The 288,358-nt window shown below is 47.2% G+C and overlaps 4 protein-coding genes and 1 long non-coding RNA gene across 10 annotated transcripts in view; 2 read left to right on the top strand and 3 right to left on the bottom strand.

Annotated features, from left to right (window-relative positions):
* Nucleotides 1-9,158, bottom strand: part of LOC146045327 (embryonic polyadenylate-binding protein 2-B-like) — a 9,444-nt gene extending 286 nt beyond the window's left edge. The window contains exons 1-7 of the mRNA XM_083164093.1: nucleotides 9,053-9,158; nucleotides 7,970-8,060; nucleotides 6,075-6,142; nucleotides 5,046-5,152; nucleotides 2,633-2,720; nucleotides 1,038-1,141; nucleotides 1-94 (exon numbers count right to left, since the gene is read on the bottom strand). The exon at nucleotides 1-94 is cut by the window's left edge and continues 286 nt beyond it. Of these exons, the coding sequence (XP_083020219.1) occupies nucleotides 55-94; nucleotides 1,038-1,141; nucleotides 2,633-2,720; nucleotides 5,046-5,152; nucleotides 6,075-6,142; nucleotides 7,970-8,060; nucleotides 9,053-9,058 (504 nt within the window). The 5' untranslated portion in view covers nucleotides 9,059-9,158 and the 3' untranslated portion in view covers nucleotides 1-54. The remainder of the gene's footprint in view (nucleotides 95-1,037; nucleotides 1,142-2,632; nucleotides 2,721-5,045; nucleotides 5,153-6,074; nucleotides 6,143-7,969; nucleotides 8,061-9,052) is intronic.
* A 10,205-nt stretch (nucleotides 9,159-19,363) lies between these two features.
* Nucleotides 19,364-30,249, bottom strand: LOC146044958 (embryonic polyadenylate-binding protein 2-B-like). Its single transcript, XM_083163637.1, has 8 exons — nucleotides 30,103-30,249; nucleotides 28,585-28,733; nucleotides 27,403-27,493; nucleotides 24,043-24,110; nucleotides 23,457-23,563; nucleotides 21,106-21,193; nucleotides 20,496-20,623; nucleotides 19,364-19,662 (listed from the first exon to the last, which is right to left on the bottom strand). The coding sequence occupies exons 1-8, from the start codon at nucleotides 30,113-30,115 to the stop codon at nucleotides 19,623-19,625; spliced, it is 684 nt and encodes a 227-aa protein (XP_083019763.1). The 5' UTR covers nucleotides 30,116-30,249; the 3' UTR covers nucleotides 19,364-19,622.
* A 28,770-nt stretch (nucleotides 30,250-59,019) lies between these two features.
* CBFA2T3 (CBFA2/RUNX1 partner transcriptional co-repressor 3) lies at nucleotides 59,020-125,866 on the bottom strand. Of its 5 annotated transcripts, none has more exons than XM_083164946.1 (11): nucleotides 125,797-125,866; nucleotides 71,820-71,966; nucleotides 69,740-69,981; nucleotides 69,147-69,236; nucleotides 68,450-68,634; nucleotides 67,324-67,559; nucleotides 65,800-65,870; nucleotides 64,747-64,948; nucleotides 63,847-63,915; nucleotides 62,743-62,923; nucleotides 59,020-60,561 (listed from the first exon to the last, which is right to left on the bottom strand). In XM_083164946.1, the coding sequence occupies exons 2-11, from the start codon at nucleotides 71,938-71,940 to the stop codon at nucleotides 60,285-60,287; spliced, it is 1,674 nt and encodes a 557-aa protein (XP_083021072.1). In that variant the 5' UTR covers nucleotides 71,941-71,966; nucleotides 125,797-125,866; the 3' UTR covers nucleotides 59,020-60,284. The 5 variants fall into 5 exon arrangements, with proteins under 5 accessions (XP_083021072.1, XP_083021071.1, XP_083021073.1 ...); XM_083164945.1 differs by lacking the exon at nucleotides 125,797-125,866 and adding an exon at nucleotides 85,640-86,082 and having other exon boundaries at nucleotides 59,021-60,561; XM_083164947.1 differs by lacking the exon at nucleotides 125,797-125,866 and adding an exon at nucleotides 85,640-86,077 and having other exon boundaries at nucleotides 59,022-60,561; nucleotides 62,738-62,928.
* A 162-nt stretch (nucleotides 125,867-126,028) lies between these two features.
* Nucleotides 126,029-186,410, top strand: LOC146046226 (uncharacterized). 2 transcript variants are annotated; one of them, XR_014465795.1, is made up of 3 exons: nucleotides 126,029-126,093; nucleotides 131,373-131,547; nucleotides 186,206-186,410. It is a non-coding gene; the product is annotated as an uncharacterized LOC146046226 (long non-coding RNA). The 2 variants fall into 2 exon arrangements; XR_014465796.1 differs by lacking the exon at nucleotides 126,029-126,093 and adding an exon at nucleotides 126,729-126,839.
* Nucleotides 186,411-240,944: 54,534 nt separating this feature from the next.
* ACSF3 (acyl-CoA synthetase family member 3) lies at nucleotides 240,945-282,248 on the top strand. The gene is made up of 10 exons (XM_083165326.1): nucleotides 240,945-241,101; nucleotides 244,584-245,354; nucleotides 247,478-247,633; nucleotides 258,116-258,270; nucleotides 258,993-259,138; nucleotides 263,611-263,723; nucleotides 264,673-264,799; nucleotides 273,556-273,690; nucleotides 274,772-274,883; nucleotides 278,343-282,248. The coding sequence occupies exons 2-10, from the start codon at nucleotides 244,716-244,718 to the stop codon at nucleotides 278,458-278,460; spliced, it is 1,701 nt and encodes a 566-aa protein (XP_083021452.1). The 5' UTR covers nucleotides 240,945-241,101; nucleotides 244,584-244,715; the 3' UTR covers nucleotides 278,461-282,248.
* The last annotated feature ends 6,110 nt before the right edge of the window (nucleotides 282,249-288,358 follow it).

The raw sequence follows: 288,358 nt of genomic DNA, 5'->3' as shown, positions 1-288,358 counted from the left end.
AACTGCCACACACACACACACACGCCATTGTAGATAAGGCTGGTGTACTTGGCATCAGTATGGGTTATTCCACTGGCCTGTTCTTCCATGACCTCTAGGGAAGAGCAGAATTAAGGTTAGAACTCTCCCATCTATTAAGCCAACTTCATAATAGAGTACAATCCGAGGAGAGGTCCCATCTACATATAGAGAACTCGCACAATATCAGCAACTTCTAGACTAAACACACTGAGAAAAGAATGTGAACTAAGGTTACAGGGGCACGATGCAGTATTTCTGGCTGGGGTTACAGCTGCAGCCCTTCTCCATAGCCCTAAGTGCTAGTTGGCACAGATCATCCGTCCTCCAGCTGCGTATGATCGGTGTGTGTTCTAGGTACTCCTACGTTGTCCATGTTAGTGATGGACTGGGGCAATATGACGATTTTGAAAGGATTGCCATAAGCCACCACTGATGTATGGGCTTCCACAATTCAGACCAAGAAGTGATCACCATTGTAGAGCATCCAACATGTTGGACACTCTGCGATTGATCAGACTTGGGTTTGCCAATGTATGGTGGCGATTGGTCTTTTTGCGACTGTCCTGACAATCTACAATTCTTCCACTGACAATCACTGCTATAGACATTACAATAGGTGGCATATGGGCATTTCCAGATTTGAAGTTCAAAAAGGATTGCCGAAGTATGGGGTCCTGTATCATGGGCATTTTTTGTTCCTGTTTAAGATGCCTGAGTTTTTCAAGTACTGCTCACCATAAGCCCCAAGGGTGCACTTAAAGGAGATTTGTTACCACCCTTACAATCCATGTAAAGCGCACCCCTTGCCTTGCTGCTTCAGTAACTGCATCATTCCAGGAACTTACTCAGGATCTATGTCATACCATGCATTCCCTATGGGGCTTATAACAGAAAAAATGTGTATATCTCTGGGCACTTAACCTGCGAGCTAAATGCCTGCAGGAAGTCCCCATTTCATGGAATTCTCACCCCCATGATACTGTACATTTTTACATTCTATAATTATTAGCACTGACCTGTATGCATGAACCCTGGGCCTTTGCACCCTCTGGACGTTTCCGCTGAACCCTCCTCTATCTGTGGTGCTTATTCCTGGCATGTTTGTACGCTTGGGAAGAACCTGTATACAAGCAACATAACACACGTTATTGGCATACCCTCCAACATGACCCATTCTATTAGGTACAAAATGCTCTGTTCCTGGACTTTTCTTAATTTAGGATTGCCTTCACTTGTGCTGGAACACAGTTATCACTAGTTCAACACAGGTGACTGCAATTATCAATTAAGATGGAAGTCCAGAAGCTGTGCATTTTGTACCCAATTGAATGGGTCATGTTAGACTGTTTTGGTAGTGAACATTGTTCATCTAACCCTTTGGGCAGTATTCAATGAGGCTGATTTGCCATGTTCTATGGCGAATGTGTGCTATTTTCATGCTCTAAGGTGAATCTTTTTACTGAAAAAGTGAAGCACCCTATTCAACGTGCAATATTCGCAGATGGCGAACAGTGAATGATGGACAATTCACCATCTGATAGTCTCCGCAATTCGCTGTGGTTTTTCAATGTTATTCGCCGTGAGTGTATTCAATGATCAGATGGCGAATTGCTTTCTAAGTGATTTTCGCCGTGTGTCACCATGTAGCAATCGCCATCTTTTTATGGTGAAATGGAATGTGAACTTTTAAAAGAAAGGTTTTTTTTTTTTTATTTGGCGCAAAAAAATCAGGAATTTTATTACAGCACATGAATATATATTCAATTTTAATTTTCTTTAATTTTTTATTACACATAACAGCCAGCAGGGGGCCGAGAGCTGAGAACCGCTCATTAGATATTGATATATTCACTACTCCGGATCTTTACATATGCACGATCGGGAGCAGTGCAGGCGGCTCCCTACCTGCGTGCCCTGCTAACTCTCCTGGGGGACAGCTTGTGCTGCCTGGGTCCCGTGGAGCCCTCCTCCCCCCCCACATACATTCTGGGGCAGGCAGGGAGACTTCCATCTCCTTGTCTTCCGCCGTCCCCCGGCTCCCTGCGGCGGTTAAGAATCGCCGCCAGGGGCAGCGAGCCCCTGCGGCATTGAATACTGTGACAGCGAGGGCTGGCAGCGAAGGCTCCAGCCCTCCGGTAACATGGCGACTGTGCAGCGAATCCTAAACAGGATTCACTGCACATGCCGAGTATTCACATTGAATACTGCCCTTTGAGTGCCAACTTTGCTGTGAGTGATCCTCAAAATATCCGCTGCCAATGCTGCTCACAGCGACTGTGCTTTTAGTATAAATACAGCCAAGTCAATTAATTGAAGTTTAGTTAAATATTGACCCCCCCCCCCCAAAAAAAAAGTCCCTGTGAGCGGCACTGCCATTTTTAACACTCAAAAGGGTTAACTTAGTTTTGTTAGACAGACTGCCAATTACCACTCGTAGAATGTGTAACAAGGAGAATGGCAGGGGCGAAGGATTTTCAAGTGTAGTTTATTATATTCTAGACCTTTAGCTCCAAAAAAGGTCAGAAAATAAATATGTTTCCAGACAAGTATGGTGTATAACAGGTCACGTGTAAAACGGTTCTTGTATGTTGCACGTTCTTGGTAACCTCACCTTTATAGTCCTTCCACGGAACACACTTTCGTCCATTAATATCGCGGCGTCCACTGAGCTCCTCTCTGCAAACTCTATGTATGCGTATCTAAGATGTAAGAGGATACAATCACTGCGTGATCACACAGAACTACACTGTGGCCTGTGCGCAATGTATTCCTCAGCAGCACCTTGTAGATTACTCCCGTTAATAAAGAATGACCAAGCAAGAGACGCTCATTACTGACCAAAGGCCACAGAGATATCTTGTTGCCCAAAGTTTATTAGCTCTGCCAGGACACACTGGTCATCTTAAGTGTCTGCCTTTGCCAAGTCCATCGCCTTACAACACAGGTTCTCAAACTTGGTCCTCAGGACCCCACACAGTGCATATTTTGTGGGTCTCCTCGCAAGTGAAATAATTATCTCCACCTGTGGATCTTTTAAAATGTGTCAGTCAGTATCAGTAATGAGTGCACCTGTTGGGTGACCTGGAAACATGAAAGGTGTGGGGTCCTGAGGACAGAGTTTGAGAACCCCTGCCTTACAACAATAGCATACACCATGTATCTGTCCACAATGGGAATACAAAGAACTGTAGGTTTATCATTTCCCCACCAGCCACAGTAAAGCTGAGGAAGCCGCTGACACTGCAAAGAGCTGGAGAAACGCATATGTTCTGTTCTACCTGAATACGGTACATTCATACCTCCCAACATGATCCATTCCAGGAGGGACAAAATGCTCCACTACTGGACTTCCATGCCAGCGGAAGTTGCAGAGATGGGACTGCACCTCTGTCCAAAATTGAAATAGGGGAGCCACACCGGCCAGCGAGTCCCAGACTGTGGTGCTTGGGGTGGCAGTTGGTGGGGCACCCCTATCCGAATTTTGGAAGGTGCTGCAGCCCCGCATCTGACATGGAAGTCCAGGAACAGAGCATGTCCCTCCTGGAACGGGTCATGTTGGGAGCTATGACATATTGCTTATACTAACCAGACATCATCATATACCCTACAAGGCCAGCACTGACAAAGGAGCGGACTCTGGATAACTGCAGAATACAGAACTGGCACCAGCAGCTGGGAGAGACCAATAAAGGGAATTTAGTGGCTGCGTGCTAGTGGGTCACAGTGTTAAGTCAAAAAGATATTTAAAAAAAAAAAAAGGAAGAGAGAATATATTTACAGCACGATCAAATAGATAAAGTTATCTTAAGTATCAAAAATAATACTAGGTCTATTTATTCAGGCAGCGGTCATGTGTGGCTACTCAAACCACAGGAGAAAAAAATGAACATAACAGAATTGAGACTGCACTTGAATATACAGTATAAACCAATTTAATAAAAAAATGACAGGAATAAAAAAATTATAATAAACTAAAATCTATAATGATCAATGCTGAAACAATTATAATGACACAAATAATGAAATTAGAAAGGAAATTGCGACAGTGTGGCTCTAATAATCAGACACTAGAACAGTACAACTGAATTATACCTCCTTTACACCCAAATCCAGGATCCGATCCGGTATTCGGAACACTGTTCCAAGCCAGGTCAGATCCAGGATTTGCTCCGTTTACACTGCGGTGCAAACGGGTGCGGCCCTTGGAGAGGACATCTCCAAGCGCCGGGATAGCCACGCTGGTGGCAAGCCCAGCATCAAGGTAAGCTGCTGGGCAACCCTCAGCCTCCGTGCAACCCCAAGCCCCTGTCCATTAGGTGAATGGATGCCGCACACAGGCATCCATTCCCCTCCTCCCCAGCTCCACTGCTGTCTGCACAGTACAGCAGCGGAGGCTGTGTGCGCCCCCTGCCAAGCCTCAATACTGACCGCAGGACACTGCAGTCCGGAGATTGGGTTTCCCCACTTCGGTGAACGGGAGCCGGGTCGGATGAACCAGCATACCCATTTACACTGCCCCCCACCCGGGTCCCCTTGTTCCACCTTGGTCAGGACGAGGGTAGGATTCCTGGGGAAATAAGCCCAGCTTTTTTTTTTATTTTTTAGCTACCCCTTTTGCAATGACGTTGACCCGGGTCCAAGCAGATGATTCATTTGGACAAGAAGGAAGCAGTCCTATTGTTATAGATGTTATTTTCCACTAGTAGGTGTTAGAAAAGCTGCATCATGATAACTGCATGTTAGTACAGTCTATTACTGTTACTATAGTTACCACTCCTGCTGCAATTGGCCGTGGTTGCTGGCTTGGGCCTCAGGTTATCGGAGGCTTCCGCAGAGAGCATCAAACTTTGATAATCTGAAGAAGCTGCCGATAACCTGAGGGGCCGATTTAACAGCCGATATATCGCCCATTGTGCACGCACCTTGAGAGTGTAACTCTGAAGGATACCGCTGGCCAAGGATTACATAAAGACAGCAACACAAAGCAAATGCTCACTGGCCCAATCCCCTGGGCTGCCTCTTACCCTTTGGGATGTCCAGAGAGTTTATCACATAAAATGGTTATTCGGTTGATGCACCCACAGCCACTGAAGTGAGACTCCAATTCCTGGGCTGTACCACCATAATCCACCTACGGTAACAAGAGATTTTTCACATTGCTTGGCTCACCAAAACATTTATCCTGGTCAGTTTCTGTCAGCTGCATACAAAATTTTTTGTTCTAGCTGTAGAACCATACTTGCCTACTATTGAAAACTAGTTTCAGGTAGATTATAGTTGGTAGTACAATTTTGTAAAGCGCCCCATTGAGGGGGCATGTCATGCTCCACCCAAAGGGCGTGGCTAGTTCCATATATGGAGACATTGTGAAAAAGAGATTGTGAACGTGGCACCTAGAAGCGTGGGTGTGTAATTGAAAATGATTTATATCCAAATGTAGATGAACCCCAAAGCAGTTAGTAACAGCTACTATACTTAGTAAAGTGCTGGGAAATGGTGCTGATGGTTCAATGTAAATGTATCTGTCTCTCATTCCTTTTTTCCCAAAAAATGTTATAGTGTTATGTGGGCTAGGTGACATGAGGGAGATTGCTAGACTAATAAGGGAGAGAGGGAGATTGCTTCTATTTTTAGGGAGTCTCCTGCAGAATGCAAGAGGGGAGGTAACTATGTGGTAGAACGCAACACTCAAGTGTCTACGTAACAGTATGTACGGGGATGACTGGTTACCAGTGGCAGCTGCAGCTCCCACACACGCAGGGTACTGGTGCATTACATACTCAATGTTTCTAAAAGTGGGCACAGGTGCTGGGACTGCCACTGTAAAATCAGCCTGAGAGGAATGACAACGAGATGTGCATTGACACTCAAGTTTTGGTAAAACTACCCTCAAGCGTCCACCCCACCTCAATAAACAAATAATAAAATGCTTAAAAAAAACCAAAGAAGGTCCTTCACATGAAAGCAGTCAGTTAAGGAATGAGTTGACAATGTAGAAATGCCAAACTATAATGATTGGTTTGACAAGTCTGGAAATAGAGCATAGAACTTACATTTCCCACATACACAGAAAGCTTGTCAGCCTCCCACTTCTCTTCTGAAATCAGAGGGTGAGGTGGACCTGAGGAATGAAGAGAAGATAACACATTGGCCTTGTTTGTGTAGCGAGGCATAGGGGCAAGGTCAGGGGCATAGGTGGGCAGTGCAGGTCGTGATGACACCATAAGCACTCCTCCACCTCATTGTTAATCTGGCCCAAAGTCTGTGGGGCTGCTGGGAGTTGTCTCGGTGGCAGTTCAACTTATGGACCGAGGGCCAGATGCACTAAGCATCAAAAGTGATAAACAACCAACCAACCAACCAGCTCCTGACTGACATTTTTCAAACACAGTCTGTGACATGGCAGGTAGGAGCTGATTGGCTGGCTGGCTATCCCTCTCCATTTATTTTATCACTTTTGACACTTAGTGCATCTGGCCCTAAGTTTGGAGTCAGAAAGGGAGAGGACGGGTCAGCGGTAGTACCCTGTAGCAACAGAAGCCAGGAAGTAACAGAACTCATTCGGTACTTGTGTATTTTGGCGGCGCCCATCGCATCGCATACCATAAGGCATACGATGGTATGCGATGCGACGCGATATCGCGCGATATTGTACAATGCCATACAATTTTAAAATTGTATGGCATTGTATATGGCATACAATGCCATACAATGCGATGCGATTAAACATTGTATAAGCGCCCTAATGGGTGCTTACAATGTTAAATGCACCCCACGCCACCCCCCCCCCCCCACTATAAACGTGAACCTGAAGCGTGGCGAGCCCGCGAGGGGCGGCGGTACGCGTCCTCCGACCTTTTCATACCCCCACTATCCACGTCGGCGTGGAGCTGAGAATAGAAAGTGTGGCAAGCGCAGCGAGCCACCGAGCCCGAAGCGTGGCGAGCGGACGCGGATACCTGTGAAGCCCGCAAGGGGACTCCGATACCTGTGAAGGTATCCGCGTCCGCTCGCCACGCTTCGGGCTCGGTGGCTCGCTGCGCTCGCCACACTTTCTATTCTCAACTCCACGCCGACGTGGATAGTGGGGGTATGAAAAAGGTCGGAGGACACGTACCGCCGCCCCTTGCGGGCTCGCTGCGCTCACCACGCTTCGGGTTCACGTTTATAGTTGGGGGGTGGCGTGGGGGTGCATTTAACATTGTAAGCACCCATTAGGGTGCTTATACAATCTTTCATCGTATAGGGGCCAAAAATCGCATCGCATCGCATGCCATGCCATGCGATGCGATTCGATTAAAACATTGCGCGATGGAAATCGGGGGCGCCGCTATAATACACAAGTACCACTCATTCTCCACCTTAGCACATTAAGGGATTGCAGTGAGACGGTGTGAGCAGGGATACCTTGGGAGTGCGTACTGGGGCTGGGATGATATTGTTGGCGTCATGACGATGTGCTCTGTACACTGGTTCTCACATTCCAAGCGGTCAGCGTAACATCCAAAACTACATGTATGGTTATCACAGCCCACCAATACCCAGAGGCAGAAGGGGAGTGGGAACAGTAGCAGGGTGCAAGTTATTCAGCTGGCTTATTCTCCAAAAATTCACTCCTTGTTATATAACCCAGACTGTCTGAGCTGGGTAAAGGAACCCAGGAGATGTCTATATAACAATGTGATGCATTTGGTACACTGAAGAATTACTGTCTGTGGACTAGACAAATGTATATCCTTACTAGTAAGCCCGCTTAAAGCAAATGCTTTGAAAGCTAACTTTGTGATTGCCTCTCTGTATGTGTGAGAGAGAAAGATGTAGTTTCACTCACCGCCAACAGATGGCAGGGTTTCAGAGACACATAAATGGGCAATAGACATATACTGTATGTATACATTACGGTCTCTTACGTCTGGGGGAATAACCCATTTATCTAGCGATATCCTACCAGATGTTGGACTCTCATCTGCAGCCATTCCCTTTAGACGCTCAGTCTCCGCCTCCATCTCCCGCACCCACAACCTTATGGCTCTCAGCTCCTGGAGAAGAAACAGTTGGGCCAGTAAACAGTCACTCAGTGCAGGTGCAGCCAATCACATCACAGGTACAGCCAAACATCAGTGTACTTGCTCGCTAGGCTGTGTATAGTCGCTGCCCGCCACCCCCAGCCACCCGAATCCCCATGTTACACTGCAAGCGGGTGTACACTTACACATCTGCTCACACAGAGGAAAAATCATTCAATGGTTTCTCACATCGAACGATGTTTCCTAGTTCATTATGAAAAGTAGGCAGGACTTGATTTAATCTGGTCGCTCTCTGCCGAATTTGCAGCAGGTGCTGTCATGTGAGGGTTTGCCCATGAGACACTGGGCAGGCCCCAGCGACAGCACCCTGCCTGTCACTCAGGCAGAGAGCATCCCGGCAAATTAAACATTTAGCAAAAAATGCCTGCGGCAGGTGTTGGGTTATTCTTCTTCTTATTCTTATTATATAGCGCACACATATTCCGCAGCGCTGTACAGAGAATATTTGAACATTCACATCAGTCCCTGCCCCAGTGGAGCTTACAACCTATATTCCCTACCACATGTACACGCACACACACATTCTAGGGTTAATTTTTGTTAGGAGACATATAACCTACCAGTATATTTCTGGATTGTGGGAGGAAACCGGAGTACCCAAAGGAAACCCACGCAAGTACGTGGAGAATATACATACTCTGTACAGTTAGGGCCATGGTGGGAATCGAACCCCTGACCATGCACATGCTTGTTATCGTGCCACCATCGGGGACAAATTTGGACATACTGTATACCTCTATAATTAATCAATGAAAATGCCCAAGGAACAAAGATTAAGAGAAAGTTTTGCTTAAAATATACAGAACATTTGGTGCCTGATTCCTACTTTAATGGACAAAACCATGCTGCAGTGCAGGTGGGGCAGAGGCAACATGTGCGGAGAGAGTTACATTGGGGGGGGGGGGGGGGGGGATCAGGCCCATGGTCTAAATGTATACACTTACATACATAATCTTCCTTCAGGACCTGGGACTATCCCTGGAAATTTGTGACAGTCACCTGAAGTCCAGCCCCATCTCTGTTCTAAAGTACAATGATCAGCTACTGTACCACAGCAAGTAGTCTGCTATTTCATCACAATGACTCAAGCCTCTGGTGGCACCTAAGGGTATTACACTTCCCTTCAGTAGAGATCTATGGAAGCTTTTCAATCATCCCTGATAAACTGGCACATACTGTGCTTTTTCTGGGATTAGGTTTCTCCTGCCTCTAGCAAGTGAAGTAAATTCCCCAGAAGAGCCACACTGGAACAGAAGTGGGGCGGTTTCTCCCAGAAACAACAGCTTCTACTGACCCTGTGTGTTTATGCGGCCAAATTGAAAATCACTTTTTCACTTCTTTAATTGAATTCCCCCTTAATCCTTAGCCTTTTTACACCACGTGCAATTTTTCAGACGCTTTAGTAAATCTACCCTCAGTCAGTCAAATGACTGCAGATTATGTGTCTCTGGGCCGTACCTCCTGCTGAACAGTGTCCAGATGACCTCTACAGAAACATAGGTAAATCTGCACTAAGCCCTTCTATATCTACAATGGCAACTTCTCTTTACCTCTATGACAGAGGTGTCCAAACTTTTTGCTATAAGGGCCAGATTTGGTAAGGTGAAAATGTGTGGGGCCTGACATTCTTTGAACCATTAATCACATCAGAATGGTCCCTCACTCTATGTCCCCCAGCCTGCCCCTTCACTGTATATTCCCCAGCCCGCCCCCCTTCTCTGTATTGCCCCCATTCACTGCATGTCCCCCACTCTGTCCCCCAGCCTGCCCCCTTTTCCGAATGTCCATCACTGCCTCCATTCACTGTATGTCCGCAAGCCTGTCCCTCCTTCACTGTATGTCCCCCAGCCTGCTCCTCCTTCACTGTATGGCTGCCATTTACAGTATGTCCTCCACTCTGCCCCCATTCACTGCATGTCCCCCACTCTGCACCCACTCTGTCCCCCAGCCTGCCCCCTTCTCTGAATGTCCATCACTGCCTCCATTCACTGTATGTCCGCAAGCCTGTCCCTCCTTCACTGTATGTCCCCCAGCCTGCTCCTACTTCACTGTATAACTGCCATTTACAGTATGTCCCCCACTCTGCCTCCATTCACTATGTCCCCCAGCCGGCCCCTCCTGCACTGTATGTCCCCCACTCTACCCCCATTGACTGTATGGGTCCCTGCCTTCCCCCACAAGGGGCCCCTTGTGTGAGCCAGAGGATGAAGAGGCAAAGCAGGCACTGCAAGGGCTCCCGCTGCTGCCCTCCTCCGCTCTACATGTTACGGGAGAAAGCTCCCCCCCCCCCCTCTCCGCACACAGCTGCCACTGTGATTGCGGAGGAGGGTAACAGGATTGTAGCAGCAGGGGTCCTGCCTGCTTCAGGCTGGAGGCTGCGGGCCGCTTGAAGTGACAGCATGGGCCGCAATTGGCCCCCTTGCCGGACTTTGGACATGCCTCCTCTATGAGGTGAAGTACCGCCACTGACCACTAGATGCCACTCGACAGACCAAACTACTACTTTGTGCGCTAAAAGATGTCATAACAGAAAGTGAAAGCAATTTATGCAGAGACACTGATCTGTTTTAAACTTACTGGATATGGAGATAGGGAGCTGTGAAGACAGACAGGAGGGGATAGGAACTGGGGGGGAGTTTGTGGGCTAAAAACGGTCACAGCTCAAAATGAACGTAAAAACGGTCACAGCTCAAAGTGAAATTACATTGCAGAAGCCGTCATTTTGACAGGCTTTTAGATAGTGTTGGATAAATCAGTGCCCCCCACAACAGTGCATGTTTTCCAGGTCACCTAGCAGGTGCACTTATTCACCGACACCTGTGAGGAGACCTGGAAAAGTGCAATGTTTGGGGGGGGGGGCCTAAAGGACCGATGTTGAGAACCACTGGCAAAAATTAACACTACACAGGCAAGACATCTCTTGTAGTGAAGGAAACACATAAGGATTCTACTTTAATTGAGGACTCACAGGATCATCCATGTCACAATCTTTGTCAGACTGGCCATCTTCGCAGAGCACTGGGCCATCTTCCTGTGTCTTCTCAGACGTAACACGCTTCCCATCCCAATGGGGTGGGAACCGTCTGTGGTTACCCCACACCTTTCTGAAGCCCAAGCCTGGGGAACACTACATTGAAAGTTTGTTTTACTGCAGCAAAATAACCACCACACGGGGAAGATGTATCATTTTTGGAGCAATTGAACGTGGAATGGTTTCCTAAAGCACAAATTCTCAGTCCTCATTACACGCGCAGTGCATGTTTTCAAAGTCTCCTCACAGATCATGTAAAGTGTATGAGTGAATAATGACTGCACCTACCGTGTAACCTGGAAAACCTGAACTGTGTGGGCTCATGACCAAGTTTGAGAACCACTGCCCTTAATCCAGTGGTTTTCAACCTCAGTCCTCAGGTACCCCCAACAGTGCACGTTTCCCAGGTCACCCAGCAGATGCACTCAGACACATTTTAAAAGATCCACAGGTGGAGCAAAGCATTTCATACGTGATTGTGTGGAGAACCAGAAAATGTGCACTGTTGGGGGTACTTAAGGACAGGTTGAGAACCGCTGCCGAGTGATACTGTGGAGTGGTTGAGCCAGGCAACTAATTAGCTGACATCTATTTGGTACCATCTTTACAATCACAGAAGTTGATTAAAGTGCAGCACGTAAGATCAGAAGATTCAGCTAAAGATCCACGGGAGCGCGCATCGGACAAAAATCGGCCGATATTCAACTGATTATCAGTAAACATCGGATGATATATCGGCCGATATATCGGAAATCGGCCAATCGGCCCAAAAATCGTTCTAGTGTGTGGGCACCTTTTTTTTTTTGAAAATATATTTATTCAGAGTCAACAATTGAATAAATACAGACTTTGATATGTTCTGGCAACGGTCATAAAGGAAAAGAAGCAAAACATTTTCAAATATCCTTAATTTTGCCTATGGCCAGAATTACAATTAAAACATTGTTAACTCGTCAATTTTCTGTTAAGGGGGGGGGGGGGGGAGGAGGGGGATGTTGTTGGTATTGGAGGGAGTTGAAGGGAGGGGAAGGGGGAGGGGGGGGGGGGATAAAAGTATCATAGTAATATGCTTTGTATGAACATTTCTGATGCAATAAAGTTTCACATTATTCACTCTAGACATTGTGTATATCGATTGTTTTATAGATATCATCTCTCAATGATTGCGTGCGACTGTCGATGAATGGGCCCCACACTCTGAGGAATCGTGTGGGAGGTGTGCCTGTATGCCGAAGAATGTCGTATCGGTCATAATATAAGTACTTTAGAAGTAGTGATTCCACCTCCATGATATTTGGAATGTGAGGTTTGATCCAGGCATTTAGGATTGCTTTTTTTGCGACCGTGACTGCAAGGGTCAGGATGGGGATTAGTTGAAGTTGGGGTGGGGTGAGAGCCCATTCATCAAAGTTCGCAAATAGGAGAGGTATTGGATGCAATTGGACCTGTAGTCGGAAGTTGGAATTGATAAAGTATATGAGTTTATACCAAAATCTCTTAATATATTTACAGTCCCAGAGGTTGTGCAGGTAGGTCGCCGATTGGTGTTTACATTTGGGGCAAAGACCTGTTTCGTCTTGTACATAATGACTTCTTTGCTGCTGGGTAATATACGCTCTATGGAGCGTTTTTATGTGTACCTCTTGTAGAATTGAGGCTTTCAGTGTACGAATAGTGCTGTGATAATATTTGTATAGCAGGGAGTTGTCATTTATCTGTGGGAGGTCTTGTGCCCATTTGTGTGTAATTTTTTCCCAGATTGTTTTTGCTGGTTTTTCAGCTATAGTATTGTACAGGAATTTGGTTTTGTATTTATTGTTCTGGAATTTTATCACCATGCTGCACAACCCCTGGTCCGTCGGGTTAGGGAACTGTATTGTAGGTAGGGATTTTGCATAGTGTCTTAGCTGGTATAAAGCGTAGAAACTATCTGCAGAGAGCCCATGCCTGTTTTGTAGTGCCGAGGTTGCCAGTAACTCTCCCCCAGGGTCAAATACCTGAGAGATGGCCTTTAGGCCTTTGTTTCGCAAGCGGTGGAATATGGAGCTGTCCACTCCTGGTGAGAACATTGGGTTTCCCCAAATGGGGAGCCAAGGCGATGAACGAGGATCGTGGCCCTGAGCAGCAGAGACCGACCACCATGCAGTGTGTATGTCCTTGAAAAGAATGTTGTTGTAAATTCGTGTTGGAATGTGTTTTTTGGGGGTATGTATGAGTGCTCCTGGGGAGTAGGGGGCGAACATAGCACTATCCACGTGGAAATCGGAGTAGTCACTCCTTTCCAATAACCATCCCATAGCAAATCTGCACAAGAGCGTTTTGGAATATTGTTTTAAATTCGGGATGTTTAGTCCTCCCAAAGGTTTGGGCAGGTGAAGCTTGTGCAGTGCTATTTTGGGCTTCTTGGCGTTCCAAAGAAAATTTGTCAGCAGGGAATTTATCTTGAGAGTGTCTCCGTTTTTCAACGAGATGGGGAGCATCTGCATGACATACATCAGCTTGGGCAGTGTCATTGATTTTATAACTTCGGTCCTGCCCAACATTGATAAAGGTAGGTCTTTCCACGTGGTCAGTGACTTCGTTATGGATTGGATTATTGGGTCATAGTTTGCAGAGTATAGCAGGTTTGGTTTTACAGGGATGTGGATTCCCAAATATTTGATCTGTGTTTTTTGGATTTTTATATTACAGAGGTTTGTGTCATCTGGGAAGGAGGGGGGGGTGCCTCTCAGGGTCATTAGTTCGGATTTGTGGATATTTATTTTGTACCCGGAAAAGGATCCAAATTGTTTGATGATGTGGTATGCGTTGGGTAGGGAGTGTTGTGGGGCAGTGAGGAACAGCAGCATATCATCTGCGAACAGAGACACTCGCAAGTCCACAGAGCCAATTTGGATTCCTTGGAATGTTGGAGTCTGTCTCAGGGCTATCGCTAGGGGTTCTAGGGCCAGGGCGAACAGGAGTGGGGACAGAGGACAGCCCTGTCGGGTGCCTCTTAGTATTGGGAATGGTTCTGATAATATTCCATTGCAAGATATTCTGGAAGCAGAGCCATTATACAATGTTTGAAGTAGGGAGATAAATTGTTCAGGGAAAGAGAATTTGCGTAGGGTGGTGTAGAGATGGTCCCAGTGGACCATGTCGAAGGCCTTTTCCGCATCCAGCGACAACACCGCCAGCGCGGGGCCCGACATGTCCCACTGGGAGCACTGCAACACTGACAAGACTTTTCTGATGTTCGTCACGGGATTGCGTCCCATGACAAACCCAGTCTGGTCCCCATGGACCAAGCTGGGGAGTATTGGTTTTAATCTGTCTGCCAGAATTTTTGTGAGTATTTTATAGTCTAGGTCTAGTAAGGATATAGGTCTGTAGGATGCGGGGTCTGACAGGTCCCGACCTGGTTTAGGGAGGACTTTGATCGTTGCTGCGTTAAAATATAAAGGGGCTTGGTCATTATGTAGTATAGAGTTATAGACTTTGACTAAGAGAGGGGCGATTTGGGGGGCTAATAGTTTAAAATATTCCGAGGTCAGTCCATCTGGACCTGGGGCTTTGCCTGGTTTGAGGCCTGCAATGGCTTTTAAGACTTCTTCAGTCGTGAAGTCTGTGCATAACGTTGTAGCAGTAGAAGGTGACAGGTGTGGGATAGGGAGATGATTCCAAAATTGTGCGGCTGCGTGATCGTCAGATGTAGGAGCAGCATATAGGGATGTGTAAAAGGCATTTAGGGTCTGGGCGATTTGGGCGTTAGTAGTAGTAAGTGTACCATCGTGGCGTTTTAGGGGGTGGATTGTTGAAGGTGATTGGTGACCTTTAAGAAGATTGGAAAGTAATTTACTTGACTTATTGCCATATCTGTGGAATTTGGCATTAGCGGCAAAGGTGTATAATGCCTCAGACTTGACAAACAGTCCCTCGAAGGTGGATTGGGCTTGATTATATATTCGTTTTGATTCTGGGGATGGGGAGGATTTGAATTCTGCAAATGCATTTGTTAGGTCAGATTGGGCTTGGGCGAATTCTAGGGCTATGGTTTTCTTTTGGTGGGATGTGTGAGCTATTATGGCTCCTCTTATTACTGTCTTGGATGTTTGCCAGAATAGAGCTGGGTTGGAGTCCATTATGTCTCCATTGTGGTGGGCATAATCTGCCCATGTTTTTTGCACAACGGTTTTTAGGGATTCTGAAGTTACTATATTGGATGGGCATCTCCATGAGATAAAAGAGCTCTGTTCATGTGTCGGTCGGAACGAGATCCATACTACAGCATGGTCTGATAAGCTTATGGGTTCTATGTGGGTCAGTAGGATTTTTGGAAATAAGTTAGTTGAGGCAAGGATATAATCAATTCTGGAGAGTGTTCCCTGTGCGGCAGAGAGGCATGTGTATTCTCTGTCAGTAGGGTGAAAAATACGCCATAGGTCCAACAGGTGGAGCTTGGTCGCTAGAGCTGGGACTCCTAGGTTTGGCAGTTTTCTTGTATTGGGGAATTGCCTATCTAGGCCTGTGTGGGATATTAGATTTAGGTCTCCACATAATAATATAGGGAGGTGCATGTGTGGGGTAAGTATTTTTAATATGTTTTGAAAGAAGGATTTGGTATATGTGTTTGGTGCATAGACGTTGAAAAGGATGTATTGTGTTTGTGCAATTGTAAGGCGTGTGAGGGTATATCTACCATCTGGATCGGAGTAGAGTGTGTCAGCCGTCAGTGGTGTGCGTCTCCTGCCCAGGACCACGACCCCGCGCGCCTTCGAGTTGTACGAGGCAGATGATAGTACCTGCCACTGAAGAATGTTGAGCTTGGCAACCTCAGCTGGTATCAGGTGGGTCTCCTGTAAACAGACAATATCTAAGTTAAGTTTATTTAAATACATTAGCACTTTTTTACGTTTTTGTGGGGAGTTGATACCGCCCACATTCCAACTACCAAGGGTTATCGTTGACATCTAAGTAATAGGGGGGTGGAAGGGTATGTACATTTTTCTAGAGAACAGGGGTCTTGTACTGTTTATCTCAATATTGCAGCCTTGATACCTTTTAGGGAGAAGGGTGGGAGGGAAGAGGGGGAGAAGGATAGAGTCACAAATTATAGATAGACTTCCAAATAGAAATATCAAAATTACAACAACCACCGATATTATACTCATCGGTGTTATGACGGTGCTCCTTAAAACCAAGGAGCCCAAGTTATAACATAACATGGTAACAGAACCTTTTGCATCGCCCGCCAGGCGTTTTAACTGAACCAAAACTAGGTAAAAGAAGAAAATAGGGGGGGGGGGGGGAGGGAAGGGGGGGGGAGATTAGGAGGGTAGGATACTGCAAACAGGGAGTAATATGAATGCTGTGGTCCTGAGTGCCGTATAGTTTGCTTTTGAGGTAATCATCGTTAACAACTGAGGTAATATTATCGCTCTATAACACTTATTAACTATAACATATGCGGATAAGAGCTTGTTATTTAGCTCGGGTTCCAGAAGTATGTGTCCATACAGATCCATAACCTTTCACATCAGGAGCTTTGTGTTCATATAAAGACAGCGCGGTTGCATCTTAACAGGGGTAGGTAAGAATGGTGGTAGAAAACTGTTCTGTCTCAGAACTTTGGTAACACTCTGACTATAGGTAGTGTCCAGTGGTGATGGTTATGAGATATCCATGGGGGAAAAAGGGGGGGGGGGAGGGGGTTATGAGATGTTGGAGCCGATGTGATGTGGATGATGCATGGATGAGATGGATAAGGTGCGGGTGGTGTCTCTCCATTAGTCGGGGGTTGCTGCCCAGTCAATTTGGTTCGCTTGCTGTGGGTCTGGGGGTGTCATCTCTCGGAGGTATGCTTCTGCGTCTAAGTGCGACAGAAAGTCCTTGTACGAGTTGCCATCAAAGATTCGCAGTCGCGCCGGGTATATCATTGCGAATTTCACCCCATCCCGGATAAGTTTTGAGCAGGTCGGGGCAAAGTCTTTTCTCGCCTTAGAGAGTTCAGCCGAGTAATCTTGGAACACTAAAATCTTGTGTCCCTGCCAGGAAATGTCTCGCACCTTGCGAGAGGATGCCCAGATAAGTTCCTTGTGTAAGAAGTTTAAAGTTTTGAAGATCACAGCGCGGGGTCTGGCGCCCTCCTGTGGCCTTAATGTTCCCAATCTGTGTGCACGTTCCACAACCAGATCGTTACATTTGTCAGTGATATGAAGTAGTTCTGGCAGTGTAAATCTGATAAAGTCAAACAACTCTTGCCCTTTCACTGTTTCAGGAATGCCTATCAGGCGTAAGTTACATCTTCTCGACCTGTTTTCCAAGTCTTGTACTTTGTTGTGAAGGTGGTCTATTTCTTTATTTGCAGATTGCAGGGAGGATTTTAGTTCAGTTATATCAGCAAAATTAGCTCCCACCGTTTGCTCTGTGGATTGGAGTCTGTGGTGTAGCTGGTCTATTCTCCTGCTTAGGGTGTCAGTCTGTGCTTGCAGTAGTGGGCCTATGGCCGTTCTGATAGCTTCAATCATATCCCCATAAGTGACTGGGGCGTCTGGCGGGGGTAGTTGCTGCAGCGACTGCTGGTACTCACTGTGCGATGTCCCCAGGTCCCCTTGCGGGGTTTCATGCTGGGAGGGAGTAGAGTCCCTGGAGGTAGATGGTGGAGAGGACGGAGCTGCGCGGCGGGAGACGGCGTCCGGCGCCATCTTGGGACCAGGAGTCTTGGTCTCTTTGTCTCTCCTGCGGCTCTGGCTGATTGGCATTTCGCTGTAATAGCGCTTCATGCAGCAGTGGGGGGATGCGGAAGAGATTGGGATGTCAGCTGGCGGGCTTTTGGAGGCTTAAAAGCCGTTAAAACGGGTGTTTGGGCTCCCGGTTATCGGAGCTCTGTTCCCCTGCTACTGCTGCATCAGGGGGCGGAACCGGAAGTGTGTGTGGGCACCTTTAGGGCCAGATGCACTAAGCTTGATAAGGGATCAAATGGAGAGTGATAAACCACCAATCAGCTGCTAACTGCCATGTCACAGGCTGTGTTTGAAAAATGACAGGAAGGAGCTGATTGGTTGGTGGTTTATCACCAGTGGCGTAACTATAAATTTTGCTCCCCCTTGCCAAAAATTGTATGGCGCCCCCCTCTCCACTCCAGCAGGTTTCCCCAGCGTGTGACGTGTGTGATGACAGACGACGGGTATATGTTAAGGGGGGCACGTGTGATGACAGCCAGTGAGTATGTGGGGAGTACTTGTGATGACAGTCGGAGGCTATATGGGTAGTACATGTGATGACAGCCAGAGGTTATGGGGGTACTTGTAGTGCCACAGAGAAATAGTTCAAGCTGGCGCCGTGAATCTACACAAGTAAGGCAGCTACACTGATAACGTAGCTTTACCGGCGCTGTACTTAGACGCTATAGCATCCAAATACTAGACAAAGCCTTCAGACGCCCCCTTTGTTAGCGGTGTGCCGGGCTGTCTATTTCTCTGTGGAACTATAAGTGCCACAATGACCTGTCAGCGCTGGGCGCCGCAGAGTCACTACGCTGACAACGTAGTTCAAGCTGGTGCCGTAAAACTACACAAGGATTAAGGTAGCCGTTGGACTACGCTGATAACGTAGCGCTGCTGCCAGGGTTTTTATTAAACAGGTCTTTACAAATATATACCTAGAGATTTATTTTGCTGGCGATCCACTAGAGGGAGATAAAGACCTTTAATAAATATATAAATTATACACATTCAATATAAGGACGCAGGTATCTTGGCTGCCATCAGAACATCGGCATTGGAACACACACACACGAAGCTGCACCTCAATGGGATATGGTAACTAGGTAGATGACTGAAAGTCGACATTACTAATGTCAATAGAGTGTCAGAAGGTCAATACAAGCATTAGGTAAACAATGTAAAGGTCAAAAGTCAAAGGCACGTAACCTAAACCTCTCCCTCTACTGCTCTCACCCGCCACCACCAATACCTAAACCTTACCCATGTACCCCACCACCTAAACCTTCACACCCTTACCCCACCACTAGTACATAAACCCAACCCTCCCATTCCCCAGCTGCATGCTAGCCCACCCCACAGTGCCAGCATCTTGATCCTTATTGAGGTTCCAGTGCCGATGTTCTGATGGCAACCAGGATACCTGCGTCGGTAGATTGAATGCTGGCATCGAGACCACACCCCTTTCTAACTGATAAATAGTCCCAATGATTACAGTAGTAAGAAAGGTTCTTAATATCTTAAAGAAATATACTTTTTTTATTATTATTATTAACCAAGAAAACACTTAATACAATAACTGGTTAGAACCAATGGTGTTTACAGACTGTACATATAGCCATCACAGAACAGATCCTGATCATTCAGTTCCATAGCACAAGACCGGTATCGTAGGGTGATGCATTGGTACCAGATGGTTCAGGACAACTCCAGGCGTGCCACAGGAGGACTCTAAAACTGCCACACACGGCATTGTAGATAAGGCTGGTGTACTTGGCATCAGTATGGGTTATTCCACTGGCCTGTTCTTCCACGACCTCTAGGGAAGAGCAGAATTAAGGTTAGAACTCCCCATCTATTAAGCCAACTTTATAATAGAGTACAATCCGAGGAGAGGCCCCATCTACATATAGAGAACTCGCACAATATCAACAACTTCTAGACTAAACACACTGAGAAAAGAATGTGAACTAAGGTTACAGGGGCACGATGCAGTATTTCTAGGTGGGATTACAGCTGCAGCCCTTCTCCATAGCCCTAATGCTAGGTGGCACAGATCATCCGTCCTCTAGCTGCATAGGATCGGGGTGTGTTCTAGGTACTCCTATGGGCTTCCACAATTCAGACCAAGAAGTGATCACCATCGCAGAGCGTCCAACATGTTGGACACTCCGCGATTGATCAGACTTGGGTTTGCCAATGTATGGTGGCGATTGGTCTTTGTGAGACTGTCAGTGGAAGAATTGTAGATTGTCAGGACAATCACTGCTATAGGCATTACAATAGGTGGCATATGGGGCATTTCCAGATTTGAAGATGGGCATTTTCTGTTCCTGTTTAAGATGTACTGCTCACCGTAAGCCCCAAGAGTGCACTAAAGGGAGATTTCCGTTACCACCCTCACATTCCATGTTAAGCGCATCCCTGGCCTTGCTGCAGGATTAAAGCATGCCGGAACTGCATCATTCCAGGAATTTACCTCAGAATCATATACCCCATAGCAAATGCATGGTATGGCATAAACAGGAAAAAGGGGTTTAGCTCTGGGCACTTAACCTACGAGCTAAGCGCTTGCAGAAAGTCTCAGTTTCATGGAATTCTCGCTCCCCCCCCCCCATGATACTGTACATTTTTATAATTATTAGCACTGACCTGTATGCACGAACCCTGGGCCTTTGCCCCCTCTGGAAGTTTCCTCTGAACCCGCCACGTGGTCTTCCTCTGAACCCTCCTCTGTCTGTGGTGCTTATTCCTGGCATGTTTGTACGCTTGGGAAGAACCTGTATACAAGCAACATAAGAACACACGTTATTGGTAGTGAACATTGTTCATCTTAACCCTCTTAACCCTTTGAGTGCCAACTTTGCTGTGAGCGATCCTCAAAATATCCGCTGAAAATGCCAGCGCCGCTCACAGCGACTGATCTTTTAGTATAAATACAGCCAAGTCAATTAATTGAAGTTTAGTTAAATATTGCACCAAAAAAAACGCTGTGAGTGGCGTTGCCCTTTTTAGCGGATATTTTCAGGATCTCTCAAAGCAGTGTTAACACTAAAAGGGGTAACTCAGTTTGGTTACACAAACACACACACACACACACACACACAGCCAATTACCACTCGTAGAATGTTTAACAAGGAGAATGGCAGGGGCGAGGGATTTTCAAAAGGTCAGAAAATAAATTTTCCAAACAAGTATTGTGTATAACAGCAGGTCACATGTAAAACGGTTCTTGTATGATGCACGTTCTTGGTAACCTCACCTTTATAGTCCTTCCACGGAACACACTTTCGTCCATTAATATCGCGGCGTCCACTGAGCTCCTCTCTGCAAACTCTATGTATGCGTATCTGAGGTGTAAGAGGATACAATCACTGCGTGATCACACAGAACTACACTGTGGCCTGTGCGCAATGTATTCCTCAGCAGCACCTTGTAGATTACTCCCATTTATAAAGAATGACCAAGCAAGAGACGCTCATTACTGACCAAAGGCCACAGAGATATCTTGTTGCCCAAAGTTTATTAGCTCTGCCTGGATACATCTTAAGCGTCTGCCTTTGCCAAGTCCATCGCCTTACAACACAGGTTCTCAAACTTGGTCCTCAGGACCCCACAGTGCATATTTTGTGGGTCTCCTCGCAAGTGAAATAATTATCTCCCCCTGTGGATCTTTTAATATGTGTCAGTCAGTAATGAGCGCACTTGTTGGGTGACCTGGAAACTGCGAACTGTGTGGGGTCCTGAGGATAGAGTTTGAGAACCCCTGCCTTACAACAATAGCATACACTGTAGGTTTATAATTTCCCCATCAGCCACAGTAAAGCTGAGGAAGCCGCTGACACTGCAAAGAGGTGGAGAAACGCATATGTTCTGTTCTATGCCTGTTCTACTGGAATACGGTACATTCATACCTCCCAACAGGATCCATTCCAGGAGGGACAAAATGCTCCACTCCTGGACTTCCATGCCAGCGGAAGTTGCAGAGGGACTGCACCACTGTCCAAAACTCAATAAGGGGAGCCACACCTGCCAGCGAGTCCCAGACTGTGGTGCTTGCGGTGGCAGTTGGTGGGGCACCCCTATCTGAATTTTGGAAGGTGCTGCAGCCCCGCATCTGACATGGAAGTCCAGGAACAGAGCATGTCCCTCCTGGATAGGGTCATGTTGGGAGCTATGACATATTGCTTATACTAACCAGACATCATCATATACCCTACAAGGCCAGCACTGACAAAGGAGCGGACTCTGGATAGCTGCAGAATACAGAACTGCCACCAGCAGCTGGGAGAGACAAATAAAGGGTATTTAGTGGCTGCGTGCTAGTGGGTCACAGTGTTAAGTCAAAAAGATTTAAAATGAAAAAAAAAAAAAAGAGAGAATATATTTACAGCACGATCAAATAGATAAAGTTATCTTAAGTATCAAAAATAATACTAGGTCTATTTATTCAGGCAGCGGTCATGTGTGGCTACTCAAACCACAGGAGAAAAATAAAAATAGGAACATAACGGAATTGAGACTGCGCTTGAATGAGAGAGATATATAAATAAAAGACAGGAAGAACAAAAATTATAATAAACTAAGTCTACAATGATCAATGCTGAAACAATAATAATGACACAAATAATGAAATTAGAAAGGTAATTGCGACAGTGTGGCTCTAATAATCAGACACAGTAAAACTGAATTATACCTCCCTTACACCAAAAGCCAGGATCAGACCCGGTATTCGGGACACTGTTCCAAGCCAGGTCAGATCCGGGATTTGCTCCATTTACACTGTGGTCCAAACGGTGCGGAGCTTGGAGAGGACATCTTCAAGCGCCGGGATAGCCACGCTGGTGGCAAGCCCAGCATCAAGGTAACCTGCTGGGCAACCCTCAGCCTCCGTTCACCCCCAAGCCCCTGTCCATTAGGTGAATGGATGCCGCACACAGTACAGCAGCGGAGGCTGTGTGCGCCCCCTGCCAAGTCTCAATACTGACCGCAGTAAACGGGAGCCAGGTCTGATGAACCGGCATACCCATTTACACTAGAGATGTGCAGGCTCCGATTTCAAAGCAGGATCTAATTGGCTATCAACAACTTTCGTGTGATTTGGGATAGCCAATAAGATCCTGCTTTGAAATCGGAGCCTGCACATCTCTAGTTTACACTGCCCCTCACCCGGGTCCCCGTGTTCCAGGTCAGGACGATAGTATGTTTCCACAGGGAATGGACCCAGCTTTTTTTCCCCCCCAGCTACCCCTTTTACAATGACGTTGACCCGGGTCCAAGCAGATGATTCGTTTGGACAAGAAAGAAGCAGTCCTATGTTATAGATGTTAGTCCAGTCTATTACTGTTACTATAGTTACCACTCCTGCTGCAATTGGCCGTGGTTGCTGGCTTGGGCCTCAGGTTATCAGTGGCTTCCGCAGAGAGCATCAAACTTTGATAATCTGAAGAAGCTGCCGATAACCTGAGGGGCCGATTGAAAAGCCGATATATCGCCCATTGTGCACGCACCTTGAGAATTTGATGTCTGAAGGATACCACTGGCCAAGGATTATATAAAGACAGCAACACAAAGCAAATGCTCACGGGCCCAATCCCCTGGGCTGCCTCTTACCCTTTGGGATGTCCAGAGAACTTATCACATAAAATGGTTATTCGGTTGATGCACCCACAGCCACTGAAGTGAGACTCCAATTCCTGGGCTGTACCACCATAATCCACCTACGGTAACAAGAGATTTTTCACATTGCTTGGCTCCAGAAAACATTTATCCTGGTCAGTTTCTGTCAGCTGCATACAAACATTCTTGTTCTAGATGTAGAACGCAACACTCAAGTGTCTACGTAACAGTATGTACGGGGATAACTGGTTACCAGTGGCAGCTGCAGCTCCCACACATGCAGGGTACTGGTGAATTACATACTCAATGTTGCTAAAAGTGGGCACAGGTGCTGGGACTACCACTGTAAACGAGATGTGCATTGACAGTCGTGTTTTGGTAAAACCACCTTCAAGCGTCCACCCCACCCCAATAAACAAATAATACTTAAAAAAAAAAAATGTTGTGTAGTAAGGGATTTAGAAGGTGCTTAACATTAAAGCAGTCAGTTAAGGAATGAGTTGACAATGTAGAAATGCCACGTTATAATTGGTATGGCAAGTCTGGAAATAGAGCATAGAACTAATTAGTGCAAACTTACATTTCCCACATACACCGAACGCTTGTCAGCCTCCCGCTTCTCTTCTGGACTCAGAGGATGAGGTGGACCTGAGGAATGAAGAGAAGAGTAGACATTGGCCTTGTTTGTGTAGCGAGGCATAGGGGCAAGGCCAGGGGCATAGGTGGGCAGTGCAGGTCGTGATGACACAACCAGAACATCTTTGACCCCACTCCTCATTATACAATGCATGGATTGGTAGGTGGCAGGGCTGCAATGATGCAATTTTGCATGATTTGGGTCATTGGACGCCCACTACACTTGGGAAGTGGATGGTGCTGGCAGATACAGGAGAACCGAACGCAGTAGGTTTCTGGCCTGCAAGAACGACCACCCGAAAGCAAATTTGGTGCAGGCCGTGGCTGATAATGCACTGATGCAGACTATGGTGTGGAGCTCAGGCAACACCACACTGTGGGACCCAAGTGCGAAACCTACAGCCCTGGTGGGCATTTATCAATCAAGACATTTGCAATGTGATCTGGACATGATGCTAGTGCCCAGTTTTGAGCCAATGAATGTAGCCCATGCAAGGCCGGTTTAAGGGCAGTGGTGTATCTACTGTAAGGCAGCCCCAGCTGCTGCTGGGGGAGCAAGTGGCAGCAGGGTCTGTGTGGGCGCCAGCACCCGCTCGACGCACTGACATGCTGATGCCTACTGGCCGAGCACCGGAGGCGAGTCAGTCGCAGCGCGGGTGCGGCCATGGCAGAGACAACAAATCCCCCCCACTGATTCAATTGGCTGTACACAGAGCCGTCTTTTGGCTACTGTGTACAGGATGGGCGCGGATGGGCGTGCTGCGGCGGCCTGGGATGCGTTGGAGCCAAGGGAAGCAGCAGTGTCTGCTGGTCTCTTTTCCTCTCACCTGCTTCAGCTTCTCCGTTATGCCTGGGGGGGGGGGGGGGGGGGGGGGGAGCTAAATTTATAGTTACGCCACTGATTAAGGGTCTAATGAGCCTGGAGCTGGAAATGTTCAAGAGCCTATTATGAGAAGTGGATGAGGTGATGCCAATGCCATGTAGAACCCACACACACACACACACTATGCGCCCCAATGTCTCCCTAAATTTCTAAAAGTGACAAAAAAAAATATAAAAAAATTATTGCATAAATGTGTAAAATAGAAATGCAATTTTAATATTGATGATATTTGGCCAACCAAGTGGCCACATTGTGTCTGTCTGGTCACCAGCATTCATTATGCTGATGACCAGACAGACACAGTGTGGCCATTCATTATGGTGGGCCTATTTTAATTTAGAGGGCTGGAGCTGCAGCTCCATCCACCCTATTGTTAATATGGCCCAAAGTGTGTGGGGCTGCTGGGAATTGTCTTGGTGGCAGTTCAGCTTATGGACCGTGGCCAGACGCACTAAAGTGATAAACAGCCAACCAATCAGCTCCTGTCTGATATTTTTCAAACACCGTTTGTGACAGGGCAGGTAGGAGCTGATTGGCTGGTTGTCTTATCACCTTTGAAGCTTGGTGCATTTGTCCCTAAGTTTGGAGTCAGAAAGGGAGAGAATGGATCAGCGGTAGTGCCCTGTAGCAACAGAAGCCACGAAGTAACAGAACTATTCTCCACCATAGTGCATTAAGGGATTGCAGGGTACTTGTAACGCCCCTTTCAGACCACACTTTTATCCCGTTTTAAAACGGTAATTTGTGCAGTCTGAAAGGTGCAGAGTGAATTTACCAGTTCCATTTCAAAACGGTAATAAAGCAGGGTCCTACCCGTTTCAGACCCGTTTTTTTTTCATCCACTGTTTTCTATGGGTTAAAACGGGTTCAGAGTTGTGAAGGAACAAAAACTGCACTGAAATACCATTTAAAGACATGCGGTGTGAAAGGGGTTTTAGCTGGCAGACCCGTTTTTAGAAACGCTTTAAAATACCTGGTAAAAGCCAGTTTTGCGGACTGAAAGCATCAGTTTCATGGCGGCAGCTTACGCCGTCAGCGTAGTGTTAGTGTCAGAATCAGCGTAGTGTTCCCGTGGCCAGAGTAGTTGGGTGTGGTATAGGGGGTCCGACAGTGGGGATCCCGACAGTAATTAGCCCGACTGTCCGGATTCAGACAGCATGGTGAGCGCAACAAAGCCCCTTACGGGCTCGCTGCGCTCACCATGCTGCGGGCACAGTGGCTCGCCACCTATTCTACTCTCCCTCTATGGGGGTCGTGGACCCCACAAGGGAAAATAGTAGGTGGCCGTCGGGAACCCAGCTGTCGGTGTTTTGAAAGTCGGGATCCTGACTGTCGGGACCCCGTCCGGCACCTGCGTAGTTAGCATAGTCAGTCAGACGTAATGTAGTGTTCCCGCAGCCGCTACGATATCAGCGTAGGCTGCCACCGCGAAACTAAACAAGTAACTACCATACTGTTGCCGGGAACTGCATCTCTGTCCGCGGCGTCCCTGGCAAGCCTACTCAGCGCCTCTCACACCGCCGGCACCAGCATGATCCCCTCTCTTTGACGCTCCATCAATGACACACTCCTGCGTCTGAATGGCTATTACAGCAGGGTACAGCAACCCCAGGGTTAGGGGTTCTGTAGCGCATTTTCAAACCCCCACTGTCTACGGCAGCCTGAAGCATGGCAAGCGCGTTACAAGTACCGATTGCAGTGAGAAGGTGAGAGCAAGGTAGGGTGACTAACTCATCCCTTTAATCCGGGACACATTAATTACACAGGTTCTGTGGCAGGTTAAAACCAGGTGAAAGCCAGCCACAGAACCTGTGTAATTAATATGTGTCCCGGATTAAAGGGATGAGTTGGTCACCCTAGAGCAGGGATACCTTGGGAGTGTGTTCTGGGAGGATATTGTTGGCGTCATGACGACGTGCTCTGTACACTGGTCCTCACATTCCAAGCGGTCAGCGTAATATCCTATACTACATGTGTGGTCCCTTATCACAGCACACCAATGAAACCCAGAGGCAGAAGGGGAGTGGTCCCCATAGCAGTATGCAAGTTATTAATCGTCATCTGCTGGATTTAGCAGGGTGATCTTTTTAAAAAAAGGCATACCCAAGCTGGCTGATTCTACAAATATTCACGCCTTGTTACGTACCCCAGAGCTGGGTAGAGGAACCCAGGAGAAGTCTATATAACAATGTAGTACAATGTACAATGTGGTACACTGAAAAATGACTGTCTGTGGACTAGACAAATGTATATCCTTACTAGTAAGCCAGCTTGAAGCAAATGCTTCGAAAGCTAATCTGCTGCCTTGTGATTGCCTCTGTGCATGTGTGAGAGAAAGATGTAGTTTTACTCGCTGCCATGTATAAATATAAGATTGTCTTAAGTCTGGAGGAACAACCCATTTATCTAGCGATATCCTACCAGCTGTTGGACTCTCATCTTCAGCCATTCCCTTTAGGCGCTCAGTCTCCGCCTCCATCTCCCGCACCCGCAACCTTATGGCTCTCAGCTCCTGGAGAAGAAACAGTTGGGCCAGTAAACACTCAGTGCAGGTGCAGCCAAACATTAGTGTACTTGCTCGCTAGGCTGTATATATTCACCGACTAGTGAGCATGTTAAACGCCAACCCGCAGAATACACCCCCTCCACCCGAATCCCCGTACATTCGGTGCCTGATTCTGGTTGGTTTGCAAAAGCATACTCCTTTAATGGACAAAATCATGCTGCACTGCAGGGGGGGGGCAGATGTAAAGTGTGCGGAGAGAGTTACATTTTGGGGGGGGGGGGGGGGAGGAGTTCTTTTGTTTCTGTGCAGGGTAAATACTGTCTGCTTTATTTTTACACTGCAATTTAGATTTCAGTTTGAAACCCACCCAAATCTAAAGCTCTCTGCACAGGTTACATCTGCCCCACCTGCAGTGACAGACAGGAGTTAGAAGCAGATAGGGACTGGTGGTGGGGTGGAGAGTTTGTGGGCTGAAAACTGTCACAGTTCAAAATGAACGTACATTGCAGAAGCCGTCATTTTGACAGGCTTTTAGCTAGTATTGCATAAATCAGTGGTTCTCAACCTCGGTCCTCAGGACGACCGCCCCCAACAATGCACGTTTTCCAGGTCACCTGGCAGGTGCACTCATTATTCACTGACATTTTAACAGATCACAGGTGGAGCTAATTATGTCACCTGTGAGGAAAACATGCACTATTAAGGTGGCCATACACATGCAGATTTATCTTCAGATCTGGCTGGTTGGAACAAAAACATGGTTATGGATGAGAGCAAATGACAGTTGACCATTTGCTTGGAAATGCTGGAAAACTGACAAACTGTGACTCATCCATAACCATGTCTTTGTTCCAACCAGCCAGATCTGAAGATAAATCTTACTAGTGTATGGGCACCTTAGAGGGGTCCTGAGGACCGAGATTGAGAACCATTGGCATGAATGAACGCTACACGGGCAAGACATCACTTGAAGAATTAGGCCTTTTTTGTAGTCAGAGTCATTGCATGTAACACAGCAGCAGAGGGTACTGTGCATGAACTTTGCAATTTAAATCAATGGACAAACACATACGGATCCTACTTTATTGAGCACTTACAGGATCATCCATGTCACAATCCCGTTCAGACTGGCCATCTTCACAGAGCACTGGGCCAGCTTCCTGTGTCTTCTCGGACATACCACGCTTCCCATCCCAATGGGGTGGGAACCGTCCGTGGTTACCCCACACCTTTCTGAAGCCCAATCCTGGGGAACACAGAACGGGACACCACATTGATCATTTGTTCTACTGCAGCTATGAAACCACCACACAGGGGAGAGGTATCAATTTTTGAGCAATTAAAAGTGGCGTGGTTTCCTAAAGCACAAATTCTCAGTCCTCATTACTCGCACAGTGCATGTTTTCAAGGTCTCCTCACAGATTCACAAGTGGGTCATGTAAATTATCAGTGAGTAATGAATGCACCGGCCATGTAAACTGGAAAACCTGAACTGTGCAAGCGCATGAGGACCAAGTTTGAGAACCACTGGCCTTAATCATACTTACCTACCTGACCCTCTCGATGAGGGAGAAAATGGTCTGCTCCTGGACTTCCCTGGTAATGTATGATTGCCATCACCTGTGGGGAGCTAGGTAAAGGTGTTTCACCACAGGTGATGGCAATCATACATTACCAGGGAAGCACAGGATCAGAGCATTTTTTCCCTCATCGAGAGGGTCAGGTAGGCAAGTATGGCCTTAATCCAGTGGTTCTCAACCGCGGTCCTCAGGTACCCCCAGACAGTGCACTTTTCCCCGGTCACCTGGCAGATGCACAGGTGCACTCATTCACTGACACATTTTAAAAGATGCACAGGTGGAGCTAATTATTTCATATGTGATTGTGTGTGGATAACTAGAAAATGTGCACTGTTAGGGGTACTTGAGGACCAAGATTGAGAACCACTGCCTTAATCAACTTATGTCATTTTAAAGATGGTACCAAACAAATTACAGCTTAGCTTAATAAGTTGCCTGGAACAACCACTCCACAGTATCACGCTAAAAGAATTGATGCATCTCCCCCACAGAGCCCATTTCAGGTGTAGACTACTAAACGGGTGGTGAAGCAGTTACCTATATACTCTGAATGCAGACAAAAAAAAAAGACAAAAAAAAAAAGACAAAAAAAAAAAAGCTTTTAAAATGGATTATATCCCTTTATAGGAAATCACGAAACCACTTATTTTCGTCATCTCCAACTCATGGGTAGACAAATGATCTTCTTCAAATCTACAAAGCAATGTGCCAAGACTTCTACATTGCTCACATTGCTCAGCAGTGCCGCCACGTGTGTAGGCCCCTATAATAGCTTTGAGCACGATTACATACGCTTCACAATCTCTACTTTCAGCTCTGCAAACAAGCACTTAATCACAGGGATTGTGAACATCATTAATTACGTTACCTCATTTCTTTGGTATTTAATATGACCCTCACCCCCTAAAAATGTAACAAGGTTACATCATGTGAAGAGAGCAGGATAGAAGTGGTAATTACTGATCATGTATTGATGTGAAGCCTGAGAAAGGCTCCGTGCAAGCACCAGGCCCCAGAACAGCACACACCAGTTACCTGCATGAATCATCTTTCTCACACCAGGGATTCTGAGAGACCCTCTGACCACACAGAGGAAATGAGACTGGGTGATACAGCGCCTCTCTTATTGCACAGACCTATGTCACCCTTTCAGGCCCAGGAGAGGCCCTGAGCCCCAGCATTATGAACCCTGTGTGAGTATGCTCAATGAGTGCAGTGCAGGGGTTAATGTGCTGCACACACCTGTCACAGACTCTGGTCTAACAAGGCAGGTGCAGGGCTGGAAGACAGAGCAATCAGCCGCATTCACTGTTATTACACCAGAAAGCTGGTGTCATCCATGTAATAATCTGTAAGCTTTACGTGTGAGTCTCCTGATTTTAATATATATTATATTAAATCTGGATTCGTTTTTTTCAAGATAGACCATGCACGTCCACTTTCTTTCTTGATGTATTTGTAGTCGAAGCTCTTGAGAAAAGGTGGATTCCGTAATATTCTTGTTGACAGTGGGGTCTCTTTACTAACTGTGGTCCTGAGTGACGGATGTGAGGCACTAGCAGTGGATGCCTCCATACACAACTGAGTCATTAGCATATTGTTGTACTTAAGCTGGTCGTACACTTGTGCGATTTTGCCCGATTTCATACGATATTGACACATCGGGACGATAAATCAGATGCACACAGGCAAATCGCATGTGTTTAGACCACTCCGATGCGCGGTCCCGCGCGCATCGGATCAGAGCCCCTAGATCGCAAGTACTGCACTATAGATATATCGGATAGCACAGCCCTTGCTGGGATCACATGTGATATATCATAAGCAAAAGAACGGCATACGATATATATCGCACAAGATCCTGCTGCCCAGGAGGCTGCTGCTGCTGTTTGGGGGCCTTTAATCTGCGTGCAGCTCTGAATCGCATATGGGTCATAGGGTCGACATGCATTGGGTAGACCACTGAAGGTCGACATGTGCCAAGGTCGACACATGGAAAGGTCAACATGGGCTTAGGTTGACATGTCATTAGGTCGACACAAGCATTAGGTCAACATGGGCTAGGACAACAGTCAAAAGGTTGACATGGGGGTTATCACTCTTTTTTTGCCCGAATGTCGACACAGTCAACATCGACACCGTATCAGTATACCGTGTCCCCGTGCATGGCTCGCACACTATTTTATTCTCCCTCCACACCCTAGTGGAAGGTAGGGCGTGAAATACCGGTGAAAAGGTGAAAAACCCCATGTCAACCTTTTGACTGTCAACCTAATGCTTATGTCGATTAAGCCCATGTCAACTTCCCCATGTGTCGACCTTGGCTCAAGTCAACCTTCAATGTTTAATGCCAATTTGTGAAGAATGGAAAAAAATGTGTGTTCTGACATTTTATATTACAATAAAAGATTATCCCCACCTTTTCCCCTGCTCAGGGGTTGTGCGCTCAGGCAATGTGATTTCCCTCAGAACAGTGGTGTAACTATAAATTTAGCTCCCCCTGGCCAAAAAATTTGTGGTGCTCATTGCACACCATAGCAGGGGTGATCATCGGTGGGTGAAACCAACAATGATTCCTTTGCAGATGGTTTCACACCATCAATAGTACCATCAATGGATAATGCACAGATGGCCACCCCTATATGTTAGGTATGAAATATAAAGATATATTCTGATCATTAACATGTTAATAATAATGAGACGTACATTGAATGATCTAGAGGCGCTCCTAGCACTGACAAGCCGCACTGTTGTGGAGACATCCATGACATGTATAAAATACTTGCAAAAACCATCTAAAAAAAAACTATCCACTCTACAACATTAATTGTAATCCTTGACAATACGCAGAAAAGTTAACAAAAATTAGATTTGTTCACTTTGCAAATCCAATAGCGGGGCATTGGTACATTTAAGGCATACTTCATTCTACCCTTATACATGCAGAAACAGCCCTTTCCATAACACAGGGCCGGATTCAGAGGTATAAGGTCCTTAGTTCCAGAGCACTAAGGTTGACATGCATTGAGTCAACCACTGAAAAATCACTTTGCAGAGATTTTGCTGTACAAAAATGTGCTGACAAGACTTTAATCATTTTTCCACAATGAATGCAAATGCCAAATTATATATATATATATATATATATATATATATATATATATATATATATATATATATATATATAAATAATTTGCCACCTTTTTAAGAACCTCCATTAAAATCCTTCTGGCCACACTTAGAGAAAGCGAGGGCTGCCTAGGCATGAGGGAATATAAGAGTCTGTGCATTTTGGGATGGTATGACAAAGCTAGAAACACAGTTCACTTACCCATAGAGGTGCAGTGTAGTTGGGTAGCCAATCAGGTGTAGAAGGGGTGGTAGCTTAGGTGGAGGTATATAAGGGGTAGTCAGGTGATCCATCTTCCTCTTGAGTCTGGATTCCCACCCTCCCTCCCTTGTTCTAAACTACCACCTGGCCTTTCGGCCTTCACCCAAATTTGGCTCTCACTAATTTCAATCTTAATTGGCGGGAGGGCGCTCTCGATCAGCAGTCAAGTTTGAAGTACAGGAGGTCACTGTGAGGTATTGCCACCCTCTGCCAGGAATGCTGGTGAGTCCTGCCCCCGAGGGGGGACGTTGGCCACTTACTAGAACTGTCCTCACCATGCACTAGGAGGGGCGGCAAGACAGTCACAGCGCGGGCTGTGCTTTGAATCCAATGGGGGCGGTTCATTGCCCTGGTTACAAGTTGGGGCGTTGTAGTCGCCGCCATTGTTAACGTTTTATGACTGGCTGGTCTCCAAGCGCTCTCCAGGCCATCCCTTTTCAATAGGGTCATACCACAATAAATACCGTTGACCTTTTAAACTTACGCAGTGGTTGTCCGTGTGGTTATTTCAGGTCACATGTCCGTGTGAGTTATTTCAGGTCATGTGTCCGTGTGATTTACTTCTAAGGGTAATCAAGGTTTAAGTTAGAAGAAAAGGTTAATCACAATAATGCAGTAGGCACCTTACTGCATTCATTATGGTCCTGCTATCTCCGTTGCCGCAATGATTTCCCCAGTGTTTAATGTACTTCTCCCAGGAAACTTTTTGTAGACTCCCGGATTTTGGAGTTTGTAATTAAATCTTCTCTTTTTCGGCTGGGTCATTGCCAAGAGTTGCTTTCTCAAACTTAAAATCGTTAGCAGGGCCACTATTAGGGGGGTGCTGAGGGTACACCTGTCCCAGGCCCCACCACTCTGGGGAGGGCCCGGGCCATTCTGTTGCACCTTTTTCCCAGCCGATGGTCCTCCAATGCCCGCTTTCTGACAGCCACCTACATTTACAGTGGCAGGCCGCGGGTTGTCCTCTGTCACAGCCCACTGCGTGCCGCCTGCCAGCCTTCTGTCACATGCCAGTACAGCAGCCTGCAGAGGAGCCGCCATCTGGAAGAGCAGGGAACTGTGACACTGGCTACAAGAGGAGAAAGTGATTTTCAAACAGCACAGGATGGGGGGAGTTTGGCAGCACGGGGGGGCGGGGCTCTGCCTATTTTGACAGTCCCGGCACCATTTCTGATGACAGCCCTGGGGGTGTGTGAGGACTGCTTTTGCTATAGGCCTATACTTGTCCTGTTTTGAAGGGATAATGAATTGCTCTTTTAAAATGTTTGAGTCGCAGGTGATTTATCATTGCTCCAGGATACACTAGAACAACCTTCTTGCCAGTCTGTTCAAAGGCGTGGCATGAAGGTGGCCTCAAATCACTCCAACATACCGTTTGTCTTCCAGTTTGCTGTACACACTACAAGATAGGCAACAAACCGGTAGCGATATCACTTGGTTTGTTGTGCAGCACATCAAACCTGACGACATCGAATGCGACTGCGGGAGGGCACATACTTAGCGTACACACTGAGCGATGTAGGGGATATCACTCCGATTGGACAACATATTGCTTAGTGCGTACCCAGCTTAAGTTTCATATACAGTTTTGCTTTAAGAATAATCACCTGAAATCTTACCTTTAAATCTTCAATTTATTAAGTTATCAATGAGTTGGATGTAACTGTCAACATTAAAAAATAAAATAATTAGCAGCTCTTCCAACACACCCATGGGGTGGCTGCTCAGTGTCGTTTTTTTTTGTGGGGTGTCGCCAGTAGCCCTAATCCCCAATGCAGTTCTAAAGTCAAGGAATGTAGTGACTGCTTGACAGGTGGAAAACCGTACATCGCCAGAGTTGTAGCCGATGTCGGGGCAGGCAGCAGAGGCAGCAGGAGTAAGATCTTTCTACTGTTCTACTGTTTTGTGCAGGTCGCCGTCAACTGGTGAAATAGTATCCGGCTCCATTGGCACATTATGGTATGATTCACCCCATTTAGGGCAAACAAATTGTAGGTCATCAAATATGCTCTGATCCATGGCAGGAATTGGCTCTTTGTCGGCTTCACTGTAGGACACGGGAAGTGACTCGTTGTAAACTTCACTGTAGGACACAAGAGTTAGATCCCTGATGTATTTGAACTCTTGGACTACAGGAGATGCTGCTTTTCCAGTCTCTATGCTTTCCCAGATAACAGAAGAGAAGTATGGGTGTTCTCGCACGTTACCATTTACCCCGAGCCGGAGGGTCTGGTCTTTGCATAGAAGTTGAGATAAGAAGTCCTTTGTTACGGAATCCCTAAGCCGGTAATATGATGGTTCTTGCTTACGGGCTCTCCTCTTTCTCTCTGCAGGTTTCCAACCAAAAGGGTGGTGTCCTAAGATGAGCAAATAGAGCATAACTCCAAATGCGAACCAGTCTATACCTGCACTGTACGGCTGGCGGTCTAACACTTCTGGAGCCATGTAGCCAGGTGTCCCAGCAATGTCAAAGGCATCGATTTCTCCATATGCATTCATTAGGGACAGCCCAAAGTCTGTGATCTTCACATGGCCGTCTGTGGTCAGCAATACATTCTGCAGTTTTAGGTCTCGGTGTATGACTCCTCTGGCGTGCATGAACTGCAAGCCACAGACCAGTTCTGCCGCAATAAATTGTATTGTGGTTGGGCTCAACATTGTGCTCTCCATCATAAAACTGAACAGGTCCCCTCTGCCAGCCAGTTCCATTACGTAATATACGTAACTGTCCGTGTGGAAGGCTGCGTATCCGCTGGTCAGGAAAGGACTCTCGTGTGCCAACCGTAATACTCCACACTCGGCCAAAATGTCCTCGTGGTTTAGTATCGCCACCCTATTTGAGACTTCTAGTAGTGCTCTCTTCTTTAAGATTTTAACAGCCACTCTTTCCTTGTGGACAGCATCTGTCGCGAGCATCACTTTGCCAAAACCTCCCTCTCCAAGTAGTGAGTGAAAAGTAAAAGTTTCCACGGTTAAGGGGGCAGTGGCGCGCTCTTCTGTGGGTTGCTGAGCCTGTGGGATGTCTGGTTGTCTTCTGCTAATTGCAGTTAAGAATTGATTTTTTTTCTTCTTAAGAAAACCAGTAAACCTGTCCCAGCCTCTACCTGCCAAATGTTTGCTCCCTTCCCCTGGAGCTTGAGCAAGGGACAAGTTCTTCCTGTGTCTCACTTGCCAAAATCTGGGGCATCTTCTGCATGATTTTAGGAACCAATCTCTTTTCTTGGTGATAAATCTCCTAAAGGTGTCCCAGCCTGTGACCAAAGCATTTGTTCTTGCCTCTTTTGCTGCCTGCTTTCTTTTCCTGCTTTGTCTCCTTCTCTTCTGCATTTTCTTTCCTTTATATCTCCATGCTTCCTCCATCACTTTTTTTCTCATAATATGTCCCATGTTATGTCCGAAGACGAGAATAGGACTCTTAGACGAAACACACTATCAATATCACAAAATGTGACTGCAACCTAGAGTGTCTGACTAAATTCTGAGGCTCAGTGACTTCAGCAGCTGTGTGATGTCAGCCGCAATTGTGATGTCACAAAGGTCTCATAGGGCACCTACATTATGGCTGCTGATGAAAAATGGACTGCTTGAATGTAATTGGTTGCTGTAGGCCAAACACATGACCTTTTTCTCTTGACTGGTATATTCCCTTCCCAATAAAACACAGATTAAAGCTTCATTATCTGATAACTTTATTTTCTTTCCCCTCATCTACAGTATCCCACTTAACTATTGAAACATAGGGGTCAGTTAGGGTGACCAACTCATCCCTTTAATCCGGGACACATATTAATTACACAGGTTCTGTGGCTGGCTTTTACCTGGTTTTAAACTGCCACACCTCAAGACTCTATTTCACCTGGTTTTAAACTGCCACAGAACCTGTGTAATTAATATGTGTCCTGGATTAAAGGGATGAGTTGGTCACCCTAGGGTCAGTCCATTTAGCATACCTCCCAACATGACCCATTCCAGGAGGTATAAAATGCTCTGTTCCTGGACTTCCTTGCCAGCTGCAGATGTGCAGCTGCAGCACAGTCCAAAATTCAATAGGGGAGCTATATCCAAACACTGACAGACACTACAGCCAGGGACTCACTGACAGTTGGTGTGCCACCCCTCTTGTCACTTTGGGCTGTGCTGTGGCTGCAACTGTTGCTGGCTAGGAAGTCACGTTGGGAGGTATGAGTTAGCCATCAGTCCCCTTTCGCAGTGTACAGCGCTAGAGCGTTCCACACTAGAGGATAATGTTCAATATATCACTCAGAAAGGGCCTTCTGAGTGATATCTTTTAAAATATTGTCTAATGTGTACACTCAATGGGCCTCGTTCAGACCTGATCGCACAGTACATTTTGCCCAAATGGCCAAAACCATGCTGCACTGCAGGCGAGGCAGATGTAACACGTCTGGACTGCATCCCTGCCTTTTACATTCTTTGTTGTATCCAAATACCCTTAGGGGTAAGAACCTCCTCATGTTTATTTATATCTGATCTATTTTATCTGCTTAAATAAAACCTTTCATTTTAATCTTTTAAAACCACCACCCTCAAGGCTTAGGGCAGTATTCAACGTGAAAAATTCTCTGTGCATGGCGAGAGATTTTTTCTCTCGCCATGCACTCGCCCTGTTTTGGAGGGCTCGCTGCCACTCCTGCTCCCACTATTCAATGTGGTTAAGACTTGCCGCCACTCGCGGCGAGTCTTAACCCCTGCAGCGGACGAGCGTCCGTGGCAGGGAGCTGGCAGGGAGCCGGGGGACGGTGGCAGCCAGGGAGATTAAAGTCTCCCTGGCTGCCCCAGAACATATGTGGAGGGGAGGTGGGCTCCCCGGGACCCAGGTAGCACAAGCTGCCCCCCCCCTATAGCCAGCGGGGGACCCAGTATTCACTGCACCCGATCGTGCATATGTAATGATCGGATGCAGTGAATATATGAATGTCTAATGAGCGGCTCGAGAGCTCCGGCCCCCTGCTGGCTGCTCTGTGTAAAAAAAAAATATATATATATTTTTTTTAAATTAAATATATATTCATGTGCTATAAGCACATGAATAAAAATAACATGCCCCTTCACAGAAAAAAAATCCTGATTTTTTGACACCAAAATTAAAAAAAAAACCTTTTAGTTTAAAAGTTCACATTCCAGTTCTCCATGAAAAGATGGAGAATTGCTACACGGAGAGACACGGCGAAAATCACTTAAAAAGACGGCGAAAATATCACATTGAATAGGGTGGTTCACTTTTGGAGAGCAAAATGCTCCTTCCAACGCGAAAACAGCACAAACTCGCCATAAAACAAGGCAAATTTTTCTCATTGAATACTGGCCTTAATCTGACACTGCTACCAAGGCTGCCACCATCAGGGGGATGCTGACCGTTCTATTGCACCCTCTCCCAAGCTGATTGGTCCCCCACAACCCGCTTACTAACAGCCACCTACATTTACAGTGGCAGGCTGCGGGTTGTCCTCTAATGAGATGCTAAGCACACCATTGAAATCGGGTGAAATTGGACCAGTGTATGGGGGGGCTTAAGTAAAGGTGGGTACACACCCAATCCGTCTGGTGGAAACAAAGATCTGGTTATGTATGCTCCCAAATGCTGGAAATTTGGACAAAACTGACTGTTGGGACATTTTTTTTATATCAATCGGATTTAATCAATTTGTATGAATGATTATTATCTGTTTTCCAGTATTTGGGAATAAATGGATGAGTGCCATATGCCCCCATACATTACCAGATTTTTCTTCCCACCGGACAGATTGAACAAATATATTAAAAGAAGGGGAAAAGAAGGGAGAGGGCCCTGCATGTGAGAGCTTATCTTCTATAGGGGAGGTAGTAGAGAATTTCTTGTTGTATCTGCGCACTGAGATTGATGTTATGACTAGCTGCGAAAACTTATGGATCTGACTGGGATCCGATCTTTTTTGAACGTATATAATTTTTGTGGGTTAGTGTTGTGCTAATTATTAATCAATATGCAGTGAATATACATATATATGGGTGCATATGGCTGTATACAGTAGAAATTGGTAATAGACTTAGTATTTTTGCAATTATAATATACTTTAAACAAGGATTCAATTAAAATGTACATAATTGGCCACAAAAAACACTGTATACGTCTGCAGCTGAAGCAGGGACTTGTTTCAGTGGACCGGCGTCACGGCTGGCCTTCTAGCCGTAGGCACCGTTTAACTTACTTTTGCCGGGATCCCTCCTGCCTCACTGCTCGCTCACAGCCTCCTACTTACCCTGTCCGGGCGCTTGGTTCCGCTTCCATGCAGCTGCCTGTGATCGTCTCAGCTGCCGCTGTGCAGGTGTGGGTTTCCAACGCGTTTCAGCTTTACAGCCTCCTTGAAGAAGGCTGTAAAGCTGATACGCGTTGGAGACACTTTGTGCACATACATGATTCGGAAGGAGCATACCACCCACACCTGCATGGCGGCAGCTGAGACGATCACAAGCAGCCGCACGGAAGCGGAACCAAGCGCCCGGACAGGGTAAGTAGGAGGCTGCGAGCGAGCAGTGAGGCAGGAGGGATCCCGGCAAAAGTAAGTGAAATGGTGCCTATGATGTACTGTGTCTGTTTACATCGGTGCGAGTGGGATATTCTCATGGCAACCTCAAACCACTAATTGCATTCGTAATGACATTCCTAACTCCTGCTGTTTCTGAGGCAGTGGCGTAACTATGGTGTGGCAGCCCCAGCTGTGGCTTGGGGGAGCCATCAGTCTAGGGGCGTACTGAAAAATACCCGCTGTCCTGTATGAATACACAGTTTGCTGTCACTCAGTAGTAGTGGGTGGCGGTGGCTGTGTACTGTAGCTGTGTACTTTTTTTTAAATTTAATAGTTTTTATTAAAGATTTTTGTACATATATAACAATAGACACCCCAGAACATTAATATAAGCAGCCACAGCATTTACAGCGATAACACATATAGTAGGAGCGTAAATAGCTACAGCATGCATACATATAGGGACATCTTCTTGTTTCCAGTAATAATACAGACAATAGTGTTGCATTGTATCGGTAGGTGTGCAGGAGGAACAAACAGCATTCAGGGTATTATATAGAGACAAGGGCATGTATATCAAACATATGTAGTCCCTTACACAAAAAAAAAAACAGGATATTTTTTAGGGCACATCACTCCAGGAAAAAGCGAAATATATAGCAAACAAATACCCGGAGGCGCCATCCGGGTCTGTGGGAGTGGATGGATAAAAAGGCATACGGATATAGAGATGTATTATATAGGGTTTATTGCATTCTCCCATCCTGCAACACCGAATAGAGAATCACCACTGTCCAGATATAGATAAATATAGATATCCCAAAATAAACCATATTAATGCAACAAAAGTAAAACCCAACCAGAACCCAAAGCAACCCCCCTAATAACCCCCACCCTGTATGTCCCACCCCCAACCTGGGAATACCTGGAGCCCTAAACCTAACAACCTACCCTCGAAAACCCACTAAACTACACTAACTAACCTAAAGAAGCCCTCCCCCCTCCCCCGAATCCCAGCATGTAGAGGATATTCAACAGGGATGGTTTGAACAGGATAGATCGAGGGCTATTTAGAATGGAAGGAGCAAATAACTCATGGCCTAAACTGGATATATCCTATCTTTTCCACATCAAAATTATATGGAAAACCTACTGGCTATATTATCAGACAAATATATATCATACATAGGACGGAATTAAGATGCAGTAAAATATATAGCAGTGTGTGATCGGCATTTCCAACAGTAATTTTTAGATAAATCTTGGGACACTAATCCGGCCAGGCCTCAGCGTCCAAGAATGATAGGAAGGGGCGGACAGTCATAGCCAATAACATTTCGATGTAACGAGAGCGTCCAGAACATTTGTACCAGCATTGTGTAAAACACATAAGCTGCATCTGGGGCATACCAAGGGTGTACGGATGGACCAAGGCATCGAGGAGAAAGTCGGGTGCAAAAGGATAAGGGATCACTGGTTTAAAGAGGACCATAGAAAAGTCCAGCGTGTTAGCATATTTAGGAGGCACAGGTATCTCATGGACATCAATCATAGGCTCATCTCCTTCAGCTTCACTGCCCCGCTGCAACACAGGTGTATTCGAGAAAGATAGGGTATTCCCTTTGAGATCAAAAGTGTCCAGCACCGGAGTCTCTATTGGGGGTACTAGTATGTCGGACCCATAGTGTGTAGAGGTAGTAGTTACTTACAGGGCCGGATTAACAATGGGCCTAAAGGAGCTACAGCTCCAGGCCCACTCTCCAAATAGGCCCATTTTGTAGCTGAGGGTCAGGGCTTTCCAACAAGCCCAGCCCCGTGTTGCTAGCCCCCCGGGAACTGGAGATACGGCCAGGCAAATCTGGAACATTTTCCCCACAGGATAACATGAGACCTGCTAATTCCGACCCCCATCTGGTTCCAACAGCATCACAGAAGCTCGAGGTTGATCTCTGTCTAACCCAAATAGCTGGACGATCTTCAATCTGATACCAGGTTGGTCCATATGGGTTCATTGGTTCCAGAGATATTGCGGGTAAACCGATTTTTTTCGTTTCTGAAATGTAATTTTATGGCTGTTCATGTTGTTTGAGGACAGATTTCTCTGGAACCAAATGGCCCAGCTTCACAGGACCAATATAATTTGAAAATCATTTGAAGCCCACATGTAAATGGGTCAATTGGTTACGAAGATATAGCTGGTTGTTTAAAGGGGGGGGGGGGGGGTAGTTTTCTCTCATCACACCAGAAAATGCGGGAACCACACTGGTGTAATAGGGGCCAGCCCGGGTAAATCCCTTCATTTTCTGGTGTGAAAGGGGTATTATTTCAAATAGCCGGAACCTGCATTGCTCTGAAAACAGCCGGACAGCCCTCTGCTCTCTGTCCGGCTGTCAATGGCTGTCATTTCTGCCCGGCGGCGGCTGTCCCCCAGTTACCGCAAGCATGTATTCCCCCTTGGCAATGAGCATGCAATCCCACATGGCAATGAGCATGGAACCCCTGGCAATGAGCATATAGGTAAGCAGCACTTATGTAACATAATTTTTAATAGGCATTATGGTGTTTGTCTTAATACGTAATGGACATTATGCTGTGTGGCTTAACATGCAATGGGCATTATGGTGTAAATTTTGAATGCGCGCCTTTGGCGCACAATGCCCCTGTTTATGAAGCATATTGTGCATTATTGGTCAATCTGTTTGGTATAGTGTGTATTTTGGCTCAATCCATGTGGCAAAATGGGAATTTTGCCTTAATCTGTGTGGCATAACGTGAATTTTGACTCAATCCGTGTGCCATAGTGTGAATTTCGGCTCAGTCGGTGTGAATTTTTGCTCACTCCATGTGGCATAATGTGTAAGAGGCAAGTACAATATATAGGGGTTACTATTTGTAGCATGATTTGTATAAGGAGTATATGAGGTCCGGTATGATAAGCCGGTGGTCGGAATCCTGGCGGTCGAAATATCGATGCTGGAATCCCGGCCGCCACAATGCCGACAAGGGGGGGCTGTGGATTGCTCCCCCTTGCAGGCACACTGCACTGGCCACGCAGCGAGTCCGGTGCCTCGCTGCGCTCGGCACACTATTTTATTCTCCCTCTATGGGTGTCGTGGACACCCAAAGAGGGACAAAGTGCCGGCATTGCGGCGGTTGGGATTCCGGCATCGGTATTTCGACCATCGGGATTCCGACCGCCGACATATTATATGGTGTGGTAAACTTGGGTGACCACATAAAAGGTGCTGAAATGTTGTCTACCAAGTTTTGGCTTTCAGTATTTTTTTTTATGACTGGAGTGCCGCCTCACCCCGCAAGTATTTTAGGATCTTAGGACATCAGCATCCTGTGGGTGCACCTTTTGGAGGGCACCCGCCAATATATCTCCCTGCATTTTTCCTATGCCAGCCCCCTGCCTTTTCCAGGCATATGTAATTAGTTGAAAGTAGTTACACAAACAGAGACACACCCATGAGCAGACCACCCAACCAGAACACTGGCCACGCCCCCCACATTATTAGGTGCTGGCCACAACCCCTATTATTGCATACCCTCCAACTGTACCGATTTAGCCGGTACAGTACCGTTTTTTAGCGGTCTGTACCGGCTAAATCAAAGTGTACCGAATGTACCCTTTTTTGAGGGGTTCGGGGGATCCTCCCTCCCTTGCCCCTTGACTACCGATGGGAATTGATTGGGACCAGCACGGATGAAAAGGAGAATATAATTCTGCCTATTCAGGCCCTTCTGCACCCGTTCCCACGGGTGCATTGCGGCGGGTCCCAGTGTGCATTGCGGCGTGACGTCATGCAGCCCGCTACTCCTGGTCTGAGAGACGCTGGTGGAACCTATTCTATATATATCCTGGACGCATCTGTGGCAGCAGGACGGCGGGAGATGAACGGAGCACTCAGCGGCCAAATGTATGTGTGGCCCAATAACTTCTGTGACATATTCTTCTCATATGTATATGTAGGATAAAAAATGCCCTGTACATATTCGGAAAGTGGGCTTGGACACGCCCCCTTTACTCATGACAACGCCCTCTTTGCCATTGACCACGCCCCCTTTCCGAATGTGTACCGGTTTCTAACCTCCAGATGTTGGAGGGTATGTTATTGCGCATAATAGGCCCTTGATCATTTTCAGCTCCAGGCCCATTTAGACCTTAATCTGGCTCTGGTTACTTCAGGAAAAGCATCAAGGATCCTCCGCGTAGAAGCAATAATGGCTTCAAGGATTTGCTTTAAGGGGCCAGACATTGCTGAAGTAGTGTATCCAGAGTGTGTTCCAAAGAAGTATTGCAGGCAGGGTATCAGTGGTCAGCACACCCCACGTTGCCTCTATATCAGGATGTAGTGGGAGTTTTCAGTAAATGTAGCAGTGTATTGTATTTCAAGGCCACTAACAGGAATCTTCCGGGTCCCCAATACCACCAGCGAGGCAGTTTGGATCCACAAACATACAGTCCAGCAAATACCTGATGCCTGGGGCAGGAGACAGCACCACACTGAAGTATTCACCTCTCTCCGCGAGCTCCAGCTATATTAGGGACGCCAACGGATCCCAGCGTGTATAGGAGTAACGTGGCACAGACACCCTAGTCCAGGGGCCAGGCGAGCAAGATTGCGCCGGCGTCCCCGGCCGGCCAAGCAGCGTGCCCCGACAGAGACGACTCCCGCTCACCGCCGACAATCCACCGGGGAGTCACCAGTCACTTCCCTCCCCGCCGTCACACCAGACAGGGCACCAGCACCTCCAAGTCATGGGGCCGCACTCCAAGAGCACCGGAGCCCAGTCAGAGCCGCCGGAGGATCCAAGATTGCGCCCACACACGGAAGAGAGGACATAGAAACCTCAGCAGGATCAGACAGCCGCCCAGCACTCCACTCACCGCCCAGGAGAAACACAGACGGCACGGGGGGCACAGGAGCAGTTCCGGAGCCAGTGGGGGTGAGATTGTGTTGTCCTGGGGTCTCGGGGAAGGATATTGTAGAAGGGTTTTGTCTGAGCTCTCAGTCCCCGCACCACCCGCTCACGTTGCCAGCCAGGCCACGCCCCGTAGCTGCGTACCTTAGGCGACAGCCCGCCACCCTCCCCAATCTCCTCACCTCCTCTGCGTCTGGAGGAGGTCTGTGTCATTACCCACACACACTTCCGCTAGTATCCCCGGTCGGTCCTTGGAATCTGAGTCTGGTGACGGAAGGCTACAGTATGTCAGCAGACGGGATGTCCTCCCTGTTACGCCGCATGGGCGCACGTCACTCCTGGGGAGCTGCAGCACTACACATGACGGCGCACAGTGGCCCAGGTAAGCAGTCTGCACCATTGTCATGTTTTACTAAAGGGTGACGGGTTTGGGGGGGTGGGCACCACAAATTTTTGGGCAAGGGGGAGCTAAATTTATAGTTATGCCACTGTCTGATACATCGCATGTGATCCTGCCGCCCAGGAGGGGAGAAGTCACGGCAGTGTATGGGAGCCGTTGGATCTACTGTATTTGTAGAAGAAAAGACGCTGCTACATGTCAGGGCTTGTTCATGTATCGTGCTTACAAGTGGTTCCCTATAAGTGGCCATGAAAAACCTTATTTGAAATCATACTTGCCTACTTTAAGGGGGAAATTTACTAAGATCGAATGGGTACGAATGCACCCATTCATACGGATCTGATCTGTTGTACGGCTGGGAAAGCCCGCATCGGATGATTTACTATCAGCCAAATGCGGCTAAGCGGCCGTATATAATAATGGCAGGGTCAACCGTATTTGGCTGTTTATGAATACATACGCCATCCATAGAACACGGTCGTATGCGGCCATAGTGTTCTAAGATTTACTATCATTTACTATCATTCGTACAGGTGAATTCAGACTGGGCGCAGGGCTTCTCAAGTGCCAGGGAACTCTGTATCATCAATGGTGGGAAAAAGTAGTGGTACTTGTTTCCTAGCAGAGCGCCCAGATTTATTACGTACGCAAACGTACGGAAATCACATCACATTGCATGATGTATATACACTAGTAGCATGCGATGCGATTTTCTGTGGTGATATTCTGTGGTGACAAGAAGTGTACCTCAGAGCTGGTGGTGATTTGTGGTGATTATTTGCTGTATCATTGTTATTGATAAACATGTTCCCTCTGACGCAGACGGAGGAGGAGGCTGTCGCCTTTTTCCAGGCGCACAATCTGCTTCCTGTGGTGCAGAATTGCGCAAATGGGCACGCCATGCGCCTTTCTTTGAAGGAGTCGATGTGGCGCTGCCATGTGAAGGTGTGTTGGCTGAAGGTCAGCCTGAGATCGGCACACTGGTTTCCAGGCTGCCGCTTGTCGTTTCTCACCATGCTGCGATTTATTTATTCATGGTCCCAGGTGCAGACGTCTATTGAATACTGCAGCCAGCAGCTGGACATGTCCAAGAAGACGGCTGTGCTGTATAATCGCTGTATGCGTGAGGCATGTGCTCTGGACATAATGGCGCAGCCCCAGCAGAAGATTGGTGGCCTGGCCACATCGACGAAGTGGATGAGACCCTTTTTGGTAAAAGGAAGAACAATGCTGGCCACATTCTTCCACAACAGTGGATATTTGGAGGGGTCTACCGGAAGACAGGCCAGTGTTTTCTACAAATGGTGCCCAGGAGAGATGCCACAATGCTAATGGACTCCATCCAGCAGAATATAGAGCTGGGCACGACCATAGGCGTGCGCAGCCCATTTTATTAGAGGGTGCACCATGGGGGGGAGGGGGGGTGTCCATCACATCTATTGGGCGTGTCCATCACCGCCTATGGGCATCAATGTAAACTAAATAGGTGACTTAGGCCCTTATTCTGATTGATGCGGACTTTACCGCGTTCTTACGGATCGCGTCTTTACGGCGTCTGCGCATGCGTGGAGAACGCTACGCGCATGTGCCACGCCTTGACTCGGTACCAGTTCGGACAAAGCCCGTCCAAAACTGGTCACCGCAATCAGTCGGGAAATAGGGGCGTATTATGGGCGTCATGCGGAATGACACATGGGCGTAGTTTCAAAGTGGGCAAAACGGGGCGGAAACATGGGCGGACACGGGGGAGTACACTTATGTTGGGGGGCGTACATTCGGAAACCACTCCGAATGCACGCGAGCAAAAAGGGCAGAAATGTGCGGTGTCCACAAGTGTACTATTGCTTTGCGGACACCACTCGTTCATGCGGTAGGCGAACGTACGCCTAATGACTACAACCATTAACACCTGAACCCAATACAATCTACTCCTTTACTCATTACTCACTAATAGGACGCTTGTCAGTGCTTTAATTGAAACCATTGCACTTCAATTGCTGTAAGGGTTAATGTGTGCTATGCATGTGTTAGGCATGCTTGTAAGGATATATTGGAATCTAATTGATTCCAATTCCAAATAAGCAGTTTTTTATGAGGATAGGTAATTGAATAAGTGGGTCATGTGATGTCTTGCAGAAGATACTTCATAGTGGGTTGTTTGGCGTAAATCCTCCGCTTACGTGCGGTAGCACCGCTTGGCTCCCGTTCGGATGCGGTATTCCCGAGCATACTCTGTAATACTCTGTAATACCGTGCCGAATCGGAGTGTTTCTCCCGCACACGCATGGTTTGTATGTCGTCCGTAAACACGCCCTGTTCTTAAAGAGTGAGTCCGTCCGAATGCGGAGGACACGTGGGCGTTTCTACGGACGATGGCCGCATGCGGCAAAACACCGTGGCGTGCGGACCGCTCCGTAAGAATGCGGGAATATCCGCACAGATCTGAATAAGGGCCTTAGTTATGTATATGCACTTCAGAATACTAAAAACAGGGACAGTGCGCGCCGAAGGTGCGCTACAAAAATTTACACTGTAATGCCCATTACACATAATGCCACACACAGTAATGCCCATTACATATAATGCATTGCACAGTAATGCCCATTCTACATAATGCCATCCAACATAATGCTCATTCCACATAATGCCACACACCATAATGCCCATCACACAGTAATGTCCATTCCACATGCCAGGGCTTGACAAATTTATGTGAAAAAGGGACCATAGGGACAGTGCGCGCGCCGAAAATTTTCACCGTAATGCCTATTACACGTCACACAGACATTACATAGTATACCACATGCCATAATGCTCATTATATGTTGTGCCTCACACGGTTAAGCCCATTACGTCTAAGACCGTGATGCCCATTACACATTATGCCACACACCGTGATGCCCATTACACATTATTACACATTATTTGACACAAGTGATGCCCATTACACGTTATGCCACACACCATAATGCCCATTACATGTTGCGCCTCACACCGTGATACCCATTACAAGTGCGCCTCACACCGTGATATCCATTAGATGTTGTGCCTCACATCATGATGCCCATTACGTCTCAGACCATCATGCCCATTACACATTAAGCCACACACCGTGTTGCCCATTACACATTATGCCACACACCCTCGTGCCCATTACACATTATTACACATTATTTGACACATGTGATGCCCATTACACATCATGACACACACACCGTTATGCCCATTACATATTATATAAAACAGGACAGACGGGGGCAAAGATGGACAGATAGAACAATATAGATAGACAGATGGACCAGGGGAGGGGCGAGCACAGATGGATGGATGGGGGGGGTAATAGACAGATGGGGACAAAATACCATATTGGGGGACAGACTAACGGATGGAGGGGCAGCATAGACAGAGGGAAGAGTTGGGGGGGCAAAGGAAGGAAAGGCTGGGAAGAGCAAGGGGGGGTTATATATATGTAAGTACAGTATGTGTGTGAGTATATATATATATATATATATATATATACACACACACAAACTCTTACTGTACTTGTAAATGTGCTGCCTGCCTTACTTTCACTTATGTAGATATTTGGTGAGGCAGACAGACTCTGTGCACAACGACTCCTGCAGGTCCACGTCCACGCCTCCTTCCTTCTCTCTGCAGCCTGCGTGCTCAGCCAATCACTGAGCCGCAGGCTGCTGTATCAGATGTGATTGGACAGCTGAGCCGTCGCTCAGCTGTCCTGTCCTATACGGCGCCGGCACCCTATATGGTGCTGTCAATCAGCAGGACTCCCGGGACCCGGAGCAGAGCGCAGTGCGATAAGTAAATACACAGCCTGTCCTGCACAGGCGTCGGCGCCCACCGCAGACCCCGCTGGCGCTTGCTCCTCCAAGCAGCCGCGGGGTCTATCTGGCTGCAATCGTGCGGGTGCGCGGGGGTGCCCGATCATTAGGAGGTGCCTGTGCACCCCTGGCACCCCCCGTGCGCACGCCTATGGGCACGACGATATATACAGACTGCTGGAGGGCATATTCTACCGCCCAACTTGAACTGGCTGGATATTGTCATTTTACCGTTAACCACCGGTTCAATTTTATTGATCCGGCTACAGGGGTCCACACCTAAAATGTTGAACGACTTTGGGGTGCATGCCAGTGGCGGACTAGGCGCCAAAGAGGCACTGCGCGGCATGAGCTCCAGTCATACTTAACGTTCATGTGGTGCAAAACTTTGGGAGCTGAGGACCCTTTCCTCCGTGTAATTGAGGGAGGCCCTGAAGCTCCTCCCAAAGGACGACTAATCATGTTTTACATTTATTATTCTTGTTATTTTTATTGTTCTTTTCTGTTTCTGATTTTAAACTTGTTATCTTTTAATTGTTCTTAATTATTTATGCTCATTAATCATATTATTTCAGTAACTTAGTTATGAGTTAACACATGTCGTCATAACTGTGTCAGCTGTATGAATTTGTCAGCTGTATGAATTTGCAGGTGTTAATGTGTTCCTAAAACAGCAGCACTATCCATGCCACCCTGAAGCGCGTCGAGCGGCGGCGGAACGCGTCCTCTGACGTTTTCATACCCCCACTATCGACGTCGGCATGGAGTTGATTTTATATAGTGTGGCGAGCGCAGCGGATTACTTTACATGTATTGCGCGTCCCCTCGTGGGGCTCGCTGCGCTCGCCACAATTCGGGTCGGTGGCTCACTGCGCTCGCCACACTTTATACAATAAACTCCACACCGACGTGGATAGTGAGGGTATGAAAAGGTCGGAGGATGCGTTTCGCTGCCGCTCGCCACACTTCGGGGTGGCGTTGATACTGGGGGTGACACTAAATGATGGCATAGGTGATTACAATTGTAAGCACCCATCACATCTCATACTATGCACACATCACATCTCATTGTCAGCACCCATCACATCTCATGGCATGGGTGCTTGTACAATGAAATATCGCAGCGCATCGCATCACATCCGGGAGAAGAGGCAGTGGAAGTCGCTGGTTGGAGAAGCAAGCTCGCCGGTGCATAATCCAATCGCTGTCAATATGGTCGCTTAGCGACCTTATTGCCTGCGATTTTAGCCTGTGTGTATGCACCTTTAGATGGACAAAACCATGTGCACTGCAGGTGGGGCAGATGTAATATGTGCAGAGAGAATTAGATTTGGGTGGGGTTTTACTTCAAAGTGAGATCTATATTGCAGTGTAAAAATAAAGCAGCCAGTATTTACCCTGCACAGAGACAAAATAACTCACCCAAATCTAATTCTATCTGCACCTGTTACATCTGCCCCCCTGCAGTGCACATGGGAATTTGCCAGAAGGAGTGAACCAAAATAAGGCCCTCTGTTAGGAGACCTGCAAACATGCACTGTGTGGGGTCCTGAGGACTGACTCAGCTGAATTTGGTAGATAACTTTACACCTCAGGATTCAGTAGAAGAACAGGAAACAGGTGAGCACAGAGGTGTGATAGCATCAAAGTATATGTTCAATGATTCAATAGCCAGACCTCACATATACTTATACGGGGTAATTCAGACCTGCTTGCTAGGCTGCGTATATGTGGGGCCTAGCGAGCAGGTTAACGCTGCCCCGGCGAATTCATGCGCCCGCACAAAGGAAAAATCATTTGATGGTTTCTCACCATCGAATGACTTTTTCCTCTGTTCACAGCAGAAAGGTACTTAATTACTTACTTACTTTTCTGCTGCACGTTGTTGTCCGAATTGGGGGCGGGCACTGACGTCATGTGACATCATCCGCACGCCCCGAGCAAGCAGAGGAACATCTGTGTTTGCTGGGGTCTGCCCAGCATTTCTATGGGCGCACCCACCGTTTTTGTTGGCATGTCCATGAAACGCTGGGGGGGCCACCCAAGGGCGCCCCCTGCCTGTCACAGGCTGCAAGCACCTCGGCGATGAGATACTTAGCCAGGGCCTGCACATACACAAGCGCAGAACAAAAAGATTGGCGGAGGGGACAAATTTGCTGCTCAACGAGCACATCTGAATCAGCACCATAATGTGCTATATATAAAACGGGGGTAATACAGTATGTGGCGGTGACATGGAATACCAGGTGTCAGCATGACATTGGGATCCCAAGTTTTACCCTCCTGTTGGAATACCAGGGCAGTACGGATGGTGTAATGGTTAGCGTTACTGCCTCACAGCACTGAGGCCATGGGTTCTATCCCCACCATGTGTTATATATACGGGGCAGTACGGATGGTGTAATGGTTACATTACTGCCTCACAGCACTGAGGTCATGGGTTCTATCCCCACCATGTGTTATATATACGGGGCAGTACGGATGGTGTAATGGTTACATTACTGCCTCACAGCACTGAGGTCATGGGTTCTATCCCCACCATGTGTTATATATACGGGGCAGTACGGATGGTGCAATGGTTAGCATTACTGCCTCACAGCGCTGAGGTCATGGGTTCTATCCCCACCATGTGTTATATATACGGGGCAGTACGGATGGTGTAATGGTTACATTACTGCCTCACAGCACTGAGGTCATGGGTTCTATCCCCACCATGTGTTATATATACGGGGCAGTACGGACGGTGTAATGGTTACATTACTGCCTCACAGCACTGAGGCCATGGGTTCTATCCCCACCATGTGTTATATATACAGGGCAGTACGGACGGTGTAATGGTTAGCATTACTGCCTCACAGCACTGAGGTCATGGGTTCTATCCCCACATGTGTTATATATACGGGGCAGTACGGATGGTGTAATGGTTACATTACTGCCTCACAGCATTGAGGTCATGGGTTCTATCCCCACCATGTGTTATATATACGGGGCAGTACGGATGGTGTAATGGTCAGCGTTACTGCCTCACAGCACTGAGGTCATGGGTTCTATCCCCACCATGTGTTATATATACGGGGCAGTACGGATGGTGTAATGGTTAGCATTACTGCCTCACAGCACTGAGGTCATGGGTTCTATCCCCACCATGTGTTATATATACGGGGCAGTACGGATGGTGTAATGGTTAGCATTACTGCCTCACAGCACTGAGGTCATGGGTTCTATCCCCACCATGTGTTATATATATGGGGCAGCACAGATGGTGTAATGGTTAGCATTACTGCCTCACAGCACTGAGGCCATGGGTTCCATTCCCACCATGTGTTATATATATGGGGCAGCACAGATGGTGTAATGGTTAGCGTTACTGCCTCACAGCACTGAGGTCATGGGTTCAATTCCCACCATGGCCCTAACTGTGCGGAGTTTGTATATTCTCCCAGTGCTTGCGTGGGTTTCCTCCGGGTACTCCGGTTTCCACCCACAATCCAAAAATATACTGGTGGGTCAATTGGCTCCCAACAAAATTAACCCTACAATGTCTGCGTGTACATGTGGTAGGGAATATAGATTGTAAACTCCAATAATAATACCAAATGACAGTGTTCCGTTGGTATACCAGTCTGTATGTGCACTGTCCCGAAATGTCAGGGTGTTGCTGTTCTGTCATACAGTGTATGACATTTACAGGACATTGAGAACAGACTGCTCACATCTGCCTCAGAGCAGAGGTATCTGTCAGTCAGACAGACAGAGCAGAGGTATCCTGTCAGTCAGTCAGAGTAGAGGTATCCTGCCAGTCAGTCAGAGCAGAGGTATCCTGCCAGTCAGTCAGAGTAGAGGTATCCTGCCAGTCAATCAGAGCAGAGGTATCCTGCCAGTCAGAGCAGAGGTATCCTGCCAGTCAGTCAGAGCAGAGGTATCCTGTCAGTCAGTCAGAGCAGAGGTACTGTATCCTGTCAGTCAGTCAGTCAGAGCAGAGGTATCCTGTCAGTCAGTCAGAGCAGAGGTATCCTGTCAGTCAGTCAGAGCAGAGGTATCCTGTCAGTCAGTCTTTTACGTGCTCTTGTGCAGAATTCTGTCCTTACAAAGGACAAAAATGTAATAAGCAGACCATTATGGTAGGTACAGAACAGTGGGAGGAGCGGACATCACTTGCCTAAGCTAGCTGTAAATCCTTTAGGCATTGCCCTGGGGGAGTCATTATGCCAATAATCAAAAAAAGACAGTTTCCATATTAAAATTTCTTTATGACACATATACAGATCACAGAACAGACATTGATCTGAGTGAATGGTTACAGCTGCCACAGATCAGAGACGTACAACACATTGAGATACCAGCATGCAACAATCTGCAGCCCTGTGTCTGCTGGGTCCGCACCGGCCCTGCCTCCCCCACATAAACGCACTTATCCCTAGTTATCTGTGCACTAAGCACTGCAGCTTCTATATGTACCAGATGCAGAAGTCCCGCCCATAACAACAGGTGACCTCGGGTGATAACAACAGGTGACCTCAGGTGATAGAGCACTTGCAGGACATTTCAGCTGGGCTGCTTGTAAACATTGCAGTGAAGGTTTGCTACTATAGCTGTGAAGATCCAAATGTGAATCCAGGCTGAGCCCCTGCATGCTGTCACACTGCAGTGCAGTTACAAGGGGTAACATTGTGTAGCTATGGGGAATTACGCTAGGAAGGGACATTGTACAAGTAGCCTATACATGAAGAAATGGCCAAATGAAGTACTGCCGGAATATAACACCTCACAAAGATTCTAATCCATATTGTGTTCGGTTTACCTCATTCAGATAAATGTGTACATTTGCAAATACATAGGTTCTCAAAATCCTTCCTCAGGACCCCAAACAGTTCATGTTTTCCAGGACTCCTCACAGAAGTGGTCATTCGGACCTGCTCGCTAGGCTACGGATATTCGGTGCCTAGTGAGCAGGTAAATGCCCCACCACCGACCAAATCCCTGCGACATGATGCAACCGGATGTGTGAGCGAATCATTAGATGGTCGATCAACATCGAATGATTTTTTCCTCTCATCGCAGATAACAGCAAGCCTGGACTTAGCTTTTATCCTTCACTGTGATGGTCAAAATGGGGTCGGACGCTGACATCTTGTGACATCATCCGCCCACCCCAAACAAGCAGGGCCACGGTTGCAGGTGTCCATTCAGCGTTTCCGTGGGCATTCCCAGAAAACACTAGGTGGACCTCAAGGAGTTTGCTCAGGGCGTGTGCACATGTGCATGAGCGATTATGCACATGCGCACTCCCCCACCATCGAAAATGGGGCTGAATTTGATGCTCATTCAGCATGTCTGAATCGGCTCCAGAATAAAAAATTTAGCTCTACCTGCGGCTCTTTGAACATGTGGCAGTAGGTAGTGAGTAAAGCAGGTTACACATTAGTAGATCCATTGTGAGTGACATCACAAATGGGCCAGAGCATTTGCATGCACCCGCCCACTGAGCTGTCAATCACCGTTGGCTCCAGTTGCGGCCGTATGGGCTATCGGTGGATCGCCCATACACACAGCTGATGCAATATATCTGTGACCAGCGTCGTTAACAGATATATCGATCGTACACACTGGCCGACGGTGCAACGATATATCAGCTGTACAATTGAAACGCCGATATATCCGCCAATGTGTAATGGTGGCCTGGGAAAAGGTATCAGTAAGTAATGTGTCCGCATACTTATCTCCATCATTGGCCTCAAGCCTCTTATAGTATGTTGATTGAGTCCTCACTACTTACATTTTAGCTGTAATGTGTATTGAACTGTGGCGCTCTTTATTTGTACTCTATTTTTGTTATTTATTCAGTGTTATGCCAAGCTTTGTCTCCCTGTACTGCTCCTTTGTACGGTGCTGCGAAACACTTGCGGCGCCTTATAAATAAAATTATAATAATAATGTGTACACCTGTGCACATGCTAAGTGGCCTGGTAAATGTGTAATTGGGTAATTAATACACCTGTGCACCTGTTAGGCGGCCTGGAAAAAGTGGCCTGATTAGGGGCCCGAGGGCCGAGTTTGAGAACCTGTGCAAGCCCTCAAGCAACTTTTACTAAATTCATTATTCTGTGGCCCTCCAGATGTTGTGAAACTACATGTCCCAGCATGCATTGCCACATTTTTTCCTATAAGAGCATGCCAAACCTGTCAGAGCATGCTGGGACATGTAGTTCCACAACATCTGGAGGGCCACAGGTTGAAGACCCCTGATATAGATCATCAGGCTGATAAATAAAATACAGTAATGATTACGGTATATTTATACCTGAATGTGCTGAATTTACATGTCTGCATACATTCTGAAAGAGTTGCAAGTTGGCACATACAAGTTAATACAGTAATCATAACGAGGGAAATGTGTTTAATCCTTTCATTTTGATGAATTAATTTATACTATATGACCAAAGCTTTCAACATTGGGGTTTATATAGCTTCTGGCAGAAAGGTTTCCACAACTGCACTCCAGTTCCACCTAGTGGATATAACAGGGGATTACAGTTTATTATGATAAGTGCTTAAAATGCTCTTATTTACTAAGAAACACAGTAGGTTTGCTTTGTGAAACACCTTGCTTAGTGGTACCAGTCGCCTGCTTCTATTGTATAGGCATTTCCAAATACATCATCTGATTTATATGCATTTTGCTATGATTATTCCGAACATTTATTTCAGTACAAATTTTTACACTTAGAGGCCAAAATACTTCTAAAGCAATGTGTTATATCATCCAAATTACATAGCATGGCTGGTATGTTCCCCCTAAACTGAACATGTCTAATTTAATGAGAATTCCACCATAATAAATAGTTTAATAATCTGCTGTTTAGTGCAACCCCACAACTTGATTTTTTTTCTTAATAAATATAGTTGGTTTTAAATGCTATCATTTCCAGACTGCTCCGTTTAGAGGGTACTGATCCTGCTTTGAAGGTGAAATAGACTGTGAGTCAATGAAATCGGTGCTATAGGTAACTTTTGGCAGTGAAGGGAATATGAGAGAATCAGCGATGCCAGCTATGACTTTTAGAGCAGTCAGTATGCTGAAAGACCGAGGGTTCTGCTGCTGCTGTTCGAGGAAGCACAGAGAGGACTGTTGCAGATTGACATAAGAATAAACAAAACAGGACATTTCCCAGGTGTCACTGAAAACTGGGTATGAGGCGGCCAATGCAGATCGAGCTGCCACCTTTAAAGCTTCAACCTCTTGGGATTAATAAACAGCCTCAACCCATGAGGTTCCTGACCAGTAATCCTTGGGACATTGTGTTCTGTAATTAAAGCTGCTTTTTCAAGTCTAGGACAGAGGTTGCCTGGACTGCCCAAGTCCATTCCCATGGTGACATTTTGGTTTCAATGTGATGCTTGGCGGCCATTTTGTAGTTCCACATAGGGTCGTGACCTTAGAGGTAGTGCAAGAAAGTTAACGAGGGCAGTAATCCGTGCGGATATTGAAAATCCAGCTGTTCGCAACTCCCCAAATCCATCTTCCATGTGGTGCCATGTACGTAGAGCAAAGTGTTGGTATTAATAGCAGACAGCGCTCTGTGTATTAAAAATGATAAGGAAAGGAACCTACCTGAGTGCAAAAAACTGCGCAGGATATACTTAGTGATTAATATCAAGGAACAAAACAGAACGCACTGCGTGTATTGGCCACTATACACAGTAACAGGGAAACGGCGGATGCCACAAGATGGATGCCACTTTGAAAGAAATGGAGGCTGTACAGAGTATCAAACACCCAATACAAGAGGAGATTACAGAGGTGATAAAGACACAGCAGGATGCTATTATACACACACACATACCAAATATTTTATATATTACTTTCTGTTTTTCATAGGATGTGTAAAAAAATAAACTTCCTTCATAACTAAGATAATGAGGCAGATGCATAACAAGATGGAGGACTGTTTCATGGAAAACTATCATCATGTTCCAAGGACACAAGGACGCTGCCTCCCAAACGCAGTCATCAAGGTACACCAACAGTTTAGGGTTTAGGGATAGCTCTGCTTGTGCACAGATAGGATAATGAAAGGGACTGAAGACCTAATGAAGTTACCTGTGCCTAAGCATGGATATCCTTAAAACCTGTACTGCCTTGGGGACTGAGTACGGGAACCACTGATATAGGGGTAAATTCAATTACTTTTGCGAGCTGTGACAATGAGCTGTCACAGCTCGCACGGACGGTCAGTATTCAACTGACCCTCTGCATACGCCGTTTCCACGTCACTGGGTTTTTGCAGCGATGGAAACGGCGTGTGTGGCTGCTAAAACAGTGAGGCTCACGGCTAAATGCAGTGGGCTCCCTGCATTAGCCACAAGCATTACTGTTTGGGTGTATCCTCTGACAGCGAGGGTTCCCCCGGAACATTGAATAAGGTGAGTGGCCGGCGCGGGGGTTAAACGGCTGGGGTCGCTTGTTTTCGGCGATCCCCACCGTTTAACCCCCTCGCCAGCCACTTTGAATACGGCCGAATAGTTAGGTTGTTTACTAAAACTTCTGCAAAGGAAAAAATTAACGCATGGACCATAACAGCAAATCAAATTTTAACTCTCATTTATAGAGTCTTTAAAATAGCTAGAATCTGATTGGTTGCTCGGAAACACGGCCATGTTTGCTCTACAGAAACACTATCATATTTTGGTTGCCATTTTCTTTTTAGTCAGCAGATGCCTTATTCTGGTTCACTCTCAGAGGCAAATTCCTTCTCAAATGGACAAAACCATGTGCACTGCAGGTGGGGCAGATGTAACATGTGCAGAGAGAATTAGATTTGGGTGAGTTAATTTGTTTCTGTGCAGGGTAAATACTGGCTGCTTTATTTCTACATTGCAATATAGATCTCACTTTGAAGAAAAGCTCCACCCAAATCTAATTCTCTGTGAACATGTTACATTTGCCCCACCTGCAGTGCACATGGTTTTGTCCATTTGAGAAGGAATTTGCCTCTGAGAGTGAACCAGAATAAGGCCCAATATGTCTACAGCAGACGTTTCAAAACACATGCATTGTGATGATAATTCTCCGTTATAAACATTGCAGATATGAGAATGGATAAATGACTGATGCAAAAAATTGAGGCAGTGATTCTGGTGCCATAAAAAGTGACTTTCTTTTTTTTGCAAGCCACACCCAACTGTTGCTGAACTACATCCCCCATGATGCCCTGGTGTGGCTGTAATTCATCAACAGCTGGAATAGTGATAGATGTTCACCCTTCCATTACCATACTAGGTCCCGGGGAAGCCATATTTGTGTCCATATTATGTACCAGGCAGATGTAGCAATGGCTTTCACAGAATATGGAACCTTTTGAGAGCAATCGTCAGTCAAGAGCCACTTATTTAAACTGCAATAGATAAAGCAGCACCACATGGCACATTTAACCACAGGGTTTGGTGAGGGCCTAGGCTCCAGGAGACTGGAACCACATTTGGGGCATCACTGCTGTTGCAGATCTGGGTGTAATCGGCAACTCTATCTAATATATGATCTATGCCAACGTGTTCATCTGAATGCGGTCAAATTACACTCAATCGTTTCTTGGGTTCTACAACCTTAGAGTAAACTCAGTGACCTGAGCCCATGTTAAAGAGCACGTTGTTGCCTACAACATGATGGCAGCCATATTGGAGCTGGGGCAATAGTCATGCGAAAGATGACAATCAACACTAGAAACTGGTGACATTACTGAGGCTATTCATGAGGCCTGACCAATCATTAAGAGGCCATGGTTCCTAGCGCACTGATAGGCTGTAGCCTTATGACTATGTATCAGCGCATAATAATTAGAAGGGGTTACAGGTAACCAGCTGCTCTGCTCGGTATCCGGTCCCTGGGTCGAGGTGGACCACTATTGGTCGACAGTGACTAGTCGACACCTAAGAATGGTCAACATACCTTAGGTCGACAATGACAGAAGGTCAACACAAGCTTCACACAAGACAGATCACACGGTTGTTAATGCAGCCACCAATGAGAAAGCCATCTACTGTCCTGCTGTAAAACCTCAGTAGCAGAAAGCATCATGGGTAAAACCAGCACCAGGTCATTATCTAACTGGCATATCTTCGGCCATATAAGCTTCCATTGTAATTCCTTAAATTAATACTTGCAGATAGTAGAAGTACCACAGCGTTTCTCATACGCAGGACAAGTGCTATATCACAATGCTACAAATGTATTATTGGCATAATATTATAGTGCATCCTGGCAAATGGAAACTATCAAGGTAAAATGAAGCATGATTATAGTATTATGTGGAATAAGTTTCACGAGCCAATCGGATGCTAGCTATCTTTTCTCTTGTACCTTCTAGAAAATGAAAGCTAGTATCTGGTTGGCTGCTTTAGGCATCTTGAGTGGGAACCACAAATGTTTCTACAGTAATACTTGATGTCATCAAATCACATGGGACTTCTAATCAGGAAGATTGTTCGTGACACAAAGTGAAATCTTTAGAACCATATTTATATGCCCCAGAATACCCCAGGCCATAAGGACGGATAATAAATAAGCGATTGATAGTTTCCATTCCAGAATACAGACGGGCAAGTTACGTCCCAATGAAAATGCACTCCGCCAAAATGGTGTTCTAAATATACACTTTATCATATGTCACCATCCACCCTAGAAACTACCCAGTGGTGCAACATTCCTGCTGTGATAATGTACAGGGGAATATGGACCTGACTTAGTAGCTCTCTGCTACTGTACATCTAGTGTTCATTCTAGCACCCGCCATATTTGAAAACCCATGCAGTTCCTCTTCACTGCCTGGGGTTTCGCTGTCTGCTGTGGTGTTTCTAGCACAGTGTGGTCTGTTTAACAGCACTGATATGCAAACCAGACCTGTGCTAGAAACACCACAGCAGACAGCGACACCCCAGGCAGGGAAGAGGAACTGCATGGGTTTTCAAATATGACGGGTGCTAGAATGAATACTATACATCTGTGTGCTGTACACTCCCCCGTTGCCACCCTATATTTGTATTTTTCGATTTGTTTATATAAATTTGCAGCAGACTCCCCGCCCATCAGTAGCCTGGCACGTATTATATTGCACTCGCGTCCCCTACATGGGAATTCTTTTGTTTTGCTTTTATAAATAAAATATACAAAAAAAAAAAAAAAACTGTACAATTTTCCCCATTGTGGGTTTAAGTCTGAGCTAAGGTGGGGGGTGGGAGAGGAGTTACTGGTGTCATCTCCCACCAGACCCAACTGTCCAACAATATTCCATTCTGGGCACCACCGGCTTGTGCTTTAAAATACACAAGGATGTTGTGAAAAAAACAAAACACTGTTACACAAGGGTCTCATTGTCTGCCTGAACAGGTTTGCGAAACGCGTCTCTAGACGTCTTTTTCTCTCTCTGGGACAATCTGAGAGTAGGAAAAGGAGGTTAGTCCTGAACAGCTGAGGCAATTTGCTACAGGAGAGGTAGAGGAGGAAGATGCAAGTGCAGGGGAGGTGGAACATCCCCAGAGGAAGCCTTGGAGAAAAGATGTGGAACGCTGCTTCTACTCTGGTGTCTTTCCTCAGGGATTTCCCCCCAGCAGAACTCTCAGAACGCAGTGAAACTTTGTGTTCTTCCCCGAAAGCTCCCTCCGCTCCTCTTGGACCAGGCTTTGGCAGGGCTGGTAATGTTTGGATTGGGGTTTTATTTTTTGGGATTTCTTGGTTAAGAGGTGTTCTTGGTGTCTGACATTTCTTGGCTGTCTAGCAAGGTAGTTTAATTAGTATATCAGGTTTTTTTTGGATTTCAATTATGTTTAAAGCCAAAGATTTGAGAGTAGTTATAAATAAAACACTTCCCGCACTCTCTTCATAGTCTATCCCCCCTCCGAGGGGCTTTATACGTCCGAACTAATAGGCAGGGTGGGGATTTTGAAATATGTATGTATGTTTGTCTTCAGGTTCAATTGCAAACCACACTGACAAACAGATCCGAACCCACCCAGAGACAGACACAACGGGGGACAGGCGGAGTCATGGCTGCCATTGCCCAGAACCCCACATTGAGGCTGATGGGTGCAGCTGTCTGTGAGCAGGAGGTTGACTGGCCTGTGTCCTCATATTCTTATCTCCTGCATTCTCCATTAGCGTGAGGCGGTATCCAGCAAAAGGGGTGTGGCGGGGGTCCCAGAGCGAGAGGCGGAGCTGCTTGCAGTTGGGCTGGTTGCGGGTGTGGCCGGGGTGGTTGACACTGGCTGCGAGCTGGGTGGGTGGTGCAGTGATTGGCCACACACATGATGATGTTTCTCCCAGTCTTTGTGTTGGCAGAAGGAACCACAGTATCGGGCGGTGTTGCAGCCGCTGCAGGTCTCACTGGCCTTCCGTCCACAGTTCCAGCAGCTCTGCAAGAAGAGTAAGAATACAGTTATCCCAACGGCTAACTACATTAGAGGCATAGCTCTTTGGGGACATGACTATCAGATCCATCTTTCTTCTCTCTAACAACCATAAGATGAAAGTGCCAGTATGTCCGCTCTCTCAACAACTCATGAAAACTGTAGAGCCGAATCAGACCAGTTCTTATGGGTCCAAATTCGGTCCCTTCCCAAATGTTCGGGTATGCGCATGTGTGAACCCCAGGAGTTTCACACTCATCAAGCCGTTCGTTCGAGGACGGTAGGTGGCGTGCAGCGGGTGGCAGCAGTGAACCGCCCAGCGTTTTATGGTTGTCCCCATAAAAACATTGGGCGTTCACCTGGGAACGCAAGCGTGTCGATATCTGCCTGGGTAGGCGGATGATGTCACATGATGTCAGCACCCACCCCGAATTGGGTGTACAGTGACCATCCAATGATTTTTCACCCGGACGGCCGCATGCAAGGGGATTCGGGAGGTGCCTACCTGTTTGCTAGGCGGCGAATATACGCAGCCTAGCGAATAGGTCTGAAGGCCCTATAGGAGACGTAAGCCTTCGAAAGAGATAAAAGGGTGGAATTGCCCAAATCAACCAATCAGATTCTAACTCTCATTTCATAGACTGTGCTAGATAAATGACAGAAGCTGTTTTTGGCAACGTTTCCACTTTCTCTCTCTCTCTCAGGCGTCATACATCTCCACCTATGAAGGAACGGAAAGTTATCCTTTTACAAAGGAAGAAGGTAATACTGTTAGTTACGCTCAACCACTGTAATAAGCAGCTTTAGAAAGAGAACATATAATACAACACTTTTTAGTATTTTAACACCTTTCACCCGTGTAACGCTCTTTGGCTGAGATGTGTCAAATGAAAACTGTGGTAAAAACACAGAAAAGTTTTTACGGCATTTTCAAAAATGTAACTACAAGGGGCCGCTGTGTTCCGGTGCGGAGGTTAACACCAGATTTTTGGTACTTCCTCATCTTTGCCCCCACTGCTTACGCCACGGAACTTACGTAGCATCATCGTCCCCTCGCGGACTCCCTTTGCTCGTCACACTTAGGGCTCGGTGGCTCGCTCCACTCCGCTTCGCTCACCAAAACTTTACTAAAGGTAATACATGGTGGCATGGACACAGGAGGGTGGCATGGACACAGGTTCCCTCGACGAAAATCCTTACATAGCGGCTAATGTAACTAGCATAAGCGGAGGGCCGCAAAGATGAGGAAGTACCAGATTTTTCTTATGTTGCCCTATAGGAGCCTATGGGCATTTTACCGCATCCCGCGCTTGCGAAGTTCCCCCCTCTCCTGCTGTCCTGGCAGCTTCCTGCTGTGCTGTCCGGACCCAGTGTCCTCCTTCTCCCTAGCAACAGGACTTCCCCTTACGGGTGCAAGGAGGAGGAGCCTGGGAGTCATTGCATGGTGTAGGAAGTGAGAGGGACCCTCTCAATCGGTGCTGGCGGCTTCTAAAAGGGCATCTCTATTCTCAAGAGCTGTCCTTTGCAATAATAATTGCATATGTTAATACAGAAGTGATTAGTGTCATTGCGATGTTTGGCGGAATATATTCCGCACATCAATACATCCCGCCCTATAACACCCAGCTGTTAGTTCTTACTTATTAACACTATAATACTATAAAACTATTATTCTCATTAACAGTGCTTAGTACTTGAGTGTGCAGCAGCATTTGTGGAACTACACGTTTCATCTCAGAGCACCTCTCATGATGGCCTTGATTCAGGACTGCTCGATAAGCAGCGGTCGTTCGCTGCTTATTGAGCGGCTGAACACTGAAGGGGAGAGAAATCTTTTGACTTTTATTTCGCCGAAGAGGGGGTGAGCACTAATGTCATGTGACGTCAGCCGCCTGCCCCTGACAGGCATCGGCCCGCCTGCGTTCCCAGGGGGACAGCCAGCATTTTCATGGTGAAGCCCATAAAACAGTGGCCATTCCCTTGCCTGCCTCCCTCCCTTCCCTTACCCGTGCGAATGCCTTGGCAACTGTGATAGTGCGCCATCGGCCCCCAGAGTATTCACTAATGAATCAGGCCCTAGATACGTAATTGAAACGTGAAGTCCAAACTCCCCCATAAGCTTCACATACTGAACAAGTGTGGTGCGGCTTATTCCTCCTGCTCTGTGCCGCGTGGCCGTTACCTCACTTGAGTCCTCCTGCTGATTGATGACGGATACGGCGTCCTCTGATGCCTGCCGCTTTGCCTCCGCCAACGCCCGCTCCATTTTGGCTCGTTCTACGGTGATGAGGTCGTGGGCCTTGCGTTCCGCTTCCGACACAGCTTTCTGCAGCTCCGACATGGCCTGGCGTTTTACTTCGTTCACCGCCTCCTCTGTGCGGACAGAGAGACAGCTCAGAGGGGAAGGTGAGCCCTGGGAGGTGGGGACTAAGGTATAGTAGGAGTTTAAAGATTTAGGAATATACCCTACACTGCAAATTCCAATAAGCATTAGCAAAACTAAACAGAAAAACTGTCTGGTATATATATAACTGTAACCTGTGCTCCAAACCACTGTATACAGCACCTAGAACAAAGTCATCCAAATGAAAAAAACTGGCTTCAGTGTATATTGGAAAAAACGAATATTTTCACATTTGTAGACGTGATTTATATTGCGTAGAATGGGGCTAATTCAAAGAATAACGGAATGCCAGATCTGCACAGGCCTGTGGGATAGTGACTGTAGTCAGGTATGTCTTAGACAGGTATGGACCATTAGGTCGACACATGATATAGTTAGACATGGCTACGGTTGACACGATTGGAAAGTCTACACAAGCATTAGGTCGACAATGGCTAGTTCAACAGTCAAAAGGACGACATGAGTTTTTCACGTTATTTTGACCTCAATTGTCGACATGGATACCACCAAAGTGTATCCACGGCCCTCGCATGTGTTGTCCTCATGGCCGTATACTGTCTCGGGCAACATCATCCGAGTGGATAACACTGAGGGCCAGATGCATCAAGCTGTAAAAAGCGATGAAGTGGAGAGTGATAAACCACCAGCCAATCAGCAACTACCTGTTATGTCACAGGTTGGGTTTGAAAAATGACAGGTAGGAGCTGATTGGCTTTTTTTGAAGCTTGTTACATCTGGCCCTAAATGTACAACACAACTCTATGCGGTAACTACTGGTAAAAGTAACACTTCTGGCAGGATCACACCAGTTGTGTTGCTGTATTTTGCCCTCACTTGTATGAGCGATAACTATAGTTTCTTGGACGCCCATAGAACATATCACTCACCTGCTTTCCGCCAGATCTCCTCCGGCATATACCCAGCCTGTGGCCGATGGAGAAAGTCCCGTGAAGGCTCTAATGTAAACATGGACAATTCAAAGAAAAATTGGTAAATACAAATGTCCACACTGTACCTTCTTGTCATTATTCAGTAGCGGAGCTTATATACATGTGCCACCAGCAATCACACACTGCACATAGGGCCTGATTCATACTCGCTTGCTAAGCTGCATTAATATCAGCCGCCTGTTCCGAGCAGGTAGTGGCATGTCTGCGTTCCAACGGACCCGCCCATCATTTCTATAGGCGCGCCCACTGTTTTTGTGGGCACACCCATTAATCGCTGGGCGGACCTGTCGGAACGCCCTCTGCCTGAGTGACTCTGACTCAGGCAGCAAGCCCCCCGGCGAATGAAAAATTAGCCAAAGGCGCTCGCTGCGGGGTTTGCACATGCGCATAATCGTGCATGCGCAGACCCCTCTCCATCAGTCGGGGGTGCGAATTCGGATCACAGTGTGCAGGTCTGAATTGCTCCATACATCCCTCCTTACTACGCTAAGGGATGGAGTCAGATGCAGCCCCCCCCCCAGTCCGTGTGTGTGTGCGTGTGTGTATAATCACATAACACAGGACCACCTCTCAGCCGACCGCCCGCACACCAGTCGCCGGTGACCGACACATGTCACATGTAAATGTCCACCCAGTTGTGGCACCTGGCAGGACACAATGACGATTGGTAAGTGTGTATGCTCATACCAATTGTCGGATAGGTCGGCGGATCAGCCAGCCGGCCAATCCATCATTCTAGTGTGTACCCAGCATAAGACAATTAAAAGAAGCACCACTGAGTCTGGCACCAGCAGTGCGCTCCGCTCCTGCCCTCTGGCTTCTTGTACGTTATCTGACCTGCTGGGGAGGATTCTGTGCTGGAGCTGTTGTGGTGTCGCGCTGGCTGGGTTACAGAGCTGACAGTCTTTTTCAAGTCCTCTGCATCACTATAGCGACGGATCCAGTGGTTCAGCTCTTCCCGATCCGCTTCCTGGCAGCGGCGGAGGACCGTCAGCGAACGCCGCGTTTTTTCTACCATATCCATGATGCAGTTTAACAGCTGAGAGCAAACAAACATAATAAAATCAGTCCTCAAATTTTTTTTTAAATAAACGAGAATTTAAAAGATATTGCTCGGAAAGGGCAGCACCGTGATATCTGTCCAAAAAATCTAGTGTGTATCATTAATGATTAGCGCTCCCATGCATCGTTAGTGCCCCCCCCCCCCCCAGTCTGTTGAAAGTGCAGGTCAAAATGACCCGTATGTTAAGTCCTGGTACCGATATCGTTCAGTGTTTATGCTCCAAACGCCATTATTGCTCATAGAATATATTGGCTTGTGCGTGCAGTGTTTAACTTTGCGTAACTTTGCGTAACATACACTTATTTGGCACCAGTATACCGGGCAATTAAGTTATTATTAAACTGTAATAATAACTATTGGAGGACCTATGAAAACTTTTTTTTTTTTTTGCAAAGTTTACCCGTTTTAACTAGTATATTGCAATAAAAATAATAAAAAAAGCAATTCATTTCACCATGCTACCATAATTAGCTCTAAGTGTCACATGTTCTCTTGTTTATACAACACGCAGCAATCACGCAGCACTGTCACATGTGCAGATCACAAATGAATGCAATGGTTCCATAATCCAAGGGTCATATTTATCAAAGCTTGGTTACCATTAGCTCCCACAGCATTTTATAGGCTGTGTTCAAAAAAAAGGACAGGAGCTGATTGATACTTTGTCACTCTCCAAGATTTGATAAACCTCCCCCTAAGGGTCTGTCCCATGAATGGTCATTTGAGACATAGATGCTTACTACGGTACAAATGAAGGGGGGGAATGGCGCTAATTATACAAAGTTACACTTTTCCTTTAAGCCCATCCTTTGCCGATGCCCACTCACGTTGTTGAGATGCTTCCATTCCTCCGCCCACTCACGTTCCGTCAGTCTGTGATCGATCACTTCGTGCACAGCTGAAAAGGGACAACAAGCTGTTTAGGCAGGGATCGGAGATAGTCAGGCTTCTCCTGCCTGAGTGGATATTTGTTACACACCGCACAGGAAACCCTTTCCAATGTAATGTAATACTGAAGGTAGGAGGACACAGAATTTGGGCTGCACATGGGCAGATAGATGAAAACACCTTAGATCCCGCTGAAGTGGGTTTGTGTGAGCGACAATGCTGGAAATGGCGTGATCACACTATCATATGTGATCACACTGCACGCAGATCACAGATTAGCCTGGAAGAGGCACCTGCTGTATAAGTGCTGTTATCACATGACGCATCAGCTGACGTAGTGTCATGGGGCAATATCCTAGTCTGGGCGCTAAATGCATGCAAAGCAAACCTGTGATCACAGTGTAGGATTTAAATACAATGTATCCAAAGGCATTACAGACTACTTATTACAGTCACATCCTAGTACATTTCCTAGGGCACGACCATAAATATTTTGGGATAAGACCTACTAAAATAACTTGGATGTCTAATATGATGTCTCACTTGCACCGGTCCCCAATATTTTGCACCAGTCCCCAATATAAATCTTAGTATAGGGCCTTTCACTTAAATCTAAGAGATATCATGAGGTCCATGAGTCTCTCAGTTCACAATCATTACTGAATTTTATTTTTAAGGTGCCACAAGTGGTTGGCAGCGCCATACATATGACTAGCAACCAGAGACCGTCTCTCAGTGATGCCCTCTTGGTTCACAGTGAACTGATAGGATTCAATCTCAGAGAGGAGAGTATTTCATATGGAATTAATAGGCTTGTAGGATCTCTGATGTTACTGTGGCATATTGAATGGCTAGGCTGGGATGTCATGGTTTCCTAGTGAATTAATAGGCCCCATTTTCTGTGATGTCACTGGTTTATAGTGAAATGATTGGCTCTATTCTCCGTGATGCCATTGATTCATATTACATTTGTGGGCAGCATTCTCTGTGATGTCACTGGCTCCTAGTGATCTGATAGGCTGCATTCTCTGTGTTGTAACTGGCTCATGAGAGGTAAACTGTATTACAAATAATACAAATTGACATATTGGATGCCATCTTTTTTTAAAACAGATTAAAGTAACAGAGATGACAGGGACATAATATGGACTTTCTTATATAACAGTCCAAAATAAAATCAGTATACTTCTGCGAACCAGCCCCCCTCACCCATCCTCCCATAATAAATGATATGTTCATTATATGTATTGATAAATAAAAATATACCGTTGGTGCTCGAGATGCTTAGCTCTGGACTCATATAATTTAAGTGTCACATTCTATTGGTTCATTTCCAAACTTTTATTGGAAGAACAAAAACTATTTGCTGTATATATAGGGCATTAATCACAGCGCTGAATTCCCAATCTTTTTAGCACTCTGACTCTTTAACCACCCCCAGCACAGAGTGTCATCTCCCTCACCTGCCTGCCGATGGCGCTCTCGCACCTCCCGTGGGTCTGTGTGTCGGTAGTGATGCGCCAGCACCATGTCCTCCAGGCGGTAGTGTTGAGTAGGTGGTGGAGTGTGGTGCGGGAGTCCGTTGGTGGGTGGGTGAAGAAGCCCGTTACTGGGACTGTATTTTTGTGCTGGGCTGGTGGTGCATGGTCGCTTAGGAAGGTGGTCCGGGTGGAGACCTTCTTGTGCATTCTCTTTGGTCCTAAAAAAAAATGAGGGTGGTCAACAATTTGTCGCTCAAATTGAACAGGGTCTCAGTCTGCTACTGGCTGTTAGAAACCCACCGATAGTTCATTACATGGGGTTACTGGATCATTTTTGAACATCAAACTGCATGGAAGCCCCTTGTTACCTAATACAAGGTTCCAGATTGTGCTCATTTTCCCTGCAATAATCTGTATCTCTGCAATAGAGGTCAGTTGATTCCTACAGCACAATTACAAAAAATGGTTCTCGACTATCACTAACATGGCGAGTTCCTGGTGAGTCATGTTCATTTTGGTTCTCCAAGTGGACAAAGCCAGGAATGGAATTCAGTCAGGAGCTTTTACCCGTTTACACGTGTTAGCGCTGTAAATCCAACACAATGCATCCAAGCAAGATTTTTTTACCATTCAGTGAGCTGTGTTCATTCGATCTCCCGCCGCTATTCCTGATGGGGGGGGGGGGGGGGGGGGAGGAATAACGGCAGGGCCCTATTCAATGCCGTCTTCCTCGACAGCATTGAACAGGGATCTCGGCAGAATGCGCCCGACTACAAGCAGTCAGGCACGTTCTGCTGAGTAGTGTGCCTTTAAGTTTACAGCCTCCAGGAGGTGAAAAGTTGGGGAAAATCCCTATTTCAAGGTAAAAAATCTGGGACTTTGGTTAGAACCCCCCACCCCTTTCCACCCCTAATGAATAATTAGGCACTAGGTTTTTAATCAGCATCATTTGGCCAATAATGACCATGACATCTTTTCTGGGGTAATAGTCTACATTACCCAATGGGTTCAATTATATTGGACAGGTATATGCGGGAAAGGGGGGGGGGGTGCAGCTGTATTGGACCCTGGACCCATAGAGTACAGTTTTCGTCACGGTGGTACAAACCTGTCAGGTGTCCGCCTCTTGCCGTTCTCATTCACCTCCAATAAGAGCTCGGAGGAGTCGCTGGGAGAGCTGCTGACACTGGTGTCCAGGAGGAGCTGTTCGTGCTGTGCCAAGTACTGTGCCGGACTCTGCTTTGCCAGCCGAGCGCAATGCAGTAGCTCCCGCTGCAGTAGTGGAAGGTTGGCCTAAAGACGAACAATTGGATATCTAGGTGAGCATGATAAAGGGAGGCTTAAAATGATTTACATAATAAAGTCTGATGCGCAAATGCATCATTGTGCAGACATAAGGCTGGTTTGCAGTCATACGGGTCTGCACTTTTTATGGTGACCATGAAAAAGTGTAATGATACATATACAGTGGCAAATCCAGGGGTGGGGGGTGGGGTATAAGGTGTATGTATAATAGGTTTATTAGGTAGTATATAACAAGTTTGAGTGTGTGTGTGTGTGTGTGGGGGGGGGGGGGGGGGGTAATAGGTTTAAAGTATGTAAGGGGTGGAGGGGTAATAGGCATTTATGTGTATAAGGGATGTTGTGGGGAGGAGGAGGAGGTGAAAGGTATATTATATATAAAAGTGTGTGGTGGGGTGATAGACATATTAGTGATTTTTACCAAGGTTAAAGACTGCAATAAGTTCTGCTATATCTGCAATTGTAAGTATGCTGGCACAAAGCTCTGCAAATGAAGTTTATACCTTTAAGAAGGGGATGACAAACGGGCGGAGAGGGAAGTTGGTGGCTTCTTGCAGCTTCGAGTGAAATTCCTCAATCGTGAGTGTGGAATTCTAGAAGAAATAAAATGAAACATGAACGCTCAGGACCACCAGTGCTCTTATGAAAGCACCCTTCTACTGACCGAAACGCATCACATTGAGCGTTAGTTATACTAGCAGTCACCTATCGCCAGGCAACAGTCCTTTAGGGCAGTGGTTCCAAACCTTGGTCCACAAGGACCACCAACAGTTCACTTTTTCCAGGTCTCCGCACAGAATCACAAGTGAAATAATTAGCTCCAACTGTGGATCTTATAAAATGTGTCAGTGAATAATGAGTGCACCTGTGTAATAACTTTGGGTAGGGGTGCTGAGAATGGCCAGGCAGCAACAGATTATGGTGGATCTGGCTGGCAGTTTGGCTCCGACTGCTCCTCCACAACCCAATGTGAGCCACATGAAAGGCTGGGACAAGTGCAAAGCTTTGCTATTGGCCCACAAAGCCACACACCTCCTCGTCTGCATGTATAGCACTGGCCTTTTGCTGGAGGATGCACACAGACTTCCATACTCACCACAAGCCCAAGCACCAGAGCCCGTACCCGCTCCCCAATCTCCGGAGAGATGTCGCTGCCAAACTGCTGCAAAGTAGTCAGAAACCGCTTCAGCTTGCTCAGCTGTCGCGCCCCGCAGGCCGGTGGCAGCTGCTGATTGGACAGTGCAGCTGAGGAGGAACCAGAGGGCCCATTGCTGAATCCATTGGGGGTAGATGGGGCCCCATTGATAGCTGTGGGAGAGTGGCTGCTCCCGTTCATCACTGTAAAAAACAGAAGTAAAGATTAGTTCTTCTTACGGTAAATACAACGTTCGCGCCAACATACTAAACCAGCGCTCCAGTCATACACTGCACAATCCTCGTGCACGCAGAGCAAGCCTACCGTGTAGGTCTGGCAACCACGGTAACGCAAGTGACATATGACTTTAGGAGTGCATTAGTGATAGAGACAGTACAGATATAGGCAGCTCTAGAATACCGCTCACCACAAAACATATACATAGATACAGTGCGGAACATTAATCCCTCTGACCACGCAGCTGTCACCGATAAGAATGTTACATGGCCACCGCAAGGCACGCGCCACACTAGAATGCAGAGACTTGGGTTCGTGCACCAATACAACCTACAACCCTGGCATAACTGTGCCCGCTGGCCCACATAAAATAAAATAAGAGGCAGTTGCAGGTTTTAATAGCAACAGCCTTTGACAAAGGCACCCAAACAAGTGGCACCTCCTCTCCCTTCTTTCCTATATCTGTCCAAGAGCGACAGTGCCCCCGGTCTCTAGCACTGCACAACCCCCACATTAGCTGTACCCCTGTCCCCGTAGTAGAGTCTGCTCTCAGCACGGACACACACACACTGGCACCAAGTGCAGGCTGAGGGGCGGCCCACGAAAGAGCAGCCCAAAATAACCGCATGCCCACAACTGACAGGTGGGATCCCAAAGTGTCTCACATGTTGTGTGTGTGTATGTGTGTATGTGTGTGGGGTATATGTGTGCTACATGTTTGTTTTGCAGATAAATGCCGCAAGCAGCCAGCAGGATTACTCGCAGCCGCAGAGGAACACACACACAAGATCGCTGTGTACACGGATTACAGACACGTAAACACACACATTAGTGCCGCAGATTATGGACGCACATACACACATCACATCTGTTCCTCTGCAGCTTAAAACTAAAACCCATCAGATCAGAAGCTTCCGCGACCCAGCATCTAATTATACAACATCTGGCTGGAAGCAGCGGAGCTCACGGACAGGCCAAAGGCGAGACACACGTGGGGGGAATTTACTAAGACAGGAGTTCTAATGAAGATGTGACGTTACCCATAGCAACCAATCACATTCTGTCTATTATCTTCTAGATGGTAATAGAGAATAAAAAAGAAGTAGAATCTATCTGGTTGCTCTAGGCAACGTCATATCTTCACTGCAACTCCCACCTTAGTAAATTTAGCCTATGGAGAGGGACCGAGGGACAGCGTGAGTCACATCCCCTATTGCAGTGATGGCTAACCTTGACACTCCAGATGTTGCTGAACTACACATCCCATCATGCCCTGCTACAGTTTTGCTATTTGGCCATGCTAAAACTGATGCAGGGCATGCTGGGATGTGTAGTTTCAGCTGGAGGGCCACAGTTTGGACATGCCTGGTCTCAGCGATCTTGTAAGCTCGCTTAGAAAATGCCCTGAAATCGCCCTGTGTGTAGGCCCCATTATTAAGCACCTTCTAAAAGATAATAGATAGAATTTGTTTGGTTGCTACGGGCAACATCCCATCTTCAATAAAACTACCATTTTAGTAAATGTACCCCTATATCAGACCAGTACAGCCACACTTCGCAACCATGTTCTACCAGCTACAACCAGATAGGATTGGCAGAAATACCATTCAATCAAATAACTGTGACCTGATTATGGGCAGATTATAGTAGGTAAGCAACCGGTGCCTCTCCACCTGGCAGGGGATGCTGGGACTTGAAGTTCAGAACCTGAGGTTCATACAGAAGCGCTACTGATATAATCATTTCTCAATATTATTTCTATAAGACAACATATATAGACCCGCATGCAATCGCTCCATCTCACTTGTGCTGGGGGTGAATGAGGAGTTGCGGTTGGCCCCTTGGCTCAGTGCAGGTGAAGGTGGGGGCATGCTGGGTGGAGAGGTCCTTGTCTGAGTCTTCACATCGGCTGGAGAGTCTGGCATTGTAATGGTTGTCTTGTATGATTTGCCTGCAAAGACAAGAAGAGAGGCACAGGAGTCAAAAGATGCACAGGGAAGGGGGGGGGTACATCACCTCCCAGGTTGGATGAAAGTTACCATTCAGGTGGAGTGTATAGGAGGTGGAAACCGAGGCACAGGACAGCAGGCAGAAGCTAAAGCTATTCCCAAACACCTGCTACTAGGATCAGCTGTGCCCCCCACCCGCTGCTATTATTAACCCTTGCCTGGCCGACTGTGTTCTATTCCTTTGCCAAGGATAAGGTCCGCAGGGTTCACTGAAGTTTGAGAGCTGAAGGCAGGTGTGTGGCAGCTGCTGGGATCTGTCCTGCTCCTCGGTGCAACTCCAGGCCAAGACCAAAGAAGGGAACATAGGGCAGGAGACAGGGGGGAGTGTGCCAGGGGCTGCCCTGCGCCTGCTGCTGTAACCCTCTCTGTGCTGCTCTCCAGTACAGTAGACAGTGCCCCCCCCAACTCTGCTGGGATGGTGCTCTATGCCTCTTTCTCTCCCTGTGCCACCCTCACTGATGCCAGTACCTCTGCCACTCAGAATATGTTGCTCTCCCTGGAGCGGATGGCACAGCCTGTGCCACAGATAACAGGTTCCCATATGAGAACACTTTCTCGCCCTCGGAATGTTTTTACACTGTGTTTTTGACAGCAGACTCCAGCCAGGAACCCTCGCTCCTCCCCACTCGGATTATTTTTATTTGGCCGCTAATGGGCTGCAGCTGGACGTTCTGTGTGGATCAGACATCTGGATTCCATCACCAGCTTGGACATCCAGGGAGCTGGGGCTCAGACTCCACCGTTCTGCCACATGCACAGCGAGGGAAGGAGGGAAAGGGGGCAGCATAGGCGCCTAGCTGATGTTAAACCATAAGTTCCAAAAAGCCTTGCTGGCTGAGACTTGTAGTTCATGGACAGCTGAAGAGCTACCGGTAGACTCCGCTTGTTCTGATTGGAAATTAATTTGTTTAGCGTTATGGGGGAGATGTATTAAGTTTTGGAGAGTGATAATGTGGACAGAGATAAGCAGGGCAGTAGAGAGCCTGGCTGGGACCAGGTACTGTTCATGAAGCACGGTCAAACCATGGGCGGCATGGCCATGCACCTTTATTATAAAATACTATAAAAGTAGCACTTTAAACACCTCCCTGGCTACACTGCAGCATGTGGCCCCACCATCAGACCTGGCCCAGAAAATACCCCCCTACACACACACACACACACCACCCCTCTCTGGGCACCTCTTGAACATACTTGCCTACCTTTTTGGAATGGCCGGGAGTCTCCCAGCCGCTTGGGAAGGTGGCATTGTATCCCACGCCCTGCCTAGAAAATGCCGGAATTCACGGCTCCTTGGGGAGGGCCTAAAATGACACGTGACGTATTTTGCGTCATTTTAGCTTGGCAACGTCAGCCTCCCCCTTGTTGCCCCCCCCCCATATAGATCTCTTCTCTGGACTTCTCTCAGAGAGACATTTTAAAAAGTAGGCAAGTATGCTCTGGAGACAAAGTAGCAATTAATCAGCTCCTAACTGCCATGTTACAGACAGGAGCTAAGGTCAACACAAGCATTAGGTCGACAATGGCAAGGTTGTTAGTCAAAAGGTTGACATGAGTTTTTGAAATTTAGCCGGCATGTGCCGATAGGCGATATTTTAGGCCTTACCATCAACTGGGTTGTGGAGGGAGAAGAGAATAGAGTGCCATGCGGGGATGCGGTACACCGATACGATGTCCATGTCACTTATGTCGACATTCAGGACAAAAAAAAACCACGAAAACCGCATGTCGACATTTTGACTGTCGACATTGCCATTGTTGACCTAATGCTTGCGTCGACCTTCCAACCCTGTCAACCTTCAGCCTATTTCAAGTGTCAACCTAATGCATGTCGACCTCAAGTGTCGACTCAATGCATGTCGTCCTAATATGAGCCAATGACCCGCACAAAGGGGTTGGCAGAAGCCAATTTTCAAACTAATAGTTCACTAGGAGCTAGCGGTAACAATGAGGCACCAGTGCCTCATGCCTCAGTGATGTGTTGTACAATGTGCAGGTAGAGGAGAGCTCCACTGTTACAGCTGGACTGCAGATGCTTGGTCATCAGGGTTCCTTTCATGGAACAGGCTGAGGGGGGAAGTAGTGAAGAAGAGGAAGAAAGTGATCTCTATTAATGCAGCTAGGCAGACAGAAAGAGGAAAGGGAGCGTGAGAAATAGAGATGTCCCCGCAACATGCAGCCATCTGAATAATGACAAGTAGGGAGCGTGGGAGAAGACCAAGGGTTAAAAGATTTCCCCCAGCAGTTCTGTCCCTGCTCTTTAAATGGCTGGAAATGCAGAGCAGATGTTGGGAGGCTGATCCCGGCCAGGACCAGCCCTGCTCCTAAATAAAGTAAAGTATTCCTGAAATTCAGAGCTGAGCCCCGCCAAGAACAACTCCAGATAAGACCCTGAGACACTGGGCTCCATCTGGTCTGTGTTATGGAAACACTCAGTGCAGCTGGGAGCCGGTGATAGGTCGGAGCTGGGACTAAAGGAATGTGCATCTTGTAATGGCACAGCCTGACCGGGCATACCTGCAGCAAGGAGCCCAGTATCCCAATACTGCTGCACACTGGAACCTGCACAGCCCCTCCGGGCCAAATACAGACCAATGTCCCTTATCCCGGTTATAGCAGGGCTGGCAAACTCTGCCCCAGTCCTGGCAAAGGTGCAGCTCTCCAGTTATTGTGGAATGGACACATATTGGGCCTGATTCAGGTCTGTTTGCAGTAGCCCTTCATTCACTTGGGGACCAATTGTTGTCTTACTGCGCATGTGCATTTCTGCACATGTGCACACGTAGGGTGCATGCACCCACTGCTAATAGTCAGTTCGCTGGGTGTACGCACCCAGGACAGCGTGCGGGGGGGGGGTTCGGAGAGGGGCACGGTGCGGCGGGCAACACCATTAGCATATGGGAACACCCAGAATTTCATGCTGGGTGGGCCGGGGTACCACCATTCGCAAGGCGGGGTTAGGCTGACTCGCAGGGATGCGAATTTGCATCTGAGCGAATATACCAGAATAAACCCCATTGGGCCTGATTCAGAACACTCGCAGCCCAGCAAGCAGGCCCATTCTCTGTACAGCGCTGCAGAGTATGTGTGCGCTATATAAATAACTGGTAATAATATAAGCTACAAGTCAAGGGCAGCCAGAGAGCGGTGTGGTTCTACGACAGATAAAATCCATAGGTTGCTACTCTCCTACAGCTTGGGCAGGATGCGGTCATTTGTTCTACAGCGACAGTCATTAGGTTGACACCATTAGGTCGACATGGGTCTAGGTCTACATGGTTCTAGGTCGAAAGGTCATTAGTTTGACAGATCATTAGTTCGACAGTGTCTAGGTCGACAGTCAAAAGGTCGACATGGGGTTTTTCACTGTTTTTTGAGCCGACATGTGCCGACAGGCGGTATTTCATGCCCTACCATCTACTAGGGCATGGTGGGAGAATAAAATAGTGTGCCGAGCATAGCAAGGCACCGCGCCCAATACATAGCGGGAGCAGTGAGCGATGCAAGGGGCTGCGGTGCACTTTAAACTGTGTCCAGGTAGAAAAACAGTGAAAAAACCCATGTCGACCTAGACATTGTCGAACTAATGACCTGTCAAACTAACGACCTGTCGAACTAATGACCTTTTGACCTAGAACCATGTCGACCTTTTTTTCATGCTGTAGACCAAATGATCCCAACCCGTTTGGACATGGCCACATGATCATCATGTATAGCTTTACGATATTTGTCTTTCTATCCAAATGATGGCTTCCTCAAGTGGCTTCTCTAAAACAAAATACGGCATGTGTTAGATACAATTATTCCATGATGTGTTGCTAGCAACCAATTATGTTTACCTGTTGTTCTGGGTACAAAATAAATCAAGAAAAAGAACAATATGTTTGGATAATGTGGATAATGTGGCTGGGCAGTATATATGTGGCCATTGTACAAAGCTGCTAACCCTGCTCCTCACCTCTATGGGGGGAATTCAAGTGTTTTTGCGTGCTGTCGGTTACTAGATGTCATCCTACAGAGCAATTCAATTGTTTCTCCATGCGGCCGCTCTCAACCACTAGCGCTGACATTGCACTATAGCCCCGTACACACGGGGGAGATATATTGCTCAGTTTCTGCTTTTCATCAGTGACCAGAGACCAGTGATGGTCGCTGATGAAAGGGAACCTCTGCTGGGGGAGCCGCAGAGGTAATCAGCTGGTCGCAGGAGCAAGCTACTGCGACCAGCGATTAGAACGGTGCTGAAAACAGGAGCGCGCACCCGGCGATTTATCGTCGGGGCACACTTCCATCACTGGCAATATGGTCGCCTGCGACCATATTTCCAGCGATTTCAGCCCCTATCGCCGCCTGTGTGTACACAGCTTTAGGTTGTTCCATCATTTTAATGGGCTGTTGACTAGTCAAAATAACATGATATTTGGTGAATTACATCATTATGTCCTGCTCCCTTTGCATGATGGGAAACATGGCCGGCACAAAATGAATCAAAATGCCACCCCACCCTACTCCCCCGTTCCCCCATATACCCCACTTCGACTGATCTGGAACGGGAGGCATACAGGGATTTACTAAATCTACTTTCATCTTTGTTCTTTTTTTAATTGGGAGACGAAACCTATTGGAATAAGGGTTATTAATGTTCCCTCGCTGTTACAGACTGTGGAGCCCAGTGCAGTTGTGAAGCACCTAACTCGCCCTCTATTACTAACTCGCTGAGCATAATAACACCTTTAATACAGCTCTAGAGAAGCGAATATTCCATCTGTTACAGATCTGCAGGAGGCAGTCAGCCGCCCAGGCATCCATCTCTAATGCAGAGCACTACCAGATCACAAGCACATATGAGTCCTGTAGCACACACCAATATACACCCAGGCTTCTGGCCTGGTCAGTTAAATACCCCTGTTTGCCAGAAATGCAAATCATCATTTCTAATGCACAATAGAAATCTTCAGGACACAGGGGTTTAATAGAATCTAATTATGCCACTGCTGCTGAGCGGAGATACCTATCTCACTGAACACCTACAGACACAGTAAATGTCACCCACAAATATCCTGCAGCCCAGTGCATTGTGCGCGACAATGGCTGAGGGATCCGTCTCACGTGAGCAACGCACCCCCCGCCATATGTAGCGGGACTCTGTCTGCACAGGCGTTTTCTGGACTACTCCCCCATGAAATGCTGAATTTATACACAGGCCGAGTTAAGCCAATGGCGCCAATTATCAGCATTCCCATAGCAAAACTGTGGCAAGGCATGATGGGACTTGTAGTTTCACAACAGCTGGAGGGCCATAGTTTGGACATGCCTGATCTACATCATCAGCGTGCATTTCCACCTGCCCTATGCTTGGTACAAGAGATCTATCTGAATGAATCAGGCCCATTGTCGCATAAGCATATGAAAGGCAGTACAATGCCGTGGAGGAGGGAAAAGCAGGGAAAAGCACCCGAATCACAATCAGCCTCTATGTCAGGCATGTCCAAACTACGGCCCCCCAGCTGTTGTGAAACATCACATCCCAGCATGCCTTGCCATAGTCTTAGCATTCCCTAATAACAAAACTTTGGCAAGGCATGATGGGACTTGTGGTTTCACAACAGCTGGAGGGCCATAGTATGGACATGCCTGCTCTATGGGATATAAGATGGGAGTTCTATTGAAGTTGGGACGTTGCCCATAAATTCTATCTATTATCTTCTAGAAGCTGCTAAATAAATAAGAATAATCTGATTGGTTGCTATGGGCAACAGGCCATCTTTAATCAAACTCCCATCTCAGTCCAGTGATAAAACGTTCTACTTCTATGAAATGACTTCTCATTGGTTCTGATGGAAACAGATTGCCTGGGCAGCCTTCCTGCAGAGTGTCAGGATCCCCTCACTGGTATATGTCCGCAGAGCATGTCCGTACTCCTGGCTGGTAGCTGGATGACGGCAGGGGAGAGGGAATGTAAGCATGGACGTGTGCCACCAATCTGTGACTTTCCTCGCACCGCATCCGGGAACATAGAACATGGGGCAATCCTTGTTTCTAACTACTATATATTAGGCATTTGCTCAACCCAAAAACTCACATGGACTTTTACAAGTTTTTTAAATCCTATTATTCTGTAAGAATTCCATTGAATGAAATGTGGTGGTTTTTAGTGAGTGTTTCACAGGGACAGTCATAGGTGCAGGGAGTGCAGCCGCTATGGGGCCCAGAGCTGTAAGGGGCCCCTCTCCCTTTAAAAGTTACCTGCGTGGTATATATTTTTCACCATTGGATGCTAAATGTGGGACCTTTCCAACTTTGGCTATGGGGCCTACAGCTGTCTCGTTACGCAACTGCGGACACAATCCTTACGTGGACCTTCCCATTGTCGACCTAATGATTGTGTCGAACTTCCAACCCTGTCGACCTTGGCCATGTCGACCTATTTCAGATGTCCACCTAAGCCCTAATAATAATAATAATAAGTGTATTCTGTATACAGATTATGTAATGTTCATAATAAATGTCTGGATGGATTCCAGCTGCTGTTGAACTACCCCTCCCATTATTTGCAGCCATTAATCTCAATAGGATGATAGGAACCATAGTTCCCCAGTTGAAGAGCTACAGGTTGAAGACACACAGTTAATAGTGTTATGTTGCAATGTGCGGTATACTGCAATGCTGTGCCTTGGCTGCCGTGCACCCATCTGTCAGGGTTTTACAAGATAAGCAGCCCCCCCCCCCCCCCCCCCACAGAATTGCGCAGACTTATGCCAAACAATATAAATGACAGTCTGATGATCTTTGGCCTTTGTGGTGTAATTGTCCCGTGGTGTCTTCATTGTGATCATTGCCAGGTTTGTCACACTACGCCTGTCACTCACGCGCCTCACTTTTGTTTATATAAACAGGTGAATTGTTTGATGCCACAATTAAAACCATCTGCCATGCAAATGACTGCCAATTAACTCATCCTGTTTTAATTACCCTGGTAATTGAACTCAATGTGCAGAGAGAATCGTACAGAACTCCTAAGTGGCCACAAGGTTTAGACCCATTCAAAATACCCCATGCCCAAAAACTTAGCGGGGGCACTTGTTATTAACTCACTATCAGGAGTTTCTTTGTAGAACTATGGAATATCTACTGGAATGCGGCCAATTTGGGGCATGTGATTAATTTACCGTATGTATATAGTTATGACAAGACTCCAAATAGTACCCCTTCTGTACAAACCGCTATTGGTAGCTCTACACAAAATATATGTGTATACTGTGCCCAGAATAAATACACACTGCACCCATGCACCGCACACACTGCACCCAGTATAAACACTGCACCCAGTATAGATACACACTGCACCCATTCACCATACACACTGCACCCAGTATAAATACACACTGCACTCATGCACCGCACACACTGCGCCCAGTATAGAAACACACTGCACCCATGCACCGCACACACTGCGTCCAGTATAGATACATACTGCACCCATGCTCCGCACACACTGCAACCAGTGTAGATACACACTGCAACCATGCACCGCACACACTGCACCTAGTATAGATACACACTGCAACCATGCCCCGCACACACTGCACCCCATATAGATACATATTGCAACCATGCACCGCACACACTATGCCCAGTATAGATACACACTGCACCCATGCACCGCACACACTGCGTCCAGTATAGATACACACTGCACCCATGCACCGCACACACTGCACCCCGTATAGATACACATTGCACCCATGCACCGCACACACTGTGCCCAGTATAGATACACACTGCACCCATGCACCGCGCACACTGCATCCAGTATAGATACACAGTGCACCCATGCACCGCACACACTGCACCCAGTATAGATACACACTGCAACCATGCACCGCACACACTGTGCACAGTATAGATACACACTGCACCCATGCACCGCACACGCTGCACCCAGTATAGATACACACTGCACCCATGCACCGCACACACTGTGCACAGTATAGATACACAGTGTACCCATGCACCGCACACACTGCGCACAGTATAGATACACATTGCACCCATGCTCCGCACACACTACACACAGTATAGAGACACATTGCATCCATGCACTGCACACACTGTGCACAGTATAGATACACACTGCACACACTGTGCCCAGTATAGATACACACTGCACCCATGCACCGCATACACTGCACACAGTATATACACACTGCACCCATGCACCACATACACTGCACACAGTATAGATACACATTGCACCCATGCACCGCACACACTGCACACAGTATAGATACACATTGCACCCATGCACTGCACACAGTATAGATACACACTGCACCCATGCACCGCATACACTGCACACAGTATAGATACGCAGTGAAAGCAGTCAAAGGCTCTATCTTTCCTTGTTGTAAAGAAGAGCTTGGCGTCCTGAGTGACTTGGACCATAATGGGTACGCCGCCATTGTAGCTTCTTGCTATGATTAATGATGAAACTTCCAATCCTGGGAGATGTACACATGGTTCCAACCTATCCGCAAGCAGCAATCACCCTAAGGGGCCATTTATCACATATGTTCCACGAAAACACCCATTTACGGGGGTTAGCTGCAGATATTCAGTACCCCTGCATGTATCACAGAGGGACCGCAGCGGGAATCTATGATCCCAGCTGAGATCTCTTCTGCCCCGCTTGCTGCAGCATTCCTCATAGGTCTCTGTAGGGGATGTGATGCTGTCTTATGTATCAATTTTGGGCAGCATCACATTGTGTACCCGGGCTACTGCCATTCTGAGATGGCAGTAGCCCATTGTAGCCTATGGACTACTAACCGCACTGCCAGCAGGGCAGTCAGCGGGTCAGTGGGGGGGCAGCCCTAACTGCGCATGCACAGACCCCCCGGCAAAGCAGAGTGCAGGGATGGGCTCCTTTCGACGCCCCTGTCCCTGCGTCTTCAGGGAGATACTTACAGGAGAAAGAATCCTGGTAAATCTCACCCACTTCCCATTGCAAATGCAATCCAGTAGTAAATGGACGCCAAAGCACGATGTGAAGTTTTTCCTTTCTTAAAATCTCATTCGAATCCTAAAACAAGACTTTGTGATGTTATCAAAAACAAGAACAGGGGAATGGGGAGTGGGGATGTATCTCTCCGTGCTAGGTGCGAGGGTGTCAGCCACCCAGATTCTACACGGTTTGCCCAAGAACAGAAAGGTTGGTGCCGCTCGGGGTCACGTGGGTACCTCTAAATAGGAAAAAAAGAGCTTATTATGGGCCAAGGTGGGAGAAGTCAGCACAGACTGATCCTCGGTTCCTGTTTATGAATCAGCCCCAGCTGCACTGATTGATTATAAACGTGTATTTTATTTATAGAGTGGAGGATGTAGTATATAACACACTGGTGCGCTGAGCTTGTGTACAACCAGATGGTCGCATTTCATTTCAGACGCGTGGAGAGAAGAAAGTGACGGTTGCTAGATGTACTGTGACAGAAGGGTGACGGAACACTTGGAGGGCCCGGTGGAAGTGGGAGATGAAGGGATGCTGCCTCAGCTGGAGCCATACACTGTTAGAAGCCTTGCCTGAGTATTGGTGGAGGGGAGAGGGGGACGTATGCGTGTGTGTGTGGTGGGGGGGACGTGTTAAGTCTGAGTCCTATAATTGTGTTTACAATGTTACTCACTTTCACACAGCATCAGCTGTAAAATCTAAGACTGTCAGGTGCTATGGACAAGCGTTCAGTCCTTTCTCTTGGGTATGGATCGGTCTGCCTGAGCGGAGAATGGCGTTAGTCACTTTGATGGGCATATGACAGCAGCAGCAGCAGTACCGTAACGTGGAATGAGTGGATGGCAGCCATAGGTAAATGTGAGTAAAATGTCTGGCTGCCAGAATAAACAAAAAATAGTTGTCAAAATATTGTATCTTACTGATATGTATAAATATGTATACATATATATATATGGAAAACACAAGATGTGGTTTAGGTATTGCGCTAAATAGTGAGCCGCAACTCCAGAACGTCTCTCCTGTTAGTGAGAGGCACAGAAGTAGAAAAGGGTTGTCTGGAGTGCTCTGTAACAGTACCACCTAGCACCAATATATAATAGGCATGATATCACAATCATATATCCTCTGAAGTGGAATTCTTTCAACAATGAAACGTAGACTTCGTTCAAGATGAAATTCTTTATTTACAAAACCCAACGCGTTTCGTCAACACGACTTCATCAGGGGCAATGCCATATACGAGGTATATAGCATAGACGATATTTCTTATATCAAACAATGTGTTAAAATCAATAAACGGTAGAGGGAACAGATTCCCTAGGACAATTCAATGCTCCTTAGAGGAACCAAGAAATTCGTATCAACGGAATAAAAACCTTGCAAGTGGATAAATAATTTCTAATTTCCACCAGGAAGGTGACCACAATAGGAATAGAGTAGTTCACTCCACTGCAAGCTCTGAATATATATATACACACACACACACACACACACACACACACACACACACACACTAGATGGCTGGACCCTCTTCCCTCCTGTTACTATTACCTATAACTCTTGCTTCCCAGTTACACCTGTACCTCCTCCTTGGGCTCTATACATTTGCATTGAGACTACTAAATTTGCATTATTTTGGGAATAACTATTTGTAGGATATGTGTAATAATTATACCTGAAAATAATATAACTGTAACAAATATAAATGGTACGGATGGTGTAATGGTTAGCATTACTGCCTCACAGCACTGAGGTCATGGGTTCCATTCCCACCATGGCCCTAACTGTGCGGAGTTTGTATATTCTCCCCGTGCTTGCGTGGGTTTCCTCTGGGTACTCCGGACATGTGGTAGGGAATATAGATTGTAAGCTCCACTGGGGCAGGGACTGATGTGAGTGTTCATATATTCTCTGTAAAGCGCTGCGGAATATGTGTGTGCTATATAAATAACTGGTAATAAATGAATAAAATAATACCCGTATCAATTATATATGTACAAAATATAGAATACCTGTTATCAAAAATGAATGAATCAAACAAAGGTTCTCCTGATGGAGGTGAGATACCTGAGGACAGCACTAAAGCACTGTACTAGTGTCAGGAAGGCGTCATACAGAAATGTTTTACTAAACTCCTTTATTGCTTTTTACTGGTTTTTATGATAGATAAAATGTTGATTTATTGTGCTTTTCTCCTTTCAGGAAACCTAGATCCCATTTCAGACAACCTGCTGTTCATAGAGATTGCAATGATCAAATTGTGCAGCATATATTATTTAAATTCAATTGCAAATGTATCATAAAATGAAAGGTTCATATTAATTGGGGAAATGGTGCAACCACGGGAGTCAGTGTTTCAATAGGGACTTTGAGCTGCCACCTATCTGGTTCCTGCAGGGCCCCTGTGATGCAATGATGACCACTCATGGGGTGCAGTTGACGGATTGGATGTATTGCATATATTTAAATGGTAAACTTCAGAGGAATGTCATACACAATGAATGTGTGTGCATAATACTAGAGGACAAGGTGTAATATGCGGATGTATGACATATATTATCCTATGCCCAATCCCCCCCTACTGGGCACCATCTGCGAGTGGCTGGATAGGATCTACAGACAGAGAATTTCCTGATGGCTCTCTATTGGCTGTCTGATGTCACTACTACATCCCATCCACCTGGTTAATTAGGGGACCAGAAGGCCGTCATCCCAGTGAGACAATGTTCCCAAATGCTGGGTGCTTTGTTCACAAGGGGGAAGGATGTAAAATAATATATTTATTTTCAATTAAATAAGTCATAGGATCTCTCGATACTTTATATATGATATATATATATATTTCTATCTATATTATATATATAATATATATATATATTATATGTTCCAATGTTGGGCTATCCAAGTGGGGGAGAATGAATAAACTGATAAACCCATTGTCCCGCTGTAAAATGAATTCTATACTGGGTTTTATAGGTAAGCATTGAGGACCACATCTACACCCCTGTCTTACAATACCAGAACAGTACTCTTTTTATTTTCAGATCACAAAGGTTACAATATAGACAGTGAAACCTATTCCCCATGCATCATAATGTACAGTACAGTAAATGCCCACAGTAGTGCCAATAGTACAGAACGTATATAACGTAGACACAGCATGAGTGCAACACACAGCAAACACCTTGGGGAGTAAATGGAACAGATCTACTTTTAAATCAAGTAAAAAATAATAATCCCAAAACAAATAAACAGCCAAACAGTAGAAACGTAACTATACAATGATCTAATTACGTTATGTCTAATAAACATATGCTAGTTCTGGGAACAAGTGAGCATTGTGCAGACAAGTGATGCAAGTTCCCCTAAAATAAATGATGTAATATATCTTAAATGTCACAATGCCTCCATTGCACTGTCCTAACCCCTGTACAAGAACCCACGTAACTATATAAGTACTGCAATTGTGCCCACTTTCTGATAGGTTAACAGAGAAATTGAATGCAAGTTGGATAATATGTATATCTCTCTGAAACCTGCCTTGGATACAATTATCAGCCAGTGTGACCGCTGTCCCTGGCTACCCTCAGGAAGATGCAGGCTGGAAATAAGACATAGGAGGGACCCCAGGTGTCAGATCTGCGCCCTGAGCCTAAATGCGCCCAAGCCAGGTGCACAAGCCACACAATACCCTGGCAGGGCTAATCTGATTACACGGTGTATTGTTAGGGAGATGACAGTTTGCTAAACAGTGCCCACATTGCAATGACCATACCAGCCAGGATGCTGGGTTCTCCAAAGAAATCTATTGTATTTGGTTAACAAGAAATGAAATCGGAGTGCAAGCTCTGGAGGCTAATGATCTCCCCTGTGCTTTATATCCCTCTGGTTTGCTTGCTCTGGAGACACACACATAGAGATCAAACAGACATGGAAAATCTGGCTTTCCTCTGCCATAATTCCCTATTGTGGAGGCTGCTGTGTGCGGGACCGGGGATGACTGTTCTGTGCTCTGCATCAGAACCTTCCCACACATGGGATCTCTCTTCCTATGAGTTCTATACGCTGGTAAAGGTCTGCAGCTGGCCCGGAACGTTACATAGTAGCTGCTGCACAAGGACTCATGCACTTAGCAACATGAGGAAGCTGGGACAGGAAGGTGGAAGTAGGTTGTTTATAAAGAAACTAAAAATAAACAAACAAATAAAAATATTATATCAATATATTCACAAGTGCAGCTCATTGATCTGAATGCCAGCATGGCAGAGGGACAATAACACGGAGAAGTCATGTACTATGGGAAGTGTATATACCAGACATCACTCAGGACCAGGAGTCTCTTTATACAGTATATACATGCCTATGCATGCATACACTCACTGGCTCTTATGCAGAAGCACCTAGCACCAATGTGCACCATAAAGGCGGATAAATGAGTATATTCACTAGTGCACAGCACTTTAGGGATCAGACTGAAATAAAAGCTGCACAACCACAGTAGCAGCTACGGGGGTGAGGTGCCCCTGGCAGCAGAAGGCACATGCCAGGGGGACAGATCACTGCTACATGGCAGTCTGGGCTATCACAGGTAATGCCACTGTCACTCACCGTCCCGGGGTCGTGGACTTGGAGTTTACCGATCACTTGGCACAATGACTGGAGAGGTGAAGTGCACCATGTCACATCCTGGGCTCCCTGGTGCCAACCCAGCTCTTGTGCCACTCTGCAGAGCTGCTCCCCAGCTGTCACCTTGCCACAGGAGGTGAGGTCAGTCGGTCCCTTTCCCTGGGGCTTCTTGCTCTGCTTCCTCCTGAGCTGCCCCGGTGCCACCGCTTACATCGCTGGCCACTTTGCAGCCAGTGCCAACCAGTGCTGCCGCCCAGTGCTCTGCTGTGTGCTGCGCTGCAGTGCAATCCCGGTGGAGACAGAGTAGTGTTGTAGGGGGTCCCGCTGGCTGTGCAGTGCCGGCTATCCTGGCTGCTGCTGCTGCCTCCTCCTCTGCTGGCTCTCAACCTCACACTGGCGCTGCTGCTCCTCTGCCTCTCAGCTGAGATGCACAGGGTGCAGTGCTCAGGGACGCCTGTAGGGGGAGCTCGGTTCACGTCTCTGCTGCATTAACCCTTTCATGTCGCAAACCCAGTAATATAAGAAAGTCTTTTCATCGCAGGGAATGCAGCAATGAGCTGCTCCTAGGTCACATTTGCATTGTTTGGATATAACAATTGCCTAGTTGCGCATCAATATTACAGCAAACATACTTCCAATGCTGAGGCACCCTTGTTACCACCAAGCTCACTATCATTCTTGCCTGGTGTCCCACCAACGTTTAAGGATAGCAAATCCTAAATGCTATAGATAGCTCTGCTCTCCTAAAAGGTTATGTGGCAGCTGCTAAGGCTTTGCACAGGCTGCTGGACGTGTGAACTGTCATGGTGGCGGGTCCCTGCATCTCATCCGTTAGCCTGCAGTGTGACTGTGACACTGGTGTGAGGCATGTAGAGACAGTGTGGGCAGTGGTGGTAGAGGAGGGGGGGGGGGGGGGGTTTCTATAACACACATGGAGAATGGAGGTGTCACTTTATAAGAGCACATATTGCACTATATCCCACTGACATGGTCTTCTTTCCATGTATCTTTCTATTGGAACTGTCCCCAAATCAGTCCCAGTGCAGAGGAGACGGTATGGTCCCTGAATCCAGTCTGCCCTGGCAGTGAAGATGTTAATAATCTGTGTGATGTCTGTCCCCTTGGTGTCACACTGTCCCAGGGAAGCGTGACCTGTCAGTATTGGTTGTCAGCGACTCCCTATCTCCTAGGCCTCTCAGTGTGGCTGCAATTACCAGCACTTGGAAGACAATGCTCCTTCTGTTAGGGTGATGGATGAATTCAGCCCTCAGATCTGTCATATCCCAGCAGACAGACAGCTTGCTACCACTTCTAATTAACAATGTGTTGATTGCAGCAGGACTCCAACCGGCAGTGCAAGGGTTAAATCCCCCTGGGCTCTTTGCTGTCACTTTCTGGGCCGGTGGTCGTGAACTGATTAATAAGGGAACGCACACGGATAACTCCTTCAGATTGTACGCAATGCTCCATGTACAGTTTATAGGTCATTAAATGATCACCTTAGAACAATTGCAGCATATTGTTTGGTTACTGTACTGGACTATATGTCTCAAGTCCATAATGCATCAGAAAGTGCAGTCCTTGGCCAAGGTTCTCTGCGAATCAGCCCCCCCCCCCCCCCCCCCACACACACACACACACACACAGGCATCCATTCACCTCCTCCCTTCCTCTGCATAGTACAGCAGACAGCAGCGGAGGTCCGGAGGTTGGGCTTCCCACATTGATGTAAACGGGAGCCGGGTCGGATGACCCGGCGTACCCGTTCACACTGCCCTCTACCCAGGTCCTGCCCGTGGGTCACACGTTAACCCCATTTACACTGCTGCTGACCTGGGTCCACAAGGGAAAAAACCTGGGGTTTTGCGGCGGTGTGAAAGGGATATCAGTCAGTAGCGGGTGACTGTTTGGTGGCATTAACTTATAAAAAGTTTGAGTCAGGCCCTGCCCCTAAAATGGGTGTGCTCATAAATCACCGCTACCCTGATGGGCCGGTCCCAGCTTACCTGCCCTGGATTATTACCCTGGTCACAAGCAGGGTTATTAGCGGGTCTTTGCCTGGGTGAGCTGCAGTGGAAACAGCTCTTACCCGGCATTTTCAATTGCGGAATTTCCAGAAAGATGCTAATTGGTTCCTTTGATGTCACCAGAGGAGATGCTGGGATTAGCTGGAATACCCGGTGGTTGGTGCAGTGGAAACAATTGGAGACCCCAAAAATTCCCTGGTAAAAAAAACCCGGTCTGACCCAAGATTTTTGTGGAAAAGGGGTACCCGATAGTTCTTATATTAGGATTCTACATCGTATTGGATGTTGGAAGTTCAGACAAGGGAAGCTCAACCTATATTAGCACCTCAGTGATCATTGCGTTCTGCTACCAGCATCAGAAATCACCAGCTGTCTTGTGGGATGAAAGTAAAGTTTCCTCTTATGTATGAGAGAGGACATCCCTCTGTGTTAGGGCAGCCTGGGGGTATATATACCTGAGAATCATAATAATATACACAGCACAGGCCAATATTTAAGCTTATTCAACATGTTGTGCAGTGATAACAGTATTTTGCCTCTGAGTATGGCGCATTGTCAGCATGTAAGCTGATGTTTGACACTGACAGTGTGGTATAAATATATAACGTAGCGCACAGGGGAGAGAGAGTTGGGCTGGTCATTATACACAGCACAGTATAACGTCATATAACGTGTGGGTGGGGGCTTGGGGATACGGGGGCAGATGTGCCAAAGGAAAAGCAGAAGATCAGAAGACGGCATAACCTGGGGCAGAGAGAAACACAAACACAAAGGAGATTAAAAAAAATGATCTGACCAATAGGATTCATGAATGTTTAGGTTAGGTTACGAAATAATTGTGGGGGAGATTGTGTATGTGACAACTCTGCGGGCAGCTGTGAAGGACGTGTAATGCTACCTCAACAGTCATGTACAACAGGCGGCATCTGATGACTCGCAAGGCTGGTTAGCTCGCAAAGGTAAATTCCTTCTTAAATGGATAAAACCATGTGCACTGCAGGTGGGGTAGATGTAACTTGTGCAGAGAGAATTAGATTTGGGTGGGTTTTTACCGTCGCAACCTAATACCCAGCACCAATAAATATCTCCTTGCTTTAAATTTATGAAAACAGTAGTATACAGATACAATTGCCACTAGTATATTGCCAATGTCTGCACTGTACCAGAGCAGGACGACTCCTCTTTGGTCCCAATACTGTCAATAAATATTTCGCAAGCTTCCTATACCATCCAGATAGGAACAGGAATATAATTAAAAGCTGACACAAAGCACAGCTGATTGTATTGCTCTAACCTTCGTTCCCCCAATCTGGTAAATTCAGGAGTCTACCAAATCCAGAGCCGGCCCTAGCCTAAATGATGCCCTAGGCAAGATTTTGGCTGGTGCCCCTTAGCAACGCCACTAGTTCCGCCTCTGACCCTGCTCCCCTTTCCCAGCACCATCAACCCTCATCATAGCAGTCATCATTTTGGTGCTCCTACCAGCAATATTTTAAATAGAAACAGTGCACACATTCTGTGCGCAGCCCAAACAGGGGTGTGTTCTTGCTGGGAAGGGGCATGGCCACCCAATAGTACCCCCACACAGTAATGCCCCTTACACATGACACACATTATTAATGTCCTTATAACCATAATGCCCCTTACACAATATGCCAACCTTTATTAATGCCCTTCATACACATAATGACACACATAATGCCCCTTACACATATGTTGCACATTATTAATGCCCTTATACACATGACACACATAATGCCTGTTACACATATGTCGCACATTATTAATGCATTTATACATGACACACATAATGCCCCTTACACATATGCCGAACACTATTGCACAACCAACCCACCTGCAGACAGCACTCGCACAGCCGCTAACACTGTGACCTCTGCCTCTGCTCACTGTGACCTCTGCCTCTGCTTGGATACAGATGTTTCCTCATACATCTTGCCTCAATAGGCCATGCAGCTCCTGGCCAGTTCTGCTAACGTTTGGTGCATTTTTTGATGAAAATTCCTTGTATTTGCATTGTTATGTGACCAGGATACACAAGGAGCTTCCGATAATTAAAATGATATGCAGCATGCCTATATTTTGTGTGCGACTGTGGCTGTACCTGCATACGGAATGCTATGTTACAGTGATTTCCATGATTACACTATTTCATATGCAGAGACAGCCTCATTCACGCACAGAATATAGGTGTTAGGTTTTGGGTGTGACCCCACCGCCGGGACTGCTGTTTAGGACAGCCACGGCCAAACCCTATACTACCTCTGTTGTACCCCCCAGGCTGGGTGACCGACTCCTGCAGGTGTTACTAGGCTTCGCCTGTAGCCGCCACGTTTGAATGGGTAGGTTAAGCCCACCCAAGCTCCGGTGCAGCCAGGTGTTATGAGAGGACAAGGAGCCGGGGACCCCCCTAGGGTACGGTCAAGAGGAGAGCTGACTGAGGGCCTAACTAAAATTATAAAACGGCGACTTGCCGAGCCCTGGCTAACGCAACTAAGCGCCCGCGACCTGGTCGCCACAACCCGCGACAACCGTCGCCCAGGGAACCACACAAAATATGAGACACAATACCAAAGTATACAAGGAGCAGGAGGGACTGGAAAACCCCAGAAAAACTGGGAGACAAGGGGAGAGAATGAGTGGGAAGCAATGGGCCTTCCCAACATAAATGACCTGCCAATGCGGCAGACAGAGAACACAGGTAATGAGTAAGGTAATGACAATAAAGAAGGAGTGAATGAAACTACCCCAGAGGGGCAACTCACGACACAGGGGGGACCAATGGAAGGGAAGACCACGAAGGAGCCGCTGGGAACAGCAGGGAAACGGACCGGAGAACAGCAGACAGATAGGTCCAAACAGGAGCTATCACCGGCGAGGACTGCAGGGCTGGCTTCCTAGATAAGAAGGCTAGGAGCCAATGAGGATGGAGGCCTGAGTCCCGCCTGTCCTAACGAGTCCTTTCCGACACCTGCGGCTTGTTGAATTTCGCGGCTTTCCTCTCTGCCTAGCAGCGTCTGCCGTTGCTAAGCAACGGCGCTGCCGCGTCTCAGGCGCTGAGAGACGCGAGGAGGGAGGACGGGCGTCGCGCTCCGACGCTGCGTCCTCCGGCGTCCCTGGTTGCTAGGCAACCGGACGTCAGAGCCGGAAGGACAGGCGGCTAAGCGTACATGCCGCTCTGTCCTTCCAGAAGCGCTCCCACGGCGCCTAACAGTACCCCCCCCTTGAGGAGGGGTTAAAGAACCCCGAAGCCTTGCTTTCTGAGGGAAATCACGAAAGAAGCTTGCTTTGAGGCGTGGGGCGTGTAGATCCCTATCGGGAACCCATGACCTCTCTTCCGGGCCGTATCCTTTCCAATGGACAAGGAAACATAAAGAACCTCGAGAGACCTTGCAATCCAAGATTTTTTCCACAAGAAATTCTGACTGTCCATGGACATTAACAGGTGGTTTACCCAGGTCTGCCTTTCGAGGAAATTTCCTAGACGTGAAAACGGGCTTGAGCAGAGAGGAATGAAAAGTATTGGCTATCTTTAAAGCCCTAGGAATTTGTAACCGAAAGGCTACAGGATTAACTCTCTTAACAATGGCAAATGGACCAATAAATTTTGGACCAAATTTAGAAGTTCCTTGTCGCAATCTGATGTTCCGAGTAGACAACCAGACTTTATCGCCTACTTTAAAGTTGCATGGTCGTCTTGACCGGTCAGAAAAATTTTTTTCCTGAAGGGCAGCCCTCTTAAGAGCGTCGTGTACCTCCTTCCAAATGACCTTTAAACGGGCAGTAGTGGAAGAGCGAACTACTGATCCCTCTGGAGCCAGAGCAGTGGCTTTAGGGTGAAAGCCATAATTGGCTACAAAAGGTGAAGTCCGGGTTGCCGAGTGATAGGAGTTGTTATATGCGAACTCGGCAACGGGGAGAAACTCCGACCAGTCATTCTGAGCTTTGGACACAAAAAGGCGCAGATATTGCTTCAAGGATTGATTAAGGCGTTCCGTCTGCCCATTGGATTGGGGATGATAAGCGGAAGTTAAACTCAACTTGATCTTTAATGCATTGCAAAAAAGTTTCCAAAACCGGGCAATAAACTGCGGACCTCGATCAGAAACTATATCGGTTGGAAGACCATGAAGTTTGAAAACATGAGCTAAAAACAATTTGGCCAACTTATTGGCTGATGGCAACTGGGGCAAAGGAACAAAGTGGGCCATCTTACTGAACCTGTCAATAATCACCCATACTACTTGAAAACCTGATGATAGGGGTAGGTCGACCACAAAATCCATGGCAATATGTGACCATGGTCTGGAGGGAATTGCCAAGGGGATAAGTTGTCCTGTGGGCGACACTCTAGGAATCTTGTGTCTAGCACAATCGGGACAAGACTGGATATACTCCTTGGTATCTGGAACCATGCTCGGCCACCAGACGCATCGGGAGAGAAGATCAAGTGTCTTCTTGACGCCGGAATGCCCTGCAATCTGGCTGTCATGGAACTCCTCTAAGACCCGTTTTCTCAAGGACTGCGGCACAAATAAATGGCCGAGAGGCATCTGTCTGGGTGCCTGACCCTGGACCTGCAGAAGTAGATCCTTAAGGGTCTGAGTAATGCCAAAATGGATAATTGATGCCGGAAGAATGGGCCGAGGAGATTCCCGCAAACCTTGTTTGGGTAAGAAACTCCGAGACAATGCGTCTGCTCTTACATTTTTAGACCCGGGACGGTAAGAGATAATAAAGTTAAAACGTGTAAAGAATAATGCCCACCGGGCTTGTCGGGCATTCAGACGCTTAGCTGATTCCAGGTATTGTAAATTTTTGTGGTCTGTGATAACCAGAATCTGATGGTTGGCCCCTTCCAACCAATGCCTCCATTCCTCGAATGCCCATTTTATGGCCAACAATTCCCGGTTCCCGACGTCATAGTTCATCTCTGCAGTAGAGAATTTTCGAGACATGTAGGCGCAAGGAAAAAAAAAATAAGGACTCAGGATCCTGTTGAGACAGGACTGCCCCTGCCCCTACCTCAGAAGCGTCAACTTCAACGACAAACGGCAGTTGGGGATCGGGATGTCTTAAAATGGGAGCGGACACAAAAGCTTGTTTTAAGGCCCGGAATGCCTCTTCTGCCTGGGGAGGCCACTGGGACGGATCTGCTTCCTTTTTTGTGAGCGCCACTATGGGAGCTACCACATCAGAAAAAGAGCGGATAAACCGCCTATAGTAATTTGCAAACCCTAAAAATCTTTGGACAGCTTTAAGGGTCGTGGGCTTGACCCAATCTAAAACTGCTTGCAGTTTTTTGGGTTCCATATAGAAGCCTTCCGAGGAAATCACGTATCCTAAAAAGGATACCTTAGTAACTTCGAATTCGCACTTCTCAGGCTTAGCAAAGAGACGATGTTCTCTAAGCCTTTGAAGAATTAACCTGACCTGATGGCGATGTTCTTCCAACGAGCTGGAGTAGATCAAAATGTCGTCTAAATAGACCACAGCGAAGACTCCCAAGAAATCTCTAAGAATGTCATTGATGAAATCTTGGAAGACCGCTGGTGCGTTGGACAAGCCGAATGGCATTACGAGATATTCGTAGTGCCCTGTTTGGGTACTAAAGGCAGTCTTCCATTCGTCTCCCGCTTTTATGCGGACAAGGTTGTAGGCACCGCGCAGGTCGATCTTAGAAAAGATCTTAGCGGTGCGAAGCTGGTCAAACAACACAGATATTAATGGTAATGGATACGTGTTTTTTACCGTTATCTTGTTGAGTGCCCTGTAATCTATACAGGGTCTTAAGGAGCCATCTTTTTTGGAAACAAAAAAGAACCCTGCACTTAAGGGAGACTTTGAGGGCCGAATAAAGCCTTTAGCCAAATTTTCTTGAATATAGGTATTCATGGACTGCGTCTCAGGTCCAGACAAGGAATAAAGTCTGGCTTTGGGAAATTGTGCCTTGGGAATTAGCTCAATGGCGCAATCGTATGTGCGATGAGGGGGTAAGACCTCAGCTTCGCCTTTAGAAAAGACATCCTGGAAGTCAGCGTAGGCCGCTGGAATCCCCTCCACAGAAACCATTGCCCCAAGTATAGGCTGCCCTAGACAATGACTGGAGCAATGATTACTCCAACGAGTTATTTCCCCTGCCTGCCAGTCAATCTGTGGGTTATGAACCCGGAGCCAGGGGTGACCCAGAACGATCGGCACAGTAGCGCATGAGATAAGAAAGAAAGAAATTTTTTCTGTATGAAAAATGCCCACACGTAGGGAAACTGGCGGGGTCTGATGGCGGACCACTCCGTTGACCAACGGGCTGCCGTCCAGGCCTCGCATTATTACAGGTTTTTTTAGAGGGAGCAGGGGAATGGCCAGTCTTTCAGCCAACTGAATATCTAAAAAATTCCCAGCTGCCCCGCTATCAATAAATGCAGTAACAGACATCTTCACCTCTACACCCTGAATCTCAGTAGGGACTAATAATGCATTGTGAGGGGAAATAAGAAGAGAACCAAAGTGAATCCCCTCTGCATTCACTTGGTTTTGGCGTTTCCCGACTTGTTGGGACAAGCGCGGAGGAAATGCCCTTTGCTCCCGCAATAAATGCATAACCCGGCATTCATCCGGCGAGCTCTCTCATCTGGGGTGATGCGGTAAGCACCAATTTGCATTGGTTCTTCTTCGTCCTCTGAGGGTACAAAGCCGAGGGAAGTAGGCCTCAAACTGGGTCCTCTCTCAGACCTGCGTTCCCTAAGACGCCGATCAATTTTAATCGATAACTCCATGAGTTTATCAAGGGATCCCGGGACAGGATACTGGATAAGGCTATCCTTAATGGCTTCAGAAAGCCCTAGCCTGAATTGGCTACGTAATGCTGGGTCATTCCAGCCACAGTCATTCGACCACCGTCGGAATTCTGTGCAGTATGCTTCTGCAGGGTTCCGGCCCTGTCTGAGAGAGCGCAGATGACTCTCGGCAGACGCCTCTCTATCAGGGTCATCATATAGAAGTCCTAATGATTTAAAGAAAGCATCCACCGACGCTAAGGCGGGATTATCAGACTTTAACCCAAAAGCCCAAGTCTGGGGATCCCCCTGAAGCAAAGACATAATTAAACCAACTTGCTGCAATTCAGAGCCGGATGACCGGGGTCGCAGCTTGAAATAAAGCTTACAACTTTCTCTAAAATTAAAGAAATCCTTCCGGTTACCCGAAAACCGGTCTGGAAGATTAATTTTGGGTTCTACCAGAACCGGCGGATTTCCTCGTACACCCTCCTCCTGGGTTTTCATCCTAAGAGATAAATTTTGAACCATCTGCGTTAAACCTTGTAATTGACTGGCAAATGCCTGAGCCTGACCCTCAGGAGTAGGATTCATCTTAATAACAGATCCACTCCAGAGACAACAAAGATATACACACCCAAAATGCTATCTGTCCAGAAAAACGGGAGAATAAGAAAGGGGAAGGGAGAGAGGGGGAAAAAAAAAAAAATTCTTTTTTTTTTTTTTTTTTTGTAGGGCCGGTGATAATGTTAGGTTTTGGGTGTGACCCCACCGCCGGGACTGCTGTTTAGGACAGCCACGGCCAAACCCTATACTACCTCTGTTGTACCCCCCAGGCTGGGTGACCGACTCCTGCAGGTGTTACTAGGCTTCGCCTGTAGCCGCCACGTTTGAATGGGTAGGTTAAGCCCACCCAAGCTCCGGTGCAGCCAGGTGTTATGAGAGGACAAGGAGCCGGGGACCCCCCTAGGGTACGGTCAAGAGGAGAGCTGACTGAGGGCCTAACTAAAATTATAAAACGGCGACTTGCCGAGCCCTGGCTAACGCAACTAAGCGCCCGCGACCTGGTCGCCACAACCCGCGACAACCGTCGCCCAGGGAACCACACAAAATATGAGACACAATACCAAAGTATACAAGGAGCAGGAGGGACTGGAAAACCCCAGAAAAACTGGGAGACAAGGGGAGAGAATGAGTGGGAAGCAATGGGCCTTCCCAACATAAATGACCTGCCAATGCGGCAGACAGAGAACACAGGTAATGAGTAAGGTAATGACAATAAAGAAGGAGTGAATGAAACTACCCCAGAGGGGCAACTCACGACACAGGGGGGACCAATGGAAGGGAAGACCACGAAGGAGCCGCTGGGAACAGCAGGGAAACGGACCGGAGAACAGCAGACAGATAGGTCCAAACAGGAGCTATCACCGGCGAGGACTGCAGGGCTGGCTTCCTAGATAAGAAGGCTAGGAGCCAATGAGGATGGAGGCCTGAGTCCCGCCTGTCCTAACGAGTCCTTTCCGACACCTGCGGCTTGTTGAATTTCGCGGCTTTCCTCTCTGCCTAGCAGCGTCTGCCGTTGCTAAGCAACGGCGCTGCCGCGTCTCAGGCGCTGAGAGACGCGAGGAGGGAGGACGGGCGTCGCGCTCCGACGCTGCGTCCTCCGGCGTCCCTGGTTGCTAGGCAACCGGACGTCAGAGCCGGAAGGACAGGCGGCTAAGCGTACATGCCGCTCTGTCCTTCCAGAAGCGCTCCCACGGCGCCTAACAATAGGCATGCTGCATATCATTTTAATCAGCAGAAGCTGCTGATGCCCCTAGGCATTCCAAATGCCCTAGGCAATTGCCTAGTTTGCCTATGCCTAAGGCCGGCTCTGACCAAATCCATTAGGAAAAGTACAAAAATTATTCCATAAATTACCTGTACTATACCTATGAAATATATGTTTGGTGTTGTATGTCTGTACGTCTGTAAATCTCTATTTTAAAGAACTATTAAAAGCTAAATTTTATGATGAATTTTTGTTAAACATTTTTTTGACAATTTAAAGGAGTGCCCCCAAACAAAAGAGAGTACTTTTTTTCTCTTCTACTTTGGTAGTAGAGAGTCTGGCCAGGCCCAGGTACTTTTCAGGGGTGTGGCCTCACCGTAGGAGAGTTGTCACCAACAAATGAACAAATAGCTGCTGTACATTTCACAACAACAAATAGCGCTGATTACATCACGGCGGCGCACAGCTATGCATGGAACAGAAAGCGTCACAACACATGTTTTTAATAAGTACAAGAAGTCTGTGGAAACTAAACTGCTCGTACTATTCCCATACTTCACTTCTCCAAGGATGAGAAATAGGAAAAGCAAACAGAATCCCACACATTGTGCGCACACCACACACAGATGTGGCCGAGATACTGACAAGATGACGGAATGAGGCCCACAGTGAGTGTTATATGTAAGAGCCTTGTGAACCGGAGATGCCGGCGATGCAGATGTGGGGTGGGATCATCAATGAGGGACTGGTTAGACCCAAACCTAGAATTGGGTTATGGTGGGTGCAGAATGGACGATGTATCCTCTATTCCAGGGCTGGGCAACACCGGCCCTCCAGATGTTGATGAACTACACATCCCAGCATGCCTTGCATCAGTTTCAGCATGGCCACATAGCAAAACTAATGCAAAGCATCCTGGGATGTGTAGTTCACTAACATCTGGAGGGCCGGTGTTGCCCAGCCCTGCTCTATTCTGTCCAACAGGCAATACTGTATATGGGACTTAGTGGCTGCGATACAAACAGACTGATTGGGGCCAGTGCTGACATTACATGTCTTCACCTAAACCTCCTGGGGACGCCTGCGTTTTCCCTGACGACCCCAGAAAATGGGGACGCCCATAAAATGCTGCCCATTCCAATGGGCGGACCTCATTCCTGTACGTAACTCGCCAAGGCGGTTCGTTGCCAGGGTCTGAACATGCGCAAATACGCACATGCGCAGACCCCCAAACATTGGAACAGGGTCAAAATCACCCAGTTCTGAATGAACCTGAATTAGGCCCACAATATGTGTACACAATCTTTGCCGTCCAACACTCTCTCCGTGGGAATCAGGGGCAGCTGGAACCCGGCATCTATGATATGGAGAGATTTCCTATCAGGCTTATTACTAGAGATGTGCCGGGAGCAGCCTCAGTATAAGGCCCTGGCAGACTTACATTATAGAAGCCTCATCCGGATCCCGTCTGGAGAGCAGACGGCCAGTGCAGAGGAGCAGATAAGAGCGGCCCAGCAGACTGGGCTGCCGATAAAGACCTGTTTATATGCCATAGATGTGGTTGCTGAAACCTACAGGCGGCAGATCGTGGTTATAAGCAACGTGTAGCGTGTCTGACTAGGTAAAGGAACAACAGGAGCACGCTATGTTCTATATCTGTGTGATAAAATGGGCCTGATTCAGTCCTGTTCACAAGGCTACTTATGTCTGCAGCCTAGCGAACAGGGAAAAGCCGACTAAACCCCCGCCACCCCCACACCGTGCGAATCCCCGCTTTTGTTTGCATGGGAATGTGTACACTTAAACATCCACTCGCATGTGGCCGAACAGAGGAGAAATCGTTCGATGGACGCTGAAAAATGCCCAATTCCGAGATTCCCACAAAAAACCCGCCCCGGCTGCCCCACATATCTGCTTACATGTGCGGTGGGGCCGAGAGGGTGGGCTGTGGAGCTGGACAAGTGGGCGGCTGATCAGTGAAGCCGGGAGCCGTGCGGGTGAGCAGCCGGGCAGTGAAGCTGGGAGCCCAGTGGGCGATGCATTCAGGGTGGGAGGGTGGGCGATGCTTTCAGGGTGGGAAGGTGGACAGCACGCCCAGGATAGGGCTGTGCAGCTGCATGGCCTGCGCAGCGTGACCTCTGACCTGTTCACGCTACACAGAGCCGTACTGCCGTGGACGGGAGAAGGCGGGCAGCGTCTGAGCACCCGCTCTCATGCCGCCCTGCGCAGTCTAATCCTGAAATCTTGGTATTGGAAATGCCCAATCCTGGGATTGAAATCCTGACGTTTTAGGGACCGATCCCGGGATTGGCCACCCTTCTTACCTCCTCCTGTAGGTTCTAGACTGTGCCCTTGAATGATACATTATACTGTACATATGTTTCCTTATACCGCACAGGACTATGGGGTATTTTCTACGGTACTTTGCTGCTATTGATCCAGGGCCTGAGAATTGCATCGTAAGCGCAATGTGGCCGGAGGTTGACTGACAGGAGGCAGCCGTTTGGGGGGCAGTAACCGGACGTTCTCCGGGTGTGTATGAAAAAAAGCAGGCGTGCCCAGGTGTTGTAAAGGAGGGTGTGATGTCAGCAGTGGCCTACATCAGCCTGTCTCTGGCGCTGAGTTGAGGGTGGGTCAGACTTACTCACATTTGTAAAACCATTTGATGTTTCAAGGATTGTGCATGGATTTGAAAGTCAATGCCGGCTAGCAATCCATCCACAATTCTCTTGCAGATTTACGTAGGGCAGGTTTTCTTTAGGTCTGGGCTGCGTATATATTTACTCAACTTTGCAGATGAGAGATCAGGTCTGAATCAGGCACTTAGTATATTATCATATATATTACAGAGTATAGTTAAACATTTACATCAGTCCCTGCCCCAGTGGAGCTTACAATCTATATTCCCTACCACATGTACACGCACACACAGACATTATAGGGTTAATTTGTTGGGAGACAATTAGCCTACTAGTATATTTTTTGATTGTGTGAGGAAACCGGAGTACCTGGAGGAAACCCACGCAAGTACGGGGAGAATATACAAACTCCGCACAGTTCGGGACATGGTGGGAATGGAACCCATGACCTCAGCACTGTGAGGCAGTAATGATAACCATTACACCATCCGTGCTACCCCATATATCTATTTATCATTGGGCCAAGACTATTCTCTTTCTGTGGTGGCTGGCCACACCTGCTCTGAAGACTGGCCACACCCCTAAGCATAGGCACCTACCACTGAATACCTCCCAGAGGGCCCTTCATGCACTGGTCTGACACGGCATGCGCCTGTGCTACTGTTGCAGAGCTAGACTCTTCCTCACACATGTTATTGCATATTTGATTTCAGCTGCGTCTTTGTTTTCTTTCTCTGAAATAAGTGGACTTCTACAAAAGCCCCACGGTCACCGTATCCTGTAATCTCTTCCACATCACATCACAGCACAGTCGGCCACTTCTTCTTTCAAATCTCCATCATCTTGTGTCTCTCAATCCACAGTTTTCACTATTAGTTCCTCTAGCAGATATCGCTAATGATCGCCCCAGTTCTGAGTCATTTCCTATCCCTACGCGTTTCTGACAGCTCTTCCTGCCTGAAATATCAGACCTCAGCCCCAAGCCTCACACAATACCTGCTGCTACCATTCTCCCTCTAGTTTCAGGCCTGTCTCTGTCTCATACAAGTGCTCACTGCAGCTGGTGCTTTCAGCATGGAAACACCTGTGTAAACTGAGAACGCCAAGTGTATGGCAGAACTAACCCAGGGGCACAATATGGGAACTCTCTGTCCACTTACATTAGTTGTACTCATGGGCGTGGCTTCCCTGTGAGGCCACACCTCCTTCTACATAGGCCACCCCCCTTTTCGGGCATCCCAATCCTTCAGTTCAAAATGTTATGAGGTATGGGTTAACGTTGATAAAAAGTCAACCCAAGCAAATGGCAATGGTTGACACATGAACTGGTCGACGAGATTTTCCCCCCAATTTTTTTTTTTAAAATTTTTTGGGGACTTTTTCTGGTTTTACCACCCACATGGACTCCAATTTGGAAACGGTAAAGTGTGTCGAGCGCAGCAAGGCCCCTGGTTTAGAGCATGGCGAGTGAAGCTGGCTGGGGTATGCGCTACAATAAGTCCACGTGCTCAAGTGTCGACATTGACATAAAAAACTCATGTCGACTCTTTGCTTGTTGACCTTTTGTCACTGTAGACCAATGGTGTATGTCCACCTTTTGACTGTCTACCTAGACATGGTCTGGGTGCTAATCCCCACCCATCATTCTTATCATGACTTTGCCCTTTTCCCTGTTAAATAATACCGCTTTCAGACCGCACTCTAGACCCGGGTTATTGCCGTGTTCTTGCGGCCCCAACACGGGTCAAGGTGCGGTCTGAAAAGGCCACCACGGGTCGAGCAACACGGGTGTTCAACCCTGGTAATGACCAGGGTTGAACACGGCTATGACCCGTGTCAAGTGCAGTGTGAACGGGTGCCTGGGTCGAGCGACCCGTGTCCTGTTCACAGTATGGAGGAGGCAGCACTGTCAGCTCCAAGTACTGCCTCCTCCAGAGCTCCCGATGACGCGCCGCCGCCCAGCTCCGCCCCCTGTGACGTCACCGACTCGGCAATATGCCGTGTCGGTGTCGGAACTTTCAGACCGCATTGCCGTTTTGCTCTGGAGATGGGACCCGTGTCCTAATCCCGTGTGCGACACGGCATTTGCGGTCTGAAAGTAGTATTAGAGAAGTTTAATGGAGCAGCAGTCCAATCATGCCTGTAATTCCAGTGCCGACATAGGGGGAGAGATACAATGAACAAAGTATCGCAATGGGATACGGTCATTAAGTTAACCGTATTGGGTGCATTGGGTCAACCACTGAAGGTTTTAGGACTTAGGTGGACACCTGAAATAGGTCGACGCGTCTAAGGTCAATGGGGTCAGAAGGTTGACGTAATCATTAAGTCGACAATGGAAGGGTCGACAGTCAAAAGGTCGGCATGTGCCGACAGGTGGTATTTCATGCCCCAGCGTTCATTAGGGTGCGGAGGGAGATAAAAAGTGTGCCCTGAGCATAGCTAGCCATGCGAGTGGACGTGGTACACTGAGACCAGAGGTGGGGAACCAACGACCCGCGGGCCGTAGTCGGTCTGAGTGGCCCGCCCACCCGCCCAGCAGCTTTGCTGGGAGTGAAGTACAGAGGAGATCTCGCGAGAAGTCGGTAGTTCCCGCGAGATTTCTCTTAATCTGCAGCAGCCGGAGACTGTGAGTCTCATTCAGCGGCAGCCACCGGAGTGCGGGACGGCTGCAGCAGCACAAATAGTAAGTGACATTTTAAGGTATGGCCCCCTAAAGGATTTTTTCACCATGCAAACAGCCCTTGCCACAAAAAAAGGTTCCCCACCCCTGACTTAGAGGGTGTCCATGTCGACTGTGTCAACATTCGGGGGGGAAAAAGTGAAAGCTCATGTTGACATTTTGATTGTTGACCTTCCCATTGGACCTAATGATTGTGTCGACCATCCAACAGGGTTGACCTTAGCCATGTCAACCGATTTCAAGAGTCCACTCAATGCATGTCGACCTAAATTGGGTCAACCCAATGGCCCATATCCATCACTGTACATAAATACAGCATTAACTAAACCTTGGAGAGTGCAACCAATCAGAGCGCTGCACCTCTTCTGCCCAGTGTTGGAACATCATCTACCTCCAGGAACACACTTTAAAAAAAGTGTCATCTATCAGGAAAAACCAAGGGCATAACTACTATAGGTGCAAGGGATGCAGCTGCTATGGGGCCCAAAGCTGAATGGGGGCCAATCTTTACTGTCTAAGTAATATGTTTTACATATATTTATCACCATCAGCTGATGGACCTACGAATGTGTAGTTACGCCCCTGGGAAAAATGGACCAAAAAAGACATTCTGGATAGGCTTGGTGAAGCACAAACACTTCATTTATTTCATGTGTATTAGTAGCCCAGCGGCTTACGGGCCCATACCTCCCAACTGTCACGATTCCGTCGGGACATTCCCGATTTTCGGGTCCTGTCCCGACGTCCCACCCGCGGCAGGCATTGTCCCGCTGCGGGGGGTGGCAGTTGGGAGACCCCCCAATCTAGTAGAATAGACGCTGTGCGCATGCGCACAGCGTCTATTCTCGTATGAAAATGAGGTTGCGGCTAATTAGCATAAGCCGCGCCCTCATTTGCATATGCCCCGTCCCCTTTGCATACGCCCCCGCCCCCTTTTCCGCGCGAGTGTCCCTATTTCCTCCGGACGGAAGTTGGGAGGTATGCGGGCCCGATCCAGTTCTGATAGCAGAGGCCAATTATCGATACACTTGTGTGTGCGGCCCATAGTACGCATGTACCAGGCCATCCTGCACTTAAGTCCTGCAAATTTTTCCATTTGCTGGCTGCACACACACACAGTGATTGACAGGGAACAAAAAAAAAGCAGGGCGTGCCTAAAAAATGCTGGGAGTGCCAGTCTGACACAGCCATACTGACAACTACATTGAAATGAATGGGTTGTTAAAAGGGACAAAGCAAAATCATTTGTAGCATTAACCTGTTATCAGGAGTGTATTATGAAAGGTCAATCTGCATAACTCCTTCCCTCTATTATACTGACGTCAGCCCCAGACCTGTAGCTGAGCCTCTGGCACCACAGGATCCTGGGGGTTAAAGAAGGCAAACAGGTGTTTCGCTAACAAAGGAACAGGTGTAATACAGGTGCAGCAGGTGTAGCATTGCACGGGCTTAGCTGATAATTATAATGTGTTCCAGGCCATGTATATTGTGCTGGACACATAAATGATATACATTTATTTATTAATAGTCGATGAGACGTAATGGTGAGGACGATTAGCAGTTGCCATTTTCTGATTGGCTGATTTCAGACTGAACCGTCCACACAACTGAACAACGTGTACTTAGATCATCTGTGGCTGCTATATGTGTATGTAGTTTCGGCCGTCTGTTTACATTACTTAATTAATATTTCCATTTGGACTTCTGCAGGGAAGAAACGTTCCCATATGAATTTTACAGGGGAAAACAACAGATGGTTGTACTTAGTTTTATGTATATTTGATTAATATTTTATAAAGAACATGCGACTTTCAATTAAAATTTCTGTCCAGGTGCTATTTTCTTGTGCATAGGATACTTTTTAGAACATGATTATATTGAGTACAAATAGGGTAATAAAACTTGTATTTACTACTAACACTGGAGGGTATTCGGAGTTGTACGCTACAGGTTGAGTATCCCTTATCCGAAATGCTCGAGACCACAAGGATTTTGGTAAAGGTTTTTTTTTTATTTTGGAATATATATTTTTTCCCCATACTTTCCTGGTCCCCTGGTGGTGCACCGATGCTCCCCCGATGACCACGGTGTCCGCCGGTGCCCACAGCGGCCTTCAGGATCCTCTTCAGCAGCATCTCCGATCCCAGGGGTGCATTGCGCGCCTGCGCACACACGCAATGCACCCCTGGGACCGGGGGCCTCTGCACGTGAGCAGAAATAAACTATTTTTCCTGTTTTTTTATTTTATTTTTTTAAGTTATTTACATCATAGTTGCCTACCCTCCTGCATTCTGCAGATACTCCCTGACATAGCAGCAATCTCCCTCTCTCCCTCATTAGTCTAGCAATCTCCCTAATTTAACCTATCCCACATTACACGGTTACATCATAGTTACCTCCCCTCCTGCATTCTGCAGGATACTCCCTGACATAGCAGCAATCTCCCTCTCTCCCTCATTAGTCTAGCAATCTCCCTCATGTCACCTAGCCCACATTACACTGTTACATTTTTTGAAAAAAAAAAAAGAAATGAGGGATAGATACATTTACATTGAATCAACAGCACCATTTCCCAGCACTTTACCAAGTATAGTAGCTCTTACTATCTGCTTTGGGGCTCATCTACATTTGGATATAAGTCATTTAAAAAGATTCCTCTCAGATGTAGCAGTGCACACCCACGCTTCTAGGTGCCATGTTCACAATCTCTTTTCACAATCTCTTCCTATATGGAACTAGCCACGCCCTTTGGGTGGAGCATGACACGTCCCCTCAATGGGGCGCTGTGCAAAATTTTTTGGGCCAACTATAATCTCCCTGAAACTAGTTTTCAAAAGTAGGCAAGTATGATTTACATACATTTTGCTACCAAATCAGCATGGTCCCCACTGTATCTAAATCTCCTGAGTACCTCTCCTAGCGTGCACTTATGCTCCCAGCACCTGCCTGGCATGCAGATTACTGTAGCGATACACTGCTCTCCTTATCTCCTAGCCGCCGCCTTTCCTGCCTTCTTACAGAGTTTTATCTCTCTACCTAGTCTCTGCGACATCATTTGTTTCCATCTCTCCATCTCTCTATCTTGGAGCTCAGACACTTAAAAGGGGGAAATGTAATAGGATGAGAGACTCAGAAAGTGAGAGTATTAGTACGAAATCCCCAGTTTTTTAAAGCGGCAATCATTTACACTGCAAAATCAACTGCTCTTACATGTATTGTACAATGGGCCTGATTCAGGGTGGTAGGGGATGTAAAAGGAAGCCCATAGGCTTCTATCGGGGTTAATTTTTTTTCGTTTCCTGCATCCCGACCAAAATCACATCCACCAATCTGACTTAAGTTCAACTGTGCAACAGCCTCGGCGATTGCCACGTCAGAGGTGTTAGTTGTATATACAGCACAGCAATACGGCAATGCAAAATACTGTAGCGGTTTTGCAGCATAAAGGGCCTGATTCAGAGCTGGTCGCTAGGCTGCGTATACTCGCAGCCTAGTGAACAGGTAAGTGCCGCCTACCGCCTAACGAAAGCCCGCCCCCTCGTCGCCGAAAAATGCAGAAATAGGTGGTGTACGATCGGGTAAACGGGCACACTGAAATTCAATTGTTAACGAATGAACCATTAATAAAGATTTGAGGAAAGCGTACAATGAGCGAGTGCTTTTTAATGACCCAGTTTCTATATACTAGAAAGCTCTCTGCTCCTTCTGTGTTATCCTCTCTTCATGTGTAGTTGTCTCTTTCTCATACAGGTAATTCAGTGTTTCATTCCCCGGCTGGCTCTCTGTAAGTAGCTCCAGGCCACTAGAGCTTCAGCTGTCTGACGCTCGGCGCTGTATCGCAGCTCAGTGTGCAGCAGCCTTTGCTGTGTGAATGCAGAGAACAGATAAGGGGCTCAGTATGAAAACAGGGAAGTCTGAGCCGGGTGTTAGCAGATATCACACGCTGCAGATGGGTCTGAGTGGGCCACATCTGGCATCAGCATCCCCTCCTCCCTCTGCCGCCTCTATAAACATCTCACCTCGCCCCCTCCTGCTCCATCCAACTCTCTCTCAGCCATTATCTTTCCTTGTCAGTCTCTCTCAGGCCCTTTATTTATTATGGCGAATTAAACTTACTGCATTGTTAACTGCAACTTACTCTGCGCTAGTCACGCTGAATAGAATGTTGCGGGGTTCTGTCGTATACGACGTTACAGAATAACTCGCAGACTCGCTGCCTATTTTTAAATGACTGGAATTTTTCTGTTTCCCATTGATAGAACTGATTCTGCTTTTTCCATGCATTATACAACAGAACCCAAATGTTTTCTATGCATTCCGGAACGGAAGATCGCAGCCGGCACGGGGACTAGTTCTTTCATCCCGAGCCCATGGGCAGATGTACTAAGCCTGGATAGAGAAAGTGGATGGGGATTGGAGAGTAGCACCAACCAATCAGCTGTCATTTTTCAAACACAGCCCGTGACATGGCAGCTAGGAGCTGATTGTCTGGTATTGTATCTCCACCGAAGGCTTAGTACATCTGCCCTCCCTGACTAATCCGGCCCGGCCACCGAGGGGCAGTGGTGCAATATGACTTAGTGGTACTGTGCCGCATGCCGAAGGCGCGTGGTGAAAAGTGGGCGTGGTTATATGACACTAGGGGGAGTGGCTGGAATATTGCACGCCGAAGGCACACGGCCAAAATTTACACAGTAATGCCTGTTACGCGGCACACACCCAATACATATGACCCATGCCATAATGCCCGTTACACATTATGCCCCACGCCATAATGCTCATTGCACCGCACAACTGATGCCACACATACGCCCCCAGTGCCAGATATCATATGCCCCCACAGTGCCACACATGCTCCCAGTGCCAGATATCATATGCCCCACAGTGCCACACATATGCCCCCAGTGCTAGATATCATATGCTCCCACAGTGCCACACATATGCCCCCAGTGCCAGATATGCCCCCACAGTGCCACACATATGCCCCAGTACCACACATATGCCATCAGTGCCAGATATTATATGCCCCCAGTGCTAGATATCATATGCCCCCACAGTGCCACACATATGCCCCCAGTGCCAGATATCATATGCCCCCACAATGCAACACATATGCCCCCAGTGCCAGATATGCCCCCACAGTGCCACACATATGCCCCCAGTGCCAGATATCATATGCCCCCACAGTGCCACACATATGCCCACAGTGCCAGATATCATATGCCACACATATGCCCCCAGTGCCAGATATGCCCCCACAGTGCCACACATAGGCCCCAGTGCCACACATGCCCCCACAGTGCCACACATATGCCCCCACAGTGCCACACATATGCCCCAATTGCCAGATATGCCCCCACAGTGCCACACATAGGCCCCAGTGCCACACATGCCCCCACAGTGCCACACATATGCCCCAGTGCCACACATATGCCCCCACAGTGCCACACATATGCCCCCAGTGCCACACATAAATGCCCCCACAGTTTTAGAAGTACAGTAAGCAGCAACTCACTGTGTCAGGTCAGGTCAGGTCCGGTCCTCTCTCCCCCATCTAGTCCCCCGCCACCGCTGCCTGCTTCTGCTTCTTCCTCCCATATATTTCCATGTTTTTGTTCCCACCAGATAGATTGGACAGATAAATCGCACCTTTGCTCTCTGCACATGTTACACCAGTCCTACTTGCAGTGCACATGGTTTTGTCCATTAGAGAGTGATTGTGCCTTTGCGAGTGAACCAGAATAACCCCCAGTGTGTAATGCTGCTTGGGAGTAACGCCCCATTTAAGGGTTAAATGAAATATTATCTGCACTGAGTGCTTGCGTTAATATTCTGCTGTTCAGTACAACCCGGCAGAAGGGATCACTTAGCTATAAACGCACCACATTGTGAATGTCAACATGTCAGATGTCGATATTCTGAAAATGCCGACATCATGAATGTAATAAAGAGACCAATGTGTACACATACTGTAGGTGCAGGGTTCATCCAATGCTCGGCAGTAGTGCAGGGGTATTGGATAGTGGAATGTCTCCCACATCTGGGGAAAAGAATAGATTGTCTGGCCGTCCTGCCACATGTACCAGCAATGGATGGCCTTGGTTATGACTGACGTATTAGGTACACTGCATATGCTGATGCCTGCCAGGGGCCGGTGGGTGATGTCACATGACGTCCGCCATGCGCCCTGTCTTCATCCCGGTGCTCACAAATAAAAGTCAGTTTATTTGCGATGGCAGGAGAAATCATTCGATGATCGGTGACCATGCGAGGGGATGTTTATCCGTTACACCTCCCCTCGTATGCTTGTGAGGGGAAATGGCGGCTGGGGGGAAGGCAGTGTTACGCGGCTCGCTAAGCATCACTCCCATAATCTCCTATGCAATACTATTACACAGGTGTCCTGTTCACCCTCTTGCCAACACCCCAGGCCTTTTGTGACATCCCCCAACCCCCTTTAGGGGTCTCCTAGTTCTTTAAGAGAGGGAGTGACATTTCCGCTGTCCATGGTCACCCCGAATGCCCAATGTCACATTTAGACAACAAGCCTGTTTAAGGCCCTGCCACCTGCCATCTGTCCCCTGCCGGACTCTGCCTGCAAAGAATCCGTGTGCCAGCCAAATGCAGCTCCATTTCCCAGCTGTCTACTCCAGGCAGCCTGAATCTGTGTCAACATCTATATGTGTGTGCACAGCCCGGTGTGTCAACATACACAGAGCGCAGCACGTGCTGGCTTACTCAGATTAACCTGCTGTGATCCGCAGGGCACCTAAGGTGTAAGATCTGCCTCGGGAACAATGTGCAGTAATGCAGATGCTCCGTCACCTCATATCGCCTCAGTAACAAGACTGGGGATACTGTACAGTGTATAGGGAATTGCCTCATCTGCGACAGTTCATGGTCCTACTGGGGATCAGACCGGATCCCATCTGGACTGTCTGCACATATTATACCCCTTTTACACCGCCGAAAAATCCGGGTCAGCGGCGGGTCAGACCCGGATCTTCGGCGGTGTAAATCCCTAACGCCATGTCCCTTTACACGGGACTTCTACCCAGGTCCTGACCTGGGTAGAACACGGCTAGGACCTGGGTAGAGGGCGGTGTAAATGGGAACGCCGGGTCGGATGACCCGGCTCCCATTTACATGAATGGGGAACGTCCAACCTGAGGACCACAGCGTCCGCAGGTTGGACGGGTTGTCAGCCTGACACTGACAGCCGGCGCTGCTGTCTGCTATACCCTGCAGACAGCAGCGGCGGCGGGGGAGGGAGGTGAACGGATGCCTGTGTGCGGCATTTATTCACCTCCTGTGCGACGGCGGGGGGGGGGGTGCGCGCGGGGACTGGGGGCAGCCCAGCAGCTTACCTTAGTGCTGGGCTGCCCCCAGCAGCGTTCCAGTCGGGCGGCGGCGGTGATTGGCGCTTGGAGATGACATCATCCTGTCATCTCCAAGCACCGGGAGGGGGGGGGGGGGGGCGGCGCTTGCGGGCCGGGCTGTCCGCCCGGTGTAAATTGCACTAAACGCCGGGTCGCACCCGGCTTGAACCTGGGTCTAAAAAAGCCGGGTGCGACCCGGCGTTTTGGTGTAAAAGGGGTATTAGATTGCTAAACACTCTGCAAATGATTGCTTCCTATGCAAACGACGGCTCTGAAGATTTGCAGCCCAGCGATCAGGTCTGAATCGGGCCCAGAATGTCAACAAAATGTCAACATGGACATAAGGTCGACGTGAAAAATGGGAATGTTTAGAATGTTGACATTTAGGGTGAGATTTAATAGGATGAGAGATTCAGATTTGGTGAGAAATCTCCAGTTTTTTTAAAGCGGCAAATCATTTACACTGCAAAACCAGTTTGATTTTGCAGTGTAAATGATTGCCGCTTTAAAAAACCTGGAGATTTCTCACCAAATCTGAATCTCTCATCCTATTAAATCTCACCCTTAATGTCGACAGATGACATCAGAATGTTGACAGTACATTTTTGTGTTATTTTTAGGGTTAGGTTAGGTTTAGGCTAAAATATGACAGCACGTCGACATTTTTGTGTCAGCAGCAAGTTACATCACAACATTATAAACAAGTCAGCTTTTCACATGTGGACATTAGTGATTGTTGACACATGCGTCTTGACAGTATACCCATGTCGACACTGACCATCGGCAATTAGAACCTGTAGACACCGTGACACTTTGCTATGATTGGACTATAGGGGCTAGTCTGCACAGACAAATCTCAATGGCACAATATAGATGGTATCCAGATTTGTCAACAGTAATAATGTCGACAGTCAATAGGTCAACACAAGCAAAAGGTCTACATGAAAATGGTTGACACCGGGAAAGGTCAACATGAGATTTTCAGGTTTTTTTTAAACCTAACTTGTTCTTACTTCACGATCCAAGTAGACTTAGATTATAATAGTGTGCCCAGCGCAGCATGGCACTGTGCCCGATGCAGGGCGAGTGCAGCGCGCCATGTTAGGGGACGCCGTACACTTATGGTGGAAAATTTCAACATAGACACCCAAAAAACCATGAAAAATGTATGTTGACCATTTCCTGTGTCAACCTTTTGCTGGTATCAACCTTTTGTCAATATCGACATAAATTTTGTCAACATTTTTCATGTGTCACCCTATTGACTGTCGACCAACAGTGGTTGACCTAATTACCGTCACCTAATGATCCACACCCATAGCAGATGGCTTAAATAAATAACCGTGATTCCTCAGGTTGTCACTGCTTCTAATGTCTGTGCTACACACGCAACCTTTGGTCACGTTCTATTGCCCAGTGTTCATTGAGCATTGAATCGATTTGTGTTGGTAATCTTCACCAGTGCTGGGAATCCCAGATTCCAATCATTATATTTCATTGAGCAATCTCACAAAATTACATACAAGTTATATATATATATATATATATATATATATATATATATATATATATATGGATCAAGAAGAAGCTCTAGGACACTGGCGCATTAGATTACCCTATGTAGAAGGTGTTGGATAAAACCTATTAGATTTCAGAGATCTAACTGTAAAATCTTTAGGGTGGCTGGCCAATTCTCTGAGTGCCGGCTTGGTGAACCGGAGGGGTTTTAGATGGAGAGTATGGGGAGAATCAAGGCGCCTTACAGTAGACTAATATTTCTCAACATCAAGTATGGACGTATATGCAAAAATATACTATAAAAATATATTTATTAAACCAAAGTAAAAGAATATGAATATAATACAAAAGATTTTTTTGTGTACACTTAATTCATACAATGCACAGAAACAAACACATGACACTTGTACAATGGGTTGGGATGGACAGTGGGGATGGGAAGGGTAAAATGGAGATGACACGAGAGTGGGAGGTAAAAGGCAAAAAACGGTATTAAAACAGTATGAACATATAAGAACAATAGGTCTATCCCCTTTGTTTAAAAAGTATGGTTAGTACTTAGCTGGATATGGGGTAAGTGAAAAAAAGTTCAAAGTCTTTTTCGTGGTTGAAGACCTGGAGGTAGTGCTGCAGTCTCTTGGCTCAGTGGCAGAAAGGATTGGAGGGAAGTCCCTCCAGACTACCCTCCAATCCTTTCTGCCACTGAGCCAAGAGACTGCAGCACTACCTCCAGGTCTTCAACCACGAAAAAGACTTTGAACTTTTTTTCACTTACCCCATATCCAGCTAAGTACTAACCATACTTTTTAAACAAAGGGGATAGACCTATTGTTCTTATATGTTCATACTGTTTTAATACCGTTTTTTGCCTTTTACCTCCCACTCTCGTGTCATCTCCATTTTACCCTTCCCATCCCCACTGTCCATCCCAACCCATTGTACAAGTGTCATGTGTTTGTTTCTGTGCATTGTATGAATTAAGTGTACACAAAAAAATCTTTTGTATTATATTCATATTCTTTTACTTTGGTTTAATAAATATATTTTTATAGTATATTTTTGCATATACGTCCATACTTGATGTTGAGAAATATTAGTCTACTGTAAGGCGCCTTGATTCTCCCCATACTCTCCATATATATATATATATATATATATATATATATATATATATATATATATATATATATATATATATATATATATATACTGTATATATATTCATCCCAAGTCTGACTCTGTTTTGCTTGCAATTTCTGTGCAAAGCAACGGGATAAAGCTGCATTGTAAACAGTGTCGGCTCCAGAGGTGAGGCTGCAGTGTAGTTCAAAATTCAACTGGGGGAGTCATACCAACTGGCAGGGAGTCTCCGCCAGTGATGTGCGGCAGTGTGTATATATATATATATACTGTATATATATATATATATATATATATATATATATATATAAAACCAGGGCTATTTTTCAGTAGGCTCCAGCAGGAACTAAGGCCCTTATTCTAGTTCACTCTTTCTGACAAAATCTTTCTTAGATGGACAAAACCATGTGCACTGCAGGTGGGGCAGATGTAACATGTGCAGAGAGAATTAGATTTGGGTGAGTCATTTTGTTTCTGTGCAGGGTAAATACTGGCTGCTTTATTTTTACACTGCAATATAGCTCTCACTTTGAAGTAAAACCCCACCCAAATCTAATTCTCTCTGCACAAATCACATCTGCCCCACCTGCAGTGCACATGGTTTTGTCCATCTAAGAAATATTTTGTCAGAAAGAGTGAACTAGAATAAGGGCCTCAGTTCCTGCTGGAGTCTGCTGAAAAATAGCCCTGTATATAACTATAGGTACTTGTTTCCTAGCACGGCCACAATCGTGAGTAATCGTGTCCCTTACTTAAGGGACACGATTACCCACGATGGACCCGATTTCTTTTGAAATCAGGTCCATTTTGCCGGCTAGGATAAAATATCGGGGGCATCGCGTCGGTCGGGACCATTAACATTGGTCCCGACGCGACCGACGCGATGCCCCCGATATTTCCATAGACTTCAATGTTAAAAAATATTTTAACATTGAAATCTTGTCGGGAAGGTAAAATATCGGGGGCATCGCGTCGGTCGGGACCATTAACATTGGTCCCGACGCGATGCGACGCGATGCCCCCGATTTTTGCATAGGATTCAATGTTAAAAAATTTTTTAACATTGAAATGGTGTAAAAATGTCAAAAAATGTGAAATGGGTCCATATGACCCATTTCACATTATAGATGTCCCCGTCGTCGCCCCACGATAGACGCCAACCCGAAGCGTGGCGAGCGCAGCGAGCCCGCGAGGGGCGGTGGTACGCGTCCTCCGACCTTTTCATGCCCTACTATCCACTAGGGCGTGGAGTGAGAATAGAATAGTGTGGCGAGCGCAGCGAGCCCGAAGCGTGGCGAGCGCAGCGAGCCCCGCGAGGGGACGCGGATACCTTCACAGTTATACGCGTCCCCTTGCGGGCTTCACAGGTGTCCGTGGCGACGCGGACACCTGTGAAGCCCGCGAAGGGACGCGTTTACCTGTGAAGGTATCCGCGTCCGCTCGCCACGCTTCGGGCTCGGTGGCTCGCTGCGCTCGCCACACTATTCTATTCTCACTCCACGCCCTAGTGGATAGTAGGGCATGAAAAGGTCGGAGGACGCGTACCGCCGCCCCTCGCGGGCTCGCTGCGCTCGCCACGCTTCGGGTATGCGTCTATCGTGGGCTGCTGTTTACGCGCTTCAATTTGGGGGGGGTTGGGAATTTTTTTCATTGAATACAATGTAAAATTGGGTCCCAGGGACCCAATTTACATTGGATTGAATGAAAAAAATCGGGTCAAAAATCGGTCGGTCGCGTCGATCGCATCGCATGCGACCAAATCGCATGCGATGCGATCGACCGATTTTTTTCAGCACGACCACCCCGATCTTAATCGGTGTGGCCGTGCTAGGAAACAAGTACCTAACTATATATATTCCCAGGCCTGATTCAGACCTGTTCGCTAGGATGTGCATGTTCACAACCTAGCGAACGGGTAAATGCTGCCAGGCCACCCGAGCTTACTTGCGGCGCACGTGCAAAAAATCATTCGATGGTTACCGACCATCTAATAATTTTTTCCTACTTTAAAAAAAGGGGGCAAGCGCTGACATCATGTGACATCATCCGCCCGCCCCCGAGCAGGCATCCACCCGGGGAACACCCAGCGGTTTCATGGGGACACCCGAAGAATGCTGGGCGTTCCCCTGCACCAGCCCCCTGTATGTCCGCCCCCGTTCCTCCCCTGCCCGTTCCAACGCATCGGCAAGTGTGAGACTCGCCAAAGGCGTTCGCACAGGGGGTCTGCACATGCGTATATTCGTACATGTGCAGACCTGCACCATCTGAATCAGGCCCCATCTCTACATCTGCGCTCTCTATCCATTGAATCTCAATTTAAATATCCGACCACAAGGTGCATGAGTGTATACAGCCTGAATGTAGCGAGAACATAAACCTGATCAAATCCCAGGGGATGCCACCTTGGCGTGTAACATTAATCGGGGTATCTGTGCATGTGCGCCATTTGTACCATTTTCAGTTTTCATTTCAACATTTAAAAGTAAAAGACCCCCCCCCCAAAATGAGAAGTGATGACAATGGCGGCACTACAGAGTCAGGAATCGACTAACACAACCTTACATCTGCAGCCACCTGGTGGGCAGCAGACTGTACCATCATCTCTGGCCAGTCCTCCCCCTGACCCTATATCGGTGTCCTGTACATATTATACCAGAACAAAACCTTACATCTGCAGCCACCTGGTGGGCAGCAGACTGTACCATCATCTCTGGCCAGTCCTCCCCCTGACCCTATATCGGTGTCCTGTACATATTATACCAGAACAAAACCTTACATCTGCAGCCACCTGGTGGGCAGCAGACTGTACCATCATCTCTGGCCAGTCCTCCCCCTGACCCTATATCGGTGTCCTGTACATATTATACCAGAACAAAACCTTACATCTGCAGCCACCTGGTGGGCAGCAGACTGTACCATCATCTCTGGCCAGTCCTCTCCCTGACCCTATATCGGTGTCCTGTACATATTATACCAGAACAAAACCTTACATCTGCAGCCACCTGGTGGGCAGCAGACTGTACCATCATCTCTGGCCAGTCCTCTCCCTGACCCTATATCGGTGTCCTGTACATATTATACCAGAACAAAACCTTACATCTGCAGCCACCTGGTGGGCAGCAGACTGTACCATCATCTCTGGCCAGTCCTCTCCCTGACCCCACACCTGTGTCCTATACATATTATACGAGAAAACAACAGGTGCAGCTGCAGTCACCTGGTGGGCCGCAGACTGTACCACCGTCTCTGGCCAGTCCTCTCCCTGAGCCCGCACAAGTGTCCTGTACATATTATACCAGAACACAACAGATGCAACTGCAGCCACCTGGTGGGCAGCAGACTGTACAATCATCTCTGGCCAGTCCTCTCCCTGACCCTGCACCGGTGTCCTGTACATATTATACCAGAACACAACAGGTGCAGCTGCAGCCACCTGGTGGGCCGCAGACTGTACCACCATCTCTGGCCAGTCCTCCCCCTGACCCTGCACCGGTGTCCTGTACATATTATACCAGAACACAACAGATGCAGCTGCAGCCACCTGGTGGGCAGCAGACTGTACCATCATCTCTGGCCAGTCCTCTCCCTGACCCCGCACCGGTGTCCTGTACATATTATACCAGAACACAACAGATGCAGCTGCAGCCACCTGGTGGGCAGCAGACTGTACTATCATCTATGGCCAGTCCTCTCCCTGACCCCGCACCGGTGTCCTGTACATATTATACCAGAACACAACAGATGCAGCTGCAGCCACCTGGTGGGCAGCAGACTGTACCATCATCTCTGGACAGTCCTCTCCCTGACCCTGCACTGGTGTACTGTACATATTATACCAGAACACAACAGATGCAGCTGCAGCCACCTGGTGGGCAGCAGACTGTACTATCATCTATGGCCAGTCCTCTCCCTGACCCCGCACCGGTGTCCTGTACACAACACAACAGATGCAGCTGTGGCTGAGTTCTCTGCAGTCCTCGCAGATGTTCACTTTCACAACCCCCGCATTGCACACACAACCTCCCCGCCACAAGGAAACACACATCATACACATGGCTTGCTCATGACTATTTCTGTACACATCTGCAACCCTGCCCATTCTTCTAGAACTAGACACCTGCTCTGTTTCCACTCTATGTTCTAGATTGTGTGTACATTATGAGAAGGGTGTAACTCCTATAGTGCAGGAGATGTGGCCACCAGCAACCTCAGAGGGTCCAAAACAGGTGGCACTTCCTGGCACTCTACAGCAACAAATATTTGTGATTTTTTTTATTTGCAACCTGGCTGCAGTTTGATTGACAGGTAGTCGCCATTTGTTGGGTGGTAACCGTCCGTTTTTGGGGAGTGTCAGAAAAAACGCAGGTGTGCCCAGGTGTTATAAGGGAGGGTCTGTGACATCAGCTCCGGCCTTGATCAGCCTATCTCAGTCATTCGCAGCCTTGCACAGGGTGGGACTACACTCTTGCAGGGCGGAGGCTATCTGATCGCAGGGGTGTGTGTTTTCATAACATATGACCTTGCATGGTTGGGGAGGGGATTCGGCGGCGGGGGCGGCGTGTATTCACCGGGGCGGGCTCTCTGGGACTTGGTAAGCTGCGAGCTTCGCAGTTTACCGAGTCAACCAAAATGAGGGCCACAATAGATGACCATCGATGGTTACACAACCCGATGGTCATCCCTGACTGACCCGTTTGTCAATCAGAAGCTGGGAGGTGGATTCCCGGGAGGGACCTTTAGGGTTGGGGAGGAGAGAACCATTGGGTGCTTGTATGCCATCAATGGCGGCAAACCATCTAGTTGTCCCCCATTGATGGCAAAATAATTCAACATTGACCGTAAACCATTGATGATTTTGAATCAGCGAGGGTCAATTGCCATCCCTGAGAGGACCCTCGTGCAGCGTTCCCAGGCTTTAGAAATAGCTGTGAGGCACTCAGACTGCAGTCCATGCCACGTGCCCCCTTACCGCAGTGGTGAGTGCTTGCAGCTTGGGCTGTCCTGTTACATAACACAGGCACCGGAGATCCAGTGTAATTGAACTCAAATATTTGCTGCAAACGCCTATTAGCACTTTCTGAGGCTTACCATTCTCCCCTTGGTTAAGTTACTTGGGCTGTTAAAGCGGATGGATTCTTCCTTTAATGTATTGATCTTCGGCTGAGAGGGGGCTAAAAGCAAATTATTATTAGCAGTGATTATCAATATTCAGGTTATAAGTATGGCTTTATGAATGCAAACGCATTAAGACTGGATCACCGACCTCAGCAAGGCTTCAATGTACCTGTGCTATAATATCTCTATGTGATCATCTTCCTCAAAACAGAACCAAATACCAGATGTATATACAGTGTATTTAGTACATCTGACTCTATAAATGTGGAGGTGGATTAGGATATTTTATTAGGCCGATGAAAGAGACATGGTCGCCCTATGAAACTCCAGATCAGGGCTGACTACACACTCATAAATCTCTATCCTACACCTGTCAATCACAAGGGAGCCAATGGGCTGTCACTGCGAGCACCCCAACCACAAACACTGATCACATGACCTTTCCTAATGCATTAAGCCTCTAATACAGCCTGGTGCAAGTGCTCGCTGAAGATGACAGACTAACCGTACAGAGAGGGGCCTGAGATGCATGCTATCCTGCGTACACGCGAATATACGGATCTCTGTGCACGCAATATGGGAACAAATACTGACCCAATTGTGCTCATCTCTGCATCATGTCTTCTCCCTCTCTCCGTCACCCTCTCCCTCTTTCTCCATCACCCCATGACCTACTTCACATCACCCACTGCCTGTCAACAGTTCCCTGTGACCCACTGCTTCTCCCTGTCACCCACTGTCTATCCCTGTCACCCACTGTCTATCCCTGTCAACCACTGTAGTCCTGACACCCACTGTCTATCCCTGTCACCCACTGTCTATCCCTGTCAACCACTGTAGTCCTGTCACCCACTGTTTATCCCTGTCACCCACTGTCTATCCCTGTGACCCACTGCTTCTCCTTGTCACCCACTGTCTATCCCTGTGACCCACTGCTTCTCCTTGTCACCCACTGTCTATCCCTGTCACCCACTGTCTATCCCTGTGACCCACTGCTTCTCCTTGTCACCCACTGTCTATCCTTGTCACCCACTGCTTCTCCTTGTCACCCACTGTCTATCCCTGTCACCCACTGTCTATCCCTGTCACCCACTGTCTATCCCTGTCACCCACTGTCTCTCCCTGTCAACCACTGTAGTCCTGTCACCCACTTCCCATCACCCTCTGCCTCTCCTCGTCGCACTCTCCCTTTCTCTGTCACCCACTGTTGTGTGGCATATTGTAAACTTGGAGTGGGGTGTTGGAGATGTGCCTAACGCATGTTAATTTTGCCCCTGGTCTTACCGGTCACAAGTTCTGCCACTGCTGGAGCCAGCACAGGGTGGCAGAGATCTGTCTATAGAACCATGGGGGCCGGGCTTACCTATATGCAAACACCCTGTTGCAGCACAGTAATAACCCTTCAGCCATGAGTGAGATGCAGCACAGTAATAACCATCCAGCAAAGAGTGAGATGCAGCACAGTAATAACCATCCAGCCATGAGTGAGATGCAGCACAGTAATAACCATCCAGCCATGAGTGAGATGCAGCACAGTAATAACCATCCAGCCATGAGTGAGATGCAGCACAGTAATAACCATCCAGCCATGAGTGAGATGCAGCACAGTAATAACCATCCAGCCATGAGTGAGATGCAGCACAGTAATAACCATCCAGCCATGAGTGAGATGCAGCACAGTAATAACCATCCAGCCAAGAGTGAGATGCAGCACAGTAATAACCATCCAGCCAAGAGTGAGATGCAGCATTGGTAATAACCATCCAGCCATGAGTGAGATGCAGCACAGTAATAACCCTTCAGCCAAGAGTGAGATGCAGCACAGTAATAACCATCCAGCCATGAGTGAGATGCAGCACAGTAATAACCATCCAGCCATGAGTGAGATGCAGCACAGTAATAACCATCCAGCCAAGAGTGAGATGCAGCATTGGTAATAACCATCCAGCCATGAGTGAGATGCAGCATTGGTAATAACCATCCAGCCATGAGTGAGATGCAGCACAGTAATAACCATCCAACCAAGAGTGAGATGCAGCATTGGTAATAACCATCCAGCCATGAGTGAGATGCAGCACAGTAATAACCATCCAGCCATGAGTGAGATGCAGCATTGGTAATAACCATCCAGCCATGAGTGAGATGCAGCACAGTAATAACCATCCAGCCATGAGTGAGATGCAGCACAGTAATAACCATTCAGCCATGAGTGAGATGCAGCACAGTAATAACCATCCAGCCATGAGTGAGATGCAGCATTGGTAATCACTGTAGCTGGTATACGATTGTTGGGTCAATACATATAAGGTCGACATACATTGGGTCAATAACTAAAGGACCACTAGATCGACACCAGAAATAGGTTGACATGCCTAAGGTCGACATGAATGGAAGGTTGACACAATCATTAGGTCGTCAATGGCTAGGTCGACAGTCAAAAGGTCAACATAGTTTTTTTTACTATTTCTTTAAATTGAGCCGACATGTGCCGACAGGCGGAATTTCATGCCCTACCATCCACTAGGGCATGGAGGGAGAATGTAATAGTGTGCCGAGCGCAGCGAGCCATGTGAGGTGACGCGGTGCACCGATACAGAGTCCATGTCGAACATGTTTACATTCAGGACCAAAAAAAAACAACAACCATGTCGACCATTTCACTGTCAACCTAGCCAGTGTTGACCTAATGCTTGTGTCAACCTTCCATCCATGTCAACCTTAAGCATGTCAACCTATTTCAGTTATCGAACTAAGCTGCGCTCGCCACCTATTTTATTCTCCCTCTATGGGGGACGTGGACCCCCACAAGGGAGCAGTCGGGATTCCGATGTCGGAGTAGTGACTGTCGGAATCCTGACTGTCGGGGAGCCGTCCGGCACCCCTAGGCGCTATGTATGTGCTGTTACTAAAAAAAAAAAAAAACATAATTGGACTTTACCCAGAATTGTGTGCAAGACTGAATTGGGTCCTTGGTGCTGAGTATATGGGGTTGATCCTATTAGGTCCGAAGGGTGCGAGGTGCCATTCGGGTGCCGTTCTCATGCATTTGAACACTGGAAACTGCACCCGATTCTGCCCGATCTCGCACCCTTTGCATTCGCTTAAAATTGCTCGCACCCCTATGGAGGTGCGAGCGCTTTTCATCTCATTCAGACCGCTGTAAATCATCCGCACCCAATAGGATCGACCCCTATGAATGTTATACAGTACGCACATAGTTTAGCAGCGATATCCTTGCACGTGGTGAATGTAATAGAACACTATCTGTATACAATGCTGCTGGATTAGTTGTTGTGAACACATCCTAGGGCCCCAACTATCTCCTTATCTGTGGAGAGCGATGCTGCAGGTCTGGGGCATGTTATCCAGGCCACACACACATGCTTTATATCAGGACTGTTTGGATTCTGCAATGAGTTCCATAGTGATTTCTTTCACGCTATTTTATTTATTATTTATTTATTTACAGTTTCTTATATAGCGCAGCAGATTCCGTTACAGTTTCTTATATAGCGCAGCAGATACAGTTGCGCTTTACAATAGTAGACAGTGATAAAACAAAATGGGTAACAACAGACAGACTTGGAGGTAGGAAGGCCCTGCGGCAAGCTTACAATCTATAGGGACATAGGAGGGAAACACAAGGACAGGCACAAGCATAGAAGGAAGGAAATTATACTCACGAGGCTCCTCCGGCATAGATCTGGTCCACTTGTGTCCTGAAGTAGTCCAGGATACTTCAAAAGAATACTTGGCAAAATAATAAGCCGCAAACACCTGAATCCAACGCGAATGCCGCTATTGGCCGGCTTGCAGCCTAGTGGCTCCTGATTGGCCTCTAGGCGGCCAATAGCGGCATTCGGAGTGAGAAACGCTGAATGCTTCTCTTTGTGCAATGGTTCGGGTGTTCGGTTTATTTTTTTGCCAATTACGCTGGACTACTTCAGGACGCAAGAGGACCAGATCTATGCCAGAGGAGCCTCGTGAGTATAAATTCCTTCCACAGGTCTCCCTTTGGATTTCTTCGGACACCGGACCCCAGGACACCGGACCCCGGAGCCCAGGACCGATGGACGTGGACCTACCTATGTGCTCAAGATAGGTAAGTATCAGTATGTATGGGCTCTGTGTGTATTAATGTTTTATTTTACTAGTGTCAGTGTGCTTTTATTGAACTATTGGTTTTGCTGTGGAACTAAGAATCCCAGCAAACCCGTTAACTTGTAGTTCTCCAAGTCCCAGTATGCATTCCAGGCTTTCTGTGACTCATAGTTCCACAACAAAACCCAATGGCTTTTCTATTTTTTTACACTTGAATCAGCCCGGTAGACACAGCTTCAGCCTGGGCAGGTAAGTTCTAGGGGGGGGGGGGGGATCCCCAAGACCCCTGCCCAGGCTGGCTGGTCGGTAGGGTTAATGTTTTGGCCGCGGGACATTATATAATAAGTGTCCCCCGGCTGTGACATTACCCTGCTGGCTGGTTGGGCCTGGGGCTGGTTCTGAAAATGGGTTGGGATTATTTGGTCTACAGCATGATGGTCGACAGTCATTAGGTCGACAACATTAGGACATGGGAAAAGGTCGACATGGGAAAATGTCGACATGATTCTAGGTCAAAAAGGTCATTAGTTCGACAGGTCATTAGTTCGACAATGTCTAGGTTAACAGTCAATATCAGGATGGTAACTGTTCTTGGTTGTGGGAATATAAGTAGTTCCGTTTTGGAAATATTGAGTTTGGCGAGAAGACATCCAAGATGAGATGGCAGAGAGACATTCAGAGACTTGGTCCAAAAGTACTGGTGACAACTCTGGGGTTGATAGATAGATTTGAGTATCATCAGCATATAAGTGATACTGAAATCCGAAAGAGCTGATTAGTTTGCCAAGAGAGGAAGTATAGATTGAGAAAAGCAGAGGACCTAAAGCTGGGTACACATCTATACAATCCCTATTTCTGGCAACCGTTCGGCCGACCATACTCCCGTCGGACCGCCCACAAACAGCAGCCGACACGCGCGTGCACACCTGTACAATTTTACTTGCGACGTCTGATGTACTCCCGTCCAAACAGTCACAAGAAAAAGATTGTACCACCGTACACACTGTCTCGATTTGGGCTATTGACACGTCACATGTGACCAAAATTATCATAATGGGCTGGGTTAGGGCATAATTATAGCTGTCACCCTTTTACCTATTAAAAAAAAAATTGGCGTGGGGTCCCCCCCACAGCCGTAACCAGCACCAGGCTGAAAGAGCCGGGGCTGGTATTAAAAAATCCAGAAACCCGACAAATAGGGCTTCGCTGATTTTTTAAAACCAGCCCCAGGCTCCAGGTCCGGTTCCCAAAATACGGGGGACAAAATGACATGGGGTCCCCTGTATTTTAAGAACCAGCCCCAGGCCAAACCAGCCAGCAGGGTAATGCCACAGCCGGGGGACACTTATTATATAAGGTCCCGCGGCCAAAGCATTCAGCCCTCTGACCGGTCAGCCTGGCCAGTTCCACAGTAAAATAAATAGTTAAATAAATACACACTGACACATTAGAAAAATAAAAGTTTAATACATACATTACACAAACACACTGATACTTACCTATCTTGATCCCGTAGGTAGGTCCCAGGGTCCGGTCCGGTGGCTTGGTTCCGGGGCTGGTCCGGGTCCGGGGCTCCAGGGGTGAAGAGTCCGGGGTCCTGGATCCGCAGTAATCCAAAGGCGTCCACCCCGGCATTTTGTTGGAGCCCCCTAGCTGTTTTCAGATCTAGTGATGCCCAACCAGTTTACAGCCACCACCAGTTCAACTGTTATTTACTGGTCTCGCTTATTTTTATGTAAAAAGCCAATGTATTTTATTTTTATTACCTGTGGGGACCAGTGTGCTGTTTTTTTTTATATGGGGGCCAATAGGTTTGTTTATTTTTTTCCTGTGGGGGCAATGTGTTTTGCCCTGTGGGGATCTCATGGTGTGCCTTGGCAATTTTAAAATCTTATTTAGTGTGCCGCAAGGTAAAAAGGTTGAAAATCACTGAGTTACAGTATAAAGAAGCTGGGGCTTGTTATCATTATCTTTCACTCTGAGTATTCCAATCTGGAAAACCCTAGGCCAAAGGTTCACAAAATGCATTCCAAGCCACCCTTACAGAAAGGGTCCAGGTTTTAAAGATATCCATGGATAAGCACAGATGGTTAAATCAAAAACTGACATACTATTTAAGTCACTTGTGACCAAACATGGATGTACTTAAATCTAAATAGTTAGGGTGCCCTGAGGACTGCCTTGAGGAACCCCTATTTTGTGTACGTGAGCATACCTCCCAACGCTGATACATTTTCCCCCGGTCGAGAGGTCACACCCACATTTCCGTTGTGGGCCTGAAGTGTGCGCCATTGTCCCACGGTTGCAGAGATGAAAGTTGGGAGGTATGCTGTTAGGCAAGGGGTGTGGCCATTATTGTTGTGCCTGGTGGCGCCCCTACCCCTAAATTTGCCTCTGCTTCGAACTCCAAAGCTTGTGCACACCGACTTTTGGACATCCCTCAGTGGCGTAACTATAAATTTTGCTCCCCCCTGCCAAAAAGTTTGTGGCGCCCCCACCCCCTCCAAGCTCCTCTCCAGCATGTTTCCCCAGCGTGTGACGTGAGGACATCACACGCATAACGGAGAAGCTGAAGCAGGATAGAGGAAGAGAGACCAGTATACACTGCTACTTCCCTTGACTCCGGCGCATCCCAGGCCGCCCTTGCACGCCCATCTGCCCACCCATCCCAGCCAATAGCTGGCTCTGTTTACAGTCAATTGAATCAGTGGAGGAATTTGACATCTCTGCCATGGCCCCACCCGCGCTGTGGCTGACTCGCCTCCAGTGCTCAGTCAGTGGGCAGCGGCAGGCAGCAGCATGTCAGTGCGTCGAGCGGGTGCCGGCGCCCACACAGACCCTGCTGCTGCTTGCTCCCCCAAGCGGCTGCTGGGTCTGCCTTACTGTAGTTACGCCACTGACATCCGTGTCCATAACTGGCCCCAGGCGTGATGTAACTCCAGTACTACTAGACTGTACTGCATTATAATATTAGCAGGCATGGAGCGTAGTTGGTTTTAGTCTTGTTAATTTATCCTGTATTACTAATACATAGTATTAATGCATAGTGATTTTAATTGTTAATGTAAATACATTTTTTAAAATAAATATATAAAACGATAGGTTTTGTTGAGTGTTTCTATGTGCGTCTGCAGGTAGAAAATGATTCAGTGCGGTAAAGAAATATTAATATTTATATTATATTAATGTCTTTGCATCTATAATAAATCACTCTCAGCTGGTAAGATATGGAAGGGATTAGCAAGAGAATTGTATTGGATAAGAACTCGGAGGAGCCGGTAACTTGGATGCAGGAAGCAGGTGATCTTAATCGCCGGGATAAAGCTATTGTGGCTACTGCAATTAGGGAGAGGTGCGTATAGCACTAGAGACATGGAGGAGAACTTTATAACTTTGCTTGTTGGATTATATATGGTCCTAAGGATCTGAGATGTTACATATCCCATCTACAACCGTCATACCGGGGCCAGCATATTTACACGCCTAATGGAGCTGTCAATCACCGCCGACGTAGTGCGGGTGTACCTGTGGTCAGCGCCAATATTTTTATATGTGTCGGGCAGGGACTGGGTTGTATAGCCGATGCAATATGTCTGTAAACTACGTTGTTCACAGATATATCACTGGGTCACGTTGGCTGATGGTTCAGAGATATATATCAGCTATTCAAATGAACATGGCCTTCTTGCCGAAAGGGCGTGGTCTCACGGAAGGGTGTGTCACCCTGGTGCGGTGCTCCCCTTCCCCATTGTGTTGTGATCCCACACAGCCTCATCTTCCATGTGTATCTTCAGCCCCGCCCCTTAAATACCCTAGGCTGCACCAGGATTTGCGGTGCCCAGTGTCCAGATCAAGCGGGAACACCTGCAGGACACTGAAACTACAGAGCATACAGAGGGGATACAATCATTAGGTCGACCCTATTAAGGTCAACAAGCATTGGGTCGAACACTAAAGGTCGACAGGCCTTTGGACAGGGTTTCCAACTTTTCTAGTCTCCTCTCCGAGAGAAGCCCGGAGAGGAGACATTCAGCAGAACTTCGGGGGCAGGGCTTGAGCGTGATGTCATTAAGCCCAGCCCCCAGGGTGTAAAATAACCCGATTTGAAGATCTCTGTGGAGGGGGCAGGGCTAAAATAACACGATTATGACATTTTTGCCCCACCCCCTCCTCGTGACCCGCGAATTGCGATATTAAAATACAGCAATCGGGGGGCAGAGCCATTCCGGGACGTAGGCAACCCTGCCTTAGGTCGACACCTGAAATAGGTCGACATGACTAAGGTCGACAGGGTTGGAATATCGACACAAGCATTAGGTCAACAATGGCAAGGTCGACAGTCAAAAGGTCGTGATGAGTTTTTCACGTCTTTTTGATCCGACAATGCCAACAGGCGGTATTTCATGCCCTACTGTCCAATAGGGCATGGTAGGAAAATAGAATAGTGTGCTGAGCACAGCACGCCATGTGAGGGGACGCGGTACACCTAGATGGTGTTCATGTCGACTATGTCGACATTTGGGACAAAAAATTCATGTATAACACTGTTATTCAGCATCAGTTTGTTAATCATTACTGTACTGAGGCAATTAATAGCATATTATAATATTCATGATTAGCGCATTATAGTATATCAGAATTCATGAGTGATTACATGTATATTAGTATAGGGACCACAGGTTGTATCGGTTTTTACTGAAAAATGTTGCAGTATGTGGGGAAAAAAAGGGGGGGATAAAGCAATTGGAAAAAAACTTTTTGACTGCCGACCTTGCCATTGTCGACCTAATGCTTATGTCGACTTTCCAAGCATGTCGACCTATTTCAGGTGCCAACCCAGGGCCGGCAACAGAAATCTTGGGGCCCGGTACATGGACATCTCCGGGCCCCCTCAAAATAAGAAAACCCTCTTCACGTGTTAGATAGATAGATAAATAGATAGATACTCTCTCCCCTCCCCCATGGCACTTACCTGGTTAATTAAAAAGGTGGAGTAGGCATTAAGCAGGTTCTCTGGACCTTTTTCCTGCAAATCTTCTCCTCACATTACTCCGTTAAGCCCCGCCCCCTTTTCCTGTATTCTATATTTCCTGGAGAAGGAAACCCTGGCTTCTCATTGGTGGGCGGCGGCCATCTTTGTGTAGTCTGTAAGGGGGCAGACATCTTCTTTTAGCTCCTGCTGCATGTGCATGCTCAGCAGCATACAGGAGCAGAGCCATCCTCTGCCTACCCTGGCTTCCGCAGCTAGATGGCAAATACCAGATAACAGGTAACCGGGGGAGGGGAGAGAGGGTGATCGCTCTGCATGTTTGTTGTCTGCTCCGAGCCAGCGGCGGAGCAGACAGCATAATAAAAAAAACGGAGTGCATTTTTTTTGTGCCCGATGATCATGGGGCCCCTCCGAGCCTTGGGGCCCAGGTCAGATGTCCCCCTTGACCCCCCCTCTAGCCGGGCCTGTGTCAACCTAAGGACTGTCGACCTTCAGTGGTTGACCCAATGCATAACCCATACCCATACAGAGATCCTTCCAGAGACCAGCTGAGGTTCACTGCAGAGACCTGGACCGCCACTAGGTCGGAACAGCACAGTACAGTGGTGAATACCCACATGCTGCTGCTGCTGCTGCAAAGATCCTGACATCTAGAAGTTAATATTTATTCACTGAGTAATACAGTGCGAATCTGATTGGAGTCGGCCAATGATTATTGAATCACATACCTCCCAACTTTTGAAGTTGGGAGGTCGGGACGTTCGCGCGGCGAAGCGGCGCGTGCTCCCGAAAAGGGGGCGTGGCCTCGTGAAAGGGGCGTGGTCTCACAGGGTGACGCGAACTCCAGCCACGCCCCCGTTTTCGACGCTCGTCGGCGCTGAATAGATGCGCACAGCGTCTATTCTCGGCAAGCTGGGGGGGCTCCCAACTGTCCCCCCCACCGCGGGACAATGGCGGCCCCGGGCGGGACGCGGGAACGTCCCCGAATATCGGGACGTTCCCGCGGTAAGCGTGACAGTTGGGAGGTATGGAATCAGTCAGGAAGTCTGTAGTTCAGGCATGGCCAAACTATGGCCCTCAAGCTGTTGTGAAACTACAAGTCCCATCATGCCTTGCCACAGTTTTGCTTTTAGGAAATGCTAAAACTATGGCACGGCATGCTGGGATGTGTAGTTTCACAACAGCTGGAGGGCCACGGTTTGGCCAAGCCTGCTGTAGTTGGTGGATGCACTGATGAGCTGCAGCAGAGGGTTCCTATGTTAGCAGCTTTGCACATATTGAATCAGAAAGTGACAGTGACTGCCAAGTCTAATCAGTCCCTGCAGCATGGCTGTGTGTGTGGCAATGATAAGTAGTGGGTGGACTGAGTTTGGGACTGCACCTCCTTACGCTCATATATCTCTAGTTGAAAGAATTGTTTTGGCCTTGTTGTGAGGATTTATAATGTGCGCAGTACATATGAAAACAAACTGGCACATGTCTATGTTTTGTATTTTTCCTATGGAAAAACCCAATGTGCATGATACTGTACATGTTTCTTAGATCGGACGTATCTGCGATCACTTATGCGTTGGGTTGTGGCAGCCTACTCCCTGCATCTGCACATGAAAGCATTAATAAAGGCCCCCATACATTAGGCCGACTTGTCCTAGGGACAAGTCGGACCCAATTTACCTGCGAGCCGCCCGGCAGCTCCCCGGGAGGCTCACATACAATTTGGCACTTGATGTGCCATTTTTTACATGGGATAAATCGCATGCGATTTATCCCATGTAAAAAAAAACCTGGGGAGCTGCAGGGCGGTGAGGAGTAGTGGGGGCGGGCGGCGGTGGTGGGGGCGGGCGGCGGGTGCGGTGAGCGCTGCTGACCTGGCCGGGCAGTGTACTTACACATAGCAGCAGCGGGGATGGGCAGCGCAGTGGCGGCTATTAGATTTTTAAAATACTTGTCAAATGACCGGCCGCTCTCTGATTGGCCGGAGAGCTCTCAGCCAATCAGAGAGCGGCCGGTCCTTTGACAAGTATTTTAAAAATCTAATAGCCGCCACTACGCTGCCCATCCCTCCCCGCTGCTGCTATGTGTAAGTACACTGCCCGGCCAGGTCAGCAGCGCTCACCGCACCCGCCGCCCACCACCGCCCGGCCAGGTCAGTCAGCAGCACTCGCCGGTGCTCAGGGACCCGCTGCCCCGGTGTCTGCATGCATATGCCTGTCAGGTGGCAGGCATATGCATACAGGGAGGTCGGACGTGATCGTATGTACAGACCGTCCGACCTCCCTGATCCGGTCCGATGCGCACGGGACCGCACATCGGATCGGATCAGATATCACACACCTACGATTTTGGGCCGATATCACCCGATTATCGGCACAAAGTGCCGAAATCGGATGAAATCGTCCCAAAATCGCATAGTGTATGGGGGCCTTAGTTTGCGGCCTTAAACATCATCTTTATTAGCTGGACATCAATGTATACTTCCATGCTGGCTGCAAAAGATTGGTCTGAAACAGAAGTTCCAATGTCTGCCTGCTCGCTGCCAACCATCACAGAAGCTGCCATAGAATGGACTCATCAATCCACATGCATTTACAACTTCCACCCATGTGCTGGGCCGCCAGTAGGGGCACCTTTCCCATTGGGCTTAATGGGCAGTTGCCCAGGGGCCCAAGGATTCTAGGGGCCCACCCCAATGAGGAAGACAGCACTGCACGGGGGTGCTGCTGCGCTGGGTGGTGGGCAGTGGCGGCTGGAAGCTTGTAGCGCTATTTGCCAGGCGGCTGGTGGGAAGTGCTGCTGATTTTTAAAAGACTGGCCGGACGCTGATTGGCTGAAATATTATCAAAATCAGCAGAGCTTCCCACCCACCAATAGTGCTACAAGCTCCCAGCCACCACTGCCTAGACCCCGTTGCACATAGGTATGTGTGTGTGTGGGGGAGGTGTACGTGGAGGGGGAGTGTATGTGTGTGTGTGGGGGGACCGAGCTAATGTTTGCCCAGGGGCCCCTGCCAATGTAAAGACGGCCCTGCTCCCCCGAAATGGTCCGTAATGCCCAGATTACCCATCGCCGCGTCCTCCCACCGCTGCTTAGACTGTGGTCACAATTCAACAGCAATTTAAGTGCAGGCGCCAGTGCAATTTTTGGCAATCTGTGGACCAAGCTGAATCGGACCCATAATGCACCAGGAAACTGCAAAATAAATGTCAGGCACACAGCCCCTCTGCACAGCACAGATAGTTTTTTCAGCATTTTAAATACCCGTCGTCAATAAACATCAGGATAAAATCAGAAAATGAGAAAAGATAATGAGTTGGATCTATGACAGGAAGTCTAGTGTGCAGTTGGTTGATATTCACAATAAGAAACTTTTCCAGGAGAAGAACGATCTTATGGACACGAAGTGTATAAATCCCAGAAATTCCCTGGATATTAGGGACAGTTGCACCTTTGCCTGCCCCCAAAGTCCCATACTGCCTCCATGTAGACTCTCCACTGTCCTGACCACCTGGAGGAGGGGATTGTGGGTAACGGAGAGCACAGGTTGTTATTACATAGCAGGCAGGGATTTCCACCCTTACACATCCTGTCACAAGAAACGTGGGCACACTGGCATGTATGTACACACAGACTTGTCCAGCTGCACAGGGGGTGGGGAGGGATTACTCTTGGCAGTGCCCCAACTGCTGAATCTGACAGATCACAGATCAGAGGGAGGAAGCTGGCAGGTGCGGTGACGCAGGCGCCGGGAAGTGGAGGCGCAGGGAGATAAAACGCCTGTCACTGCCAGGAGCAGGAATTGGGCGTTACTCAAACTACAAATACCTATTTATGGGCACTGTGCAGCTATTACTAGTTAAAAGCCCATCAAAATGACGGACACCGGGGTTGGATTATAAGGGGGCAGTCGCTCCTCACACGCGAACTGCCGGGTTTCTGGAACTCCGGCTGCTGGAAGCTGGGGCTCATATAAAGATGTTGCAAATCTGTAATGGGCAGGCTATAATAATGCTGCACTATGGGGGTCATTCTGATTGACTTGGTAAGCTGCAAAGCTCGCAGCTTACCCTGTGAGGGGATGTGTTAGGAAGACACATCATTTCGCATGCGCCCACAGCAGGAGAAATCAATCGATGGTCACAGAACATCCGTGGCATAACCATAGCGCCGCAGACCCCGCGACGGGCGCCTGTTTCCGCATCTGCTGTGGCCGGGAGTCGGGACCCGCAAATTTACTAGCCTACGCTCCAGCGCTCCTCCTGGCTGGCTCCTTATGAAAAATGTCCCTCACAAAATAGCCGCCCCCTTACAGCGGCCTCCTCTAGCATCCTTAAAAACGGTCTGCTGTTAGGGGGCGGCCATTGAGTGAGGGACAATTTTCATAAGGAGGCTGAGCCAGGAGGAGCGCCGGGACGCAGGCTAGTAAATCTGCGGGTCCCGACTCACGGAAACTCACAGCATATGCGGCGGCAGGCCAGTGTCCTGCCCAAAGACCAGTAAGGGGTAAGGCAGGGCAGGGGGGGGTCTTAATATGTGGGGCGCATATTTTGTTGTTGCCCCACTGCTGAGCTACAAGTGATTTCCCCTGCCTTCGGAAATATAAGTCAGTTGAGACTCACTTATATTTGCAGCCACAGGGATGAAGACAGGGCGGACGGCTGGATCATGTGATGTCAGCTGCCCACAACCGACAGGCATCTCGGCCTACAACACAATGATATCATTCCAACCAGCTGGTTGGTTAGAATGATTATTTGTCTAGTGTGTGGGAGCAAATGATAATTGCCCGTTTGCTCCCACACGTTGAAAAATCTCCAGAAACGGCCATTCCAACTAGTTGGAAAAATGAAAGAAGTTTGATTTTTACCAACTCGTCATTCTAGTGTTTGGGGGAACTTTCCAGACCTGACTGATAAGTAGGCGGACACTGGCCAGCAGTACCTGTCTACGCAGTCGTGATCCCTATCAGTGGCTGAGCAATGAGCACTGTTACCAGAAGATCACCTGAAATCTCTATGCAGACCAGAACCCATCACAAGCCGCGGCCTGCAGTCTCTGTGCAGCCCAGCATTCACCCCTCACCCTTGTCATTATCTGCATCCGCCCCCCTTTTCCCCGTCATCCGTGGCACTTGCGTGGGTTTCCTCCGGGTACTCCGGTTTCCTCCCACATTCCAAAAATATACTGGTAGGCTAATTGGCTCCCAACAAAATTAACCCTAGAATGTCTGTGTGCGTGTACATGTGGTAGGGAATATAGATTGTAATTTGCACTGGGGCAGGGACTGATGTGAATGTTCAAATATTCACTCTGTAAAGCGCTGCGGAATATGTGTGCGCTATATAAGAAACTGTTAATAAATATATATATATATATATATATATATATTTATTCAGTTGCTTTTTTATCATAGACAATGGGATGACATTAAATAATTGATGGTCGATAGGATCCCTACTAGGAAGTTCCCAGCACTCAACCAGCAGTGTTAATGTGTACTGTAAGTTACATTGTTATCTCTCACCCAGGAAAGATGACTGACTTTTTTATTTATTTCACAGCAACCCTTGGTCTTAAGATGGAACGCTCTCATGGAACGGTCTGTACATACATATAGTTATAACACTTCTGGAGAACTACAGGCAGCTATGAAGTTAAATGGACCGGAGTCACTTTCCATATACTAATGTGGATTCATCACAGTTACCCTTCTGAGTGTCACACTGGTGTTCGCAGGTTGGAAAAAATGAAAATTTTATTACAATGTAACATATTATACACAGTATTTTTTGCTGTGAAAACAGCTCTAAACAGTTCACAATGGTTTTTCTGCATAATTACACTAGTCTCATATCAAATCAGGACTATTGTGGCCGATTCTCTATTTACCATACATAAGATCGCACATCTAATTAAGCAAAATCCCTTAGGTAACTACAAGATGTTTTACAACAAAGAGAAGTGGTGAAGACTTTCCTTTCCTTCTCCGTTTACGTTTTCACTTTCTTCTGAGACCATTTTTTAGTCAGATTTAAACATTCCTTTCCCTTATAAAGGTCTAGCTATTAAGATCTACGTCTCCGGTTCCATCTTTTACACTTATCGGCATCTATGGGGAAACAGTCATCTATTAGATCACACTTACCATCCACTAGGGCGTGGTGGGAGATTAAAATAGTGTGCCGAGCGCAGCGAGGCACCGTGCCCGAAGCTTCGCGAGCGATGCGAGGGGCTGCGGTTCACCTCCAACTGTGTCCATGTCGACTTCGTCGACATTCGGGTCAAAGAAACAGTGAAAAACTCATGTCGACATAATGACTGTCGACCTAAAACCATGTCGACCTTGGCCCATGTCGACCTTGGCCCATGTCAACCTTGACCCATGTCGACCTATAACCCTGTCGACCTTGGCCCATGTCGACCTAACGTGGTCGACCTAATGACTGTCGACCTAAGTGTGGTCTAATAGATGTACCGATTCCCATCTATGATGGTTCATGAAACCATCCACAAAATATATCACATATCACATATATAACCTATTCATTAAATTACATGGTACTTGTTTCCTAGCACGGCCACAATCGCGGGCATCGGGTGTCATTTTTAGTGGAATACGACGCGACCGACGCGATGCCCCCGATTTTCCCATTGAAATGCATTGAAAACAGTCAAAATCGGGTCGGTCGCGTCGTATGCGGCTAAAAAAGGCTTAAATGGTCCAGACGTGATGGCCCCGATTTCCCCATAGGGAACAATGTTAAATGCCTCAATTTACTCGCGATGCCCGCGATTTCCCCATAGGGAACAATGTTAAATGCCTCAGTTTAGCCGCGATGCCCCCGATTTCCCATAGGAAACAATGTTAAATGGGTCAATTTACCCAAATCATCATAGGGAACAATGGTAAATGGCCCAGAAACCCCCCAAAACACCCCTGAACAGTGAAATGTCCCCCCAAAAGTATTTTACGCCACCCCACGATCAACGTGAACCCGAAGCGTGGCGAGCGGCGGCGGTACGCGTCCTCCGACCTTTTCATACCCCCACTATCCACGTCGGCGTGGAGTTGAGAATAGAATAGTGTGGCGAGCGCAGCGAGGCGAGCGCACGCGGATACCTTCACAGGTAAACGCTTCCCTTCGCGGGCTTCACAGGTATCCGCGTCCCCTCGCGGGGCTCGCTGCGCTCGCCACGCTTCGGGCTCGGTGGCTCGCTGTGCTCGCCACACTATTCTATTCTCAACTCCACGCCGACGTGGATAGTAGGGGTATGAAAAAGTCGGAGGACGCGTACCGCCGCCCCTCGCGGGCTCGCTGCGCTGGCCACGCTTCGGGTTCACGTTGATCGTGGGGTGGCGTAAAATACTTTTGGGGGGACATTTCACTGTTCAGGGGTGTTTTGGGGAGTTTCTGGGCCATTTACCATTGTTCCCTATGATGATTTGGGTAAATTGACACATTTAACATTGTTTCCTATGGGACATCGGGGGCATCGCGGCTAAATTGAGGCATTTCACATTGTTCCCTATGGGGAAATCGCGGGCATCGCGTCGCGGCCATCGCACCCGATTTTTTAGTGCATGTGATGGCCGCGATGCCCCCGATTTTTCCTCACGATGCCCACGATCATGATCTTTGTGGCCGGAAACAAGTACCAATTACATTAAGGGGTTATTCACACACACACACCGTATCCCCTTGGTACTATGTATGCAAACACATCCCCTTGCATGCGTTCGGTAGGGGGGAGAAACCATTAGATTATGGTATTTAGATCAGGGGTGCAGAGTCTATGTCCACATGCAGATGGAAATTCCTCCAAAAATAGCCACCGCCTTGCAGGAGCACCTCTAACTTCTGTCAGGGAGCGCAGAGCAACCAGCGCTATCCAGGAGTGCAGAGTCCCAGGAGCACTGGTGTGCTGTGGCCTTGTAACTCCCACTTGCCACGAGCATGTAACCCCCCTAGCAACAAACTGGTAACCTTCCCTGGCAATAAACATGTAACCCCAACACACACCTAGCAACGAGCATGTATCCCCCCTAGCAACAAGCTGGTAACTTTCCCTGGCAATGAGCATGTAACCCCGCCCCACACACACACACCTAGCAATGAGCATGTATCCCGCCATTGCAACAAGCTGGTATCCTTCCCTGGCAATGAGCATCCTTCACTGTCCACTAGCCACCATTGAACGGAATCTGCAATGTCTATACTGTCCACTAGCCACCATTTGAAGGGGTCTCTATTGTCCACTAACCACCACTGAATTGGCTTTGCATTGTATTCTAACCACCAGTGAACAGGGTCTGCTATGTCCACTAGCCACCAATGGAAGGGGTCTATACTGTCCACTAGCCACCAATGGAAGGGGTCTATACTGTCCACTAGCCACCAGTAGAAGTCGTCTATACTGTTCACTAGCCACCATTAGAAGGGGTCTATACTGTCCTGTAGCCACCACTGAATTGGCTTTGCATTGTATTCAAATCACCATTGAATGGTATCTGCAATGTCCACTAGCCACCAGTGAAATGGTCTCTACTGTCCACTAGCCACCAGTGGAAGGGGTCTATACTGTCCACTAGCCACCAGTGGAAGGGGTCTATACTGTCCACTAGCCACCAGTGGAAGGGGTCTTTATGTCCACTAGCCACCAGTGGAAGGTGTCTATATGTCCACTAGCCACCAGTGGAAGGGGTCTATATGTCCACTAGCCACCAGTGGAAGGGGTCTTTATGTCCACTAGCCACCAGTGGAAGGTGTCTATATGTCCACTAGCCACCAGTCGAAGGGGTCTATATGTCCACTAGCCACCAGTGGAAGGTGTCTATATGTCCACTAGCCACCAGTGGAAGGGGTCTATATTGTCCACTAGCCACCAGTGGAAGGGGTCTATATTGTCCACTAGCCACCAGTGGAAGGGGTCTATATGTCCACTAGCCACCAGTGGAAGGGGTCTATATGTCCACTAGCCACCAGTGGAAGGGGTCTATATGTCCACTTGCCACCAGTGGCATCGCACCCGATTTTTTAGTGCATGCGATGGCCGCGATTTTTCCTCACGATGCCCACGATCATGATCTTTGTGGCCGTGCTAGGAAACAAGTACCAATTACATTAAGGGGTTATTCACACACACACACACACACACACACACACACACACACACACACACACACACCGTATCCCCTTGGTACTATGTATGCAAACACATCCCCTTGCATGCGTCCGGTAGGGGGGAGAAACCATTAGATTATGGTATTTAGATCAGGGGCGCAGAGTCTATGTCCACATGCAGATGGAAATTCCTCCAAAAATAGCCACCGCCTTGCAGGAGCACCTCTAACTTCTGTCAGGGAGCGCAGAGCAACCAGTGCTATCCAGGAGTGCTGTGGCCTTGTAACTCCCACTTGACACGAGCATGTAACCCCCCTAGCAGCAAACTGGTAACCTTCCCTGGCAATAAACATGTAACCCCAACACACACACACCTAGCAACGAGCATGTATCCCCCCTAGCAACAAGCTGGTAACTTTCCCTGGCAATGAGCATGTAACCCCGCCCCACACACACACACCTAGCAACGAGCATCTATCCCGCCATTGCAACAAGCTGGTAACCTTCCCTGGCAATGAGCATCCTTCACTGTCCACTAGCCACCATTGAACGGAATCTGCAATGTCTATACTGTCCACTAGCCACCATTTGAAGGGGTCTCTATTGTCCACTAACCACCACTGAATTGGCTTTGCATTGTATTCTATCCACCAACAGGGTCTGCTATGTCCACTAGCCACCAATGGAAGGGGTCTATACTGTCCACTAGCCACCAGTAGAAGTCGTCTATACTGTTCACTAGCCACCATTAGAAAGGGTCTATACTGTCCTGTAGCCACCACTGAATTGGCTTTGCATTGTATTCAAAACACCATTGAATGGTATCTGTAATGTCCACTAGCCACCAGTGAAATGGTCTATACTGTCCACTAGCCACCAGTGGAAGGGGCCTATACTGTCCACTAGCCACCAGTGGAAGGGGTCTATACTGTCCACTAGCCACCAGTGGAAGGGGTCTATATGTCCACTAGCCACCAGTGGAAGGGGTCTATATGTCCACTAGCCACCAGTCGAAGGGTCTATACTGTCCACTAGCCACCAGTGGAAGGGGTCTATACTGTCCACTAGCCACCAGTGGAAGGGGTCTATCCTGTCCACTAGCCACCAGTGGAAGGGGCCTATACTGTCCACTAGCCACCAGTGGAAGGGGTCTATACTGTCCACTAGCCACCAGTGGAAGGGGTCTATATGTCCACTAGCCACCAGTGGAAGGGGTCTATATGTCCACTAGCCACCAGTGGAAGGGGTCTATACTGTCCACTAACCACCATGAAATTGGTTCTGCACTGTATTCTAACCACCAGTAAATTGTATCTATACTGACATACTGACATACTGAGTGTGCTCTTTATAATACTGTGATCTGCTGTATTTTGTAGCCATCAGGACGTCCTCATTTCTATAACTGCAAACAACAGGAGCATTTTTTGTTGTTCTTGTTGCTCTGCAATGCGTAATGGCTATCGACATAGGTTACACTAGGTACTAGTGCATTGAAGAGGGACACAAAAGAAGTCCTTTGAAGAGGGACACACAATTAGGTGGTGTGGCTATCCAGAAGGGGGCATGGCCTATTCTTACATCTTCCTGCGAGGCCACACCCCTGTTTTGCAGCTGTGGGGGCATGGCCCAGAGGCTCTGTGAGCCTCTAGCCATGCCCCCCCCCCCCCCCGCTGCGGGACACTGCCAGACCCGGGTGGGATGTTGGGAGGTATGCTAGTAAGATCGGAAACTTTGAAATTGCCGTTTTAATTCATTCGTCTGTCTGTCTGTCTGTTACATGTTAGTTCTATAACTTATAGGGCAGATCACAGGTCTGTGTAATAGTGTGTACACACGGTAAGATATTCCTCCCAGATGTAGCAGTGCACACCCACGCTTCTAGGTGCCACGTTCACAATCTCTTTTCACAATCTCTCCATCTATGGAACTAGACACGCCCTTTGGGTGGAGCATGACACGCCCCCTCAATGGGGCGCTGTGCAAAATTCTTCTACCAACTATAATCTCCCTGAAACTAGTTTTCAAAAGTAGGCATGTATAAATTAGCCCCAGACAGGACTTTCCCAACTATTATCTTACTGCCACATATTTGGGTGTGCAAATCCCCAAAAAATCAGACCGTTGGTGTTTCCCCATAGAACATGTGTTAAAATTATTTCAACTCCTCTATCTAACTTTGTAAAGCGCAACGGAATATGCTGCGCTATATAAGAAACTGTTAATAAACTGTTAATAAATAATATTGTTTTTGTACATAAGTTAGTATAAAATTGAATGGATTTTAGTCAGGATCCCGACAGTGTGAGTGCCGCCAGCAGAATACCAGCGGGTCACGGCTTTAAATACTGGGGTCATGGTTAGGGTGACCTTAGGCACAAAGAGGGGGGTGAGGCTGAAGAAGTGGCTGGTTCTTACCGAGATTTGTTGGCATTCTGAGCATGTAGATTCTGCTGTCAGGATCCCAACTGTAGATTTTCAGATACCATCCCAACTGAATAGCACTGATTGGTATATTCTGTAATCAGTTGGGGAATATGCACATAAAAAAGCACGTACAAAGTTATGTTGTTTTTTTATTTCTGTATGTTCTACAATATAGACAAGAAAAAGTACATATACTGTAAATGATCCCATCTAGATGACATCAGGCATATAAGGGGTGCTCTGCAGTTGTAAATACCCGCAGAGGGGATTTCTGGCCTATGTGCTGCCTGAAGCGAATAGTGTCCTCTTATAACCCGCTCCCTCTGACTACACAGCCGCAACTACCTGTATTATTACAATAGAACAAATCTCATAAACAGTTGAATCTGGATCGAAGAGCAAGGCGATGGCACTGTGTGTACACCCTGTTAGATATGCCGTGCTGTGCGAGTCCCGATACGATCAGATTACATCAGGACTCGCATCGCACGGCATGCATTTTGACTATATAGTGCAGATATGACTATATAGTCAATGCAGCCAAGACTATCTGTCTTGCGATATGTGAACGCGCATCGGGATCGCAAGCAGATTGTAAGGGTTAAAACCCTTGCGATCTGCTTGCGATCTTCATGCGATGCCGACACGATGTTGACTATATCGTCAACATTGGAAGGCATATTGTAAAATGACTTATATCCAAATGTAGATGAGTCCCAAAGCAGTTAGTAAGAGCTACTATACTTGGTAAAGTGCTGGGAAATGGTGCTGATGATTCAATGTAAATGTATCTATCTCCCATTCCTTTTTTCCCCAAAAATGTAACAGTATAATGTGGAATAGGTGACATGAGGGAGTTTGCTAGACTAATGAGGAAGAGAGGGAGATTGCTGCTATTTCAGGGAGTCTCCTACAGAATGCAGGAGGGGAGGTAACTATGATGTACAGTAACAGACTAATGTGGTCTAGGTGACATGAGGGAGATTGCTAGACTAATGAGGGAGAGAGGGAGATTGCTGCTATGTCAGGGAGTCTCCTACAGAATGCAGGAGGGGAGGTAACTATGATGTACAGTAACAGTGTAATGTGGTCTAGGTGACATGAGGGAGTTTGCTAGACTAATGAGGAAGAGAGGGAGATTGCTGCTATTTCAGGGAGTCTCCTACAGAATGCAGGAGGGGAGGTAACTATGATGTACAGTAACAGTGTAATGTGGTCTAGGTGACATGAGGGAGTTTGCTAGACTAATGAGGAAGAGAGGGAGATTGCTGCTATTTCAGGGAGTCTCCTACAGAATGCAGGAGGGGAGGTAACTATGATGTACAGTAACAGTGTAATGTGGTCTAGGTGACATGAGGGAGATTGCTAGACTAATGAGGGAGAGAGGGAGATTGCTGTTATTTCAGGGAGTCTCCTACAGAATGCAGGAGGGGAGGTAACTATGTTGTACAGTAACAGTGTAATGTGGTCTAGGTGACATGCGGGAGATTGCTAGACTAATTTCGGGAGAGACGGAGATTGCTGCTATTTCAGGGAGTCTCCTGCAGAATGCAGGAGGATAGGCAACTATGGGCTCATTTGCATCCCCATTTTACTCGGGGGGGTATGTGCTTCACCCCTCAGTGATGTCACCAGATCCTAGTGATCTGATTGGCTTCCTTCTCTAGACTAGTATTATAAAATGAATCTTCATGCTAATTGGTGCTAATAAGCACAGCTTCTATTCTGTGTAGATGCTGTTTGCAGAACATTAATACAGCTGAATCCGGAACAATCTTAGACACATAGGGGGAAATTTACTAAGATGGGAGTTCTGTTGAAGATGGGATTTTTCCCATACCAACCAATCAATCAGTTTACATTTCATTTATTTAGCACCTTCTAGACCAGACATGTCCAAAACTACGGCCCTCCAGCTGTTTTGAAACTTCAAGTCCCATCATGCCTTGCCACAGTTGTGCTATTAGGGAATGCTAAAACTATGGCAAGGCATGCTGGGATGTGTAGTTTCACAACATCTGGAGGGCCACAGTTTGGACATGCCTGTTCTAGACAATAATAGAGAAAATCTGACCTTAACCCTAATGGGCATACTGGATGCGCTATGTGGTTCTAACTTCTAAACTGCTGTCTAATTCCTATGTTATAGTATAAATAAAACATATGGGGTGAAATTTAATAGGACGAGAGATTCAGAAAGTGAGAGATTTGATAAGAAATCTTCAGTTTTTTTTTTTTTTTAAAGCGGCAATCATTTACACTGCAAAACCAGTTAAATATTGCAGTGTAAATGGTTGCTGCTTTAAAAAAAAAAAAAAAGCCTGGAGATTTCTTACCAAATCTCTCACTACATCTCTCGTCCTATTAAATTTCACCCATAGTTCCTTTAATACATACATACATATATCTCCTATACCAGCTATATTCTGTCCCGATATAACCCTCCTACCGGTATAACACTCTCCTCCTTCATACACTTTACTCCCACCCTATCACACCCTGCCCTTGTCCCATATGCCTGCTGTCATGTATATTTGTCTACGTTTATTTATTATTGATTATGTGCACACTAATTCTCTGCAGGGTCATTTTCCTCTCATCCACCATGGCAGAAAAGCCCTGTATATACAGACACGCTTATTTGTATTTCACCCTTCTTGTGCCGGAAGCCAGCCCCAGGCTGCAGACCCATATTGAGCCCCAGGAAGTTAATAAATCAATTGCTCCGCAAGACACCAGCCTTCGAAGGGTTAAGAGCCAGAAATTGCAGTAGACAATAGGGGAACACTGGCAGCTTGTGATGGATTCCGAAGCCATTCAGCTACTGTCTGCTAAACTCTGTATTTTTAACAACATTTTAAATGGTGAGCAGTAGATTAATAAGGTTCCAGTAACAGGCTCAACCGCCTGTATTTATTCTATCTTAAATGGCACTTTGTCAGGCTGCGGTGCTGGGCCTTGCAGAGCTGGGCTGGGGATAGCACATACTAGGATTTGGCGTTATCTCCCTAGAACAGGCTTCATCCTCTGTGTTATCAGCCCCGTGCAGCCCTAGCTGGCTCTTAAAGTGACGGTAACCTTCTCACCACGCTTTGTTCCCCTCTCCGTCTTATTCCCTTTATCAGAAGAGACGCAGCAAGCTTGAAATTTCCATTTTTATCTCTTTTATTTACTTCTCTGTAATGTCCTTTGGAGCATATTTTATTTTCATCAAGACTTTGCTATTGATGACCCTGCTCTACACCTCCTCCTCGCCTTTCCAAAACATTACCAGCCCACCAGCCCTGGCCTTGGGATGCGAAAAAAGGTTTATTACGAGAGGACGTGTTATCTTATAAAGTTCTAATTTGTTTCGTGGGTTCTTTTTTTATATTGTTTTTGAAAGTGTTTGAGGAAAAAAGGATCAATTCCTCACCCGAGCACAGCGCTCTGGGGTATAGAACGCGTAGTGGGTCAGGAGAGGACTCACGCCACTATACAACAGATCAGAAACAGAAGGGGCCAGTGGCTGTGATGGAGACAGGTGGGACCTATGACCTTTGCCATGTATCTACCCTTATATACAGAAGGGAATGCTGGTCCATGTACTGAATGTCCCCTTATTCGGGGCTTTGGTCCATACCACAATATATCCTGTGCTCCTGTGGATGTAGAGAGTTTATACAGCTGGATCTTCATAGCATATAAGTCAACGTCCTTTAAGAAAAATTATATGAGCTATTCCATAAGTCAGTATGTCATTTTCCTTTACCGTATTTGTATTTCAGATAAAGAACGTAAAGTGTCGTGTGCCCTGCCATGGGGCAGAGGCCCACAGACACATGGCAGGTGTGAGGAGGTCTGGTGGCAGAGGGAAGGGGGGGTGAAAGGCACAGGAGGGAGCAAGCGATTGAAATGAGCTCGCTATAATCGCATTACACCTCAGCAGCGTCTGTCGCCTGCCATCTGTTCACTATACCAAGAGCGTCAGAGGTGTGCGCAGAGAGGGCGGGGGAGGGCACAGGGATATGTATAGATCCAAAGGGAACAGAAGAATAGAGGAGGGGAAGAGGAATGCTACAGAAGGGAGGAAGTGAGCAAGGGAATGAGACAGTAATAAAAAAAAGAGAGAGAATTATCCTCATTGTAACCTCCAGGAACAGAGATAATCTCATCATCTCCCTCTTTTCACAGCGCCAGGAGCTTGAGCTCTGCTCTCCTGACTGTGGCACTTATAGTGATGGTTACAGCATCACGTCGCTTATAGACAGATGGTGACTCATGCAGACTCTGACTATAGCTGTATATGCTAACAGCCCGGCTGGCGCAATGTAGAGGGGACCGGTAATTATTGTGGAATTCTACTACTAGAAGATATATTAAAAGATAGATCAATCTCAGATCAACACTATGTGTTGGCACTACCTTCACCTCCTCAATGTCACTGATAGGAAGCTCCTGTCTCTGCGGCACAAGGATGCTGCCAGCTACACTACTGGGCACTTTAGTGGGGGTATATGGGGCTCTTGTGAATGCTGATATAAGCCTGCGCTGGTTCTCCTGTGGTCGGAAAGCGAGGGAGGGGACAAGCATCCTTGAGCCGTTAAGGATATCTGGTTCACAGGAGGACACCCAAACTCCCAGGGGCACACTACTCCTGTTACTCCGACCTACTGCAGTGCCAGTGTGTTACTGATCCCAGCACTGCCCAGCGCTAGGGAGGACAGTGATAGAGGGGCAGATTTATTAAGCCAGAAGAAGAGAAGGTGATAATGCAGCAGCCAATCAGCTCCTAGCGGTTAGGTTACAGACGGGTTAAAAATGCCTGTTAGGAGCCGACTGGCTCCACTTTATCACGTCACCAAGCTAAACCTGCAACTGGAGTTGTTTTCCTGCATCAAAAACTGGATTAATACAGATCTTATTTTAGAAATATACTCTTTTAATAACCTATGTTTATTTACACCCCTAACATCTCATAATCAGTGTTGTCCCCACCCTCACAACGCTTCATCTTTTTTATCTCACCCATCATACCACCTCTCAACCCTTTACCCCCCTAGAGGCTGTATAACATCTCAACCAACTTTCCTGGAGCTTAGGTGACACTTCCCCCTCCCCCCCCCCCCCCCCCCCCCCCCCCCCCCCGGATTCACCTTTACGTACTGAAAGCAAAACGGCTGCAGAGCTCTCATGTTACCATTACCATCTACATTTAAATATGAAGCAATGAGAACCCCTCGATTTGGCTTTTATGCTGGGAAAAGTGGATATTAGCTTTGCTGCATCCCATCCAGGCCAAATGGGGTACAGGTTGTCAGGTCGATAGTGAAAAGGTCGACATTGAAAAGGTCAACATGAAAAAAGGTCAACGTGAGTTTTTTTTTATATTTTTGTGTGTCTATGTCGACGTAGGTTGACACGGACACCGTATAAGTGTACCGTGTCCCCTGGCATGACTCGCAACGCTCACCATGCACCAAGGCACACCATTATATTGGTTACGGTATAGATGATAGACAATGTCTAGGTCGAGAGTAACTAGGTCGACCACTAATAATCGACAGTGAGTAGGTCGACACCTAAGAATGGTCGACATACCCTAGGTCGACATTGACAGGTCAACACAAACTTTAGGTCAACATGGACATGGTAGGCATGACTAAGTTAACATGAGCTTTTCACTATTTTTTCCCCTCTATGTCAACATATGTCAACATGGACACCGCATAAGTGTCCCGCTGTGCTCGCCATGCTTCGGACAATAATATATTCTCACTCTTTGCCCACTTGAATAGTAAAGTATGAACCACCTTTTTAAAAAAATATGTGAAAACTCATGTCAACCTTATTTGTGTTGACCTTGACTTTCAACCAAGTGGTCGACCTTTTGTCTGTCGACCTAATGACCACATCCCTCCCAATGTATACTGCAGGCATTCACTAGCTCTACGCTAGAATATTTGCTTGACCAACATAATAGCACCAATTCTTTTGTTATTGTTTATTCTGATTACTTCGATCTAAAAAAAAAAAGAATATTGATCAGCGGTAACAAATAAAGTTGGGGGGTTTTGAATCTGCCCGTGCGGCTTTTTTGCACGCAGACTATTGTGAAACAAGAGATCAATCTGCTAGAAGTGAGTGTTGCAGCAGCTGTACCCTTTATGCAGAGGAACCAGTGCTGTCAGCTTTGCTGTAAGCATCATGCACTGATCCCTCTAGCTTAGAGGGAGGCAATATGTGGCAGCGCAGCTGTTGTATAACTGTGCATTGCAGAGGCTGGTAATACTTGCTGTGCCTTGTAGTTCTACAATGGCGGAAGAACCTGAGAGTGCTGTGGCAGCTTTAGTGGCCAATTCAGCCACGTTAGAAATCGCTGTGTGACAGGTGCCACTGATCACTTTGGATTTGATTCAGAGGTGGACACAGTATTTAATGGGTTGCAACTGCCCATCGGTTTTAGTACTGTGCCTGCGTTTGCCACACTCCACATGCGTGTGATGTCACAGTGCAGCTTTAGACATCGTTTGATTGCAGACAGTCAGGCATCGTTTAGGGGAAGTGACGGATTGGTGTCTAAAACTCAGGAACGGGGCAGCCAGTGACTGCGTCTTTGGATGCAGCACAGTTTTCTCCGGCGTCTCAGTTGGTCGATGGACATTCTAAGCAATAGGATTGCTCAGAGGTCAGATGGTGCTACCGATGTTCCCAATGTGTGACCGATGTTATGTCTTTGGACACAATCAGCGGATCTGAGAAGATCTTGAGCGTTTTCTCAATAAAGGGGCTCCAGTTGCATTAGAGCATCTTCTTCTAGATCTGCTGTGACGGAAGACGAAGCACAGAGCAGATTTGTGGTCATCTCTGAATCACTTGATGGCCAAGAATGATTCAAATCTAATTAGAGCTCAAATTATTGAAAATATGGGCGTAGATCCTAAAAACATAAAAGTCAGCACATGTGCAAGATGTTGGTGTTATTGATCAGTTAAAGCTTTCAAATTTGAGGTTTGTGGCCGCGGGATGCTGTTGCGAGGTGACGCCCCCATTTCACCGATTTGGGGGCTGCTGGCCATGCCCCAGTCCCTCTCTCATAGTGAATAGACACATTTATTCCCCACTGCTCTGCTAAGCAGGGCAGTGAGTTGAAGGGGGGCACTCCTAACTGCCCCCCAACACTGCGACGCAGAAAAGTCCCAAAAAAAGGGACTGTCCCTCGGAAATTGGTTAAAGTGCTCTATTTTGCTTATATAGGAAAATAATTGTGATCTGTGATCTAGTACTTCATATAAGGGCTAAATAAACTATCGGAGGTTCATTTACTAAGATGGGAGTTCTACTGAAGATGTGATGATGCCATGAGCAACCAATCAATATCTATAACTTCGGTACTTGTTTCCTAGCACAGAGCCTCGTATGCATCTTATGCATCCTAGCATCGTATGGCATCTTATGCATCGTATCGCATCACATGCCATATAGCCGCATGCGATGCGATGCAATACGATTTTTAATTCTATAAGCACCCTAATAGGTGCTTACAATGTTAAATGCACCTCCACGCCACCCCCACTATCAACGGTACGCGTCCTCCGACCTTTTCATACCCCCACTATCCACGTCAGCTTGGAGTTGATTTTATATAGTTTGGCGAGCACAGCGAGCCACCGAGCCCAAAGCGTGGCGAGCGGACGCATATTACTTTACATGTATTCCGCATCCGCTCGCCACGCTTCAGGCTCGGTGGCTCGCTGCGCTCGCCACACTATCTAAAGTCAAATCCACGCCGACATGGATAGTGGAGGTATGAAAAGGTCAGAGGACGTGTACCATCGCCCCTTTGCTCGCCACGCTTCGGGTTGGCGTTGATAGTGGGGGTGGCGTGGGGGTGCTTTTAACATTGTAAGCACCCACTAGGGTGCTTATACAATTAAAAATCGTATACCATCGCATTGTATGCCATTGTATGGCATATACAATGCTATACAATTTTTAATTGTACAAGATTGGGTCCGATCGCGTCGCATCGCATACCAAATTTAGGCTTATGGTATACAATGCGATGGGCGCCGTGCTAGGAAACAAGTACCATAACTTCATATTTATTTAGCACATTTTAGAAGATAATAGATAGAATGTTGCTATGGGCAACTAATCAGATTCTCTCTTCAATAGATCCCTCAGTTTTCACTGAGTGCAAACAATGGGCCTGATTCAGACCAGTTCGCTAGGCTGCGTATCCTTGCAGCCAAATGAACAGGTAAGCGCCGCCTGACTGAACCCCTGCATACTCACCGATTGGATGCCAGCTGTTGGTATTCCGGTGTCGGCATCCTGATCTCATTCAGTGTTCCGGCACCGATGTTTTGACGGCAGCCGAGCTGGCGTCGGTATACTGAACGTTGGCATCCTGAACGTTGGTATCCTGAACGTCGGCATCCTGAACATGGGTATCCTGAACATCGGCATCCTGACTGCCGGGATGCTGACTGCATTTACCTCTAAGGTCCAGTTCCCAGGTCCCTGAATGTATTCTGCAGCAGAAATGGTTCTGTACCCGTACACGATCACACTTGCACACAATACAAGGCAAGCATTTGCATTCCTATACAATGATCCTTCCTCTCAGCATACAAGGAACAGCGCCACCCGCTTCCAGAGAGCTCATCTTTCAAGCTTGCCAATATTTTAAAGTAATTCCCTGGGACACATTGCCGCTGAGTCGATGCATCTAAGTCCGTCATGTGCGGTACTGTCTCAGCGGATCTTGGAACAATATAATTACTGTCGTGTTTACTGAACTTGATTATAATACTCCTTTACTATAAATCCTAAGTGATACAGCGCACAGACTATTACCAGATAGCGTGACACCACTAACATACAAGAACAATGGCAGAATGCTGTTCTTGACCAATGCAGCGAATGTCCTTTCAAAAGATTGCATTAAATGACGCACAAATTGCCGGTCAATAAATGTATTCTATTGTCTGTTTTACTAATTTATGTGCAGATAACACAAACGTGTGCAACAGGGTAGACACACTGGGAGGGGCAACCCAATGATTGATGATCTAGAGGAATGGTCAAGAGCATGACAACTAGAGTTTATGTGCTATCAGACATTTTGGGCCTGATTTGGAACTTTGTTGCTAGGCTGCATATGTTCGCAGCCTAGCTAACTGGTAAACACTACCCGCCGCCTGACAGAACGCCCGCTTGCCGCATGAATCCCATTTGCATACAAGGGGATGTGTACATCCCCTAACATGCGGCCGCACAAGTGAAAAAAAATCATTCAATTCGCATAATTTTTTTCCAGTTCGCAAACAAAAGTCAATCTAGACTGATCTAGACTGACTTTTATTTCCGACGGAGATGGCCGAAAAGGAGGCGGATACTGACGTCATGTCCGCCCCAAGCAGGCATCGACCCGCATTTGTTTCTAGCGGAATGCCCATCATTTTCATGGGGACACACATAAAACGCTGGGCGGTCCCCTGCTGCCCACACCTGTGCAATCGCCACGGCGACTGTGACCAAAGGCGTTCGTACAAGGGATCGGCACGTGCGCATATTCGCCAATGCGCAGACCCAGACTGAATCAGGCCCTTTATCCTTGGAACCATTCCCCCTGGACTCTTCTGTTGTTTATTCCCAGTTGCTTGCCATCGTCTTCATACTATGATAACTCTTCATTTCTTACCTGTGAAAATACCAATAAATATATTTTACAAAATAAAGTGTTATAGGGAGATTATGGTCAGTTACTTATCTGGGTGTCAGTGTAGTCCATCTTGGTCCAGTAGGACCTCTAGCATCTGTCTCCTCGAAGGCGGCAGTTATTTTTCGAGGGCTGTTTTCAGCAGATTGCAGGTGGACAGCCAGACCAAAAGCAATGTGCAGAGACCGTGAACCTCTGCGGCACCAGCTCCCCCAAACCACAGCTTGAACTGCGGTGGCCTTGTTAAACCACTGAAGGACACCTACAATCTTCTTTAGGTTCATAACATATACAAAAAACTTTAACCTTTTATAGGACAGGAACACCTGCATTCAGTGCACACGACTTGGCTTGGCCTAATGACATTACTGGATGATGACACATGCTCCAGGCAAATTTACATCACATCACATGACATTTATGATGCTGCATCTCGAAAGACATTACCTGCCCTTCTTTGGTAGCCGCAGGCTTTGTTTCATGAAACAGCTGAGCCGCTAAGGACCGATCGTTACTGCTGGCAGCAATGTAGCCTATCTATGGGCCTGTATGTGTGGAGCCACCATGGGGGACATGCACCAAACAAAAAATGCAGTAAAAACACAGTTTTCTGGGTTTTTACCGCATTTATATATGCAGCAAAGTCCCACCGCCGGGGCTTCGCTGTGGGGGGTTACGCCAGTTCCAGATGGAGTAACCCCATGGAAGCCTATGGGCTTCCCTTCGCATCCCACGCCACCCCGCGCGCCCCCCCCTGCCGATCCGTGCCGCACCCCCCCCCCCATACCTGTGTGAGGAAAGTTACTGCTAGACTCATATTTAAAAACATGATTTGTTTCATATCTAAATTAAAGTTGAGTCAAAAGGAAGATAAACGTTCCACAACTGATGCGCTATTGTAAAACCAGATATGAGTAAGAATGTGCTTCTCTTTACTAAATCAAAGGGCAAATGTAATAGGGTCTAAGGTTGCTGGAGGTGCGTGATGACAGGCAATCTTGGAGGTTTTTATTAAAGCGCCAATAATGTACAAGCAAAAAGTCCCAAAACCCCAACAAGATCAATTGAAATCCCGCACCTCCAACAAACTTGGACTCTATTACATTTGCTTCCTAGTATTAAGACCCATGCACACTACAATAATCACCGCCTATGCCGGTGTCAGGGACTGACAACGGCAAGTGCATATACACTTGCCGATGCCGCACACGAGGGGGGGTCCATCGTTAGCTAAGACCTACTTCATTTTTTTTTTAATTTAAATGCCACCCGCCGCCTGAAAGAATTAACAGCCGGGCAGATTGTCCTGCTGCCCGGCTGTATACAGTGTGCTCGTCAGGCTCAGCTCTGCAGCAGCCCCTAGGTCCCGGGCGGCTCCCGGCTATTTTGAAGCTTAGCTCACGCTACAGCGGTCGCATGTCGGGACCGCGAGCCAATCAGAGCTTGGTCGCGGTCCAGCAGCCAATCATGAGTGGTGGCTCGTGATTGGCTGCCGGACCGCGACCAAGCTCTGATTGGCTCGCGGTCCCGACAAGTGACCGTGGCAGCGCAAGATATGCTTTAAAACAGCTGGGAGCCGCCCGGGACCTAGGGGCTGCTGCAGAGCTGATACAGCCAGGCAGCAGGACGATCTGCCTGGCTGTTAATTCTTTGCAGCGGCCGGCGGCATTTAAATAAAAAAAAATTGTGTCAGAAATGACAGGGGGGACACGTGCCCGGGTGCCCCCCCCTAAATCCGCCAGTGGGAGGGGGGACCCACTGCACATCCCCGGCCATCGCCTTTGCATTAATACTGCATATGCAATTATTAACAATGCGGATGCCGGCGATGTGCGGCCGGGGTTATTAGAGAATCCCGCCCCATGTGTGGGCACCATGGGACAACCAACCCCTCCAACCTGTAATTCGGCTCTGATGTTGTGCGTTAATAAAGCTTGAAAATCACTGCAATACTGTATCTATATCCCTTCTCTTGGCAAACTGATTAGCTGTTTGGAATTATCATCTCTGTATTGAGGATATCCAAATATACCTATCCTCTCTGGATCACTCACCATCTGTGTTGGCCCGTGTCTTTTTTGTTTCATCTTTGGATGTTCTCTTGGCATCTCAAACTCAATCTTTTCCACCTGCCAACAGAAATGACCTATCTGACAACTGTCTTATGTTGACAATGGCGTCACAGCAAAAATTCAAAAGTTTCTCCTTACTGGTCTTTCCACCAGTTAACTAATATATTTCCTAAAAAATTGCCAAAATTTACATTTTAAAAATGATTGAATTATGTAAATAAGAGCTATTTAAATCAGATTTTTTTATTTTATATATTGTTGTAAATAAAGGACATAGGGCCAGATTCTCTAAGCTTCAAAAGTGATAAAATGGAGAGTGATAAACAGCCAGCCAATCAGCTCCTGTCTCACATTTTTCAAACACAGTCTGTGACATGGAAGGTAGAAGCGGATTGGCTGGCTGTTTATCACTCTCCATTTTATCACTTTTGAAGCTTAGAGAATCTGGCCCATAACATTTTGGGGACATCTAACAAAACATACTTGCTAGTTTACTGTGTTATCCTGGTCATAGGCTAGTGCAATTTAATAATAAACTCCTATATTTCCTATTTATTATAATAATATATCTAATTTGTAGATAAAAGAAAATAGAACTTGATTTTGTTACTGAAAAACGAATGCTGTGTACACGGTACGATATACATCGTATGGAGAACATGTTTTACAAGCTTTCTATCCCGATTCGATGCCGATGCGCGCTCCCGTTCAGCTGAAATCGAAAAGCCACACAGACAGGGCAGCAATGACTATATAGTGCAAATCCACACAGACAGGGCAGCAATGACTATATAGTGCAAATCCACACAGACAGGGCAGCAATGACTATATAGTGCAAATCCAATGTAGATTGCATGAATTGTATATGAATAGTACAGAGATAGCAAAGATTGCATACAGTAGTACTTGAATCTGAAGCCGAATAGCAAAGGAATCTCACTGTATGTACTGTTTTTCATTTGGCCCATTCCAGCATGACTGATACAGTGGTGGGTCTTTATCAAAGGTTGGAGAGAGATAAAGTACCAGCCAATCAGCTCCGGTAATTTATCCAACACAGCCCAGCATATACCGTGACAGAATCTGATTGATTGATTGGTTCTGTATCTTTCTCCAAGCTTTGATATATCTTCCCCTTTGTAGCGACATGAAGTATTGCCCCATAATAAGAGATATAGGTTAAGATGCATTGGGGGAAATTTACTAAGATGTGTATTCTACTTCACATGTGATGTTGCGATGGGCAACCAATCAGATCCTGTCTACTTCTAGAGGGTGCTGAAAAAATAAGAAGTCGATTCTGATTGGTTGCCCATAGCAATATCACATGTAAAGTAGAATACACAGCTTAGTAAGTTTCCCTCATTAAGTCTTGGAGAGTGACAACCTGGAAAGAGATAAACTACTAACCAATCAGTTCCTGTCAATTTGCAGTATTGATGATTATCGAAAGACGGACAAGCGCAGCTTTGTGGTGCGCGTCCTGCGATGAAAGCTAGCGACAGCTTTTAATTGCAAACTGTACACAATATGATTGACAGCCAGCACGAGTTTGGGGGCGGCACCCAGCCGTTTACAGGGAGTGGCATTGGAAGGGAGGACTGATGACGTCAGCTCCAGGATTTCACTCTGGCAGGATTGCAGCTAAATGATGGCTGGGCTCTGAACATTCTCAGCCCAGCAATCATGTCTGAATGAGGCCATTTATCTTTCTCCACTTGATCACTCTCCAGGGCTTAGCACATCTCCCACCATAGGGGCCTGATTCTGTGTCACGTATAAAGTAATTGTAGGAGCGGGAAGACAGTTTTACTACCATAGGTGAGAATCAGTAGAGCTTCTGTGGTGGGTTCCTGCCTCCTGCCACCTATTTATTATATGCCAACCACGGCACCTGTCATTAACAGTACTGGCACCTGCACCAGGTCCATGCAAGGTGCAAGCCATCACAAGCTGGGTTCCCTTCCACGTAAGCATGACTTTACCAAACCTCCCAACTGTCCTGCTCATCGCTGGAACGTCCCATTTTTTTGGATGTTCCCATGAACCGCCCGGGGCCGGCAGTGTCCCCCCCTGTCACCCGTGAATAGATGCTGTGTGCATGTGCACAGCGTCTATTCCTGCAGCCAGGGGGGGCTGGGGGCATAGCCAGAAGCTCACGGGTGCCCCCAAAGTGGTAAAAGCGGGGCGTGGCCTCGTGGCAGCATAGTGAGTACAGGCCAAACCCCTTCCCACTAGGCCACGCCCCAATTTTGGAGGGCACACTGTCCCTCCTTCCAGTCATCAAGTGTTGGGAGGTATGCTTTACACCAGTGATGGCTTACCTTGACACTCCTGCTGTTGTTGAACTACACATCCCAGCATGCCCTACATCAGTTTTAGCATGGCTAAATAGTAAAACTGTAGCAGGGTATGCTGGGATGTGTAGTTCAACAACAGCTGGAGTGTCAAGGTTAGCCATCACTGCTTTAGACAGATCCTTAGATAAACAACAACTAGGGCAGTAGAGAACCTGACCGGGCCCAGAAACTTTTCAGGGGGTGTGGCATAATCATAGGAGGCACCCTATAACAAAATACAGAAAAAAATAGCACTATAAGTGCCTCACTGCAGCCCATACACAGAAAAATTAGCATATTGTGGACGCGTATCCGTGATGTAAACGCTGATCACGCACAGTCCATCGATAAACGTCTGGATTGCGCTTTCTCTCAATTTAGCAATTGTACAGATGGAGCCACTATCGCCAGCCCCCGCCAGTGGCCGGCTCTCGCCAGGGGCGCGCGCACACGAGACGCTCGCGTGCGCCGCGTGGCTACAGTGCTTTCACCACCGCCGCCCCCCCTATCCCTGCCCGTCTCCCTGAATTGGAGACGGGCAGGGACCCGCAGCGGCGCCGTCCGGAAACTGGGTGTGAAACATCCCAGTCAGATGGAACGCCTCTGCGCCGGCGATCGCCAGCGCAGGCATGCTGGCGATCCCCGGGCAAGGACCAGAGGTGCTCCATCTGTATGTACGACTCATGCAAAAATGTGCAAAAACTCACCAGTCGTAAACTCTTATCAATTGCCTGCTGAAATTGCACTGCCGATGATGGATTTTATATTATAGATCTTCTTGATGTTGTGTAATGAAAATTGGTAATTAATGTTACTTTGGGTCATCAAGACTAACACATCAGATGGGAACATAAGAGCATATGAACGATGACATCAGGAAGTGTAACAAACACACGGGAGGCTCATACATATTTATTTAATTTTTCATACATATTTCATTTGCAGGTACTTGTTTCCTAGCTTGGCGCCACCAATTTGGATTGTATCCATCGGGTCGGAAAAATCGCGTCGATCGCATCGCATGCCAACCAAATCGCATGCAATGCGATCGACGCGATCGACCCGATTTTTACATTGGAATCAATGTAAAATGGTCCCTGAGACCCGATTTTACATTGATTTCAATGTAAAAAGCCACAAAGCACCCCATTTTTATACCAAACCCCCCCTCATGTTTGAAATGCCCCCCCCATTGTTAACGCCACCCCACTATTGAGGCCAACCCGAAGCGTGGCGAGCGCAGCGAGCCCGCGAGGGGCGGCGGTACGCGTCCTCCGACCTTTTCATACCCCCACTATCCACGAAGCGTGGCGAGCGGACGCGCATAACTTGGTATACGCGCCCCCTCGCTGCGCTCGCCACACTTTATAAAATCAACTCCACGCCGACGTGGATAGTGGGGGTATGAAAAGGTCGGAGGACGCGTAACGCCGCCGCTCGCCACGCTTCGGGTTCGCGTCAGTAGCGGGGTGGCGTTAATAATGACGGGGGCATTAAAGATACTTTACAACTATATTCAATGTGAAATGGGCCATATTGGCCCATTTCACATTGTCACCTATGTAAAATCGCGTTGATCGCGTTGATCGCATCGTGGGCTATTATAATGGCCCGCGATCAACCCGATTTTCACTTGAAAAATAATTTAACATTAAAGTCTATGGAAAAATCGCGTTGATCGCGTCGGTCGCATCTCGGCCCCTTATTAAGGGCCGCGATCGACGCGATCAACGCGTTTTTTTCTTTCACCGGCAAATTAGCTGGTGATTGACAGAAAATCGGGTCCATCGCGTTGATTGTATTATTAAAGTTAAGGTATACAATCAACAAGATGGGCGCCAGGCTAGGAAACAAGTACCCATTTGCAAGATGAACATGTTATATACTGTAGCATACACAACACTGCAAACACATCATACTCTTTGGGGGTTATTCAGGACAGCTCGCCCACCCGATGCTAAATCCCCTCGGAAACGTGCGACGGTATGTACGAGGACACATCCCCTTGCATATGGTAGAAGGTGAGAGAAATCATTCCATGGTCACCGCCCATCGATGATTTCTCTCCCCTTTGGAAATAACATCATGTGATGTCAGCTGCCTGCCCACGGCAGGCATTGGTCTGCCTGCGTTGCCAGGGGAATGGGCAGCGTTTTCATGGGGACGCCGATAAAACACTGCTCCGGCCCGAAGTCTGCCCTGCCCCCCTCTGGAGCGAACAGCTCGGCAAGTGTGAAACTCACTGAAGCAGGTTGCTCCCAGGCAGTGTTCCCTCTAAGCTGTGCGCGCGCACACAACTCGACGAGCGTGCGCACAGACATTACAACAGAGCGCACAAAGCAGCAGAGATCCTTTTTTGCAGTTGTGGACTCAATTAATGTGTGTTTCACCCGTTAACTACATTGTGTGCTGTGTTTTGAATGTTTAAATGTTTAATATCATTTTGAAGTAAAGTTAACACAAATGCTGAACGTCATTTTCCAGTTATATATATGTGACGCACAAAATTTAAAATTTCCTTCCAAAGTTGCACAGCCAAAATCTTTTGCCGCACACAACCTTCGTAAAATTAGAGGGAACATTGCTCCCAGGGTCTGCACATGTGAATGTGCAGACTCCCACCATCGGAATGGGGCTGAAGTCGGCCCATTATGATCAATGTTGAATTAGGCCCTTTGTTCCAGGCAGGGCAACTTTTTAAGCGGTTTCCACTTGTAACTATTGTACCATTGGCACCAGCTGTAAATAGAGAGGAGACAGATTGAACCACAACCCGGTAATGTAAAAAGAATTGGGATTTTAGTAGAGTACACAAAGGGTCATTACAAGTACTGTGTGTGTGACAGAGATCATTACTGAAACATTACTGGTTATCGCAGAGGGTTCTCTATTTCTCACTCCTACATTTTGACTGTCTGTAAATACCCTGTTTGTTGTATCACAGTCTCCTTTGTAAAGCGCAACAGAATATGCTGCGCTATATAAGAAACTGTTAATAAATAATAAAATAATATAGGAACATATTGTATACAGTTTATATGAGAATAATGCAGGATTGGTGCAGGCATTTGGGGTAATATCTTACAAGGGCCTAATTCATGCTTATACACAAATGCATATGCAGCTGTGGGCATGAAATACCACCTGTCGGCACATGTCGGCTCAAAAAACTGTGAAAAACCCCATGTCGACCTTTTGACTGTCTACCTTGCCCATGTCGACCTAATGTTTTGTCGACCTAATGACCTGTCGACCTTGACCCATGTCGACCTAAATCCATGTCGACCTTGTTGCCTGTCGACCTAGTGGTGTCGATCCAATGCTTGTCGACTTAGTTGGTGTAGACCTAATGAACATTCTAGAGATCCTACCAGATCTCTAGTATCTGTCAAGGCAGCATAGCGTGCTATTGCGGGAGTGCTGGGGCTCTTTGAAAACCTACCCCCTAGCAGGGCCGGCCACAGAAATCTTGGGGCCTGGTACACTGACATTCCTGTGAGCCCCCTTTGACGCCCCCCCCCCCCCACACACACACACGAAAAACCCACTGCCAACACCACCTAGTCCACCGAACCCACACATCTCTACTCTGTGTACCACAAGGATGTGACCTTTATGTCTGCAATGCCATGTACATATTAAACATGTCCAGGGCAGGCGACAGGGGGGGTCAAGGGGGACAAGTGTGACGGGCCCCAGAGATCTGAAGGGCCCCAGAGTTCCCATACCCCGGCACGTCCACTGCCTGTACTAGTTGGCCTGTCAGAGATCCTTGCGGCCCGGCCGTTACTGTGCACCATCTGTGTGTGGCTGAGTCTGACTGACTCACTGTGTGCCACTGCCATCTACTGTGTGTGCGCACGGCCTGGGGCCACAGGCGCACAGCCATACCCCAGGCTGGTGCTGTGGCCTCAGTCTCTGGCTCCTGTACTTTTACTGCGCATGTGCGGGTCGTCTGTTCCGCACTCTGCGAAAGACCTGCCCTGCCTGCTCGTAGTGCTCAGCATTCTTTTGTGAAAGTGACAGGCCAGCAGCAGCAGGAGCCAGCAGGAAGCGGCAGCAAGAGCCAAACCAGCAGGACTGAGAACGGGAGAAGTCCGCACCTGAAAGCAGGATCTGGAGCAGTGAAAGTTGAAATGAGGCTCATGCAGAAGAGCATTGTGTGGATTTTGGATTAGGTGGGGGGGCCCCAGAAATATCATTGTACAGGGCCCCAAGATTTCTGTTGCCGGCCCTGACCATGTCACCTATATAGTACTTACTGTAAATGACAGCAGTGCACAAAAACAATGACTCTTACAATCCAAAAATTGCATACATCTGACACCAATGAAAAAAGTCACAATACCCATGTCAGAAAATTGAATGAACAGAAAAAAACTAAAAAGTAGAGTGTGAATAGGGAAGAGAGGGTGAGAGAGAAAGAGGAAGAAAGAGGCAGAGGAAGAGATTATGAAGGGAAACAAAGGGAGGGAGGCAGAGGGAGTGTGTGATGGAGAGAGAGCGGAGGAGACAGAGGGGCAGATAGAGATTGATATACAGTAGAGAGTGATGGAGGGAGAGAGAGAGATCAGGGATATAGGGGGTTATTCTGTTTGGTTCGGTGAAACTTACGTATGGTCCGTCACACCGTACGTTTTGCGTACGCTCACGGTGAGCGTAAGTCTGCCCACAGAACAGCGCACACGGACGGTCACAAACACTGACAATGGGGAGTGGCGTACACTTGAGCGTACGTCACCGTGTATGGACGGATCTCCCTCTTAGCCACCGATACCTGGCGTAAATCTGAGCGTACGCCACAGTGCACAGACGGATATCGTCCGTTTTCCCACCGACACCTTCTGTATATCTGAGCATACGCCACAGTGCACAGACTTTTTCAATGGAAAACTCATCATTGTTGCTCTTAGACGTGGTTTATGTGTCTTTTTCATAATAAAAACTGGTATGTTTGTGTTACAGTGAAAAAGTTGACACATGTCGACTTCTATAAATTGAGTGTCCTGCTTTTTAGAGTATAAAAAAACACTTTCTGAATGGGTGTAGATGGTAATAAAATAACTACCTGGACATATATAAGCAGGTCTTAGAATGAATATTAGCTAAAATTCAACCAACCTTTACATGTAGAGAAGTGTAGAAAGATAAGGTTCCAATGTGTTTGAGGGCTGTGTGTGGCTTGCAGGTAGTGAAATCATGGTTTTCACTTAATAGCCTGCAGCATTGCTTATTGCATTCAGGTGTATGTGTTTGAGTAGTAATCAGCGTTAATTAGCAGACCCAGGCGTCCGCTCTCATACGGTATCTCTAGGGGTGGTCTGGAGCTATCTTTGGTGTCCGCCTGTTTTTGGGCCAAAATGCACGGTGCGTTCACCGATCGAGGCGGTTGTGGCACTGTGCATTGTGTACGCCCATGTTTACGCCCCGTTTTCCTCATTATTCCGGCCGCACCCATAAAAACGCCCACATGCTGCCAACAATGACCGTGTTCTTGTGAGCATGTAACCTCTGGCAATGAGCAAAAAAATCCTGGCAACAAGTATGTAGGTGATCAAAATGATTATTATTTTGTATAGGGCTGGTGCCAGAAACTTTTTTGGCAGAGGGGCCCAAAATTTTTAGTTACTCCACTGGCTGCGTCTCTCCTCCCTATGCATGTCCAACGATTACATTCTCTAAAGATGCCATCTGATCACACAGGAGCTAGCACTGGGGTGACACCTGAGGTCCTGCACTCTCTATGTAGTGTTATTGTTTGCATACAAAGCAGAATTTACTTCATGAAAAGGCAACAATGAAAAGGATTACTGGAAGCAGCAAGCCAATATAGGTTTCTACAATACGATACAATAACATATATTTTGCAGATTTCTCCACATAACAGCCTGTTGATAAAGACTAGAGGACATCCCTCCAGATCAGAGGAAGAGAACGTTATCTTCACCAAAGGAAGTGGCACCAAACTGACAACCACACTGGAATTTATTGCACAGGAACATTTCTGGTTGCAGATAAACTGAAAATCCACTTACATAGAAAAGAGGGTCAGGCGGTTTATGTTAACACAAATGCCTTTTGGCATTAAACTGAGAGGACGCAACCATATCTCTGGCATCTCCGACATGCTCTCCTATGAAGCAAGGAATGACCCCATAAGTACACAATCCCATTAAAAGTATCGGGATGAAGTTGTTTTTACGACACATTTGTCCGCAGAAGGAATTATTTTGCAGGGATAATGAGGGATTTGTTCAACCTTTTAACCTGGAAAAGCCTTTAACGAGACTGACATCACCTGCCCAATGTCCACACAAATGCTGGGATTTGTGGGTGTGTGGAGAGGGGGTGGTGCTAAAATAAAAAAAAAGTGTTTCGTTTCATTTTTTAGTCCCGCCCCCTCCCCAAAGAGTGCGAATTCTGGAATTGGTGTCAGCGGCTCCAAGGAGATGGGGGGAAGGAGATGTAACGGGGTTTATTTACTTAGATGGGAGTTATATTGACGATGTGATGTTGCTATGGGCAACCAATAAGATTATATCTATTATCTTCTAGAAGGTGTTCCATAAATAATACTAAGATTCTGATTGGTTTCTATTGGCAACATCCTCTCTTCAATAGAATTCCCATCTCAATAAATAAACCCCAACATGTGCAGAGAAAGTTAGATTTGGGTGGGGCGTGTTCAAACTGAAATCTAAATTGCAGTGTAAAAATAATGCAGCCAGTATTTACCCTGCACAGAAACAAAAAAATCTCATCCACATCTGTCTCTCTGCACATGTTACATCCGCCCCACCTGCAGTACAACATGGTTTTGTCCATTTGAGAAAGGTGCTGCAATCAACTTCGGACCAGGCCCAATGTGCAGCCTCGGAGTCGGACAGACATTGGCATGAATAAAATGTCAATAACACTAGGAAAGATCATTTTCCCAAAATGTTAAACTTCTGCAATAACAGTGCCAGTTGGAATGGCTTTGTACACCTGTCCCACTTTAGTTGGAGCACAAAGGTACAACAAAAGTGCCTTTTTAATGGCCTGATCAAACTCCAGGTCATACAGTATACGTATGACCAGCATTTTGGTGTGAACATTTTGGGAGCCCTAACTATGCATTTTCTCCAACCATCCCGCTTGTCTTGGGACGCTCCTGATTTCTCGCTATTCGCAAAAGGGACGAAGTACATTTTCACAATACGTCTAAGGAGAACATATTCCTCTCTGCCAGACACTCAGAGTAACACGGATGCCAGCCGGTTCCAGTGAATGAAGTTGTGTCATAGTAACGTCGCGTTCGCTCTTAGGGCAGTATTCAATGAGAAAAGTTCTCCGTGTTTTATGGAGAATTTGTGCTTTGTTCGCCTTGGACGGAGCATTTTGCTCTCCAAAAGCGAGCAACCCTATTCAATGTGAAATATTCTCCATCTTTCTAAGTGATTTTCTCCGTCTCTCTCCGTCTCTCTCCGTGTAGCAATTCTCCATCTTTTGATGGAGATCTGGAATGTGAACTTTTAAACTAAAAGGTTTTTTTTTTTAATTTTGGTGTCAACAAATCAGTTTTTTTTTTCTGTGAAGGGGCATGTTATTTTTATTCATGTGCTTATAGCACATGAATATATATTTAATTAAAAAAAAAAAATATTATTTTTTTTTTTTACACAGTGCAGCCAGCAGGGGGCCGGAGCGCTCGAGCCGCTCATTAGATATTCATATATTCACTGCACCCGATCGTTAATATGCACGATCGGGTGCAGTGAATACTGGGTCCCCCGCTGGCTATAGGGGGGGGCAGCCTGTGCTGCCTGGGTCCAGGGGAGCCCACCTCCCCTCCACATATGTTCTGGGGCAGCCAGGGAGACTTTAAACTCTCTGGCTGCTTCCGTCCCCCGGCTCCCTGAAAGCTCCCTACCGCGGACGCTCGTCCGCTGCAGGGGTTAAGACTCGCCGCGAGTGGCGGCGAGCATCAGCCACATTGAATAGTGGGAGCAGGAGGCTTCGGAACACGGAGAATCTCCGCTAAAACACGGAGAGTGCATGGAGAGCGAAATAAAACGCTCTACATGCACGGAGAACTTTCACATTGAATACTGCCCTTAGAATACGCGCGCTGTGTGTGTGCACAGAAACAGAATTGGGCCGAACGTTCACAAAGATCCAGTGATTTCAGGTGGCTCTTTTGCACCACAGTTCAGGCCGTTGCAGGTGCGCGCTGATAATAGTGATAGCTACTTTCACAATCAGATGGGTGTATGTGGGTGAGGGGGTACAGCCACACGGATAGCGTGGACTCTGAACACGGGCTATTTCCAAACATGCAATGTGGCAGTTTATGCAGCCGGTTGGTATGTGACTTTAAGAATCAGAAGAACCAAAGTAGTCAATATCTCAATGCAACCCTTGGGACACTGTGCTGGCGCTATGGGCCTGATTCATACCTGATCGCATGGCTGCAAATTTGCAGGCCGGGCGATTATCGATGCACATGCATATGACTCGTAGTACACATGCGCTAGGCGGTCCTGCGATAAAATCCTGATGCTTTTTTTTTTTAATTGCTGGTCATGCACAAGTTTATTGACAAAAAGCCGGGGTTTGGGGGGTAGCAATCGGTCGTTCTCTGGGAGTGTCAGGGAAATGGCTGTGTGCCCAGGCGTATAAGGGGAAGCCATGTGATGTCAGCTTCAGCCCTGATCCGACTGCTTCTATCGCAGCCACCAAATAAGTCCTGGGCTACGCACAGACTGCGCACACTGGGAAATCATTCCGTGGAGAGCGGCTTGGGAATGGATAAATAAGAATGGAATCCCCCAATTCTAATATTCCATCAAGTTGTTTTTAAAATCTAGATTTCCTTTTACTAGGAAGGTGCAGCACACAAGTGCCGGTTTGCATTGTGCCAAATTCTCCGTTATATAGAAATCCAGACAGAGCCAGCTGGATGTACAGTAAATGTCCTGAGCTGTGGCGAAACCCCAGCGCAATCTGCTGGATGACCCACATTCAGTCTTTCGAGGTGTGCTCTTTAATTCTGGCCCTGTTAGCTTTTGTGATGGTATCTTTAAAGCTCCTCTCCGGTTTCTCTCTCCTAGAACAGCTGCCAGCGCTTAATTAAAACCCAAACTGCTCTGGGTACACCTGGTGAGGAACTGCCAACAAACAAAACAGCTAATGCATCAGAGGCGAAGAGGTATTATTAACCCAGTCACTACTGGGAGTTCTGTTCACTTCTGCACAGGGAAGAGCAGTGACACACGGCATATACAGATTCATCTTCTTCATAAAGGGACGCGTGCAGGGTTAGATGCAATTTATGCCAAAAATGCAGACGCAAACTGCGCCATAAAAAAAGTTATTTGAATGCGGATCTACAATTAAGATGCCGGCAACTGCGCACATTGGGTCCTTTGCTTTCATTTACACAAATAGCAAAAGATATTCAATAAGCATATTTTATGGTAGTGGTGCGTCACTTGTTCTGTGTATGACAGTGAGTACTCCCCAGGATCTGACCTGAGCATGTGGGGAAACCCTATTGTGTAAAAGGAAGCGATAGATCGCTTCTCGGCCCATCTGTAAGGAGCACGTTATTTTGTATGACTACATGCAGGGCCGTTGAGATCAGAGATGGGCCCGGGTACTGGGGGTATGGCCATACATTTTGCATTGCATTCTTTTTTTTTTCCCCATATTTTTTCACTTCATTTTCTTTGTCTTACTTTGGGTCCTGACATGCCACGATTGCCATTCATATTTTTATTAACACACCAAAAATTCTCAGGGGAGTGAGAAGATCCCAAATGCTACCAAAGGGGCCACTTAAGTAAGATGAGTTAATATGGGCCTAATTCAGGCTGTTAATTTTTGGAACCCAGCGACACTCCCAGAAAAAGTTTGGTTACCATCAAAAACGCCGGCTTCCTGTCAATCAACTTGCATATGGCCAGTGATAAAAAAATAAGTAGGATTTTGTTACAGGTGAGCCGTACGCACACACAGTCTATCGATCGTTGCCTAGCCTGCGAATGTGCAGCTGTGTGATCAGGTCTGAATGACCCCCAATGTAAGCAAAATATTTATCGTTTGTGTTTATATTGCTGTTTACTTTGACAATAGTCTCTGCAGATTTGAGGACTCACTTTAACGTCTGCATGTTATCCAATATTTTTGATGTTCCCTCTGTACCCACTAGCATTCAGGCCTGCTGTCAGCATTGCTGGGCTCTGGTAAAAAGGGTATGTGGCCAACTGGAAGGGCATGGGAGGGATGTGGTCAGACCCTGCAAAAAAAAATTAGCAGGGGTGCGGGCCGCCGACCAGGGCCGTGTCCAGTGGGTGGGACACCAGCTCAGGGAGAGAGTAGACAGGCTGGTGCTGCTTCTCTCCCCCGCTCAGCACACGCCACTGAGCAGCGTGTGCTGAGCGGGGGAGAGAGGCTGTGCTGCAGCAGCAGCCTGTCCTCTACTCACACTGCCTAGAGCGGGGGAGGGGGCGTAAGCCCATGGACCCTCCTTCAGAAAAAAAGTAAAAAGTACCCGCTCCCCCTCCACTTTCGATGGCCCTGCTGGCGTTCAAGTGCATTCTGAGATATTACAAGCCATTATGATTTGGCCTCTGCCTATGAGTCTATGTGCCAGAGATTCTTAGGAGTCACCAATTACTAAAGCAGACTTTTATAGGGTTTCTCCATTATTGCAGCTATCACAGCACTTACTAAAAAAGGAGCGGATTCTTCCAAATGGTCAGAAGAAACAAGAACGGCTTTCCTTCACTTAAAGCAGGCATTCCTTTCAGCATCAGTGTTATACCAACCTAATCACTTCAAACCTTTTGAGTTGGAGGTTTGCGCTTTTGCAGTAAGTGTAGGAGCCATCTGATGCTAGGCAACTTCATCCCTGTTGTTATTTCTCCCGTAAATTTATTTCGGGCAAATTCATTTATACAGGGAATCCCTCCGTAGTAAGCGATGTCTCCTCTACAGCCAGGAGAGGCCAGAGATTGACAATACTATCAACATTTAATGCAGATAAGTACATAACAAATTCTCTTTTATTTCATGTTACAGCATTTGATTGATCATTATATTGTCACATTACTTGGCATGCCATTCTTAGCGGGGAGACTTGCATAGCACACTGTGGAGGTTCCTGTACTACGGGAGAGAAGTATCCTCTACACCATAATTGTCACAGCATCAAGTTGTTCCTCGCAGATCACTCTTTTGTCTTCATCCTTCCAGGATTCAGAACACTTCATCCATTCTAAAGATCCCTCTAAAACACAGACATGGGCGCAACCATCTTGGAGAAAGTCATCTGACCAATCTCAGCCACTCCAGTAATTGCTTCCCAGACAGCTGACCAAAGTAACAAATCACAGGACACTGACATCTATAAGAGAGATGCCTGGCCACTCCCAAGTTGCCAGTACAATGTTGCTACCTTTGTGTAAGCAGCTCTGTGCTCCCTGATACCACAATGTCAATGTTGAATCTATCAGTAATCAGTTTGATGTACAGTATACCTGTCTTCACCCCTGTTCGCTCTCCAGCACAAGTCTTGTAAAGTACAGAGATCACTTTCTGCTTATACCATCTCCATCTGGCTCCAGTCCAGTCACCTGCCAATTCCAGTCTGGTCACCATACTCTTCTACTCGTCCAGTCCAGTCACTCTACAGTCTTCAGTCTGGTCATTATCATGGTTTTAGTCGGATTACTCTCCAGTCTGGGCACTATTCTGATCCCAGTCCAGTTGTTTCCCGTTCCAGCTGAACTGTCTAATCACTTAAGCAAACTTCCAGTTCTTCAGCTTGCTGTATAATGAAGTCTTGCACTCTCACACATTTGGGTCTGCTGCCACTAGAGCACTATTATGAATACTAAAATGTTTTATCAATCTCATGTTCTACCCTTCATGAGCAAGAGTTGTTTGGGACATGACATTGACCAAATGCCTCAGATCCAACACCCAACGCCAGTCCAAGCCAATCCAAACCCTCCAGAGTGATAAGAACAGCACATCGTTTGATACCCAGCCAGGCTTTGTTTTCTCCAGGTTCGGTTCTCTTGAGATCGTCCATTGTCCGTCCATCTGAAAAGGGTGATTCTAAGATGAAAGAAAATCCTATCATTAATCCTTTGTCATTTGTGAACATTTCTTCACTGGACTCATTTGCCTATGGCTTTCCTCACCGTCTTACCTTTATCAAACTTGTTTAAACCAGTCTATGTGGTAGTAGATCATTTCTCCAAAATGGCTCGCTTCATTCTTCTGGGAGGTTTGCCATCCACAGCCATACTGGCTTAACTCTCTATTTGTGAGATTTTTTTGGATTTATGGCCTACCACTGCAATAACTTCTATCGGAGTCACTGGCTTCAGGGCTGCAGCCCCCCCCAGGTAAAATCTGCTACTGTGTGAAGCCAGTTGCAGTCTGTGAGACTGCACTGGCATCAATGTGACTGGCAGGGACTTCCTATTGGAAGTCCAACCTGCCGGTCACTCAAGGCAGTCCCATTGGGAGGTGTTCCCTCCCTCCAAGATGCCTCTCTATGCGCAGTCCCTAAGAATGGGTTCTGTGCATGCGCAGTCTTGCGGATGATACTGCGCCGGACCCGGGACCGTCAATACAATTCTACGGGTCTGCTCCCTGTACTGCCGAAAACGGATATGGATTGACGAGATCACGGACAGATTGTGATGATCCACGCCCATTTTGGCGCACATCCCCCCTTTTTGCCAATCTGCAGGCAGGACATTGAATCCTTCTTGCGGATATACAGGCGAGCGGAACGAAAATGGGTCAGGGTTCTGACTGTATGGACGTACCAACAGTCGGGAACCGGGATTGAATACCTCCCTTTATCCTGCTCTAGTCCCTTCAGTATATCACCCACAAACCAACGGTCAACAGAAAAGGGTCAATTTACTAAGATGGGCATTCTATTAAAGATAGGATGTTGCCCATAGTAACTCCAAAAAATTCCCTCCCCTGCTCCCCCCCCCATGATCCCGCTCCCTCCCCTTCCTGTGAAAACGCCTCAGCGAGTTTGATACTCCCCGAAGGCCTTTGCACAGGGGGTCTGCACATGCGCCATACAGTATGCACCCATTATAGAGACGCCTACGCTGCCCTTTCATATTGATCATGTTGTATAATAATGGAGATAGGGGAGTCTGGAAAGGTTTCGGGCGGTCAGGGCACCTTGCACAAAGGTCCACTAACTCTTTAACCCTATGAGTGCCAATGTTGCTCTGAGAGATCAGCAAAATATCTGCTAAAAAGGTAAATTAACATCAGTTAATGGACTGGGCCGTATTTGTATTTATTTATTCTGAAAGAACAGTCGCTGTGAGCGGCGCTGCCATTTTTAGTGGATCTTTTTTGGATCTCTCACAGCAACGTTGGTTAAAATGCCCTTGATGGAAAGAATGCCTCTATTTTGGGGCACTGCAATGTATTTGCAGCATTTCAAAAATAAACAGATGGGCGTATGTAAGAGCATATGTAAGAGCTCCTGCTTCCTACATATCCTGGGAATTGTAGTTCCACAAGAGCTAGAGCATCACATGTGGCCTGTTAATCGGCAGCCTGCTTAACAAATCCCTCCTTAGAGCCTTTAGATCAGGGATGGGGAACCTTTCGCCCTCCAGCTGTTGTTGAACTATACATCCCAGCATGCCCTGCAACTGTTTTAGTATGGCCAAATAGCAAAACTGTAGCAGGGCATGCTGGGATGTGCAGTTCAACAACAGCTGGAGGGCCGGAGATTGCCCATCCCTGCTTTACATGTACTGTGCCATTTACTTTTGCGTATTTAGCGCAGGACGCAAGACAACGGGTTAAGTTGATATTTAAATTGACTTTTAAAAATAACTAGTTCCAAATGTGGCTCGCGTTAGAAATATGTCTTCCATCCGACTCAGCTACTGAATAAACACTACAGTTAATCAGTCACTCTGCATGTCGTTAATAATGTCAGCTTGACGCTCAGGCCTCATACAGCTTCAGAGCTGAGCACCCCAAGTGTGAGCTATCGCCATGGTTACCGCTCATTTCCGTCCCAAAACCCGACTCGTCTTGCAGTTTTACAGGAATTGGCCCAAAACAGACTGTTCTGCTACAAGTGTGTTTCCATTTGGAGCGATTCACTATAAAAAAAAAATCTTTTTTTTTGGTGCCAGGTCTTTTTGTTACAAGTTATACGACTGACATTATGCATCTGGCTACAAAATTCTGAAAGCTGTTGGTCCACTGCCTATTGCAAAAGATGGTTAATATATCGGACACAACTGCTAGGAGGTTTGCACATGTGTAAAGCCGAGTGGCACAGAGGGTGGCACATATTTACCCCTTTCACATTGCAATATCGGGCCGGACCCCGGATCGGATGGCCATACACTGCTGCGATACATCACAGAAGTGTGTGGCCAGCTTTAGCCTCTACCACCTCTGATGGGAGGCTATTCCACTTGTCCACTACCCTTTCTGTGAGGTAATTTTTCCTCAGATTTCTCCTGAACCTCCTCCCCCCTGTGTCAGTGCATGTTCTAATACTTCTCTTCATTTGCAGAATGTTCCATCCTGGTCCTTGCTACATTTGAACATTTTTAATATATCCTGTTCCCCTTTTGCCATCTCTGCTCCAAACTATAAATGTAAAGATTTTGTAGTATATCCAGATAAGTGTTGTGATGGAGGCCATGCAGCATTTTGGTTTGTACACTCTGTAATGTCCCTTTGGTGGTAAGGCCTATTAGATGTATACAAATAGCCTAAATAAAAGCATGTTCACTATGTCATTGCATTTTCTCACAGAATGCCATAGTGACTTATGGTGCTCTTACCATTTTTCTTATACCCCTTTCACTACGCAAATGCCCGGGATTTGCGCGCTGAAGCTCCCCGCAGCGACAGCCGGGTCGCTGACGTCATTGGAGGTCGAGACGTAGTGGCGGCTTTTCATCGGTGGACAGGGGAGGAAGCAGTGCTAGGAACTGATGCTGCCTTCTTTTCTGAACGGAACCTGGGTCGCTCAACCCGGGTTAACCATTCACAATGCCCTGCAACCCAGGTTATTTGTGCAGTGTGTGAAAGGAGTATTAGCTGAACTCCTGACATATTGTTACTTCCCCCTTGCGTTTTGCCAGTTATGGTTTTTTAGTTGGAAAAGCCAGTATTACTGGCGAAACGCGTCATTTGTGCCATACTACCAGCCTCTCCTTTAAATTTGGACATCCACTTACTTCATTGGACCCATTATGCATTGTCCAGTTCAGTTCTAACCCGGACCAGACCTCACGACCCTGACTTCCAACATCTTTTTTTTGCCAATACCATCTTCTGGACCCTCGGTCTCCATTCCAAGGACTCCTTATTGCTCTTAATGAGCCAACAAACAAGTGACAACCGAACCATAGCTAGTGTCGAGACCACTGCATTTGAGGGCATTATTACCAGTGTCCTAGATGTCATATAGAGTGAATGGGATAATATACTATAGATTGTAAGCTTGCAGCAGGGCCCTCTTACCTCCAAGTCTGTCTGTTGTTACCCAGTTTTATCACTGTCTACTATTGTAAAGCGCAACGGAACCTGCTGCGCTACATAAGACACTGTGAATAAATAAATAAAATAAATATACCATCTTTAATATCACTGAAAGAGACTGCACCTTCCCAATACGTGGTTATTTTATTATGTATTCATATTATTGATTTTGTGTTTTTTTATGCATCCTATCAGTATTAATTACTTAATAATAAAATTATATTTTATATATCCCATAGTTATTTTGATTCCTCCTAATAACAGTGCTATGATTTCTGTTTTTGTTACTCACAACTGGCACCACTGACTTAGCCATTGTCCAGTGAGTACTCCTGCTTTCCTTAAATCATACACTCCTATTCTATTCTTCCTGAAAACGATGTGGATTTTTGTGACATCCATTGCGGTTCCCGTTTTTGTGCCTAAAAATATTGCCTTACCCCACGAAAATACATATGATATGCAAAAAGCCACGGACCTATGTATTTTCACTGCACTTTTTTTTTGGGGGGGGGGGGGGGGGGGGCACTTATCAGCTAGCCCCCTGCATTTGGGCTAACTGGATAGCACCGTCAGCAGTAATTATCCGCGGTAAATTACTGCGGATAATAGGATACCCCCTTATACTTCATTTTGGTTTGAAATAAATAAAATAATATCACAAGAGGCTGTGATGTAAAACAAAAAAGGGTTTTTATCATGTAAATGCAACAGTAATTTTCTCTCAACAGATTAATGCTTCTAGGACCTGCCATTCAAAAGCAATAGAAGTATAATTGCCACCTAGTGGAGGCAGCCATTTTGATGGCTGAACCAACAATGAAAGGATGCAGCCTACCTCTGTAAAGTACAATGCAATATGCTGGCACATATAGGGCCAGATGCACTAAGCTTTAAAGGTGATAAAATTGAGGGTGATAAACCACCAGCCAATCAGCTCCTGCATGCCATATCACAGGCTGTGTTTGAAAAATGTCAGGTAGGAGCTGATTGGCTGGTTGTTTATCACTCTCCATTTTATCACTTTGGAATCTTAGTGCACCTGGCCCACAGTGAGCAAATATAGCTAATAATAATAATATTTACTAGGAGACGGTGTTTTAAATGAATACTTGACATGTTTTTTTTTTTTTTAGTACCTGAGGAACACCATCAATTCCTACTTATTTGCTAAACTGATTTGCTATGAATTTCATACTTGTCCAAGCTGCTCTTGAATATGGGGGAGTCATACAGGACACCCAGGAGACCAGGGCTAATAATCTGCTTTAAAAATAAATCAGAATCAGTTTTATTGGCCAGGTATACTTGCGTATACTAGGAATTTTTTTTCGGTTTGCTGTGCAGCAGCCAGGTGGGTGACAAGTAAACAGCATACAGTATAAACAATATAAACAGGTGGGGGAACATGTACAGTCACACAGAAAGTTATTCCGAGGGGACACCGTGTTAGATTCTGTGCAAAGGGTTTTGGCGCGACTAGACAGTGAGGTGTTCATGAGTTCTCGTGTCAACAGGTGAACCGCTTGAGGGAAAAAACTTTTTAGGCTTCTGGTGGAACTGGTGGGAATAGCCCTGTAGCGTCTGCCTGATGGCAGCAGGTTAAACAAGCCATGGCCAGGATGTAGTTGGTCCTTGACTATCTTTGTTGCCCGCTTTTTTGCTCTGGACAGAGGGAAGGTCTGTCCCGATTATCGTCTCCGCATTTCTGACTACATTTTGGAGTCTGCATTTGTCTCTCTCGCTGGCGGAGCTGTACCAGACCAGTATTAAGGAGCACAGTACAGACTCCACAATTGCGGAGTAGAAGAGGAGCAGAAGTTCTGTGGGATGTTGAACTTCCTCAGTTGCCTAAGGAAGAATAGCCTCTACTGCGCTTTTCCAACAATAGTATCAGTGTTGGGCCCCCATTTAAGGTCCTGGGAGATTGTGGTTCCTAGGAACTTGAAGGAGTCCACTAGCGACACCACACTGTCAGCAATTATTAGCGGAGGAACACTAACAGCCTTCTTCCTAAAGTCTACTACCATCTCAACGGTTTTGAGTGGGTTGAGCTCTAGATGGTTGCTGCTGCACCACCGGGCCTATCGGTCCACTTCTTGTCTGTAGGCCGATTCGTCCCCATCCTTGATAAGACCAATGACGGTAGTGTCATTGGAAAATTTGATTATCTTTACTGATTGCGCCTCTGAGGTGAAGTCGTTGGTGTACAGGGAGAAGAGCAGGGGTGAGAGTAGACAGCCCTGGGGGGCTCCTGTGCTGATGGACCGCACTTGGGAGGTGAATTCCCACACTTTCACAACTTGTTTTCTATCAGTCAGAAAGTCCACAATCCAAGAACACGTAGCTTCAGGGACTCCTAGGCGGAGTAGTTTGGGATGGAGGATATTGGGGATGATTATGTTGAAAGCCGAGCTGAAGTCGACAAACAGGACCCTTGCATAGGTACCAGGCATATCCAGAAGCTGCAGAATGTAGTGCAGGCCCAGGTTGACTGCGTCCTAAACACATTGATTAGATTGGTAGGTGAACTGGAGGGGGTCTAGCTGGTGTCCAGTCACCGCTTTCATGTGGTTCAGTACCAGACGCTTGAATGTTTTCATGATCACAGACGTCAGAGCTATCGGCCGGTAGTCATTCAAATTTGTAATAGTTGATTTCTTGGGGACCGGAACAATAGTGGAGCTTTTGAGGCAGGAGGGGACCTTGCAAAGCTCCAGTGATTGGTTGAAGATCCTGGTGAATATGGGGACAAGTTGACCCGTGCATACTCTCAGGGCAGATGGTGACACCCTGTCAGGACCTGGTGCTTTCCTTGGTTTGGCCCTCTTGAACATCTCCTCCACCTCTACTTGGGTGAGCTGGAGTGACTGGAGTTGGCTGTCGACATTTGGGGCAGCACAGAGGGTATGGTTTGGTTCACAGTGGACTACTTTTTCAAACCTGCAATAGAAGTTGTTCAGCTCATCAGCTAGGTCTTGGGTGTTTTCTTGTAGCTGGTTATAGATTGTATTCCTTTCCACACAAATACAGGGTCATTAGTGGACAGGTCATTTGTCAGCTTGTCAGAGAACTGCTTTTTTGCTAGCCTGATTTCTTTTGTTAGGGAGTTCCTGGCTTGGTTGGATTGTGCTTTGTCACTGCTGCTGTAGGCGTCCTCTTTATCTCGGTGGAGTTGTCTGAGCTGGGCATTGAACCAGGGCTTGTTGTTGTTGAAGATGCGGTAGGTCTTGGTGGGTATATACATGTCCTCACAGTAGCTTATATAGGCTGTGACGTGTCAGTCAGGTCATTCAGGTCAGTTGCCGAGGCTTCAAAGACCCCACCAATCCCGGGAATCCTACAATCTCGCACTGCATGAATTGCAACACATTGCTAAACAACATGGCAGAACATGTAACCAATTCCATTTACCAGAACCTGTTGTGGTAGAACAGCCAAAGGAGTCTTACAACATGGAAGAGGAACATCAATGCGGGCAGTAGACTAAACCATGAACAGAAGGCAATAGCGGATGAGGTCTTACATTGCGTAAGGAATATATTTCCCAATTGTTACTTCATTGACGGACCAGGAGGCTCAGGAAAAACAGTTTTTTTTTTTACACGACATTGTGTCACATTTTATGAGGTGAAGGTTCTTCTTTCATCCTACTACAAACCACCAACCTTGCTATAAAATTAATCGTATTTAATTCATATGTGCAATTTTCGCACGTCCCACCTAGTATATATTATATTTTAGAAGGTGATTTTTGGCCACGATTCCCTTTTCTCCCTTCATACTTAACCAAAATCGATAAATGAGGTACCATTTTAAAGATTAAGTTCTCTGCATCTGAGGAATTTTTAATTTAGAATTGCACATTGAATTGTTTGTTTAAAAATCGAATTTACAAAATTGACTTTTGGCCCTAGATTATTTCCCTGGATTTGTCGATACGGCACGGCTAAGATGATCAGTATTGCTCGGCTACTCAGAATGGCTACAAAATGAACCGGTCCTTCTTTCATCCTACTACAAATCACTTTAAATGGAAAAACTATTTACTTCATTTAATATTTTGTTTCGAAATTTCTCAATCAAACTTTTGACCTAGTGGAGCCAGGAAAAAAAAATACTCTACGGTGCTGTGGTCCAAAAAAATAGGAAACCACTGGACTACATTGTTTCATTGACTACATTTACAAAGAGACATTTTTTTAGTACCATTTTTTGGTGTCTATTTGAAGTTCTAAATGTGTTTTTCACCCTCAATAGAACAAAAATTTTACAAAAAAATCGATAAAGTTATACAAAACACACTCATTTCGGGGGTAATTTGCATATCAGTGTTTTGTTTTCACAATGCTTCACCTTTATAATCCATGATTTATGGCGCCAGAGACACCCACATGTTTTTCTCCCATGTTATTCTCCATCATATTAATGTTTCAGATAATTCCATATGAAAAAAAAAAAAAAATTCAACCATTGAAAATGTTGATTTTTTAGTTGATATTCAAATCGACTATTAGTTAATACGGATTAGGAATAGAACTCGAAAAAGAATTGACGGTTTGGAAGTGGTTTTATTGTAGTTCCATAGAAGTGCATAGTTGTATTTCAGTAAATATTGAGTCGATTTGACCAAAATTGACAGAACATCGACAACCTCCCCCCCCAAAATTGACCAAATATAGCCCCAGCACCACGCTTTCCTTTCTTGTCAAGTGCGCAAGACATTAGCAAAGCAATTTGCAGGAACTGTGCATCATGCTGCCCCCCCCAGTTTGCGGCTTCATCAGCGGCACTGTGGCATTTGCATTTGGTTAGACCTCCATTTAAAAGTAGGTAAGTATAATCAATATCAGCTAAGCCCCTCAACAATGTGTGTGTGTGTATATATATATAACATATGTTAATGTGCACCCCCACCCCCCCTCTCACCTGTAGACATCTGGATGACAGGATGCTCGGTATATGGATGACAGAGGGACGGCGTTGCTTGGTAACAGTGACATCCCTATTATTGTCACAGGTAACATTTAGGCTGCAGCTGGTATTCAGAGCTTAGCAAACACCCCCACCCCCTGAAAGGCATAGGTACTGTATAGCGTATTGTGTCCTTCCTCACCCGTCAATGTGCCATCCATCTTTCAGGCAGTTCTTACAGTTATATATGCTGTATATTGGTACTCATGCATTTATAAGTGAAACAACTTTATGTGCTACTAATCACTTGCTGATATTATAATACCGGAGGACACGGAAAAGAAGGATATTGGTAAAGGGGGGGGGGGGGGGGGGATAGAACCAGGCTTGTTTTTCATCCACTGAAATGTTTTCCAGTGTGGAACACACAAGAACCCACTGATTCCAGTAAATCACTGCATAGGAGTGAGGCTTGCTTACTGGGTACAGCCAGACTGATCGATCACCAAAACGCAAATTGGAGCTTATCACCATAGCACAAAAAGCAGCTCTCCGATACCTTGAAATTGATGTAATGGAACAAATGACATTATAATTTTATTAGTAAGCACTCAATAAGATTATAAAAAGGGTTTTCTCTACCTCAATTGGTTGGGATAACTAATACCACTACAAGCCGGGTCGCACCCGGTATTTTGTATCCGGGCGACCCGGCTTGGGACCTCTTTTACATCGCCCTCCCCACCCGGCATAATCCAGGGCGGGTGATGTCAACGGAGGCGGATACCTAAGCTGGCGTTGGGAGATGAGAGCATCTCCCGGTGCCCGCTTTTGCATTGCAGTGAGCGGGTCCTGGGTCACATTGACCCGGGTTACCCGTTTACACTGCACAGCCATCCGGGTTGAACCAGTGTTCAACCCTGGTCGCTACCTGGGTTGAAATGCCGGGTCTCACAACCCAGGTCATTTCAAACGGGAGTGTTTACACTGCCTACAAATCCTGGTTTTTGCGCGCTCTGGTGCAAAAACCCAGGTTATTTAGGCTAGTGTAAAAGGGGTATAAGAGATTTTAAGACAACACTGTGGATAAGCAACTAATGATGCAAGAAGGCGCAGAGACATAGAGCAAGGTGCTTTGACTTGTGGGTAGGTATACTGTGGGTCTTTAATGTACTGGTCTCATTACGCGGCTAGTGCGTTGATAACCCAACTACAATGGAGCAGGAAGAATACTAGTTAAGTCAGACACAGAGGAGTTAACCAGCAGTCACGGTAGCAGACATAGGCAGATTACTCATTCTTGAGAAGAGCCTGCTCGGTCTAAACTTTTCAATAATTATCAGGAGGGAGCAGAGAGGGAGAGAACAGAGTTATTAAAATTCATGTGCACAGCTTGGTGCTGCAGCAGATGTTGGTATAATTAGAGAGGAAAAAATTATGAAATTAATTTCTGGTTCAGTGTAAATTTCAGCGCTGGGGGAGAAGAGGGGAGAGCGGCTCATGTATATAGAGAGTGTGGCACAGGGGAGCCAGCAGCGCACACACACATACAGACAGACACACATACGCACGCACACACTCACCAGCTGCCAGGGAAGCGGTAATTGTCAGAAGATATCCAGGGGGAGACAGGGAAAGAGAGAGAGAGCCTGGCATAAAATATTGCCATGTATTATTCATTCACTTAAAGGCGCAGGCGAGATAAAGCAGGGGGGGGGGGGGATAGGTTCAACTGCAGAAGAATGCAATGCAGCCGCCCCGCTGTGCGGATTGGGGGGGCAGAGTATGCAGGTATATAGGTGGCGTGAAGGATTATGCAGCAGTCTGTTTTTATTTATTTATTCCCTTATAGAGACTGATCATTGATGTCCTGCTGATAAGACAGAGTTGCCCACTTTTAAGGTGGCCATACACACGCAGATTTATCTTCAGATCTGGCTGGTTGGAACTAAAACATGGTTATGGATGAGAGCAAATGACAGTTGACCACTTGCTTGGAAATGCTGAAAAACTGATAAACTGTCACTCATCCATAACCATGTTTTTGTTCCAACCAGCCAGATCTGAAGATAAATCTTACTAGTGTATGGGCACCTTTAGGCTGTACTGTCCAGGAGAGGGCAGGCTGCTAGAGGAAGCATGGGCGGGGCCATGGGCATGCGAAGCGTGGCTATTGCAATTGTGTCATTGTGGCCACGCCCCCATTGTTAAATGCCAGTATTACAGGCATTGCACAGAGGGGGACGGGGCTCCCATGATGCAATTCTTGTCATCAGGTCATGTCCCCCCCCCGCCAGCCATTTCGGGAGGGTGGGCAAGTATGTGATAAGATGTATAGCGCCCACATTAAGTGGTAAATTCACTAAAACTTCCAAAAATTAAAAGAGGTGATGTTACCCATAGCAACCAGTCAGATTCTGTCTTTCATTGCAAGCTAGAGAGTCTTTATCCATTTGCTTTATCTCCCTGAGCCTGAGAAGATATAGCAATTAACAGATCTGAAGGTCAGTTAGTGGCCCAAACCAAATATATATCAGACGTCCGGCACTCCCAGTAACAAAAGACAACTTTTATCAATTTAGGCAGAGATCGATGGTGCGGCACTCGGATAGTGATGCGCTGTAGATGAATTCTTAACAACGTTTCAGCTTAATGACTAACTGTTTTGAAAACAGTTTGTCATTAAACTGAAACGTTGTTAAGAATTCATCTACAGCGCATCACTATCCGAGTGCCGCACCATCGATATCTATCTATCTATCTATCTATCTATATATATATTTATATATATATATATATATATATATATATATACACACACACACACACACACACTGTATATATACACTGAGTGGCCAAATTACTATGACCACCCCCTCAATACAATGTTGGACCACCTTTTGCATACTGCATGGATTCTTCTTGGCATGGACTATATGAGATGATATATATCTCTTATATATTTGGCTACATCTGTCACTCAAAGTGTGTGAGTGTGTCTGTAACGCTGGGTGGAGCCTCTGACTCACATGACTGACTCACATGATAGAGAACCAGCCCAGTGAGCCTACAGTGCCAGACACCCTCTGCCTCCCCATGCTGCCCAGGAACCTACTCACCAGCCACCAGGTGAGCGCCCCCCGCCACTCCCACCCCCCTCCCGCGATTCGCGTGCCCCCCGCCACCCCCACCTGTGCCCATCCTCCCACAATTCGCGGCACCCCCCCCCCCCGCGGCAAAACACACCCCCCCCGCCCCCCCCACGATTCGCGGCACACCCACCCCTCCCCCGCGACCCCCCCTCCCGCCATTCGCGGCACCCCCCACAACCCCCCCTCCCGCGATTTGCGGCACCCCCCTTCCCACGATTCACAGCAACCCCCGCGACCCCCCTTCCCACGATTCGTGGGAAATCCCCCTGCGACCACCCTCCCGCGATTCGCGGCACCCCCGCGATTTCTCGGCAACCCCGCCCCCGCGATTCACGGCACCCACAACCCCCCACGACCCCCCCTTCTGCAATTCGCGCCAAAACACACTCCCCCACCCCGCGATTCGCGGCACACCCACCCCTTCCCCGCGACCCCCCCTCCGGCCATTCGCAGCACCCCCGCAACCCCCCTCCCGTGATTCGTGGCAATGTGACCCCCCCTCCCGTGATTTGTGGCACCCCCCCATTCCCACGATTCGCAGCAACCCCCGCAACCCCCCCTCCCGCGATTCGCGGGAAACCCCCCCGCGACCCCCCTCCCGCGATTCGCGGCAACCCCGCCCCCCCTCCCGCGATTCGCGGACACCCCCCACCCCCGCGATTCACGGCAACCCCAGGATTAAATGGCAGATGCAAAACTCTGACATGGCTATGGTCGACAATGAAAAAGGTTGACATAAGTTTTTGAAGATTTATTTTAAAAATTTTTAATGTTTTCATATTCATTCTCATGTGTCGACATGGACACCAATAAAGTGCCACACTTATGTCAACATTTATATGTGTTGACATTTCTGTGTTGATTTTTTCTTGTGGTGATTCGCGGCACCCCCCCACAAGACCCCCCCTCCAGCGATTCGCGGCACACGCCCCCCACGATTCACGCGCCCCCCCCTCCCGCGATTCGCTGCAACCCCCGCAACCCCCCCTCCCACGATTCGCGGCACCCCCGCGATCCCCCCTCCCATGATTCGCGGCAACCCCCGCCCCCCTGAACCCCCCTCCAACGATTCGCGGCACCCCCCCTCCCGCGATTCGCTGCAAACCCCCGCGCCCCCTCCCGCGATTCGCGACACCCCCCTTCCTACGATTCACAGCAACCCCCGCGACCCCCCTTCCCACGATTCGCGGGAAATCCCCCTGCGGCAACCCCACCCCCGCGATTCACGGCACCCACACGCCCCCACGACCCCCCCCCCTTCTGCGATTCGCGCCAAAACACACACCCCCACCCCGCGACCCCCCCTCCGGCCATTCGTAGCACCCCCCGCAACCCCCCTTGCGTGAATCGTGGCACACACCCCCCCTGTGACCCCCCCTCCCGCGATTTGTGGCACCCCCCTTCCCACAATTCACAGTAACCCCCGCAACACCCCTCCCGCGATTCGCGGGAAACCCCCCCGCGACCCCCCCTCCCGCGATTCGCGGCACCCACCCCTCCCGCAATTCACGGCACCCCCCCCCCTCCCGCGATTCACGGCAACCCCAGGATTAAATGGCACATGCAAAACACTGACATGGCTATGGTCGACAATGAAAAAGGTTGACATGAGTTTTTGAAGATTTATTTTAAAATTTTTGAATGTTTTCATATTCATTCTCATGTGTCGACATGGACACCAATGAAGTGCCACACTTATGTCAACATTTATATGTGTTGGCATTTCTGTGTTGATTTTTTCTTGTGGTGATTCGCAGCACCCCCCCACAACACCCCCTCCTCCAGCGATTCGCGGCACACACACCCCCCGCACGATTCACGCGACCCCCTCCCACGATTCGCTGCACCCCCCGCGACCCCCCCTCCCATGATTCGCGGCACCCCACGCGACCCCCCCTCCCATGATTCGCGGCAACCCCCACCCCTGTGACCCCCCCCTCCAACGATTCATGGCAACCCCCCTCCCGCGAATCGCGGCTATCAAAACACCCTTCCCCCCGACCCCCCCTCCCGCGATTCACGGCAACCCCAGGATTAAATGGCACAAGCAAAACACTGACATGGCTATGGTCGACAATGAAAAAGGTTGACTTGAGTTTTTGAAGATTTATTTTTCATTTTTTGAATGTTTTCATATTCATTCTCATGTGTCGACATGGACACCAATGAAGTGCCACACTTATGTGTTGACCTCCCATGATTCGCGGCAACCCCCGCCCCCGTGACCCCCCTCCAACGATTCGCGGCAACCCCCCCTCCTGCGATTCGCTGCAAACCCCCGCGCCCCCTCCCGGGATTCGCAACACCCCCCCCTTCCTACGATTCACAGCAACCCCCGCGACCCCCCTTCCCACGATTCGCTGGAAATCCCCCTGCGGCACACCCCGCGATTCACGGCACCCACACCCCCCCACGGCCCCCCCTTCTGCGATTTGCGCCAAAACACACCCCGCGACCCCCCCCTCCGGCCATTCGCAGCACCCCCCGCAACCCCCCTCCCGTGATTCGTTGCACACCCCCCCCCTGTGACCCCCCCCCCGCGATTTGTGGCACCCCCCTTCCCACAATTCGCAGTAACCCCCGCAACCCCCCCTCCCGTGATTCGCGGGAAACCCCCCCGCGACTCCCGCGATTCGCGGCACCCACCCCTCCCACAATTCACGGCACCCCCCCCTCCCGCGATTCACGGCAACCCCAGGATTAAATGGCACATGCAAAACACTGACATGGCTATGGTCGACAATGAAAAAGGTTGACATGAGTTTTTGAAGATTTATTTTTCATTTTTTGAATGTTTTGATATTCATTCTCATGTGTCGACATGGACACCAATGAAGTGCCACACTTATGTGTTGACCTCCCATGATTCGCGGCAACCCCCGCCCCCGTGACCCCCCTCCAACGATTCGCGGCAACCCCCCCTCCCGCGATTCGCTGCAAACCCCCGCGCCCCCTCCCGGGATTCGCGACACCCCCCCTTCCTACGGTTCACAGCGACCCCCCTTCCCACGATTCGCTGGAAATCCCCCTGCGGCACACCCCGCGATTCACGGCACCCACACCCCCCACACGACCCCCACTTCTGCGATTTGCGCCAAAACACCCCCCCCCCCCACCCCGCGACCCCCCCTCCGGCCATTCGCAGCACCCCCCGCAACCCCCCTCCCGTGATTCGTTGCACACACCCCCCCCTGTGACCCCCCCCCCCCCCGCGATTTGTGGCACCCCCCTTCCCACAATTCGCAGTAACCCCCGCAACCCCCCCTCCCGCGATTCGCGGGAAACCCCCCCACGACTCCCGCGATTCGCGGCACCCACCCCTCCCGCAATTCACGGCACCCCCCCCCCTCCCGCGATTCACGGCAACCCCAGGATTAAATGGCACACCTGCGACCCCCCCCCTCCCGCAATTCGCGGCAAGCCACCGCACCCCCCCCCCCGCTCCCGCGATTTGCGGCACCCCCCCTCGTATGCCCACACACCCCTATCACTACCCAGCTTCCTGCTCTCCTGAACCGTAACTTCCACCACTGGGGAGTCGCTGACACTGTGTTGCCCACAAACCCCTATCATGCCTCATAGCCCAGCCTCCTGCACCCTAACTCCCACCCAGTAGGAGGAGACACTGACTCAGGGCCACCGTCCTGTACTCCTGTGCTGCCACGCTGGACCTTCACCCACTGGCAGAAGCTGCACAGTGTCCCTCCACCCTCCTCTTTGGTCCCCCGTATGCCCACACACCCCTATCACTACCCAGCCTCCTGTTTTCCTGTGTCGTGACCTCCGCCAGTGGGGAACCGCTGACCCAAAAACACCCTACTATACTATTGCACACACACACCTAAACAACCACTTTTTAATTAAACAAAACAACACACGCCCCCTTCCAAATCATATGCTCTCTATTTAACACATTTCACCTATAACTCAAGTTGCAATACAGGCCATCATGTCAGCTGTCCGCCCCCTACATGTGCGTCACGGCCGCATTACCATACGTACGCCCAGCGTTTTCATGGGAATGCCCATGAAACGTGGGGCGTACACATATGGTAATGAGCCCAAACACCCCTTTACGCCCCTCTCCACCCCCTGCTCGGATGGTTCCGACCGATCGTTTTCTGCACGGAACTCACGCCGTCTTCGGACGTGCGAGGCGTTCGCACATGCGCAGAAAACCCTCTGCACATGCGCAAACATCGGCCGTCCGACCGCACGCGCAGCCGTCCGACTCAATCAGAATAAGGGCCATAGACTGCTTTGGCCCACAATGGGCTCCCTCCACTGTATGCAAGGGATTGGAAAGCAGTAAGTAGTGGTAAACTAGAAGGTTCTATGGGAGCATACGTTTTATATGCCAGTCATTGTTAGGTTACACAGTATAATCACACCACAGGCTTTCGCAGGGTAAGAACAAACATCTCTCCCCCTCTTAGGCTCTCAAAGTCCTTTTACTTTTAATACTAAAGTTCTTAAGTAGTTTAACGACGTACTCGATCGATATAAACAGCAGTGATATGCTCAGTAATAGAACAATAACCCATCCATCACGCTGAGAGTCTGGCGGCTCGTTCCTCAGCCAGTGGTAAAAAAAGGCAGCGAGATAATCACATATACACACACAGACTACTGTATAACATCTGCATCTGGGGAGAAGAGACCCTACAAGACCTCAGCCCATGTAAGAGAACCCTCTTTGATGTCCCCTTGCCTTATATTGCATTGTCCCGTTGCATGCAATCTGCTGCTGCTGCGCAGAACAATGTAATGAAGCCTGGGAAGGTGCCCATACACACGTCCGATTTGGCCTATTTTCATCAAATTCCGAAGGATCGGACAGATACAAAAAACTGGACAAATCGGATATGCTTGACATCATGTCGGATCCGACGGGAACTGGCGAGGAGCTCCATCGGAACAGGGCGCGTGAGCATCTCGTGTGCACACGACCCCTTCCTACTGCTGGTGGCGGCTGGCTGTATCACCAGATTATATTCCCAGCCCATTCATTAGACACCCAAATATGGAGGATTCTCATAGGCAAGTCCCCTGGATCCCACTCACTTCCCCAGAGAATTCAGAAGGATGGAACCATAATTTGCTGTGAATTGCATCATCGGGAACAAGGGGTAAATGTATGAAGCCATAAAAAGAGTGGAGACAGTGGGAACCATGTTGACATATAAGTTTATAGAATGCTCTTGATTAATATTTCTATAAAGCAGAAGGTTGCCATGGGCAACTCCCACGTGGACCACCTACACCCCAGTTCTTCTAGAGATTGCCTTGAGCATGGTCGAGGGTCACATAGTCTACGTGTTTTTCAATTTTTTTTGTGCTCAATGTTACATGGCGACTTGGTTCATACTTTGCTATCCAATTGGACATTGGGCCTTATTCTAGTTCACTCTCTCTGACAAAATCCTTCTTAGATGGACAAAACCATGTGCACTGCAGGTGGGGCAGATGATACTTGTGCAGAGAGAATTAGATTTGGGTGGAGTTTTACTACAAAGTGAGATCTATACTGCAGTGTAAAAATAAAGGGTACTCTTTACCTAGAACGGCGCCCATCGCGACCATCGAATGCACTAAAAAACGGGTGTGATGCGATGCCCGCGATTTCCCATAGGGATCAATGTTAAAATTGAGATTGGACGCGATTTTAGTGTTCAATGCCTCAATGCCCGCGATTTTTACATAGGAAACAATGTTAAATGGGCCACAGAGCCCAAATAGTCACCGTGAAGTCTGAAATGGCCCCCACAATTGTTAACGCCACCCCACGATCAACGTCAACCCGAAGCGTGGCGAGCGCAGCGGTACGCGTCCTCCGACCTTTTCATACCCCCACTATCCACGTCGGCGTGGAGTTGAGAATAGAATAGTGTGGCGAGCGCAGCGAGGGGACGCGGATACCTTCACAGTTATACGCGTCCCCTCGCGGGCTTCCCAGGTGTCCATGGCGACGCGGACACCTGTGAAGCCCGCGAAGGGACGCGTTTACCTGTGAAGGTATCCGCGTCCCCTCGCGGGGCTCGCTGCGCTCGCCACGCTTCGGGCTCGGTGGCTCGCTGCACTCGCCACACTATTCTATTCTCAACTCCACGCCGACGTGGATAGTGGGGGTATGAAAAGGTCGGAGGACGCGTACCGCCGCCGCTCGCCACGCTTCGGGTTGACGTTGATCGTGGGGTGGCGTTAAAAATTGTGGGGGCCATTTCACAGTTCAAGGGCACTATTAGGGCTCTGTGGCCCATTTAACATTGTTTCCTATGGCCAAATCGCAGGCATTGAGGCATTTAACAGTAAAATCGTGTCCAATCACAGTTTTAACATTGATCCCTATGGGAAAATCGCGGGCATCGCGTCGCACCCGTTTTTATGTACCCGCGATTTTTTACCCCCGACGCCCGCGATGCCAATCGCGGGCGCCGTTCTAGGTAAAGAGTACCAAATAAAGCAGCCAGTATTTACCCTGCACAGAAACAAAATAACTCACCCAAATCTAATTCTCTCTGCACATATTACATCTGCCCCCCTGCAGTGCACATGGTTTTGTCCACCTAAGAAGGGTTTTGTCAGAAAGAGGGAACTAGAATAAGGCCCATAGAGTAAGATTGGTACTTATGTAGTAGAAGGGCGCCCAATTTGCATACGTACGGTAACTTAGGAAAATCGCATCGCATGGGCCATTTTAAGGGCCGTGCGATGCGATTTTCCTATGTAATTTATTCACTGCTCTCTTAGCTTCGGGGATCGCATGCGATTTTATAGGGTGTGCGATGCCATGACATTAGCTATACAATAATATCATTGTGTGATATACAATGAGGTTTTAGGCACCCCCCCACTATCCACGCCACCCTGAAGCGTGGCGAGGGGCGGCGGAACGCATCCTCCTCCGGAGTTGATTTTATATAGTGTGGCGAGCGCAGCGTGCCACCAAACCTGAAGCGTGGTGAGCGCAGCGAGCCCCGCGGATTACTTTACAAGTATTCATCGTCTGCTCGCCACACTTTATAAAATCAACTCCACGCCGACGTGGATAGTGGGGGGGGGGGGCTAAAACCTCATTGTATGTCATACAATGGGTAGTATTCAATGCCGCTCACCGTGGCCGGCGAGGGGTTTAAACAGCGAGGATCGCAGAAAACCAGCGATCCTCGCTGTTTAACCCCCTCGCCGGCTGCTCGCCCTATTCAGCAGCCGCATTCGCCAATTCCCCCTCGCTCAAAAATTGGAGCGAGGGGGAATTGGCGTATGAGGGGGGTGAGTTTAATACTGACAGGTGGAGTGGTGACAGTGAGCAGGAAGCCCTGCTCGCTGTCGCCGCTCGCCCACGGCATTGAATAGACCCCAATGTCCTACAATGATATTATTGTATAGGTAATGTAATGGCATTGTACACCCTATAAAATCGCATTTGTGGGAGGTGCGATGTGATGCGATCCCCCGGGGCTAACAGAGCAGTGAATAAATTACATAGGAAAATCGCATCGCACGGCCCTTAAAATGGCCCATGCGATTTTCCAACACAGAATAGCCCACTAAGCAAATTGCTTAGTGGGCGCCCGTCTACTACATAAGTACCGTAAGATTATAATAGTGTGCCCGAAGCGGTTTGGGATCATTTGGTCTACAGAATGATGGTCGACAGTCATTAGGTCGACATGGGGAAATGTCAACATGGCTATAGGTCGAAAGATCATTAGTTCGACAGGTCGTTAGTTCGACAATGTCTATGTTGACAGTCAAAATGTCGACATGGGGGTTTTCTCTGTTTTTTTTACCTGAATGTCAACACAGTCGATATTGACACAGTTTATAGTGCTGCGCTCACTATAGGTTGGGCACGGTGCCACGCTGCACTCGGCACACTATTTTATTCTCCCACCACGCTCTAGTGGATGGTAGGGCATGAAATACCGCCTGTCGGCACATGTCAGCTCAAAAAACAGTGACAAACCACATCGACCTTTTGACTGTCGACCTAATGACCTGTCGAACTAATGACCTTTCGACCTAGACCCATGTTGACCTTTTCCCATGTCGACCATCATGCTGTAGACCAAATGACCGCATCCCGCCCGAAGCATGGGGAGTGCAGCAAGCCATGGGGACACTGTGCCAATATAGTGTCCACGGGAACCCTGTTATACTCGGCACCAAAAACATTTGAAAAACTTGCGTGGATCATGTCACCGTCGACCACTCTCCTGTGGCTCCAACGCTAGCATCTAACTTCTGTTACTGTGCATCTAGATGCGATCGACTATCTCTAGGCGTCTAGACCGGTTCTACTAAGGATGGTCAACCATAAATGGACAATCCAGACAGTTTTGATCCGCTACGACATAACCGTGCATGCTGGGAGTAGTCATTCAAGAGCATTTACAAAGTGACGGGGTTATTATCAGTCATTTATATAGCGCTTATGTTCCGTAGCGAAAGACAATAACAAATTACAAAAAAAACATTACGGAACGATTTGGCTGAAACGTAAATGACAACATAAAAAACAGCTGGCTTTGCCGCATACCCATTGCATCAAGCACCCAACATAAATGAACTAGACGGAATTCCACATCATGTGTCCAATGTGGCCTACACACAATGGGGACAGCTATTCTGTGAGCTGAAATAACCGCCACGAGACGGCCAGCAGTTATTTCACTACAGCTTTGATAAGCCGAGTATTTCTGTCCAGATCCGTGTGTGCCGGAGATGCTGTAAAGTCAGTGGAATTCCAGTTCACGGTTTCTATTGATTTAAATACAGAGAGCGACGAGTAAAAAGAGCCACATTTCGAACCTGCAGCAGCGTAACATTACCCATAACCTGTAAATACAAAGCGGTGTGAAGTGAACGAGAGGGCGTTTTGTGCAAAACCATAAAATAAAAAACGGCTTTAGCCATTAAAAATAAATGAATTACAACTAATTCAGCCACAAATGGGTTGGTGGGCAGCCAGGCACTTGCCCTGTACAGCCACTCTGTGAAGTATTATACAGGCGTTGTACAAGTTGCCTGACCCACAGTCTCTGCAGCCTTTTAAATCTACTGAATCCAAAAATGTAGACGAGAGGGGCAAATTTTGGTTGTAATCTCCTTTAAAATAGATTGCGACCCAGTTGGTCTCCCGCCGTCCTCTTTTCCTGACTCAGGAGGATTTGATGGTGTTTCTGCGCACAGTGGAAGACTAGCAGAAGTCATTTGCTGTGAAGAAATTAAAAGTACGTTTTAATTGCGCGCACACTGCAATATGCAAATGAAGTGCTGCACATTACCAGGGAAGCGCAGAAGATCAAGGGCTCTTAACTGTTTGCTTATATTCTACAGCTGTGATCTCCTTTCCCAGCACACCCAGGAGGGTGAGGTACCCAAAGTCTGGATGCCAAACCTTATTCCTTTCATGCTGGTGCCATGAGAGAGCGGCGTTCAAAAATTCATTGGTATTGGGTGGAGGCGGGTAAGCCCATGTGACCTAATGGTGTCATTCTAGATAACCATTACAATATACACTTTCCAATCCATTGTAGTTCCATGCAGCTGACAATAATAAGGGCATTACGAGATGGTAGTGCCCGTTGCGGCCCTCCCTCCCAACAGCCGGGAAACGCCAGCTTCTGGGGCACTGCTATAAAACACTGGGTTACATCCCCCAAACGGTCGCAGGGTGACAATCACCCTGTGCACGGACAGGGAAGACTAGCCTTCGCTAGCTCCATTCATATAAGTTGCTCATGCACGCGCACAACGTACTGTACGCATGTGCGTCGTCTGATAATCGGCAGGGCTGTCAATTCGCAGTCCTGCGTGCAGATCTGAATCAGACCCCTACTCTCAAGTCGCTGAGAGGCCTGGCGAATCGACAAAGTCACCAGTGATAAAGCTCCAGCCAATCATCTCCTAACTATCAAGTTACAGGTTGGGGTTAAAAAATGACAGTTGGAGCTGATTGGCTGCTGCGTTATTATAACCGGTGACTTTACCACAGGGATGCCTATCCTCCCGGAATGGCCGGGAGGGTCCCGGAAATCGGGTCCCCCTCCCTGCCCCCCAGAAAGGATGGCATTGTCCTGCATCTCCGCCCCTCGGCAGGGGGTCCGTGGATGAAATGAAGCGATTGCATAATTTATACCCTGCTCCCCGCAGTGCAATGCATAAAATACCGCCATTGCAAGGTGGGGGCTTGGTCACCACGGTTGTGCCTCCGCCCCCGCACCGCACCCTTTCCCTCCCAGATTTGGCCCTGCCATACTGAGCTGGCTGCCCTCTCCCGGAGAGGGCAGCCAGAAATTCGCCAACCATGCTTTACCACTTCACCAGGCTTAATAAATCTGCCCCAGACATCATTATGACCACCAGCATTGTGAAAACAGATTCAACACAACCACCTATGTAGAAAGAGTCTAGTGCGGGCATTTCCAAACTGAGGCCCTCCAGCTGTTGTGAAACTACACGTCCCAGCATGCCTTGCCATAGTTTTAGCATTCCCTAATAGTATAACTGTGGCAAGGCATGATGGGACTTGTAGTTCACAACAGCTGGAGGGCCATCGTTTGGACATGCCTGTTCTAGTGGGTAAATGCTATGGTGAGAATAGCTGCATTGCTTACCATATGTACTACGTTTACTGTTTACATTTTGAAGAAAGTAGTGATCATGGTGAATGGGAAGAACTCCTATATACCGTGTGATATACAGTACAGACAAGCCTTTTCTGTATATGAATAAGCATGTGCCACCATTACTGTAGATACGATCGGACTGCAACTTGCGCACTCACATGCAGTATCACACAAGCTGCGCTACATAACAGGCGTACATCCAGCACTGCGCCAAAATCAGAGTATACAAGGAATTTGGATGAAAGGCCCTAGTCCGTACCCCTCTAGATGTAAGCATACCGCTATATGTTGTGTCTTATGGGTTAGCGAAAGCGCGAATTGTGCTATAGGCAAATATAACGGGGACCCAAAGGAAGCGGCGTTCTCATTTATCATCTGGTTATATCTCCAGTTACATAGGGCGAGCTATTTGCGGATGTTCATTGATGTTCTTCAGTTGTGTGTCAGTCACTGTCTATATCTTTCTATATTATTTCCAGGCAGTTCCCCGGAATCCCACTGAGAATCTCCTGTACATAGTGTACGTCGGTGCCTGTGAGCAGGTTAAACAAGGCTCTGCGGATCTGCGATTCAGGACGTGATGTGGTGCATGATGCAGACATCCCTGTGGTGAGATGCTGCAGAAGCTGCAATGCTCTGCAGACACACGCTCACATAAAAGAGGTTAGCAGATGCTCTGTAATTTGTGTGATTAAATTCTGGAGTGATACCTTTAACCCCTCTGTCGCAGGAGCTGGTTCCAAGCCATTGCTTTACCAAGGCAGAGTGGGTGCCCGTGCTGCGCCATGGGTTAAACAAGAGATAGTGATTTGGGAAAGGAGGTGTTAAAATCCATTGGATATCCACGCAAGAATGCTGCAAACATTTTCTTTCTTTCTAGAAAATTAATATGCAAATTCCTCCACCCTCCTGTCCCCCCCAACCCCCGCCCTTGCTTTTTCTTCCCCACCTCGAAATTAGCCAGGCAGAATGCTGAAGCTGATTATGTATTCAAATGAGCAGCCTTCGTTAATGTGGTATTAAGAGGAATGCTGGAAATGAGTCTGAAGGGATGGGGGGGAAGGGTGCAGCGGAAGAGAGGTACTGGGGGGGGGGAGCAAAAAGATTTGTGGGGGGGTTGGGATGACACAGCAGGGGGGGTAAAAAGGGAGAATGTAAGAGAATTTAGATGAAGTGAAAGTGCACAGGTGATTGAGGGGAAATAATACAATTTACTCAGGTATCGGGAAATACAGGGCAGGCTTTGTACAGTAATTATACAGTATTTGTGTTGTTTACGGAGTATAGCGTTACTGTATGAGCTGTGTGTGTGCCTACGATATGATAGAATATCACATACTGGATTTCTATGTTACTCAGAGACGGCGATGTTGTGAGTGAACCGATTAACCAATACTAGAGACATAATGATTACGGGGGTCCAATGTCAATGCATCAGACTGTAGGGTCTATTATAGTGCAATAGAATCCTGCATTGCCACAGAAAGGATATTGCAGAATTTAGTACAAATTACTATCAGAGAAATCGGGGGTTTCCCGGCCTTAACATATTTACTGCTATCATTGACCTACCCCTTTCACACCAGAAAATGCAGGGACTCACCCGGCAATATGGCCCAGAAATCATGCTGGGCCATTCCCGGGTTTGCCCCTTTCACACCAGAAAAGTCCCTGCATTTTCTGGTGGGTGGAGGGGGGCGGGAAGGAGGCCGGCAGGAGGTGGTGAGTCGTCGGGATGGCGGCGGAGGTGGGTAGGAGGTGGTGAGAATACTCACCCCGGTTGCTTCTCCTCTGTGAGGGCGGGGATCCACACAGGCGGCAGCGCAAATGACGGGACAGGCGGCGGATGAAGATGACGCAGCTCTCCGGCGCCCTCAGTGCTGCCGGAGAGCTGTGTCATCATCATCCACCGCCTGTCCCGTCATTTGCACCACCTGCGTGGATTCCCGGCCGGACAGGACACCGAGGACCGTCAACCCGGGTAAATATACCCTACCCCATTCACACCAGCCAGATCCCCGGGTTGAACCCAGGAACAACCCTGCTACCTAGCAGGTTTTATTCCCGGCAAATTAGCCCAGTCATTTGTCCCGGGAACCTTTCACACCAGCGCTTCCCGGACTCAACCCGGGAATTTAGGCTGGTGTGAAACTCTAACATGACCCATTCCAGGAGGGACACAATGCTCTGGTCCTGAACTTCCTTGTCAGTGGCAGTAGCAGAGGTGGGACAGCGCCACTGTCCAAAATTGAAATAGGGGAGCTACACTTGCCAGTGAGTCCCGGACTGTGGTGCTTGGGGTGGCAGTTGCTGGGGCTCCCCTATCTGAATTTTGGACTGGGCTGCAGGCAGCCCTGCAACTCTGCAACTGCCACTGGCATGGAAGTCTAGGAACAGAGCTCCTGGAATGGGTCATGTTGGGAGGCATGGTTTTAGCGCCATCCGAGAGGCTTCGCTGAACCCCTGACTGATGCAGCCATACATAATGATAGTTACCGCATCCACTAGCAACCAATGGCACACAGGAGTAATTCTACTAAAATGGGAGTTCTATTGAAAATGGAATGTTGCCCATCGCAACCAGATTCTACTTCGTATTTATTTTGCACCTTCTAGAAGATACTAGAACGAACCAGATTGGTATTCCCCAAACAAACCTGATTGGATCCCATCTTCAATAGAATTCCCACCTGATTAAATGTACCTCATAGACTGCTATAGCAACCAATGATATATAGGGCAAAATGTATTGCCGCCCGGGATGCCGGCTGAACTCATACATTTTTTTTTAAAGGGGCAATTACTTACAAGGCATGGGTTGACCGTGTAAGTGATTGCCCCTTTAAAAAAATTCAGCTGGCATCCCACCCATAGACTGCTATGACGCTATTTCTTCTACAACAGGGAGTTCTGTTAGGATTAAGCCTGTGAGGCTGCAACTGTGACCACTTTGGTGTCTTTTGCCACAGCTGCATTTGTAACTTTAAGCCAGGCATGTCCAAACTGTGGCCCTCCAGTTGTTGTGAAACCACACATCCCAGCATGCTTTGTCGTAGTTCTAGCATTCCCTAATAGCAAAACTATGGCAAGGCATGATGGGACTTGTAGTTTCACAACAGCTGGAGGGCCATAGTTTGGACATGCCTGCTTTAAGCGAATGCCAGTATAAGTCTTTCCTTTGATGTACAGCCTCAGACATAGGCCTATAATGCTGAGTAGCATTTAACATGCATCAGTAACAAGATCATAGATCCCTATGAGAACAGCCAAATAAATACCAGGTCCAGGCTACATACATGTCGGAGAACGCACAACAACAGATTCAGGCATGAGATGAATGTGGAACTATTACCATGGCTCGTGCAGCAAATAATCTCCCCCATAGCTAACGTCACAACCAAACACCTACCGAGATTTAACTCATTCCAAACAGTACTCAGGATTGCACTAAACACACCACATCTTTACCAGGCTGACAGGTGCCAGCACTATATTTATAGATCTCTTTTATCCTGAATACCTGCCAGATGTGAGGACTGCTGGAATAAATCAATGCGAAGCAGGAGAGACTGGTATGCTGCCAGGGCCTATAGCGTTTGGGTGGCATGCTCTCAGTTACGTTATCGATATTTTCACTGTTTTTTTTCTCTAAAAGGTTAAAGTTTCTTTTAATTGTTACTGTTTATCTCAGGTCTGTCCAGCCTGCTGCCCTCCAGCTGTTGTGAAACTACACATCCCAGCATGCCCTGCCACACTATTGTGGTTAGAAAATTCTAAAACTATGGCAGGGCATGCTGGGATGTGTAGTTTCAGCTGGAGGGCTGCCGGTTGGACAGTCCTGGTTTAACTTGTTCTCATCTAGCTCTATAAAGTACAATTTAATAGTTTTTTCCATGGCCTTTCCCTGGTCATGAAACCAATTACTCAGCATTTATGTCAATTTATTGTTTTACTTCTTAAAGCCTCTCTCCCCCAACTAAAGGGCAGAATTCGGCCCCGCCCCTGATGCTTTTGGTCTGCTGAGCATGCACCTTGTCACCAATACGCATGCGAGCACCTTCAGCTTAGTTTCTCTTGTGCTCGTAGCCTTAGTGACAGGCAGTGGGCAGTCCCTGGGGTCCGCACAGAGTTTTGTTGGCACGCCCATACAAATGCTGGGCAGAGCCTAGCAAACTCAGGCATGCCCCTCCCTGCTTGGGGTGGGCGGATGATGTCACATGCCCCCAATTCATCGGAAAGTATTTTTTTCCTCTGTGCGGGCGCAGACTTGTACAGACTTTTTGCGCATGTGCAGCTAAAAAAACAACCACACTCAACTGCGTGACCACTGTTACTGCATCCACCTCTGTACCACACCCTTAATGATTGGACAGATAAGGGAACGGGTGGCAGTAGATTTACCTATACCCTGATCAATGTTCCCTCTAATTTTACGAAGGCTGTGTGCGGCTAAAGATTTTGGCTGTGCAACTTTGGAATGAAATTTAAATTTTTGTGCGTCACTTATGTATAACTGAAAAATGACGTTCAGCATCTGTGTTAACTTTACTTCATAATTATATGAAACATTTAAACATTCAAAACACAGCACACAATGTAGTTAATGGGTGAAACACACATTAATTGAGTCCACAACTGCAAAAAGGGACCACTGCTGCTTTGTGCGCTCAGTTGTAATGTCTGTGCGCATGCTCGTCAAGGTGTGTGCGCGCGCACGTGCGCACAGCTTAGAGGGAACACTGACCCTGATTAAGGATGCATTGAAGTCCCCACCTATGATGAAATAATCTTCTCTCTGTAATAAGGGCCATCCTGACACCCCCCTCTTTCTCAAAATGTATTCTGCAAAAGAGGCGAAATTTAACCAAATTTTGGAAGAATTTTTTTTCTTAAATTTTGCAATAGATGGTAGGAGGCTGGATTTGTGACTTGCCATTTACACGGGTGCACAGGGCAATGCCACATTATTACACATCTCCACAAATCTGGGCATACTTATTTCGCAGTGGTATCTCCCAAAAGTGTATGTGCGTGTATGAGGGTAGAAGTGCCGAGGAGAACCCAAGGCGTGGTCCGCTGCTGCGGTCCAGTGCACGTGGAGTGGGCCCCAGAGCATATTGTTGGAATTCCTTTTCTAAGGATACAACTTGGAAAAAAGTCTATGATTAAAGTCTATAGGTTTACCTGATATAGAACCCTCAGAAGTATGAGGAGGTCTGTCCGTAACAGTAAGTGCTGTCTCCCTGATCACGGGATACGGTCACTAGGTCTACAAGCATTAGGTCGACACCACTAGGTTGACATGAGGTCGACATGGTTTTTTTGAGCTGACATGTGCCGACAGGCGGTATTTCATGCCCTACCATCCACTAGGGCCTTGATGGCTAACCTTGACACTACAGATGTTGTTTAACTACACATCCCAGCATGCTCTGCTTCAGTTTTTTAAATTTATTTATTTACAGTTTCTTATATAGCGCAGCAAATTCCGTTGCGCTGTACAATTGGAAACCAAACCGACATGGAGATAGGTTTTGCTATTTGGTCATGCTACATCTGATGCAGAGCATGCTGGGATGTGTAGTTCAATAACATCTGGAGTGTGAAGGTTAGCCATCAAGGCACTAGGGCGTGGTGGGAGAATAAAATAGTGTGTCAAGCACAGCGAGGCACCGCGCCTGAAGCATGGCGAGCACAGCGAGCCATACAAGGGGACGCGGTGCTACGTTTCAGTGTCCTTGTCAACCTTTTGACCGTCCCCATGTCGACCTAATGCTTGTGTCAACCTAACCCACGTTGACCTTCCCGCGTGTCGACATTCAGTCATGTCGACCTAGTGGTGTCGACCTAAGGCTTGTCGACCTAGTTGGTGTCTATTCAATGATCCATACCCCTGATCACAAGGGATCCCAGCACCAGGCGCTGAGCGGATGCCCCTGGGAGCTCCTGTTGAACAGGTAATATCTGTCAGTGTGATGTATGAGTTGCTTGGTGAGATCCGTCAGAGGCTGCACAGTAACAGTGTAATCAATAGGGATGAAGAGACGTTAAGCAGCTTAACAGCCCCTAATAAATAGTACAATGAATAGACAGCAGCACAGACAGACGCTTACAGTGCAAAATCCCAAACAACACCATGAGGATGCTCAGACTGAGTGATACGCAGTTACATGTTCCTGAGTGCATAGGACACACACAACAAATGCACACACCACACGTACACGCACACACACACACACACACACACACACACACACACACACACCACACACAAGCCTCTGAGCATAAAACCCAATCACCTCTTCTGAGAAAATAAAACCTGCTTCTCACCCTGACTGCGCAGGACACACGTCCACCCTCACCATCCATGACTGCGCATTGACACATGTCCACCAAAACCTGACCGCACATGTCCACCTGCCCCTGACCGCGCATTGACACACGTCCACCGAAACCTGACCGCACATGTCCACCTGCCCCTGACCGCGCATTGACACATGTCCACCGAAACCTGACCGCACATGTCCACCTGCCCCTGACCGCGCATTGACACATGTCCACCGAAACCTGACCGCACATGTCCACCTGCCCCTGACCGCGCATTGACACATGTCCACCGAAACCTGACCGCACATGTCCACCTGCCCCTGACCGCGCATTGACACACCACGTCCACCTGCCCCTGACCGCACAGGGACACACGTCCACCTGCCCCTGACCGTGCATTGACACACGTCCACCCTCACCATCCATGACCGCGCATTGACACACGTCCACCAAAACCTGACCGCACACGTCCACCTGCCCCTGACCGCGCATTGACACACGTCCACCTGCCCCTGACCGCACAGGGACACACGTCCACCTGCCCCTGACCGCACAGGGACACACGTCCACCTGCCCCTGACCGCACAGGGACACACGTCCACCTGCCCCTGACCGCACAGGGACACACATCCACCTGCCCCTGACCGCGCATTGACACACGTCCACCTAAACCTGTTCGCACAGGGACACACGTCCACCTGCCCCTGACCGCACAGAGTCACACGTCCACCTGCCCCTGACCGCACAGGGACACACGTCCACCTGCCCCTGACCGCACAGGGACACACGTCCACCTGCCCCTGACCGCACAGGGACACACATCCACCTGCCCCTGACCGCGCATTGACACACGTCCACCTAAACCTGTTCGCACAGGGACACACGTCCACCTGCCCCTGACCGCACAGGGTCACATGTCCACCTGCCCCTGACCGCACAGAGTCACACGTCCACCTGCCCCTGACCACACAGGGACACACGTCCACCTGCCCCTGACCGCAGAGGGACACACTTCCACCTGCCCCTGACCGCACAGGGACACACGTCCACCTGCCCCTGACCGCACAGGGACACACGTCCACCTGCCCCTGACCTCCCAGGGACACACGTCCACCTGCCCCTGACCGCGCATTGACACACGTCCACCTAAACCTGACCGCACAGGGACACACGTCCACCTGCCCCTGACCGCACAGGGTCACACGTCCACCTGCCCCTGACCGCAGAGGGACACACGTCCACCTGCCCCTGACCGCAGAGGGACACACGTCCACCTGCCCCTGACCGCACAAGGACACACGTCCACCTGCCCCTGACCGCACAGGGACACACGTCCACCTGCCCCTGACCGCACAGGGACACACGTCCACCTGCCCCTGACCGCACAGGGACACACGTCCACCTGCCCCTGACCGCACAGGGACACACGTCCACCTGCCCCTGACCGCACAGGGACACACGTCCACCTGCCCCAGACCGCACAGGGACACACGTCCACCTGCCCCTGACCGCACAGGGACACACGTCCACCTGCCCCTGACCGCACAGGGACACACGTCCACCTGCCCCTGACCGCACAGGGACACACATCCACCTGCCCCTGACCGCGCATTGACACACGTCCACCTAAACCTGTTCGCACAGGGACACACGTCCACCTGCCCCTGACCGCACAGGGTCACATGTCCACCTGCCCCTGACCGCACAGAGTCACACGTCCACCTGCCCCTGACCGCACAGGGACACACGTCCACCTGCCCCTGACCGCAGAGGGACACACTTCCACCTGCCCCTGACCGCACAGGGACACACGTCCACCTGCCCCTGACCGCACAGGGACACACGTCCACCTGCCCCTGACCTCCCAGGGACACACGTCCACCTGCCCCTGACCGCGCATTGACACACGTCCACCTAAACCTGACCGCACAGGGACACACGTCCACCTGCCCCTGACCGCACAGGGTCACACGTCCACCTGCCCCTGACCGCACAGGGACACACGTCCACCTGCCCCTGACCGCAGAGGGACACACGTCCACCTGCCCCTGACCGCACAAGGACACACGTCCACCTGCCCCTGACCGCACAGGGACACACGTCCACCTGCCCCTGACCGCACAGGGACACACGTCCACCTGCCCCTGACCGCACAGGGACACACGTCCACCTGCCCCTGACCGCACAGGGACACACGTCCACCTGCCCCTGAGCGCACAGGGACACACGTCCACCTGCCCCTGACCGCACAGGGACACACGTCCACCTGCCCCAGACCGCACAGGGACACACGTCCACCTGCCCCTGACCGCACAGGGACACACGTCCACCTGCCCCTTACCGCACCAGGACACATGTCCACCTGCCCCTGACCGCACAGGGACACACGTCCACCTGCCCCTTACCGCACCAGGACACACGTCCACCTGCCCCTGACCGCACCAGGACACATGTCCACCTGCCCCTGACCGCACCAGGACACATGTCCACCTGCCCCTGACCGCACAGGGACACACGTCCACCTGCCCCTTACCGCACCAGGACACACGTCCACCTGCCCCTGACCGCGCATTGACACACGTCCACCTGCCCCTGACCGCACAGGGACACATGTCCACCTGCCCCTGACCGCACCAGGACACATGTCCACCTGCCCCTGACCGCACAGGGACACACGTCCACCTAAACATGTGCAAACAACAAACATCGGCCCCGTGTGAACGAACGTGGCCCTGCGCATGGACTAGAATAAGGTCCAAGGTGTATATACTGTTAGATCCAGTCATTGGGATACGGTCGTATTGTCAACACCACTTAGGTCGACAGTCATTAGGTGTCTAGATCGACATGGGTGAAGGTCGACAGGTGTCAAGGTCGACATGGTTTTAGGTTGACACACCGTTAGGTCGACACGTGTTAGGTTGACAGATCGGAAGGCCGACATGGTTTTTTTTACTGTTTTTTTGAGCCGACATGTGCCGACAGGCAGTATTTCATGCCCTACCATCCACTAGGGCGTGGTGGGAAAATAAAATAGTGTGCCCGAAGCATTGCGAGGAGCTGCGGTTGACTTCCAACTATGTCCATGTCGACTGTGTCGACATTCGGGTAAAAAAAACAGTAAAAAACACGTCGACCTTCCGACCCAACCTGTGTTGACCTAAAACCATGTCGACCTTGACACCTGTCGACATTCACCCATGTCGACCTAGACACCTGTCGACCTTCACCCATGTCGACCTAGACACCTGTCGACCCAACGGTGTCGACCTAATGACTGTCGACCTAAGTGGTGTCGACAATACGATCCACACCCCAGTCATTCTGCTGCTGTTTTAGTTAGCGGAGACCCACATAGGCCCATGTGCATTTGCACACATATTAATCATGATAATTGCACAAACCCATTTATAGGAATAACATCATTCTGGACCATCGCTGGAGGTTTTCATCAGCTGGCGACTTTGTACCCGCTTCCTCTAAGTCGGTCACATTTGGCACAGATGTCTTTAGGCAATCCCAAATCTTGAAAAAACCCTTATTATTTGTCTGAAATCCCAGCAGGCATCCTCAGTGTCAAATCTGCTTTAGCAAAGTTTGCTGCAGTGACAGGAGGGAGCATTAGTAATGGTACAGCAGCACTGACGGGGCCACTAATAGACCCAGTCTATATATAACACGTATAGATTTTTTGAGAAATTGGGGCCTAGGGAAATAGGCTGACACAAGGTCAGAGAGCAGCTGGGCATGTACCCATGAAGGGAATGCAGAGCCCTGCGTGGAGCAAGCGAGTCATACCATCAAGGGACAGTTTTCACTGCAAGGTGACATTTTCTAGATTTCTCCCACAATACAATTTTAGTGACATTGGGCATAGGCCCTTATTCTGGTTCACCCGCAAAGGCAAATTCCTTCTCAAATGGACGAAACCATGTGCACTGCAGGTGGGGCAGATGTAACATGTGCAGAGTGAATTAGATTTGGGTGGGGGTTTACTTCAAAGTGAGATATTGCAGTGTAAAATTTAAAGCAGTCAGTATTTTCCCTGCACAGAAACAAAATAACTCACCCAATCACCCAAATCTCATTCTCTCTGCACAAATTACATCTACCCCCCCCCCCCCTGCAGCGCAGCATGGTTTTGTCCATTCGAGAAGGAGTTTGCCTTTGCGAGTGAGCCAGAATAAGGGGCATAGAGTAACCTGACGGGAAAGTTAAAGATTGGATTCAAACCACTATGGAGGGAAATATAACAGAAAACCATTATCATCTGGCAATATCAAAACGGTGTTATTTTGCATGCGTGCTCTCAAATAAATGTTCAGTGAAATATCAAAACTCTACAAATCTTTAGTTATTGACCTAAATTTGAGATGCCACATCAATCACTCTGCTGAAACAAACCATCGGACAAAGCACTTCAGCTGCCCACACACTAGACAACATTACAAACAATGTGGACAATAAGATGGGTTCTGAACAAGAGATTATTTCCATCGTCCAGTGTGTACGCCAGGGATGGATTAAGCCTTCTGGGGGCAGAGTTCACTTTAGACAGGGGGGCCCCCTCCCACTTGTCAATACTGTCCGCAAACTGCACGGGAGAATATTACACTGTCAAAACACAGAGTAATGGCAGTATAAACTTGGTCAATGGGTAACTGCAGAGGGGGGGGGGGGGGGGGTTGTTAATAGAAATATATATATATATATACACACATATATATATATATATATATATATATTACCATACGAAAAGCCTTTGTTTGTCTCTCTGTAAATTACTCTGTAGGAGCCCTGACATGCTCAGCAATGCCTCTGATTAAAAACCCTCCCATGACGAGGCCGCTGCTGTTGTCCTCCATGGGCCTGAGACACATATGAGGAGCTCCACCAAGAAAAGCTCAGCACAAGCCTTTCAGCCTCTGACCTTTTGTGCAAAGTCTCATGGGATTTAGTCAACTCCCAGTAATGCAATGCACACTTGTGCAGTCAGTATGCCTTTGCTCCTAATGCTCAGCACCATTAATCATTGTCACATTGGCAGGTAGGTGAAGCTGCAGCGCTACCCCACTCCCATGCACAAAACCTGACCCCCTAAGCCCCCCTCCCCTAATCCAGCCCTGGTGTACACGCTATCACGATAGCGATGCACGTTCCCGCTAGCTGGCAACTCCTCACCTCTATGAGGTGAAGTACTACCAGTGATGCCTAAAGGTCACTCGATGGACCAAATTACTCCTTTGTGTGCTAAAAGAGAAAGTGAAAGCAATTTTTACAGGGACACTGATCTGTTTCAAACTTGCTGGATATAGAAAGAGGGAGCTGAGAAGACAGAGATTGGAGGTAAGAGCAGAGACGTCATTTTGACAAGCTTTTAACTAGTCTAAAATAAACATACAAGGTGAGATGGTATATGAGTGGCATACGGTATGAACAAGTATTTTCTGCAGAAGATGGCCTGCTGCTTTCAATCAATCAACCGTTACAGAGGCCCCTGAAGGAGCCAGTATCTCCCGCATAGCAGGAGTCTGCACATTAAATCTTTACTGCTCTGATTGCTGGGGGATATAGTTAGTATTAGTATATATATATAATTTGGTAGTGTATAAGTGGCATATCCTGAACATTTTAATCCCCAAGACTTTCAGAGTTCTGTTCACTTATTTTGAATGCAAAAATTGGAGGTGGAGCCCAGGGAGTAGGTGATATTTGATTGGCTAACAGAAACTCTAGTTTGTTAAAAAAAAATAAAAAATGGTTATCAGCACAGCAAAATCCCTGCTTTACTATGGTGGCGAAATGCAGGAAACAGCCCAGACCAGGCATGTGCAAACTGTGGCCCTCCAGCTGTTGTAAAACTACACATCCCAGCATGCTTTGCCATAGTTTATGTATTCCCTTATAGCAAAACTGTGGCAAGGCATGATGGGACTTGTTGTTTCACAACAGCTGGAGGGCCATCGTTTGGACATGCCTGGCCTAGACTAATTGTGCACCTGTCCTACAGAATGGTATATGATGAGGGTATTGTGCTTTTTCGCCTCTCCCTGACATGTAGTCGGGTCCGACCACCCGTTCTGGGATGGGCGCTAAGCAGTGACGCATGCGATCCATCACAATGGATCGCATGTGTCCCTGCCCCCGGAAGGTCCCGGCGGCTTGCAGTCCATCGGGTGTCCGTACACTGCTGCGAGACGTTGCAGGCAGTGTATGGGCACCTTAACACATTGGGGTATATTTATTTAATCTTCTAAAACAAGTGCGTTGCCGATACAGAATTGATAGAACCTAGGGTATTGGTCATTGGGTTGACATGCATTAGGTCGACCACTGAATGTCAACATGGCTTAGGTAGGCACCTCCCAATAGGTCAAGAAACCAATCAAGTTCTAACTATCATTTTATAGAATGTATTGAATGAATGATAGCTATAAGCTGTTTGGATGCTAGGGTACGGGTCATAGGGTCGACCTAATTTAGGTCGACATGCATTGGGTCGACCAATGAAGGTCAACATGGCTTAGGTCGATACATGAAATAGGTTGACAGGGTCAGAAGGCTGACACAAGCATTAGGTCGACAATGCGAAGGTCAACAGTCAAAAGGTCGACATGAGGTTTTTAATTTTTTTTTATGTCCCGAATGTAGACAGTCGACATGGACACTGGCAATGTGCACCACATCCCCTCGCACACTCTTTTATTCTCTCACCACACCGTAGTGGGTGGTAAGGTATGAAATTCTGCCTGTCGGCACATGTCGGCCTAATGCTTGTATTGACTTTCCATCCATGTCAACCTTTAGTACGTCGACCTAATTTAGGTGTGGACCTCAGCCATGTTGACCTTCAGTGGTTGTCCCAATGCATGTCGACCTTTGGTGTGTCAACCCAACGACCATAAACCAGAACCTACAGGTAACACCACCACTTGCTGGTTTTAGAAGCCTTAGTAAATGTCACTCATACCGTGCTGTGCTGTATACGGCATTGCTGTGCTGTACACTGCATTGCTGTGCTGTATACGGCATTGCTGTGCTCACCGCACTGCACTTTGCCCATACTTTGGGTAAAATCCCAGTAACGGCACGTATAGTATATTTCCCCTTTTTTTCAAGCAAATCCTAAATCTATTTGATGGAATTATAAACACTGATATTTTTTTTTTCCCCTCGTTCACTGTAACATGTAAACTGAGCACCAATCTGATCACTATGACCCCATTCCTGACGGCAGCTACGGGGTTAATCAGCTGCAGAACATTTTCAAGTGGAATGTGAACATTTTGCATTTCAAATAGCTGGTAAGTTGCGCAGCTGTGCAGCCATCTTTACATCCTCTGTCACCGCGTACGCCGTACCTGTGTTTTCCCATAGTCCTAAATCTGTCCCACTCCCTCACTGCGGTGTCACGGTGTGTAAAATATTCTGCTTTGGTTATGGCAGGTGCATGGTGCGAGGCACGTGCCCTGGTTCTGGGTCCCAGCAGCCGCTGGCACATCATGCAGTCAGGTTTATGAATATTACATGAGAGATGAAGGGGGGGTGATATGCTGGGGAGCTTACAACATCTGGTGGGTCTCAGGGGGAACCCAGGCACTGTGCAGCAAGGCAGAAACTGTGAAGTATGAGAAAGAAGGAAGAAGGGAGATTGTAAAGAGACTCGCTGAGAGGGCGAACAGCATATGCAAGAGAGGGGAGAACCGAGGTTAGGGAGTAGGAGACAACAGGAGCAATAAGAATACATTTCAGACCATAAACACTGAACTGTATATAATATATATATATAACCATTATCCATCCGTTTATGTGCGTATATATATATATATTTATAAAATCTATATATATGTCTAGTGTCCGTGAGTCTGTAAAACACTGTCATCTGCTGGCAGAGAGTGAAACTACATCTCTTTCTCACACATGCACAAACACAGAAGGTAGCAGACTAGCTTTCGAAGCATCTGCTTTAAGCGGTCTTACTAGTATATGTATGTATGTGTGTATATATATATATATATATATATATATACACACAATGAAAGCACAGATTATGTGGTTTGCACTTGCCAATAAATCCCTGTTTTGTCAAACTAATCTTCATTACTGTCAACATGAATATAGATCTGTACAAGAACATTAAATCGATTAACTGGTTCCAGAATCGCCCCTAGACTTTACCTGGGTGCCGCGCTGATACATGCACCCCATCTCACCAGCCTGCACCTGGACAATTATTTTACTACACTCATCCCTGAACTGTACGACTGGGGTTGAGCCAGTTTTTTTTAACTGGGAGAGATGCAAACACAAAAAAACCCAAACTGATTTCCTACAAAAGATCAGAAGGAGTGGGTAACAGGCAAGGGGGTGTTTGGCAGTAGGCCAGGCACAGAGGGATAGGTTACCCTGCAAGACAGTTATTCAGAGAGGGATGTGCAGCAATCTGTAACTCTAGTCTGCTGTGCGTGATCGTGCAGCAGCCCTGAGCGACTCACCGTGATGCTGATATATTCTTAAAGCAGCTCTCCTGTTTCCTACAGCAGACTGGTACCGAGTAGCCATGCAGTAAATATATTGGTTATGTAGACAGGATGCTGTGATGGACTGGAGGAGAGTACAGTGCATTTTACAGAGCTGGAAAAGATAGATTAAAACATTAGGTATATGCATTATAGCATCAATAGCCTCAGTTCTACCGCCCTACAGGTAAAGATGTATTTCTACCCCCCTGTTTATTTCTATGGATTCAATGCTAACATGTCGACGCAAAAAAAAAAAAAAATTAACAATAAAAAAAAAAAATTTCAAATATATTTTAGAGGATATAAAAATAAATTCTATTCTAAGATAAATCTGAAGCGGTCAATTTTTTGGAGTAAATAAAAAAAAAAAAAATTGTACAAGGCAATCCAGAGGCAAGCAGAAAGCTGGCTACTTTGGCACGTCCGCCATAGCTGCCAGTAAGAGACGCAACGGGAGTGATGCATCCGTGTTGCAATCTAGCATCCGATATCTATCTCCGTAACATAAGCCAGCGGAGGTCCCCTCCGAGGAATAAGGTACATCCAGACTTTGTGCATCCTCATGCAGACGCTGTGTTTCGGATCTGGAACGTGCGGCCACTTCCACAGTGAGTCACAGCGCTTCCATGCAACACAAAATGTCGAGATACGGAAACCAAAGAGGCAGATGGGAATGTCTGGGAAAAGTGCCCAAATCCGAAGATATCCCTCTGTCTGGGTGTACGAGAGGCCACGGAAAGCAGACACCCCGAATCCAAAAGCGTCGGCGCCACCATCGCCGGTCTGCAATGGAGGGAGCCTGTATTCCATGTTGCAGCTGCGAAGGACGACTGATGCAGAATCCCTTTGAGCACATAGGTTGCCGCTACCTGCTGGCTGTCCACTGTATACCTGCTACCTGCTTCGTCTCTTCCATTCTGTGTCACTCTCTTCTTCTCTTCTAACCCTCTCTCTCCCTCTCCTCTGTCTGTCTGTCTCGCTCACGTTGCATGTTGTGTCATCCTCAATGGCGCCTGTGCCAAAACCACCTCCCGCCTGCCTGGGTATACGGTGCCAGCTTCCCCTGGCCCCATGCTGCCTGAGTTGGCACCTTCTCAGCTCCAGCTTCTGTGGCATCTGTCCATCTTTGCTTCTGTGATCTCCCATCCTCCTCCCTGTCGCCTCCGGACCCGTGGTGCCAGTGCCAGCTATCTGCACAATTGGCAGCGACGAAACCAAGTTGTTTTCCCACAGCTGCTGAGAGTTGGATTCCGTCAAAAGCAGCACGGAATGGGCAGAAATGGGGAACGGAGGCTACAATCCAACGAGGAACATGTCGCTCGAGCAGACGGCATACATAGAACTGTAGATAAAAAACCTGCAACAAATACATAATCACACAGGCAGCCAGGCATAATCACACACAACATACCCCACTAATACTGTGCCCCTGCCCGGGCACCAGATTATGGCTTTTACAAATAGCAGTCACCTGGTGGGGCACGCTAGCAGTACGGACAAACATGATTCACCCTGAATTTGGGCACCTCTCCAAGCATGAAACTGACACAGTCCAAAGTGCAGTTATGGTGGAAATGTATTTCTGCGGATCTTCCCAGGCAATGATGGGTTAATGTCTGTTTTAAGTAGGAGACATTTAATATTCCTGATGATGCCTGCCAGTGTGCACAGACTGGTGATTTACAGGTAACCAGCCAGCGGTGCCCATTGTCTCATGTTAGACTGGTAAAGGTGATGTACAATGGAGGAATGTGTGACATATGATCTGCAGGAATTGGCACCTACCCTATGTCACTGCACAGCGATGTCTGCACTATGTAATACCACTTTGTGGTTTCTCTGGTAACTTTAAGGGGAACGTCTGAAGAAAGCGCAGCAGGGAGGGGTGCTTTCACATCCCCACACCTGTGACTGTTGCCTAGGATGGGTATTCCCCATCAAACTAGCAGCGATAGGCAACCCAGTGCCCCAAACAGTATTTAGCAACAAGTGATTGTTGGGGGAATGAAAAGTGACGCAGGATGCCGGCGACAGAGCCAGCAACGGAAATCTTAGGGCCCTGTACAATGATATTTCTGGGCCCCCCCACCTAATCCCAAATCCATCAGGTGTGGGCTTCTCTCATACTCAGTCCTGGCTGCTGCTGGCCTGTCACTTTCACAAAAGAACGCCGAGCACTACGAGCAGGCAGGGCAGGTTGTTCGCAGAGTGCGGAAAAGATGACATGCGCAGTGAAAGTACAGGAGCTAGAGACTGAGGGCACAGCACCAGCGGCGGGTACGGCTGTGCACCTGTGGCCCCAGGCCGTGCACACACACAAAGTAGACGTCTCTGAGCACCGAGCGGCAGGGCACACACACAGTGGACGCAGTGGCACGCAGTGAGTCAGTCAGACTCAGCCACACAGAGATGGTGCACAGTAGATGGCTGGCCCGCGAGAGTTACTGATAGGCCAGATAGTACAGGCAGCGGCCGTGCTGGGGCATGGAAGCCCTGGGGCCCTTCAGATTGCTGGGGCCCATCACACTTGACCCCCCTATCACCGGCCCTGGCTGGCGAACAAGAACCATTTCCCTTAGTTATTTAGCCTTAGATCGGGGGCATGCTTGTGGTGAAGCTGAGTGCCAGGTTGGCTGATCCAGGGCATAAATGACAATGTAGTGGCAGTTTTAATTTGTCATATTGGGAGTTATGTGGAACTGTCCCAACTTAGGACAGAGATTCCCAACTGTGGTTCTCAAGTATCCCAAACAAATTCCCAGAAATGTCCTATGCTGGATGAGGTTAAATGGTGGCACTGACTTGGGTGATTAGGGGGCAGGTGTATTAAGTTGGGAGAAGTGATAAAGTGGAAACTGATAATCCTCCAGCCAATCAGCTCCTAACTCTTAAATCACAGGCCGGGTTTGAAAAATGACAGGAACTGATTGGCTGCTGGGTTATCACCTTCTGCTTTATCACTTCACCAGGCTTAATACATCTGCTCCTGTTATTGGCACGTGACTATGGAAACCCCCTAAACAAGACCTGTCGCTTGAAGCCGAGTCCAAACATGAGAAACCCTGGCATGCAGCATTTGTCTGCACTGCACCTTTTTGATGCAGTGGCCTTAGCAAACCAATGGTCCCTACGGTTACATGATCATTTTAATCTGGAGGATTTGGATCCCTTAAATTGTATGCACAAGCGGGCATCAAAGGGTATTACTGCTTGACAACAGATGAACAGTCCAGAGGCTCATTAAGTTCACAGTCACAGATTTTTGTTTTTGCTTTAATGTATTGTGGATGGTTCAATTAGAAACAACAACAGAAATCCATTAAATACAGTGAACCGCAAGCAAAAAAAACAACAAAAAAAAAAACAAGCACTAAAACCAGGGAGATCGGAACAATTTGTGTTTCCTGGCTAAGTGACTCTGCAGGGGCAGGTGTTGCTAAATTCATGCCCTTCTGAACTGTAAAGAAGACCCGCCCCCACCACCATAAGCCGCAGCCCCTTCTGGGCCATCCTGTGGTTGTGCGGGCAGGTGAAGGGTTAATGCCCTAACTCCAGTTTCAGGCTGTTCAAACTGTTAGCTCCTTTCATTTCATTATTAATTATTCACTTAAATTGTCTTTCTTGTAATTCAGTGAGTGCGAGGTGGCAAGAGTCGTTAACAGACTGCTGCCTTTAACAGGTATTCTTTTAAGTGGCTTTTGATGCTTCCTCATTATTAATTCATACTGAAGCACTAATGACTATAAATGCATTGAGTATTAATGGGTTTCCAGGAGCCCTTCTGCTGGAATTCAGCGTTAATTAACACTCAGATGCCAGGCAGGTCTAGCACAGTAATACGTTACAAAGTTCTCCTCTGTGGACCCCAGGCCTGTCTGTCTGTTTAACCCCATCTCATTTGTCAGCACACGTAGAGGATAACAGACGTTCCACGTGGCTGCCTTCGATCCTCTGCATATTACCTGACAGTAGGAATCAGCGAGGACGGTTCTGAAGTGTAGCGTAGCACAGCACAGCACAGCGATCTTGGCATGAACACTTGAATAAAGAGCCAAGGGGGGGAAGCGTACTGAGCAAGCCGTTGTTCCTCGGTCGGTTTGACCCCCAAATTTTTATCTTTCAGGATCAACCCCACGAGAAGCGTCGGAGTGCATGAGATGGTGATTAGTAACTGTACCTCCAAGAAGTATAATGAAAGCAAAGGGATTACAAGGGAACACTTACAGCAGGCATGTCCAAACTGTGGCCCTCCAGCTGTTGTGAAACGACAAGTCCCATCATGCCTTGCAACAGTTTTGCTATTAGGGAATGCTAAAGCTATGACAAGGCATGCTGGGATGTGTAGTCTCACAACAGCTGGAGGGTCACAGTTTGGACATACCTGATTTACAGCATAAAGCTGGGTACATACCTATGTATCTATGGCGATCGCAGCTTACCGTGCACCAGAGATGCCACCCCGCTGAACAACACACCCCCCCCCCCGGTCACCAAATCCCCTTAGAAACATGCGAGGGGATGTGTAACGAGAACACATCCCCTCGCATGTCTCCACTGCAGGATAAACCATTCGATGGTCCTCGCCCTAGGGCGCTAGGATGAAGACAGGGAGCAGGCGGCTGACATCATGTGACATCACCCGCCCACAGCAGGCATCGGCCCGCCCTCGTACCCATGGTAACACCCATAAAACGCTGGGTGATCCCATGGCCCAGCACCGACAATGCCCCGTCTCTCCCTCCCCGCTGCAAATGGCCCGGTGAGTGTGTAACTTTCCTGGGCCGTTCGCTGTCGGGGTTTGCACATGCGCACAAATGTGCATGCACAAACCCGGACCATCGGATCACTAGGAGAGATCCAGAATGGACCCCATTATGAGATGCAGCCCCATGAGCACAGGGTGTACTGGGGTGCACACTAATCAGACAATTGCTCTGAGGCTTGGGGAAATGATCTGATCTGCAGACTCAGGCTAGGTACACACTATATGATATGTTGCCAGATCCCTTGGATCAGCGCGAAATACCGTGTACATTGTCTAAGGTGTACCCAATACATATATGTGCTCTGCCGATCGCTAGAGACATCCTCTATCCGCCTCTATGCAGCAGGACCGACAGGGATATCACTAGCGAAGCCATGCTTCAGAATGCAGTATGTCATGTGGCTCCCCTCCATCAGACCCGCAGTTGTATCCATGCGTCAGTGGCGTAGCTACATATGTGGCAGACCCTGCGGCGGCTTGGGGGAGCATCGCCAGCAGGGTCTGTGGTGGGCTCCGCTGACTGAACTGACAGGTGACCCAGGCAGCAGTGAGCGCTGATCTGGTCGCGTCCTGTACATATCTAATGAGCGGGGACCAAGCGCAGTGCATATAGAATGCCTGGGTCGCCTGTCAGCTCAACCAGGGCCACCCGTAGTCCATTGCCTCACCCCTTCTTTGGGGGAAGGAGGGGGCGCAAGAATATTTTATGGCAGGGGGGAGAAAAATTTCTAGCTACGCCACTGCCCTGCGTACCCAGCCCGGAAATGATGTCGGCATGCTGGGTCCCACCAACTGTGTTGTGGGCTGGGTAACACATCATCTACATTTACAGCACTTATGAAGCGACGCTACTTCCGGATCTTATAGTCATAAGGGGTATGGATCATTGGATAGACAGCAACTAGGTCGGCAAGCATTCGGTTGACATGCATGAAGGTTGACATGCTGCAAGGGCGACATGACTGAAGCTCGACATGGGTTAGGTTGACACAAGCATTAGGTTGACATGGGGAAGGTCGACAGTCAAAAGGTCGACATTTACTTTTTTTACTCCAAATGTCGACACAGTCAACATGGACACTGAAACGTAGCACCGTTTGCGCTCGCCATGCTTCGGGCACTATTTTATTCTCCCACCATGCCCTAGTGGATAGTAGGACATGGATTACCGCCTGTCAGCACATGCCGGCTCAAAAATAAGTGAAAAACCACATGTCGACCTTTTCACTGTAGACCTTCCCCATGTTGACATAATGCTTGTGTCGACCTAATGACCATGTTGACCTAACCCATGTCGACATACGCGCATGTTGACCTAGTGGTGTCGATCTAATGCTTGTAGACCTGGTGACCGTATCCCAGTCATAAGCATGGAATTATCAGATCCAGCAAAACATCGCTCAGCTCTGTGTACCTTGGAATGGCGTGTACAAGACGGTGCATTAGCATATTTTCGGAAGAGGTAGACCACCCTGCCGGTTCACAATGATCCAAGAGCTTGCCGACATTGTTTGCACTGAAGCACATCATTGTGGCCCTTCTCCTTGCTGTATGATGCTGCAAATCTGGGGGTGCTAGGTGACAATGAAACAATTGCAGTGCCAAGCCCTCCACGTCTCTGGCGTGCAAATCTGAATAGACAGCAATAATAATTTCAATTAATGTTAATCCTGGAGAATGTACATGTTGCGGAACAGCCTTAGTCCACAAAAACAAATACCAGTCACAGCTAAAGACCTAATGAACACCAGGGGATCACCAATGATGTCAGCAAAGCCAATCACTGTGTGCTAATGTGCGTACATCTTCATACACGGCCTTTTTCGCAGATGCGCCTGGTTGACTACTAGTCACGGTCATCACTGCGAACCGGAACCTAGTCTATTGTACATTCTCCCAAGCTCTGCTACTACATTCCAGGTTTTAAGGATATCTGCAAGCTTGAGTCCAGCTGGTTAACTCAAATTTAACTGATTGACTTAATTAGTCAATTCAGACCCGCTCTGGCCCGGGCGGCCGCATGCAAATGGATGTGTATGCGAATTTATCCGCTCGCATGCTAGAGCGGATTCAGCGGCGCGGTCGGTGCAGGTTTCACCTGCTCTCTAGGCTGCGAATATATGCAGCCTAGTGAACAGGTCTAAATAAGGCCATAAATCGCCTAATGTATGTATACAGCGGAGGGCTGAACCAACCTCGATGAGGGTTCACCCACCACTCCACCAGAATGAGACATCATGGAGATAAGACAGACCTTGGAGGCTATCTTGATAAGGGGTGAACCTATAGGCCCAAGAATGCAAATGACCGAATTGCTGAAACGCGGAGAACACTGAGGCACGAGGCACTTTGTGTGCCGGCGACATGCTCTCACTCGCTAATGCAAGTACAAGACATGACCTACTGCACTGCAGCTGGGGTGCTGCTTTGAGGGAGATGAATGGTTTGCCAGCTTGGGGCAGGCAGGGGACGGCTAAGCTCTGATACCCCCCAGTGAGATACCCTGTGTTCACACCCCAGACGCTTCATTATCATCATTAAAAGTGCAACCGAGTTATTAGGCTGGGGATTAAGTGTGAGAAGCGACAGGAGGGGGGCAGAAGGATCTCCAGATGGCACAGGGCCAAAATACAGGGGCCCAGCCACAGTGGAGTTAATTAACTCTTTCTCTGCTGCAGGCTGTCAAATACTAAAGATCAAAAATGGTGTAAAATCCCTTCACTGCCAGTAAAACAAATACAGTACATAAAAAAATATTCAGTCAATAAAGGTCACCGATAAGGAGAACGTTCCACCAATTCCCAATCAGCCTCTAGTACAACCTGAGGAGTTGTAGGTTAATCAATTGTAGGGAACCACATTTCCTTGGTGCCATTGTCTGAATGAACGGTGTCTTCTTTGTTGAGATCCATATTTATAATAAGTGACATTCTGCACTATTGTAAAGCTTACTATGCATTAAAATAGATCTAGGGGCAGATTCAATTCAGTCTAGATTTGTAAAATAATTTATTACTAGTAAGCCAGCTGGAAGCAAATGCTTCGAAAGCTTGTCTGCTACCTTGTGATTGCCATTGTGTTTGTGCATGTGTGAGAGAGAAAGAGATGTAGTCTCACTCAGTGCCAACAGATGGCAGTGTTTCGGAGACACACAGACACTATATATATATATATATATACACACATTCCGTGGAAGACCGCACTCACACTTCATATGGGGAGACTTGCGGGGTGCCTACAAGGGGCTCATGTGTGACATGAACACCATACTGTAGTCCGGATTTTCTCAAATGAGAAGTAGGCACTCTCCTAGTATAAAACAGCTCACTTTGGTAAAATTCCAATTGAGTTTTATTCAAACAATATCCATTAATTGGTGATGCAGTGTGTGACCATAATTGCCCTGCAACGTCCATGTGCACTGCAGGGGGGCAGATGTAAAATGTGCAGAGAGAATTAGATTTGGGCAAGTTATTTTGTTTCTGTGCAGGGAAAATACTGACTGCTTTATTTCTACACTGCAATATACTGTAGATCTCACTTTGAAGTAAAACCCCACCCAAATCGAATTCTATCTGCACAAGTAACATCTGCCCCACCTGCAGTGCACATGGTTTTGTCCATCTAAGAAGGAATTTGTCAGAAAGAGTGAACCAAAATAACCCCCATAATGCTGCATTAGATAATGGTAAAAGTACCAGAGCTCTGTCATGACTATCTCTAGTGCAAAGCTGCAAATTAACATTCTGTCTAATGGGGCTAATTCGGCATGGATCGCTAAATAGAGAATTACAAATTGCGCATATGCAAATTAGGGACAGAAAATGCGCATGGACCATAAACGCAATCTTCTCGCAGTGTGACAGGAAGCTGGCATTTGGGGTTGGTAACCGCCGTTTTCTAGGTGTGTCTGAAAAAACACAGGTGGTTTTGTGGAGGGTCTGTGGCGTCAGCGATGGCCACTTCCAGCCTGTCTCTGTCACAGATCAGTGGAGGCCTCAGACGTACTCACATTTGTGCAGGCAGCAAAAACTCTTTGATTCAATTCTCCCGTTAGTGGTCAGGTCTGAATTAGGCCCAATATACGAAGAGGCACAGTATCTAGCCCCCTGCCCCTGCAATAGATTTGGCGGCCAACCTCTCTTTTACAATGTTAAAGTGTATCAATATACTGTAGGCATATATGAGAATGCAGACTGCAGATAAGGTTTATATATGTAAACATGGACACCGTCAAAGTGTACCGCTGTGCTTGTCATGCTTCGGGCACAGGCTCGCCACACTATTATATTCTCCCTCCATGCCCTAGTGCAGGCATTCTCAACCACGGTCCTCAAGGCACACCAACAGTGCAGGTTTTAGTGATATCCAGGCTTGAGCACAGGTGACTTAATTAGTACCTGAGTGATTCTGACTAAACCATCTGTGCTGAAGCCTGGATATCACTAAAACCTGCACTGTTGGTGTGCCTTGAGGACCGTGGTTGGGAATGCCTGCTCTAGTGGATGGTAGGGCATGAAATACCTCCTGTCGGCACATGTGGCCCCCCCCCACCCCCAAAAAAAGTGAAAAACGAATGTCCATCTTTTTGACTGTCGACCTTGCCATTGTCGACCTAATGCTTGTGTTGACCTCCAGCCCTGTCGACCTTCTCCATGTTGACCTATGTCATGTGTTGACCTAAGACATGTCGACCTTCAGCGGTCGACTCAATGCATGTCGATCTTATATGTGTCGACCAAATGACTGTATACCATTTACCAATTCCAATCATTTTCAGCCAGGATCGTCTGGGAATTGGGCTTTTTTGAAAATGTCGAAATTCCCCAATTCCCTGATGAGTCATCGATGATCTGTGACCGGCGATCCATCCGGGAAATCGCGGACACTGGGGTATGGGGGCCATTATAGTGTTAGCGCAAGCCAAAGCTTTAAGTATTTATTATGTATTCAGATTTATTTCTATAGTGCCGTCTATCTGTTCATTGAACAAGTGATTACACAAGATTATACAAGTGGGTGATAACGGATAGACAAATGGGTGGGGGGGGGGGGGCCTGCTGGCTATAAAATGTATCTCATGTTATAGACCCAGCCCCGAGCACGCTTTCAGTATATTTGTATAGTATATACTGTATAAGTGTGGCTGCCGCCTTTCTGTCAGATGCAGGGATTCGCATTAATGAACTGCAGGGGGGGGGGGGGGAGTTTGACACTACAGATGGCTGCAGACTACAAGTGCATTTAGGGATAAAGCCGTGGATAGGGGGTACGTGGTGGGTTCTTAGGCCGGACATCTGTCCAGAGACTTAGCTGCCGAGCCCTAAGCTGAGGACTTTTTGTCTCTTATTGCCATAGGCGTACTAAACCTCTCTGAAATCCGCACATCTGCAGAGCCCAACATTTCCAGGGTCCCTGCATCCTCGTAAGTGCATCCACTGCCTAAGTGGGCTGGTGTTCTAGAAGCTCCATCCAGATACACTGTCCTTGCTTCTATAAGGTCACTCCAAATGCATTATCCGCTATAGAGACTGGGGAATATGGATATATATAGTCAGAATGGACAGAAAAAAGAGCAATTACTGATCACTTAGATGGATACAAAGATTTCCAGGTTAAAATTGTAAAAACCCAGAACTGGCCCTAGTCCTAGGAACCAAGGGCAGTTATTATATACACATATACGTCTCTATAGCACAAATGCAATTAACTGCTGGGAAAGCAGATACTGGGTATAAGCTCCGTAGAACATGCACGGTTAAGCTGATCCTGTGTCCTGTGTAATCCGGTCCCCCCAAGGAGACAAAACCAGTAGTGCTCCGGGAGCCCACTTGATGGTTAAAAGGAAAGTCTATTGTATTGTCTCATTTCACAGTCAATGAATAATAACACCCCACACCCACCAAGGAGAACTACCCTCCCCTTGCTCTAGCGGCCTGTGGACAGATGGCATGTAAAGCAAGGACAAGCGCTTCAGAGAGTGACAGCTGTCAGCGAGGTTACACTGACACACGTCACCTCGCTGTCCTGGGCTTGTGTCAGCTCACTCAGATTCTCAGCCGGAGAGAGTGACAGCTGCTGCCTGTGTGCCCCCTGTTGGTCACAGGAGCTGACAATCAACACGCTGTACACAAGGATGCAGGAGGAATTGAGGTTAATAGCGGACTAATTGGACAGTGAACTGAATAGAAATGATAGGTTATCGCATACTTTAATTTAGATATATTAAACAAGAAGAAATAGTAGTGTCATAAAGTGTGAAATGGGGGGGTGGGGGGGCAGCAAGCAAGGACCAGCAGCACGTGCCCTGGCTAAAACCCACATAGATACCTACAAGGCCCGAAAGACCAGGCCTTATAGAGACTGGGGGGCTTGGACAGCGACACCTCCTGAGTCTATAGCCTGGCTGGTTCCTCTTCATCTGACTGCTAGTTCTAGAAATTGTTGAAACCTTAAGGGGGGACATTTACTAAAGGAAATTTGTAAAAAATAGGTGTAAAAATAGGTGTATTTGTATCCAGAAATACACTTATTTTTGACATTTACTATCCCGAAAATACGGCAATTCGTATTCGTATTGATGTGCTATCAATACGAATACGAATTGCCTTATTTTCGGGATAGTAAATGTCAAAAATAAGTGTATTTCTGGATACAAATACACCTATTTTTTACAAATTTCCTTTAGTAAATTTCCCCCCTTGTGTCTGCACTTCTCACCACAGCTGAAATAAACGTATATTTTGTTTGTAGCCGGCACACTCTTGTTGACTTTCCTGGGCTTTGTGGATTACAGTATATCTTTCTGACTGCTGGTGCTATCCTTATACCTTACTGACTGCTGGTGCTGCTATCCCCCTATCTTACAGACTGCTAGTGCTATCCCTACATCCTACTGATTGCCAGTGCTATTCATAAATCTTACTGACTGCTAGTGATATCGCTAAATCTTACTGTCTGCTAGAAATTTCACTATATCTAAAGGCCCCCATACACTAGCCGATTTTGGTCAGATTTCAGCCAGATCAGTCGGATCTGGCCGAAATCGGACCAAAATCGGCTCGTTTTGATGTCCCCTCAGATCCGATGCGCGGTCCCGTGCGCATCGGATCTGCGTCGGGTGGTCGGACCTGCTGCACGTCCGACCACCCGACTTGGGACCTAGTGGGGCGGCGCGGCTGTAGAGGGAGCAGGGGGGGCTGGGGACGCTGCGGGGGACACAGGCGGCATAGAGCCGGCGGGAGCTGTCAGTACGGAAGGAAAAAAAAAAAAGCCCATACAATGAATGGGCAGCCTGTGATTGGCTGAGCACTCTCTCAGCCAGTCAGCAATTGGCTGAGAGAGCGCTCAGCAGCCAATCACAGGCTGCCCATTCATTGTATGGGCTTTTTTTTTTCTTCGGTACAGACAGCTCCCGGCTCCCCCTGCCCGGCTCAGCTGTAAGTAATTGCCGCAGCGTCCGTCCCCCCAGCCGCCTCAATGTCCCCCTGCCCCCTTCACATTGCAGCTCCCCTGGAGTTGCAAATGATACATCGCATGCGATGTATCATTTGCAAAACTTGGCACATCAAGTGCCAAATCGTGTGTCCCCCTCCCGGGGAGCTGCAGGGGGGAATCAGGTCCGACTTGTCCTTAGGACAAGTCGGACTAATGTATGGGGGCCTTTACTGACTGCTAGTCATATCGCTAAATCTTACTGTCTGCTAGAAATTTCACTATATCTTACTGACTGCTAGTGATATCGCTAAATCTTACTGACTGCTAGATATTTTCCTATATCTTACTGACTGCTAGTGATATCGCCAAATCTTACTGATTGCTAGTGCTATTCATAAATCTTACTGACTGCTGGTGTTATCTTTATACCTTACTGACTGCTAGTGCTATCCTTACATTGTACTGACTGCTTGTGCTGCTATCCCTACATCTTACTGACTGCTAGTGCTATTCCTACATCTTACTGACTGCTAGTGTTATTCCTACATCTTATACCCCTTTTAGACATACTACCCGGGATTTTGGCCAGGTTTACCTGGGATTTTCAACCCAGGTCACTCCCAGGATTTTAGTAACAGACCCCCTTTCACACTACACCTCAAATCCGGGAAAAACCCGGGTATACCCCTTTCACACATAAGCCAGGCTTTTCAAGCATTTCAGTGTTTCATCATTCAAATAGGACACGCCCCAGCAGCAAATAAAAAGCAACATCACATGTTTAAAACTGAAAAACCCGGGTATACCCATTCAGACATAAGCCGGGTATTATACCCGGGAGTTAAATGCCGGGAAAAACCCTGGTCAATTGCAGGTGCTCAGTATCCGGGAGTGAAATCCCGGGTATACCCTTTCAGACATACGCTAGTCCCGGGTTTGGGCGCGTTCATGTGAAAAAACCCGTGATTTTTGCGTATGTCTGAAAGGGGTATTACTGACTGCTAGTGCTATCCCTACATCTTACTGACTGCTAGTGCTATCCCTACATCTTACTGACTGCTAGTGCTGTCCCTACATCTTACTGACCTGTAGTGCTATCCCTACATCTTACTGACCTGTAGTGCTATCCCTACATCTTACTGACCTGTAGTGCTGTCCCTACATCTTACTGACCTGTAGTGCTATCCCTACATCTTACTGACCTGTAGTGCTATCCCTACATCTTACTGACCTGTAGTGCTATCCCTACATCTTACTGACCTGTAGTGCTATTCCTACATCTTGCTGACCTATAGCAGCACTGCTGCCAGCACTGTAATACTTTGTAAGTCTTGCACTGGGATTTTGACCAAGAAGGGATAGAAAGAGACAATCATTGCCAGGACATGTCCTAGAAGAGGCGGGCCAAGAATCTCATGCCTGCCAGCGTAATATCTGCCTAATGGCGATGTCACAGAATCAGACCCGGCACAGATCAAAGAAGCCGGAACCCCTGCAAGCCAAGATGAAGGGAGATGGAATGATGTTAAGGTTGAAGAGTTTGCAGATGTTTTGGCTCACAGCTCACACCCTACTGATTTCAGGGAATCCCTAAACTAAAAATGAAGGGTGAATCACCAGGTAGATATACCTCACTGTGTGTGTGTCTGGTGAGGGAGGGTGTCACCTACACTGTGGTTAGAAGAGATGCATACAGTGCTCTGTCCTCCCACCTCTGTGCTGATGTTGTGGCTTCTACGCAGGGGCGGGCTGGGCCGGGGGGCAGGGTGCCATGTGCCCCCCGGGCCGCTCAATCAATTGTGTGCGGGCCGCCTGTTTGTTTCTGAGGCTGCTGCTGCTGCTGCAGCCACGGCTAACCAGTCTCCGACTGGTCTTCGGAAACATGGCCGCCGGCCTCCTGCACTGAGGACGTCTAGTGCAGGAGGCCGCTGCAGAGAGTGGCTGGACTCTCTGAGGAGCTCAGACCTCTGTGGCTGTCATCAGCTGCTGCGCCTGTGTCACACTGCATTACAGGCAGCAGCGTGGACAGCACAGAGGATCCCTCCCTGCTCCTAGTCAGCGTCCCTGTAGGGATCGAAAAAGGGGCGGGGCTAACGTCCGGAGGGGGCGGAGCTACATGACTGTGAAGGAGATGATGAGCGTGCCAGCCTGAAGTGCCCTGAACCAGTAAAGTAAAATGTGAGTGTACTTTAACTGGTGTGGGCATGTGTACAAGCAGCGCTACTAGTGTCGGCAAGTGGTGTGGGCATATGTACAAGCAGCGATACTAGTGTCGGCAACTTGTGTGGACATATGTACAGGCGCGTTACTAGTGTCGGCAACTGGTGTGAGCATATGTATAATCAGCGCTACTAGTGTCAGCAACTGGTGTGGACATATGTATAATCAGCGCTACTAGTGTCGGCAATTGGTGTGGACATATGTACAGGCAGCGTTACTAGTGTCGGCAACTGGTGTGAGCATATGTATAATCAGCGCTACTAGTGTCGGCAACTGGTGTGGGCATGTGTACAAGCAGCGCTACTAGTGTCGGCAACTGATGTGGGCATACAGTATGTACATGCAGCGCTACTAGCGTCGACAACTGGTGTGGCATATGTATATTCAGCGCTACTAGTGTCGGCAACTGGTGTGGACATATGTACAGGCAGCGTTACTAGTGTCGGCAACTGGTGTGGGCATTTGTACAAGCAGCGCTACTAGTGTTGGCAACTGGTGTGGGAATATGTACAGGCAGCCTTACTAGTGTCGGCAACTGGTGTAGACATATGTAAAGGCAGCGTTACTAGTGTCGGCAACTGGTGTGGGCATTTGTACAAGCAGCGCTACTAGTGTCGGCAACTGGTGTGGGAATATGTACAGGCAGCGTTACTAGTGTCGGCAACTGGTGTAGACATATGTACAGGCAGCGTTACTAGTGTCGGCAACTGGTGTGAGCATATGTATAATCAGCGCTACTAGTGTCGGCAACTGGTGTGGGCATGTGTACAAGCAGCGCTACTAGTGTCGGCAACTGATGTGGGCATACAGTATGTACATGCAGCGCTACTAGCGTCGACAACTGGTGTGGCATATGTATATTCAGAGCTACTAGTGTCGGCAACTGGTGTGGACATATGTACAGGCAGCGTTACTAGTGTCGGCAACTGGTGTGGGCATCTGTACAAGCAGCGCTACTAGTGTTGGCAACTGGTGTGGGAATATGTACAGGCAGCCTTACTAGTGTCGGCAACTGGTGTAGACATATGTAAAGGCAGCGTTACTAGTGTCGGCAACTGGTGTGGGCATTTGTACAAGCAGCGCTACTAGTGTCGGCAACTGGTGTGGGAATATGTACAGGCAGCGTTACTAGTGTCGGCAACTGGTGTAGACATATGTACAGGCAGCGTTACTAGTGTCGGCAACTGGTGTGGACATATGTGCAAGCAGCGCTACTAGTGTCGGCAACTGGTGTGGGCATATGTACAAGCAGCGCTACTAGTGTCGGCAACTGCTGTGGGCATATGTATAATCAGCGCTACTAGTGTCGGCAACTGGTGTGGGTATATGTACATGCAGCGCTACTAGCGTCGGCAACTGGTGTGGCATATGTATAATCAGCGCTACTAGTGTCGGCAACTGGTGTGGACATATGTACAGGCAGTGTTACTAGTGTCGGCAACTGGTGTGGACATATGTACAGGCAGCGTTACTAGTTTCGGCAACTGGTGGGGGCATATGTATAGGCAGCACTACTGCTGTTGCACTACTACTGTCAGAAACTGGTGCGGTTGTCATGTATAGGCAACGCCAGTGGCGTAACTAACGCTAGGCAGCCCAAGCGGTCGCGGGGGGGAGCCGGCACCATTGGGGCGCAGGGTCACAGCTGATAAAGGTTGGAGTCCTGTGTGCGAGTGAGCTGCTGCTGCTGCAGCAGCCAATAAGATATGGGTCAGAGGCGGACTGGGCCGGGGGGCAGGGTGCCATGTGCCCCCCGGGCCGCTGCAGTTATGCAGCACTGGGGCCACCTTAGTATACTGTGCGAGACGGAGTGTGTGCGTGCGGGATTAGATTCACTTACAACCACCAGGCTCAGCCTGCAGTGCACGGAGGAAGTTGGAGGCTGGCCAGAGCAGGAAAAACAGCGGCACATGGGATTTGTAGTTTAACTGTTACTGCTCAGTCTGTGAGCAGTCAAAGATTAACTACAAATCCCATGATGCCAATGTTCCTGTTAAAGATGGCCACCGCGGAGCTGTAGACAGCACATGGGCTGCCCTGCCTGTCACAAGAGCTGGATGGAGGTTAGCTGCCCCGCCCCCTCCCCTCCCCACTCCCAGTGCTCTATCAGCTGTAGGGGAGGGAGATCGAGCAGGTGGGCGGAGCTACACGGCAGCGTGCACAAATTGTGAGGACTGAGGAGGCAGCTGCAATAAACACACTGGGCCCACCCAGTAATAGTGTGGTGACTGAGGTACAATATATATTATATACATGTGTACTGTGTGTGTCTGCCTGTACATAGATAAGTGTGTGACTATATGTGTATTTGTGTAACTGTACATATGTATGTTTGTACTATATGTGTATGTGTGTAACTGTACATATGTATGTTTATATGTGGTGTACTATATGTGTATGTGTGTAACTGTACATATGTATGTTTATATGTGTTGTACTATATGTGTATGTGTGTAACTGTACATATGTATGTTTATATGTGGTGTACTATATTTGTATGTGTGTTACTGTACATATGTATGTTTATATGTGGTGTACTATATGTGTATGTGTGTAACTGTACATATGTATGTTTATATGTGTTGTACTATATTTGTATGTGTGTAACTGTACATATGTATGTTTATATGTGTTGTACTATATGTGTATGTGTGTAACTGTACATATGTATGTTTATATGTGGTGTATGTGTGTAACTGTACATATGTATGTTTATATGTGTTGTACTATATTTGTATGTGTGTAACTGTACATATGTATGTTTATATATGTGTAATGGAATAACTATAGTAGGTTCTATGGGGCCCTCCCATGCACTCATTTATAGGTAGAATTTTTTGTGTGTGTGTGTGTGTGTAAATATTATTATTTTACTTATATATGTATATATGTGTATATATGATAATTTCTGTATTCTGTGTATTGTACATCTGAATGTAAGATTGGTAGATTGTCTTTATTTGTAGGTCTAGGTTGGACATAGTGGCTATATTGGTTGCAGTGGTGGCATGTTCTGCGCATGTGTCCCTAAGATTTCTATGTGGAGTCGTAGTGCAGACTCAGGCGTGATGATTTGTTGGGGCTATCTGGGCAGTTGCAGGGATTTGGCTTGTCAGACACAGGTAAAATTTTGCTATGGGCCCCAATAGGTCTAGTTACACCCCTGTTTCAGGGTCAGGCTAGTACACGGGGCTGACAACTGCATCCAGCATCAGGAGAAAGGGCTCTCTGAGAGGGCAGGGCTTATCGGGATGCACGGTGGGGGGTTGCGCTTCCCAGCTGTGTTGATCAGTGTTTCTCTGACTGTTAGGTGCAGACAGCAGCCTTCCTGCAGACTTTGGGCCAGATTCTTGAAGCTTCAAAAGTGATAAAATAGAGAGTGAAACAGCCAGCCAATCAGCTCCTGCCTGACATTTGTGTGTGGCATGGCAGGTAGGAGCTGATTGGCTGGCTGTTTATCACTCTCCATTTTATCACTTTTGAAGCTTAGAGAATCTGGCCCCCAGTCATGAATTTTGCCGACATGCTGGGCAGGACGGTTCAATTGTGTGGCACAACAGGTTGACAAAAATTAGTTATATTTCACCTAAAGAGATTTGCCTTTATCACCAGTAATTTTGTCAAAATGCACACAATTTGTAGTTACACCGTCACATGCACTGACATGCATGTGAATATTAAGCCCCCTACACACTAACAAACTCCCCACCAACACTGATGCCTTTTTTTACTAAAAATGGAGGGGGGGGGGGCGCCACAATTTTTTTGGCAGGGGGGAGCAAAATTTCTAGTTACGCCACTGGGCAACGCTACTATTGTCGGCAACTGGTTTGGGTGTTACGTATAAGCAGTGCTACTACTGTCAGCAACTGGTGTGGGCATTATGTATACTGTAAGTTGTGATGGTACTTATGTAGTATCTGGGCTGCCGATTTTGTGATTGTATGCCTTACCTTAAGGCATACAATCAGATGCGATGCGATGCGATTTTGCATAGGATTCAATGTTAAGAAGGTCCTGTTCATTTCCCCACTATCCAAGTGGGCATAGAGTTGATTTTATATAGTATGGCGAGCGCAGCGAGCCACCGAGCCCGAAGCGGGGCTCGCTACGCTTCGGGCTCGGTGGCTCGCTACGCTCGCCACAGGTTTATATCCAACTCCATGCCCACTTGGATAGTGGGGAAAGGAAAAGGACCCCTTTTTCCCATTGAATTCTATGTTAAAATGGACTCAGACCATTTTAACATTGAATCTAATGGAAAAATCTTGACCATCGCATCGCATACGATTTGGTCGCATGCGATGCGATCCGATTTCTAAATCGGACGCCCAGATACTACATAAGTACCGTTGTGATACTACTACTGTCAGCAACTGATGTGGACGTTATGTACAATATAAGTTGCGCTGCTACTGTCGGTAACTGTGTGCGATATATATATATATATATATATATATATATATATATATATATATATATATATATATATATATATATATATATACATACAGCGCTACTACTGTCGGTAACCCTGGGCCATTATGTAGTCATATGCAGGTGTACTCGGGGCATTGCGTGGAGCATAATGTGTGTCGTAATATCATATGGGCATTATGGTGTGCGGCATATTGTGTAAGGGGTATTACGCTGTGTGGCATAATACATAATGGGCATTACTGTGTGTGGTATAATGTGTTATGGGCATTGCGATGTTATTAGTACTTTTATAGGGCCACACACCTCTTCCCAATGAAGTTTAGCTCCTACATTTTGCCGCGCGCCTTCGGGGCGCACTCTCCTATTTTTAGTGTTATGGTGGGGCAGGCACCAATTCCCTTTCTGCCACAGGGTACCAAAATAGCTAGTTACACCACTGGTTCTGGCATAACAAGCCAGGGGGAGGATCCTGTGGGGCTCCTGATATTATACAGGGGAGCAGCCTGTGGTGTCCTATTATTGTTTTTTTTTTATTAATACATATACGAAAAACCTCCATTTAACGATACGCTGTTACTTAAGGGCCGGTGCTCTGGACTTGCCCCCCAGGCTAAAAGTTGCCAGCCAGCCCCTGCTTCTACGGTTTTAAATGAACTTTGACTCCCCCAAAACAACAGCAGCATAAAGAGACAAGACTCAGACATAGGGGTTTATTCTAGTTCATTCTTTCTGACAAAATCCTTCTTAGATGGACAAAACCATGTGCACTGCAGGGGGGCAGATGTAACATATGCAGAGAGAATTAGATTTGGGTGAGTTATTTTGTTTCTGTGCAGGGAAAATACTGACTGCATGATTTTACACTTCAATATAGATCTCACTTTGAAGAAAAACCCCACCCAAATCTAATGCTCTCTGCACAAGTTACATCTGCCCCACCCGCAGTGCACATGGTTTTGTCCATCTAAGAAGGATTTTGTCAGAAAGAATGGACTAGAATAACCCATAGGGGTTTAGATACACATACGTATCCCTTTCCATGCAATGCACCACCCAGGCTGAGTGTACACCGCGGCAGAGGTGTCACATGTCGCCATTTCGAATAAGCACCCTTTAAACATTGAAAGGATTGCTACAGTACATAGGCCCTTATTCTGATCGGTGCGGAAATTCCCGCATGCGGACGGACCGCCGATGTTGATCGTCTGCGCATGTGCAGAGGTCACTCTGCGCATGTGCAGGCGATTTCGCCGCACGGATTCTTTATACGCCGCACAGGGGGCGTAGAGGGGCGTGAGGGGCTACTTAGCCTCATTACCCTATGCATACGCCCCGCGTTTCATGGGCGTTCCCATGCAAACGCGGGGCGTATGCATGGTAATGAGGCCGTGACGCGTGGGTACGGGGCGGGCATCTGACATCGCCGGATGTCAGCTGCCCGCCCCCATACATGATTTCACACGGACAAGTGTCCGTGTGGTCTTGTGTTGCGGGACCTGGTGGAGCGTGCGGCCCTGCATTCGATGTTCGGCGACCATCGAATGCAGGGGCTGCTCCCAAGACGGAGGAGGCGTATCCCCGTCCAATTTCATGCGGATCGCCACATATCCGCATACGGACGGCAGGTGGCGATCCGTATGGAAGGCGGGGATTCGCCTGCACGGTTGCGGCCGCATATTCTGATCGGGCCGCACCGATCAGAATAAGGGCCATAGGGATTATCCCTAGAAATGGAGGGCACTGTGACAAAACCAACAATGTTTTTAGCAGACACATGGTAGCCTGTGACTATTGCCAACTCTATTTAGTTCATTAATACTCGTTTATTTATTTTTTCTTTGAGTCAGATGTTTTCCAGGAATGAAAAACCTAAAAGGCATGAAAAAGGCAAAAAAATCCAGATGTCTAATACACGGAGCAGAACGGAAATGCGCTAATAAATTACAAATGCTGCGTGGACAAAGACTGATGCATTGTGCGGTGACTGCGAGACTGCTCGGTGCCATAGGAAGCACAGTGCTCTGAGGACCACAATTAGGAAGAGCACTGCAGTATACCCAGGTGGCCGGACTGGATCACACCCAGCCAGTAGGTGCAGGGCTGGGCTGCTTATGGAACTGTAATGCTGCCCATACATATGTGTGATTGCATTCGATTCGATCTCGGGTTCGATTTACCTTGAAGCTCAGCATTCAATAAATCGCATGAAAAAAGCATTTTAGTGCATTCGATCATGCGATTTATCGAATGCACCATTCGATAAAAAAAAGAGGAGGGGCCAGGAAGTGACCAGAACTTTTCAAGAATCGCACGTCGGCATTTAGAAAAATCGGTACTTGTGTATTTTGGCGGCGCCCATCGCATCGCATACCATAAGGCATAGGATGGTATGCGATGCGACGCGATATTGTACAATGCCATACAATTTTAAAATTGTATGACATTGTATATGGCATACAATGCGATGCGATGAAACATTGTATAAGCGCCCTAAATGGGTGCTTACAATGTTAAATGCACCCCCCAGCTATAAACGTGAACCCGAAGCGTGGCGGTACGCGTCCTCCGACCTTTTCATACCCCCACTATCCACGTCGGCGTGGAGCTGAGAATAGAAAGTGTGGCGAGCGCAGCGAGCCCCGCGAGGGGACGCGGATACCTGTGAAGGCCGCGAGGGAACTCCGATACCTGTGAAGGTATCCGCGTCCCCTCACTGCGCTCGCCACACTTTCTATTCTCAACTCCACGCTGACGTGGATAGTGGGGGTATGAAAAGGTCGGAGGACGCGTACCGCCGCCGCTCGCCACGCTTCGGGTTCACGTTTATAGTGGGGGGGTGGCGTGGGGGTGCATTTAACATTGTAAGCACCCATTACGGTGCTTAAAAGCACCCTTTAGGGTGCTTATACAATCTTTCATCGTATAGGGGGCAAAAATTGCGTCGCATCGCATGCCATCGGGTGCATGGCATGCGATGCAACTAAAAAGTTCTGCACAATTTCCACCCTTTATTGAAAGAATATCTTTATTTTTGCATCTGTGTATGGTAGAAGGTGCTTTACCAGCACCATCACACCTCTTTGGTGAAATCCTCATGCTGCTTTCCCACTGCCTACCCGGGTAAAGACCCGTTTTTTTTGAATGGGTCTTTACCCGGGTAAGAGCCACAAAGACCCTTTCCCACTGCAGCTTTTAAACGGTAAATTACCGTTTAAAAGCAGTAAATGTCCCATTCACACTTACCCTTGTAAACCACAAAGCAACACGTTTAAACTCTCTAGTAAACCTTGCCTGTCATTAAAAACATCACATGCACCAATCATGTTCTCAACCTAATTATTATTTCTAAATACCGTTTAAAACCCTTTCCCATTGCCAAAAAAACGGCTCTTACACAGGTAAAACACTGCTTTTTACCCGGTTAACAAATACCGGTATTTGTTACCCGGGTAAAGCAACCTGGAGCTTTCCCACTGCAGCTCTAGCCGTTTAAAAAGGCTAAAAAAACTGCATTTTACCGTGTAAAGCCTGCAGTGGGAAAGGGGCATCAGACGCTCCTCTGTTTGGCACTGTAACCTACAGTATGAGAGCAGCCTGCAAGCGTTATGCCAAGTGTAGACACTAGGGGTGGCCATCGTTTTTGGCCAGTTTTTCCACTGATGCAGGTTTGACATGTTCAAAGGCGAAAAATCAGCACTTGTGTGGTGCCCCACTTCTGAGTTACCCCTGTTTGTGTATTTAAACTGGGGCTGCAGGAGCTAACTGCCCTTCCTGGTTGTCTGGTAACAGGAGCAGCCAAAAGAGAGAGCATCTGTAGAGCACTCGGACCCAAGGGAGTTGTCAGAATCCCTGAAAGAGAGGGAAACAGAGTTGTGCTGCTATTGGGCAGAGGTCAGAGAGGAAAAAGTGGAGTTGAGACAGAGGGCGGTATTCAATGAGAATACCTGCGAGGTGCAGCGAATCCTTTTTAGGATTCGCTGCACATTCGCCACGTTCCGGCGCCAGCGGGCTTCGGTATTCAACATGTCAGGGGCTCGCTGCCCCTGACTGGCAAATATGAGCTCCTGCGGCGAATGCCGCAGGGAGCCTGAGGACGGTGGCAGGCAGAGAGATGGAAGTCTCTCTGCCTGCCCCAGAACATTTGTGGGGGGGAGGTGGGCTCCCCGGGTGCCAGGCAGCACAGGCTGCCCCCCGGGGGTGCCAGCAGGGGACCGTATATTCACTATACCCAATCGTAACGATCGGGTGCAGTGAATATATGAATATGTAATGAGCGGCTCGGCTCCGGCGCCCCCTGCTGGCTGCTGTGTAAAAAAAATAAAAAAAATATATATATATTTTTTTTTAAATTAAATATATATTCATGTGCTTACAGCACATGAATAAAAATAGCATGCCCCTCCTCAGAATAAAATTCCTGATTTTTTTACACCAAATGTAAAAAACAAAATACTTTATTTTAAAAGTTCACATTCCACTTCTCCATAAAAAGATAGCGATGTGTTCGCCATGTGGTCATTGAATAGGGTGATTCACCGTTTTAGTCAAAAATTCGCCAAACAGCACAAATTCGCCATAAAAACATGGCGAATCAGGCTCATTGAATACCGCCCAGAGAGTGAGGAGAGCAGCAGCATGACATGGCTGCAGCAGAGTAAGAAGCAGTGTGGCAAGTGAGGACAGGACCACATGTGGAGAGGACACAGCTTGGCATGCTGTGGAGGACAGAGACAGCAGCTGCAGACAGTGTGTGCATGTTGGAGAAGGAGTCACAAGTGATAAGTGACTGTCAGGAACCAGCAACTGTAGCAGTTAGTACAGGTACCCTGATAACACACAGCCCTTGTCCATAAACCCCTTCAGAATGTGCCCTGAGAGACTGACCCTGTATCCACCTGAAGGCACCCCACAGTACCCCTGATGCCCAGGCAGTGCATATCAGGCAGCACTGGCCCCTCCCACTACAAAGGCATGTGAGCACAGAAGGCTGCAGGAAAAGGACACCTTACTGCAAGCAGCCCAGAGAGGGACAGAGATTGTTCTAGTAGGTTTTGTTTATATACAGTACCCTCCATTGGAAGCCTATGCTGTACATAGCAAATAACTGCTCCATAGCATCACCACTGCAAGTGTCTGTCCTAATATACCTATTGGATTATAAATATTGGGCACCATACAACCATACTTTACAGCGCATACTTTGTAGGACATCCACGCATGTAACAATATATTACAGGTTCATTCATACTTCGCAATATATCTCCACCTTGTGTGCAGTTTACTCAAGGAATTGATAGACTGAAAAGTTTATTCTTATATTTGTGCTGTGATTGATGATTATCTTTGACCTTATATGATGATTATCTTTGACGTTATATTATGATATGTGACTATTGCATACCTCCCAACTTCTGATTAAATGAAATAGGGACACTCGCGCGGTGTATGCAAATGAGGGCGTGGCTTATGCTAATTAGCCGCGACCTCATTTTTATACGAGAATAGACGCTATGCGCACAGCGTCTATTCTATTAGATTGGGGGTCTCCCAACTGCCACCCCCCGCAGCGGGACAATGCCTGCCGCGGGTGGGACAGCGGGACAGGACCCGAAATCGGGACTGTCCCGCTGTAATCGTGACAGTTGAGAGGTATGGTATTGCAGTTATCTGATATTATTTCATATTCCAGTGAGACGTTATACCTACTAGTTATTACAAGATGTGATTTAACTTTGAGTATTGCTTTGATACAGAATATTTGAAATTGGTAGTAACGTTTGCAGCGGTGACCAGTTAATTCCTTAGTTAATAAATATTGTTGTCACTGTCACTTCGTGTGCTAGTTACTGCGTGGGTGTGTTGCTTGGGGTGTTCATCCTTCTGCCACAGGCTCCTGCTAAGGAAGAAGAAAACCAGGTACGACACTACACCAGCGACCCCGGTGAGTGCATTACATCTCACCCACTGAGCAGGGTGCTACACTTGCATGTAATAGGTCCTTGATGGCTAACCTTGACACTCCAGTTGTTTTTGAATTACACATCCCAGCATGCTCTGCTTCAGTTTTGTTATATGGCCATGATAAATCTGATGCAGAGCATGCTGGGATGTGTAGTTCAACAACAGCTGGAGGGTCAAGGTTAGCCATCAAGGTAATAGGTTGAATGCCAGAAACATCGGCAGATGAATAGCCCCTTAAATGTCTATACGGGCAAGGAAATTATCTAATAGTAAAATGTTAAAATTGTTCTGGACTAGGGGCCTGATTCAGATTTGGGAAAATCGCTACTCGGTGGGGGCGGAGAGGATGCATTGGCGACATACCGCTGGGGTCCTGGGACCCGAGCTGGGGACCTAGGTCTACAAGCATTAGGTGGACACATGAAATATGTCGACATGCAGTAAGTCGACATAGTCATTAGGTTGACATGAGGTTTTTCATACTTTACTATCCAAGTGTGAAGAGCGCAGCGCAGCGAGCCATGTGAGGAGACACAGTACACTTATACAATGTCCATCTCTACCCAATACTTGAGCCAACCTAGTGACCATGTTGACATTTCATGAGTTGACCTATTGTGGTCGACCTAAGTTCTGATACAACTTGGCAGGGAGGGACCCGGCGCAGCCTCCCCCGCAGACGAGCGCCACCAGTTGTACTTTTGCAAAGTTTCCGGCCCTAGATCGGGTGAAGCCTAACAACAGAGAGAGTCCTGCAGCAACATATGTCCAGAATGTCACATACTCATACCTCCCAACTGTCACGATTTTAGAGGGACAGTCCCGATTTTCGGGTCCTGTCCCGCTGTCCCACCCGCGGCAGGCATTGTCCCGCTGCGGGGGGTGGCAGTTGGGAGACCCCCCCCCCAATCTAGTAGAATAGACGCTGTGCGCATGCGCACAGCGTCTATTCTCGTATGAAAATTAGGTCGCGGCTAATTAGCATAAGCCGCGCCCTCATTTGCATACGCCACGCCCCCTTTTCGGGTGCGAGTGTCCCTATTTCTTCAGATGAAAAGTTGGGAGGTATGCATACTAAACCAATGATGCTGGCTTCAGATAAGAGCCCTAATTTTGGTGAGTTCGCAACCACCCTGCACTTTTATATGTGTGCACTTTCGATGGTCGAATTGGCAGCCTTGCATATCAACCAGAATAACCCCCAATGATTGTTGCCAAATCACAGATATTCTATCAAAGGGAAATAGTTGTTGAGTGCAGTAAGACAGGAAGTGATGCCACAGTATAAATTATTTTTTAAATGCATGCTTGATTCTTATGACCCATTGTAACCCCTTATAACATATTATGGGCCTGATTCAGAGATGCATGCAGTAACACAGCATCTTTACACAGAGTGGTGCAGGCGGAGTGTGTGCGCATTAAATCTGCTGTTGTGTCTGTAAGCGCTGCATCTGATCGCGCGTGTGATCATCAGCCCTCTGAGTGGTCTTCAGGTTACCTAGATGGCTGGGCTGGTCAGACTTCAGAGCCCAGTTGATCTGCATCGGAAGACGCCGACGCGGAACTTGGGACGACATGCTTCTGTTTTAGATTTACCTAGAGAAATACACGGCCAAACCCATGTGCTCTGCCAGAATTCTGCAGGCCCCTGTACTAATTGTGGAATGATCCGTGTCGACTTGCATTGGTCATGTCTAATCTGGTGACCACTAGATGGCACTACAGAGTACAAATCACAGAAAATAGCATCAATTAAGTGCGATGATGTCAAAGCGGTGCGCACATCAACCGCACACGGGGTAATTCAGACCTAATCACAGGGCTGCGAGATTTTGGAGTCCAGCGATCAGGTAAATGCCTTCTCACCGCCGCTGCATGCGCAATTTCCAAACCTATGTGCACGGCTGCAAATGCAATGACAGTATGCAATAACAGCCACGGGAGGGTGGATTTCTTTGTCTCAGGTTCCCAAGCCTGTATTTGGGTCTCTTTTTGGTTCCCAAGCCCGATCTGGAACTGGTAACCCCATTGTTAAGGGGCCATGCAAGAACAACCACGGGTGGGGTGGGTGGGTTTCTTTGTCTAAGGTTCCCAAGCCTGTATTTGGGTCTCTTTTTGGTTCCCAAGCCAGAGCTGTTTCCTTAATTCATTGCAACAGAAATTTTTTATAAATGTCAGAGATAGTCTGTAGCCCAGTGTATCACGTGACGTAGCATTAATATCCACAAAGATGGGAGCACTCAGGACAGCACACTTTGCGTTGCTTCTTGAGGTTACGGGTGATTTTTCGGTACTTGTTTCCTAGCAGGGCGCCCACGATTTTGATCGTGGGCATCGCAAGGAAAAAAAATCGCGTCGGTCGCGTCGCATGCTGACAAAAAATCGCATGCGATGCGACCGACGCGATTACCGCGATTTTACATAGGGAACAATGTTAAATGGCCCACAGACCCCAAATACCCACTCTGAAGTGTGAAATGCCCCCCCCCCCCAATTGTTAACGCCACCCCACGATCAACGTCAACCTGAAGCGTGCCCACGAGGGGCAGCGGTACGCGTCCTCCGACCTTTTCATACCCCTACTATCCACTAGGGCGTGGAGTGAGAATAGAATAGTGTGGCGAGCGCAGCGAGCCACCTAGCCCGAAGCGTGGCGAGCGCAGCGAGCCCCGCGAGGGGACGCGGACACCTGTGAAGCCCGCAAGGGGATGTGGATACCTGTGAAGGTATCCGCGTCCCCTCGCTGCGCTCGCCACACTATTCTATTCTCACTCCACGCCCTAGTGGATAGTAGGGGTATGAAAAGGTCGGAGGACGCGTACCGCCGCCCCTCGCGGGCTCGCTGCGCTCGCCACGCTTCGGGTTGACGTTGATCGTGGAGTGGCGTTAACAATTGGGGGGGGGGCATTTAACATTGTTCCCTATGTGAAATCGGGTCAATTGGGACATTTAACATTGTTCCCTATGTGAAATCGGGTCAATTGGGACATTTACCATTGTTCCCTATGTAAAATCGCAGTAATCGCGTCGGTCGCATCGCATGTCATTATAATGGCATGCGATGTACATGCGATGCCCGCGATGGGCGCCCTGATAGGAAACAAGTACCGATTTTTCTCTTCCTCTTGGTGTTACCTCTTGGTCTTGGTAATTTGATTGCATTCACATCTTTTTCTGCCTTGTTAAGCGCGTCCTCGTCATCCATAAACCAAACTCTTTATTTTGGTTTCTCTGGTGTTTTCTCTCTAACTGGAACAATGCCGTCTTATTCTGTTTTGCTCCCTCTGTTATTATCTCAATGTCAGATTCTGATTTTATAGCTGATTTTTTTTAATTTGAAGATGTATTTGCAGAAGGCGATCATAACTGCAAGAGACCCAACAAAGACACAGGTAATGCATACCCTCCAACATTTGAAGGGCAGAAATCGGTACATACACATAAAGGGGCGTGGCCATGGGTAAAGTGGGTGTGGCCACTGGTAAAGGGGGCATGACCATTCCCTTTCTGAATTTGCACTCGGCATTTAAAATAAAAAGTTAAAGTTAAAAAGGATTTCCCAATGTCAGGGCACAGTATATAGAAGTGCACTCACCCTACTAACAGATAAATGAGGCCCTGGATGAGGATGCACCACAGAGGGATGTAAGATGGCGTTGTACCCACCTCAGGAGGTCGGAGTCCTTGAAAGTATATTATACCGGCTGCACTGTATGTCCCCCTGCATCGGTGGAGGGAGATAGGCAGAAACGCTTGCAGGGCACAGGAGTGGAAGAAGCTGTAACGGCATCTGAGACCGCTCAGAGTCAGCCCCGCCAGGTTCCTCCAAGATGGCGCCGTCAGAGCAGGGGCCTGGACAAGTAGGGGAAGCAGGCCGCACTCGCCACCACCACGTCTGCAACCATGCGCCGACCGCGGAGTCCCATGCTGTGCTAGCTCTCCTCTCTGTGCGCTTGGTGTCCGAAAATCACCACTGCGCATGCCAGAGAGGGCTGACACACACGCTGTGATCTCCCCTGATTGCTGTGCGATGGGTCCGCGGTGCCGGCGCATCACGTTACGACACATCGCACGCTGGCCTGAGACCCGCAATGCATCCTTGGGAATGGGTGCATTGCGGGCAGAAAAACTGGTACATTCGGTACACTTGAATTTTGCCGGTACAGACCGTTTAAAAACGGTACTGTACCGGCAAAATCGGTACTGTTGGAGGGTATGGTAATGGCGATCATCAATCCTAAGTCTTCAAAAATGTCGGTATATTCTGATGTCGGGGCATGGTCTGTAGAGAATCCTACATATGTGACTTCAGTCATCACAGTAGTTGTTCCTTTGCCAGGTGTAATAAATCATCCTAGGACTAAAAAAGTCAAGCCCTGATGAGCACAAGTGCAGATGGGTTGAAAACATTATTATTATTATTATTAGCAGTTATTTATATAGCGCACACATATTCTGCAGCACTTTACAGAGAATATCTGAACATTCACATCAGTTCCTGCACCGGAGCTTACAATCTATATTCCCTACCACATGTACACACACACACACACGCACACACAGACATTCTAGGGATAATTGTTTGGGATGCCAGTTAACCTACCAGTAATTTTTAGGATTGTGGGAGGAACCAGAGTACCTGGAGGAAACCCACGCAAGTACATGGAGAATATACAAACTCCGCACAGTTAGGGCCATGGTGGGAATAGAACCCATGACCTTGATCCATGATCTTATTTTTTGATAGAAATATAACAACTGGAATTTAGTGTAATTACACATAAACGTCAGTCTGTGTTATATGTATGTGGTTAAGGGTGGCTGCAGCTGCATGGGCACGTACAGTGATACGGTCATGTATAACATGTGTTGTATGTATTTAGAACTCACTGAAGAAAATATGGCTGTTTCTGTAAGTAATTTCTTATATAGCGCAGCAGATTCCGTTGCGCTTTACAATTGGAAACAACAGTGATTAAACAAAGTGGGTAGATACAAACCGACATGGAGGTAGGCCTATATAATATATTGCCCCAATGCACACTATCAGCTTAATATGCAACTACACAGACTTTTGTAAAAAAAAAAATATATATATATATATATATATACATATATACACAGTAATTCTGTACACTCTAACATTATAAATGGCAATGCAGCTAGAGAACCATTACATTAATGAGCCACAAAGGGCCATATGAACCACATGAAGAAAGGCCAAGACCAGGGGTATATCCAAAACTTTGTTGGCCCTATACCAACATTTTTAAGTGGCCCCTATCCCAATGATTCCCCTGTATGCAGCAGTTGTTAATGTTATGCCAGACAGTAGTGCACTACTTCACATTGTGACAAAGTATAGGGCTGCCAGTAGACATTATGCAGAAATCCTAATTCACATTAGGACTGTCCCCAGTTCATAATATGCCACATTATAGTGTCCCTAGTTAATATTATGCCACATTATAGTGTCCCTAGTTAATATTATGCCACACTATAGTGCCTCCACTTCATATTGTACCACATTACAGTGTCCCAGTTATTATGTAACATTAGAATGCGCTCCACTTCATTCTATAACACATTACAATGAGCAAAAGTCTGTAAGGGCCCCTTTCCATACAGATGGAGTGCCTCACACATGTAACTGAATCATGGAAGGTAGAACCCTATCAACTTTGGGACTCTCGCAGCTTTGCACTCCCTTCACCTATGGTAGCTATGCCTACGGTTAAACTGGCGATCTGGCACTTCTGTCAAATGCCAGTGGGGCTGCTGGCCAGGTAGGCTGGTTCGGGCACAAAGAGAGAGCAGGGATGGCTGTGCAAAGCGCAGCCTTCTGGTTCTCTATTCATCCAGCAAACCCCCCCCCCACCCCAACAACCAGATGTGTGTATTGAAGATGAGTACATGCTGTGAGTCCTGATCCCCCGCAAACAGTGGCCATGTCCCCTTCAAAGAGCATGTACCAAAGGCGCTCATGCACACGAGATATGAGGGCTGTAAAGCAGCTGGAGTCAATGCCAAACCTAAGATGTTAATAATTGGCACATGTTCACGTGGTGCCCGCACTAATCACCTGCTGCCAACACGGAGAGGCCACGGGCTGCAACTCCTTACCAGTGAAGCAACTGTTGCTCCTCGATGTATGTATAATGCTGGGTGTATGGCGATGATATATAGCGTCACAGACCAGCACCATTTTCCAGTCTGAAGAATGGCGAAGTAGGAGAGACTGCCTAGGGGGTGACATATAATTAGATTTGTTCTCACCTCTTTGGTGTTCTCTCGGCAGCCTCCCATAGGCCAGATTTTATTGTATTACTCCTAGATTCAGCTAGGTTCTTCTCCCTCTCGCCGATATTCGGGTGCCACGTGGTAAGAAGTTTCATGGTAGAAGACAAAAGATGATTAGAAAGAACAGTATTTTTCTGTACTATGGTGCTGATATAACAGTGTCATGGCCGAATAACACATTGAAATGTCTACAGAATTTCCCACCTTCTGATTTAAAGCCATATAAGAACCAACTGTCATTCCATGCTAGCCATTTCCCCAGATAATAATCATCCACAATTATGACTCCTGTCATTCGCATCATGTTCCCCATAAAGCTGCATTACGGCCTATTACTTATATGCCCCTACACCTCCCCAAAGCTCTGAGTCCTAGAACAGGCAATGTGTGATGCTAATTAGATTGTGGCTCCAGGTTGGGATGTTCCCCCAGTCTCTTCGCAGCCATTGTAAAGCTGTGACGTGAAATGCTCATAGGGTGTACTGGTAATACACGCAGCGTGATACATACATACATAATGAAGAGGGCAGGTCATATATTGCATTGGTTTTATTACAGGTACAGGAAAGAGTTTATCACTTAAAATAGGGACAATCATGGTGCTTTGGTTAAATAAAAGCGCTTGTATAATTGATTATATAGATTGAATTAGAAAAATAATAAAAGTGCTTTGCTGCTCAAAGAATAAAAAGGTAATATTAAAACAATGTTTACAGCCCTTTTCGGGCATTTGGGGGTTGCGGGTCCCGGCTGTGGTCTTGAAAAATGGCACTATTTGTGAAGGATCACGGCAGCTCTAACTGTCCCTAAGCTAACCTAGATCTTCTGGCCTTCTATTCTTTTTCCACGCCGTCTGTGTCCCGGACCTCCGCGAGTGTGCCGCGTCTGCCGGAAGTTAGGGTTTGGTGACTTCCGGTATCGGTGGTGTGCGGATTTGCGTCTTCCCAGGCTACCAACGCGTTTTGAGAGACAAGCTTTCTTTGTCAAGGATCAAAGAGAGATCCTTTATTTAACCAACCAGCCAGATTGTAACCTTGCGAGCAGGGCCCTCCTACGTTTTGAGTGTCTGTAAATTCTCTGTTTGCTGTAGCACTGTCTCCTTTGTAAAGTGCAACGGAATATGCTGCGCTATATAAGAAACTGTTACTAAATAAATAAATACAAATACTCAAACCCACTAAAAGCTGCTACTTAAGTGAGCGCAGAAAACACTTTATATATATTTTTTCTTCCTACAATCATGGCGCTGCCATCTTTGCCTTCATCTACAGCAACATAAAAATGTGCAAATAGCCGACACATGTCCCCAGCACGAGAAGAGGAGCGGGTTGCAAGAGGGGTGTGGTCATTAGGTCGACAAGCAAAAGGTCAACCACTACTGGTCGACAGTCAAAAGGTCGACACACGAAAAGGGTCGGCATGCATTAGGTCGATGTGGTCAAACAGTCAACATGGGAAATCGACATGGGAAAGGTCGACAAGGAAAAAAGGTCGACATGCATTAGGTCGATGTGGTCAAACGGTTAACATGGGAAATCGACATGGGAAAGGTCGACAAGGAAAAAAGGTTGACATGAGTTTTTCATGGTTTTACTGCCTTCTTCATACTTTACCATCCCAGTGGGCATAGAAGGGAAATATAATAGTGCCCAAAGCATGACGAGTGCAACCAGCCATGCGAGAGGACACGGTACACTTATACAGTGTCCATGTCGACACAGATACCAAAAAGTAAGAAAAGAACAACAAAAACGCCGGTCAACCTTTTTTCATGTCGACCTTTTGACCTAATGCATGTTGACCTATTTGATGTATCGGCCTAACAACCTATACAAGAGACTGCAATTCCAGGAAGGACTGTGCTATAGCATTAGCTATTTATTCTGACCTCTCAGTATCTCTGCTCTGTAGACGTGAGAGGAGTAAGCTCAGGTCTCATACAGGGATCAGATCCATGAGGAACTGCCGTCTGGCTGCACCGTGTAAGAGTAGATCTGTACGGCGGCGGCGGCGGCTTCCTCCCTATGTTCTGCCTTGTGTTATCTGCTAATAAATCAGCTTGTCAGCAGTGGGGTCTCCCTGTCCCTGGTCTTCTCTCCTGACATGTTCAATCATGCATGTGACATGACCTGGATGTGCACTGTCAGGGGATAGCAGACGGACTTCATCCGTGGGTACTGTCTCTCTTAGCTCTGGTCTGTAGGGGGCATTGCAGGCACTCAGAATATCCCATCCTCTGCTCCAATATGTCAAAGAGTCAAACTAAGCAATGCAGCTTCTGAATCGTTACAACCCGACACGAGTTATATTTAGGTAATGACATTATCCACAACAAAGGTAAGCCATAGGGAAGAGGCAAGTTGGGGTAAAGGTGCCCACACACTAGAAAGATCTGCGATCGTAAGATGTGCGCATAAATTAGCCTTGAAATCTTTTGCCTGTCCTGGACAAAAGATTTCAGGCAAGCGCACATCTTCACCAAAGATTTTTCTTAAGATCCCGTGTGCGTTCCTATGGATCTTTTGTTAAATCTTCTGATCTTTCGTGCAGCATCAGAAGATGCAGCTAAAGATCCACGGGAGCGCGCATCGGACCGAAATCGGCCGATTTATCGGAAATCGGCCCAAAAATCGTTCTGTCCGATGCGCGCTCCCGTGGATCTTTAGCTGAATCTTCTGATCTTATGTAGGGTACACACCAGGACGACCCGCTCACGATGCACATCGTGAGCGGGTCGTCAGTGTCTCGTCCGACCCGCTCACGGTGACGCGGGGGGGGCCCGACCCGCTCACGATGTGCACCGTGAGCGGGTCCGATCCGATGGCGACCCGCACCCGGCTGTATGGTCGTCATTGAGATCCTACCTGCAGCAGGTAGGATCTCAATAACGACCGACCGACCCGTGGGACACAATCTACATCCAATTGGTCGGAATTGGATCTAGATTGAGGGGATCGGGCCCTAGTCGTCCTGGTGTGTACCCAGCATTACGTGCTACACAAAAGATCAGAAGATTTAACAAAAGATCCATAGGAACGCACATGGGATCTTAAGAAAAATCTTTGGTAAAGATGTGCGCTTGCCTGAAATCTTTGGTCCAGGGCGGACCAAAGATTTGAAGGCTAATTTATGCGCACATCTTAAGATCGCAGATCTTTCTAGTGTGTGGGCACCTTTAGAATGAGGATTTTGCTAACCATTACAACATCCATACGGGCAGCACGGATGGTGTAATGATTAGCATTACTGCCTCACAGCACTGAGGTCATGGGTTCAATTCCCACCATAGCCCAACTGTGTGGAGTTTTTATATTCTCCTCGTGCTTGCGTGGGTTTATCTGGTTACTCCGGTTTCCTCCCACAATCCAAAAATATACTGATAGGTTAATTGGCTTCCAACAAATTAACCCTAGAATGTCTGTGTGTGCGTGTACATGTGTTAGGGAAAATAGAGTGTAAGCTCCACTGGGGCAGGGACTGATGTGAGTGTTCAACTATACTCTGTACAGCGCTGCAGAATATGTGTGCGCTATATAAGAAACGGTTAATAAAAAAATAATAATAAAAGGTCGACATATGAAAAGTTATTTTTTACATTTTTTTGAGTCAATGTCCACAACTGTCGCATGGCTTGATACGCTGGGCACCCTATTATATTCTCCCCCTATGCTGACATGGATGGTGAAGTAAGAACAAGCTGGGTTAAAAAAAATCATGAAAAACTCATGTAGACCTTGTCACGTGTCTACCATTTTCATGTCGACATTTTGCCCCTGTCGACCGTTTGGGGTAGACCTATTGATGGTCTATCTAGACAATATAGATCTATCAACCGGAACCCACAGTACAATTCATAGTATTGTAAAGTTTATTCTTAAGCTTTTATTGAAGTGCAATTTATAAAATCCACATTATAACCATGTTCAGTTGGTATACAGTCATTCGGTCGACACACCAAAGGTCGACATGCATGGGGACGACCACTCAAGGTCAACATGTCTTAGGCTGACACCTGAAATAGGTCAACATGCCTAAGGTGGACATGGATGAAAGGTTGACACACGTATTAGGTTGACAATGTCTAGGTCGACAGTCAAAAGGCCGACATGGGTTTCTCACTTTTTTTTCATGCCGTACCATGGAGGGAGAAAAAAATAGTGTGCAGACCTTTTGACTGTCGACCTAGCGATTGTCGACCTTCCATCCATGTCGACCTAATTCAAGTCGACCGTCACAGCTTGACCAAATGACCTTTACCCATTCAGGTCATGATGGACTGACCCAGACAGCCCAGCACAAGCTGGAATTATATGTACCCACTTAGCTGAAAAGTGTCCCTGGCAAACACTGTAGACTATTGGCATTACGCCTTAAGGCTACACCCCTATGGAGGTTGTGAGGAATGTTAGCAGAGTACAGGAGCGGGAAGACGTGTGGAAAAATCATATTTGCATCACTTAGGGCCTTATTCAGTACAAATTTGTTGGTAAATTGGGCAAAACCATGTGCACTGCAGGTGGGGCAGATGTAACATGTATAGAGAGAGTAAGATTTGGGTGGGGTGTGCTGAAACTGTAATCTAAATCGCAGTGTAAAAATAATGCAGCCAGTATTTGCCCTGCACAGAAACAGAATAACTCACCCAAATCTAACTCTCTCTGCACATGTTACATCTGCCCCACCTGCAGTGCACATGGTTTTGCCCATTTTCCAAACAAATTTGTACTGCGATCAGATCTGAATAAGGCCCTTATTGATTTCCAAAGAAACCAACAAGCGCGTGAAAGTCTGCATAACGTAGCATGATTCTAACACGCATCCCTGTTACAGTTCAACAAGGATATATTTGCCACAAAAGCTCTAACAGATATATAAAGAAACTGCAATATTCCAACGGTGGTCTCAGGGTAATATTGACCATATTAGTGTACAGACAATTACGCCATCACAAAAGGTTGAAAAAAATGTATAGCGATATCTATGTATATACTTATAGTAGTTCCAGCATATTCTGTGGCACTTTACAATTGGGAACAAACATTGAGAAGATGAGAGAATAGGTGATAACAGACAGGGAGGGAGGGAGGAGGGCCCTGCTCGCCAGCTTACAGTCTACAAAGAAACAGGCATACATTTATTATAATGGCCATACATTACATTTATTTGGTTATATTAATGTTTCAATCTTTTGGTAAATGGTTGTAAGTAATGTAATCATTAATAAATCACGCTTCATATAGAGGTGCATGTGGGTGAGAGAAGCTAGCGTAGTACTCACCGAGTGTGCCGGCTGGAACAGGGATAGGCTGCATCAGTCTTGGGAATCACCTCACAGCTGTTCCATCACCTAACGTTACCGGCATAAGGACTGGCGTGTACACTTATGCAATGTTTACATAAGGGAGGCAGTAATCAAAAGCTACAGGTAGGTGACACAATCATCCGTGCTGGGATAATAACACCACACATATTTGTGTGTGCCAACACATGGCACAGCTGCTATCCGGAAAAGCAGATGTGCCCGACGTGTTCTGTGTGCCAAATAGATCTTCATCTTAAAAAGCAGTGCGCTGTGCCAAGTGCTTGCTCATCTGCTGCTGGCACACCTCCCTTGCAGCCAGCCTGCCATACAGACATTCTACAGGTTTCCACATTGTCTCACACAGCGGAGGCTGGCAAAACTGCGGTGCCTCTACAGGGAGTAGCCGGTGTTGGGGAAATGTGCACTGAAATCACCATAGAGTACGATCCTGGCATCTTCTAAAAAAAAAACACAGTATAAATATGTCAGGGGATAATCACACTGGAAATATAAAAAATATGCAAGTGGCTCCATGCTCCATGTCAGCAACAATCCACAACAGGTCGTGTTTTCAGGTTTTTGGTCTGTGGAAACAAATGCTATAATTATCCATAATTTTATTGTGTGAAAACAGAGAGATCCTGGAAACATGGCCTGTTGGTGGTACTGGATGATTGGAGGTGACGCTGCTCTACGTGAAATATTAAAAGATTAGAAGTTCATTAAAATCATACCAGGCAGGGCTCTGATTTTTCACATGCAGAGTAAGCAAGCCCAATGGTTTAATAATATAGGTTTAATAATATATTAATCAATGGGGAATGGACAATTACCTGTGAAGAAACATCGTGAGTAAAAAAAATAATTTTTTCCGTGATTTTTCTCTGATATATATATATATTTTTTTACGGCTATTCAGTTTGGTCAACAAAAATATTCTCCCGGGAACACACAGATTTCACTAGATGCAGACCCATTTTGGCACGAAAATGGGGCAGTTTTTGTGGATTTGGTTTCCTCTGCTTGAGGCAAGTAAAACAAAATCCCTGATAAGTTGCAGCATTAAAAACTGCACCAAATATTTTAGTATTTCTTCTTTGTACAAACTCTCCTCCAATTGTGATGATGGCGTGGGATCTTCAGTGTGACGTAAAGAGACAGAATAGGTAGATGAGCTTGTAATTTAAACAACTCAGTTGGAAAGAGTTTACAAGTAAGGTTTATCTGAGCGATGTAAGGGTGTATGGTGTACAGGGTAAACCTTCTACCCTACATACAGGGTGATTTTGAGCTAAAAGCAGCTCACTTTTACAGTTCAAGCTGCCTTCAGCTCAAAAGCCACTCAGTGTGCGTGCTGATACATGCTCCCGCATCATGGCCGGCTGCTCAGCAGATGAGCAACGGTGTGGAAGGCCTTCCATAGCGACCTGCTACAGAAAGCCGTCCACCTCCGCGAAAATCGCTCAGTAAGTATGCTGATATGCACCCTCGCATCATCACCAGCAGATGACAGACGGGATGGATGGCTTTCCATAACTGCTATAGAAAGCCGTCCACCCCCACAAAAATCACTTGGACAGGTGAAAAAATCACTCAGTGTGTATGCACCTTTAATATAAAGGTGCGTACACACTAGATGATGTTTTAAATGACATGCATGATGATGATGACCAGTCAGAACAACATCTAATGATGTACGCTCCTGCATGTCATTAACAATGGCATCTGTACATGCAGCTGAATCTGAGGATATGGTTGTGACTAGTTCCCCTTCGCCGTAAGGATCTGGGAGGAGAGGGGGTGAGGAGAGGAGGAGCAAGGTCGGAACAAGGGACCCAATCGGACGCTTGCCATGCTTGCTTTCTCCGCTCGCCACTGGTTACTTAAGGCAACCAGTGGTGGTGTGGATAGTGAAGGAACAAGCCCTCCCTGCTCAAAGTGTGGCCAGCAAAGCGAGCCTGTGTGGGTCCATTTGGGTCCCTTGTTCCGGCCTTGCTCCTTCTCTCCAGGTCCTTACAGCAAGCTGCTACCCTGCTACCCTGTCCCAATTTTTTTTACATCACGGCACCTCTGAGTATTAAAAGTTTCTAATTGAGAAAATCTGAAAAAATATATTAAATTAAGTAAAAACAAATTATAGCTCAGAGTTGCCTACCTGACCCTCTCCTTCGGGTAGAAAATGCTCTGTTCCTAGGCTTCCCTGGTAATGTATGATTGCCATCACCTTTCTAGTTACCAAGTAACTAGCTGACCACAGGTGATGGCAATCATACATTACCAGTGAAGTCCAGGAACAGAGCATTTTCTCCCTGAAGGAGAGGGTCAGGTAGGCAACCCTGTTGTAGCATACCCTCCAACGTGACCCATTCCATTAGGTACAAAATGCTCGGTTTCTGGACTTTCCTAATTGATAATTACAGTCACCTGTGTTGAACTAGTTCAGTGATTATAACGGTGATCCAGAAAAGGTGATGGCAATCCTATATTAAGTAGTCCAGAAGCAGAGCATTTTTTACTAGGGATGGCCATCGTTGCCATTGCCATCGATGGTAATTCTGCAACTGCCCATCGATATTGCTAAACTATGCAATGGATGACCATCGATATTTTTAAATATCGATGGTCATTCATTGTGTTTGATTGATTCGCCTGTCAAAACATGGTGGGCGGGGCTTTGTGGGTGTCGGGGGCGGGGCTATGCTCCCTGTCCCGGCACTTTGGAAAAAAAAAAAACCCATCTGGTTCTCCCCCATCGATGGCAAAAGTATCCGGCCATCCCTATTTTATACCCAATGGAATGGGTCATGTTGGAGGGTATGTTAAAGCTCTTCCTTAGTGTCAGTTATGTGGTGAGACACAGGATTCATCTGTTTGTCCACAATTTGCCTATTACATTGGCCGCGGCACCCTGGGCACACCCCTAGGGTGCCACGGCACACAGTTTGGAAACCACTGGCCTAGGGTGTACCTATGTTAACCTTACACTGGATGATAGCTCGACAGTGTCTAGATAAATGTGGGTTTTTTATGTCACACCATACCATACTCATACCAAACATATCCCTCTCCAGGAGGGACACAATGCTCTGCTCCTGGACTTTCCTCTTGCATGATTACCACATACTTGCCTACCTGACCCTCTCCATGCGGGAGAAAATGCTCTGTTTCTGGACTTCCCTGGTAATGTATGATTGCCATCACCTGTGGGGAGATAGGTAATTGATAAGAAGTTTCACCACAGGTGATGGCAATCAGACATTACCAGGGAAGTCCAGGAACAGAGCATTTTCTCCCGCATGGAGAGGGTCAGGTAGGCAAGTATGGATTACCATCACCTGTGCTGAAACACCTGTCTTATCATGACCCTCTCCTGCCATACCCGATACCTCCCAACCGTTCCCGAAAAGGGGGCGTGGCCTCTCAGGATGACGCGTCCTCCGGTCACGCCCCCGTTTTCGCCGCTCGTCGACGCTGAATGCGCACAGCGTCTTTTCATGGCAGGCTGGGGGGGAGGGGCTCCCAACTGTGTCCCCCCCCCACCGCGGGACAATGGTGGCCCCGGGCAGGACGTGGGAACGTCCCCGAATATCGTGACGTTCCCGCGGTAAGCGGGACAGTTGGGAGGTATGATACCCTCCAACATGACCCATTCCATTAGGTACAAAATGCTCTGCTTCTGGACTTCTTCCTTAATTTAGGATTGCCATCACCTTTTCTGGATCACCGTTATAATCACTTAACTAGTTCAACACAGGTGACTGCAATTATCAATTAGGAAAAAAGTTGAGAAACAGTGCATTTTGTACCTAATGGAATGGGTCACGTTGGAGGGTATGTCACATTTAGTAAACAATTACTTTAGAGCCAAGAGTTATCCATGTGAAAGAAGACCCAAATTGAGAGGGAGAGAGGAAGGAGAAGGCGATAAAAGTGTCAAATGTATCTAATATTGGAGAAAGATAAATGGAGTTTACAAGAGAACGAGCCACTTTCCTCGTCGTCTGCAGTCCAGGCGCGTGGGAACTATGTGTTCCGGGTCTCAGTTTCTCCGGAAGCTGTGCAGCAGCGGACTGGTCCCCAAATGACGGCGCTGTGAAGGTGAGAGAACTGGCAATTAACTTAGCGTTAGCGCTGTGTAGTGGCCTCAGGTTATACACCATACTGTCACTGACATCCCACCGTGATCCGTGTCATGTTACATGTTTGTAACCTCGCCAGTCGCCACAGCAGGCAGTCAGTGGGAGACACTGTGATCAGCCTGACCTCTCAGCTGCAATGTACATATTTAGTAGGTGTAAGGGATCCCCCTCTTAGCACCAGTGTCCCGATTTAACAAAATGTCCCCCATTTATCAGTATTTTAGACCCCTGCACAAAATGCTGCCTCTTACATGTATCTTGTGTGCACTTCTTGCTATAAAGCACAATATTTTAAATGACAATTAACTAGTTATTAAACAGAGCCTATAAAATGCAATGATGATATAAATAATAAAAAAATAAAGTGCACCCAGAACTGGAGGTATTTTAAAAGCCCCCATACATTATTCATAGTGTGGCGAGCCCGAAGCGTGGCGAGCGCACGCGTATTACTTTACATGTATTCCGCGTCCGCTTGCCACGTTTCGGGCTCGCTGCACTCGCCACACTATATAAAATCAACTCCACGCCGACGTGGATAGTGGGGGTATGAAAAGGTCGTAGGACGCGTATCACCGCAGTCTCGCATCCCAGCAGCTAGATCGCATACGATACATCTCAAGTTTTTAAAGCTGCAATCATTTGCACTGCAGAATAATTTTTTTTGCAGTGTAAATGATTGCCGCTTAAAAAAAAAACCTGGAGATTTCTCACTTTCTGATTCTCTCATCCTATTACATTTCACCCGATGTATATCCATGACAATCTCTCTATTCACGAGACATCGAAACGGAAGTAAATGACATACGATTTGACTTTTTTTGCATGATTTATCAGAACTATGGGTCTAAATCAGGCATGTCCAACGTTTGCCCCCCAGATGTTGTGAAACTACACATCCCAGAATGCTTTGCCACAGTTTTGCTTTTAGAGAATTCTAAACTATTGCAAAGCATGCTGGGATGTGTAGTTTCAGAACATCTGGAGGGCCAACGTTGGACATGCCTGGTCTAAATCATGTGAAAGGGGACCAAATCGCTCTAGTGTATTGGGGCCACTTATGATGTGCTTTTGCTGGGTACACATCACATACACTAGTCCCTTGATGTCTAACCTTGACACTCCAGATGTTTTTAAACTACTCATTCCAGCATGCTCTGCTTCAGTTTTGCTATTTTGGCCATGCTAAATCTGATGCAGAGCATGCTGAGATGTGTAGTTTAACAACAGCTGGAGTGTCAAGGTTAGCCATCAAGGCCTAGTCGGTGGATTACACAACAGAGTGACTGATTCAGGTAAGTATATACACTTATTGGTCATCCTGTTATCCAGCTGGGCAGTCATTTGAATTTGTTGGCCCAAATTTGATGTCAGCCCCGGCAGCAGGTGTAAGCAAACACAGCCAGATGCACTCATCTATTGTATCTGCAAATACATCTACGGCAGACATGTCCAAACTATGGCCCTCCAGCTGTTGTGAAACTACAAGTCCCATCATGCCTTGCCACAGTTTTGCTATTAGGGAATGCTAAACTATGGCAAGGCATGCTGGGATGTGTAGTTTCACAACAGCTGGAGGGCCACAGTTTGGACATGCCTGATCTACGGTGATGCATAGGCAATGCGATAAGTCTGTGAGCAAAATTATTAACAGACCTATGAAGTATACACACACAGCGCCCCGCTCTGCTCAAATGGCTGATCTATCAACTAATGTGTACTTAGTGCAAAGAATGTAATCCGCAACAGAACCCGCTGTGGAAGCCATTCATTATTGGTGAAATGCGCTAAGGCATCTTCTTACCACTGTAGTTAAAGTGGCTAAACCCATGCAAAGCCCGACTTTGGCCAGATTTATTTTCATCACCTCAGGAGGGCGATGCAAGAAAACAATAGTTGTCCACAGCACACAGATGCCTAATCGTGTACAATGGGGGGCCATACTGCAATCAAGGCACCTGCTATAGGGCTAGTGCTAGCTTCGATAGTGTGTCCAATTGTGGCATACCACACAGTATTACAGTAATTAATTATGTACAAAGTGGGTGACTCAGTCCTTGCACAGTCAGACGCACACCAGAGGAAGGTCTGATTCTACCATTAGCATAAAGTCACAGCAGCTGCGGCTACCTCAAAGACGCTAAAGCGGTCGCATTGTCCTTCGGTCAGGTTGCATTGATGGTTAATATTATGTCTCTCCATGTAATGCTTTTAACATTTCCTAAGTTATTAGGCCTTTTGATTTTACTTGATTTATATACATATTTTGGTTCATTAATACTTAAGAGGCTAGTATCCGTGTTCTAGATCTACCATACATCGTCATATTTATGTGTTGTGCTTAAATATCCTATATTATTAAAAGTAAAATACCAACTGTTAATGCCAGCAACCATTGTCAGACAGTCAAAATGCCAAAACACTAAAAATGCCGACCTGGTCCAAATGCTGACATTTAAAATGTTGACGTGTCAAAAAGTCGACAATCGTTTTTCATTATTTGATCTTTGAAACCGAGTTGTTCTTACTTCTCGATCCAAGTGGGCATAAGGTTAGATTATAAAAGTGTGCAGAGTGCAGCAAGGCACCGAGCCCGAAGCATGGGAATGGGAGGCGACACAGTACACTTATACGGCGTCCGTGTCCTCCTATGTCATCATGACAAACAAAATAGTTGATTTATTTGACATCTCTGCATTTGGATCGTGTCAGAATTTTTGGCCATATTGTATATAGGAATAATGAATGACGGTATTTTGAACATGTCGGTATTTTGACCTGCATTATTTTAAATGTAGGGAATCCTACTGAACCCGTGTTACTAGTTACCAGCCTTGTCAATTGACAGATAAAGATAATAATAATGTCCGAGCCGGTGACTGTGTGTGCCCATATGGAGTGACCCTTTATTTGCTCCATCGGGTGCTATCTAGTGGCTGCTTGTGTGCACAACACTTTAATCCCCACATAGAGGTGAGCAGCATCATTTGCCTTTTATTATTATATAGGATGTTATGATAGATGGAAATGGCTGAACATTCATGGAGGGAAATGATCTCCTTATACCCTGTAGGCTTCTGAAAATGAATTGGCAGCAACAGCGCTGTAGACAGCAGTGTATTTAGGCAGATTACTCACTCGTGTTCCTTCCAGCACCCACTATCTTTGAAAACCCATGCAGTTCCTCTTCCCTGCCTGGGGTGTCGCTGTCTGCTGTAGTGCTTCTGGCACAGTGTGGTTTGTATATCAGCACTGATATGCAAACCAGACCTGTGCTAGAAACACCACAGCAGACAGCGACACCCCAGGCAGGGAAGAGGAACTGCATGGGTTTTCAAAGATAGCAGGTGCTAGAATGAACACTAACTCACCATTAGGAAAAATGACTGCAACAGCGCTGGCTGCATTTATTAAAGTGACTCTTGGCTTTTGTATTTGCAGCCTGGATTCATCAGCCAATGGAATCGTGCATCCTAATAAGGAGATGATCTTCCTTCTGTCAACTGGCGTTACTAGATTTGTATCTGTTCTTCTGATTGAAGCCTCTGTCCTACAGCTGAAACTAGTGGAGCAATGGCTGGGGGATGCCGTCTTTTGCTATCCCACTTAAGATTACACAGACTTCGCCCACTTTCCTGTACCCTTCACACACCTGTGCCTGGTCATGGCCAGCCTTGGGCTCCAGTGTTTTCTAAGGCACCAGCATTTAGTAACAGACTGGCACTGGTTGACCGTCACGGGCAGCACAGTTACAAGGATTTATATCTCAGGAGTTGTGCCCTGTCCAAAAAGATAACTCAACTCCTGGGTAATCCCAGCAACGATATCCCCCCAGAAAGAGTCGCCTTCCTTTGTCCCAATGACTCCTCACATGTGGTGTGCCAGTGGGCTGCTTGGATGAGTGGTGCCATTGCCGTTCCGCTGCTTAACAGTCACCCTCTGCCTGAGTTAGAGTACATCCTGCGGGACTCCCAGAGTGCCCTGGTGGTGGCAGAGGCAAGTTACACTGATTTCATAAACCCTCTGGCTGAGAAGTTGGGCATCACAAAGCTTACTGCACCCGGTTCTCCGAACCTAGATCAAACGTTGAAGATGGAAGACCACAATATTGAGCTGGACTGGAAAGAGAGGGGGGCTATGATCATCTATACTAGCGGGACCACTGGAAGACCAAAGGGTGTGCTCAGCACTCACCACAATCTAAGTGCTATGGTGAGAAAGAATGATGTCACATAATAGGTTGTGCCTCAGAATGGGCATATATTGTAGAATGATGTATACATTACACCATTATTTATTTTATTTTGCATTAGTTGATAGGTGTTTTTTGAGCACCTATAAGGAATATGTGCCTGATAGAGCTATTCAATTGTCTTGGGTGCCCATTGCTCAAAGCAGCTAAACCCATCTAAAGTACTGGGCGCTGCTGTAGATTAAATTTGGGGGCCCCGACTGCCTAACTTTTCACACATTTCTGTCCCCCATGTTGGGAGGGTGTGAGTATAAATAATTGCCACCCGCAATAGTTGATTGGCATAACAATTGAATAGCTCTGTCGGGTGCTCATTATGGGTATCCAAAAATACAATTGAACATGCCCCCCCTCCCCTCCCTAATGCATAAAATAATTGTAGTTTAGTTGATCTGTCCTGTGCAATGAGCAGACACCTGAAAAATAAACGTTTTATTATTGTGCTGTTTATCTTTTTTGCATCATTAAAGGCAGTGGCGTAACTATAGCTCCGCAGCCCCCGCGGTGGCGGGGGGGGGGGGGGCGCAGAGAAATTGGGGGCGCCACCGGGGGGGCTGCGGGGCTATAGTTACCCGTGGTCTGCGTCTCGCCCGGCTCTCTGCCGGGACCTGCCTGACGTCACGGTCCCGGCCGGCTCCTGCTGCAATGAAAACTGACAGTTAGAAAATGGCTGCCCCCATACTGCAGACAGTTGTCTGTCTGCAGTATGGGGCCGCCATTTTCTAAGAGTCAGTTTTCATTGTAGCAGCAGGAGCCGGCCGGGACCATGACGGTCAGGCTGGTCCCGGCAGAGAGCAGGACAGGTACGGGTAAGAAAGGGGGGGGGGGTTAGGTGTGTGCGGGGGGGGGGGGGGCGCGAAAAAACGTGCGGCGCGGGGGCGCGAAATAGTTAGTTACGCCCCTGACTAAAGGAAAAGGTTTACGGAACTACTGGGAATACACATACATCATCCTTTCCAACATGACATCCATAACTGATATACTAAGTATTTTATTAACTACAGGTTTAGTATCCCTCATCCAAAATGCTCAGGACCAGAAGATGTTTGGATAACTGATTATTCCGTATTTCAAAATATTTGTATATTTCAATGGTGTATCTTGAGGTATCTTGCATCTATGTTGCACAAACACATAAAAAATGAAATGGTCGACCGCTAATGGTGGACAGGGTCAAAAGGTCGACACACAATAGTTTGACAGGGTTTAAAGGTCGACAGGAAAATATCGACATTGTCAGAAGGTCGACATGTATTTTTTTACCAAATTTTCAGCCGACGTGCCGACGGGCGGTATTTCATACCCTACCATCCACTAGGGCGTGGTGGGAGAATAAAATAGTGCCCAAAGCATGGCGAGCTATGCGAGGGGACGCGGTACTCTTACACAGTGTCCATGTCAACCTATGTCGACATAGACACCCTAAAAACATTAAAAACCATGTCCATGTCGACCTTTTGGATGTCGACCTTTTGACCATGGAGACCATATAACCAAGTCAACCTTTTACCTGTTGACCTTTAAACCCTGTCGACCATATGTCTATCATGAGACAGTCTATGATGCATACCAAACCGGGATACTAACCTGTACTAAGGGTTGTGGAATGTAGTTTACTGTGTTTTATTTATCCATGTAGAGCAAATACTCCATCACTCACTAAATTGTTTTGGATTTTGAATCCAGTTTTATTTTTTATTTTTTTTTGTTTGTTTATTTGTTTTTTCGGTACTTATGTATTATCTGGGCTCCTATGTTAAATGCACCCCATTTTTTCATACCCCTACTATCCAATTACGCATGGAGTTGATTTTATATAGTGTGGTGAGCGCAGCAAGCCACCGTGCCCGAAGCGTGGCGAGCCCCGCAAGGGGACGCGGTCTCATAAGAAAAACGGGAGCCCAGATATTACATAAGTACCGTTTTTTTAGCTAAATTAGCCAGGGCATCATGTTATTTCCCAGCAATTTTAGTTTGAGTAAATAGCTAAATAACAGTAATTTGAACAATACATTAAATACAACATTTGCACTTGTTATCGATTGTAGCGGAGGCTTTCATCGGCCTTCATTCTTTCTTACAGGTAACTGCTCTGGTAGAAGAGTGGTCGTGGACTAAAGCAGATCGCATTTTGCATGTGCTGCCCCTTAACCATGTGCACGGAGTGGTCAACAAGTTGCTCTGCCCTCTGTGGGTAGGCGCCTCTTGTATCATGCTTCCCAAATTCTCCGCAGAGAAGGTAAGGAGAAGTACGTATATGTACATTAAACCGTGGCTTTCGCAGTCAAGCCTCCACGGAAAAATGACACAATGCCCAATTCGCTAATGGATCATTATCAGTATTTTGTTATAAGTATTACACTTTAATACATTAGGAGGAGGAGGGTAAATGTGTCATTGCCTATCTCCCACTATCACACTACAAAGGGTGGAGTTTGCACCACTATTCATGAATCATGGGCCAGACTTGGCTTAGGTCCATTATAAGTTATAGTAATGATAAAGTCATTTGAGAAATGATAACATTTTGGGGGGATGTTGGGGAAAGGGGTTGTGGGGGAATAAGGGACGATGGAGGAGGAACGTGTGAATGGAGTTTAAGGTGCAGAGAGAGGTAGATTTGTGCTGGAGGGGCCCGGAAGGGGCCCTGGTCCGACCCCTCCCTTCCCCCTCCATCCCTCCCAGGCAAAAGCAGCAGCACACACCTTCAGCATGTGCTGTGCTGATAGCAGGCTCAGCATGAGCGTCTCACTGACAGCATGCTAGCTCATGCTGAGCCTGCTGTCAGCACAGCACACGCTGTAGGTGTGTGCTGCTGCTGAGTTTCGAGTTTTCTTTCACCCCCTGTAAACATTTTGGGGGTGTGGCCTAAGTAAGGGAGGTGGCCACACCTCCCACACTTAGGCCACGTCCCCAAAATTTTACCGGGGCCCGGCAATCCTCTTGGCTGCCCTGGGCTGGGAGTGAGTAACGTTCTCACGGTTGCAATGACCTTACTTGTACAGATCACAGGGATGGGCTACTCTCAGAACCCCTGTCTTGGTAACTCCATAATAAAACATTTAGATGAATAAGGATTCCTTATTGATGCTAATTGTGGCAATATGAGCCCTTATTGTGTGCTGGATGCATCTTTTAATTACTATTTTACAGCAAAAATGCAATATACCAGGGAGGCCTTGAATTCTTCTCTATTTGACGAAGGCTTCTTTCCGTAGTATCTGGACATTTGGAGCTGGTCATTTTGTCCTGTACTCTGTCTAGAACCCAGGTAAAGAGATGCAACCGTAATGCATGGTTCTGCAACTACCATGTGTGGCAGCAGCTAAAGTATCCATTGGGTGATGAGCTGTGTTATCTATGCCTCAAATATTTTTAGAATTCAGGAAAAAGTCCAACCTTGTTCCCATCACACCACTAAGTACATTCACTAAGTGCCACTTTCCATGCCGCCTCGGCGCTTGGTCCGGATGCTGGATCGGAGCAATACTAATTATTAGGAAAAACGCCTGGCTTTGTACTTAATATTATTGTGAGTTTCAATCAAACACCTGAAACCACCAAGGATGAAAAACATTGCATAATACATTTACCCCATATGTAATTTTTCCATGTGGTTTCGGGTTGATTATAGTGATATAGTGTATTTATATTTTGGCTTGGATGTTCTTTTTTGGGAGAAATGGTACCAGCCTTGCCACCCTAGTCCATAACCCAGATAGGTGCAGAATACAGGAGATTGCTGTTCCGTGCAGGGAGTGCCCAGTTCCTGCAGATCTATTCTCGCTGCTGTAGTCAGCTGTGTAGTCTCCGTGATGAGTTTTTCCTGAGTCCTGTCATTGTCTTTGGAGGCTCGTCCTGATCTTGGCAACATACCCGCTGTGCTACATCATCTCCACTCATTGATGCCAGTTTTCCCAGCACATGTTACGGCTTTGGAATTCTTTAACACCCATCTACTGATTGGTACCTTTCAACAATGAGACCATGCAGTTGTTTAAAAATGCTTTTCAGCCCAGGGCTATCCCCAGCAGGATGCAACCAACCAAACTGTCAGGAAATCCTACAGGAACAGCTGATCTTAATGGGGTTAATCACAAACACTGTCATTGCTGGGAGGAGGTGTAAACTAATTACCTGTGAATATGATTTTGAAAGTGATTGGTTAATTCTAAACCAAGCTGCAGTCCCATTTATGTTCCTGGGGGTATTCGTAGGTTTTGGTGATACCTTTTTTTTTTCCTTAAAAAAATTGTCTGCTTGTTTTTCTATTGAATAATGCTGGTGTCAATGAAAAAAGGTCTGACATCATTTATTTTATTTATGGCATGACATCACAAGCGCCACAAAATCAGTAAGAGTGTATATACCTTCACTGGGATGCGGTCATCTATTAGAATGAACTTAGGTCTACAGTCATTAGGTCGACCCCACTAGGTCGACTGGCAGGAAGGTCGACCTGACTTAAGGTCGACATGGGCCAAGGTCGACATGACTTAAGGTCGGATTTGCATAAAGGTCGACATGAGGAAGGTCGACTGGTCATAAGGTCGACATGGGGTTTTTCACTGTTTTTTGAGCCGACATGTGCCGACAGGCGGTATTTCATGCCCTACCATCCACTAGGGCGTGGAGGAGGTTATTAAAGCTGTGGCGAGCGAAGCATTGCGAGCAAAGCGAGCGATGCGAGGGTCCGATTCTCATTGCCAACTGTGTCCATGTCGACTGTGTTGACATTCGGGAAAAAAACAGTGAAAAACCCATGTCGACCTTATGACCAGTCGACCTTCCTCATGTCGACCTTTATGCAAATTCGACCTTAAGTCATGTCGACCTTGGCCGATGTCGACCTTAAGTCAGGTCGACCTTCCTGCCAGTCGACCTAGTGGGGTCGACCTAATGACTGTAGACCTAAGTTCATTCTGACAGATGTACCGATTCCCTTCACTGTATATTGTTAAGCTCTATGTGATAACCATCTCCATACGTGCTGCCTGATCTGTCAGGACTGACGGCACAATGAGGCGAGCGTATCTGCATGCGCCCCCCCCCATTTGAGCGGTCAGTCACCACCATCTCTGGTGCGGGTTTACGGGTTGTCTGCTGACCACCTATACACACAGCAGGAAGCGCCGATATACAATGTTTGTAGATATATCGTCCCTCGGCTGATGCAATATGTTTGAACAACGCCGTTCAGACATATCGCTGGTACCCACTGGCTGACGGACCTGGTACCCACTGGCTGACGGACCAGCGATGTATCGCCAATTAGATTGAACAGCCAATATATATTGGCCAGTGTGTACACAGCTTTAGGCTTACCAAACCATTCTTTAAACTGGGGGTGCTCATGGATTGCTCAGGCTCTGTGGCTGATTAAAACAAGAAGAAAATGCAGCTTGAACCCAGCCAACCACAGAACACTATGGCTTACTTAGGATTTAGGACCTCCTAGAAATCATTTTGAATTCTCTATGTGTTCATAAGTACTGAAAGCGTGTGAAAACATAAGGATCTACCCACACAATGGGGGTTATTTTGGTTCACTCATTCTGACAAAATCCTTCTTAGATGGACAAAACCATGTGCACTGCAGGGGGGCAGATGTAACATGTGCTGAGAGAGTTAGATTTGGTGAGTTATTTTGTTTCTGTGCAGGGTAAATACTGGCTGCTTTATTTTTACACTGCATTATAGATATCACTTTGAAGTAAAACCCCACCCAAATCTAACTCTCTCTATACATGTTACATCTGCCCCACCTGCAGTGCACATGGTTTTGTCCTTCTAAGACAGAGAGTCAGAGAGTGAACCAAAATAACCCCCAATGTCCCTTTTCCAGGATTCTATGCATTTCGGAAAGCGCCAAAGCAATTTTCTAACATTAATTTCTAATTACAGAAGGCTGATCTGGAGTTGAAACCAATTTCCATGTAATATGGAAGCATACATTTCTTCCCTAATTCTGATTATACATTACACAATTATCTGGGGGATCCAATAGAACAGCGGCGGTTCAGAGAGCTAACATGAGGCATCTTTATACACAAGACAACTCCGGCAGCATTTACATATTATCCCGCAGCTGATGCATACAAAGTCACAGCGCCTGGGTGATTTGCGGACATCCCTGAACTAGTAGCAGAGTTTTAAGACAGCTAGGATGTATACCTCTAAGCACTGAAAGTTGGGGGGAGTGGGGGTAATGGGAAAGCCATGCAGTGGGTGAAATTTTAAAGGATGAGAGATTTGGAAAAAAAAATCTCCATTTTTTTTAAAGCGGCAATCATTTACACTTCAAAATCAAACTGGTACTTAGTACATAGGCCCTTATTCAGATCTGAGCTCAGTACAAATTTGTTTGGAAAATGGGCAAAACCATGTGCACTGCAGATGGGGCAGATGTAACCTGTGCAAAGAAAGTTATAAAGTTGTGTGGAGTGTGCTGAAACTGAAATCTAAAATGCAGTGTAAAAATAATTCAGCCAGTATTTACCCTGCGCAGAAACAAAATAACTCACACAAATCTAACTCTCTCTATACATGTTACATCTGCCCCACCTGCAGTGCACATGGTTTTGCCCATTTTCCAAACAAATTTGTACTGAGCTTAGATCTGATTAAGGCCCATAGCGTGGATATTTAAAATATAAGTCTTCAATTATAAAATGTAATGGAATTTGATGCGCTGTATAAGAAACTGTAAATAAATAAAATGGTTTATGCATCATAACATTTTTGTTAACCACTTTTGTAAAAAAAAATATATATATACATATGTTTTAGGGCCATTCATTATAAGGATAAGGTGCCCACACACTAGAACGATTTATTGGCCGATTTCCGATAAATCGGCCGATATATCGTCCGATCTCGAGCCGATGCGCGCTCCCGTGGATCTTTTGCTAAAGGCCCCCATTCACTACGCCGACTTGTCCTAAGGACAAGTCGGCCTAATGTCAGCCCCGACTGAGCTCCCCCGGCAGCTCCTGATATGATTTGGCACTTTATGTGCCATTTTTTTCATGTGATAAGGTGGTGGGGAGCGGGGTCCGGTCCAGTTGCAGGAGGGGTAGTGGGCTAGCGGATGGACTGGAGAGGTAGCGGCAGGCGGGGAGCGCACGACGCATAACAGAGTCCGGCGAGCGGGAGAATAGGAAACATCCTATTCAAAAGACTGGGCGGCCGCTGATTGGCCGAGAGCTCAGCCAATCAGCGACCGCCCTGCCCGCCCAGTCTTTTGAATAGGATGTTTCCTATTCTCCCGCTCGCCGCTACCCGGACTCTGTTATGCGCCGTACGCTCCCCGCCTGCCACTACCTCTCCAGTCCACACGCTAGCCCACTACCCCTCCTGCAGCTGGACCGGACCCCGCTCCGCACCTCCTCTCCTGCCGCTAGCTGACTACCCCCTCTGCATCACCCACGGACCGGACCCTGCTCTCCGGTCCCCCACTCCCCCAGACCAGCTCAATGCCGGCTGCATATAAGATTTATCTTATGTGCAGACCGTCCGACATCCAGATCTGATCCGATGCGCACGGGACCGCGCATCAGATCAGATTGGATGTCATACCCTACGCCATTTGGCCAATTTTACCCGATTTCTCAGCCCGATCCTCCGGAATCGGGTGAAATCGGGCCCAAATCGTGTAGTGTATGGGGGCCTTAAATCTTCTGATCTTACGTGCTGCATGAAAGATCAGAAGATTTAACAAAAGATCCATAGGAACGCACACGGATCTTGAGAAAAATCTTTGGTGAAGATGTGCGCTTGCCTGATATCTTTTGTCCAGGACAGGCAAAAGATTTGAAGGCTAATTTATGCGCACATCTTACGATCGCAGATCTTTCTAGTGTGTGGGCACCTTAACACAGGAGATATCACTTTTCATTATAGATCTGATCCTCTATCCGATCTCCAAACATACATGACTGCGGAAACCTTCATTATCTTTAGCTGGTGTTTGATCTCTATAGGAAGAAGTCTTGGTTGTGAAGAGGGACTCATTTCGATCTCTCTGCCACCACTCACCTCTTTCTGTCAGAGGTCACTACTGCATGAACCCAAGGTCACGCATGCTCAGTGCTGAACAGTAATAAGTAAATTAGAGGTGAAAGGATTTGCAGGGTCCGCTGTCTCAGCGCTGGAGCAATGTTGAATTGCTCCAGTGCTATCAGTGGGTTAGATATTTTATTATTGGGGGCTATGCGACCCCCAATAATTAACTAGATGAATATATCCATCTCTGTACTATTTAATATATAGAGCCCCTAAATGTCCAATTTAAATGGAACCCAAACACATATCAGAGGGAGACTAATGGCCGATAAGAACTAAAGGGATTGGACGCTACAGGCTCCGAATCTCAGACAAAGCTTGTAGTATACTTTTATAATATATTATTCAAGCGGCTTTAATCATTATATTAAACAATTTAAATAATTCAGTGCTCCTCAGACAGAGAATAAATGAACACCTGGACTCTTCCAATCCTCTGCACCGATCCAACCATTTCATGTCAGGAACCTGAGGTTTTTTATTTCCTAAAGGGAGATATATGCAGACACAAGCCTAGATTCTTCGTAATGCAATATGCATCGGAATTGTGCTGCCAATTAAATGTTTTAGACAGCACTTGACCCGAGAGGTGGCCGTTACGGGCAGATTTGGCCGAGCTGCCCAAGACACAGCTCGCAGATTTTCCGACTTTTGCCTTCTGGTCCAGCTGCGTTGAAAGAAAAGGCTGCTCCGCGGTTTTGATGTCTCTCTCAGCTGCAATAAGGCAAGTTATTGCTTGCACAGAATTGTTCTGGGGCAGCGGTGTGAGGAACAAGGAGGAGGCTGGAGGGGAGAGAGAGGAGACTATAAAGGGCTCCTGGGAATGTGAAGCCTGGAGTTCTGTACAAGAGCACTGAGGGCATCTGTGTGCTCAGGCTGTGAGATATTCACCTTTAATCAGTGCATGCTCCTTTCCCCTGCGAAGGCTTCTGCTCGTGGCACACTGCAGAAATGGCCAGGCCTGTCAGGCTATGTTAGGAATCACATACACCAGCGCAGTGGGAAGCTGGCCATGTTTTCTTTTTAAGTTCAACAAATATAATAGAACCAGTACTAAGTTGCCTATATGCAAATACCATCCAGGTGAAACGAGTCATGTGACCGCTATACTGTAGGTCTTCCCACTTTGCCAGATCTGTCTCCAGAATAATCTGCCTGCACTTTAGGGATTAATCATTTATTTGCCAGGTATCTATTTGACAAGGTTTGTGAATGCTGTAAATCAGGGCTAACCAAAACGGTCCTCGAGATCTACTAACAGTCCATGTTTTCCAGCTAGCTGGTGCACAGCTGTAGTCATTACTAACTGTCACATTGCCAAACCTGCTACATTCATTCGGGTGTGGTATGGGACTCCGACAGTCGGAATCCCGACAGTCATTATCCCGACATCGGGATCCCGACTGGCCGGAGTCAGACAGCATGGCGAGCGCAAAAAAAGCCCCTTGCGGGCTCGCTGTGCTCGCCACGCTGCGGGCACGGTGGCGAGCGTAGTGTAGCTCCCTATTCTCCCTCTATGGGGGTTTTGGACCCCCACGAGGGAAAATAGCGGGTGGCCGTTGGGCACCCGGCTGTCAGCGTTTTGACGTCGAGTAGATGACTGTTGGGATCCTGACTGTCGGGAACCCGTCTGGCACCAATTCATTCCTACTATAGATCCACAGGTTGCCTGATATACATGAACTGTTGGTAGATTTAGGGACAGGTTTGGCCACCCCTGCAGTAAATGTAATGGCTGTGGTAGGAATCTGCCACCTTGGAAACTGTATTTTATTTGAGCCTTCTTTTAAATAAACGACTATCCTGGTTCTACCATTGGCAAATGATTTTGTTTTCTTACACTGTATTTATTAAGAATAATTTTTTACTCAAGCAAGCAGCAAGATGTACAGAGTCGGTTCTCTGAAATGGGTAGCAGAACTCCATTTACAATGTGATCCATTATCATTTATATCTTTGGACACTGGAGAACAAAACGGACAAGAAAATAATTCGGTCTCTCATGGAAAATGTTTTATCCTATAAATAAGATATACAATGTGAGGCAAAATGAAAAAAAAAATTAAACTCCCAGGATAACAAAAAAGGCATGGTAAATTCTATAAAGAATATTCGTCATACTTGTCTTTTCTGCTGGGTCGGCCAGGAGGCTCTAGAAAATCAGGTGGCGCTCCTGGCCCCACTGGAAAGGCAGGCAAGTCTCCCAGAGCCGCAACTACAGCTGATTTACATTCCACCCAGTATCAGCCACCTCTTTTTTGGCATCAGGATGGACATCAATAGGTCAACAGCCAAAAGGTTTAGACCAGATGGACCACACCAAGGATCTATCTGATCTGCAGCCGTCAGGGGCATCGCATCATCTGAAGTACACAGACTCGGGACACTCCCATCTGCCCCGAGTCCTGCCTTCTTGCTGCTCCCAGTGAGATGGCACCCGACACCTCCTCCCGCACATGGGTCCTAGGATCAGATCAGATTCCTGGGAGAGTTCAAGGGAAATCTGAAGAGATTTGTAGCTTCAGATATGTCTGCGTAGTGGATGGGGGCCTTTGACATTGTCTCCCAGCCATCCATATTACAGAATAACAATTGTTCTGCTTTTTTTTTTTCATAATACTTGGGAGCTAAATATTTCCTCACTCCATTTCTTAGCACTACATGACTGTAATCTATTACTGTATATGTCATGTAATAGCACAATGTGTTGTGTTCTTCTGTCCCTTTAGGTATTTGTAATTGTTAAAGTTAATGATAGTTCTAGCCCCTTTTATCATTCATCACTGTCACCCGCAGAGGGAGGGTGCTGAAGCTCCTGAACTGTGGATGATTGGATTTTCAAGGCTATTAAAGTTTAAATCCCGGCCCTGATCCTTACGCTTGTTCCCTCTGAAGTTGGTTTAGATTCAGGTTATTAAAGAGTGTTTGTTATCATTGTATTTGAACACCATGTGGCAGCGGCAGAGCCAGAAGCGAATCGGGTGGATATTGTTGAAAGGAAAAGCGTACAGATAAATGCGTATAATTGCTCATTGGCAGCGTTGAGTGTACGCAGCTCTAGATGATCATGAGTCGAGTCAGTAATTGTACATTCCCTGTAATAGGATTAAACTGTGTGTTTCGCTTATGTGTACTTCTGCATAGCTCGTATGTTTGCCTTCAACAAACTATTACTAAGCCAGAATGCCCTGTTATGGCTCAGTTCTGTGATAAATGTAAAAGGGATCATAATGCGCACGGCTCTGCTTCCACCGTTCTTGGGTGCTCTCACTTTCTGAACATGCGTATTCATGGGAGATCCATTTTGGAGTAGGGATGGCCATCGACCATCGATGATTAGAAATCATTGATGGTTTATGGCAGATGTTGAATAGTTTTGCCATCAATGGGGAAGAACCAGATGGTTTCCCACCGTCGATGTAAAGCATAAACAAATAGTTTCCTTTTTGCTTTTTCCCTAAAGTGCTGGGACACAGAGCATAGCTCCGCCCCGAAACCCGTGAAGCCCCACCCCCTGCATTTTGATTGGCCCACAGGCCACTCAATCACAGAAAATGGATGACCATCGATATACAAAAACATTGATGGTCATCCATTGAATAGGTATACACTATTGATGGCCAGTTGCACTTTTGCCATCGATGGCAACCATCGATGGCAAAGGCAACGATGGCCATCCCTATTCTGGAGTAAGTACAACTCTGGTATACAGAGTTGTACATACATTGCCCCCATGCATTGCCCCCATGCATTGCCCCCATGCATTGCCGCTTAAACCGTTTCCTCTGGGAGCACCGTTCACATGGGAGGTCTCTGCGTGCAGAACACATGTACGTATCAATAAACCAACTCTGGATTAGGGAGGGTGGGTGGGTTTGGAGGGGTCCCCAAGGGCTGGGGCTGAGTAGTTGGGTGATTAATGCTTTGGATGCTGGGACCAGTATAAATGGAACAGGGACTGGTCCTTGAGCCCATTGTTGGTTCTTTAAATACAGCGCAGCCCTTCACCATTTTTCCAAGGTATTTTTAGAACCAGCACCGGCTAGAACATTATGCATCACAAGCTTATTGAGGCTGACGCTGATGTCATAGATGCTCCCTTATAATGCCTAGGGCGCTGCCAGATCATGTGTGGTTACTAACTCCAAGCGTTGGCCCCCTGTCAGTCAGGGGATTGCGAGTAAATCCATTTCTGGTGCTATTTTGGCTCACGCGATAATCACTCGATCTGCAAATTCGCACATCAGCGATCGACTCTGAATCAGGCCCTTAGTGTGGCTACAAACAAGGCCCTGAGTGTCTCCCGCCAGTATTCAAAAATAAATCAAGGGCGGCCAATACACATTTGGTTGTAACCCATATGATAAGGTGTTTTCAAATGATGAATCACATGCACTGAAAAGCTATTCTGTTCAGTGTCTTTCTTTGAGAATCTGCAGTTGTCATTTTATACTGATCCTCTAGGTGGCGCTATGGTGTTCAGTCTGTAGACTTGCATTAGAAAAGAGCAGACTGGCAGGTGTCGCTTAAATGTAGAAATTCGGATATGTAATGTAAATTAGAGTGTAATAACTGTTACTTTATAATGGTGATATATCGTTTCCCAGGACCAAGTTGTGGTTGTTACTGTACCTGACACCTGTCTCTAATCCTCTAGGTATGGGAGCACTTCCTTAGCACAGAGGCCTCCACCATCAACCTCTTTATGGCTGTGCCCACAATCTACAGTAAACTTATCGATTACTACGATTGTCACTTTACTGAGCCAGGCATTCAGGACTTGGTGAGGACCATGTGCCAGCGTAAGCTCAGGTATTGCTACTGTGTAATCACTGCATTCTAGGTCTACCATAGTCCCCACACTGTGGAGGGAACCATTTTGTTAAATGAACCAATATTTACTGCGCTAATGTAGGGGCAGGACAAAGCATAGCCGGTCCTGATCGTAACATTTAAGGGATGAACTAGTAATGCCTAATGGGCTTCACTGCACATGTGCTGTCTGCCACACGTGCACAGACGTGGGGGTCCCAATAGGTACATACCCAGGTTCCTATCCCATCCAGACCCTGTAATGCAGAGGTGTTCAGCATGCGGCCCTCCAGTGGAACTAAACATCCAGCATACACTGCCACAGCCCTAATGGCAAAGCTTGTGCCCTGTTGAGTAGTTCCACAGCAGCATGAATACCCCTGCTGCAGCGGCTGTGCACCTACCTGGAGAAGTAGTTCCGGCACTGAATGAGCACTACTGTGTGCTACATTCTTAATCCCCTATTTGTAGTGTTGCCCTATGTTGAAACCAGAAGCCATCAATTGTCTGTTATCATTGGTTTGCAATCAGCACATACGCACACATCCATCTGTATTATAACAGCTATGGCTGACCATCGATGGAGATACTTGTCATCGGTATGTGCCTGCTTCTTCTGGGAGTAAGAGACATCTGCACATCGAGACAAATCTCTTATCGATTGCTAATGAAATACAATGAATGTGCTGTAGTTTGCGAGTGTGTTTTTCATTCTTCCTTAGGTTAATGGTGTCTGGCTCGTCGGCTCTTCCTGTGCCGGTATTGGAGCGTTGGCGGGAGATCACTGGGCACACTCTTCTGGAGAGATATGGCATGTCAGAAATTGGCATGGCTCTGACAAACCCACTCAGCGGCCCACGTGTGCCAGGTACAGGAACCTTCTTGACTTCATTTGAAGATTCTGATTGGATGAGCACCCTTTCATTCATGAGTTGGCTTCACTTATAACCAGGCACCACCCAATTCCCTTTGCTGGTGCTAATGCAGAGGTTGGCCAGGGGAGGTCCTCATTAGTTGTCGGTGGGATACCAACAAACTACTACTACCTTAGAAGGGAATTTAGCAAAAATAGATCTATATTCAGGGCTATTTTTGTGCAGGCTCCAGCAGGAACTGTGGCCCTTATTCTAGTTCACTCTTTCTGACAAAATATTTCTTAGATGGAAAAAACCATGTGCACTGCAGGTGAGGCAGGTGTAAAACCCCACCCAAATCTAATTATCTCTGCACAAGTAACACCTGCCTCACCTGCAGTGCACATGGTTTTGTCCTTCGAAGAAATATTTTGTCAGAAAGAGTGAACTAGAATAAGGGCCTCAGTTCCTGCTGGAGCCTGCACAAAAATAGCCTTGTCTATATTCATTTTCATCCGGCTGAATTTGCGCACTTTTACCAGGTCAGGATCTCTCTGAAGTGTTCGTTGCCACATTTATCATTGAGAACTTTGAGCGAAAGGGGTGAGAATCAGGCCAGGGTGAAGGGCGTAAATCAGATTCACCCACTGCCAGAATACAGGCTCCATAATGCCGACACACAGCAAGTTACAATGCCGCTACAGTTAACATACTTTATCATGTTGACTGTGTCAAGATTATTGCACCTGCATTCCGACACCGACATTGTCATTGTTGGCGTATTGCCAATATCAATATCCAATAGCCAATTGTCAATATCGGACACAAGCGGGGGACATTTCAAGCCTGCACATTGCTCATGCATCCTGTTTGTTACATTACGGACATTGGGCCTGATTCTGGTTCACTTGCAAAAGCAAATTCTCCCTCTAATGGGCAAAACCATTTGCACTGCAGGTGGGGCAGATGTAACATGTGCAGATAGAGTTATATTTGGGTGAGTTATTTTGTTTCTGTACAGGGAAAATACTGACTGATATATTTTTACACTGCGATATAGATATCGGTTTGATGTAAAAACCCCGCCCAAATCTAACTCTCTCTGCACATGAAAACCCACCCATTTCTAACTCTCTCTGCACATGTACATCTGCCCCCCCCCCCCCCCCCCCCCTTAGTGGAAAAATGGTATTGTCCATTAGAGAGAAAATTTGCAAGTGAACCAGAATGCACATGCTGGTGCAATATCCTATATTGCGACGGTTGGTTAGTGGTGCAGTTGGTGGGTGAATTCCATCATCTGCAGTATTAGCATAAAGACGCAGAGAAAGATTCAGTTGCGTCTGCTTTAGCCTCCATCCCTGAAACAGGCCTGTACTGACTGTCGCTAAACTAACTGCATTCCTTTGGAGCATGTGTTGGTTCCTTCTTTAAAAAGAGGAATATTATCAAGAAAGTGCCCCCATATTGGCTCATTATTGTAGACATATGTCCTGCTCCTAGGAGCGCCAGACGTGTGATTCCAAGTTTCAGAACTTTTTCGCTAATGTGTCCAAATGCGTCTTCATACGGGGTTTGGCCTGAATATCCTTGCCCTAGACTTTTGACCTTGACCTTAGAATGTACAAGGTGTCCGGGGCTCATCTGGGCATCGACAGGAGACTAGAGATCGAATAACCGCTCTCCCAGTTGCTCATTGTTGTTAATTGAGCTCCGCGGTGCGTAAGGGGTTAATTCTGCTGCATTTGCCTGAGTTTCTTTCCCTTCTCGCTCTCTGTTCACGCACAGAGCTATGAATTATTCATGGGCAGCTCACGCCTCGTCGGGTCTAATCAGCGCTTTAATTGGAGGTTTAGATCACAGTTGGCTAATGGCTGCTCCAGCGGGGACCTGGCGCATTGTGACAGGCGGATCGCAGTGTGTCTTATCAATCCTCCCAGGGCCCCTCAGTACACAGCAGCATGTGGACCCCCCTGAGCTTAGCACATGCAGCATCCTCAATTACACAGCTCCTCTCTCACAAGCCGCCTCGGAGTGGGGGGGGGGGGGGGAGATGTGTGTGCGCATCAAGGGCGCGCGTCTGTTCTGTTTATTGAGGCTGTGCAGGCTGCATGTATGTTTTGGGTATCAAGCTTGTTTGTGCGGTTCGCTCATTTCCCGTGCCTTGTGCGCTCCGTGTAATGATGATTGCCGTATGTTTTATTTGTTTGTTTTCTTTATATCTTTTTTTTTTTTTTTTTTATATTTTACACCCAATCACTTTATTCTGTTTGGATATCTGTGTGGCCGTTATGGTGTGTTTACATTTGTACTTGTATTATTGTAGAATTGCCCCCTGGCGGTGCGTTGGTGCATAAGTTGTACTTGCATCGTACCCCTATGGCCCATTGCCCTGTGTATAAAGGTGCGGTACTCTTTACCTAGCACGGCGCCCGCGATTACAATCGCGGGCGTCGGGGGTAAAAAATCGCGGGTAAATCAAAAACGGGTGCGACGCGATGCCCGCGATTTTCCCATAGGGATCAATGTTAAAAGTCTGGTCGCGATTTTAGCGTTAATTGGCTCAATGCCCGCGATTTTTACATAGGAAACAATGTTAAATGGGCCACAGAGCCCTAATAGTCCCCCTGAAGTGTGAAATGGCCCCCACAATTTTTAACGCCACCCCACGATCAACGTGAACCCGAAGCGTGGCGAGCGCAGCAAGCCCGCGAGGGGCGGCGGTACGCGTCCTCCGACCTTTTCATACCCCCACTATCCACGTCGGCGTGGAGTTGAGAATAGAATAGTGTGGCGAGCGCAGCGAGCCACCGAGCCCGAAGCGTGGCGAGCGGACGCGGATACCTTCACAGTTATACGCGTTCCCTCACGGGCTTCACAGGTGTCCGTGGCGACGCGGACACCTGTGAAGCCCGCGAGGGGACGCGTTTACCTGTGAAGGTATCCGCGTCCCCTCGCGGGGCTCGCTGCGCTCGCCACGCTTCGGGCTCGGTGGCTCGCTGCGCTCGCCACACTATTCTATTCTCAACTCCACGCCGACGTGGATAGTGGGGGTATGAAAAGGTCGGAGGACGCGTACCGCCGCCCCTCGCGGGCTCGCTGCGCTCGCCACGCTTCGGGTTCACGTTGATCGTGGGGTGGCGTTAAAAATTGTGGGGGCCATTTCACACTTCAGGGGGACTATTAGGGCTCTGTGGCCCATTTAACATTGATTCCTATGTAAAAATCGCGACCAATCTGACTTTTAACACTAAAATCGCGACCAATCTGATTTTTAACATTGGTCCCTATGGGAAATCGCGGCCATCGCATCGCACCCGTTTTTTAGTGCATGCGATGGTCGCGATGGTCGCCGTGCTAGGTAAAGAGTACCAAAGGTGCATTTCTATTGGTTAGGTGACTGTCGGTTAGACGGCAATGACTGAGATTGAATGAGAATTTACTAAATGGAGTTCAATTGAACATGGGATGTTGCCCGTAGCAACCAATCCAATACTATTTCTTATTTATTTAGCACCTCCTAAAGAGATAAAAGCTGATTGGTTGCCCATAGCAACATCCCATCTTCAACAGAACTCCCATCTTAAGGTGCCCATACACTAGTAAGATTTATCTTCAGATCTGGCTGGTTGGAACAAAAAACATGGTTATGGATGAGTGACAGTTTGTCAGTTTTCCAGCGTTTCCAAGCAAATGGTCAACTGTCATTTGCTCTCATCCATAACCATGTTTTTGTTCCAACCAGACAGATCTGCAGATAAATCTGCGTGTGTATGGCCACCTTAAGTCAAGTTACCACTGAGTTACTGTGACTGAAGCTCACTTCTTCCTGGTGCTTACAGAGCAGCTGTGTACGCTTACACACCAGCTCGTATGCGCCCGCACAGAGAAAAAATCATTCGATGTTTACTCACCATCGAATGATTTCTCCTCTGTTCGCAGCCGATAGTAAGCCAGGACTTACTTTTCAGCGAATTAGGGGCGGGCACTGATGTCCTGTGACATCTGCCCGGCCTGAGCAGGCAGGGGCCCGCCCAGCATTACTATAGGCCCGCCCACCATTTCTGTGGGCACGCCCATGAAACGTCTGGTGCTCACCTTGAACTGCTCCCTGCCTGTCAATCAGGCAGCAAGAGCCTCGGCGTATGAAAATTTCACCTATGCCCATGCGTAGTCCCTCTACATCGGACAGGAGGCCGAAGTCGCTGCTCAACGAGCAGGTCTGAATGAGCCCCTGAGGTTCTTAAAATGAAAGGAGTTGATGTTGCCCATAGCAACCAATCAGATTCTGTCTGAAAATATAATTTTCAATTGAGAGAATCTGATTGGTTGCTCTGGTCAATATCACCACTTTTCATTTTTAGAACCTGTAGAAAGATACCCCGCAGTGTTGGAGATATTTATGTTTGTTCTGAGTGGCGGTCAGTGGTGGGTTGCAAAGATTCATGACATTTGGTTTAGCTGCTGCATCTCATTTCTTTGCCAGGGTCAGTGGGCAACCCCCTGCCAGGAGTACAGGTCCGCATCGCCTCCGAGGTTCCTCAAAATGAAGACCACTCCTATACCATCCTTGCTCAAGGAGATGTCTTTGGTACAAAGGTCAGTGACACTTGTATTGTGGTCCACACACCCGGAGCAGACGTTGTCAGAAGCTCGCCGCAGCCAGGTCCTCCCTGGCCGTCCTAGTGCTGCACGTACCGGCAGTATTCCGCTCCCAGCCTTGAATCGGTGAATGAAATAGCAGTTTGCGGAGAGACACACCCAGATATAAGCAAAGAGAGGGTTCAGTCGAGGTTAATGTAAAAATGTCTCCCAGGCGAGACGAGTCTTCGATTTAGAAAAAAAACACTTTTTTTTTTTTTTTGACGTTTCCCGTAACTCTGAAAGGCGTGTTAAAATCAGCAGGGAATGAGATCGGCTTCTGATTTTATTTATTCCTTCAGCAGATGGCTGTAAAGGAAATGACACTAACGCAACTTGTTGAATTTTTATTTTCCCCGTAGAAATATCACAGCATCAATATTAATTTGGAAACAAAACTTCGCCGAAATCTCATGTTTACGGGTAAAGAGCAGAGACAGAGAAAAAAAAAAAAACATCAAAACAATTGAGTACTTTATTGTTTTAAAAACTTTAAGATGCAGACAGGAAGAGGATTTGGAACAGAGGCCATTTTTTTTTTTTTATAAATCCTGGCAGGGAAGGAGTTAACTGCGCCACCACGGGAACGGCGACATCCATTACAAGCATATAGGTTTTGTGTTATTGTTTTCTCGCCTTTCCTCTCCAAATCCACCTCCCCACCGCCCCCTTCTAATTCTGCCAACTGGCGCCAGCCTGTGCCAAGACTCCCAACTGGCAGATGCCGCGCGCAGCAGATGTTTTCCTAAAGACGTGGGAGCGTTACCAAAACTGTAGGAATTGTGCGAGGTCAACACCAGCTGCACAAGGGGGAGTATGGGGGAGTACGTGTGTGTGTGTGTGTGGGGGGGGGGGGGGGGGCAGCGGTCTCGTCTGGCATCAGCTAATTCCAGGTGTGGCTTTCAAGGTCTCCCCAGGTTTGGAGGACAGGGAAGGGGAGCTGCAGGTACGCGGCCCAGCTGTGTTCAAGGAGTACTGGAACAAACCAAAGGAAACGAGAGATGCCTTCACCCCAGATGGCTGGTTCAGAACAGGTGAGAGATGTTAAAGGAGCCAAAAGATCGGTCATAAGGGAGAACAGATTAATAACACCCTCAGGACCTGTAAGAGTGTAGTATTGTCTTTTCTTATGTAACCTAAATAATATTTGTATCTATAGGGGCTGATTCACAGGTGGATACTAATGGCACCTACATATTTGCATGTTGGATATAGGCAGGAACAGTGGCGCACGTTCATCCCAGTTGCCTGGAGGAAAGCTAAATATTGGTGCCCCCCCACACACACACACATAAACACAACACCTCATATAAATATATGTATGTATGTGTGTGTGTGTGTTTGTATGTACATCGAGATAGATATATATATATATATATATATATATACTGTGTGTGTGTATATATATATATATATATATATATATATATATATACTGTGTGTGTGTATATATATATATATATATATATCTTGCTCAAAAAATAAAGGGAACACTAACAACACATCCTAGGTCTGAATGAATTAAATATTCTTATTAAATACTTTGTTCTTTACATACTGTAGTACAACTTCATAGGACCAAGGACTTAATTCAGACCTGATCGCACAGCCAGAGGCGTAATTCTGGGAGGCAGTGGAGTCATCTCCCGCTAGGCTCCTGCTCCCAAGGGGGCACCTCTCCTCCCCTGTGAGTTTGAATCAGTTCATTGAACTCTTAGATATCGCATCTGTGGCTGACTCCACCTCCTGGCCGGACCATAGACGTCACATTTTTTATTCAGTATACGGCCATTGGATCGACACATAGAAGGTCGACATACATTCGGTCTACCACTAAAGGTAGACATGGCTTAGGTCGACACCTGAAATAGGTCAACATGCCGAAGGTTAGAAGTGCAATGACGTTGCTGGGCAAAGCAATTGGGAATTTACCACAGGATCCGTTCACTGTGTATTTACACGTTCTCATTATGTTCATGAAGGCTTTGATGGAGTGGCTAAAAAAGTGACCCCTTATATATTTCCATAGACCGCAACTGTCTCCTCTTCTTGTACGTTACTTAGTCTATGGATCCAATGTCACCGATAGCGGGTTATGGGAAGTGCTAAGGTTTTGGTCATTTCGTAGTCCAGATCACAAGATGCTATTTTTCTGAAGGCAAAATCCACCTGCTTTTTCCTTCAGAAATATTGCCGCTTTAAACCTTGTTGCTAAACTTGCCGAAATCTCTGCACTTTCAAAAACCTGTGACATTTCCTTCCATGGCTTTTATTTACGAGTCATGCTTATGCTCAATATTTAAAGGGGCAATGCCTTTACCCAGCCATGTATTGCAAGTAAAAGCATTTCTCTTTCAAATATTGGACATAAGGAGAGAAGGTATGCCTGTGTTCATCACACCGCAGAGTAAGTCTAGGGATACGTGGCGCCTGCGATGACTGGTGCCCAGTGTAAAAATAATTTGGTTCGGCCTGGGTTCTGCTGCCCCATTGCAGGGAGCCGGGCAGTGGAGAGATATATAACAGGCGGCCGCCGCAGCACAGCCTTTCTCCCCAGCTCAGTACACGCTGCTCAGTGCTGAGCTGGGGAGAGAGAGGCAGCAGCAGCCTGTCCTTTCTCTCCCTGTGCAGGTGTGCAATCACACCTGTACCCCCACTGGCGCCCGCCCGTGCAAGCTAGGTTTTTTTTATTTCTCATGGGGCATAGCCACATACCCTGGTAGCCACACCCCCTACAGTTTACAGAGGCCCGGCCAACCTGTTGGCGCCTCTGCGACCATGCACTCTGTTCCCGGTGGGAATATATGTTCTTTTAGGTTTCAAGGAATTAATATAAGGACAGCAAAGAAACACAACAGTTTGATCAACACAATATGGATTTATTATACTCAGCTTTGGGAGGTTATTTCAGTGAAGAAAAACAGTCAATGATAACACGTCCAGGGGAGGCCTCGACTGTAATTCCAACACCTGTGTGCTTAGCTCATTCTGTCTGTTCCTTCAGTTCATCGTCTGTGCTTCTGTTCCAGGGTGAGGCCTCTCCGAGTAACCGTTCGCCATATGATTATATACACTTCAAGGACATTGGCTGAGCAAAATACTAATGTCCTCTGTGCCCTAAAAGGTCACAGTTGTCCATTCTCTAAAAATATGCATAGGCAAGTGTCTATTCAGGAGCTGCAGGGGAGAAATAGAGACTTCCGGTGGGGCCGGGGATGGTCGCGTGCAGGAGAGCTCCGGTGTTCCATCCACGGAGCTCCCATCCCCGGCCCATGGAGAAGGTGCTGGTGGCGGCGGGGGAACGGAGGAGTCAGAGAGTGAAGGAGCGCTGTGCCCCCCCCCCCGGCGTCGCGGCGCTGCGTCCATCCGGCGCTGTGTTCGCCCGGTGCGGAGAACATGAAGGGGGAGACGGACAGACTTTGAAGCAGGAAGGGGGAGACGGACGGTGCCCAGATGATGCTGCAGTGAGGACCCGCTGCTGTCTCTAGTGCCAATGGGACCCCCGGCCGCCGCAGCAGAGATGGAGCCCCGGCCCCAGTGTAGAATCCGGGCCTACTGAGGAGAACCCTGGCCTGCAGCAGATGATCCCGACACTTGCCGAGGAGACTCCAGGCAGGCAGGCCCTGGCTGGGAAGCCCGACTGGCCCCTCGGATCTCTGGATGAATGTGGTGCCCGGGAGAAGGTATGGCTCAAGAGATTGGGCCAGAGAGGGCCTAGCCATAGGCCTCACTATCTATCACTATCTATCCCAGGCCTCATGGACTCCAAGCCTCGTTGACTCTCCCCCCCCCCCCCCGGCCGCTGCCTGTGCTGTCCACGCTGCCCACGCTGGCTCTCCATACAGGAGGATGGCCTGTTGAGGCCTTTAAGATGGCGCCGCAAATGGCTGCCTAGGAACTGTGCACCCAGCAATATGTATCCCGTGTCTACTGTGTGATAACTGTACTGTCCCTGATTTAATCTGTGCTGTCTTTGCTCATGCTGTCACCTGCCCGGCTGCTGCAATGACCAGTGGCGCCGCGGATGGCTGCCTAGGCGCTGTGCAGCTTGGTGGGTGTGTGTTCCCTGTGTGATAAGTGTACTGTCTCTGCTTGTATTATTACCTACCCGGCTGCTGCAATGACCAGTGGTGCCGCTGATGGCTGCCTAGGCGCTGTGCAGCTCGGCGGGTATGTGTTCCCTGTGTGATAACTGTACTGTCCCTGCTTATATTGTTACCTACCTGGCTGCTGCAATGACCAGTGGCGCCGTGGATGGCTGCCTAGGCGCTGTGCAGCTTGGCGGGTGTGTGTTCCCTGTGTGATAACTGTACTGTCTCTGCTTGTATTATTACCTACCCGGCTGCTGCAATGACCAGTGGCGCCGCTGATGGCTGCCTAGGCGCTGCTCAGCTCGGGGGGTATGTGATCCCGGTGTGATAACTGTACTGTCCCTGCTTATATTGTCACCTACCTGGCTGCTGCAATGACCAGTGGTGCCGCTGATGGCTGCCTAGGCGCTGTGCAGCTCGGCGGGTATGTGTTCCCTGTGTGATAACTGTACTGTCCCTGCTTATATTGTTACCTACCTGGCTGCTGCAATGACCAGTGGCGCCGCGGATGGCTGCCTAGGCGCTGTGCAGCTTGGCGGGTGTGTGTTCCCTGTGTGATAACTGTACTGTCTCTGCTTGTATTATTACCTACCTGGCTGCTGCAATGACCAGTGGCGCCGCTGATGGCTGCCTAGGCGCTGCTCAGCTCGGCAGGTATGTGATCCCGGTGTGATAACTGTACTGTCCCTGCTTATATTGTCACCTACCTGGCTGCTGCAATAACCAGTGGCGCCGCTGATGGCTGCCTAGGCGCTGTGCCGCTCGGCGGGCATGTGATCCCTGCAAGTGATGTCTAAATGCTCTCAATGTAATGTGTATAATGTCTCAATGGAATGTATGTAATGTCTCCCCCCCCCCCCTTCATCCCCCGCTTGATGCTGCACTGTAATTCCACAAAAAATTCCTAGTGTGCGCAAGCACACATGGCCAATAAAGTTGATTCTATTCTATTCTTACAGCAAACCATTGTAGAAATCAACTTTACATCCTATGGTTACACGCTCCCAGCTTAGCAGGAGGCTGCACAGCCCTTGCTTCCCTGTCATAGGCCTGCAGTCCACAGGTCCTAGGGATTGGATCTCATCCTTAATTATATACATATTACATCATGCTCTGCTCCTTTCATTTGCACTTTTTCATTAAAGTGTATTTGTAGATTCAATGTGAGTAATAAAGGCATGGGCGCCGTGTTGTGTCACTTTGCCATGGAGTGGTACATTGTTTCCAGACACCACGACATCAGCATTTACCTTGTATGTCACTGGGAGTACAAGTAAATGGAATGTGAAGCATCGCAGGTCTGATGGGTTATATGGCTAGAAAGGGAAATGTGCAGAACATCAATAGATCTATTTTACCATTTATGCCACATCCCTGTATTTCCCTCCATCTTCGCTCTGCCATGTTCACCCCCTTTATATGACCGAATAATAAGCTGCTGTGCCCTCCTCCTATTATACAACGGTGGATTCCTGTGTAGTTCCGGCCTGCCCGAGTCCCCAGAGTTCTGTCCCCCCCGTGTCCCTTTCTGCGCAGATTCCTGCACTGTATCAATCTTGTTTAATAGAGTGAAAGGGTTATTGGCGGGTGGCAGGTCTCCGGGAGCGGGCGTGAGATGGATGACTCCACTCCCCCCGCCGGCCGTGCTGATGTACAATGAAATATTTATGATTTATTCCGGCTAATAAACTGAAATGAAGAGTGTGATGTATGCGAGCAGATGGAGGACTATTGATGCGGCTCCTTATGCGAGAGGGGAGGGGGGATGCCACACACGCACATACAAGAGACAGAATCCTACTACCCACTGAAAAGACAGACAGTGGTCGAGAATCCATTCCCCCAACTACCAGGATCCTAGCAAACCCCCGCCCCCCCCCCCCCACAACACCACTACCACCACCACCCTGGTTCGTTCCCAAATACAGAAAAAAATAAATGCCTGTGTTCATAGGATACATTGCACCTGGGTGTGGGTTGGGTAATTAATCATTTTGCAAAATGCTCTTTGTCATAATTGATCACAACATTTCTTTAACAATTGGAAGAGGGCCAGTGATTTAGTTTTGGTATTCGGGAAAACATTCTAGGCTGAACCAGTATTATATGAATAGATTCGATTTTTCTTTTACTGCACGTCTGTAGATACTCACAGCACAAAAGGCCATTTTGTTGGCAAAACCAATATTAATGAGTACGCAAACTATCCATTTATACACGAGTGATGTCATTATCAGCCAAGAAAATGTCCACCGTTACTGTACACCTTTAATTCAGACCTTGTCGCTGGGCTGCCTAACAGAGTGAAATCCCACCCTTTGCAAGCCTGCGGAATTACATGCATGTAGGTAAGCGGCACTTATGTGTGTGGTATAATATGTAATGGGCATTACAGTGTGTGGCATGTGTAATAGGCATTATGGTGTGTGGTATAGTATGTAATAGGCATTACGGTGTGTGGCACAATGTGTAATGGGTATTACAGTGTTTGGTATAATTTGTATTGGGCATTATGGGGTGTGGTATAATATTTAATCGGCATTACAGTGTGTAGCCTAACATGTAATAGGCATTATGGTGTGTGGCGTATGTAATGGGCATTGCAGTTTGAGGCATGTGTAATAGGCTTTACGATGTGTGGCGTAATGGGTTTTACGACGTGGTTTAATATGTTATAGGCATTATGGTGTGTAGCATAATATGTAATGGACATTACGGTGCGTGACCTAATGTGCAATGGGCATTACAGTGTGCGTAATCCTGGTGCATTGTGTATAAAGGGCTCTAACTGGTGCAGTGTATGGTGTAATGTGAATTGGTACTATTATGTGGTCACGCTCTTTCCCTACAAAGGCACACCCTACATCTTTGCAATGAGCAATGTAATCCCCCCTGCAATGAGCAGGTAATCCCTGTCATTGAGCAAGAAACCCGTGGCAATGAGCATGTAACTCCTGGCAATGAGCATTTAGGTAAGCAGAACTTATGTGTCATAATATGTAGTAGGCATTACAATTTGTGGCATAATATGTAATAGGCATTACGGTGTATGGCATAATATATAATGAGCATTGCAGTGTGTACCATGTGTAATAGGCATTACGGTATGTGGTATAATATGTAATAGGCATTATGGTATGTGGAATAATGTGTAATGGGCATTAGGGTGTGCGGCATCATGTGTAATGGGCATTACGGTGTGTAGCATCATGTGTAATGGGCATTACGATGTGTGGTATGTGTAATGGGCATTACGGTGTGTGGCATAATATGTAATAGGCATTACTGTGTGTGGCAAGTGTAATAGGCATTACGGTATGTGGTATAATATGTAATAGGCATTATGGTATGTGGAATAATGTGTAATGGGCATTAAGGTGTGCGGCATCATGTGTAATGGGCATTACGGTGTGTAGCATCATGTGTAATGGGCATTACGGTGTGTGGCATCATGTGTAATGGGCATTACGGTGTGTGGCATAATATGTAATGGGCATTACAGTGTGTGGCATAATATGTAATGAGCATTACAGTGTGTGGCAAGTGTAATATGCATTTAAGTTGTGTATTGGGTAAAAGTTAGACGGGGGTGTTTAGTGTTTACAACAGGATACGTTACAGCTATCCAAACATGATCACATATAGGACCAGAGATTTTGGGATGTTTTAGGAGTGCATCAATTTCAGTTGAGGATTGCCTACACAAAGTGGTCGGAGAGCATGCTGATACTGTAACATTGATGCACATTGACTGATCTTAGGTATCATTTCTAGTATTACAGGGTCATCTAATGGGTTTTCTATGAGGTACTTGTATATGTAAAGGGTTTTTCTTTTGTAGAACATAATGGATAGGATCCAATCTAGAAAAGTGTCTGATGAACCGTCACTCTTGTATAATAAAAAGCCTTCACGGCAATGTACTCTGTGGTAACTTGCTATAGGACATAGCTTGAGCTGCAGGACTAGAAGAGATTGCTTTCCTTGTATTCCACATTCCCCCGTTTGTTCTGATCAGTTTGTACCCAGAACCACTGGAAAGCTGTATTTAACAGACACATCCCAGTGACTGTATCTCCAGTCCACAGTTACATGCACCACTCCAGGAAATAGACAATGTGAAAGTATCTTAATTCATTCTGAGCCCCCCTTCCTTCCACCCTGGGGAGCGCTGTTGTGTTTACTACAGAGACATCATCCTAGAGGCTAGGGATAGATTATCTCAATGCCTTTTATAGGCTAGATTGGATTGCGGTGTACTTTACAAGGCAGACACGGAGTGATCTCTGTAAACAGAAAAGCCAGAGACTAATAGCATGGTACAGGACAGCCAGGAACATATAGGGCTCAGCTGGGGATGGTTGCAAAGGACTAAGGGGTAGATGTATGAAACAGTGATAAGGGAGGAGAAGTGATAAAGTGCCTGGTACTTTATCACCGGCCAATCAGCTCCTGACTATTAAGTTACAGGCTGGGTTTAAAAAGAGACAGTTAGGATCTGATTGGCCCGTGATAAATTACCAAGCACTATATCACTTCTCCTACCTTATCACTACTTCATACATATGCCCCTCAGTTGGGGATAGGTAGCTGTCCACAGGACTCCATTGGGGACAGGTAGCTGTGTAAAACAGGGGTGTCCAAACTTTTTGCAACGTGGGCCTGGATTTGGTGAGGTGAAAATGTGTGCGGGCCAACCATTAAGCCTGACATTCTTTGAGTCATTAATCACATCAGAATGGTCCCTCACTCTGCCCCCATGCACTTTATGTCCCCCAGCGTGCCCCCATTCACTATATGTCCCCCAGCCTGCCCCTTCACTGTATATTCCCCTGCCTGCCCCCATTCGCTGTATGTCCTCCACTCTGCCCCCTTCACATTATATTCCCCTGCCTGACCATCCTTCTCTGTATGTCTCCCAGCCTGCCACTCCTCAGGGCCGTCTTTTCGTATGGGCTTAATGGGCACTTGCCCAGGGGCCCCAGGTGTGTGTGGGCCCTATTCTGGACATGCCTGGTGTAAAAGGACTCATCTGGGGATGGGTGCACATGTCTCAGTTGGGGATGATCAGCTGTGCACAGGACTCAGTTGGGGACGGTAGCTGTGCACAGGACTCAGTTGGGGACGGTAGCTGTGCACAGGACTCAGTTGGGGACGGTAGCTGTGCACAGGACTCAGTTGGGGACGTGTAGCTGTAGCTTACTATTTCCTATAACTTTTCTTTGAAATAGAAATGTTTGGTTGCTGTGTTCCACTTGAAGCCAAATACTAAAGCAGACTGGAAAACATTTTTTTTCCAAGTAAAGTGTGGTGGTTCGTGCGTGTAGCAAGCTGTAAAAAGAGTGGAGAAGTGGAGCATGTACTTACCATATAAAATGGTAAGTAGATGCTTATTAGTTGCTATGGTCAACTTCTTCACTGTCCCACTTCTTTTTTCACTGCTTGATACAAAAACCTCTACATTGTTTTTGCCACTACTGAACATAGATTATAACGAGTCTAATAGGAGTAGAAGTCACTGAATGCTAGAATGTCATTGATTAGTTATTTCAATGGAGAGTAGATGTAAATGTAAGTCGCATTTAATTGCATTTCAGTTGCTGTGCAGACGGCCAATAATCGCTCAGCTGTGTAAATATCGAAATAACGACCACATCTAATTAGGCCCATTGTTGGGTTATATGTTTGTATATTCCTAGGGGACACCGCAGTGTACAAGGACGGGTCTTACTGGATCCTTGGCCGGACCTCTGTCGACATCATCAAGAGTGGAGGTTACAAAATCAGCGCTTTGGATGTAGAGCGCCACCTTTTGGCTCACCCTAGTATTGCAGGTATGCATTGTGTCTCTTAGCAGAGACCATTGTCACTTTCTTTTTAATTCTTTCTTTCTCACAGAATTTATACAGATATTAAATGGCCTATTTATATTTATCACTGTGTGTTCTGTTTAGAGCCTAGTCTTCTGTCTCACTCCAGGGCTGTCCTAGGTCAAGTGCCCATACACTAGGGTGATTCCACAGCGATATGGTCAATTTTCATCCAATTCCGGCGAGAAATCGGTTAAAAAGTGTCAAAATGGCATGTGTTTGCATCAGGTCCAATGCGATGCACGGCCCGGTGAGCATCGCAGAGGAGCCTGAAGATCGCATGGCCTGCACTATAGATATATCGCATCACCAAGTCTCTAGCAGAATTGACTGGGAACGTATACCATACATCGTATACAGTCCTGCCACCCGGGATTCAAGGGGGATCGCAGGCGACTTCTCCCATTTGGAGAAGTCACCGTATTGTATGGGGACCTTAGGAGTGCACCATTTTTTGTGGGACTTCAAAAAATTTTTTTCTTTTTTTTCTTTTTTAAATGCCTTGTTCATAATCTTTATTATACATGCCTCTAGCTCAGGACTGAGAAGTCCTGCCAAAGATCGGCTATTAATGGCTGGTGGTGAAAGAAGTTGCATTTTAATGATAAATATATAGTGAAGAATAAGGGAGGGTGTTCCCTCCACTGGCGCTAGAAGTGTGGATAATACATCCCTGTGTGATGGGAAAAGATCTTCTTATCCGACTATGTGAATAAGGAAGTAAACCAGGTGGTATATATATATATATATATATATATATAATAAATACCGCAAGTCCCTCCTTATGTGGTAACCGTTCCTCTTCTCCGCCTTACGTTTAGGTTCAAAACGAGGGATACCTCACAATGGGTAGAATCTGAAATACCAGTCGTACTCAGCATCGATAGATCGGCAGTCAGTAGTGTCAACCCCAAAAATGATGAAATGGGGTTGCCGCTACCGACTGCTGAACTATCAATGCTGAGTACGACTGGTATTTCAGATTCTACCCATTGTGAGATATATTAAAATGGCCTTCTGCATTATTTGCCTTCATGTCATCTAGATGTTGCTGTGATCGGAGCTCCAGATATGAAGTGGGGGCAGCGTGTTGTAGCCATTGTGAAACTGTGTGACGGCCATATGCTTTCCTTGAACGAGCTGAAACAGTGGGCAAGGTGAGTAGAAGCAGACAGACAGACATGACCTAGACCATGACCTATTTTCAACCTTTTTACCTTGCCGCACGCTAAATAAGATTATAAAATTGCCAAGGCATGCCATGAGATTCCCACAGGGCAAAACACATTGCCCCCACAGGAAAATAAAAATAAAAAACCTATTGGCCCCCATATAAAAAAAAACGGTACTCTTTACCTAGCACGGCGCCCATCGCGGGCATCGCGGCCATCGCATGCACTAAAAAACGGGTGCGACGCGATGGCCGCGATTTCCCATAGGGAACAATGTTAAAAGTGTCAATGGACGCGATTTTAGTGTTCATTGCCTCAATGCCCGCGATTTTTCCATAGGAAACAATGTTAAATGGGCCACAGAGCCCAAATAGTCCCCCTGAAGTCTGAAATGGCCCCCACAATTATTAACGCCACCCCACGATCAACGTGAACCCGAAGCGTGGCGAGCGGCGGCGGTACGCGTCCTTCGACCTTTTCATACCCCCACTATCCACGTCGGCGTGGAGTTGAGAATAGAATAGTGTGGCGAGCGCAGCGAGCCACAGAGCCCGAAGCGTGGCGAGGGGACGCGGACACCTGTGAAGCCCGCGAAGGGACGCGTTTACCTGTGAAGGTATCCGCGGCCCCTCGCGGGGCTCGCTGCGCTTGCCACGCTTCGGGCTCGGTGGCTCGCTGCGCTCGCCACACTATTCTCAACTCCACGCCGACGTGGATAGTGGGGGTATGAAAAGGTCGGAGGACGCGTACCGTCGCCCCTCGCGGGCTCGCTTCGCTCGCCACGCTTCGGGTTCACGTTGACCGTGGGGTGGCGTTAACAATTGTGGGGGCCATTTCAGACTTCAGGGGGACTATTAGGCCTCTGTGGCCCATTTAACATTGTTTCCTATAGACAAATCGCGGGCATTGAGGCATTGAACACAAAAATCGCGTCTATTGACACTTTTAACATTGATCCCTATGGGAAATCGCGGGCATCGCGTCGCACCCGTTTTTTTAGTGCATGCGATGGCCACGATGCCCGCGATTTTTTACCCCCGATGACCGCGATGCCAATCGCGGGCGCCGTGCTAGGTAAAGAGTACCAAAAAAACAATCACACTGGTCCCCACAGGTAACAAAAATAAAATACATTTGTCCTTTACATGAAAAGAAGAGCCCAGTAAATAACAGTTGAGCTGGTGGTGGCTGTAAACTGGTTTGGGCATCTCTAGATCTGGGGGCACACTTAAGAAAAGCTCAAGGCACAGTGGTTGAAACACACTGACCTAGACACAGAAAATACGCTGAAAACTTCTAGATATCAAATAAAGTTTATTAAAAGAATATAGGAAAATTATATACATACATCAATTCATCAAAATTTGAAAGGGTGTGTGGCCTAATACCGGTATACTCATAAGACATACATATACAAACACACAAAAAACATATAAAAAACCCCTAATAGGGTATAGATATTTCAGTCTCTGTGATAAAAGTATAGGGACTGTAGTAAGCACAAAGAGATTGATGGGTGGGGGAGGGGGCTATGCTCCACGTCTCTATATGAGATGCCTGGCTCTTACTTTCTGTGAGAGTTCTTAGCGCTATTGCAGGCTTACCTGTCTCTGGTGCTAACGTGGAGCTAATTTAGCTGCGAATCTGCATCTTTGGCTCGTGTTTCCTTACTGAGTTCTCTCCCTTTATAAGAAGGATACCTGGATGATGAAGATCTAGCATGCACAGTAACACTTCCAAGACATACGCTGAGAGCGGAAACTTTCTTTTGCTGCTATTACAGTAGCTAATGTGTGGATGTCAGGGATCACCGTAGAGCGGGTGTGGTATGTTTTTCCGACAGTCAGGATCCCGACAGTGATTATCCCGACGTCGGGATCCCGACTGGCCAGACTCAGACAGCGTGGCCAGCGCAACAAAGCCCCTTGCGGGCTCGCTGCACTCGCCACACTGCGGGCGTAGTGGCGAGCTACGCTCGCCACCTATTTTATTCTCCCTCTATGGGGGTCGTGGACCCCCACGATGGAAAATAGCCAACGGACGTCGGGAACCCGGCCATCAGTGTTTTAACAGTTGGGATCCCGACATCGGGTTAATGACTGTCGGGATCCCGTCTGGCACCCCCGTAGAGCAATAAGGAATCACTTCTGTAGATTTAGATTTGCCAAAGCAAGTTGCTAAAAGTCAGATCCTTCATTTGCATGGGGCTATAGCTTTGTTCATGATGTTGGTCTATAGAAGGAATTCTCAGCTCTTCTTTCTCTCTTGCTCTAATGCAATGTTTTCACTGTTGTCCTTAATGTCTAGCTAAGTTTTCTGTGAATCTATAAATTATCTTATTCTCTAATGGCCATATATCCATGTAGCTCTTAGGCAATGGCAATAGGCTGTGTGGTTGTTGGCCTTGTTTTTTGTCCTGTATATTGTAAATTTCTGTTGTTATGATCTTAGTGATCCTTCTAGGATCGGGACAGGGCAGGGTGCTGGGGTATTGGTGCACCATGAGAGGGGCTGGTCAGGCCTGCCGAACTCACCGCTGAGGGCGGGCTGGGACGGTCAACATCACTTTTGGGGGCGTGCCGAGCCTGCCAATGTCACTGTTGGGGGTGGGCCGGACAAGCCGACATCACTTTTGGGGGTGGGCCAGGATGCCGTTGTCACTGTTTGGGGAGGCAGGCCCAGCAACGATAGTGTGGGGGCGGACCTGGCATCTACAGCACCAGTGGGGTCAGATGACAGGGTACATTTTGCACTTAAAAAATTGGGCAGGGCGCAGTGCTCCGCTTAAACAGCCTAGCGTGAACATTACATCTATAATAGTCTGTCTCACAGTTGCTCTGTAGATCCAAGGGGAGTCCCTGTCCCCACACAGATCTCATTGGCTCCTGCTGACATATGCCAAGGAGGTTGGAGCAGTGAAAGCAGAATGGAAGTCTGTTCCTGCCCCCCCCCCCCCCCCCCCCCGCCCTTTTCACCTGCTAAGGAAGGGGTACACTAAGATAAGCGAGCCGGATGGTGACAGAGATAAGATAGTGACACTGAAAGGGACAGAGGAGAGACAGACAGGCAGACAATAGCTGCTGCTACTGTTTCCTTCTTTAGCTGTCAGTCACTGGCCAGTGAGCGACATTTCCTGCAGCAGAACTGTAATACAGTACACCTTTTACCCCAGAACTGTGTGTTCATGTACATGTGGTAGAGAATATAGATTGTAATCTCCACTGGGGCAGGGACTGAGGAATGGACACATATTCTCTGTACAGCGCTGCAGAATATGTGTGAGCTATATACATAACTGGTAATATATTTGGTACATTTACTACTTGAGTAGAAGCATATTCCATTTGTTCTGTTTGTGTGATGCTGTGGACGGTCCGTGCTCCCTGTGCAGGCCCAGCATGACTGTGATGTCAGTGATTTAGCCTGCTCTTTTCTCTTATTTAGGGCAGTCATGGACCCATACTGCATTCCTGCTGAGCTCATCCAGGTGGAAGAAATTCCCAGAAACCAGATGGGAAAGATCAATAAAAAGCAACTGCTTGCTCACTTCTATCCACAGTGAGAGGGAGAGCAGCATCTACCTGACCACACACAGAATACGGTATCTCACCCTCAACTCTGTATTCTGGACCATCAACACAATATCTCCTCCTACTAGACGCTCAGCATCCCGATCCTCCCAAAGTTCATACAGGCCCTTAAACCAAAGACAAGGCCTCTTCACTCGTCTCATCATTTAACCCTGCATCCTTTTCTCTGTCAGCTTGTCTGCTTCTTATCCCTATGCCCATCTTTAGATCACCTCTATTACTTCTGATTCTCGTTGGCACAACATTCCCCTTCTCCTACATGTCTCATCCCCCTTTAGACATGTTCCCGTTTAAAAATCGTACACATGTCCCCATATGTAAACAAACCATTATTTATTTATTTACAGTTTCTTATATAGCGCAGCAGATTCCGTTGCGCTTTACAATAGTAGACAGTGATAAAACAAACTGGGTGACAACAGACAGACTTGGAGGTAGGAGGGCCCTGCTGCAAGCTTACAATCTATAGGGCTATAGGAGGGAAACACAAGGACATGCACCAGTAATAGCATAGCAGTCCCACCATCCCTGATCCCGCCTTTCTTTCGCGCTACTGCCCTATGTCAGAACGTGTGATGTTGCTGTACTCTGAGCGGAACCCTAGGGCTGGTTGTTGCTGGAGGACACATGTTGGAAACTAGGAGGCTTAATGGGAAGTCTTCTCATACTAGAACACATACATTGACTAGTGATTCTGGGAGATGCAGCAAGAACTGGCAGGAATCTGGAAAAGTCTTAAAAAGTCACCAGCTGCCAAAGGAGACTGAAGTAGGGGACTGCGGAGAGTACCCAGTACTAATGCGGGTACTGAGGGTCTTTGCTTTTATTATCGATGTCTGCAGAACAGGGTACTGTGAGTCATCCCACAGGATGGTGATTGAGGTGAGGGAGAATGTGGCAGGAGGTAGCCATAGTGCAGGTGACAAATCGTGAGTCCAGCTATAAGGTAACTGGTGGGTAGTAGCAGTGTGGGATGGCTGCCGCAGGATGATTTGTCAGGAGAACTGGAAACTGCAGGGAGTGCCCAACTATGGTAACTGGCACTGAGATTGTACACGGCAGCGAGTGTCCACTACACTGGAGGATGAGGTGACTGTCTGATAGTAACTGGCACTAGGTAAGCGCATAGCAGCAAGTATTAGTAATTAAACCACAGGGAGCATTCAGCTGTATGTCTGGTGCTGAGGATGTACACAGTAAGGGGTATAGCATTATTGGAGTCTGCGGCAGTACCTGGAGCTCAGGGCATGTAAAGAAGCTGATATCCGTAAGACAGGCGCGGTCAGCTATGGTGGCCTCTGCTGAGGATGTACATTGTAACAGGTATAGCAACACTGGAATCCGCAGTGACCGCTCAGCTAGGGTAACTGAAGATAAGAGAGTACACCACAACGGGTATAATTAGTCGGGTGCGTGATACCCTACTATATACATCCTGAGCAGGACTGCCTGTCCCTTCCTCTCCCTTTGTGGCTCTGTAATTGGGGATTCAGCATCAAGGCCTTCATAAGGGTTACAAGTTGGGAACGCTTGTAAGGGGCCTGGAAGCCCAAGACTTTATTTAGCAATTGCTCCTCATCAGATGTAGCAAGCCTGGAGTTCTACTTCTATGCCAAAGACAGGTACCATACTGATAGAACCATATGCCTGGATGCCTGATTCAGAGTTATTTTCTGGTAGGTTAATTGGCTCCTAACAAAATGAACCCTAGCGCAAATGTGTGCGTGTGTACATGTGGTAGGGAATATAGATTGTAAGCTCCACTGGGGCAGGGACTGATGTGAGTGTTCAACTATTCTCTGTAAAGCGCTGCGGAATCTGTGTGCGCTATATAAGAAACTGGCAATAAATCAAGTGTTGTGGGTAGTAACGGGGAGTGGCGACTATACGACAGGCATGTAGCATCCATTCTGGGGGCGTGTAACCGTAAGCAACTGCATCCGGTACACAGTCATACAACCATAGGGTTACTCAGGAGATCGATTATTGACTGATTTGAAGCCGATGTCTGTTCTCAAATCAGCATATCTGAGATGCATCCAATGGGCTTCGCTATACAAATCCCGGCACCTGACATTTGCATAATTTTACAAATTCCTAGCTGCGGTGGCATTTGTATGGGACCTCTGTCCTGTGTGTGCCAGTGTGTATGCCTATATCCCATGTTTGTGGTGATTAACAATCTATTTACTGAACAGTCATTTCCTCGTGCCATCTTCTTGGGCATTGATCACCCATGTCCCATAATCTTCCCTCTATTGTCCTATGTGGCGCTTATTTTTTTCTTCTGCTTCATTTACTGTCATAGTACATAAGTCACCAGCTCCTTCAGTGTCTACCTCTGGTACATCCGTCGCTCCCACTAGCTGTTGGGATCCCAGGAGGCGCGCTGAGCTCGTTACTTACGGTACACCTCTGCTCTTGTGAACCGCCAATGTGCTGTTGACACCCAAATTAACCACTCCTCCCCAATTCCCTCCCATTCTCTCTGAGCTCATGTGTCCATCTATTATTTGATAAACCTGAGTTTATCACCTACCATCCTCTCAGATTCACCACCTCTCCCTAAATGCCTCTCACCGCCACTGTGATCCTTATCGGCTGCTTTACTCTGTGAATACCCCATATCCCTTATAATACATCTCACAGTACTCTCCATCATCATGTCTTAGGCTCATGGGGATCTTAAGAGAGGAGGGAACCCATTTTCAAACTCCTCTGTTGCACTGTACACTATGGCCCTTATTCTGGTTGACTCGCCTGGCGTGAATTCGCATCCTTGGGAGTCACTCTAACCTCACCTTGCGAATGGTTAGCTGGTGCCACCCATTCGCACGTCGGATGAACATACACGAACAGTTATTTGCATGCCAGTGGGAACCACCCCCATCTTTCGATGGTCGCCGGCCATCCATACATATGCGTGTAGAATTGAAGGGAATTGGGCGGGCAGCTGACATCCGGTGTACGCCCAGCGTAGCATGTGTACGCCCAGCATTTTCATGGGAACGACAAAGAAACGCTGGGTGTTCACATATGCTAATGGCCCAGGCTCCAGCCACGGACGTTCCCACTTACCTGTTTGCTAGGCTGCGAGTGTACGCAGGTCTGAATCAGGCCCATAGTGTATACACACCTGACGATCCACAAATGATATATTGTTCGTTCTATAGAGTGGACTATATACTGCATTGCCCAGTGTGTACCCAACATTAGCTGTGCCTCTGACGGTCTCTCACCTGCCCTCTGAGAACCAAGTCTCACAGCGGTCTACAGTACTTCTTCCATGCCACTACCCACCTAAGGAGTTTCCCGCCATGCTGGAGCAAATCCTTCCCACAGTCTTCACATCTTTAATAGCGCTCTGAAATTCCACCTCCATCTCTGCTGCCACTGGTACTGCCCACACTGGTACAGCCATGCTAACTTTGCCCACTCTTGTCTCAGATTTGCCCACTAGCTCAGCCTACTGATTTATATAAACATTTGAATGTAAAATGTATACTGTGTTTCTGTGCTATATATATGTTCTGTTTTCCCCTCTGTCCAATGCTGCAGAGCACTATGGTGCTTTAGAAATCAAAAATAATGATAATAATAACTATGCAATTATGACCTGCTGTGTTTGGTCATGGAGAAAAAAAAACCCATAAAGGCACAAACAAAAAAAAATACACGAAATGACGTATCTCTAAATTCAATTATTTTATCATTTGATTACATTTTGAATAAAGTAATATTAAAAAAAAATAAAGCATTTTCATCCGACATCATTTGTATATTGTTATTTAATTGCAGAACAGTCATGTAACATGGAGAATTATACTTTCATTATCTGCAGAGCGGTGCGGTGTGCAGATCTGTACATTGCTGAATCGCCTGCAGAGCAGCCATGTAACATGCAGGACTTTATACTGACTTATGCAGAGCAGTTAGATAATATGAAGAACATTGAGCCCGATTCATCCTTGCTCGTAGCGGGCCTAATTCCTCCCCGAGGGTCGGGGTTTCAGGGAATTGCCATCACATATTCAATATTTAATGGGCCCCATTGATAGTCTGCATTTGCCTTTAGCAAGAGGGGATTAGGTAAAAACCGGAATGGTCCGGACCACGGAACACCGCACCTGTTCCCCATTCTTGAGTTTGAAGTGTTCCTGTCTTGGAGGTGTCATGTCTGGGTGTGGGGGTCTGTCTGTGACAGCTATCACTAGGGAGGCAGGGAAGGAGAGATTACAAATTACCTTAATGGTCCGGAGGATTAGGTAAAATTCAGAAACCGTCTGGGGGTTGCCTGTGTCACCAGGGAGTTACTACAGCCTCCCTCTATGGCAAGAGGAACATTTTACTTTATGTATTATAGACAGAGCATGGATATAATGTACAGTATCATGTCGGATATTTGACTGTAACAATATGCAGTGCATTTCATATAAGATGTAGAACATCATAATGCAATTATTGTGGAGCAGCCAGTATACCATAATGACGTTCAGAACAGTCATATGCCAGGCAGTGCATTGTACTACAATTATCTGCAGAGCAGTAATATAACATATAGAGCATTGTACTACAATTATCTGCAGAGCAGTAATATAACATATAGAGCATTGTACTACAATTACCTGCTTAGCAGTAATATAACATATAGAGCATTGTACTGCAATTACCTGCAGAGCAGTAATATAACATATAGAGCATTGTACTACAATTATCTGCAGAGCAGTAATATAACATATAGAGCATTGTACTACAATTATCTGCAGAGCAGTAATATAACATATAGAGCATTGTACTGCAATTACCTGCAGAGCAGTAATATAACATATAGAGCATTGTACTACAATTATCTGCAGAGCAGTACTATAACAGAGCATTGTACTGCAATTATCTGCAGAGCAGTAATATAACATATAGAGCATTGTACTGCAATTATCTGCAGAGCAGTAATATAACATATAGAGCATTGTACTGCAATTACCTGCAGAGCAGAAATATAACATATAGAGCATTGTACTACAATTATCTGCAGAGCAGTACTATAACATAGAGCATTGTACTGCAATTATCTGCAGAGCAGTAATATAACATATAGAGCATTGTACTGCAATTATCTGCAGAGCAGTAATATAACATATAGAGCATTGTACTGCAATTATCTGCAGAGCAGTAATATAACATATAGAGCATTGTACTGCAATTATCTGCAGAGCAGTAATATAACATATAGAGCATTGTACTGCAATTATCTGCAGAGCAGTAATATAACATATAGAGCATTGTACTACAATTACCTGCATAGCAGTACTATAACATATAGATCATTGTACTACAATTATCTGCAGAGCAGTAATATAACATATAGAGCATTGTACTACAATTACCTGCATAGCAGTAATATAACATATAGAGCATTGTACTACAATTACCTGCAGAGCAGTAATATTACATATAGAGCATTGTACTGCAATTACCTGCAGAGCAGTAATATAACATATAGAGCATTGTACTGCAATTATCTGCAGAGAAGTAATATAGCATATAGAGCACTGTACTGCAATTACCTGCAGAGCAGTAATATAACATATAGAGCATTGTACTACAATTATCTGCAGAGCAGTAATATAACATATAGAGCATTGTACTGCAATTACCTGCAGAGCAGTAATATAACATATAGAGCATTGTACTGCAATTATCTGCAGAGCAGTAATATAACATATAGAGCATTGTACTGCAATTATCTGCAGAGCAGTAATGTAACATATAGAGCATTGTACTGCAATTACCTGCAGAGCAGTAATGTAACATATAGAGCATTGTACTACAATTATCTGCAGAGCAGTACTATAACATAGAGCATTGTACTGCAATTATCTGCAGAGCAGTAATATAACATATAGAGCATTGTACTGCAATTATCTGCAGAGCAGTAATATAACATATAGAGCATTGTACTGCAATTATCTGCAGAGCAGTAATATAACATATAGAGCATTGTACTGCAATTATCTGCAGAGCAGTAATATAACATATAGATCATTGTACTACAATTATCTGCACAGAAGTAATATAACATATAGAGCATTGTACTACAATTACCTGCATAGCAGTAATATAACATATAGAGCATTGTACTACAATTACCTGCAGAGCAGTAATATAACATATAGAGCATTGTACTGCAATTACCTGCAGAGCAGTAATATAACATATAGAGCATTGTACTACAATTATCTGCAGAGAAGTAATATAGCATATAGAGCATTGTACTGCAATTATCTGCAGAGCAGTAATATAGCATATAGAGCATTGTACTGCAATTATATGCAGAGCAGTAATATGACATATAGAGCATTGTACTGCAATTATCTGCAGAACAGTAATATAACATATAGAACATCATAATGCAATTATTGTGGAGCAGCCAGTATACTATAATGACCTTCAGAACAGTCATATGCCAGGCAGTACATTGTACTGCATTTACCTGCAGAGCAGTAATATAACATATACTGTAGAGCATTGTACTGCAATTATCTGCAGAGCAGTACTATAACATAGAGCATTGTACTGCAATTATCTGCAGAGCAGTAATGTAACATATAGAGCATTGTACTGCAATTATCTGCATAGCAGTAATATAACATATAGAGCATTGTACTGCAATTATCTGCAGAGCAGTAATGTTACATATTTATTTATTATTTATTTATTTACAGTTTCTTATATAGCGCAGCAGATTCCGTTGCGCTTATAGAGCATTGTACTGCAATTATCTGCAGAGCAGTAATGTAATATATATAGAGCATTGTACTGCAATTATCTGCATAGCCGTAATATAACATATAGAGCATTGTACTGCAATTATCTGCAGAGCAGTAATGTAACATATAGAGCATTGCACTGCAATTATCTGCATAGCAGTAATATAACATATAGAGCATTGTACTGCAATTATCTGCAGAGCAGTAATATAACATATAGAGCATTATACTGCAATTATCTGCAGAGCAGTAATATAACTGCAATTATCTGCAGAGCAGTAGTATATCATATGGAGCACTGTACTGCAATTATCTGCAGAGCAGTAATATAACATGCAGAGCATTGTACTGCAATTATCTGCAGAGCAGTAATGTAACATATAGAGCATTGTACTGCAATTATCTGCATAGCAGTAATATAACATATAGAGCATTGTACTGCAATTATCTGCAGAGCAGTAATATAACATATAGAGCATTATACTGCAATTATCTGCAGAGCAGTAATATAACTGCAATTATCTGCAGAGCAGTAGTATATCATATGGAGCACTGTACTGCAATTATCTGCAGAGCAGTAATATAACATGCAGAGCATTGTACTGCAATTATCTGCAGAGCAGTAATATAACTGCAATTATCTGCAGAGCAGTAGCATAACATATAGAGCATTTTACTGCAATTATCCGCAGAGCATAATTACCCGCAGGACTGTTAGACCTTGCAGAGCATTGTGCTGTAATGACCTGCAGAGCAGTCCTAGTACATGCATACCTATATCCTGTATGTAATGTCCTCAAAGCAGTGATAGAACATGGAAAACATATTGTACATAACTTGCTATAATTCTATAATATGTAAAAAAGCATAAAGATGAATAATATGGAATGTAAAACAGTTTCTACTCTTTAATTACACTGTGTGCAATGAAGGGTTTATTCTAGGGCTAACGTCCCCAGTGTGGCCCTGATTTCAGTGACATCTTCTGGACTTGGCAGGCTGATCAATACAAAACAGCAGAGGCTCATTCATAACTGTTCCTGTGACAGGCAGGACCCAGCAGGGAATTAATAGCAGGCCAGCCACTACCGATCCATCTCTGGACCAGTCCAGCCGTAGGTAATGAAGTACAATGTGTGCATATGTGGGGAGGGTGGGCGGAGACTCAGAGCCAAAACCATTAATTTAATTCTAGAGAAATCTGTTTTGATAAATGGGAGCTAAAACGTGCCTGCCGCACTGCAATTAACCTCCTAACCTCGCCACGGGACTAGTGACATGCCTCTTCCCCCATTAGACTAGTGACAAGTCTAATTCCTGGAAGAGTAATGACATTCACCGTCCAGGGTCAGTGACCTCATAAAGCAGTACACTTATAATCCACAAACAAGCTGAGGGGGGTAACTGTACTGTTCTGGATGCTGCAAGTGGATAGACAGATTCAGTGACTGTAATAAAATAATGTGTAAGCTTCCCCTTCTGCTCCACGGGAGGTTTCTGTCCTCCCCGAGCTCGCCTTAGGACACCTGCGTTACGGTTTGACAGGTGTAACGCCCCAGTCAAACTTCCCACCTGCACTGAAACTAAGGGTCCCATTTATTACGGATCGCACATAGGCCTAGATGTACAAAGTTTGAAAAGTGATCAAAGGGAGAGTGCTAAACTACCAGCCAATAAGCTCCTAACTGACACGTTGTTACAGTCTGGGTTTGAAAAATAATAGTTAGAAGCTGATTGTTTATCACTCTCAACTTTACCACTTTTTAAGGCTTAGTACATTTCGCACTGAAGCTTGTAGTGTCTAGTCTGTTGGGTGGGAGTTCCCATGACACATATTACCAGAAAGACAGGAAGAGATTACAATCCTATGGTCCAGACCACATATAGGTGTGTGTGGGGGGGGGTTGGCAGCTGTCACAGGCACCCGCTGGACAAAACATCCCCTGGGCATTCACCCCCTCGGCTGGGACACTACAAACTCTGGAATAGCAGTTTAATGAATGGAGCCTGTCCGGTCTGGCCTGGCCGGGTCCCTTTCCGTTTTTACCTAGTCCCGGGTTACACCTATCTGCTGTACATCTTGAAGTTTTGTTTTCTACATTAATAATGTATTCTATTTTGCATACAAGCAGGGTTTACACAATTTGGAGAAACAGTGGACAATTCAGGGTTGTACACAACTCAGTTACACTTGTCCCTGGAACATTAGCCTTCAATGTGTTTCGTGGGAATGTAGATGGAATTGCAAGGTATAGAGCGGTATAGCTTGTGCAAATACCTGTCAATAGTCATGATGATTACCTTGACAAGCGGAAGCATAGATGCAGCAACTGGGAATACAGACGAAAAGCCGCACTTAATTGTGTGTCCACAAAGAATGGAACTTCCATTCAACCTTGAGTCAAAGTCAAGCTCATTATTTATACACTACTGTTCAAAAGTTTGGGGTCACTTAGAAATGGCCTTATTTTTTAATGAAAAGCAATGTTTTTTTTTAATAAAGATAACATTAAAGTAACCAGAAATGCACTATATATATACATTGTTAATGTGGTAAATGACTATACTAGCTGCAAACGTCTGGTTTTTAAAGGAATATCTACATAGGTGTATAGAAGCTAATTTCCAGCAACCATCACTCCAGTGTTCTAATGGTACATAGTGTTTGCTAATCGTGTTAGAAGACTAATGGATGATTAGAAAACCGTTGAGCAATTATGTTAGCACAGCTGAAAATGTGTTTGCTCATTAGAGAAGCTATAAAACTGGCCTTCCTTTGAGCTATTTGAGTGTCTGGAGCATCACATTTGTGTGTTCGATTATACTTTCAAATAATCGAATACATCGGCAAAAGAACGAGGAAGAGTGGAAAAAATGTTATGGACAGACAAATTGAAGTTTGAGGTGTTTGAATCACACAGAAGAACATTTGTGAGACACAGAACAAGGGAAAAGATGCTGGAAGAATGCCTGACTCCATCTGTCAAGCATGGTGGAGTTAATTTGAGGGTCTGGGGCTGCCTTGGTGCTGGTAAAGTGGGAGATTTGGACAAGGTAAAAGGGATTTTGAATAAAGAAGGCTATCACACATTTTGCAATGCCA

This window comes from Crinia signifera, chromosome 11 (genome assembly GCF_055691185.1).
Source record: "Crinia signifera chromosome 11, ASM5569118v1, whole genome shotgun sequence".
NCBI classification, from domain to species: domain Eukaryota; kingdom Metazoa; phylum Chordata; class Amphibia; order Anura; family Myobatrachidae; genus Crinia; species Crinia signifera.
This window is presented reverse-complemented; position numbering and strand designations above follow the sequence as displayed.

Coding starts and splice junctions, on each gene's coding strand:
- CBFA2T3 (XM_083164946.1), bottom strand. CDS start 71,940: ATGCCAGACTCTCCAGCCGATGTGAAGACTCAGACAAGGACCTCTCCA. Junction 69,237..69,739: donor CTCTGGTGCTTGGGCTTGTG/GTGAGTATGGAA, acceptor TATTTCTTCTAG/AATTCCACACTCACGATTGA. Junction 63,916..64,746: donor CACAGAATCCTCCCCAGCAG/GTCAGATAACGT, acceptor TGTTTACATTAG/AGCCTTCACGGGACTTTCTC.
- LOC146044958 (XM_083163637.1), bottom strand. Junction 27,494..28,584: donor ATTGTGACATGGATGATCCT/GTAAGTGCTCAA, acceptor TTTCTTCTCCAG/GAGCTGAGAGCCATAAGGTT. Junction 19,663..20,495: donor CCCAGGGTTCGTGCATACAG/GTCAGTGCTAAT, acceptor GCTCTTCCCTAG/AGGTCGTGGAAGAACAGGCC.
- ACSF3 (XM_083165326.1), top strand. CDS start 244,716: ATGGCTGGGGGATGCCGTCTTTTGCTATCCCACTTAAGATTACACAGA. Junction 264,800..273,555: donor AGATGGCTGGTTCAGAACAG/GTGAGAGATGTT, acceptor GTATATTCCTAG/GGGACACCGCAGTGTACAAG. Junction 274,884..278,342: donor GAGCTGAAACAGTGGGCAAG/GTGAGTAGAAGC, acceptor TCTCTTATTTAG/GGCAGTCATGGACCCATACT.